Genomic DNA, 278,847 nt, shown 5'->3' on the forward strand with positions numbered 1-278,847 from the left:
AGTAATTACTCGCAAAATATAAATTTACTCCGGAAACGCCATTGAAAAAAATCTATTCCAATCTAAAAAACAAAAGAATCCTAGTGATAATGGTAAAAAATACAAAACACCAATTGGGATAAAAACGAATATTAAACTAAAGTTATAAGAGGCTTCTGGTTGGTAGTAGGAATTCTTTTCGTGTGAAACTTCGTAGGAAAATTTATTTTTACCAGTTTCGCTCATAAACCACTTATTACCGACCAGTTATAGATTGAATACAATTTCTCCGTAACATCAAGAATATGGAAATTAAATGTAGGAATTGCAGTATTCTTATTTTGTTTCTCCATGGGTTTTTTTTCACTCGAAGTTCATATTACATAACAATTGGCTCACATAGAGTATATTAAAGTTTTACAGCCTAGAAGGGTACAAGGCCATACCAGTACTTGGCATCACTCACTTTAGAGAAAATGTTGTAGATAAATATTCCTAATTAAATGAATAAGAATCACAGCACCAGAAAATTTTTTGTGAGGGAAATACTCTTTGGGTTTCTGACCATTATGACTTCTTGTACTTCGCTGTGTTGAGTTATATCAAGGTGCTGTACTGATCCTATTTCAGGGATGGAAGTGTCCACCATCTGTGATAGATCCCCCATCTCTTGTGTTGCTGTTTTATAGTTTTTTTTAGTTATAAATAAAGCTGTATATAATTAGAATGATGAAAGGTGAACTGTGGTCTCATTCATGAATCTTGTTTCAGGCAGGATGGTCCCTGGCCCAAGACGGGACTGGTGATGCGAAGGCTTCCTCTACCACCAGGGCAAGGTGAGCAATACCTTTGCTGCTCTTATTATGACATGATCAACAAGTAGTTTTAATAATTTTGGGTGTTAACTAAAACATCGTTCGTATCATGGCTGTTCCTGTTAGTTGAAGAGTGCAATTTTGGGTAAAGGTTAAAGAGAAGGTTACCACCATATATTCTTTTTGTGGGGGAGGCGGAATCATTCGAACATGTTTGTTGTAATACATTAGATTTTTTTTTTAATAGAGAACGTGAAATGTAAATAATTTTCATTCAGAACTTTGAGATCTTGTCATCAAAACTCCCTCCGGAAGGCTGAAGGTCTAAACCACTAATGGTGATGGAAATCACGAACCATCTAAACCAAACGATGATCTTACATATCTGGTGATTCGGTTAGTTTAGATTGGTTTCTGTCGCTAATCATCATAGCCCCACAACTGTTGCTGTTTCATAAGAACACCTCTAAAGGTACTACTCTAGTTATTATTTAATCCTCTCCCGCTTAATAAATTGTGGTATAAGTAGTGACTTTCTCCTTAACCTTTATGATTTTTTTATACAAGTAAAGTGGGATGGAAAATTAATCTGATTGTTTTTTCCAGGTAGGTGAAAATTAACAGCTCCTCGAGGGACCATAACACACTACATCACTTCACATTTCAGGTATGTCTAAAGTTTTTTTTTTTATATCGGTTATCGTTGTTTTTGTACTTGCTCGGGAATCTTGCGTCTCAGCCAACTGAATAAGTCACCGTTACCTCCCGTGTTGAGATCGAGGTCATCTTTGCAATATACAGTAAAGTCACTCTACTTTTTTTCTTTTTTTTTACGCACCGGGTTGTACATTTCCAATATTTTGTGAGCTGGTTAATGTGGGGGGGGGGATGCCTAATTAACAGACTTCAGGACAACATTGAAAAAGCTCAATGCAGTTTCTGCAACAACATTGCAAACCAAGTGATATAAACAAAAAAATACTTGTATACATATAATTCTCAAATCGATTAAAAAAATTCAATTTGCTACAGTTGACAAGTACAAGTCACTATTAATTAATATTTTTCTTAATTATTATAATCTATTAATGTATTTTAAATCTTCATATACTCGTATACATTTATTTATTTGCATCTTCATATTTACATTGATATGTGGGGTTTTGTTACTTGGAAAAGCTGAATTTATTACTAGACTGTTGGAATTCCATATGTTTTTGGGGGGTACCAAATAATTTTCGAGTGTCCGTGGCCAATGTTCTGCGGCCAGGTACCGGTTCACGAAGTGGTGGTTGGATCCCCTGCTTTATCTCCAGTTTGTTATGGTCTTCTCTCATGCACTGGTGGTTATTTGAAGGAAACACAATATTCTTGGCAGGCACGAATTGTTCCTCAACGTCGTCTTGTTCACCAAAGGCTCTTCAGTTTTCAGGGAAACATTCAAAGACGAAAACTTAAATCGATTTTTTTTACTGGAATTTGGAAGCACGTGACTGAATCCTCTTGAATCTAGTGATTTTGTTTTCCTGCTGTGAGCAGAAAATATATAAACTCAAATTGATACTAGGAGTCTGACTTTTTATTGTACATATTGTATAACTTGAAACTTTTCTGGACAAATAAAATCCCCCCAAAAAATGATAAAGTCGGCAACTATTAACGCACTATTGTCCGAGATGTTTTATATAATCTTTAAGGCCTGGTGGTAAAACTCTCCTACAGTTTTGGGTCTGGTCAGTACTTAATGGGTTTGGTAAATAAATATATTCCGTCATTGTAATCTGCTTCCCCGCTCGAATAAAAAATCAATGAATCAATACAAGAGAAAAAAATATGGACAAAATGTGCAGAAAAATGTGAGGATTGAAACAAATATAAGAACAATAATAACGAACAATATTTGGTGGAACTTTGTTGATTTGATGCAAAAAATCATAAGTTTTGAGAAAATTTTCATTACCAGTAATTATGTTCAGTGTGAAGGTAATTAGTGTGAATAATAGGTATGTTATGTGCTGAATTTGATAAGTGGTGATATGTGACAGTTGCAAATATTTATATATGTTGACCCCCACATCCACTACACGAGTGTCCAAGTCACAGTCTTTGTAGGTAACTACTAAACAACCTCCACGTTCCTTATAAGACGCTGTGTTTGTTATTGTTTTTACAAAATCAGGTTTACTCAAGAAACACTAGCTGCTTGTACGAGTAATAACTCTGTCCGGTTCCTACCTCTACCATGGTGACACTAAACTTTTTCTTTGCACATGAAGTTTTCTTGGGACTTGTTGAGGCAACAGGCATACATGTATATATTCCACGTGACGCTTCGGCTTCATTCACTCTCACACAGCCACACTTATTGTGGTAGCTGCCACAAACATGGTGGTAGGTGCCAGAATCATCTGGCAGAAAGAAATAATTAAAAGAAAGTATATTTAAATAGCACTCCCCAGCGGAAGTATTTAAATGTGACGTAGAGTGGCATGTGCCCGAGCGACTGATGTAAACAAAGACGCGTCATCCACAAAACTTGGTTAATATATGCATTTAAATGGTAAACTTCTTCATATGACGCTGAACATATGTGTGTCCAATGTTCGACGTATTTTATTAGACTTTTTCCCTATATATATATATATATATATATATATATATATATATATATATATATATATATATATATATATATATATATAATATATATATATATATATATATATATATATATATATATATATATATATAATATATATATATATATATATATATATATATATATATATATATATATATATATATATATATAATATATTTCAACTACAAAGTTTCTTTACATCCTTAAAGAAACTTCTGGGTAAAGTGTCTTGAAGTTTTTGGATAGGTTGCCGGTTCACCCTTGGGCACCCCTAGTTCAATCTCCCCTTTTAGTACCTAACTTTACAGTTGGGTAAAGTGAAGATGGTCAAGTGCAGTGCCGGCCAAACTGCCCCTTTGTGTACCTAAAACAGGGTTAGTTTAAACTATGCTGTACACCCACTGGCCATAACAGTCCTTCAGGCCTACGGGAATCATTTCCATACACTGCGGCGTCAAGTATCTGCTGTTTCTGCGTAGTCAGTTTCTATACATTTTTTATGATGATTCAAAGGAGAATTGACTAAACGCTTCCTTGTGACCATATTATACAAGGTTATTATAAAGGTTATATATGTTTACGTCTCGGTGACCTGTGTTCACTGTTCAACATGATTAAGTGTAATGATCGGGCGAGATGCCTTAATGAATACTTGCGTGACCAAGAAGTAAAATTTGTAATTTGTGCGTTTTAAAATAGTCATTAATATTATAAAATAACTTAATAATTATAACCATTGCACATGACGGCGCCAAGGAGGTATTATCAGCCGTGTAAATGTGGACTAAGATCCCGTATAATGATTCTCTGAGACACAGTGCATGCCGTCCAAGCTGGCTGTTTGATAATTAACTAAGAATAATGAAAGATATAGACGGAGAAGAACATTGATGAACAGAATAACCGGTTAGATAATATCCAATCGACCTAGATATTAACTCCAGCTGTTCACCTTCCTAGTCTTCCATTAGTCTTTTCCTCTTAAGATTTTTATGTTAGTGTCCATCGCTATTTTTCCTGTCAGCTGTGGGTGCTGGAAGGAGTAGAGAGCCTTCTGCTGTCTGTCCTGTCCTCGTCTGTCTAGAATAGTTGCTGATATCTCTCTCTCTTGGTATCATCCACTTGAGGGTGTGTGGCTGTGGTCCTGGTATCATCCACTTGAGGGTGTGTGGCTGTGGTCATGTTATCATCCACTTGAGGGTGTGTGGCTGTGGTCCTGGTATCATCCACTTGGTGTGTGTGGCTGTGGTCCTGGTATCATCCACTTGAGGGTGTGTGGCTGTGGTCCTGGTATCATCCACTTGAGGGTGTGGCTGTGGTCCTGGTATCATCCACTTGAGGGTGTGGCTGGTCCTGGTATCATCCACTTGGTGTGTGGGCTGTGGTCCTCTTATCATCCACTCGGTGTGTGGGGCTGTGGTCCTGGTATCATCCACTTGGTGTGTGGGGCTGTGGTCCTGGTATCATCCACTTGGTGTGTGTGGCTGTGGTCCTGGTATCATCCACTCGGTGTGTGGGGCTGTGGTCCTGGTATCATCCACTCGGTGTGTGTGGCTGTGGTCCTGGTATCATCCACTAGGTGTGGGGCTGTGTCCTGTATCATCCACTCGGTGTGTGTGGCTGTGGTCCTGGTATCATCCACTTGGTGTGTGGGGCTGTGGTCCTGGAATCATCCACTTGGTGTGTGGGGCTGTGGTCCTGGTATCATCCACTGGTGTGTGGGGCTGTGGTCCTGGTATCATCCACTGGTGTGTGGGGCTGTGGTCCTGGTATCATCCACTGGTGTGTGGGGCTGTGGTCCTGGTATCATCCACTCGTGTGTGGGGCTGTGGTCCTGGTATCATCCACTCAGTGTGTGGGGCTGTGGTCCTGGTATCATCCACTCGGGGGCTGTGGTCCTGGTATCATCCACTCGGTGTGTGGGGCTGTGGTCCTGGTATCATCCACTCGGTGTGTGGGGCTGTGGTCCTGGTATCATCCACTCAGTGTGTGGGCTGTGGTCCTGGTATCATCACTCGGTGTGTGGGGCCTGGTCCTGGTATCATCCACCGGTGTGTGGGGCTGTGGTCCTGGTATCTACCGGTGTGTGGGCTGTGCACCCCACCACCATATCCACTCGGTGTGTGGGGCTGTGGTCCTGGTATCATCCACTCGGTGTGTGGGGCTGTGGTCCAAACCCCCAACCCTCGGGTGTGGGGCTGTGGTCCTGTATCATCCACTCGGTGTGTGGGCTGTGGTCTGGTATCATCCACTCGGTGTGGGGCTGTATCCGGTATAATCCACTCGGTGTGTGGGGCTGTGGTCCTGGTATCATCCACTCGGTGTGTGGGCTGTGGTCCTGGTATCATCCACTCGGTGTGTGGGGCTGTGGTCCTGTATCATCCACTGGTGTGTGGGGCTGTGGTCCTGGTATCATCCACTCGGCGTGTGGGACTGTGGTCCTGGTATCATCCACTCGGCGTGTGGGGCTGTGGTCCGGTATCATCCACTCGGTGTGTGGGGCTGTGGTCCTGGTATCATCCACTCGGTGTGTGGGCTGTGGTCCTGGTATCATCCACTGGTGTGTGGGCTGTGGTCCTGGTATCATCCACTCGGTGTGTGTGGGCTGTGGTCCTGGTATCATCCACTGGTGTGTGGGGCTGTGGTCCTGGTATCATCCACTGGTGTGTGGGGCTGTGGTCCTGGTATCATCCACTCGGCGTGTGGGACTGTGGTCCTGGTATCCACTCGGCGTGTGGGGCCTGGTCCTGGTATCATCCACTCGGTGTGTGGGCTGTGGCCGGATCATCCACCGGTGTGGCGGTCCTGGTATCATCCACTCGGTGTGTGGGCTGTGGTCCTGGTATCATCCACTCGGTGTGGGGCTGTGGTCCTGGTATCATCCACTCGGTGTGGGGGCTGTGGTCCTGGTATCATCCACTCGGTGTGTGGGGCTGTGGTCCTGGTATCATCCACTCGGTGTGTGTGGGGCTGTGGTCCTGTATCATCCACTCGGTGTGTGGGGCTGTGGTCCTGTATCATCCACTCGGTGTGTGGGCCGTGTCTGCTCATCACCTGGGCAAGCTGTGGCCTGTATCATCCACTGGTGTGTGGGCTGTGGTCTGGTATCATCCACTCGGTGTGTGGGGCTGTGGTCCTGGTATCCACTCGGTGTGTGGGGCTGTGGTCCTGGTATCATCCACCCGGTGTGGGCTCTGGTATCATCCACTGCGTGGGGCTGTGGTCGGTATAATCCACTCGGTGTGTGGGGCTGTGGTCCTGGTATCATCCACTCGGTGTGTGGGGCTGTGGTCCTGGTATCATCCACTCGGTGTGTGGGCTGTGGTCCTGGTATCATCCACTCAGTGTGTGGGGCTGTGGTCCTGGTATCATCCACTCGGTGTGTTGGTTTTAAGATATAAAACAGTACTTTTTAAAAAATTTATGTGTATATGTTTTTGTTGGCCTCGTATACCTGCATAAAACTCTCCGGGGTCCCGGGCCAGGCATAAATGATAAAGTAGGGCATGTGCATTCGTGAGTAAGTCTGTCGCTACCCGGAGTGCTTCAATGCACATGGGAACAATCAGGATGATGACAAAAGCGTGACTGAAGTAATCTGAACAACAATGTGTTGAAGTTATGACTTTGATTAAAGGAAAGATGAAGGACGCCTCAGCGACGAGTGGGCGGGGCTCCAGCCTGGCGTCTGAGATATAAACAGCAATAAGTGTGGCTGTGCTGTTAAGTGATATGTGAGAGGAGGTCCCGTAGCCATGAGTGCCAGTAAGAGTGTGAGTACATGAAAGTTAGAGTACATAATGGTGATATAACAAGGGAATTTAGCCCCAAGTTAGAAGTGCGTTTCCATGATAACTTATATGTGATGGAAATAAAAAAAGTAGGAGGAGGAGAAATTTGGGGAAACATGTTTGTGAAAGTTGGTGGTAAGAACAACCTGCCGACGCAACAGCTTGGGTCATATGTCGCCGAGAAAGAGTAACCGTATTTATGGAAGATTTTACTTAGTGACTCAGAGTAGAATGAAGTGGAACAAAAAATAGCTTATTAAATATGTAACGAAAGAATTGCGAGATATAATAAAAAAAAGACGAAATTCAGTAATAGACGGAGATGATGATGAGAAGACAGGCAGGTATTATATAACCTTAAATACCCTAGATCTTTCATAGACAAATGCTTAAACATTACTAAGAACTTTTATAGAACTGACCCCAAGCCCACCCACATGACCATAAGAATATCTTAATATTACCATTTCACAAAAATTTCTCACACATTCCTGCACAGCTAAAAACCTGGAACGTCAATGTGGCATTTAAAACTCATGCACTGTTAAACAAATGTTAATCAAGAACTCCCCAACAACACAATTGGTTGCATTTATAAAGTTCCTTGCAAGGAATGTAATATGTTTCACTTAGGCCAGACAGGTAAAGATCTTGTAACTAGAATTAAACAACACAAATACAGTGTTAGGAACAGGGAACCAATGCTCTGTTTGTTCATTTGAGGATAAATAAGCATTGCATTGACTGGGATAATGCCTCCTCACACAATGCTGCACGAATTTGATAGTAGGAACATCATAGAATCTAGTCTTATTAAACATACCGAAGCATTCAACATGAATTTGAGTAACGGCATGTACAAATGGACAATTTTGTAATTAAAGATTTGTGATCAGGTGAGAAGGCCGGTCACTTACCATCTGACCTGACCACCAACCGTTGTAAAGCATTTAAAGATTAGTAGGGTTCTACAATACCTGACCATTGTGGACCTGGATCTCACCCTCCTCTGTATATATACACCTTGATTTGTATTACTTCTAGTCTGTACTCACCCCTGAAGATGTGAATTACACGAAAGCGCCTTTGAACTCTGTGTTTTCTTCTTTCCTTGTGGTTATCAGCATATACCTAGATCACGCGCACCTACAGTAGATTTATTTATATATATATATATATATATATATATATATATATATATATATATATATATATATATATATATATATATATATATATATATATCCTAGGGTTGTCCAGCAGTCAGAAGTCAGACTAGAGCCCACTTCAGGCAAGCAAGGGTTTTAGCCCCTAAGCTCATTACGCTGTGGGAGCGTGAGCCACACAGGAACCTCAGTTCACGTTCCTGCCAGAAGCTCCAATCTCCCACTCTCTCCCCCTCCCATTGGTCCTAAAATCCTCCCATGACGCCTTTTTCTGCAACAGCTGTGAGAGAGAGTGGACTGCAGTCTTAATTACCACTCAGGGAACGTGGAGATTTTTCAAGAGGTCTCAGGAGAAGTGGAGAGGTCGTATTGTGGAATGCAACATGCGTGTGGGACTCCCTTAAGAGAGGACAATTGTAGAGGAAAAGTACTTCTCTGTTAGATGCCTGAGGTAAAGGCTGACATTAATAACTCTGACGCTAAGAACATAATAGAATATTGAAACCTCCAACCACATCTAAAAATTTAATTAAAACGTCTAAGGTCCCAAGAAGGGTTCAGAATTACCCAGGTGGCTGATGACGTCACATGAGGCATTAAATACTGAAGTGATGGCATAGATAACTCGTGTGTTACCTTTATGCCCACCAATTGATTTACATAGTCGAAACTTGACTTTAAATTTTTAGTATAATCTCACGGCTACTCAGACAATTCTCGATGTGTTCAATTAAGAAAAAATATATACGTAACGGTGACATTATTTGTTTGGTTATAACAGTTGGTGATATGAAATGAAAATGAAATAGTTAAACAGTGACTTAATCAGATAAAGCATAGGTGATGTTTTAAATTTGTCTTCATTACAATATTTTTCACTATTATACTCAACTCTTTACATTACATTACATTACAAGAAAATAGTGAGTTAATAAACATTTTAATTATCAGTTTTATAGAATTATTCGACACTTGGCTGTACAGATGACTAACTCACACTAACACAAACACCAATGCTCCTTAAAAAAAAATTATCGTTCAAATCTCACAAACTCGTAAGAAGACCTTTATCGTGTATTAAGGCTGACACGGTATAGCTTCCACTGATGTTGTAAAACTTTCACCAGAGATAAAATTCAACTTTATATCTTCACAAATCTAGTTTCATAGTTTGGAATGTAAAGTAACGCCAAAGATTTCAAATTGTTTCAAAATTACAGAATTAAAGCAAAGAAAATACAGAAGAAAGCCAGGTTACTTTTATTTAGAATTTAGATCAAGATTTATAGTGAAACTTCCATATAACGTTTTTCACCTTTATAAAGTTCGTTAGATGGAAGTTTCACTCTCGATATAACGGAATTCCCTCTCCATGTAGTCCGTTAAATTAAGGTTTCACTGTATTCAATATATATTCGGTGATTCTGTTTACTGAAATAGTGTATGATGAAACCTTATGAAATTCTTAAGGGAAGGAAATTAATATCTTGCATCTGGTCACCAAAACATGTTAACTCTGGTCGCCAAATCATGTTATCTCTGGTCGCCAAAACATAAGCATTCTGTTAAAGCATGTTATCTCTGGTCACCATGTTATCTCTGGTCACCAAAACATGTTATCTCTGGTCGCCAAAGCATGTTATCTCTGGTCACCAAAACATGTTATCTCTGGTCACCAAAACATGTTATCTCTGGTCACCAAAACATGTTAACTCTAGTCACCAAAGCATGTTATCTCTGGTCACCAAAACATGTTATCTCTGGTCGCCAAAACATAATGACTCGGTGATATTTACCGGGTGAGAAATGAGTATGACAAAAACCTGCTTGACGAATATTAGATTTGGTTATGGATATTCGTAGATCTCACAGCTGTAGAGTTTCCCTAAGACAAGGTGGTTTTCGTGTTTCAGGGAGAGAGTGCTTATCGGGTATTGTAGATTTCGTAAACGGGATTCGTGTCAGTGGTTAAAATATATAACAAATAGTGAAGTAGTCAGTGATAGTATGGCGTACTTACCAGTCTCTATAGGTCGATTCGTTTTTGTTTATTATTATTATTATTATCATCATCATTAGTGTTAAAATCCTCTTGGTTCTTGTTATTCATATTACCCTCGTCCCCACCCCGAACTTTTCGTCATCTCTCTCACTACCCCGTGAATTAGAGACTCACACTACACTCACTCGTCAGTATGCTAATTAGGCAGCACGACCCACTTCCCCGAACACCAGTAAAGGATTTCAATAACGCGACCCCGAGCAAACAAAGGATTTCGATGGAGGAAGCCCCGAGGGATAGACCAGCTGTACCTACACATGTGGAGGAAACCGTACCTACATGGGAAGGAGGTCATGTTGGGGAGGAGGTCAAGTTGGAGAGGAGGTCAGGTGGGGGGAATAAGGTCAAGTTTGGGAAATAAGCCATGTGGGGAGTAGGTCATGTGATGGGAACGAGGTCATGTTGGAGAGGAGGTCAGGTGGGGGAGGAAGTCATGTTGGTGGTGACGGTCATGTTAGGGAGGGTGAGGGAGAGTTGTTTCCTGCACTACTTAAACTCATCCATTTCGTGGTAGTCAAACACAGACAATAAAAATCTCAGAAATTGCACTGAAAAAAAAAATACGAAAAACGAAAGAGAGAAAAAAAAAATCTTTAGTCGTCTTTTTCTGGGAGATTAAACCCATTTAAAATTATTTTTACATCCGGGTTCCTGAGCTGCAAGAAAAAAGAAATAGCCTTCAAGTCTAATTTCTATATTCATTTATAAGCGAAAGAAATAGAACTTAAATCGTAATTTCTCTCTTAATGGCAAGAATAATAGTTATCCTTACCGAGTATCAGTATGTAAAAGCATTGTGTCCTGAGAATGTCTAGTATTGTGACGGTGATGTAGAGTACTGGGATGGTCTAGTCTCCGGAAGTTCCTCGTATGTGTTACAAACTGTGCCCGTCCCGGAGTTCTTGGAAGTGACACAATGGAGGAGATTTAAAGTGTAATGAGAACAACAGTAACATTAAGAGGACCTGTTTATATTTCTTGGGACACATTAATTTTAGGACCAGAATATGTACTCCAATTTGGACCCGATTCCTTACCTTACCTTACCTTACCTTACCTTACCTAACGTCATCTAATTTAATCTAACTTCATCTAATCTATTATTATTATTATCATCATTATCCTTATTTATTATCAAAGTTATTATTAAACACTATGTAAGCCTATACCTCCCCAATATGAAGTCTTTCTAAGTCTTGTGAACTATTCTTAATTCTCCCAAGACCAGTTGAAGATATCTGAAAAAAATTTCGTTGGTTTAATCTTCGTTCCTGAAAACATTCTTGACGAAATTGGCAATACTGAACCCTAGACACCTTGGAGGGAGTTGTGTTTGGTTGTTTGTGTGATTTTTTGTGGTTGTTTGGTTATGTGGGTGGGTGGTTGTGTGTGGCTGTGTATGGTTATATGGGTAACTGAGTGAATGTTTGTGTATTTGTGTATAGTTGTGATCGTGAAAGTAGGGAGTGTATGGTTGTGTATGGTTGTGTGGATGATAGCAGGTGTGTGTGTGTGTGTGGATGACTATGTGATTGTTTGGATGACTGTGTGGTTGTGTCACTAGGTAAGTCATCGCCTGTTGCAACTTGTGGCATAGACAACTTCCTGACTTTAGAGGGCCAGTGATGGGGAACTTGTGATAGAGGTAACAACGTCTTGTGAACAAGTGGCGGAAGTTGATCAAGTCATCGTCAATATTGTACCAAGTTGACCCAAGTTTATATTGACCGCCTTATTACTTCCTGGTAAGCCATAGTCTACGTAGTTTACATTATTCCATCCTGGTAGACCACAGTTTACATAGTGAGTGTGGGTTTGTGCCTGTGTGTCTGTGCGTGCGTGCGTGTGTGCGTGCGTGTGTGTAGTGTAGTGTATATGAGTACTCCCACACACGCACCCTAGATAAATTCATACTGAAAATGGACTCAATAACATAAACTCGATACCCAACCTAGAAATTATCATCATCAACGTCAGCCAATCATTTTAAAGACAAGTTGAGCCATAACCTAACACTCAGTAACACTTTGTCACACCTAACCTAACACCCAGTAACACTTTGTCACACCTAACCTAACACTCAGTAACACTTTGTCACAGCTAACCTAACACCCAGTAACACTTTGTCACACCTAACCTAACACTCAGTAACACTGTCACACCTAACCTAACCTAACACTCAGTAACACTTTGTCACACCTAACCTAACACTCAGTAACACTTTGTCACACCTAACCTAACCTAACACTCAGTAACACTTTGTCACACCTAACCTAACACTCAGTAACACTGTCACACCTAACCTAACACTCAGTAACACTTTGTCTCACATAAACATCTAGCGCAACACAATACCCCAACACAGTATAACATTATCTCCCTCACACAACATCTAACACTACAGACCCAAGGCTAATTTTTTTGTCTGTACTGTTAAAATGCCTCACATTTCCTGACTCCCGGCTCGTATACAGCACATAATTTATATTTTAATTCCAGGTCTCATTTTGGTATTCAGAGAGAATTTATTTTGGTTGTATTTCTTTGTTATTTTGTAATTTATATTTTTTTTCGGGGAAGGATAGCGAGTGGGGTGGTTTAGGGAGGGGGAGAGAGGGATGCTTAGGGGATGAGAGAGGGGGAGGGGTGGTTTAAGGGGTTGAGAGGGTTGGTTTAGGGAGGGGGAGAGGGATGGTTCAAGGTGGGTGTGGATGGTTCAAGGTGTTACGAGAGGATATATTTTAATTTTAATTATGAAACATTTTTTTTACGGTAAAGTCACCATACAATAATAAATTACCTTTTTAAATGTTGAATTCGAATTACGTGATCAAAAACATGAATAGCATGACTTAGTCGACTCGGGGTGTGGCAGAGCTAAGTGTAAACCCCCAGTTCGATACCCACTAGACACGAACCTAGACGTAGTGCCCAGGTCACAATACCTTACTACTGAGCGTCCTGGATATAATAAATTTAAAAGATAATAAACACAGCGTAATACACAATACGTGTTGAGTGGTGTACAGTGACTCTATGATTCAAACCCGAGACACAATGATACTGTATTCATGAGTGGCTCTTGATACAACAGTAATACAATGGTAAACTGATACAGTGGTAGATGAATACAGTTGACTATTGCCAGCGAGTGTGTATAGTGTTCGTCTCCTGTTCCAAGGTTCGCTGGATCGATCCCCAGTCCACCCAGCTGTTAGTGGGTATGTATATTATGTATGCTGGATTATGTATTATGTATGTATATTATGTATGTGCTCCATTTATATTTATTCAGCCTAGCTAGCAGCGTGTGGCAATGTTATTACCATATCCCACACGCTTAATTAATGTGCCTGGCGACGTATGGAAGCTGCTAATGTATCACTTGCCATACGTCGTCTATGGTAGTTGACCCGGACCTTAGCTAGGGAGCAGTGCTACCCACCTCTGTGTACATACTCTTGTCCAGTAAACCGAACCTACAAAACTATACAGGTGTTTGTGTTCTCTCCTGTATATAGAACTTATTACCCAGAACATCTAACATGGCGCAGTGCGTAGTTTTACTGGATTATTACGAGTGATTAGTGCAAGTTTGTGGAAAGCCGGCTGATGGATCCCCGCCTTGGGTCAACCCCGCGTCATCCCTCGAAGAATTTCGCAACTTTGAGCAGTGTCAGTGACAGTGATTTTCTGTGAAGTGTTTAGTGCATTGTGTGTTTCGTGCCATTCATGTGTGACCTTGTTCGAACGGATTTCCAAGGTATACGGCATGTTCTGGGCATTTGTGGGGTGTAGAGCTCAGCGCACCCTCCTCTGACCGTTTACAGAGAGCGACTGAGCTACTCCTATCTCCACCCCCCTCCCTCACAGCGCCGCCTCCACCCCCCCTCACAGCTGGGGCGAGACGCTCTGCCTGCCTGGGACACACACACATACATGTACTAACACTTGCTGACCGCGCGGTTTCTTATATATATTTTATATATATAACCTACTTATCTGTGTATTTAATTAAATTTTTTGTCTGAAATCTTGTTGATACGACGGGCTGACCGGTCAACACTGATTTAAGACACAGTACACAGATAAAGTAGTTATGTCTCATGCCTTACGTAGCCGTGGACCCAGCGCCTGGATGAGTCAAGCGGATGATAGTCCCCCAGAGATGGATGACCAGGCCGGCCCAGCTCCCACAACATCGCGCAGCCCTTCACCTCAACATTCAGCGTTATCTCCAGAGATAATTGCCTTAATGAAGTTTATGAGAGATGAGAGACGCGAGGATGAAGCTCACAGACGTTTGGCGGATGAGCACAGAAGGCAAGCAGAGGCAGAACGAGACCACCAACGGAGAATGGAAGACAGTGCACGGTTTGAAGCCTTGATATCTCGCCTCACTGTTAACCAAGCCCCTGGCTCTAACACTGCCTCGGTACTGAATGGTTCAGATACCTCATCCATGCTCCCTTCACGCCCCCCAGCCCCACCTAAAGCAGCAGCTCAAACACCGCCCATCTTGGAGCCTGATGTAAATTTCCAGACTTTTCGCGAATGGCGGCGGCGGTGGGCTGATTATGCTACAATGGTGGATCTCCAGAGTTTGTCACAGCCTAAACAACTCATCCAGCTGCGTATGTGCCTGTCCTTGGAAGTTCAGCGTGTCTTAGAACATACGTTGCAGGTACCCCCAACCTCTTCGCTGTCTGTAGAGGAGGTACTGGACGTTCTACAACGGCACATCAAAGGACAGCAGAATGAAGCTCTGCGCAGGAGGGAATTGTTTAGCTGCAGACAGATGGAGGGTGAGTCTTTTGACGCTTTTTATGTACGTCTTAAGAGAGCCTCGGAAGAGGTAGATATATGTCTAGGCCACCACCAGCAGTGCGAGGAGACCCAGTTGAAGCAGGTGATCCTGATGGGTGTTAAGGACGAGGAACTTGTCCAACGCCTCACCTCCCTCGACTCTTCCTCTTCTCTTCAGGATGTGTTGACGATATGTCGCTCCTATGAGGCTGCCAGGTGTGCCACCTCTGCCATCCGAGCTCCCCCTACAGCTGTACGCGCTGTTTCCCGGTACAAGAAGGACAAGAAGTCTGCTCCTACGCCTTCGCCCACCACGTCCACGCCCGGTTCATTTTGCAACAACTGTGGTAAGCAGCACGGAACACAGGTATGTCCAGCTGCTCAGTCTACCTGCAACAGTTGTGACCGTAAGGGCCACTGGTCACTCACAGTACGGTGCCCAGCCAAACGCGTCCAGTGCAATGTGTGCGGCCGTCTGGGCCACTATGACAAGTGTTGCCCTACCCACGAACCCAAGGGACAGCGTCGGCGGAAGCTTCGGCGCCCTTCTACCAGTGAGGGCCGCCCACAGTCGCCAAATCAGAGGCACGACGACCCGGGACAAAGCCCGACCCATTTTAGGAGGGTGTACTCCTCGCATCCCAGGACCAAAGCCCCCCAGTACATCAGCGTCATCGTGACCTACGGCGGTGTGTCATCCCGTCTTCAGATGTTGCCCGACACCGGCGCTGATGCTACAGTCATCGGTCCCCAGCATTTGCGATGCTTGGGGCTCTCTCCAAGCGATCTAGGACCGCCTCCCGAGGACCTCCGCTTTATGGCAGATGGTTCACAGATGGCCCCAGCCCTGGGTTCACTCTATGCACATGTCACCTTTGGCAACAGGTCGTGTCAGGCCTGGATTGACGTGCATAATGGTGTCCCGACTCCCTTGCTGTCCTACAGACATTGTCAAGAGTTGGCCATCATCTCCCAGGACTTCCCCAAACCTATTCTTGAGGTAAGACACGCCAACAGGGTGCACGAAGGGAGCAGCAACTACCCTGCTGCCGCCCTACCCCTACCTCTGGCCAGTGACACCTCTCCTTCGGTAGTTGTCCCTGCTGCATCACGTCCCCACGCCTTGGCTCGCCTTCACGACAGCCACCGTGGAGCTGAGGCCACCAAACGACGTGCACGACAGACTGTGTTCCGGCCTGGCATCGACCCCGACATCTCCAATGCTGTCCAGGTGTGTAAGCCCCGCCACGTATTACAACCCAGCCAGCAGCAGGTACCCTTCATGAGTGACGACAACCCCACCCGCCCCTTTGAGTCTGTGTCGGCCGACTTTTTCTGTGTGTCAGGAAAGTCCTTCCTGGTTATCGTCGACCGTCTCTCTGGTTGGCCGGTTGTCATCAAGGGCGGTAATGACACGACGTCTGCCGCCACCATCAGCAAGTTCCGCCACTACTTCCGTGACGTGGGCGTTCCTGTACGCCTGCGAACCGACGGAGGGCCTCAGTTCACAAGCCGGGACTTTGCTGCGTTCCTTGACCGATGGGGAGTCCGGCATGTGTTGTCATCGCCCCATTACCCGCAGTCCAACGGCCACGCTGAGGCTGCTGTCAAATCCTTGAAGCACCTCATCCTTAAGGTGGCCCCTTCTGGGAACATTGACTGCGAGGCCTTCGACCGGGGTCTTCTTGAACTCCGCAACACACCTAACTACACCGGACGCTCCCCTGCCCAGGTTTTGTATGGACGCCCCCTTCGTTCTTGTGTCCCTGCTCACCCTCAATCCTTCTCCAAGGAGTGGCAGGCCAAGACAGAGGATTGTGATCGCCGAGCCGCCGAACGTGTTCAGGACGTCGTCGCCCGCTACAACGACCACGCCCGTTCTCTCCCCAGGTTGAGTGTCGGCACCCAAGTCCGTGTTCAGGACCCGACCTCCCTACGTTGGGACAAAGTAGGCGTAGTCATGGGTCTCGGCAGGTCACGGGACTACCAGGTGCGGTTACCCAGTGGTCGTGTGTGGTGGAGGAACCGCCGTTTTCTCCGCCCCGTAACAATGCCTTCTGCTGGCCCCGCCACCAGTGTTGAGTCCCATACCCTTCCCAGTGATGAAGTCCCTCGACGCTCAGAACGGATCCAGAAGAAAAGGTCCGCTCAAGACTTTGCTATGAGCGTATAGGGGGAAGGGAGGTGTATGTATATTATGTATGCTGGATTATGTATTATGTATGTATATTATGTATGTGCTCCATTTATATTTATTCAGCCTAGCTAGCAGCGTGTGGCAATGTTATTACCATATCCCACACGCTTAATTAATGTGCCTGGCGACGTATGGAAGCTGCTAATGTATCACTTGCCATACGTCGTCTATGGTAGTTGACCCGGACCTTAGCTAGGGAGCAGTGCTACCCACCTCTGTGTACATACTCTTGTCCAGTAAACCGAACCTACAAAACTATACAGGTGTTTGTGTTCTCTCCTGTATATAGAACTTATTACCCAGAACATCTAACAGTGGGTATATAATTTTATAAGCTGGTGAAGTGAAGGTGGTCTAGTGCAGTGTGCTGTATCCGCGCCGTCCTTAACAGGTAGTTATATCTATGGGACCCACTTTGATTTTTAACATTACTGTATCAGAGAGGTAGATTATTACAGTGTTAGATGATTCAGTAATATAATAATACAGTGGCATATTAATGAAGTTAGATCACTCGAGGAAGATTAGGCATCCCAGATTATTTCACTTGAAGATTAACAAACTCTATCGTTACCTAGAGAGCAGATTAGGTTAGGTTACGTGATCCATAGATTTTTGCAGTGGTAAATTGATGTCGTGATATAGACTACTACCGTGAGAAACTAATGCTCTGGTTGAATAATGCAGCACTAAATTATTACATTTTAGATTAACAAAAATGAGTCCCATAGGCCTAGCAACCAGTAAAGGACAGTATGAAACTGGTATATAGGAAGGCATTGTCACCACCACTGTACTCGACCGCCTTCACTTCCCAAACTGAAAATTAAGGCACCCGTTTACAGCTAGGTGTGTGGGTGCCCTGGGATATAAACAGCGACTCTGAAACTTATATATATTAAGACAGTCATAGTTTATCTGTTTGTTTAGGGATTGAAATTGTTTGTTTACCTAAAGAGAACCATTTTAATTTATAAGTATCTCAGTTCAGAGTTGGTAGTTAAAAGAAAAGTAAAATTCTTCTTTAACGTTTTACCAGACGTACAGATGACCACGGTTGGGTTGTTTACGAGTCCAGGAAGATCACATTTCGAACTCCACAAGACTCGAAGGAAATCCTAATTGTGTTTCTTAGCTGTTCAGGAAAAAATCTTATTTGAGGTCTTCACGTCCAAAGGAAAGTCTTATTTGACTTCCTCACGCATTTAGAGTCTTACTTGTCCAGGAAAAATCTAACGTAACCCAAGAAAAACTAACTTGTCCCCTTACTACTTCCAGGAAAATACTACTCGGATTTTTTGCCTTATGCTGGAAGATCTCACTTAAGACCGTCTTGAACTTACAAAAACAATCCCAGTTTGAGTTCTCACATCCACCTGTAAACACCTCACAAGGTTAACGGACAGGTAAAAACTTTACTACCAGGAGCATCGTCCTCACCTGTGAATTAAACCCAACACGAACACCTGTATACTAAGAAAATCTCTATTATTTAGCTATCTGGTTCCCCTGAAGATTATACACCTTAGCTTATTTCACCTAATGATTATACACCTTAACACTAACTTAATATAATCTAACTTACTCTAACCCAATCTAACATAACCTCATGTAACCTAATCTAACCTAACCTATTTTAACATAATCTTAACTAATCTAACATAACCTAACCTAACCCAAACTCCCAGGTAACATTAAGGTGTAAACATGTTAAACAAGCTATGGTATCTAATCTTCAGGTAATCAAATTATCTATCTGAAGCAGCCTGGCACCTACAGCAGCTCCTTTCTACAGCCGAAAACTTATTATATTAACCATCTTTCAATACTTAAGGATCGAGAATTTGGTCTTGGGTGTAGAGTAATTCCTGTACTATGATGAGTTTGTGGTGGAGGGAAGGTCTGACAACGAGACGAGCTATGTGCTATACCGGCATATACGTACGTAATAATAATAATGATGATAATAATAGAAATAGTAATGATAATTAAGTTTATTGAAAGAGGTAGAACAATCAAAGGCTGAAAGTATATAATGGAGAGAAATAACTTCCTACATACAGTGGATATGAATCGTTTAACAAAATCATTCATTGCAAAAAGGAAAAACAACGTGAAGTGAACAGCAAGTTATTTTTGCAGCTGATGGCAGGGGCTGGTCGCTCTTTTGCTCATTTCAGTGAGGTCACGTATGTCAGGTGTGCTGAGGTGACGACCAGCATATACCTAGTTCACAGGTGGTATGAAGGACGCGCGTGTCTGTCTATCTGCCTGCCTGCGTGTCTGTCTGTCTGTCTCTGTCTGTCTGTCTGTGTCGCCAAGAAAGTTCTTACTGAAAATGACTTTGTTTGTGAGAAAGAGTGAAAGTTTGTCTATCATCGGCGCTGACTGTAAATGCTGTAGGCTATTTGCACCCCTGTGAGCTATGGACTCAAGGTCTTTATTCAGTAGTTGTAATATTTACCCGAATTTCTGGGTTACTTGACAGTGATAGGACAAACTTGTGTGTAGGTTAGGGTCATAAAAGACTGCGTTGTTGGAAGGGAAGAAGAGGAGGTCATTTTTTAATATGGACTAAAAAGAGCTTAGCAACAAGACCTGAGCCTTAAGACTCCTACACTGAAGAGACGATTGTTTAAGTGTGGAGACGATTGCGTAAGTGTGGAGACGATTGCGCAAGTGTGGAGACGATTGCGCAAGTGTGGAGACGATTCCGCAAGTGTGGAGACGATTGCGCAAGTGTGGAGACGATTGCGCAAGTGAGGAGACGATTGCGCAAGTGTGATTCCTCTACACTTTAAGCTTTAATGGTTGGAAAGATAGGAAGAGATTCATGATATAAACGAATCCGGGAGCACCAGAACAAGTGAGGAATGGAGAATTTGATATCGGATCTTACTAAAAACTTAATATAGTATCGAAGACAATAACATAAGATTCCAGAAAGTTCTCCATATCACAGCCAAGATTATGAGTTATGAAACTAATTAAGTTTGTGATGGAAAGGCTGGAACAAATACTATACGAGAGAAGACTATATGTTTTACAGGGTGTTTGAGTAGTTGTCTGTTTATAAAAGATTCCATGAGTTTTATGATAAGTCAGAGGGAAAAGATGTGGGTATAGAGTTAGGAGGAGAGGAAGGATCACTTTTTTTTTTTAAGGATTGTATGTTATGTAATATCCCAGCCGAGGGAACGGTATCAGAAGAGTAAAATAAATAAATACAGACAGCAGGATTAAGTTCAGGTGAGGATTAACTGGAGGTGAGAGGCGGATATAATCAGGTTCCCGAGGCTTAGTGTAGACCTAGTTTGGAAAGAGAAGAAAAAGACGAGATGGAAGTATAACTTAGTTGGGTGCCTGGGGAGGTGTAGGTACTAGAAGACGTGGTTACCAACATCAAAATCGAAGTTGAAACATATATGGGAGTTAGAAGACTGGCTTTATGTTGGTCTGTGGTGGCTGTTATCAGATCAAGGCAGCCGAGAGTGGATACTGTGTAGGCTAGAGGAGTTATGACAACACGAGCTGGCTAATGAGAAAAAGGATTGCTATTTGTTGATAAGCGGAGATACAGAATAGTTTCATCTTTGTGTTGTAAATACTGTAACACTTCACCCGTTTGGAATACATGAAATTAATACTCGAATCAGAATAGTTTGTGATGGGTCAATAACAACCCTCGATGTAGAGAAGTGAAGACCTCTAATCGCTTGACTTACAGTACTCTATGGGTCGTAATGCTAATTTTTGTCTTCAGGCTTGTTGGACTACGATATACTGACCACCATTTCCTTAATTCAGTCCTATTTGAGTTTATCTTTATGTACTATCTTAGAATTCCACCGTATAAAACCCTGACACTTGTTCTGTGTATCAGTATAAAGTTCTCTAGATTATCAAACATTTTTAAAAGATCGATTACCAAACGTTTTGTACACATGACCACAGAATACCTTTACTACAGTTCAAACTACTGCAATGTTTCCTCTAAGCTGAGCGCCTGTGTGGTCGAGCAACAGTCACGAGCGTTGGGCCTCGCTGTCTAGTAGGAGTTATGTACTGTATATGGACTAGTTTCATTAGGCTTGTGGCATTAACCTCTTGTGTACGGGTTTCCCTCTGAGCTGAATAAAATCGTCTGGCGTTAACCAAAATAAAATATTGAAAGTGAAGGAGTTAAAACTTTGATTTTAGTATTATCAGAACAATATTAGAGTGACAGAGGTAGAGTACAGCCTTTATTCACGAGTACCATAATAACATCAGTAGTCAAGTACCCAAGAGAAGTACAGTAGTTTCTCCAGATTTCACACCATCAAGCAGTAAATTTTTCCCAGCCAGTCTGTGTGTTTATTTACTTCAGTCAGACCTTGAGCCAGGAGCTGCTTGCTGGAGATAACAACATAAAGTAAGAGTCTAGATCCGGATGACCTTATCGACTTGAAGGATCTCTTACATTAACGGTGCTGGTGGTGGCTGAGGAAGGGGGGGGGTGAGGGGAGGAGGAGGATGCACTGCGGTAGTTATGGTAACCTGAACAAGTTGTGAGGTGTAACTGTGTACGTATTTTAGAGAGAGAGAGAGAGAGAGAGAAAGTAAAAATAGTAACTCTAACCTAAGATACTGTAAAAATTCTGAAACAATTTCTATCCACGCTTTCCCCTGACGTGAACTCAATGGTTACGCCATAATGGGTTGAAGCCAATTTGTCACTCCCTTCCCTCAATGAAGTTAATTTCTTTATTACTGACGAGTGACAAAAGTCTGGCACCTGAACTGAACTCTAAGCAAGTTTTTTTTTTCGATGACGGTGACTTAAATCTCTCTCTCTCTCTCTCTCTCTCTCTCTCTCTCTCTCTCTCTCTCTCTCTCTCTCTCTCTCTCTCTCTCTCCAGCAAAAAATTGTCATAGCCGCGGGAGTGATATGAAACACACTATCTTGTTGTGCTGTCTGGTAACCTTGCTCCACTCCCAGAATTATAAACTGGAATATCAAATACCATTTCACCGTTACTAAAGCGTTCAGGGATCAAGCATTGTTTTAGTCAATTTATTGAGAGATAGAAAGAGAGTATGTGGGTGTGAGAGAAAGAGCGTGTGTGTGTGTGTGTGTGTGTGTGTGTGTGCGTGTGTGTGTGTTAAGGCGGGACTCCCTAAGACTCGGCTCGTGTAATTCATGAGGGCTCTTAACGTGCCTTGTTCTCCTTCAGGTAACTGGGGAATATTCACACACCACCTCTACTTCTGCTGCTTGTGGTCTCCTTCGGGTTTTACTGTGGCCTACTTACCTCTCTCTCTCTCCTCTTCCTCTCTCCTTCTCTCTCTCTCTTCCCTACTTCCTTTCCTCCTATCCTCTCCCTTCCTTCCCTCCTTCCTTCCTCCCTCCCTCCCTTCTCTTTCTCTCTCCTCCCTTTCCTCCTCCTCCCTCCCGACCCAGAAAAGACGCTGCTGTTCCTTCATACCAGGAAGAAGGCGTAAAAGAACAAGGTTTTTTTCCTCCTCCTCCTCTGTGTTTTCTAGTACATAAGTAGGAGAGTTATGGCTCATCTTGAAGTGCAGCCTCCAGCCGTTGATCAAGATGGATGAACAAAAACAGCACCAGACTCTGTGAATAAGAACAGTAATAACTAGCAGTGGTATACGTGCAATGCGTTACTCACCCCCCCCTCACCTCCCCTTGTACCTCATCCTGCTGCACCTCATCCTGCTGCACCTCACCCCCACCCACCCCACCCACCCACCCACCACTAGAGACTGAATGAATGAAGGGGAAGTGGTGAGTGGTATACACATGGGTCAACACTGGGTCCAAACCTTAGCTCCTTAGTTCAAATAATACCTGACATATCGCCCGGCTTAAAATACAAACAAACAAACCAACAAACCCAACAGCCTCAGTGTATTTCCCTCTTACACGCGATTCCCACAACACCTGGAGGTAGAATGGGGAGGTCGGGAGGCCAGGCAGGCGAGACAATATTGGAATCCATGTTAGCCCTTTGTGTATTGGTTGCTCTTCAAGGCTTTTTGTTTTGTTACCTCTATTGTCATTTATCTGCCATTCTATACCTTTATTATCTTTTTTTCTTTTCTGTCGTGTTTCTTTCCTCACTTGAGAGAGAAATCGTTCATCTTCTATCACTCTGCCACAATACCTTCTGCCCGGTGCCGGATTCAAGGAGGTTTTAACATTGGAGTATTTTTTTTGTTTTTTTATAGAATATGATACAGGTGATACTCTCTCTCTCTCTGGTAAAGGGACTCGACCAGCACATAAAGGAGACAAACTCGTGAAACCGATAATATATGGGAAGCAAGACGGACAGTAGATCTTTCACACACACACACACACACACACATTACCCATCCACTTGTTACCTCTCCATCATCCATCTATCCCTTACACCCCTATTACTCACCCATTCATTACATCACCTATTTATTACAGTCAGAGAGACAGATATACACTGAGTTAAGGCATGAGAGAGAGAGAAAGAGAAAGAGAGAGAGAGAGAGAGAGAGCAGTGTATTCCATCTCGTAAGCTTAACTCGGAACAAAGATCATTATTTGTAAAGAAGAAAATAGTGGAGGATGGATGACAGAGGTAGAGAATAGTGGAGGATGGATGATAGAGGTAGAGAATAGTGGAGGATGGATGATAGAGGCAGAGAATAGTGGAGGATGGATGATAGAGGCAGAGAATAGTGGAGGATGGATGATAGTGGTAGAGAATAGTGGAGGATGGATGACAGAGGTAGAGAATAGTGGAGGATGGATGACAGAGGTAGAGAATAGTGGAGAATGGATGATAGAGGCAGAAAATAGTAGAGGATGGATGATAGAGGCAGAGAATAGTGGAGGATGGATGACAGAGGTAGAGAATAGTGGAGGATGGATGACAGAGGTAGAGAATAGTGGAGGATGGATGACAGAGGCAGAGAATAGTAGAGGATGGATGACAAATGGAGGAGGATTGTGGAACAGACAGAAACCTCACGACGAAAAAGAAACAAGAAGATGAAGGAAAGGAGGAGGAAGGAAGGAAGGAAGGAAGGAAGGAAAGAAAGCAGTGAAGGCAGAACGGAATGCATGAATATGAGTATGACAGGATCTAAATGACAACCGTAAGCTAAGGAAGATTGCTAAGGCACACGAGACGAAAGTTCCCTTCTCCGTTTGCCTAAAGTCGAAGGCACGATGTATTTCACAACTTCCTGACTCCTGGTTAAAATACCTGGAATAATGTTGGTTATAAAACTCGCCCGTGTTCCAGCAGAGAGACAAATACCCCCATTAAAAGTGAAGAAAATCTTTTCACTCGTTCAAAGAGTGATGGCGTTCCACTGGAGGAAATGCAACGAGTGAGAGATAGAGATAAGGATAGATAAGGATAGATAGAGGGAGAAAGTGATAGGCAGAGGGACTGAGGGAGGAGAGAGAGAGAGTGGGAGGGAGAAGGAAAGAAAGAGAGAGGAAGGAGGGAGAGGGAGGGAGAAGAAAAGAAAGGGGAGGAGAGACAGGGAGGGAGAAGGAGAGAAAGAGAAAGGAAGGGAGAGAAAGAAGGAGAGAAAACGGGGGTAAAGGAAAGATGAAAAATCATTCATCCCAATAATCTCTTAACTTCCACCACCACAGTTTAGTAAGTACAATATTATAACAGTCATGATAGAACCGAAGACCAACAAGAGATCACAAAATATAAAAACATAAGTTAAGCAACACACACACACAGGGCCGCCGTCAATCAGGAAGCCAAATATATATATAATTGTTTTTATTCTTGAATGTATATACAATTTTCCACTTCAATTTCCCACAAGTCAAGTGAATCCCGTTTTCCACTCCTGCACAAACTGCCCGTCAGCGCGACTCGGCTACCTCTGTATTAAAGACGTACTAGTTCCTGGACCGTCAGTCGGGATTAGTGAGGCTTCTCTACTTCACTTCCACGGACTGAGATTTTTCGTAAGATGTTATGTTCCTATGGCGTGTTTTTTCTCTTACAGCTTAGGGGTACACTCGACTGTTATAATTTCCTGTAAGAATCTGTAACTAGCATATTAAGTACTGTGTTTTTTGCTGTTTGTTAAGAGGTGTATGAAGAATGTATTTAGAGCATCAGTCGTAGGTGCAGATATAAGAGTTTATGAGGGTAAATAATTCCACAGAGGATAAGGAAATTGAATGGTAATGACGTCAAACTATAAGGATATTATACGCATAATAGTTGGAGATGAGAGATAATGAATTATGTATTGTGGCTGTAAGTGAAAATAATATCCTCAATAATTCTAATTTCGTTGACGGTGGAATTCACTTACTAAAAGAGAATATGAAAGAGACACATTTACAAGAAGGGAAAGTGCAGAGGAACTGATAACCAAACTTCACATTATGTTAAGTCTAGCAGTGACAATCAAGGCTGTGTGACGTCCACTTCCTCCCTCACACACACACACACAGGGCAATGTTCTACACGAGGATGAGGGAGATGACAGGGCCCAAGGTGTAAAGTTAAGATATGGACGAACTCTAATGAGAAACCATTGTGTTTTGATCCATCCTTAAGTGGTACTGTAAATTTGGGGTCTGCAGGATATTGTACACTCGTGGGTGGTATAAGGCTCCTAGGAGACGTTATTGGAGATACTCGTGGTTGGTATAATATAAGGCTTCTAGGAGACGTTACTGGAGATATTGTACACTCCTGGGTGGTATAATATTAGGCTTCTAGGAGACGTTATTGGAGATATTGTACACTCCTGGGTGGTATAATATTAGGCTTCTAGGAGACGTTATTGGAGATACTCGTGGTTGGTATAATATGGGTTTGCTATTAAACGAAAACTGAAATTAAAATCATCTTGTTTGAGATAGACAGCGTGGGTGATTTTATATACTTTAGTGACGCACCCCTGAAATATAGAACGCATCCCTGAAATAAAGAACGCATCCCTGAAATAAAGAACGCATCCCTGGAATATAGAACGCACCCCAGAAATGAAGAACGCATCCCTGAAATAAAGAACGCATCCCTGAAATATAGAACGCACCCCAGAAATATAGAACGCACTCCTGAAATTATATTAAACAGTGTTGTGTGTACGTGGCTCAGTCTTCCATATTCACCGCCTCAACACGATGAATATTTTTACATTACCAAGATGAATCAATATATTTCCCCTCAGATGGTGCGTTTATCTCAAGAATATATTTCTCCTCGTAAAAGCATAAATTTGTTTACAACTTTGCCCGAAACTGAGGTAATGTTTTCACTTTGTGTATACAGTACTATAAAAAAAACGGGATGATACATTGATTTCCCACTGTAGAAAACGGATCTAATATTACCAGTTTGTAAAGGAGTACAATACTATTTTGAATACATGGGAAACAACAGATTATTATCCTGTGAATATATATATATATATATATCTGTAGAAGTTAAATACATTGTCTTTGTTATCGTTAAAAAAATAAACCTTTGAACACAGTAGAAACAAGATATATCTCCAGTTTGGTGTGTTCCCGTCCGCTCTTAAAATATAAATAAGTGATTTCGGTCTTTGTAAACATTAAAAGTAACGACGGAGGCTTATATATGGGGGGGGGGGTTATTACCATAAATATTGGCTTGATTGTCTTTTGTTTTCAGTGTTATAGGAATCACTTTCTTGGTTTTCTTTGTTTATGATGGTTCAAATCCGCTTTTTTTTGGCGCAATTGCTTCTTGAACCTATTCTATGTATAAAGGATGGGATTCATATACTTCGATTTTAATCACATTTTATGTGTTTGGATACAATTCCAATTTCTTTCGAGTAGCATTGGATTCTAAGTATGTTCATATACTTATTGTTCTTCTCCAATCTTGTATATTTTGACTACATAGTAATGGCATCCTGTGTGGGTTGTTCTTTGTGTTATTGCAAGTTATCTGTGCTTGTAAGACCGTCTCCAGAGTTCATTTGTCAACATGGACTAGTTGGCAGGACGTGAAAGTGTTCAAAATGCGGCAGAGAACTGACAGTGAAGAAGAAATATGTGTCTCAGTGCAACAACCGATCCTACTCTTGCGTCCACAAAAGACATAAAATCACACAATTCCGTTTCAAGAAGAATGCTTTCATTGGTACCTGATATCAAAGCAAGTTCTTTCTGCTTAATGTGGAGGGGCAGATACCCCCGGTTTGGATGTTAGGTAAGGTTAGGTTAGGTCTGGTTACTTAGGTCAGGTTCTGTTAGCTTCTGAGCATTGTCGTGTCGTTTTTACAACATCTGTGGAAAATATGAACGAAATCGATCAACTGCTTCTGGTCTTAGCCGTCTACTCCAACATTACCGCCAGTTTTATAGAAAAATATTTACACTTACAGGTACTTCATATTAAAAAAGGAGAAAATAGTTCTTTTGGTGAAGCCAGATATATTGTCAATTTTATAGAAAACTTGCGAATTCATTTCACATTTGTAAAAAAAAAAATATTCATTTTATTCTGCTTAGTAAGGAAGAGATCTATTTCTCTGAATTATTTAAAAAAATCAATATTCAATTTTTATGTTGGTATGACAAGTCCTCCTGTTGGTATGACAAGTCCTCCTGTTGGTATGACAAGTCCTCCTGTTGGTATGACCAGTCCTCCTGTTGGTATGACAAGGGTGAGGCTACCTGCTACATCTCTCACTGTCACTCACTGAAGGTTTCAACATTTGCTTCACCAAGTTTGTCTTGATGGGACGGAGAGTGAGAAAAAAAAACATTGTGAGAGAGAGAGAGATAAAGAAGAGAAAAGAAGGCGTACAAGGAAGGAGAGAGAGAGAAGGAAAAAGAGAGACAGAAAAAGAAAGGAGAGACACGCAGAGAAATAAGAGAGAGGCAGAAAAAGCAGATTCATAGAAAGCGAGAAAAAGGACACAGACAGACATATAGACAAAAAGAGAGAAAGTCAGAGTAAAGAGAGGGAGGTAAGGAAGGAAGAGAGTGAGAGAGAGAGAGAGAAAGAAGGAGAGAGAACTAATCCTTTTTCCATTACTTCAGACACAAGGACGGATTTATTTACTCAGCAAGACTGTGGTTCTGGTCTGACAGATGAAAGACAATTTTACCAAATCACACACAAAGGCATTTCTCTTCTCTCATAAAACACCTCATTCTCCTAATTCACTTCGCATTGGAGTCAACAACTACAAGTATAGAAATTCCTAGGTAGTCACTGCATCATAAACGTGGCAACGCCTTTACCTAGAAATGGTCAAGAATGTAGATAACATTTTCGTTCCTGACACTAATGTTAAAAACGACCCAGTGTTGATTATTATGATACGTGGGCCGAAAATAATCACTATAAAAATGCTGTTGAAAATCATGAAGAGAATATTGGGTTTCGTTTTCAGTTGGTGTGAGGGGGACGAAGGGAGGGTTATATTTTACGCTGAATCCATTACCTCGTGTCAGCTGTGTTTGTGTTCTAGCAGGTGTTGTCTCTAGCCTGGGTGAAACACTCTCTCTCACACACACCTGTCACAACCCCCACCTCTCTCTCATTTCCTCTTCGGTACACACACACACACACACATACATGCACATAAACAAAGACACACGTTCATACATACATACATACACAATACGCACGTACACATGAAATTCATAAACATACTACCCTACACTTCCCTGGGGGTTTTTTTCCCAACTTGAAGGACTTTCAAATATGGGAAATCAAAATATTAAAGGTATAAGGTTAACATTATTCAAACAAATCTAAAATATAATACTCTCTTACATAATAACATACGAGGCTTATATTCCAACATTTCTAATATAACTCTATGTATATAATATTCTTTGACACTTTTCATCTCTGAGGCTATGATATCCACAACAAAAGTACCTCTATATAACCCAATCCTTACGTAGTTCTTAGGGTAACTAAAGTAGCGAAATGGTGACCTTGTACTCCCACCCTCAGCCATGACTGCATGTTGTACTGTGTTTACATTGCTCAGCTGATCGAGGGGTTCGACTATTTTCCTCAGGATTCATTTTTATCAAGTCACCAAGACGGGCCAAGAAGTGCCTCAACATTATTGGAGTGTGTCGCCTTGAACTACAATTTAGTGAAACGTTTTTATAATGCCAAGATCTCCATTTCGCATTTAAACTGGTGGTAATCATAGTGAGCGTTGAAGCATCCCACGTTGATTATAGTGAGCGTTGAGGCATTCAAAGTTGATTATAGTGAGCGTTGAGGCATCCCACTTTGATTATAGTGAGCGTTGAGGCATCCCACTTTGATTATAGTGAGCGTTGAAGCATCCCACGTTGATTATAGTGAGCGTTGAGGCATTCAAAGTTGATTATAGTGAGCGTTGAGGCATCCCACTTTGATTATAGTGAGCGTTGAGGCATCCCACTTTGATTATAGTGAGCGTTGAGGCATCCCAAGTTGATTATAGTGAGCGTTCAGGCATCCCACGTTAATTAAAGTGAGCGTTGAGACATCCCACGCTGATTATCGTAAAAACCAACAGAATATTCCACTTCTTCAAAACCCCAATACTAAAACAGTTGAAAATGGTTTAATAAAAATATATGGAAGAAAATTACTAAAACAAGAAATTTTTTTCGAGCATAAATGGAAAAGAATTAACTCACACGTAAAATTTCAGCACCACGAAGTAAAAATTGAGGAGTTAGGTAGTTGTGGAGTGGAGACCCAGGTGGTTAAGATAGTTAGTGTGATCATATTTCAAGCTGGTTTTGTTTACATGGGAAGAGGGGAGTCCTTACCAAATGGACCTCTCTCTCTCTCTTTCTAAATCTGGGTTAGAGTGTAAGGTTCAAATCTCAGGGCAAGGAAAGTATAAGGGAAGGAATGGTTTTGAATCTGTATTAGTAAAGAAAATGGGTATAGGTGTGTGTGTGTGTGTGTGTGTGTGTGTGTGTGTGTGTGTGTGTGTGTGTGTGTGTTCGTGTACGTTTGGGTGTAACAAGAAAAATCAGGGAAAATGAATGTTAAATAGTGACAAATAATTACACAGGCAGAGAGAGAGAGAGAGAGACCTCATTCTAGTAAACAAATTCTAGCAGGTGTAAATTGGACAGAGTAGCAACACTTAAGCAATTAACGAGTAATATTCTGCTATAATTAAGAGGTGGAGCAGCTAGTTACCATTAGGAGCAGCTAGTTACCATTAGCGGAAGATAATTATTTAAATGGCCCTCAATTATGTACTGTCAAGATTGATGAGTAGCTGTTGTATATAAATGTCAAGGACAAGACTCGCCTCCTGCCGTTGGTGTCTGCTCGGTGTGCCTGAAGTCGACCCAGGAGTGACGAGTTACCCCTGCAGTGTGTTGTATCTGCACCGCCCTTAACTGAACACTTTACTTTTCACCTTTACTTTTCACTTATAAATTGAACTTTGTGGTGTCCATTTTCAACTAAAGTAAACTAGTTAAAGTTATTTTAACCTAACATGACTTAATCTAATTTAACCTAACTTAACCAAACTTAACCTAACCTAAACAATACAATAATTCAAGTAGGACTAATTATCTTTCAAGGAGTTTTATTATTAGACTAAATAAACCCGAATATTCCGACGCAGCCTTTTATAAGCATTGATTAAAGTTTATCCAATTAAAACCCAGAGACTATAAGACTTCTTGTTGATTAATGATACTAGGGTTAGGTTAGGTTAGGAAGTCCTGAATAGTGTAATAGAACATTCATTTATAACAAAAGTAAGTGTGTGTGTGTGTGTGTGTGTGTGTGTGTGTGTGTGTGTGTGTGTGTGTGTGTCGGGTTTCAATTTCGGAATTTAGTTTGTTTTGCTTTGAATGTGTAATTGTTATTTATGTTTCGGTTTGTGTTCAAAATGTTATTGTTTTTTAATTCATTTTCAGTTATTGTTTATTTACACTTTTCGTTATACAGTATTCTATTATTATTTTTTGTCTCCTATTGATTGTTTTCATTTATCATGTTTATTCCTTTATATATATTTGAAAAGTTTATGTAGTAATGTAGTGTAATGTAATTGGTTATGTCAGTATAGTTCTCAGGGTAATGTAGTGTTGTTAGTGATGACTTTCAGACGCCGCTGAATTCATTTTCTAACTCGCTGAATATTCGCCTCATATGGTCTTGGAAACGCGGCTTAATATATTCTTCCCCGTGTTCTTTAGTGTTATTCCGTGTATTAGAGTCTTAAGGGCGTGTAAGCAACGATTCTCTCTTGTTTTCTTCTGACTCCCGGGGTGTCAGGTCTGGTAGTGAGGCAGCTCCAGGCTCCTTCACGGGGTGGTGGTATGTCAGGGTGGTGTTAACTGTGTCAATATTGGGGAATTATTAGGTATACATATACATACAAACGTGTGTGTGTGCGCGTGCTTGTAATGACAGTCTTTATGTATATGTATGTATGAAGGATGAGTCACGGATACCTAACTGCATTGTAAATATAGACGTATGCAAAGTAAGTGTAATGGGGGGGTTTAAGGGAGGATGTAAAGAGAGGAAGTTTGGTAGCGTGGCCGGTTAGTTATTTAAGAACATAAGAACATAAGAAAATAAGGAGTCTGCAATAGGCCGGTTGGACTGTGCATGGCAGCTCCTGTCGAGAGTTACTACTACTCTCTATCATCCATGAATCTATCCAGCCTCCCTTTGAAACTTTCCAGTGTTCCAGCACTTACTACAAAGTTGCTAAGCTTGTTCCACTCGTCCACCACCCTATTTGTAAACCAGTTCCTTCCTATCTCCCTCCTAAACCTAAACTTACCCAACTTGAATCCGTTGTTCCGAGTCCTATCCTGCTCGGATATTATAAGAACTTTATCTATATCCCCTTTATTGATTCCTTTCACCCACTTGAATACTTCTATCATATCTCTCCGCACTCTTCGTCTTTCTAGGGAATGCAAGTTTAGTTTCTTTAACCTATCATGATATGGAATGTTTTTAAGTCCCGGAATCATTTTCGTCATTCTTCGCTGCACCGACTCTAGTGAATTGATATCCATTCTATAATAAGGGCGCCAGAACTGAACCGCATAATCGAGGTGCGGCCTGACTAGCGCAAGATATAGGTGCAATAAGACCTCTGCACTCTTATCACTTACACTTCTAGATATAAAACCCAATACTCTGTTCGCCTTATTTCGAACATTAACTGTTTTCTAGGCCGTAGGTCCGGGCTTACAAGTACCCCTAGGTCTCTTTCGCAAGTCGACTTCTCTAGGTTGATGTTGTTAAGGCTGTATACATACATTGACAATATTTGTTCTTCCAATATTAAGTACGCTGCACTTGCTGGTGTTGAATTTCATTTGCCATTTTTCAGACCACCCCTGCAGTTTATTTAGATCCTCCTGTAATGCATTTGCATCCTGCCCTGAATTAATCTGCCGCCCTATTTTGGTGTCATCCGCAAACTTGCTTATGTCACTGCTGATACCAGTATCTAGATCGTTTATGTAGATTAATGAACAAGAGTGGGCCTAGTACTGACCCCTGGGGAACCCCACTGGTTACACGGCCCCACTCAGATTTAACACCATCTACGCTGACCCTCTGCGTTCTATCGGTGAGCCATGATTTTATCCAATTTAAGACTTTCCCCTCGATGCCATGAGCCTTAATTTTTCTCAGAAGCCTCTGATGCGGTACTCTGTCAAATGCTTTGCTAAAGTCTAAGTAAATAACATCGTAATTTTCGTCATTATCTACTACCTCGAAGACTTTCCTAAAAAATGTCAGCAGATTTGTTAGACAAGATTTTCCCTTTGTAAACCCATGTTGAGAGTCGTAGATTAATTTGCTTTTCTCTAAATGTGATCGGGTGTTATCTGCTATAATTGATTCAAGAAATTTCCCCACTACTGACGTCAAACTGATCGGCCGGTAATTTGACGCTGATGCTCTGTCTCCCTTTTTGAATATGGGTACTACATTTGCCTGTTTCCACAAGTCTGGCACAACTCGAGGGAAAATTTCTTCCGGCCCTGGGGATTTTGTCTTCTTTACACTTGATTATCTTATACCGTAGTACGTTCTTAGGAGACAACTTCTCAAACACCACTTCGATACAACTATTTATTAATTCACTCAATGACATGGACACATTAATGTCAATATTATATCGACGTTACTAGAACATTATATTTACGTTACTGGAAACTGACTCTCGGACACGAACATGAAATGAATACACTTCCCACAGTAGGTAACTCACCCTAGGGATGGCTCTGACAAGACTCACGTGTAACCTGACGCCGGGGTCTGGTCGAGAAGTCTCCCTCCCGACCTGGGGGGAGGACGAGCGTGACTCTGTGTGAGTGAACAGAATGACGACCCGAATGGGAGAGAGATGAGTCGGATGAGAATAATGAGAGTAACAGAATGCTGAGAATGAGAATAGGCCCATGGACGGGACTGCAGGGCCTTTATATGGGGGGAGAAACAGCTGGCGTTTGACCTTTGCCAATTAACACTAAACTAGTTAGATCTGGACAGCTGTGTTTGCCCAGGTGCGTGGTCATGCCCAGGTGTGTCTTGGCTAGGTGTGGTTTCCTTAAAACGGTTATATCGGTTATATCGTAGGGTTACTCAAGTACTTAGGCCGGGGTCAGGTCCCTTAGGTCCTGACCCGGGGTGTGTCAACTTGGTACTCGCTGTTATATGTGTTGTAATTCTCTGGGCTATAAGCTGTGGTCTGATAATCAATCATTACATAAGGATATTCCTCTAGATATACCTGTCTTGCTAATTATAGAAGTTTTGTGCTCCTTACCCCACTACCTGTATAATAATAATAATAAATAATATTAATAATAATGATGATGATGACAGTCTAACACAGACCTGTAGGTGGGCTATGTCAACGACGAAACTCCCAATGTGTGATAACATCTGCCAAAGCTTTTCTATTAGCCCCAACAGTATTGAGTGTTTGTTAAGGGTTTAGCAGAGTACTTGTGAACTGAAAGTCTTGTAATAATCTCAGAAAATGACGTTGTATGAAACGAAATAATGGAAATTACAGCTAGATAAAAATTATAAAGAAAATTAATAATAACTTCAATTTATACAGCGAAAATAAAGAATTCTAGGATAGATGACTCATAAAAAGTACTGGATAGTTTTTTGTTATAAAGATGGGAAAACCTGCCGGAAAACTGGATGTAAATAAACACGAACTGACAGAACTCATTATATCATACAGTATAGTATTCCAACTCTTGCTAACCTAACCTAACCTGACCTGAGGACCGAGTGTTTAGTGCCGACCTGCTGTTAGGTAATCTATAGTCAAGTGATTATGTTTACATTTACATTATTACTGTATCCTCATTTTTACATTAGAGTTGATATACAGTAATCTGATAAGTAGGTGGAAGCGATACATCATGGGTTGTGTTAAGGTGAAACAATGGGACAGACTCACAGTCAGGATCATGTAGTGACGGCAAAATATATGTATAATTATTGCAATGGTAATTTCTGTCATCGTGATAATACATGACAATAGTTCCCAATGGTTGAGTAAAAGTATAAAAATAAGTGATACAAACATCTTAATACTTAGACAATAGATATCTCCTAAGTGATGATTTTAAAGAAGGAAACGTAGTGTGTGCTGGGGTGGGTGGGGGTAAGTTGTTCCACACCTTCACACCGTGATATTTTATGGAGGTCTGGGACTGAGAGGAGCGCATGAGGGTGGTCTTAGTAGCTCTGGGTGTCTTTAAGTTGCACCTCTGTTATGCGTTCGTGCGTGGATCTCACCGTTTCCTAAATATTGTCTGAATTATTGAACATACAGGTGCCGATTCTGGCCCAAGAGACTTGGTATAGACACGTTAAGGTTGTAAACTTATGAGAGTTTAAAAGTTAAAGATGTAAATTCATCAGGATCTCGTTGTCTTATTGTCCAGCCGCCCGTCTTAACCTGTTGCCGCTTCTCATGTTGTTAGTGTTGTCTGTTGTAGTTAAGTTTGTTATTGTCCTTCGTTGTTGTTTCTGCCCGCACGCGCTTGTGTGTTTTTGTCTCTGCGGGTGAGTGTGCTTGCGTGCGCACTCAAAATAATAATAAGTATTGCGCATCAAGTGAGAATTTCCGTCATGTCCCCATTTTCATGTAATTATTTAATGTGTTGTGTCTCATTATGTTGTGTTGTAGGTGGTTGTGTTGGGGTACTAGTGTTGTTGGCGATGGTAGTGTTGGGGTTGTGGTGGTGATGATTTCCCTACGATGGTTATGGTGATGGTAGTGGTAGAGAAGTTAATAGTACGATCGTTATGGTAGTAGTGACGGTGGCGGCGGGAGGGAAGGTGGTGTTAAGAGGAGACGGGGGAGGAAGACAGGTGTGGTTGAGATACCTGAATCAGTAATGATGGCTCTTGTACTGTTCAGTGCCTCTCCCTTCACACGCACCTAAACTTCCACAGTTATCTTACCATATTCCTCTAAATACTCCTTATCCTTTACTATAAACTAACCAAACTCTACACATCCTTACCTGTCACCAGTATCAGGGGGGGTGATGGGGGGGGTAACACATAACATTAACACCAGCTTAACGATTTTTTTTCATTTCTTCGTGATATGGAAGAATAAGTCCTTGAGTAATATATTCACTAAACCTCGGAGTTCCATTTTCACGGGTAGTGCTGAGTTCTCGTGTCACTGTAAAATATAGTTGAAGATTTTCATTTTCTCGTTGTGTACGGACGGGATTGATGGTGAAGGATTTTGTAAGACGGACAAGGAAAGCAATATATGCGTGTGTATGAAGCTTTGGAAAGAGACCGAGAGAGTTGCACATTCCCTCACTGTTCATTCTTATTCACAAGATGTGGTTCAGAATTTCATGTCTGGACAAAAGATTCATCATTTGGGGATTCACTTCTTGCAGCGATATGCAGGTAGGTTAACACCAGGTAGGTTAACACAAGGTAGGACTACACCAGTTAGGTTAATACCAGGTAGGTCAATCGATCAACGTGACAACTCCCAAGTCTATTCTCTCTCTCTCTCTCTCTCTCTCTCTCTCTCTCTCTCTCTCTCTCTCTCTCTCATAGTCTGTCTGTTGTTATAAAGCTCTGTGAAACGAGTGAGAAGTCGTGCTTTTGGAGAAATAAGTAGTAATGAGGAGGTGTGTGTGTGGGGGGAGGGCATTGTATTCAGTATGCTGTATCCACACTGCCTCTAACTAACCTATGAGACCAGCTTTCAATTCTTTCACCCACAAAGTACATTAAGTAAGATACACAACACTACAAACTAGGGTAAAGTAACTATATAGAGATACACAAACATTTATCCTCGGTATAAAAGTGAGTTGGTATCAGACGAATTAAGTTCAGAAGCTAACATAAACTGGTCCACCTTCTTAGAGCTGGTAATCGCAAGACCTCAGAAAGTTGTTGGACTTGTGAGCAGACGCCGAGACGATGGATTGAGTCGTCTTTCAGAAGTTTTAAAACTAATGGTGGGAAATAATTTCGAGGAAAACGTGAACTTAAAATGAAGAAACTGGGAGATTATATGAGGAAAAAAAATCGATTTGTCAGGCAGGTTGGGGTAAGAGAGGCATACACACACACACACACACACGCACGCATGCACGCACACACGCACGCACGCACACAGTGGACCTAATATCTCTAGCCAGCTGGAACATCACACCTGGGGCGCCTTGATATATTGTAGTTTTTGTGACACTTGCAGCTGTTGCTTCTGTTTATACTTTTATTGATGACGCCTAAATGTTTCATTTTATTTACTCTCAATTTTTAGTCTTTTTCAAGTTTTTCATAGACCAATTTTCCAGATTTTTTATATTGTTTAAATTCCATTAATCTATACTGACTGGTGGTAAGAGCAGACAACCATAATGATAGCGTTTGTGAGTGTCTGTCTGTCTGTCTGTCTGTCTGTTAACGGTGTAATATAGTGTATGATGGAGGTTTATTACACAATAGCGTATTATAGTAAAATCTAGAGGATTAATGTAATATAGTGTTGTATAGCACAAGAGACAGTAAAAAAAATAGTTGAATAGTGTCACAGAGGACTCGATAAAATTTCAACGTTGTTCTAGTAACCGTATTAATACCATAGCTTCAGCGAGTCAGTCAAATCTCTTCTCACACCACCAGGTTGAGGTGAAGCTTAACACCTGAATCTTTATCAATCAACTATTAATTATTGTTATTGTTGATTTTTTCCCTCACTGGTCTGTTCTTTAAGCATCGTTCATTATTTGTTTAATTTTCTACAGTCGAGAATAACTTGGTATAATATTTCCAAGTGTTTTAGCTGGTAAGGTTTCTGAGTATGTACAATTAATTAAGGTCATAATTAGATAACTATTGAAAACTAATTATGATTTTTTTTAATGACTCACCAGGTTATTAAGATAATCAACTTTTAAAGATATATCTATAAAGGAAGGCGTTAGTGTTAGGTAACCTGGAGACCGAGTCGTGTAGGGAAGGAGGGGGAAGGACTTTACTTTTTAATATTTGTTTAGTTGTTAATTCGGATTTTCATTGTATCTTAGATTTGTTACTTTTTTATTCATTCATATCATAATGAAATACAGTGTTCACCCGATATAATGAAATACAGTGTTCACCCGATATAATGAAATACAGTGTTCACCCGATATAATGAAATACAGTGTTCACCCGATATAATGAAACACAGTGTTCACCCGATATAATGAAATACAATGTTTACCCGATATATAAAACAGCATCCACCACATCTGTCCTACATAATATTTAGACAGAACCTGAGCATCTGTTATTGGGTAACCCGTCTGCCAGGTGTTGGTTCAGGTGTTGGCCTACCCTCAGCTGTATCGACAGGTGTTGGAGTAATATTGAGGCCACTGTGTTTTGTTTTTGTTTTCTTGTGCCTGTTGTGCTGTTTCCAATTTTATATATCACACACACACATGAATACATACATACATACATACACACACACACACATTGGAAGGGGAATGATGGTGGTCTTCTGGTCACGAGTATTCTCTCTCTCTCTCTCTCTCTCTCTCTCTCTAATAACACAAACACTGAGCAGCGAACTTTAGCCTTTACTGTTAAAAGGTAAACACACTGCATCAGCTGATCGGTAACGTGTGCAAGATGATGTACAAACTAATAAACCAGTCGCTGGTGTTATGGAGTCGCTGGTGTTATGGAGTCGCTGGTGTTATGGAGTCGCTGGTGTTATGGAGTTGCTGGTGTTATGGAGTCGCTGCTTGCTGTTATGGAGTCGCTGGTGTTATGGAGTCGCTGGTGTTATGGAGTCGCTGGTGTTATGGAGTCACTGCTTGCTGTTATGGGTCGCTGCTTGCTGTTATGGAGTCGCTGGTGTTATGGAGTCGCTGGTGTTATGGGTCGCTGGTGTTATGGGTCGCTGGTGTTATGGGTCGTTGCTTGCTGTTATGCAGGTCGCTGCTTGCTGTTATGGGTGTTGTTATGGAGTCGCTGGTGTTATGGAGTCGCTGGTGTTATGTGGAGTCGCTGGTGTTATGGAGTCGCTGGTGTTATGGGTCGTTGCTTGCTGTTATGGAGTCGCTGCTTGCTGTTATGGAGTCGTTGCTTGCTGTTATGGAGTCGTTGCTTGCTGTTATGGAGTCGCTGCTTGCTGTTATGGAGTCGTTGCTTGCTGTTATGGAGTCGTTGCTTGCTGTTATGGAGTGTTTCTTGCTGTTATGATGGTGTCGCTTCTGTGCTGTTATGGGTCCTTTGGTCGTTATGGAGTCCTTTGGTGTGGTGTTATGGAGTCGCTGGTGTTATGTCGATTCGCTGGTGTTATGGAGTCGCTGGTGTTATGGGTCGCTGGTGTTATGGTCGCTGGTGTTATGAGTCGCTGGTGTTATGGAGTCGCTTTGCTGTTGCTGTTGCTAATTGTCGCTGGTGTTATGGAGTCGCTGGTGTTATGGAGTCGTTGCTTGCTGCTGTTATGGAGTCGTTGCTTGCTGTTATGGAGTCGTTGCTTGCTGTTATGAGTCGCTGCTTGCTGTTTATGGAGTCGTTGCTTGCTGTTATGGAGTCGTTGCTTGCTGTTATGGAGTCTGCTTGCTGTTATGGAGTCGCTGCTTGCTGTTATGGAGTCGTTGCTTGCTGTTATGGAGTCGTTGCTGTTATGGAGTCGCTGCTTGCTGTTATGGAGTCGTTGCTTGCTGTTATGGAGTCGTTGCTTGCTGTTAGTCGGGTGTTATGGAGTCGCTGGTGTTATGGAGTCGCTGCTTGCTGTTATGGAGTCACTGCTTGCTGTTATGGAGTCACTGCTTGCTGTTATGGAATCACTGCTTGCTGTTATGGAGTCGCTGCTTGCTGTTATGGAGTCACTGCTGGTGTGAGTATCCTTGTTTATAGAAGGTTGTCTACACTTACTCTGTATCAGTTGGTCACTAAATGTTTCGAAAAGTAGAGGATTAACTTTTGTTCAGTGAAGGTTATCTAGGCTTCCTCTTCATCAGCTTACCATTAAAAACAGTTGGTGTAAACGGAAATTAGTGACACTATCCTTGTCTGTGATGTTACCAGCTTTAGATTATAACCAAAACATAACCCTGAATTGTTATAGATTGTTTAGTTGATTTAATGAGTAGTCTTTGCCATTAACTGTTCCCAGGTTCCTCGTTTATTGTTTACTAAGTCAGGGAGAGTAACAGTGGTGTATTGATTAGCGTGAGGTGTGGATGGGCGTTTCAGCATGTGGGTGTTGTGAGGATGGTTGATTATCAAGGTCCTTCATAGACAGACAGTGATCTATTGTAGTTTTCTGTCTATCTAACTACCTCTATCTGTCTATCCACACACACACACACACAGCGTCGTCAGTTGATGTCATATCGACCTCACCATACGTTCACATAAGATTACACACGTTAAATAACTAAATACTACACAGCTCTAGTCATACAACATCTGGACACAAGAATATATACAAAAATAAGATACTGATATATTGCCTTTTGATACCTGAACGAATTTATTTACTAGATTTAGTTAATAATTCCCAAGTTTATAGTTGTATTGGTGTGAGCAAGACGTTATATCCTGTTTCTCTTATCTCAACCTGTTCCTCCATCATCCCTTTATGAAATTCTCAGCTCTTGTCTCTCTCTCCACCCGGCAGTATCCCTCTGAGAGACTCTCTTCTTATCTCCTCTCTTCTCTTCCTCCAACATCCCCTTGAGGTTCTCAGCTGTGATCTCTCCAGTCCTCCCAGCCAAAATTTCCAGCCATATGTTTTTGTTTACACGGTGACAGGTGTGAGGCTCCTGGCACCCAAGCACTACACTGTCTGACGCAGCTTGTGGTTCCTGCTTTCACTTGCTTGATCTGTCCGTCCTCTGATACGCTTGATACTGTTCTTGCTGGGGATATCATGTTTGTATTTCCATCATGATTACAGTCTTAGGTTACAGTACAAAGGGTCATTCTGTAACTACGTCATACAGTTTCAGGTTACAGTACTTAAGTTTATTCTGTACCCGTATCATTCCTCCCAAGTTCACTTTCGAATTACTGAGTGGAATAATTCAATACCGCTATGCTTGATTCATTCGGTCAGTACCAGAATACAATATTTGAAGCTAACCTCGTACATATCTGCTGTTGTTTAATACTATGTAGGTCTCTCTCTCTCTCTCTCTCTCTCTCTCTCCAGACATCCATCTAATCTCACACTCTGAGGACAATCTTCAACTTCAGTGTCTATATGTCGTGTCACCTCCCAACTTCTGCTTAACCTTGCGACGCGTCTCTAACAAATCTTTTAAATAATGATACAAAAACGACAACAAGTTTAATAACTCCTCGTTCCTTGCCTCACTTCAGAGTGATTCCGTCGTATTATCATCAGTCAACCCGAAATCCATGTAGTATCCGCACGCTTTGAGTCGCTCTGAGCCTGACAGCGTTCCCGGTTTTTTTTTTCTTACACTAAAGAGAATTCTGGGTTTTAGGTTTGTTTTATTGTTTTTGTGGTGGATGATAAAGCTTAATTATTATTTTCTTCAACTGAAAAAACAATTGGGATAAACGGGGGATTTTGATCTGGTAATTAGGAAGTGCTTATTAGTAGTTGAAAGAGCTGTTGTTTTGGTGTGTGGAGGAGCGGATAATTAATGTCATATCCTCAAGTCATAAAGGTGGTTGTGGGTTGACCTTTCATCCTCCTAACCACGAGTTGTTCAGTTTAACATTGTCATGCTTATGTGAGTGTCCCCAATAGTCTACAGAGAATAACACAAATAGTAAACATCACTTGTGGAATTTTTAAACTTAAAATCATTTAACAAAGTTCGTATACCGGACTTATTTTCCAAATGTTTTATTCTTAACTTGAAGTACACAAGTCTATAACATAATAGCACACCTGATATAGTTGCTATTTCTTTTGGATAAGGTAAGAGAAAAAACTATAGAGATTAATGCCGGAGAGATCTATACAAGACGGTTTGAGTCTAGACCGGATCTTCAGTACAGGTCACAGTTTAATTGATCGTCGGCTACACACGGTGAAAAACAAGAGACGGTGCCGAATAAAGTCTCGTGTTAAGATCTGAGTTAGGGGTTTTGTCTCGGTAAGCCAGAGATTGTTCGGTGACTATCAGGTGTGGGGATTGAATAATTTATATACAACTTAGAGTCAGGTCCCCAAGTGTATTGGATTGTTTTTTGGGGGGGCCTGACTTTGAAGCCTCTCATACCTGGTCATTAATTACTGTCGATCAAGACATAATCAGAAGTCTTATTAATTAACTAAACACTGACATATCGATGGAAGTAACTCAAAATGGCGGGAGAACAACAGAGAAACTATGACGAAGCTCTTACAATGAAAAAAGCAACCAACTTCTTACAAAACAGTAGAGCTAAAGGTACAGAGAAGAAGAAACCGATAGACACACAGGCATAAAAATAGGAAATGAAACACGAAAATTAGCTCTAAAGTCACACAAGAACGATAAAGAGTAACTTATAATGTGAATCTCCGTCATCTGTGTTTGATGTCGTCAGAAGATTACCTCCGAGACCTTGTCAGCTCCCTGGATCCCAACATGTTCACAAGTCTCAGTTATTTTTAGGGGAAGTTTGTCTCTTAGAGGATTAATACACGAGGCGTCATGCGGGTCTCCGTTGGCTGATAGAACGAATGGTGCCACTTTATCATGAGTTGGGTCAGTGAGTTTAGTCATGCATGCACTTGATTGTACTGTGTATCTGAGCTAGTACAGTACATAACGGTATATAGGGTGTCCCAGAAAAATGTCCTTGCCTCCCTCCTTCCCTCTCTGCCTGCTCCCTCCCTGCCTCTCTCCCTGCCTCTCTACCTGACTGCTCCTAAGACTGTGAGTTGGAGGAAATGGGGCAGGCAGGAAAGATGGCAGGAAGCAAGCAGGAAGCAGGCAGGGAGCAAACAGGGAAGGAGGCAGGGAAGGAGGCAGGGAGCAGGCAGGGAAGGAAGCAGGGAGCAGGCAGGGAGGGAGGGAGGGAGGGAGCAGGCAGGGAAGGAGGCAAGAAGCAGGCAGGAAAGGAGGGAGGGAGGCAGGGACATTTTCTTGGAACACCCTATCTATGAAAGAGAGATTACCCTAAAATCTACATAACCCTCATGAATATACTTATATACGACGGGTGTTCAGGTACAACTCTCACTTCACAGATACAAGTGTGTGTTTATACCCGCCAGTTATACCAGGCAGCAGATTATAACCAAGATGAGTTAGTTTGTTTACATATACTAATACTTGTATAACGTTGACTGTTGTACCGGCGCCTACACCTGGTTCCCGTCTAGCCAGTCTTGTTAGGTATATAATTTTCACTTAAAACCTTAAACTGTTTTGAGGAAGATGGAGGTTGATGTGTGTGGCTGTGTAAAATATTCCCTCCATGTCCTTAATGATACTCCGGTAAGAATATAAAACACCTCGTAATTTATGGTTAAATTGACAAACTCTATACCACTTTAATTTGCATAATTAATCAAGAAAAACTAATAAAACTTGATATGAAAAATTATATGAATCTGAAATTACGATAAAATATTTTAATTCGAGTATATTGTAAGTCTTTATAATTTCAGAACTCCGGTGCCCAGTGTTGGTGCACCAGGCAGTGTATTAAAGCTCCCGGACCAAATACACTCAACACGCGGAAATTTATATATTAAATAATTATCTCCTCCACCGCTTCTTGTGTTGCAGACTTAGTTACCTGTTTCACTTTTATGTGAAGCAACAAACTCCACCTCTTGCTGCTGGATAAGATGGTTGTTGTTCATCGACTTTGCGAATACGAATATGTTTTAGAACCCCTAAAGCGGTCGTCCGGGGGGTCATCTCGCCCCCGGGTCGAGGTTGACCAACACAGACAAGATTATTTACATACATTATTCAACACGTGTGGGAGTAAATTAGCTCCATCATCATTTACTAAAAGGAGAAACAAGACAAAGCTGTTATATAATTCTGGGAGTGGCTATAAAAAGTTTAAGATGATAATTAAGGCAGCAGCATCTGGCGGTCACCCATCCAAGTACTAACCTGACCCAACGTTACTTAATTTCACTGATTGGACAAGAAACAGTGTTACCATCGTGATACACCTCATCACAAAGGCAAAATACATAGGTGTATATTTATAGCTTGACTTATAAACCATAGGTACAGACGTTAGTGAATTATATAAATGGAAATAATCGCTTTTATTGCTGGTAGTTGACGAGTCATTTGACAAAGCCCATGCATTGAGTTTTATCTTACATGGAACTTTTTTACAATGTCCGAATTGTGTAACACCTGATGCCTCGTTTCTCGTTTTAGTAAATGATAACCTCAGCCTTGGTTTACCTGTTCCTGATTACGATAAACCGGTCAGCCCCGCAGTCTGGCCACCATGCCTCTTTCATATACTGTAAACATTGTGAAGTGTTTGTGTTACAACTTCATTTCTGTGGACGGGTTTGGCTGTATTCATATACAAATATCCTTTAGGAATTATTACTACTCCTAAATATACAAGTTATATACAACATGGTATTTTTAGCATCCACTGATCAGAATATTACTAATTACTAAATAATTCTGACCAGAGCTTCACAATGCACCATCGTAGGTCATCTTACGTGAAGGAAAAGACCCGGAAATTTTTTACAGGGTGATTGTTTTATTCGAGAACCCTAAATAATAACCACACACTAAAAACTATATCAGTTGGGGACCTGACCTGACCCTGAGAGTTATCAAGTATCACGTGACCTGTCAGTAGCGTTTAATAGGCGTCTCTCAGTCACGCCAGGGCGAAAATTGTGTAGTTTATCAGAAAATGCAATTTACCCTGAGTGTTGAAGAGAAACCTTTAAGATGGAATTTTCTTTACGTTTGTATCTCATAATAACTGTATTGTTGTTTTATTCCAGAACATTACAGTGAGTCACCCGTTCCTGTCAGTATCTCACTAAGTAACATATCACTTTTCTCTAATAACTCACTATCCCAAAACTTAGTGTTATCCTGTAGATCTGTCCTTGTGTAGGCGGTCATCCAGTTGGTTATTTCCTGTTAACGTCAGTCATAAGTAATTGTTATATTCAGCGTACCTCAATCGTCATTACTTAAGGGATTTGTTAGTTTATTTTCATGTGATCCGTAACGTGTTGTCAGTGATGGTGGGAGTTATTGTTGTGGTGGTTATAGTGTGGTGGTGGTGGTAGCGGTGTTTGTTGTGGTACTTTACCTATGTTTTGAGGTGGTGTTTAATTTGTGTCTTGACTTCTTGTTTGCGGTGGTTGTATTTCCCTCTTTATATAAAATACGTGAGATTTTTTTATTAAGAAGCCACCAACTTTAAGAAATTTATACAAGGAATACTAAGACATACGTTCAAACCTGAGGGATTAAGACGTCATAATCAAAAAGCCAAAGGTAAAATGCACGACTACATATCAAAAGGTACTTTGTTATATTGTCCTGACAGGTAAATTTACAAGACCAAGGTATAGGTTTTCCTGCTTTATGACCACCTAGTGACTATTTATTTACGTCTTCAATGAGGTGGAAATTGTCGACGTCCCCAGTGTTTGAACGTTGATTAATGGCCTTTAATTTCTGGTACTGCCCTGTTCCTTATGATTATCCTACACCTGAGTTAATTAAATGTGGAATTTATAGCGGACAGGTAGAATTAATGAGAGCCACAGGTATAAAAATTCTTGTCGTGTCACCTCACTTAAAACTCAATACTGTATTATTAATGGATGTGACTGAGTTAATATTTTTGTTTATTTTAAGTTTTAAGAATAAGTATACTTTTTCTATAACATAAATATATCTTTGTATACTTTTCATATCTCAACTGACGTATTTACTTACACACACACACACACACACACACACACACACACACACACACACACACACACACACATTATTGCTGGCCCTACCTACCAAGCTCACTCGTTGTGTAGAAGTGCAGATAAAATATAAATATGTAGGTATGTATGTGCGTCTGTTTATCATTTATATACGTGTGTTTAGAACTTTACACCGAGTCATGAACTTTTTCCGGGGGTGGCCTTGGGCTCGTTTAACCTGAGGAGGGGCTGATCAAAGACGCCCTTGATGTGATATTTGTAAAGGACACATCTGGTATATGTCAAGGCTGGCGTGGTGACCGCCCCTGAGAACAGCACCACCCGGAGAGAGAGAGAGAGAGAGAGAGAGAGAGAGCATGACATTCTCGTCCTTCTCTTTCTCTTATCCATTCCTCCCATCTCTTCCTTCATTTCTCTTTATTATTTCTCTCTATCAATTTCTTCAATATTTTCTCCTATATCCTCCTCCTATCATTGCATTATTTCATCCTCTCGGTCCTTATTTCTCTTCAACCTTCATTCTTTACGTACATCCATACATAAAGCTGTACATACATACATACATACATACATACATACAGACAGACAGACAGACAGATGACCCAGTGTCAAGGAATAATCTGAGAACACCGGACAACTCGCCAACTGTACTGGCTAACCATTACCTAGGAACACGATCCGCAAATCGATTAACATCCAGGTTCCCAATTACTGCTGGGTACACACACAAACACACACACACACACACACACACACACACACACACACACACACACACACACACGTCTCCTGGCCATCACTATGATTAAAAACCAGACAGTCACATTTTGTCGAACATTTCTCCCGTGTTTAAATTTGTGGCGACTTACCTGACTGTCACCTGTAGCAAGCAGTTCTCGCCCATGTTGGTTAGGTTAGGTTATGTAGTCTAATTGTTGCGATGGGAAGGTGTTAATGTCTACAGTAATAAGTTATGTAGTTATGTTGCCAAATGAGAGAGAGAGTTAGGACATTATGTTGTGGGAAAGTGAGAGTGTGGGAGAGAGTGAGAGTGTGGGAGTGTGGGAGAGTGAGAGTGTTGGAGAGTGGGAGTGTTGGAGAGTGGGAGTGTTGGAGAGTGGGAGTGTTGGAGAGTGGGAGTGTGAGGTGGGGAGTGTGGGAGGTGAGGTGTGGGAGGTGGGGTGTGGGAGGTGAGGTGTGGGGTGTGGGGTGTGGGGTGTGGGAGGTGAGTGTTGGAGGTGGGTGTTGGAGGTGAGGTGTGGGAGGTGAGGTGTGGGGAGGTGAGGTGTGGGTGGGGTGTTTGGGTGGGGTGTGGGGAGTGGGGGTGTGGGAGAGTGGGGTGTGGGAGGTGGGAGGTGGGGTGTGGGAGGGTGTGGGGTGGGGTGTGGGAGGTGGGGTGTGGGAGGTGGGGTGTGGGAGGTGGGGTGTGGGAGGTGGAGGTGGGGTGTTGGAGAGTGGTGTTGGAGGTGAGGTGTGGGAGGTGGTGTGGGAGGTGAGGTGGGAGGTGGGGTGTGGGGAGGTGGGGTGTGGGAGGTGGGGGTGTGGGAGGTGGGAGGTGGGGTGTGTGGGAGGTGGGGTGTGGGAGGTGGGGTGTGGGAGGTGAGGTGTGGGAGAGTGAGGTGTGTGGGAGGTGAGAGTGTTGGAAGTGGGGTGTTGGAGGTGAGAGTGTGGGAGAGTGGGAGTGATGTTGGAGGTGGGAGTGTGGGAGTGGTGTTAGGTGAGGTGTGGGAGGTGGGGTGTTGGAGTGAGGTGTGGGAGGTGGGGTGTTGGAGTGAGAGTGTGAGGTGTGGGAGTGGGGTGTGGGGTGTGTTTGGAGTGGGTGTGGGGAGTGGGGTGTTGGGTGGGGTGTGGGGAGGTTGTAACAAGAGACAAGAAGTTGATTTCATTTTTGTCTGTTTCAGCTGTCTCTCTCTCTCTCTCTCTCTCCTCTCTCTCTCTCTCTCTCTCTCTCTCTCTCTCTCTCTCTCTCTCTCTCTCTCTCTCTCTCTCTCTCTCTCTCTCTCTCTGGTATGCATGTGTATGTTAGTTGTGTATGTGCATGTGGCATGTGTGTGTGTGTGCTGGTTATGTATATGTACGTAATATATGTGTGTATGTGTGTTGGTTAGGCTTGTGTATGTGTATGTGTGTGTGTTTAAGAGTGAAGTTTTTCCTGTCATTCCATACTTACCTTGCACCACATTTCCTCTACTAACTTTCCACCAAAATAGAATAGGAGAAAAGAGAGCAAATTGAGAACGACCGACAGACAGACAGACGAATAGACAGACAGACAGAAGAATTGACAGACAAACACAAGAAGAAAGATAGATGGGGGGATGAAAACAAAGGAAAGTTGTCTGTCTGAAATCCAGTGTTATTTTTACCTCGTGCCTTGGTCCTCCGCTCACTTCCCTCACCACCTCCCTCATCTCCTCACCTCCTCCCTCACCTCCACCGCCACCTCCCTCTCCCCCTCCTCCACCTCCACCCCTCATCTCCCCCTCCCTCCTCACCACCTCCCACCCCACCTCCCACCCCTCATCTCCCTCCCCTCCTCCCTCACCTCCCCCTCACCTCCCCTCCCCCTCCCACCTCATCTCCCTCCCCTCCCCTCTTGCCTCCCCTCCCCACACACCTCCCCCTCCCCTCCCTCCCACACCTCCCCCCTCACCTCCCTCACCACCTCCACCCCCCACCTCCCTCACTGCTCTCCTCATCCGGTACCAAACTCATTAATGTAATTTCTCAGGAGACTTTAAGTGTCTTCAATGTTTATCAGCTTTCTCTTCAGTTGTTTAAGTATTATTTTGTCCTGAAGGCTTCTGAAAATTATTTATGTGGTTCATGTCCCATGTGAACCCTTGGAGAACTTCAGTATAGAGGTGGGGAATTAGTCTCTCTCTCTCTCTCTCTCTCTCTCTCTCTCTCTCTCTCTCTCTCTCTCTCTCTCTCTCTCTCTCTCTCTCTCTCTCTCTCTCTCTCTCTCTCTCTCTCACTGCTACTAGGAGAAAATATATTGCCCGGGTCAGCCATTAAGTTAGTGGTATATAATATAGGTCTCAGGAGGGTGTGTTGTAGGAGCTGCCAGGCGGTGGTGTTGACAAATGACCTCAAGCAGTTAAGAAAATTGTGTCATGAACATGTCATGATCGTGTTGGATCCTGTTGTTTGATTAGCGTATTAGCTCCTTGTCACCACTTGAAGATTATCCCCCAGCTTATTTCACCTTAGGATTAAACACACTAAGCTAGTCTAACCTAACTTAACCTATCCTAACCTAACCTAATCTAATCTAACTCGTGGTCTCTATATGAAAATTTGAGAAATAGATTTGGTTATTATAAGTCCAGTGTGTGTCTTAATGTAAATAGTACGTGATCACGTAGCTATTTTAAGAGGGGGTATCGATAAGACATGCTTATACGAACACACACACACACACACACACACACACACATATATATATATATATATATATACAGTGCCCTCCAGATTATATTGAACAATTTAAAAAATTGGGCCACCAACAACCATGTCACCATCAACCACACCAAAACATGGTTATACACATCAACCTCTCCTCCGACCATGTCCCGCTTCCCCCCATCACACTGGGTCCCAACACACTCCTGGTTGTGGACTCCACTAAGCTCCTCGGCGTCACTATTGATAACAAACTGAATTGGAAAGCACACATCTATGCAATTGTCAAATCTTCCAGCTTTCGTCTCCACCTCCTCCGCTGTCTTAAGTCCCTCGGAGTTCCCGCGCCCGAGCTCTAAGTGTTTACACAGCATCCAAACTGCCTAAACTCGTCTACGCATCCCCTGCCTGGTCTTTCTCCCTAAATGCCACTCGGCAAGAACACCTAGAGAAAATACCGAAGAGGGCATGCAAGACCCCCCCCACCTCCTACTCCACATACCAAGTAGCACTCAGTAGATTGACTCTTAGATCTCTCTGATCATTATCATGACCTCATCTGCAAGTTTGGGGAGAGGTTTTTGCACCATTCTCCAGTCTCCTGTTCTCACCCGAGAGCCTTCGTCCGCGATTTGCTGTTCAACACTACAATCGCATCTAATACTTACGATCACATACTGATCGTATGCCAGTGCCACCTCTCACCCAACCATGCCAGTACCACATTCTTCCGTCTCTCTCACGTCCCTCACCACTCCCTTTATTTTAGATGTTCGGGGCTGCATCAATCTCCCCTCCAGCAAAAAAGATGAATTTGTTACCGTATTATCCAAAAAGAAAATCTCCACAAATGTCTATACGCTTCTAGTGTATAAAAACCCAAAAGGCTCCACCCCTCCACTTCACCCCTCACTCCACCCCCTACCCCCCTTCCCCTACCACCCCTACCTCCTTTCCCTTACCCCCCTACCTCCTTCCCCTCCCGTGCCACCATAAAAACAAAGGTTGCATAATTAATCAATAAAACACAAGATACACTTAAGATCTCCATGTGATATATCTTCCTTTACTAAGAACGGTTAACATCCATCGTACTTGTGTTTTCATGATCACAGCTGATGAACTTAACGACAGACAAACATGACTGACATATATTACCACTCTTTAAGCTACATATTTACCTCATCATTAAGTCACACAACAAAAAATCATACGAAATTTAATCGGTATTTTCTTTTTGTAATTTTATGGTGATATTACATAACATAAACTATATTTTAGGGATTTTTTTTTAATTTGGGGGGAAATTCTCTCGACGGTATAAAATTTTTGGCCTTAACTATCATGTCGCCACACAGCTTAAAAATAATACGATGATTTAGCTGCCAGTTAAGCCTAACTTATATTTACCAAACCTGCACTTTTTTATTATGAACATTCTGGTCCGTCTTCCGGGTCTAGGGATTACTTTCGCCCTCAAAGGTTCCCTAAACGTTGGGTATTTTTCCCTGCCAGGTCTAGGGTCGAGGATAAGAGGCAGCGGCATTCTGGACCACCTTATGAAGCTTCTCCCCCACATATTTGACTTTCCCGGGTACACATTGCCTATATCCTCTCCCCTTTCTTCTCCCCGTTTATCCCTCTTTATTTCTCCCTATTTTCCACTTCTTTCTTCCCCACCTCCTCCACCCATCCTCCCTATCACCCCCCAGACCTCCTGATTAAACGTGTAATCCAAGACCTCCCCTTCTCTCCTACACTTCTTCCTCCCCCTCCCCCTCCTGTCCATCTAGCTCCTTCCCTCCACTCTTTTCTTCTCCTCCTCCTCCCCCCTCCTCCCCTCCCTCCTCCTCCTCCTCCTCCTCCCCCCCTCCTCCCCCTCCCCTCCTTCCTCCTCCTCCTCCCCTCCTCTTTTGAAGTCTAGTATCAATCATCATTCAAGTAAGAAACTCAACAAATGAGCAGCCACTCAGTCTCTCTCTCACCTTTAGTAACTTGGGCTACAACACCCCCCAGGGTGATGTGTACAGCCTGAAGGTTGAGTAATACAACCCTGAAGGACAGAGTAATACAACACCCCTAGACAGGAAGTAGCCACAACCCTAAAGGGCAAGTAATACAACTTTTGAACCCAGTATACAGCCCCTGAAGGACCCGATGGCCACAACCTGAAGGACGAGTATTACAACACCCCCAGACAAGGTAATACAACCCTAAGGAGCAGGTAATACAACCCTAAAGGAGCAGGTAATACAACACCCCCCAGCGAGTAGCTAGCCTAAGAGCAGAAATAACCTAAAGAAAGAGTAATACAACACCCCCAGACGAGTAATACAACCCTAAAGAACGAGTAATACAACCCTAAAGGAAGAGTAATACAACACCCCCAGACGAGTAATACAACCCTAAAGGAAGAGTAATACAACCCTAAAGAACGAGTAATACAACCCTAAAGAACGAGTAATACAACACCCCCAGACGAGTAATACAACACCCCCAGACGAGTAATACAACCCTAAATTATTCCCTTAACTATCATGCCTCTTGCTGGAGACATATTACCGCGCCAGAATGATAAGCGAATAACTTTCAGATTTTAATATAAAGTTTTCACGTGGAATGTGTGAGATTTGCCGCGGGTTTCTCATAACATCTGTTTTGAGAGGGCTTAAAGGTACTCCTTATTTCATTATATGTATACAGAATACCTTCTCTATACGTCTCTCTCTCTCTCTCTCTCTCTCTCTCTCTCTCTCTCTCTCTCTCTCTCTCCCCCAGCCAGGCTTGCTGGAGTTACGTCACCAAACAGGAGAGAACAGGGAGGGGAAGAGGAAGAACGAGAGGAGAGGGAGAGGAAGGAATTGTTCTCAGGTGTAGTATAAATGACTCTAGGATAACAGGTGTGAAATAGGAAGCCATTACCCTGTTGGTGGCGAATGTTAGTAACTGTCATACTCAGTGATGGATGTTCTTACCTGTCAGATGAGAGAGAGTTATCATGATCAGATGTCTAGGTAATAGATAAATGATGGTTTCTCTTAGACATAAGAGATTGAGATACAAGGGAGAGAGAGAATGAGAACGAAAGAGATAGAAACAGAGAATTAAAAAAGAATGTGTGTGTGTGTGTGTGTGTGTAATTAATAATAATAATTAACGGTGTATTGATAAAGATCAGCAGTTCGAAGGCTGAAAATATATACATTGGACAAAAATGAATTATTACATACAAAGACATGGGGTGGGTGGGTCGTTTAACAAAAGCTTTCATTACTAAAAGGAGAAGGAACATGAACTGAACATACAAATTATTATAGTTTACAGTTGATGGTCCGGGCTGGTTTCTTGCCATACTGTGTGAGGTCACGTAGGCCAGGTGGTTTAGTAACTTGTCCGTAGGTGTTAATATGAAGGACCTCACGTGGTTATGGAGGCACCGGGTGGTGTGGTGTTCACGTGGTGCAGTAACTCGTCCATGGTCATGGAGGCTGTGTGTATGTGTGTGTGTGTGTGTGTGTGTGTGTGTGAAATAAGAGAGAGATAGAGATATATAGAGACAGACAGACAGGATGTAGAGGTTATCAGTTGTCGTGAATGAGGAATAATAACACAGGTAGCGTGAGGTCACCTTCAGAGAACACGGTAAGAGGATCCTGCCAGGTGAAAGAAGGAAATAATTACCAACAAAACACATAACACGCTTACGGTCCCACGATATTTTCACCTCACCCACACACTTCTGTTCAACACACACACACACACACACATATATGTACGTTATTAAAGGTAAAATCAAAATAGTTAATTACAGTCCCTTATGTCGAAAACACTAATTAGGTGATTTTTTTTTACGTGTGTTTCAACCTCCGTGATCAGCTGATTACTGCCAGGTGTGTCGAACCACGGTAATCAGCTGAGAACTACTGCAGTACACTCACCTCCCTACTCTCCTTAGATATACCACACTACACACTACTACACGTCACAGTACACTCACACTACACGTCACAGTACACTCACACTACACGTCACAGTACACTCACACTACACGTCACAGTACACTCACACTACACGTCACAGTACACTCACACTACGTCACAGTACACTCACACTACGTCACAGTACACTCACACTACACACTACCATGCGAGTCAATACACTAACATTACACACCACAATTTAACACAATTAAAAAAACACATTACATAAACCTTACAGTATATTACACGGTACTACTATACTGTCAGTGTCGTCTTTCCCCAATTTGTATAGTGTTTTACGATGTGATGCACACACAATTTACACACTATACAATACACACACGCACACACACCACACGTAATACATAGAACATTCACACACGTACTGTAAATATTATACACACACACACACACACACACACACACACACACACACACACACTGAAATAAAGTACGGTGACTACCTTTCCACAAAATTGTAGTTAAAGAAAATGTTACATTCCAAAGGGGAGACTCAAGTAAAGTACTATGGACTCTATTTCTATGGGACAGTTACCATGTCTACAGGAAATTCTGGATTTCTACAGAATTTTTATGTAAATACAGAACACATGGAATTAATGCGAAATCTCCATAATTTTGACCATCTAGTACAGAAAACTATAGAATTTTGTTTTTGGAAGTGGAAGGAGAAATTAATTTTAAATATGAATACTAATTAAAAAAATAAAGACAGCATTAAGTTGTATCAATAAAAGCAAAAACATATTCTAGTTTGACAAAATCGTCAGTTGGTTGTTAAAGGCAAAGTGACGATTATCCCTATTTAGCGTGACGTATACAGTACAGGTATAAATTCTAAAAATGAGAGACAAATGGTCGCATTTACTGCCTGTATAACTGACCACCAACAGGGCATTCACCTTTTATACATTAAATCACCTGTCCAATATAACAACTCATCCGCCTTTTATACCCGTGTACTGCCTATTAAAAACGATTTAAAAATCCGTGTTTGTGTGTAATGTAAATCCGTGTACTGTAATCTGTAGTATAACCGTGTATGTGTGTCAATCCTGTAGGTTTTAATGTTTCATTCTCACTCATGTACACAAAGGCTTCCCCTACCAATAACACATAAATTTTGAAACGTTTCCTGTATCATCAGTTCACAAAGGTACAATCACTGCTAAATTGTACCCAAAATTATTGTGTATTTTTAATATTCTAAAAACCAGTATGAAGAAAAATATGAATATATATTTTCGCCCGCGTGATCGTCACATCATAATACACACTAAACAGCCCCGGGTGTCAGGACAAACAGACTGCATATTTCTCTCGCCCTCCGGAGTTCCGTGGCTTAATTTTAACGTCAATCTCAAAGCGTCACGAAGCACAAGTAGCTGAGGGCAAAGTGTGTGTTTGTCACCCACGAGGCGTCAACACAACTAAAGTGCCTCCCTGTTGTGTCCGCCGTGACTCCCATCACCCACCTGATATTATAGTCAGTCTCTTCACTTGCTGGGTAAACATAACGTCACTGAGGGGAAACGGTGTGTTGCCTTACGATTACCAAAACTCTTCAACATTTACCTTATGTGTCAACCTGGGAGTTTTCGAAAGCACTTAGTACAGGTTGTTGCTGTTTTTCTCTATCTTTTTACTCTACATTCATATATTCTGTCCTGCCGAGTCTCTTAATTTAGTTTATACTTCGTTCTTGTGTTCTCGTAAAAGAAATCCCTCGAATTGGACTATTTTTCTAGACTAAAACGGTGGATATGGTTAGGTTAGGTTTTATCAGGAGTAATTTAGTTTGTCAGCGGTGGAGAGACTGAGTGGATATTGTGTTCATAATTATTCTCTCCTAAAGTTCACCAAGCTGTAAATGGGTACCTAATTATTCAGTTAAGGAAGTGAAGGTGGTCGAGTACAGTACCGGCCACGCTGTCTCCTTGAGTAGCTTCTGCATCGTCTCTATCTGGTCGTCAGGCCTATGGGACCCACTTTCACTTTAAGTTGGGGAGAAGGTTAATTAAGTTAGGTCATCTTTCGTTAGCCTTATGCTTCAGGGATTAGTTAGTCTCGAGTATTTATTTCATCTTTAAAATTAATATCCTCAATCTTTTAAATCAATCCTGTGTCATCAGCTGGTACTACCTGACCACAGTAATTAATATAACAGGTAAATTCTTTGGGAAATAAGTAAAATACAGATATTCATGGTACTGTATTAGTCTCATACATACATTCATTACATTACATTACATTACATACATTTTGACGCCCGAGAGACTAATAGCTCCCGCCTCCCTTCCTACTAGGCTATAATTCCCTTCCCGGGTTTTTTTTTTTGTGAGCTAGGGAGGGCCAGTGTTAAAGATGTGTGTGTGTGTACAGACTATGACTAATTCATCAAATATTTCCAAACAAGATAGAAAGGGGGGGGGTTTATATAATTGACGCTTTTATTCATGCATAACTCATACGCTTTAATGACTAGAGCAGGAGGTATATGGGGAAGGGGACGAACGACTCTTTGTTTTATGCAACTGGGAAGAATTTTTTTTTTACTGATTTAATAACAATGTTGTGTTTATTTGAACGTGATTAACATAAATTCTGATTACGATTTATAACTGTCATGTAGATACTTGGAGAGAATAGGAGGTGAAAGGTTGATAACAAAACTAAAATTCACAAAGATAGATAATAAGGGAGAGAAGGAAAAGAGAGACAGAGACAAATAGAATGAGAGATACACAGAGAGATACAGAAAAGGGCAGAGATACAGAAAATGACAGATATATATATAGAGAGAGACAGAGAGAAAGAAAGAGTGAGAAAGACCAAGAAAACATGGAAGGGTAAAGTAAAAAGAGCACTTGAACAGGAAGAGAATGGAGACCCAGGAAACGACTATTTGTGCATGATTGGTGTAGCATCTCGAGTGGTTTATTGTGATAAGACCCGCTGTTGTAGGCTGATGGCGAGGAACACGAAGCGATCTCAGGATCTTGTTGCGGATAGGTGTCTAGAAGGAGACATAAGAGAGAACGAAATAACCAGGAATGACTGAAATTGATGGTTTATTTATTAGGCCTTGTTATACCGTTCAGCCTACCATGAAGTAGTGCCGGTGAGGAGACTTAACTAAACCAAGAAGCTCCCTGATTGGTTGATGAGTATCTAAGAGAAATTCGCTCATTGGTCAGTAATCAAGGGGTTAAGGATCACAAGTTTATAGTTCCACATCTCGTCAAAGGTCTTACGTCATAATTAATAAAGATAAAGGTGACAGAATAATGATCATAAACGGGAGAACAGCGGTCAATGGTGAGGGTGGTGGGATAGGTCGTACTCTCGCAGGCAGGCAGTTACAACGGTCAGCACACGAGTCATGTTATGCAGCATTGAACTGGTGAAGAGAAAGAGTGAAAGACCCTTGAAAAGTTATGTTAGGTTCGGTTAAATTAGCCTTCCGGTGATTAATCATAAGGTAAAATAAACTACAGGGGCTAATCATCAGGTGACCCCTAATATCTCACTCACCTGTTTCCGATGATTGAGAAGCGGCCTCCGTCTTCCCTCTCCTGCGCAGGTTGACGCCCGTGAGGAGGAGGATGAACCCGCCCAGCACCACCACCACCACCGTGCCAACCATAAACACCTCCCCGACACATGAGAGTGGATAAGTTAGTGTGGGTGGGTGGGTGTGTGTGTGTTAAGGTGGTTATGTGAGGGTGTGATAGTGTGTGGATGGGTGGATAGGTGCGTCAGTAAACATTATCCACTATTGAATTCTACACCAAGGTCTCCAACTGGCACCAGATAAACAGACACTAATGGTTTAAAGGAACTTGTTTATAGTTATACCTCGCTGGGATACCGAAGCCAGGTTCTCGTTCTTCTGAGTTGAGATTACTAACCACTGCACCACACGTCACTAATGATACTCACCCACATGAAAGTCGACGAGAGAACAGGGAAGGGGCTGGTGAGGGAGGTGATGACGAGTGACTTTTGCTTCTCTTGTGTGTCTATCATCTTGGGTCTAGTAACAATAGTTTCCTCTGGTCCTCTAAACGAGCTTCAGAAGTTCTTGTGAAGTAAGTGACTGTGTGACTGGAAGTTGGTAGTTTTAAGTTCTGGAAGTTTTAGGTTCTGGAAAGTCGTCAAAGGCCACAAATAGATTCTGTAAAGTCATCAAAGGCAACAAATAAGTTCTGGAAAGATATCAAAGGCCTCAAATACGCTCTGGAAAGACATCAAAGAACATACATAAGTTCTGGAAAGTCGTCATAAGCTTATTAAGGTCTGGAAACTCATCGAAGGCCACAAATACGCTATGGAAAGTGGTGATATGCTACAGTGAATAATGGAATTAGTGTTATTTGAAACTACAGATCAAGTCTAAAAATTTGGAAGACCGCCAAAGAACACAGCCATAGTATCGTACTGTATGTTGTTAGGAACCGAATCCAGTGTCAGTTGCGGGAGGATAATGATGGAAAGAGTAGTACATGTAAGAGAAAGAACGACTCTCTCTCTCTCTCTCAACATTACAAGACTTCATAGAAAACGAGTAAAGTTACAGGAAAACTGAACTGAACTTACATTTTATTGCTTCTCCTAAGAGCTTCAATGTAAACAAACTTAAGTAGATTTTTTTTTTTTAGTTACATTCTGGTTAAAAAAGAACATAAGGAGAATAGTCACACTCACGCCCAGGAATGCCACTGATGATGTAAAAGAAAACGGAACACCTAAAGATTCGCCCCCCAGCTTATATCATTATAATCACCCAAACGCTAACCTAACCTAACCAAACCTAACCTAACAGTAACCAAACCTACCCTACCTTAACGCTAACCTAACCTAATCAAACCCAACCTAACAGTAACCAAACCTACCCTACCTTAACGCTAACCTAACTTAATCAAATACCCACAGGTAATGTTATAGTGGTTTATGTAAATGAAATAAGCTGGAAGGTGAGGAGAGAGCGAATCTTCAAGTAATCTAAGAAAATAATGGTTCGTTACACAGCCACACACGTAGCAAAATTCCTGAAGAAAATATTTATTACCCCACTTCCTCCTGACGTAACACCAACAACTAACCCAGTACCGCTAACCAGATTCATTATATTACATTTTTTACAGTTTATATTCTGAGTGACCTGCCACCAACCTCCCTGGCATTTAAAACTCGATTATCTGGCTAACTGAGTTAATGAGGCAGTTCGATTATAAAGAGAACCGATCAGAAGGAGGCCAATTGCGCGTTATTTGGGAAGGTCTTTGTTCGACTCTCAGGATACCATTGAAAGGCGCTCAAGGGAAGAAAATACGGTGATTATACCAACATTTTATTGTGAGCTTCGTCCTGGGGTTTCGTTATTCCTCGACCCATTTACTCCATCCTATATGAAGTCTTTGTCCACCCTTGTTGAACGCGCGCTCCCTCTCACGCCTCGACTGGATTTCTCTCTCTCTCTCTCCCCGTTTATCTATTTATCTATCTATCTAATCTCCCTAAACACATCTAAACATTAGAGAACGGGAAAATACCTTATAAAACACCTTTACAATATCTTTTTTTTTTTACAGTGTAGTAAAGATTTTAGTGTCAACGTCTCAAACAGCTCGAAAAGTTGATGGCACTTTTACTCGCTGTTAGGACCACTGTTACTCGCTGTTAGGACTCACTGTTACTCGCTGTTAGGACTCACTGTTACTCGCTGTTAGGACCCGCTGTTACTCGCCCACTGTTACTCGTTTGGACCACTGTTACTGCTGTTTGGAACCACTGTTACTCGCTGTTTGGACCCACTGTTACTCGCTGTTTGGACTGTTACTGCTGTTTGGACCCACTGTTACTCGCTGTTAGGACCCACTGTTACTCGCTGTTTGGACCCACTGTTACTCGCTGTTTGGTTACTCGCTGTTTGACCCACTGTTACTCGCTGTTTGGACCCACTGTTACTCGCTGTTAGGACCCGCCGTTACTCGCTGTTAGGACCCACTGTTACTCGCTTAAAGGACCCACTGTTACTCGCTGTTTGGACCACTGTTACTCGCTTAAAGGACACTGTTACTCGCTGTTTGGACCCACTGTTACTCGCTGTTAGGACCCGCCGTTACTGCTGTTTGGACCCACTGTTACTCGCTGTTAGGACCCGCCGTTACTCGCTGTTAGGACCCACTGTTACTCGCTTAAAGGACCCACTGTTACTCGCTGTTTGGAACCACTGTTACTCGCTGTTTGGACCCGCCGTTGTGGGAGTTGTTATTATGAGTGTTGAACAGCGCTCGAGGAAACTACACTATTGATCTCTTAAGACATAAATAAACTACTTCGAAATATCCAGATTTAATGTTTTTTGAGGCCCTTGTAGGAGTTGGATCACCTGAGAATTAACCACCCTAACGCTAACCTAACCACTCTTAACCACCCTAACGCAAACCTAACCAAACTTAACCACCCTAACGCTAACCTAACCAAACTTAACCACCCTAATCGTACCTAACAACCTATAAACTAACCTAACTTAATGTAACTTAACCAAACCCAATTCCCACAGGTAATATTAGTGTGGTTTATCATCAGTGTGGTGGAGCCTCTGTCGACATATAGACACTAGTACTTATACAAATGTGGACTATCTAGTGTACATATTGTAATTAATTAGACAAACAAACTATGTATAACTTATCATTTTCTAGTGCTGCAAGACATTCCCTCATCCTTCACTCACCTCTGGTTTAAACACAGCCTTCAGTCGACTTAAACTCTCGCTCGGTGACAGTTGCCTCTCATCGGTTAATCCTTCATAATGATAATATAGTGTACATATATTTTGGTAAATAAATAAGAAAGCCATATAGTGTTTGTGTGAACATTAAGTACTGTGGAACAACTACAAACAGGGATTACAAGTAACTCCAACTCAAACTGAAACTACAAAGCAGTTACAAGAGTTCCTGAACTGATGGATTACCAATTATTCATAGCCAATTTATAAGGTGCCAGCTGGTGAGGAAGCCAATATAAACTCAATGCTTTACTGCTTGTGACTCAACGCATACTCAGCAGTACTTCAAGTATCTGTGTAATAACTTGACAGACTCGCTAGCTAGCACATGAAGGTGGCTAGCAAATGAGATTACCTGACAACCCACAACTAGTTACATAGATGTTAACAGGTGGAATATCTCATAGCCATGATTGGAACAACCTTACGTGTTCTTGAAGAGTCATAAATCCTTTCACTAAATGTTTTAGATATCCACAAGTTCATCAACTTACACTATTGATGTGTTCATTTTGTTAGACCTAATGGTCAGTAACCAGACACTTGCTGTACAGTAACAGTCTCCCCATTTAAATCAGGCCTGAGACATTCCTGTTACAATTTAGATACTGTGCACTTTGAATACATAGCCTACTGTACCCACGACGAGATTTTGTATCAAATAGCCTTGAGTCATAGTAGACTCATTAGTGCAGCCTAATGTAATCATCAGGATTAGTACCCATTATATCTGGGGACCGATTATAACTGCAGCTCATATGGTTAAATTAAGTTAAGTTAGGGCCCATTAGGACAGAGATCCTTTTCAGTAGTCACCCCTATACAAACATCATCTCTACACCTCCCAAACTAACCTTCACAGTCCGGTGGTCCGTCGATAACCTCGGGCTTGACGGTACGGAGTCCAGCTGGTGTGATGATGGTTGAAGAGTCTCGGCTCCTGATGTAGGCAGGCAGAGAGAACTTGGTGAAACCTGGGGACGTAGGTACAGGAGGCTGCAGGCTCTCCCACCTAACTACTGTGGTCGAACCTCATTGAAACATACACAACTCTCTCTCTTTCTCTCTATCTCTACGTAAGTACCAAGTGCTAGATAATAAGGTCTGTTAAGGTCTTCGTAGGACCTTTACATTTGAGAGGATCACCATTATCCTAAATATGTTGCTGACAACTTATATATGTTTAATGATTATCTTGCGTAGCTTCTCTCATACTTCAGTATTAATAAAGTACCGATATCAGTACATAATCCTTACGCCTCTAGTTTGTTGGTTCCTAAGACAACGGCCCTATTACGAGATACACTGTGAGCCAAAAACAACTCTAGGGTTAATCAAGTGAATTTGTCTTACCAATTAAACTTTCTCGTAATGTCATAGTGAGGACGAATTTCCCCTAACAGGCGGAACGTGAAAAAGAGAATTTCCCTACACCTTCCCCTCCACTTTCCCGACCAAAAAGCTGTGCACATTTTGTGGTTGTTGGTTAATTACAGTTGGGCCATTAATTCACCAGGTGGACATGTGGGATTAATTAAGAGCTCAAGGTCACTCGAGAAGATGTTTAACAATCTTTACCAAATTGTAGTTGCTATTCTCTATTACTACTCGTACTAATAGCTGTTATGGCGAAGGTCACTGTATTCTACCACTTGTATCAGTAGTCACTATATTTAACTACTATTTACCTCTACGCCACTTGTCAACTTGCTAGCAGGTCGGGTGATCGCTAAGTACTACGCTACGCACTTTTACTTTTTTATCCTTGCCCCTCCCCCATCCCGGTTCCCATGGTTATACGTATGATTCTCCCTAATCCTCACTTTTCCCGTCGCACTCTCCCACTCTTCCTCCTTCTCTCTACCCTCACCCCGTCCTTGTCACTCCCTCTGCCTTCTATCATCCTACCTCCCTCTCTAACCATTAAGGGTGACAACTGACAAAGCGTAGTTGTTAATTTTCGCCTGCGCACGTCAGAAGCATTTCTCTGTTTATCACTAGGGACGGATGTCGTCCAGGGGACTTTCATGCCAGACGTTTTTACTACAATACAGCACTGTACACTACTCCTTATGCTCCACAAATTATGAATTCATAATTATAATTAGTATTCTCTTTTTTTCATATAATGTTTTAAAACTCTCTCTCTCTCTCTCTCTCTCTCTCTCTCTCTCTCTCTCTCTCTCTCTCTCTCAATTGGGCTTTTTTTTTAGTTAAACAAATTTATTGATAAAGCTTGGAGTACAGTTTACCTATTCTGAGTAATTCAGTCAGGTCTTGACACTGAGGGTGGGATCACTTCTCACTGCCACGCAGGACAGAGGTTCAATTGGGCAATTTGTTGACATTAATGAGCACTTCCGTGTTCTATGTAATGACGTTGTCTAGTATGACGATATCCCTTAATGGAGACTATCACTTTGGTTGATTTTAAGTGTAGTTACAGTTTTTTTCTATCTTCTCTGTGCAGTATGTATACACGTTAAACCATTGTGAAATTGTACGACGGCGTTACTAAAAAAAATGGTATACGGAAGAAAAAAATCTGAATTAATGTAATATCGAAAATATATACCAAGATTTTGCCAAGGCTTTCAACAGAGTACCCCACGAAAGGCAGAAAATTAAACTGGAAGGGTACGGGATTCGGGGAAATCTCCTAGCGTGGATCGGTGGACTTTCTCCATGACCGCAAGCAGTGTGTGGTAATTAATGGCACGAAATCATCATGTTTACCCATCACAAGCGGGGTACCACAGGGCAGTGTATTGGGCCCGCTGTTGTTTGTTTGCTTCATAAATGACATGCCTGACGCTGTACATTCCTCCATACAAATGTTTTCGGATGACGCCAAGTTATTTCGGGAAATTAAGAACCAAACAGACTGCGAAGAGCTGCAAAAGGATCTCTGTGAGCTCCAAGAATGGTCGAAGAAATGGCTGCTAAGATTCAATGTCACGAAGTGTAGAGGATGCACCTGGGACGTACCAAAGGTAAGGAGGCGGGACGAAGAAACTGCATTAATTGAGACGGAATGTGAAAAGGACTTAGGTGTGTATGTTTCCAATGAGCTGAAGTTCTCGGGCCATTGCGAAAAGAAGGTATATCAGGCAACTAAAATATTAGGTTTTATAAGAAGGTCGTAACGATCTTCATTAGTGAAGTGCTTCCCCATCTGGAGTACTGTCACCCCGTCTGGTCCCCGAGATATACTAGGGACTGTCAGTTGATTGAAAATGTCCAAAGGAGGGTTACCAGACATGTGCCTGCACTACGGCACCTCGGCCACCCTGAGAGATTGAAGCGCCTGAACTTGCCTAGTTTAAACTACAGACGGGGAAGGGGAGACCTAATTGAGGTGTATAAGCATCTCAAAGGGGCACTACTCAGTCGAGTGCCTTTTTTGGGGGGGAGGGGGGGGGGGCACTTACCTGAGCTGGTGGACGCTCGCCCCACAAGGGGTCACAGCTCAAGGTTGAAGAAGCCCAAGCTCAGAAAACTGAGGGGTAAATTTTTCGGAGTGAGAGTTGTGAACTTGTGGAACAACCTGCCAGAGTGTGTTGTGGCGACACCGAATGTGAGGCCTTTCAAGACCAGACTTGACAAGCACTGGAGCAGGTTCAGATACATTCAGTACTTCAGTACTTGCTAACAGTGCATAACAGAGACGGGACCGATCGCCCAAGCGGCTAACGAGCCGATCAGTGGCGAAGAGGATAAAATGTTAAAAAAAAAATGTAAAGTGCAGACTTGTTCGTGGTACTTGACTAACATCAACACCTTGTATCGCTCGTGACAGGTTAGTAAACTAAACATTTCTGTCACTAGTGTTTTTGTTGTTGATTCGCCATTGTCAGTTTACCTAAAGTCTAATAAGGGGATGCAGACCTATTAGAAGCACAAGAAACTTGAGAAAAATCCTGTGTTTTGAAACCCGTCAACTGACACCCTCCCTCACACCAAAGGCTGCAGGGTGAGTCATGTCACCCAATGAGTTTTAGAATTTTAAGCCACCGGTTGCATTTAAGGTTGAATTTATAGTATCACACCAGTCTTTATTTCCGTATTTAAAATATGTATCTCATAATGTTTACACAATTCTAAGATATTTTTCTTTTATGATATTTCCATCGGAAATTAAGGATAACCGAAATATTAATTTTTCAAGATTACTACTTACACTCGGTCACCAGTGTCGCTCCAGGCCATTGTCTTCGCTCTTTAAGCGTCTGGGGGATGAACGAGTTAGGTTAGATTATGTTTTCTTGGTTGGTTGGTAATATAATTTGTTATTTATTCTAAAAAAGAAATCCAGCTTTTTCCGTTATGATTGTTGGGTGGGGGAAGGGATGGCATCTAAAAAAAAACATGAATTCCGGTGGAAATGAATATCAAATTTGTTCGAAACTCATCAAAATACATAGGATAAACAATAATTTTAATATCGAAATAAGACCAGTGTGATACAGTACTATAAATTGACCCATTTGAGAAGCAGTGCTGTGACCTATTTTTACCAGTTATGTTAGGTTGAAATTATGTTTTCCTATGGTTTTCTGTGTTGAATGATTCTGATCTTCATTTCTATTGAAAATTACTACTTTTTGTGATTTTCCCCACCCAAAATCCCTGGTTCCAATTGGGGTCCCCCATTACCGTTGAATATGGGGGGATAGCTCAAAAGCAGTGATTTGCTGTAGAAATGAATTTCAAAAACCATCATAAAAATATAATCATTAACCTCCAAATAGGTGGATGACTGAAACGATAATTTTACCATGTCATGTTTCTGGAAATATGTAGGAGGGGTAATTATTGCTGACTGACCCGCCACTGATTTTTCATAGAAAACGATTTTAAATATGCCTCAATTTCACATTTATTTTATGGTGGACACTGTCATAGTTTGGGCAAAAGTGTTAAAAGTGGTTATATATAAATTTAACCCAACATAACTTAACCTAACCAAGCATATCTTACTACCTGCCATGGGCAAACTTAGTGTTCCTGAGACGAGGGGAAGCGGCAAGGCATGTTGTTTGCTTCCTGGATGCAACAACTACTGAGAAAGACAAAGTGCACGCTTAGGTGCCTAATTATCTACCAAATGAAGCATTTGCCCAGGAAATGAATATCATATCAGAGCACTGATATAAATAGTCAACAATTTAAACATTTTAAATTGTGTGAGTTTGCGGGCCAAGTTCAGCGCGGTCTGATTGATGCATTAACTGCTTAGTGGCAGTGGGTCACTTGGTAATGAACTAATGTTGGGTAAGTAAAAGTGAGGTCACGGGCGGTGATCACACGGGTCAAAGTTAAATGTTTCTTCCTTGTTGACAGACTGTCTCTCTTCATAGTACTGTACCTCATTCATCGTGCCAGGCTGTCTGTTCTATCTATTTCTTCTAGCCTGATTAGGTCTCTCCATGGGTATTTTTCTGCAGGCCAACCCACCAATGTACTGTATATCATATACAGTATTTATATATATATATATATATATGAATGATGACAGCAGGAAGTGCATGTGTTGCCATGGCCACCAGTTGGCCACTCTCAGCCTCTGTTGAGTGAAAACAAACCATCTCTGAACCATGTGTGGTCTTAGCAAGAACGAACCACTAAACATTCCCATTAATTAAATATCTGGTACTTTATATAATTGTTAATACTCATGCTCAAAGGTTCACTATTTCTACAATCAGATGTGTATAACACTTGGTACCATTATTATCTACATTTATCAGTGAAGCTTAAATAGCCTCCTTTAGGACTCTCTCCCATTAATGTAATTACAGTACATGTACAGTACAGTACTGTATGTATATTCCTTTATTCACCAGATGTCATCAAATAGCACTGTGAAGAAGGAGCGGGGCTCTTGTGGGTCCTCTGGAGTAAAGTACCGCTTCTCATCTCCTCTTGGTTATATCATCATAACAGCTTGTGCTAAAGGCTTGCATGCAGTGGAACTGGCAGGAAATATATCTGATGAGAATTTTTCTCCAAATGAAAGGTACCATATAGTAATTCTGAGGATGGTTTGTGAAAGGTACTGTATTACAGGTAGTCTCTGATTTACGGAATGGCTTTGTTCATGAAAACCTTACGTAAATAATTTTTTGTACATTGGATTCCATTTTTCCTTAGACTCCCATTATAAAAGCTGAGATACATTGGTAAGAACAAAAAAAAAAATCCCCAAAACATCTTAGACTGCTACAAAATATGTTTCTAGTGACAAGTTTTTGTAAATATAATGTATTAAGGGAAGTGCTTGCCATACAGTAATAATTTTATCCTAACGAGAAATTGTAGTTTTTGAAACTTACAGTATTTAGAAACTTCATCACTAGTTGTGATGCAGTGCGAGGTTCACCCAAGATACTGTATACCGGTATGACTTTAATTTTGTGGTGATGCACCAGCAATAAGTCTACTGCTCTGTATATACTGTACAGTATACCTGTTTACATTTTGAGATGTTTTGCTTTCTCAGGATTTAATTTTTGACGGTTTAAACTTTTGAGATATTAAACACATCATCATTCCCACAGTGAAAATATCTGGGCTTCAAAACTGCCCATAACAAAATTATCAAGAACATTGTAAGAATCCTACATGGGCCACTGGTCTCCTTCCCTCAGCATGGCCACCTCTAGTGGGTGGCCAATAGGTAAGGTCGGTAGGTAAATCTTGAGTTAGCATCTTGCCACACTGAGCCATGATAACTAAAACACTACAGTACAGAATACTATACAAGAATGTATTTTTATTTATAGCTTAGTGAACCAATCTCAGAACTGTTCAATACTGTATTGTACAATACAGTACAGTACAGTATATTGTTTTAGGCTAATTGTCTTTATAAACTAACCAGGTCTGGTGCAGGAACCTCTAGCATGCCTATGTCAGCACCTTAAAATCTTCCAATGCTGCCAAAAGAATTTGAAAAGGAGCAAAAAAAATTTAGCTTCAAATTTTTCTTACCTAAATTGAAATCTGTGTAACTTCTGATTTTTGTAAACTGGATCTTTGTAAATCAGGGACTGCCTTAATGTTATCTGTTACTCTTATGAAGACCTAAGCTTTGGCTGTTTAAATTGTTAAAATGTTATGTACAGTACCCAAGAAAAGTATCATTAGCCATGAAATTGATGTGATTCAAGGCTTGCCGAGCAATCTTACACGACCTGTGTCTGAACGTTTGGTAGTTCTACATCCATGACCTTTGAGAAAGAGAGAGTATATACGTACATTAATATAGCTTAATGGATTTCTTTTTATATTGAAGTATCTAGTATGCCATACAAGGACGACTAATATGGCGAGCTGGCATACCAACTTTATGATGATGCACTGGGGATCATGTCAAAGCATTTCGGCAAGCATTTTAAATTGTAGCAATGGAAAAGTCTTAAGGTGGTGTGAGATTTTGAAGATGCAGTACTGTTTCAAATTCACTGACCAATTTCCTTAACTGCTAAATCTCTCTCTCACACACACAGACACATTTGTTCTTTTTCAGCAGTGTTTCTGAATTATTTTTGGTTGGTATACCCCTAAGTTTCAGTGTGAGATGTCACTTACTCCCTCTCAATGGTGAATCCTGTCATTTTTATTTCTGTAATAATCTCTGTGTCATCAAAAAATTAGTACATGCCCAAAGTATAGCCTATCTGTTTCAACTATCAACACTATATATATAATTCCTGGCCTGTGTCAGACATAAGAAGTGTGTTATCCAATGTGACCTACCAAACATATCAGGTACTCAGATTTCCTGCTGTATTTACTCTGGACAATGAAAGTCATAACAAAGTAACAAATAGCTCGTAGACTAACTGCCCGAACAGCTAGCAAGCTGATAAGTGGTGAAATGATAAATTATATTAAAATACATAATTATGTACTCATAGTTTACTCTTGTTATTTCATGCAACCCAATTGCACATCCCTCTCCATAATGTATAGTGTATAGCACTGTGCTTTTTGATAATGCACACATGTACCGCTCCCTCCCATACTAATTGACCAAAATACCATGCTGGATAGTTATCATACTGTAGTTTTACACTGACATCTCCTGCAAGTGTAAGTTGTAAAAAGAAAAATTATAATTTTGTTTTGTTTGATTTGTATTGTAAAGATCATACATTAAAAAATTTATAAGAAGTTTTTATTTTTGCTGTGGTTATGCAGTACTGAACTGAAAATCTCATAATTTTTATTTGTATTGTAAAGATCATATAAAATTTATGTGGTTTTTAATGTTACTTAAGGTGTGTACAGTAAACAGTAACTGTACTGACTTGTTTATTAAGGAAACCTATTCCCTTCTTTACCTGATGATGCTTGAGCTGCAAGGTACACATACCCTGTATTGACATAAACCAGGTATTGGTTGAAAGAAGAAATATACAGTATACAGTACTGCATAGCACATGCAGTGTTATCTCCATTAGCCAGAACAATTGGTGCAGAGCACTTCCGAGAATGAGAGATTTCCTGGTAATGAGACGACTCTCTCAAAGCCAGAAAAAATCCCTCATTCCTGGAATTTTCCGAGTAACGGAAAAATTTTCTCAGAAGTTCCACAAATTGCACATTATATCATCTCTTGAACCCGGAAAAAAAAATTCTTCAACCCCTAAATTTTCCAGATTCTGGGAAAATTTTCTCAGAATTTTCCAGAAAATGTTCCCCTTGGAAAATTGTTCCCAAAGCCGGAATTTACCGGAAAATTTCAATTCTGGCTGTTGGAGAGTTCCAGTCAAGAGGGATTCCGGCTAACCGAGATATTATTGTACTTTACTGTACTTGAAGAATATGTAAATATGTAATGTAAAATTGAAGAGAGGACTTTTCTACTGTTGTGTTTTGTACAGGACTGAGGTGCAGCTATTGCAAGAAGATGATACAAGTAATCTACCAAAAGTGATTCAGGAAAGTCTTACGTGGTTCCAGGTGTTCTTCAAGGATCCAGAGCTTGTGGCTACTGTGCCCAGGCCAGAAATATGTTGCTTCAAACAATCAAGTCTTGGCAAGTTGCTATTTTTTTCCTCTAAATTATGGTATTACTGAGGAAATAATATTAATTTTATATCATTAGTGAATGGAAGTACAATACCCCTGTACGGTACTGAATGACACTGCATGAGGGAGTCTGTATTGTTCCAGATTCTGGTCGTCTTCGTAAATTATTTAGAAATTGTAGATACAAAAAATGGGAAAACTTAAATTCTCGTGGAAGCACCTGAGCGAAGATGGTAAGCTTATGCTTGCAGCTAGTGGAGTGCTGTTTATGGATTAGCATAAGGAAGGGCATCCAGCCAAAAACTATTTTTCAACATTCTTGATGGCAACCAGATCACCAGAGCTGTGCCCATTCCCTGGTCTATTGTTGCATTTGTCATTTGCAATGCAGGTAATGAAATTAACAATTAAACAAAAATAAATAAATTGTGTGTACAGGTTGTCCAACTATACGAAAACTGTATAATACTGTATTTCTATCTGTCCAGCATATGATGCAGTAGTTTTCCCCAGCATACGATAGTTCTTTGTGGCACTATCCGATTCGTTGACTCCACACAGTGAAAACCCAAAGTTACTTTTAAATTTATAGCTTATGATAATTTTTTCTTTAATTTGTTTGATATGTTCTATATGTAAGATTGTTTGCACATGTAACTGAGTAAACAATGGGAAGAAAATTACTCTACATATATCTACCCTAATTTAAGAATTAAAAAATGACCATAACATAACATATAACTCCCAGTTGTGGCACGGTGCCAGCTGTACCGACGGTTTACGGAACATTATTACTTGTGCTGTAGATTAATACATTTTATAAAAATTCTAAGTAATATTATGTGGTCAAAACATATCTTCCATGTTTAACATGTAAATCAATGGGTTAATCGACCCCGTTATTCGTCCTTTCGTCGTTAGTTGTGGTCATCAGAAACGCATCCCCAATGAACAATGAGGACTCCCTATACTTTGGTTTGCGGTGGTGCCATCAGGTTTTCATAGCTAATCTACACTAGCATGGAAAATTTCTGTATGATGATGTTAATGAAAAATTATTTAGGTATGAATTACATCAGATTTAGTATTTGAAATATAGCCAACGAAATATGGGTGTTATTATTTTCATTACATTACCAATAGCCTATTGTTTCTGTAGATTTTACATAGAGTAGGTACTGTACTTGCTCTTGCCATAGCTCATCAGGTAACCCTATGTTTGTATGATGTAGTTTGAAACCTAAATTTCTTCAGTGGGGTTCTTTATTTCTGAACGGTATCTTGATAGATACAAGTGATGCTCTTCAAATTTAGTAAAGTACTTCCCTAACATTTTAATTACCAAATACAGAGTTTTCATATGAACCAAACTCCAGCCAAACTGACTTGATTCAGTTTATGCTCTGGGAACAAAAACTACATTTATATAATATAATAGAAAAACTGTTAACCCAATTTGTAGTTTGTCCCAAATGTTTGCCTACTTGCACAGAGTTGTTGCTGGCATGAACAAAATATTTCAGGTCTTAGTTCAGTAATGAAACAATATAGTCATCAAATTTAAGGGGGCATTATTATTTAACACGGTACTCGGTTACCTATCACAAAACTGTAGCTGTTATCAAATTTAGGAGGAAGTATAGGTGGTGATGTGATGTTCAGTTTTATCTCTGCTGCGCTCCACTCATGGTCTGCCAGGGTCTCTCAAGATACTGAATGAAGCAGTAATCAGGGACAGGCATACTCTCTTTGCCTAGATGTACAGTTCATGTTCCACCACCTGGGTTGGAGCTCAGTGTTTGCCTAATGTTTCTAGACACAGATCTTTGTTTGTACATTCTATATATAAATGTTTATGCTGGCTAGTTACAGTATATCAAAGAAAAGATATGATAATACCTCTAACAGTTTATTAGTGGCATGGGTGAAGGAAGCATGGTGGAAAGTGGAAAATGACATGTGCAGTCTGTAAAAAGTTGTTGGCAGGAACCGTAATGTGTAGTGAGTATGGAAAATGGGTACACAAGAGGTGCTGTCACATAAATGGCAGACTCCAGGATGTTGCTAATTTAAGTAACCTGTTTGTACAGATAATTGTGTGGATTTAGCAAGGCTGGAGAAAGTCAGCAATAGGGATATAGACCTGAACTGTGTTGATAAGTTCTGTTATTCTTGGGTGACATGGGACAGTGCTAGAGGTGGTACTGAAACTTGCTCAGTTGCAAGAGTCAAAAGTGGCTTGAGGAAATCTTGGTTGTTGTTGCCTTTATTGTCGACAACAGGGCCTTCTCTTCGTGTGAAAGGAAAGATGAATGCAACAGATGTGACAAATGTGATGTTGTATGGCAGTTAGAGTGGATGACATACATAGGCTTCAGCAAGCTGAAATTAAGATGGTGAGGTAGATATATAATGAGACTGAAAGAAAGAAATCCGATTGGATCTATAGGTGCAAGAGTCTGAATGTGGATGGGAGGAGAGCCATGGGTTTACCAAGAATGACATGGAGAGAGATTGTAAGAAATTTTATCTCAGAATAAAGAAACTATCACAGCTTAACTGCAAGTGTAGAAAACTGCCATAAAGTAATGATGATATAAATTAAATTATAAGTTACTGTCACTCCCTGTTATTTGCTTTTTCAGTTTTGAGTCTTTACACCAAGTACATTATTTTCTTCATACAAATTTGTAGCAGCTAGTTTGTATTACTGATATTGTACTTAGTTTTTGTTGTATACATTATATTCTTGGAAATTAACCACCATGTGCCTGGATGTAGCTAGAAGATGCCAAATAACTACATGTATTTTAGAGAAACTCCTTTATTGCAGTTTCAACTTTCAAGTGAACAACTAACTATAATTCTATAATTTTCTGCAGGGTTTCATGCCCGAGTTTGGCAGACTCTTGCAGATACTGTTGGTCCAGGAGAGGTTATCACTTATGGGGCTCTCGCAGCTAGACTGAAGAATCCAGGTGAGAAATGAAAGCTTCGTCAGCATGCTAACACAAAATTTCTTGTGCTTGAGTTGGCATGGGTCAAGCTCGCATACACTACCATATATTCCTATCCCTGAGTCATGATTGACTGACCCACACTTTTTTCAAGATGTAGCTATCCTGAGCAAGACATTGGATTCTGATATAGTTTGACTCAGCATTATTTTACAGCTATGATTCTTGTGCTACTTTATTTTATTACCACCGTATGCTACCAAAACTCATGACTTGTTTTTGTATTCAAATTATACCTGGTAGAAGCCTGTGTTAAGCAATGTTTGGTGATTTTAAAGTTCTCTGGTAAATACATAAAATCAGTAATGCTAATCTTCAACCCCCAATTCCCACCATGTGTAGGTTATCTCAGGCAGTGAGCCAGCCATTGCAGAGTCAAGTGTAATCATCACTGTCAGCCTTTTTATTTTGTCCCGCCATCTACGGTTAGACTTACTTTTTCCACGTGGGTTAACATTATACAGGTATCCCTCGTTATATGCATGTTTGAGATACAAAAATTCGTTTCTGAGAATTTCCTTTCATGATACTTCCCTTGCTTACACGAATTTGAGTCCCGTCAAAAATTCAATTCGCGTACTCACAGGAGTCCACTGGGGCAGCCACATCGCCCTAGCGCTCTGACTACCAAGCTAAGGTAGAAGCTATACAGGGTGTCCATAAATGATTACCTTAAAAGCAGTGGTAGACCATGCTTTAATCAGGGTAATCATTTATGGACACCCTGTATTATGGTTATTTTGCAACTTGTAATTTCTGGTAGGTAACTTTTTTCCAGTTCCCTGCACACACAATCCTACATACTATACAAAAAAAAAATGCCAAAAACATAAAGGGAATAAACATTCCTTTGTGCACCAGTGAGAGAGTTAGCAGGATGAGCTGGGGGAGTTATGTTATGGTTATTTTTCAACTCTTAATTTTGGCCAAATACACTTAACTTTCTGGGTTATGGCGAGGCTTGTGGGCGGCCATGGATGATGCAGCCGGCAGCTGTGTTAAACTTTGATTTACCTTTTCCTTAATAGTTTTAGCTTCATATTTTCATTTAAATAGTATTTTGTTAATGTTTTTAATGAGTTATGTAGTAAATTACAGTAGCTGTGTACTATTTATCATTAGTTAAATAAGTTGTTGTTTGGAAACTGATTTCATTTTAATGAGGTTTTCTTGCCTTTGGGGAACCAAACCCTATTTTCCCATATGTTCTTTTATTAGCTATACAAAAATTCACTTAACAATGGTTTTTCAGGAACCTAACCCATTCATATAGCAAGGGCTACCTATACAGTAAATAACTTACTTCTTCAATATGGGTTAACATACAGTACAGTAAATACAAAATTGAAGTATGAAATATATTTTTTTGTCCAAAGGAAAGAGAAAAATAACATATCTCCACTGGAGCCAGGGGGACTTAACGTGCTCCAGTAGCAGGTTTCACTGTCCAGGCATGTCAGTGCTGTTTACAACTCTTCACTCGGTAAACTACTGTTGAAAACTTGAAGCTAAGGTTGAAACTCTTAAAACAGTTGTTGATCCAAAAGTTTGTAAGGCCTCAAGATTCCATGAGCAATTGAGGCAAATTCATCATAATAATATGTGAATGATAAAGGATCAGAACCAGATAATGTTTTCTGCTTAAAAGAAAAAAAAAGAATTTGGAACATAAAGGATAAGATTTATGTAGTACTGTACCTACTATATATTCCTCTTCTATTTTTGTATGGGATTTATCAAAGGTTACAGAAACCTAAAAAAAGTGGGGAAATGTTAGTGGTGAGTGATGCAAATGTAGAGAAGACAGAAACAGGCTTAGGCATCAAGTAGAAATATGCTACATAGTAACATAGACAATAGTATTTAGGTCCTTGTGTTTAAGCATGCTTCCTATCTGAATATAGTTGTTATAATTTACATTGAAATCTCAAAAATACACATGAGCACTGAAAAAAGTATCATAATTTGTATTCTTCTTCAGGAGCCGCGAGAGCTGTTGGCTCTGCCATGCGCAACAACCCAAATAGTATAATTGTCCCTTGCCATCGAGTAGTTCGTTCCAACGGCATGGGCCTTTATCATGGAGGACAACGACAGAATGTGAAATTGTGGTTACTGAAGCATGAGGGAGTTGATAAATTTAAATAGGAGAAATTAGGGAGGTAACTAAGATGTGGGAGCTCATAAGAAGAAGTACAAAGGATCCTGCAAAATGTGAAGGGTGATGACAGGAATTTTAGAGTACCTGTAATACAGTATATTAGTTACTAATCATGTAATGTGCAAGAGGTTACTGTTAGGTGCAGATTGACCTCATAAATAGTTGGTAGGTTACTTTGAATATTCTTAGGAGATCTGCTATTCCTGTATACCTGTAATCCAGAAGGTCATATAACAAACTTCTCATAGTACTGTACAGTGTAAACAGTATTTCATTTTCTTAGGAAGTTTAATGAAACTTTACAAAGAACAATGGCATTTTGTAACAAGTCCTAACCTACTATTATACAAAGTCCATTAGTAATAAGTTTGTGTTTAAGGTATAGGTGAAATCCATTTGTTGGAATAAAAAGATATTGTTGAAACATTGAAACATTTTTAATTGAAACATTTTTATTTAGCCAGAAAAATACAGATACAGAGTGGATAATAATAACAATATTAACATGGCTGAGCCAGTTGAGAACCTGAGATCTCTTTGAGGCACCTGATATATACTATACATGTGGTTTTTTAATATCACTGATGATATCTTTCTGAAAATGCTCTCTATGAAAGTACATTACTTAATATTAACTTTTAAACAACAGTGAAAGTAAAATGAAGCAAGTTTACAAAATATGAAATATTCATAATTAACAACTTGATCATTCTTCTGTGTGTGTTGAAAAGGAAAAGCCTAGATTTCCAAAAAGGTATATGGAATGGCCACTGGGTGTTCAGGGATTCTGGAAAGAGATGAAAATTACAGAAAGTGTGCACTGCTACAAAATATAAAATAAGAAAAATGCATTTCCCCATTCTAATTGTAAGAAATATTACAGTAATTATAGCCAAATTAATCTGACTATCATTCTTAATTGTATGAAAGCAATTTTGGACTAAACCTTATATTATTTTTTTTTTCATTTTAGCAATTGCCCACTAGCCATTTGGGTAGTTGATACATTCTTTGTTATGATCTTTATTGTCTAATGTTAGTACAGGAGAAAACCTGCAATGTTTTATAGTGTCACACTGGATAACACCCTTCCCATATGCGTCTTGGGCCAGGACTCGGACCCATGACATAGTGATGAGTTACGCTTGTTACTACTCTACTACCAACACCCTCTCCTCATTAATGACCCCTTTAAGCAAAGTTAATACACTGGTTCAGGTAATAGCTGAGAAGTGGACATTGTTCAGAGGAGTATGCTAAGTTACAAAAAGTTTATCAGCCTAGCTAAAGATACATTCAAGGTGCAAGGTAAAATTATTTACAAAACTAGTGGTCTACAGGCAGCTCCCCAATTTATCAAGGTTCAGTTTAGGAAAATCCAATTTTATATTTAAAAAAATATACAGTATTAATTAAAAAAATATACAATAACAATAATATATTTTGTCCCATGATTCAATTTACGATAAAAAAAAAATTCTCACCATTTTTGTAATTTTTTATTGATATCGTTTTAACTACCAGCACTTAATAAATAATATTGTAGTGCATTTATAGATAATCAGTTAGTTGTCTTAAGTGTACAAGTAGCCAAATCTCAAAGGTAACAAAAAAGTTGTTGGGAATGTGCAGAATCTCCATATCTAATAAATACAGTATCCAGTAATATAATAATAATGATCTCATAGTGAGCTGATTTTCAGAGATTTCAAAGGGTATTACTGTACATGTTGGAATGCATATACTGTATCCCTAATTACATTAATTTTGGGGGAAAATATTCTTTATTATAAATCACTTCTCTGGAACACATCCCCAACATATAATGAGGACCCTCTGTACAGTACGATATAGGAGTAAAGTTATTAGAAAAAGTGAAATTTGGAAGTGAACAAAAGCTTGGGAGGTGTGGACACTGACGGCAACGCATGAGAACGTGAGAGTAGTGTCACCTGACTGACAGCAACATTTGTGCCATGTAAACAAAGCCATGGGAATTTAGAATAATGTAATAGCTCATCGTGGTTGAAGTGGGTTTTTTTATCATTTCATCATTTATCAGCTTAGTAGCCACTTAGGTAGTTGGTCTGTTCCTTGTTATGAACTTTAATGTCCAGTGTTAGTATGAGTGATGTATTGGAAGTGTCACACTTGATATAGTGGTAAGATATACTACAGTATATGTGCATTACCACTGTAGAGATCATACCTTCCATTACAGAATGGAAATCAACATGTTAGTACAGTAATATATTTATTATATATGTTGACTAATATCATACAGTTCACTTTGTTTCTAATCTAATCCAGATTATCATCAGTACAGGTATAAAATTATTACTTTACTGTTCTGCATGTATTTATTTCACTGAGTGGTATATTTAGTATTGGCTTATAATTACTGTGTACAACAAAGAATCTAACCTGCAACCATATTCTTGGGAGGCAAATGTTCATTCATTGAGCTATATTTTCCAAATATTGTCTCTTTTTTTATCAATGGTACAATTGGATACCAGGTACCCATCATTATCCACCTTATTCATCTCCTATATTATTTAATTTAGAAAATTTATAAGCAAGCACAGGGATCTTTTAACATGCTGACAAAGCAGATACCCCAACAAGTCCTCCTGTACATCTTGGAATGTTTGGAAAAAATTAACACTGCCAAAAAGGATATTATTTTGGATCATTTCACTCCCCATTTAAACCATATAATCAAGATATTTTTTCTAGCCACTATAAATTATAACCATAATGAAATGATTATGGATACTGATAAAATATAATTCTATCACTTTAAGCAATTTACCTTACTGCAAAAAATGTATGAAAAAATAAATAAAAAACCTGACCCAGCAACAAAGATTCAAGTATACTGTACTGTACCCTCCTTTAGTTGTTAGCATGTTAAATATCCTGCCATCACTTCCTCGGTCTAGACTATCCATTGATGCCATCTCCTCTGCACTCAACTCTAAGTCCAGAATCTGCACAAAAAGTCTTAAATTAGGAGAAGTGATAGAGAGTATGATAAAAAGTGAAACCTCTATCGTCCAAATCAATTAGAAGAAGGAGGAAAATGTCCAGGCTGTTCAAAGTATAGAAAAGAATGCAATATTCAAGTAACTGAAGCATAATAAATCTATTCGATCCAAATAACTCTTGATATTAACCCTGTAAATGATCAATAACAGATATGAATGGGGTTAACTTAAAATTTACAGTACAGTATTTTACTTACCTGATGACTTATGTCTTACTTTCATTTTACGGTATTTTGTCATTCTATTTGTTCTTTTGTCTTAAATTAGTTATCTTAGATGTACAAAATTAGGACTTACAGTATGATAGAGTGGGATCTTGAACATTTCTCTGCAAGTACAGTATGCACATAGTATGTGTTCTGACTTGCGTAACAATCCGACTTAAGAACGTCCTCAGAATTACATAACAGCAACTCATGGTACTAGGAAGGAACTTAAATATAAATTGCTTCATTGTGTCTGTTTTCTTAATATCAGACATGTTTAGTAAATTACTGCTTGGTCTTTGCTCCAGAAATGCTCATTTCAAACTTCTTTTTTATTTTCAACTTGTCTTCAACAGTTGCATATTATATATATTTTTTCTTCCTTCAATCCTTCCTGTCTTGGGACCCATTTAAACACTTTATGTTGGTTAAAAGTTAGAAAAGGGGAAAAGTTTTGTGGACTCTTGCTAATGGCTCATGCCTGAAAAGATAGTTCAGATTAACCAAAGTCTGGACCACCAAAGATTTACTGTAGGTAGTTGAATATACAGTTTATTTGTGTGTTAATTAATGGCAACATGAAGAGCTGATGAGCAGGAGTACATAATATATGATTGTTACATGGATTAAGTTATTTAATTTGTAGACTATAAATTTATACAGTTTTACCTGGAAATTTTGCACAACACGCTCTGCCTTAGCTGACTTGGGAATAACAATGATGTCATGTTGCACCAGTGTCGCAAAAGAACCTGAGCTGTTGTCCTGTTGTGGCTCTGAGCAATTTTGTTCACAATTGGATGTTCCAAAAGAGGAGGGAATTCCCTTGTTCTGTAAGACAATTTATAATGAATGCATCTACAGTATTATTCTGTACAATATTATGACTGACCCTTTACATGTATGAAATTTTCTTAGCCATGAAAAATATAATTTATGAATTATATTTAATACATCACCTATGATATTTATTATTCATTAACTATTATTCAAAATTGTATTTAACAACTTTTTATTTACTCTTCAATGTACTTGTATCTCAAACCACAAGACACAGACACAGCATCATCATCCAAAATATTTTGAGTGACAATACTGCATATAAGTTTTTACTGCACATACCCTACTTCCCTGTAAGGAGCACCAAGGGGTCCAAAAGCACATACGCTGATTCCAAACTTCTGACACACCTCTTGGAGGTTTTTCTGCATGTGATATGCTTGAACCTCAATTTGTAAGTTTGCTGGCTGAATCCGTGCCCCTGATCCCATTAGGAGAAACTTAATGCAGTTAATAAAATCATATTACTGTACTGCTGTCTCTATACCTACAACACTGCTGCATTATATTATATAATACATTCCTGTACAGGTATCCCTCATTTAATGTGCATTCACTTAGCAATATTTGGTTTGTTTAATGATTGGTCAAAATTCAATTAAGCAATGTTCGACTCGCTGGGAAAACTCCTCAGGAAAGTTGAAAACTGGGTATTCTGTGCTCCAAGTGTGCATCATTACACTACAGTACAGTACTCTAATGTGGTTTAGAAATAAAGAAGACATAATATAAACTATAAAATAGGAAAGTTAAGAGCATGGGTGTGTATATTTGGGAAGAGAACACATGTATTGAGGCAATGAGCTGTAACTGGAGCCAACCACACTCTCCCTCCCCCCTATGTGATGTCACAGCATACAGGCTGCAGTCATATAAGTTTCTTGAGTCAGCTTGGTGACTGCCCGGCTGAACTGTGTCACGTGTATACTGTACCAGTAAACATGAGGAATAAATAAAAATAATAAAAAATTACTGTGTTACTATTTGACAATCGTTTCATTACACACGGGACGCAAGGCAGTGAACAGCAGAGATCCCCCACGCCACTCCCGTACTCTGTATGCTAACTCCCACGCACGTAAGAAATGTTTATTCCCTTTTATGTTTTGGACCTTATGATAATTTTTTTTTTATTGCACATTCTGTTTGAACAATTGTGTGTGCATGTAACAGAGTAATACAAAATTTACATATACGTACTGTATCTCCACAAAATTACAAGTTGAACAATAACATTGCTCACAGTTCAGCCTCACCTGCGGTTGGCTACACAATTACATGCCATCTCCACAGGTATTATTCCTCCTTTATCGATAATTTTGCTCAACGTTATGTTTTTCTGGAACATCCCCACTATTTAATGAGGGATACCTGTGCATTATATGAACATACTTATTTTCTATTTTGGGGATAATTATATTAGAAATGTACTCAACATAAGAGGAAGAAATGTGCTACCTTAGAAGTGATTTATAAATTGTTAGGATGTTAAGTACAGTAAATGTTATGAAATAAAATTATACAGTATTGTGACCCCAATTCACTCATACTAACACCTACCCTTAACAATTCTCTCTATCTGCTTACTATTGAAGTTAGACAGTCCTATATTCTTGGCTTTCCCAGCATCAACCTTGCAAAAGAAACAATGGATTCAGTTAACAAAATTTTCGGTTAACGAACGACCCAGTGGAACGAATTGTCTTCGTTAACCAAGGGACCACTGTACAGTACTTTGCCTTGACAGATTAATTTTCTCAAACTGGTTCTTCTTGTCTGGACATAAAATAAGAACCATTCAACCATACATTCCTTGCTGTTCTTGGCAATTTTGTGTGCAACCCTGTAATTCACTCATGATATTATCTTGGGATGCACATTGTATTGTGAAAATACTCTTCTCTTTCTTTCCTTTGAATAATTACCATATACTACTGTATCATTAGCCTTCTTTATTTTTTCTTAGTCTGTAAAAACAAATTTTAGAAGTCCATTCCTTGTTGAATTCTCGGCATTCAATGTCCCTAGGCACTGGTTGTGGGTCGAATGAATATATACAGTAATTAGCAAACCTATGCACAAAAATAAACAGCAGGGGAAAAATTGCAATAATGTCCTGTTCAGTGAGAAGCCCAGAGAAAAACTATGTTCTAATTAAAATTACCTATAAGTCGGGATAAATGATTAGCCACCCATGACATAAATACCGACTCTTGGTCTCTCATATTGACTTAATGGTTAAATAAGATCATCTCAGATAAAGATATGTATTACAGTCTCCCACACTCCCCTGAACTGTAGCTTGTGTCAGGTCATATTAAGTGTCAAGATGGAGCCAGGTACAGTATTGCTGCTATGATTGGGATTGGAAAAACTATAATTTTTCCAAAGTTAATAGACACATTAGCATTCCTTGGGCCATATTTTGCTCACTCCTGGTATAGATGGAACTAGATTTTCTTCCACTTAATGTTTACCATATTAATTAATCTCTTACCCGGTACTCAAAATAAAAATGAGGTTTTCAGCAATATTATATACTCTAACATTAGTGTAATTCTTATTAGACTTTTGAACTTCCTAAATTGTTAAGAGTATCTGTAACGAGATTGTTCCATAACACAAACCTGAGCTTCCATGCCCTTCCAGACAGCTTCTAAATCAGTCTTCATATCATAAACATTATTACCATCATCATCCAGTGGGGAAATGTCATTGTCATCCTTTCCTGAAAGATCAAAAGCCAAGAAATAAATACTGTAATATAATTGTTAAGTTTCATCTTTAGTACAGTACATGGTATGGACCAAACACTGTACTGTACGTACACTACACTTGACAAAGTCTTCAAGCATGCACTCAAATTATGTTTGGTGTGTTTAATAAATTACCTTCAAAACATTTAACCACTTATATTTGTTTAACAAATAAAAAAAACACGAAGATAACATATTTATATCTTGAATGATAAATTACTAAAAAAACATTGAAACCTCCCCTGTGCTCTCGTCTTTCTATTATTTCCATATGTATTATTTTATCCCATTCTTTCTCTTTCGCCCTTTGTATTTTTCTTTTTCCATCTTTCCTCTTTATCTCTTTTCCCGTTCCCCTTTCTCTGCCCCCTTTCCTCTTTCTCTTTTCCCGTTCCCTTTCATCTCCCCTCTTTCCTCTTTGCCCGTTCCCCTTTCCTCTTTGCCCCTTTCTCCCTTCCCCTCTCTTTTTGCCCTTCGCCTTTCCCCCTTCCTCTTTCTCTTCCCCTCCCCTTTCCCCTTCCTGTATCCCCCTTCCCCCTTCCTCCTTCCCCATCACGTTTACAGTGTCATTAGAACAGAGTACCACAAAGAGAAAATTAAATCTCATTATTTATCAGTAATAATCCTCTTAAATCTTAACTAATCCTCTGTTCTAACACCAAAAGATTTGATTATTTGTACCCAGTGGATTTAGTGACGTATGAGAGAAAGGGAAGAAGCATTAGTGTCTTTCTCTCTCTCTCTCTCTCTCTCTCTCTCTCTCTCTCTCTCTCTCTCTCTCTCACAAGAAATTTAAGACTGTAAACAAAGGATGGATTGAATTAGATACCAACTGGATACCAGGTACAAATTTTTGTTATGTCGTGTCGTGTCGTGTCGTTTATATATAAATTGTGTCCCTCAAGTCTTCTTTGTCTGGTGGAATAATACTTCTCTGAGGAGCGTTGATCTGGTTGACGAGACCGGGGCTAAGTGACGGTGTGGCCACTGAGTTGTTCGCGGCAGCATGGCACACAACAGTGTATTTGTGGAATACTCTGTCTGCCGTAGCTGCATAGGTCACCGAGGCAGTAGAGTAGTCCAATGCCGAGAGGACGAGACGAACTTCTGCAGGGAGCTCCTGGGTGTGAAGCTGGTGCAGGATAGTGTCAAGAAGCCTGTTTGTGTGGCGGGAGTTCAGTCTCCGCATCTCGTCCCAGAGACGTGCAGGTGTTGAGTTGCCGAGGGAAAGACCGGATAGGTCTTGCAGGAGACTGGTGTCAGGCCGCTGGTATCGCCTCTTGAGAGCATCTCGTAGAGCTGAGAATTTGTTGTCAGCTGGAGGGTTGGTGATGACTTCTGCAACTTGTGTGGCGACTTCTGTGGGCAGGGAACAGACCAGGGCAACGTACTTCTGTTTGCCTGTAGCTGTTGAGCCGATGAGAGCTGCCTCCATGTGGATTAGCCAGTCTTCAATGTTGTGATTGAAGACTGGGAGAGTGATCGTTTCTCATCCATCCTGTGTGAGTACGTTTCTCCGGGGGTTACCATTGTTGGGTTTCGTGATGTTGAATCGCACATAGGATGGAGGTGAGAAGGGAAACTCAGCTATGGTGTTTTCTCTATACAATATATTATATACAAAACAGTCTGGTGCTGGGAAGTTGCTGCGTGGTAGAGGAGTTGCTGTGCCGGAGCTTCTTTAGAGGAGGTGTTGTGTGTTGCAGAGCTCTTGGTAGAATGCCTTTCACGGCGAGGCAGTGAGCTTATACACACGTCCACTGGAAGTAAAAACGGAAGTAAGCGTCGCTGGTGACCGACACCCCCCCCCCCTGCGAGTCTAGACGGCTAGGCATCAGTGCCAGATTTAGACCTGTGGAGGCCTGTAGGGGTATCGAGATATTAATGTTGTCTAGCACTCAGGATGGAAGGAAACTCTAATGTGGTTTTCTTGTATAATATATAAGTTATATGAAGACAGTCTGGTGCTGGAGATGTTGCTTGTTCAGGAAGATGGGCAGAATGAGAGTTGGTTGGTGAGGAAGCTCAGAAGACAGCTGGTGGGTCGCCATGCTCGCTGGCGGGAGCGAGGACCGCCAGGCAGGCGAGGGTAAGCGAGGGCTACCAGGCAGCGGCGGAGGAGGTGTTGCTTGTTCAAGAAGAATGGTCAGAATCAATCTCAATGGAGAGACAGAGCTTATATACCCAGCAGCCGCTATGAGTCATGTTGGGAAAACCCGAGAAGTCGCCGGCCTTTTGGCTCGGTTGCTAGGATATGGCGGGCATTGGAATGCGGATACGCTTGGTTGCTAGGGAGGCGGTAGCAGGTGGTGTGCAGCTATGCAGTTTGTAGGGGAGACGTCCACTACAATACTCCCCCTTCCCTCCAGGCGGTGTAGGAGACTTGTTGATTGTAGAGTTGCTTAGCACATGTGAGGCAGACCGGGCGGTGCATGCCTCATGTGAGACAACGGCGATGGCATGATGAGCCGATCGCTGAAATACAACTGTCTAGGTACACACTATCTGTGGGAGAAGGGAGAAAAAGGGTGTGTGGAGGCGATGAATGGTGTGCTTCCCTCACGACAGGTACAGGGTAGTCAGATGCGCCTGCTGGGGTGTGTGTGGGCCTGGGTCAGGAGCCGGGGCTGCGTCAGCAGAAGCGGATTAGGGCTCGTGACAGCAGCTGGGTCCACGACAGCAGCAGGGTGCAGGACATTAGCAGGGAGTACCTGAGGGAGAAAAGAGGGGTGTGGAGGCGATGGATGTTGTGTGCTTCCTTCACGGCAGGTACTGCTGGGCTGGGGTCGGCGTCTGAGGCAGGACGGGTGTGCTGGGGTCGTCAGAATGTGGTGCGTGGGGCAGGAAGAGGAGCCGGTGTCTGCTTGAAGACTGGGAGCGTGATCAGTGTCTCCTCCATCCTGTGTGAGTGCTAATCTCCGGGAGTCACCATTGTAGGGGTATCGAGATATTAATGTTGTCTAGCACTCAGGTTGGAAGGAAACTCTAATGTGGTTTTCTTGTATAATATATAAGTTATATGAAGACAGTCTAGTGCTGGAGATGTTGCTTGTTCAGGAAGATGGGCAGAATGAGAGTTGGTTGGTGAGGAAGCTCAGAAGACAGCTGGTGGGTCGCCATGCTCGCTGGCGGGAGCGAGGACCGCCAGGCAGGCGAGGGTAAGCGAGGGCTACCAGGCAGCGGCGGAGGAGGTGTTGCTTGTTCAAGAAGAATGGTCAGAATCAATCTCAATGGAGAGACAGAGCTTATATACCCAGCAGCCGCTATGAGTCATGTTGGGAAAACCCGAGAAGTCGCCGGCCTTTTGGCTCGGTTGCTAGGATACGGCGGGCATTGGAATGCGGATACGCTTGGTTGCTAGGGAGGCGGCAGCAGGTGGTGTGCAGTTACGCAGTTTGTAGGGGAGACGTCCACTACAGGCCCATGGGCAGCCTCTTTGTGGAGGCCCCCCTCATTATAACTACCCAAGAGGGTGGAGTGGCGAGTGAAGCGAGCTTAATCATCTGGGAGTTCTGGGGGGCGCTGTAAGCCTCCCGCGACCCAACCCCCTCCGACTGACTGTCAATGAACACAGTGCCATGATGGCATTAGTAATGGAAGTGATAATGAAAAAAAAATGTTTTTTTTTTAATCTCAATTTTCGTTATTCCATGTAGTTCATTTTTAATCAATATATGTTTGTGGAATTCTAAATATATTATTAGCAACACAAACAATAGTATTCATTAAAAATATGCGGTCCATAGGAAGACCAGGTATTCATGAATTTCAAGGAGTAGCTAGCCTAATTTCTATCACGCTTCTTGCTGAACATAGTTTTACGTGATGGAATAGATAAACATGAATTTTAAAGAATGAAAATAAAAATAATCCAAATGAATAAACAAATAAATAAAATATTGTAACATGTGGAGGCCCCAGATTGTGGAGGCCCCTGGGCAGCTGCCCACTTTGCCCACTCCTGAATCCGGCCCTGCTAGGCCTGTCATAGAAACTTGAAGCGGGATCAGCTGATCAGCGACTAATGGCAGTGGCAGTTGTAGGGGAGAGCACTACAATGTCATTGGAAATATTTTTCTTAATTTTTCTTCATGTATAAGTACTGTATTGTGTGCGACACACGGACCTCCGAGTACTGCCATTTCCTACGTAAAAATGTCTAATTAACTCTCCTCCTTTAGTTGGCAATCTTTCTTCCCTTTCTCTTCGTCGCAATGTTGCTTCACTCTCTCTTTTACAGGTACTTTAACGGGCAATGTTCGGTGCATTTGGCATCGTGTGTACCGCCGGCAAGGCCGTGGGCTCGTCACACACGTCTTGCCCGCGGTGTTCACCGTTTCTCTATGGATGTCGGTCACACTAGAATAACCCGTTATAGTACATTCTTCTTCCCTCACACACCCTAACTGTGGAATGCTTTGCCTTTTTCTTTGTTTCCATACTCATACAATCTGTCTTTCTTTAAAAAGCTGGTTTTCCGGCATCTTCGTGGTGTAGATTAACACAGAATAACCTTTTTCTTCTCGATTTTTAATTTCTTTGTTCTTATTTTTTCGCCCCCTGGGCCCTGTTGTAGGTTGTTCGACCTGTGCCCGGGTGGGCTAATTCCTGTAAAAAAAAAACTAAACAAACCCAGCGCTTACTGTAAACACAGTTAAACTCGTAACCCTTTCCTATTTATAGCTCATAATTTTTAATTGCAGATTTGGAAGAGGGAAATAAAACTAGGTTTGGATAGGCTGCTTAGGTAAATCACGGTTAGGTACAGCATTGAGAAATTTTTGGTTTTAGAATATGACTTGGACTTTGGCATGAAAGCTCGTTTTTCTGGTGTATTTCGCTGTTTTGTGGGTTCAAACCTTCATTTCAAGGTCATATTAACCCAGCACTGAATATAGTTATATTATTTAATTTCGAGCTGGCGGACTCTCGCCCCACAAGGGGTCACAGCTCAAAATGAAGAGGCCGCAGGTCCAGAAAACTGTGAGGGCAAACTTTTTCGGAGTGAGAGTTGTGAACTCTTGGAACAATCTGCCAGAAAGTTTTGTGACGCCACCGAGTGTGAGCTCTTTCAAGACCAGACTTGACCAACACTGGAGCAGGTTCAGGTACATTCAGGAACCGGTGCATACCCAGTACTTGCCAACAGTGCTTAACAGTGACGTGACCGATCGCCCAAGCGGCTAACGAGCCGATCAGTGGTGAAGAGGATAAAAATAAAGTCAAAAGAACAAAATCATGAAGTTACAAAACTTAGTTAGATCAGCGCCATCTACAATTAGTGCGAAATACTACAAAGCATCTACACCAATATGAGAGAGTAATAGTTCCTTCCTCTGTTTCTTGATGTCGACCAGTCTTTTCTGTCGGCTTTGATCACTACCAGGCCACCACGGTCTGCACTTGCTGTCATCTTATGTATAATGTAACAGTAACACTAGTTGTACAGTACAAGATGCAGCACTTGTTTGTAACCAAAAGTTTTTTTTGCTTTTACTATATCATAATATAGTTATTCCCCATAAAATATCTGAAGATTATGTATTTTGAAGAGTTAATTGGGCTGTTTGTGGTACTGTGCAGCAGTACAGTTGGAGCGAGTATGTCTCATTATTATGTCCTGAATTCTAGTCCTAACCCATGACACGTGAGAAGGGTATTAACCAGGAGTGACACTACGAAAACGGCAGGTTTTCTCAGGGTACTCTGATTTCATCCTCTGCTAATACTCAATAAAGTTGTTAACAAAGAAAAAAGGAATAGACCTACCGCCCGAATGGCTAATATACTAATAAGTGAAGTGATAAATTAACTGAATAAATTATGAGAAAATTTCATTGAGTGTCCCATAAGATTAAAGTATAGTTAAGAATAATAGAACTAACGATGGTAATTTCTGTCCGATGACCTTCATAAGGTGTGACTCTTTAAGTGAGTTTGATTCGATCATCGATCTTCACTCAACTAATAGCAGGTGGCTTGGGAATGCACGGCAAAATGCACGTACCCTGCAAACTGGTTCCCTTGTTATCATATCAATAGATAACAGGTATCATATCATAGTGCTTCCCGAGAGTGTGTGTGTGTGATAACAGGTATAGGCGTCGACGGTTGCCAAGAAATGGATGCCGGATAGGACAGGAGTTGCCCCTCCCATGACTTGATCGATGCCTATGTTTGTTGCTAATAGAGACGGTAACAGTGACATTTTCCCTTGGTGAATAGTAGCGGAGATGCATATTACATAAAGTATACCGAACTAGCTCACGACAGACGACAGGTTGTCTTATAGCTATTCACTATGGCTGCGATGAAACCTAAAATATAAAGACTACTTCCGTGTATAATTCACCACTTTTATCCTTGTCTTATATTTAAATGTCTACACTTAGGTACATACGACAACATTGGAAGCAAAATATTATAGAAAATTGTACTTAAACATGATATGGTTCACTGAGGTAAATTAAAATTCTGTCTAGCTTTCAGGGTCACCTTGTTCATACTATAATGATGATGGTGAGTAAAAATATTTATATAAACGATACCAGGGGTGAGAACTTGTAAAAAAAATGCTGGGAACGAAGAGATATTGCAGGGGAAGGGAGAGAAAGTGCACTGGGAGGGGCCGTTATTGGTGGGGAAGAAGGTGAAAAGGAAGAATCTGCTGGAGGAAGGGGGCATGCAGGGAAGAGAGGTGAGGGAGGACATTACCAATAAAGGGTGTGTACTAATGCGAAGACAATTATATACTGTACATAATTTACATAAGCGATATTGCTTAATATATCTTTTTAAACAAGAAAATTTGTAAATGAGGCATATCTCATATAGTGTACGTGAGCTGACGACGCTACACACCTGCCATCCACAAAACAGATGCACAGAACCATAACCTCCGCTTTACTTGAAATAAAAAAAAGATAAAAGTCTTTTATATATTTATACTTTCATTGTGATTTAAATATTATTATGTAAGATATATGTTATTATTTTTATGTGTTATGGTTATTTAAAATTAAACTGATAAAAATCTCAATGAATGAATAAGATCGTCCTTTTTAGAAAATGTGAATGTAAACAATTAGAAAATGTGAATGTAAACAATTCTCGGATCAGTCAGAGGGTAGCTTGACACACCTATTTCTTGACTCGCTTATTTTCCCAATATCTCCATCTTAATACGGTATATTTTACTCTTGCATGTATTTCTTATATGTTTTAAGGCCTGTGGTATCTCATGTAGGTTAGGAGAGTGAGAAGTTAAGATATTTTGTGATAATTGTGTCTATATAAGAACCCTTCCCATTTGTCAATAATAATTAAAAATGAGCATTTGTGTTTTTCATGTCTAGAAGTTGTATCACCATGTGGTTGCGTTTCTATCTTTATTTTTTATTCTTCTCCACTTTATATTCACATTAATTTAACATATTGGTAATATAACTAGTGGCTGTTGGGTGAGGGTGTAGAGAAGGTGTCATTTCTTTGTTTAATGGTAAATATTTTGCTGGTCTCGATACTAATACGTTTATTTGAACACATAAAATATAAATTTTTAGGGGGTGAGAATGGCTAAAACAATTGGAGTTCATAGTCATATGTTAAATCCCCACAGGAAGGAAATGACCATGTTGGTTGGGGGTCTGCCTATACCATCACCAACCCGTTTCGTAACCACTGCTTTACCCGTTTCGTCACTGCGTTTATTCTCATCAATATATACAAGAAAATATATGTTGCTTGGGATAGAAAATAATCATAAACACTAAGACAATTTATTAAAGAAGAAAATATAAAATAAAAACATTGTTAATACTCATGCAAGCTTGGAAGAAGACACTGACTTTTTTTTTTTAGGAAATTAGAATAATTGGTGATATTTTTTCTTCATATTCATCCCACAGCTTCCAGAGATGGACTTGTTTGTCATGATTTGCTTTTCTTGTGCACAATTTTAGCTTATGCTCAGACTGGATAAGCACTGGAGTGGGTTCAAATATATCCAGGAGCCGGTACATGCCCAGTACTTGCCAACAGTGCATAACAGAGACGTGACCGAGCGCCCAAGCGGCTAACGAACCGATCAGTGGTGAAAAGGATAAAAGTAATATATACACGAAAATATCTGTTGCTTGGGATAGAAAATAATAAAAAACACGAAGACAATTTATTTAAGACAAAAATAAAAAATAAAAACATTGTTAATACGCCTGCAATCATCTCACTGCTCGGTGGCTTATGCTCTGGTGCCAAATCACCTTCATTTGTTCTGTATTTTGTTTACCAATGTTGAATCGTTTTATTTATTAAACATTTAATATTTATGTATAATAATAACAATAACACAATAATTCTTCATTTGTTCTGTATTTTGTTTAGTTACCAATATTTTAATCGTTTTCTTTATTAAATAATTAGTAATCATGTATTATAATAATACAATACTTCTTAAGTCGTCTGTATACATGTGTAATTTCTATTCGTGTAAAATAATAACTTACAGTTTGTCACTAATACCAGCGACTGTTAGTGGTGACGAAACGGATTTGATATTGGTGATGAAATGGGGTTTTGGTAACGAACCGGCTCAGTAACAAAAAGGATTGGCGACGAAATGGGGTGTATCCGTTGGTTGACATGCTGTTGTGTTAATCCCCTTGTGTGCTGAATGAAGTCATGTGGCGTTATACAAATAATGTATTAAAAGTGGCATCCCGTAATGAAAGGGTTATTGCACTAGGCTGCTTATAAGAGCAGATCGTGTAGAGTAACCAATTTTAACCTAATATAACCTAAACAAATGCAAACAAACTTACCCAAAGAATGTTAGGTCATAGTAAATTTTGCCTCCATGATTGTGTTTGGTGAATGTTTACTTCAGCTGTGCCATACATATATTTTAAGTTTTATTAGATGCTTAGTGAATACATTTTTGTATTTTTTTTGCCATACCATAAATAATTTCATAAATTTAAACAATGAAGGCTTACCTCCTCCCTCTCTTCTACAAAGCCATTTATATACCCTAGACTATCAGATACATAGGCTTCTCACAGGATGGGGGATATGGGGCTATGAATCTTTAATGAAGTTCTCGGAACACTTCAGCCACTGTTGAAAATAGCTACATTAATGTCAGCTTGGTTAAACATGAAAGATAAAACGTTAAGTTGGTTCTCGTTGTAGTACGTGTTATGGTGGTGGATTAAGCAGCTCTCTTTTCCGGCATGCCTACATCCCGATCAAAAACGCGGGAACCAATCACTGTTTGACACGTATCTTTTAAGTAATTTATTAGATTAAGGTGTATTCATATATATCAGTGTTACTTCTTATAATTAATAGTTATTAAACCATGGTAATCTATTATTAGTTTTTTATATAAAATATTTTCCCCAAATTAAAGTAATTGACGAGAAATACAGTAGTTAACTAGTCTTAAACCCAGTGAAATATCTGTTGGTACCTACGCTCATCAGACTACTAATTATTGTGAAAAATCCATGACCTACCCTTGACAACAAGCCTATTACATATAGAATTCACACACAAGCCCATCATCTGAATATCCGAAGGTGCTTTAGGAATCTGGGGGGCAAGTCATTAAGAGGTTTATTTACAATTTATAATTATTATTATGCGAAATTAACAAAATCATTTCCACATTTGTTTAATGCTTATAAATTTGGTATGGAATAAGAAAATGATAATGTAAACCTACAAAATTTATTTTAAAATATTAGTACTGTACAGAGAGTCGTGGTCTTGTCAACAATGTGAGTTAAGGCAGGCTATTGCACTCAGCTAAAGTGATATCTCCGTTAGCTGGAACAATTGGTGCACAGCACTTCCGGGAATGAGAGATTTCCTGGTAACAAGATGATTCCTCAAAGCTGGATAAAATCCCTCATCCCCGGAATTTTCCGGGTAACGTAAAAATGTTTTCAGACATTCCAGAAATTGCCCATTACGTCATCTCTCAAACCCGGAAAAATATCCCTCATCCCCTGAATTTTCCGGGTAACGGAAAAATTTTCTCGGAAATTCCAGAAATTGCCCATTACATATCATCTCTCAAACCCAGAAAAAATCCCTCATCCCCAGAATTTTCCAGGTAACAGAAAAATTTTCTCAGGATTTACAGAAAATGCACTTGATTTTCATTTCTCAAACCTGGGGAAAAAAAAAACCTATCCCCGGAATTTTCCGGGTATCAGGAAAATTTTCTCTGAATTTTTCGGAAAATGTACCCCTCGGAAACTCTTTCCCAAAGCCGGAATTTTTTGGAAAATCCGTCTTTGGGAATGATTTTCCAAGAAAATTTCAATTCCGGCAATCGGAGACTTCCGGGTTTGAGGGATTCCGGGTAACGGAGATATTAATGTATTTAGCTACAGTAGCATGCACTATAAACTAACCTAATCTAATAAGGAAAAATCAATGATCCCTTAATTAGTTTATTGATACCAATTATGAATTTAGATTTGTTTTCCTTGCATATCACCTGAAATCTAATCTATGCATCAAAAGAAACATGAGTAGGTTGGCTTATGTTATGAGAACACACACTTATCCCTCAATTACCATAATTTTTTCTCACAAATTTCTGCAGCAGATGTGGTTTGTTACTAAATTTCTCTTAAACAACATGGGACAATACAGTTAATATATTATGTGGCTGAAAACTTTACCTGAATTCTTGATGTCATTGACTGTTGTCTAGGGGTTTTAGATAACCGAAGAACTTTTTGTAGTAGGGTTTACTCTGAAACCTTGCCACCTGGGATTTTCATGCACTTGCAAACTACTGTGGATGGTGGTTATTAATTGTGAGTTGACACGAGATAACTGAGGGTGGAATTGGTTAAGAAAATGTATGTATTGTCGTCCTTGAGGGCTGATCTATCATAATACTGTATATACATCTGAGTTTTCTATCACTTTGTACATCTCAGCATTACATAGCAGCATCGGTAATAATGAAGACCACTTGTGCGCCTTAATTAGCTACCTGTATGACATTTCACCACGGAACATAAAGTCTTACCTCATGCAATTGATGAAAAATGTACGAGCAATTTATGTTCTATGGTAAAATGTCATACAGTGGGTAGTTAAGGCACACACTTGTCTTAACTACATTATTACTATTATTACTTGTCCATTAAAATAAAAATTTTGTATGCAGCAAGGGTTCACAGGTGACTGCAGAAAGTCACCAAAAGAAGAGAAGATGTCCAAGGATTCCGACGATGTGTCAACCAACAATCAGAGTGAGGAATATGATGAGCCTACAGTTGAATCTGACCCTGAGGAAGAATCAAGAGGTATACTGTATACTTATTTTATAATTTATGTTTAGCTTGGAGTTCCAGTTCCTCATGAAATATATATATATATATAAGGCAGGATCTAGAAATTACTGGTAGGACTTTTGAAAACTTCTGCTTTAAAAAAATGAAAACTACTTATGAGAGATAACATGCTTCAAAGATATACCATACAGGGTGTTTTGGAAATGCATTTCATATTTCTGGGGATGTATTCCTGAGACATACATAGGGATAAATTACTTCCTGACTATTTTGTCAATACCCTATAGTTCTGGAGTTATAACACCTTACAGTTGGGGTTGGAATGTGATAAAGTCTACAGAGTACAAATTAGATATCCAATGTTGCTTGTACAATTTACAGTACCTGGATTTACTATCATATGTAATCTGATATGGATTTGACAGTAAATATTCAAAGTTCTGGCCCTCTTCCTGAATGCAGGCTTCAGCCCATTGCAAAAGTGGCTGTCATACACATTTAAAGATTCCAGGGGGTGTTATGAATGCTTTTGGCAGTCTTGCACTTGGTGCCACAATTCTTCACGAGTTGGGACCTTTGTAGCATACACTTTCCTTTTAACATGACCCCACAGTTAAAAGTCAAGGGGATTTAGATCAGATGACCAAGGTGGCCATGGAACAGGACCATGGTGCCATGCCCTATCCACCTGCCAGGATACCCAGTATTTAGGAATTCCATCATTACTCAAGAAAATGAGCTGGGGTACCATCATGCATGTAACACAGTTAATGACGTATCCTGATGAGCACATCCTCAAGCATCACTGGCAACATGCCCTCAAGAAAATGCGTACAGTACACAGTATGTTTTACCTGTCAGCTGCTGGGGTAGCAGATATGGGCCAATAAGGTGGTGACCAAGAATGTCGGTCCAAACATTGATTGCGAATCATACCTGATGCGATGTACGTGTCACTGCATGTGGATTGTCAGTAGACCCACTCTACTGTTACCAATTAATTTAAATAAGGCTTGATATTTTATATTTTATGTCCATAGACTTATTGGAGTCCTCCCCTACCCAATTTTGTGGTATAACTCTGAAACTGTGGAGTATTGACACTATGGTCATGGAGTCATTTATCCAAAGGTGGGCACACGCAACTTTTTTTTTTGCACCACAACCGTAACTCTGCTGGAATAGTTGCACCGCAACCATTTTCAAGAAGTTTCACCTCAAGCGCAACCGCAACGTGCAACTTTAAAAAAATAAATAAACAAATACTAAAATAATTTTTTGCCTATTTACAAGTAAAACAAAATATAATTGATACAAAAAAGTTAATATTATCAATATTTCATTACAAAATTACAAAAAAAATGCTTCACTGCCACTGACCTCAGTCTCAGTAGACTGGCTGTCAACAGTCTCAGTCAATTCAACTTCCGTGTCCATGTCCTGGTCGGTAGGATCACTGCTGCCGGCCACAGACTCCTTCTCCTTCCTCCTTATCACAAAACGATCCATAATACTAGTAATAACAAGAAACAAAACAACAAGAAACTGATGCCTTTACTGCAGTGCTACTGACTGCCTGACTGGTTATGATATGAATCATTCCTCCCTCCCCTTCCGTCGTTGTAGTTGCCAGATTTCATCTTTCACATTAACTCTAGTTTCTAGATTTTATGTGAAAGATGAAATCTGACAACTACAGCGAGGGAAGGGGAGTGAGGGAGCGACGGAGAGGGGGAAGGGTCTCATCTCGTTTACAGTTCAGAAATATGCTGCCCCACCTGTATCATGTGTATGCTGAATCATTCCGTCAGAAACAGAAATTATCGTAATGCGCGGCTCTAGGGATGCCAGTTTATTTATGTGGTCGTATTCCAATTTTCAATTATTGCCGACAAATTTTGCGCTTGCGCTTGAAAATGCTTGTAAAAGTTGCGCTGCAACTAGTTCCGCAACTCTGGAAAAATGTGCACCGCAACTGCACGTGCAACCAAAAAAGTTGTGGCACAAGTTGCACCGCAACTTTTTGTGGCGCAACTGCCCACCTTTGCATTTATCCTTACCGGTATGCATGTCTCAGGAATACACCCCCAGAATTATGAAACGTATTTCCAAAACACACTGCAGAGGGTATAGTCTCTGCTAAATTGTAATTAGTGGTTACCCTGGTATATATCTCTAACATTTTAAACAAATAATTGTAATGATTGTAATTACGGTAAAACTCGTGAAACATTTTGCTTTTGCTTTCTCAGAGGTATCCTCTTTAAGCAAAAGGTGGCAGAATGGCCACAGAATTTATTTATTTATTTTTATATTTAGATTTGTTGCACATTTACTTACCAACTGTTGATACCCACAATTTATCATTGCTGTTGTGCATTATGAAAAAGTAACATACTGTATGTTCCTTTTTCTTCAATACATAAAATGTTCTACTCTCCCTTGGGATTATGAACACATAATCTTTATAAACTTCTTAGCTTTAACCTGCCACAACAAATAATGAAACAAAACAAAACACATTACAATATCTTATTTCCTCAGCTGACCCAGATGATGGTGAAACAGAGGATCTGGTCATCCTTGACCCAAATGCAGTGGTGAGTTTTTTGCTTGCTGAGCATGATTTGAATATCTTATCAAAATTTATTGAAGGCATTAGTGTGTGCTAGTATGTAGGGGCAAATCACACCTTCCTCCACTACCTTCCTTATAACCCACCCCACAATACCTTATCCCATGGTGACAGTCATTCACCACTGTTGAAGCCAGCATCCAACATCCCAAGGTCAAACATTTGTGTGAGCAGAAATTTTGTGTCGAGTAACAATCCTGTATGGTGGCATTACTGTAAACTTTGTCTTCATTGGTAATTATAAACTAGAGGAGAACTGTGTGAGTAGAACATTTCAAATATAGTGCTTTGGCATATTGTTAAAAGATTATTTAACATTTATAGGTACAGTATGTCAGATGTAAGAGTAGCAAAGGGTGGGAACTGTTTCATATAGCTAAGTGGCAGTTAGGGCATTGTGCAAGGAATTTTACAAATACTAATTGATATAAATCTCATTGTATAATGTCTTTTCAGGAAGTTGATTTGAATCACCGCCGCATTGCCAAGATAGAGAATTTAGAATCATTGACGCGTGTTGAGACGCTGTGTCTGCGATGGAATCTCATAAAAAAAGTTGAAAATCTACACACACTTACCATGCTTAAAGAGTTGGAACTTTATGATAACCAAATAACCGTCATTGAAAAGTTATCTGCACTCGTCAACCTTGAGTAAGTTGATAGTTAAAGTCATTTAGTTCTATAGACCCCGAGAAGACTTGTACTTTCATATTTTTGCTGAGAGTGGCATGATTCAAAAAGCATTACAGTAGTATACAGTGCTTCAAGGACCTAGGTTTTCTTTGTGGTCTGGCATACGATTAGTGGAATTGTGTATATGAGAGAGCTGAAAGAGCCAAAGTACAATACAGATAACAGAGTTACTCACATTGCAGCAATGCAGTCAGAGTTACAGCTTGTGATTTAGGTGACAGTTACACACACTGGTAAACTGAATGAAGCTACTTATTATAATACAGCTGGTATAAATACCCAGTTAAAGCAAGTGATATGGATTACCTTAATAAATATAAACAGTATATATATATATATATATATATATATATATATATATATATATATATATATATATATATATATATATATATATATATATATATATATATATATATATATATATATATATATATATATATATATATATATATATATATATATATATATATATATTATCCTCTGAACAGAAATGACCAAAAGGCCCTGGATTAGTTAACCCTATCATGCTGGGGGGTGTGACCTGAGTTAGGGAATAGTGTTTCTATACTAGATGTTATTGGAGGGATGAAATATGACTAGCAGTCATTCATATAGACTGTGATGCTAGAGTGATGTTCAAGTATACAGTATGTCAATTATGAAGTTGAAGAGTGAAACATGAGAAGTTTGCTGTGTGAGGAAGTTTTAGGAGTACAGAAACCATAAGCAAAACCAGATGGGATGGATAATGATACAACAGATATAGAACATGCTCTGCTGTGTCCTAATCTTGCATACACAGAGTTCAAAATAAAACCTTAGTATCCACAGTGACTCGCAACACACCATAAGAATTCTTTTTTCACACAAAGATGAAACTTCATGAGAAGGGAGCAATAAGAAATCTGATTTTTATAATAAGGATGAATAAACAAAGGGAACATAAATATACAATTAATGAATATAAGAAGTTAAGGATCAATGTTGATACTGAGATTAAGCTTTGTAAACTATAGTTATACTGTATAAGTCAATAATGAGTTAGTTAAGCCACCAGAAGAATATTCACTAACGGATGAGTAGAAGCTATAACCACAGTACAGCTTTTTTTAAATCTTAGCCAAAACCTTTACCCTAATAAAAATAGGTTGATTGGTTGGTTGATGCAAACACTGAAGATGGATTGGATAAGATATCAATTCGAGTGGGTTCATGAGTAGTCGTAATATTTATGGAAGGATTAAGAATGTACTGTATATAGTAATTTAGATTTGTCTGTGATAGTTGATAGAAAGATGTATGTGTGGAGCATTACTGTTTCAGCTACTTCCTGTGACTTTCTTCTCTTCCTTGCTTCATTCTCTTATATCCTTTCTTCTCCTTCTGGAAAGAGTTGTATCCCTTGATCTACTCGAAACAAAGTTGTAAGAGTTGAGTGTACTTATAAAATCTAATACTGCACTGTAACTGTTTAAGGCAGAACTCATACTTTCTCTTTTGATCCTGACTTAAAACACCATTAAGGTACCATATACGAATATGGAAAGAAGGATAATGGATGCTGTAATAACATTGTTTTTATGAGAGATGATCATTCTGCCATTTGTTACAAAGTACTGTACAAGGAGAATACTGTACCAAGAACATCAGTAAATCTAAAGACATAACACTTTCCTTTACAGTAGACAAAGAATGAATGTGAATAATTACTATACTGTACAGTGGTCCCTCGGTTAACGAACACAATCCGTTCCAGCAGGTTGTTCGTTAACCGAAAAATTCGTTAACCGAAACCATTGTTTCAATGGGTTTTTGGGTAATTGGTTCCAGCTCACCGAAAATTGCCTAAATTCAACAAAAATGGTAGAAAAGTTCACTTACTTTGTGGTGTGTATGTAGAACGCTCCTGGATGATGATGATGGGAATTGGAATGGGGGTGGAGGAGAAGGAAGAAGAGAAGGCATTGGGGTGGAAGAGAAGTCACCCCAAGGCACCATTTCACCCATAAAACTTTAGTTCTCTTGGTGTATTTCAAGATTATTTTCTTTAAATCAACACTGCACTGCATTATATATTGTCAATTTGTAAAATATATTTCAAAATGACCAATAATTTGCTTGGAAACACAGAAAAAAAGCGTTTAGTTGAAGAGAGTCTCAAGCAAGATGTTACCTCCAGTGAAAACAGAGAGAGACTAACGCCTGTTTGCTGTGTTAAGAGGCTGGATGCCGCGCATTAAACTAGTCACTTTACCTTCAATTATGTTCAATAATTGTTAAAATGACTAAAAAATTGAATATTAAACTTTTAAAATTATTGAATAGTATAAACTTCTTGATATTTACTAAAATAGTAAGGAATTTAAGCCCTAGAACCGATTAATGTATTGGCGGACTAATACTAAAGCTGGTTGACCGGCCAGTGCAAGCGAAAACATGTTGAGGTCGGTTCGTAAGAAATTCGTTAACCGAATTTTTGTTCGTTAACCAAATTTAAGAATCTTATGGGAGGCAGTTTGTTAACCGAGGGACCACTGTATAAGAGTCCATGTATTCCTAAATTTACAACTGATGTTAATTTTTTCCCCCTCTTAGGGTACTTGACATCTCTTTCAATCGAATTAGAAAAATTGAGAATTTGGAGGGACTAACCAATCTAAAAAAGTTGTTCTTGTGTGCTAACAAGATATCACGAATTGAGAACGTGAACCACCTGAGAAATCTCGAACTTCTTGAACTTGGAGACAACAAAATAAGGGTAAGAGATCTTATGACTGTGCAAGAAATCCCCTTGTACCTGGGTGCATTAGCTTAAGTTTCTTTATATCTTTAAATTCTTAAAAGTTAAAAGATAATTAAGGTGTCCTCTTTATGAAACATTTTTAATTTTATATCAAATAAAATAAGAAGTTGACAATATCTTTGGTCAATTAATTTTAGCTCTGTTTTTAATCTTTGGCTCAGTCTGAACTGAAAGTATGACCATTGAGAAACACCAGAGTTGAGGCCTTTTAGAGGTTGGCTTCCTGCCACTCATGTAGACCAACAGGACTTTGTTGACATGAGTCAGCCACCTGATATAGGCTTTATTGCAATAGATTTCCTGCATTTATACTGGGCTCATTAAAGGCAGAAGTTTCAAAACTCCAAAATTTAAACCAATTTTTTCTTCTTTTAACCATTTGAAACAATCTATGTCTTTGCAAGCTTAAATTATCAGACCACTGAATGTTTCTGGGTCCAGTAAGTCTGGCTAGCCTCCCAGTTCAGTGTCCTTCAGTGCTTACATTATTATTTCTTTTTGGATAGATGTTTATGACAGTATATACTGTACAGTATGTAGTATTTTTAGCTTTATTTTTTATTGGTTATAATTTAGAAATATGATATTCTGTTTATACTGTACGTACACTTCTGCCAACAGATCATTGAAAACCTAGATGGAATGACAAATCTAAATAGCATATTCCTGGGCAAGAACAAAATCATGAAGTTACAAAACTTAGATTCCCTTATCAACCTTGAGATACTTGGTGTGCAGGTGAGTGATGTATGCTCTCTGCTGGCAGTCAGCTGTAACACATTAAACTCATCCTTAACTGTTGAGCTCTGAATTGGCAGGTACTGTACTGTACTGTTCTGTTCTCTTAAAATATGACGCTTGTTATTAATTGTGTACTTTTGTTGTAGCCAAACAGGGCTTACCACCTGTCCAGTTCTTGAAGTCAGTAGCTCAGTCAGACAGTTATAAAAAAGGTATTTTTTTTTTTTTTAGATATCAGATAGACTGAGGAAGTTTGTGTGTTTAATAGAGTTTATCATAATGGATTGTAAGGTTATAAGTGATGAGAACATTATTTTAGAGACACTGTAATTCAACTTTTGATCATTTGTTCTGGAGTTATAGATACAAGATTTGGACATACAGTACAGTACAGGTGTAGCACAACAAGCTTTATCTTGCTTTACTGTGGAAAATGGGAGATCATAAATGGAAATTGTATAATATCAAATTTTGAAATAATTTAATAAATTTTATGTGGGTTTACAGAGCAACCGAATAACTAAGATTGAAGGTCTTGGTCGACTGGTCAATCTGGAGCAACTGTACTGCTCCCATAATGGCACAGAGGTGCTAGAAGGTCTTGACAACAATGTTAAACTTCAGACTTTGGATATGGCTGTGAACAGAATTAAGAAGATTGGTAATATTAGCCATCTTACTGAGCTGGAGGAATTTTGGGTAAGTCTAAAGGCTTTGGCCGTTGTTTTATCTATTAGCAGTACTCCATTTTCATTCACCTTGGAGATTTGATAATTCCCTGAGGGAAAATATTACTAAGGGCAATAAATATTATAGAAGTAGTACTGTAATAACAATAAGATCTCAGTGTTTCATACATTGAGTTTATAATTCAACATATGACTGCAAACCAAAATACAGTATGTTTTATTACAAGCACAAGAAATATGTCTCAGTTTACTGACAAGACTAGAATGAAGAAATCACAAAAAAATTGCTTGTGAAGAAATATAATAAAAGAATTCTTATGTACTGTATACAGTAGAACGTCAATATAACAGGAGATACGTTCCAAGAGAGGTCGCTTTAAACTGAATTCGCACTAAATTTAAGTGTTGTTTCAATGGAATAATTTAGTTTGGTATTTGAGAGAAACGCAAATTACTAAAAAGACTGAGAGTCTACTCAGATGCACCTCAGCCCATCTCCTAGAATAAACAAAACATTGTTTTTTGTAGTATTATGTTAAAACAAACACTCATAAATCAACACGGCTAAAATTTTGGGACGTGAAATGGTTTGTTTACTAGTGATCAGCCGATGGAAAGAGGGGGGGGAGACGAGGTGATAAGTTTGACAGTTGATGCCAAGGTCTAGTGCTTATTTATTTATATAAAAAAAATAATAATAATAAACGATTTATTAATAGAGTTGCAGCCGGTGGCTGAAAATATATAAGCTTACATGTGATTTAGATATATTAATATACATTCAATACATTTACAGGGCTGTACAGTACATGAATCAGGAGCTGTTTATTATTTTAGCAATAGACGGGATGGTGCTGTTCTTATATGTATCAGTGCGTGACTAAGTTTTTTTCTTGTAAAATGTCACTGAACTGACATGTTCTAATTAATTTTATTACAAAGGGCTAAAAAAAATTATCTCTTGTGCAAAATATATGACGTTTTATTCAAATTATTTGCTGTCTTGCAAGGATTCTAGCAATGCAAATTATATTCTAACTTTAGTCTGTGATATTATATAAGATAAAAACTTAAAGCCTATAACCACCCAACCCTGGCTGGAAAGATGGGGGGTGGGGGGTGGAGGCAGGTGACAGTGACACGTTTGACAGTTGGGGGCCGAAGATCTAGTGAAGTATTTATTTGTTTATTTATGTCCTTTAGATTGAGTTTTTGCTTATAAAATGTCACACAAGTGACCTGGGAGAATATAAGTTACATTGCTGGAATTCTTATAAGATAATGATTTATTAGAATATAATCATGCTATTGTTTGCACTAGACAAAAATTTTAGTACAGGTAATCATTTAGTACATTATTTTGAGTACATGTACAGTACAGCTCAGCTTTGCCTTTAGGACAGTATAGCGTGCCCAGAGAAACATTAGGCGCGAATTTTATATTACATGTATGATGCACCAGATTGACTTGCTCAAAATAGGAAAGATTCGCTTTAAATTAAAACATTGTCCTTAATTGTGGGTATCGCTTTAAATTAATAATCTTAAATTGAATCGCTTTAAATCGACGTTCTGCTGTATTCACAACTACTGTACTGTATTCTAATACATATACAGTACATATTTAGATCACTGTACAGTATAGTATATTGTATATGGCATTTAAGGGTGTGACAGCAAGTGATACAGTGCCTACCACATCCTAGAGTTACAGGTTCAATCCTATGCTATCCCCTGTCCACCCAGTTGTATATGAGTACTTAATTTAACAGTTGGGGAAGTGAATGCAGTTGAGTGCAGTGCTGGCTACCTACTTCTTTGTACAATATGCAGTGTGCTCTATCCATACTGTCTGTAGTGGGGCATCAAGGCCAAAGAGAGACTTTTTTCTGTAGTTTTATTATGTAGTGCATTATACTGGAGCTTGGTGAAATAGATCTACTATTCATTTACATACCAAACAAATTACTGTCACCAGAATTGAAGAACCAGTTTTCCTGCCAGTTTCACTTGTATACCTCGCCTCCACTGATAGGTTATTTTTCAATGTTAAAGAACATCTTGTTGATATCCCCCTCAAAAAAAAAGGTTATTATTGCCTTATCACTGTATTTCTCAATGCAGTATATCTGTAGTACTCACCTCATTAACTGTATTTGAAGGTCAAAAATACTTTCCAAATTAATTGTGTTTTTGTAGATCATTTTATTTTGTATTTATTTATTTATTTTTTATTTTTTTTTTTTCAGTTTAATGGCAACCAAATAAGTGACTGGAATGACTTAAAGCAGCTAGAAAATGCAAAGGGATTACAGACAGTGTATCTAGAGGGGAATCCCTTACAACGGGACCCTAACTACCGCCGCAAGATAAAACTGGCACTGCCATCACTTACGCAGATTGATGCTACACTGTGTCGGTGAGTTGACTGAACTGAAACAAATACATTACTTTGGATCATAATCAGACTTTTTTTTATCATTCTTATGTGATCTCCTAAGGTAAGGCTGTATAAATACCTTTATTATTTTAGCTCTTTCCTATTGTTCTCCACATATGTGTACTGTACCATCATTCTTATTATTACTTTGTCTCCTTGTGGTTTTTGTACCCCATGATCCACCCCACATCTGAGTGTGAGAAAAGATAATAGATAGATGTATAATTTTGCACCAAGTTATCTTGAGTGTATCTTAGTGGTATCTAATCTGTACCACTAGTAATTAAAGATAGCAAATAATGATCAGAGTTAATTCTTATCATAAAACCACAAAATGGGGACCATCATGTATCTGTGTTCCCTGTCACCAGTTGCCAAATATGTCACTGGCTGTACTTCATGATAAACCTAGAAATAATTCAGTTGGATCTGCCTTTGTAACCTGAGGGGTGGCCTATGAAGAGATTTTTTGCCATTCCTGTCATCTGTCAACCAGTTGTAGAAGTGTCTGGTAACTAAAATATTAGTGAACCCAACAGTTAGCTCTGGTCATTGTGATTGGTTTCATGACATGTCACACCATTGTAACCATTCTGAATAAAATAGGAAGGTTGAGCAGGCATACCTCTTTTACAATAGGGTTTTAGTCAGAGCAGGTGAGTGATATATCTAGTGTTTTGTGAGTTGGATAGGATAGAGAGCTCATGGTACAACAGACACTGCTGATGACTTGATAGTAAAAGAATTAAATTACTCTTTTGAAAGGCTTGATGTACCTCAAATCATTATATTTTATGATGGAAGTATATTTAGGGTATACAAGGGTTCCTTGCTAGATCTATTTACTGATTTTTAAACTTTACAGGTAAACTGCTAAGTCAGAGAACTGGTATCCGGAGATCTTCCTTCAGTCGCAAAAACTGCCAAATTTTTCATGATCTTTACAGTCTATAAGTGTTAGTCATGTGTTGCACTTTGTGTTCTGCAGCTATGCTCTATGCTATCGTGTTTTATAGACAAAGTGTTCGCCAGTTTTGTAGTATTTGTCAGTGATAACGTTGATACAGCTTCACTAAAAGAAATTTACACATTTTTGTAGTCATTGTGAGTGATATTGTTGATACTGCTTCACAAAAAAAAATTAATAATTAAATAAAAATACATTTTTCACCAAATTTTGTAGTCCTTGTCAGTGATATTGTTAACTTAGCTTTACTGAATTTGTGTGTCTTGGTAAGATTAAGCTTGTGACTTTCTTATTGTTATAAAATTATAAATTAATTTTGCTTGAGAATTTATTATCAGATAATTGTTATTATACCAATCATATCTTTAGTAATTGTTGAAAGTCTTATTTTGATGAGCCAGTCATTTTTATGATTACATCCCGATCTAGGTTGTGCACTTAACTACTGGCGAGTGTTGTTTTGTTTATCAAATTACCTACACAGTATATGTAAATACTACTATTACTAAGATAATTTACCTTATGCTGTCTCTTCTTTTGTAATTCATTTAGATATAGCATCAGTTTGAAAAAAATGGATCTCAGACAGGCTAATTACTGTACGTTATGAAGGTCAAATTATTCAGCTGATTATGAAGAGTAGAAGCTAACCCTTGATTTTTTACTGTATGGTGTATGCAAATAGTTACGACACATTGCTGGCTGATTTAACAAGTCATGCATATAGGATGCTATTTTTCATAGTCGTAAATTGTCCATTGTGTAGTTTTATGATAAAAAAAAATTCAGGATTCACTTTTGAACGCATTATTAATAATTAATTCTGCAGCTATGGTCCAATAAGAAACATTTTGTACAATGGTTACTGATGAAGAGGGAGGCATTCTCTGTGCATATAATAGAACCTTAGGGAATACACACAATAACTTATTGAATGGTGATATCTTTTCATATCCTTATAAGATACATCAGACACTTCTCTGTAAGGTAAGAGAACTTTTTTTTTTCAGCCTGTGTATATGGCATCTTGTGTACTGCCGGTAAGGCAGTGGGCTCGTAACATTCGTCTTGCTCGTGTTTCCCACCGTTTCTGTGTGGATGTCGGGAACTCTAGAATAGCCCGCTACAGTAGTTCCTTCTTTCCTCACACAGCCAAACTGTGAAATGCTTTGCCTTCTTCTGTGTTTCCATCTTCTTAAAATCTGTCTCACTTCAAAAACTGGTTTTCCAGCATTATTATTATTATTATTGTTATTATTATTATTATTATTATTATTATTATTATTGTTGTTATTATTATTATTATTATTATTATTATTATTATTATTATTATTATTGTTGTTATTGTTATTGTTATTATTATTATTAATATTATTATTGAAGCCCTACCATAATGACAGGAACCAAAGCCTGGTGGTTAAAGACCAATTCTTGTACTGTACTATTCGTTCATCTGCAAGTCTATAGGAGGGTTTTCCTAAATTTCAATAGCATGTTGACTTCCAAATTATTTTTTTAGATGTTTTTCATCATTTTAAAATTCTTTTAGTTTATTAATTTTTTTTCTAAACTCACAATTTAGATTTCAAGCCAATCATAAACCGTATAAGTGTTGATGTTTGAAATTTTGTCATGAAATTGCCAAATATTTATGAAAACAGTACTGTCTCAGTAGACCATCACCTTGAACACCAGTACCTTGCAGTTGACAGCAGAAAAATTAAGGATGAAGAACAAATTTTAAATCTTAAATATTACTTCTCTTTTCCACCTCCCAGGAATCTTGGAAAGGAACAACATGCTTAAAATATATCCATAGGGAAAACTCCTATGTATTTTGTCATCAATGTTTGTAGAATTTAAAGTCTTTATTTATAATAAAATCCAAACTTTTAAAGTACAAAAAACCCACCAATACCTTATTAAATACACGTTTGATAAAGAATTTACATTTTGGTTTGGATTACAGGTACAGAATTTATATGCCACAATTATGGCCACTTTGATGTTTAAAAGCACAGTACCTGTATTAGAGTGCTATTCAGTGGATGCATACCATACATCATTTTCATTGATTGTCTAGTTTTAGTACAGTATACAGTAGTCTGCATTTACGCGGTCAATTGAACCCGTGGAGGTCCGCGTAAAACGAGAAACTCGTAAACGAAATAACAGAACATAGGTATGGGATTAATTGAAATAGAGACTGGGCCGACCCCCAAACTCCACTTTTTCCGACACAATACGTATATTGTAGTAAAAAGAACATCTTAATATTTATGATGGTATGCATATACAATTAATAATTAAGAGAAATATCAATAATATTAGGTTTTTAACACTTACGTTAGTAGAAAAGCTGGGTCGGCACACGTGGATGGCGGCTGGTTCCGAGGCAGAGGGCAGATTAGTTGCCCTCCGGTGAATCACTTTCACTACTCGCAGAGGTTTGCAGGGCCTCCCAGACAAACCCCTCAAAGTCCATATCCTCACTGTCACTATCACTGACTTGGGCTGGCTGTGGTTGTTGTGGGTTGCAGGCGAGGAAGTCCTCAATACTACGTTGACAACTAGCATTGATGTTGTCGAGATAGATCTGGATATACGACTCCATAACTTTCAACAGAAGGTTATTAGACGCTTCATACCGATGCTTGTCTGGGTTGTTGTCAAGGACGAGCTTAATTTTCTCCTCCAACTCGATGATTTCCTTCACATTATCATGGCTGGTCCAGGTAATTCAAGGTTTTTCTCGGGTGGTGGGGGTCCAGCGGAAGCCATTGTGAGGGGAATAGCGGGCACAAGAGAGAACTGTATACGCGGACTGAGAACAATGAGACAGGCCCGGTTAGGTCAGTGACTTTTACCCTTTGGTGGTAGGGCACGTCATGTTACATTAGACCAATCACAGCTAGCGGCGGAGGGAATGCGTGGCCCAATCACAGTCCGATACTTCATATGACGTCAGCGATAACGTAAGAGTGGCCTAATGCGCACCACTCACCGCACCACTAACTGCATATGGTCAAGAATGGACTGCGCGAGTAAAAAATGGCGTGAGGGTCTGGACCTCTCCAGCCGCTCGCCGCATAAATATTGAAATTTACCGCGTAATTAAAACATTTCATTCTGGCAAGGCACCGCGTAAATGACCAAATGCATAAACAAAAACCATGTAAATCCAGACTATACTGTATATTCTTTTGGTCAATATTCATAGTACCAAATTGCAATTTACTTACTGTAAATGAAATTAAATAGATAAGAGTTACAGAAAATATATTTTTGTAGTTCCTCTGAAGAGACCAGTTATTTCAAGAATTGCATGAGTTTGAACGTGGAGTGGAGGAGAGCTAGGGAGTAGACGTGGAAAATGGCCATAAAATAATGATGATGATCATTATCATCATAATATGCTTGTCAGTGTTTCGAATATATTAAGTTGGCTTTTCATTAGATCAGAGTAATTTAGGTACAGGTATTTTCAAATTTGTATGTAGTTTTTAAAATGACTCCTGTTCCATTATGTGCATACTGTATTGTAGACCGTTATACAATGGGGTTAAGGACATCGAAAAGCCACCGTGAGGTGATCGATCATATACTGTAATGATACAGTACAGGTTCACAATCCCTTATCCGAAACCCCTGGGGCCAGATGTGTTTCGGAATTCAGAATTTTTTGGATTTCAGAACGGTAGTACGGCACATAAGGTACTGTATATTATGGTAACACCCTAGTGGGGTGTGTGGCAGCACCCCGTAAGCAAACACATTAATATTTCTGTAACGAACCTTCTGAATATTCACACTCGCCTTCAATGTTCAGTTCATGGTATATTCTAGCTTGTTTCATGACCAGCAAACCAGTCAGTGGCATACGTTCACTTCTTCGTTGTTGAATCCACTCAATCAGCACACTGTCAAGATCTTCATTTTTTGCCCTATGCAATGTTTTCCTATTTTTCATTAGTTTATGGTCATCACTGTCAGTGTAAAACTTCAACAACTTGTCTTTCTGTTTCTTTAAGTCATATATGGTGGTAGTTCCTACACCATATTCTTAGTAAGTCGCTGCACGGGCACACCACAATCAAGCTTCTGAAATAACTCCACTTTCTGTGCTGTTGATAATGAGAGATACTTCTTTTTTTCTTCTCACTGTTACCCATAGGGGTATCTGAAGCTCTTTTTGACATTTTCATAGTGAAATTAAACTCAAAATCACAAAAAATATCAGAGAGCAGCAGACACACGTGTGACTGGTAGCAGCGTTGAGACAACTGATGTCTCACACCTGCGTGGGTCAAGCTTCGGCCGCGTTGGGTCATGTATGGCGTCACTCTGGGTATGTCATGTACACGAGTGATGCTCCACGAAAAAACTTGGTTTTCAGAGCTTTTCGGATTTTGGAATTGCGGATAAGGGGTTGTAGACCTGTATTGTATTAATAACTTATATGAGGAAAAATAGTTTCTGTTCTTGAGACCCTGAAGAGCCAGAGTTAGCACTCGGAGCTCTTATTTTTAAACTCATAATTTCAGGTAGACATACAGTACATAATTTTCTTCTTCTTTTATACAGAATGTACCCAAAAAATTAATAATTATTATAAGGACAAAAACATAAAGGGAATACTGTAAACATTTCTTACGTGCATGGCAGTTATTACAGAGCGTGGTAAGGGGGAACGGAGTGGGGTTTTTCAGTCATTTTCCGCCTCGTGTCCCGTGTGTAGTGAACGATTACTGAATGTCAATGCAATATTTTTTTCATTTATTTATTTGTAATATTTTTCTTTATTCCTTACATTTACTGGTACAGTACAGTACTGTATATATTATTTTATGTACAAAGAGCTTCTTCCACATGCAAACCATCATCTAGGTGATGTGACACAATTCAGCTGCTCAGCCAGACTCACTAGGGGTGGGCTGAGAAACCCAAGTTAGCTGCATGGGAGGCTGTCTGTGTTACGCCATTCCAAGATTGCGTCCTCATATCTTGAGATATTGCGAGTTATTGCACATCACTTTTTCATAGCACTGACAATACAGGAAAAGCATTCAGGTAGTCATTGGGTAACAGCCATCGTAAATAAGATCTTAGCCATCCCATAGCTGTATTTGGTGTTAATTTCTTAACATTGTAAAATTGATCAATCATATATCAATCAATTGTATAACAGACAATACCTATACTTGAGTATACAGTTGTGGCCAAAATTACCTTGACACTTAGTAATATCTAGCATCTACTTGTGGATCAAAAACAGTATGTGACTGATTTGTAGATTACAAACACTGTTTTTCATTATAGATTATATCAGGATTCAACATTCCTTCTAACATATGACAACCAGGAGGTTTGCTGCTTCATGGCCAAGTATGTACTGTAGTGCAATATGACATTTTTGCTAATAGAATTTTCATGGATATGAGACTGGGCTATTTGCATACTTGCACTGACATTGCAGGGATAGGCATCTTTACATCATTTCTCAACACTGTAGATGAAAACTGGTACTTCACGGGGCTTGCAGATTTTAACCTGGAGAAAATTGCAAGGCCTAGTTGGTCTTCCTAGTGATATTACTGATGAAGGATTCAATGATGTGTCTGTTGCTGATGAAGATGAACAGAAGGAGCACCAAATGGAGCTACCTTTGTAAGAAGCCACACAGCTGGTGCAGACTTTCTGAAGAGATAAAGGACAAGAATGAAGGTGAAGAACACAAGACCAAGGAAGCAGCATCTTGTGTGTTCCACAGTCAACCCAAAGTATCTTGTGGGAACCTTACATTAGCTCTGACATATAACAGTGTATCTCTAACCCACAATTTATAATGGCATCCCCATTCTTAAGCAAGGTATAGGAGCTCTACCTGAATTTTATGCACATTTTAAGAACAGTAAGCCTACAGATTTTTCTTGAACTCACCAGAAATCTTCACCAGAGGAATTGGGCACTTATTGAAAGTAAGTGTAATGCTATTAACAGGGTTGTAGTGTTAATATATTTCAATGTAGTAGTGTACATAGTATCTATCATTCTTTCTTCTTTGGGTGCTTTATTTTTGTGCGAGAGAGTGCATTTAAAAGATTCCAGTAACCTAATTACTGTATTTCTACAAGTTCTTGGCAAATTGGATGTGCATCTCACGAATTCATGCTGCATAAATTTTTAGGAATCTAGTTTATTTATGCCTAACTTACAAGCAGGGAACCCTAGGATTTATAGCGCAGTATGTTTCACTTAGCATGAATTATTCTTCAAAATTTTAGCTTACCAAATGGACATTTATTAAGTTGAAATGGTTGAATTATGAATGGCAAAGTTATAACAGTAAAACACTCATTGGCTCCAAATTTAGTTTTCCTGAAGCTTTACATTAATGAACAAAATGTGAAATTTCCTCCTGGTATACAGGCCTGATGTCAGGTGTCACAGATAAAAAGAACTTCCTCAATTTGATGATTCAGGGTACAGTATTTGTAAACAAAATGGGTTTTAAAAGCCAGAGAGGATATGGTTATATTTTATTATTAATATTAGATATAATCAAGTTCTGATTTTAAGATGACATGAATAGGTAATTTAAGTAATCGAACAAAAGGATGAGATAAATGGCACTGAATACTTGAAATTTAATCTTATTGATAGAGAAATTGGTCATGAATGTTTTCTATTAAAAATAAATAAAATTTGTAATATTTAAAGTTCAAAATTTTCCATATTCAGTATATTGTACTGTACTGTACTGTACTAACTGATCTCATAATATTGATTTAAAATCATTATGATAAGATATTGTCTTTACTATGGAACTGTGTATCAGTGCTATCAAAAGTCAGCAATTACCTTCATATAATACACAAAGGGTAAAGTTGTAGCCAAATTTCTCTTTACACTTAGCAATATCTTCTACAATAAAATTCCATTTTTATGAAATGGCTTGGAACACAATTAATTCAGTTTAAAAGGCCTTTCATTAAAGCTGGTGCTGGGTAGTGCAGCCTTAAAATTATAATGAAATACACAAAATTATGAATAACCTTGCAAAGTAAACACGTAGTTTAGTGTTTTTCCTTTATTAACAAATATCTTCTTTTACCTGTATACAATTGTGTAATTACCCTACAGTACTGTACTGGCACTGAAATTTCCCCATTATCCAGAATCTTTGACCTCCAGAAATTTCCATTACCCATAAAAAATTTATTAATCACTTCACAGTCACCAAAACAGAGCAAAATCTGAATGATGGTGTTTTCCTCTCACCAATAACGGCAAATATCACAGCAATCGCAAGGTTACGCAAAGATAAATAACGCTGGTTACACGAGCGAGGGCAGGTGTGTTATGCGATCACTTGTAGTTAAGGGGATTACAATTTTAACACTTACCTACAAGAGACCAGATATTGCTAGAAAGTGTTCAAGAGAATTTTGAATGCAACTGTACATCTACTCAAGTTTTATTAAAATTATCATGCTACTGTAGCAGATATATGATTATTGTTACAATTTCCTAAAGAAACAAACATCTTTTGTTAGTTTATGACATACAGGTATTTTATTTAGTTATAAACAGCCTCTTAGAGGCTAGATGATAATTTTTATAAAAAAAATCAATAACACTAATACGTAATATTATCATTGAAATTGTCATTTACTTTCTTTTACATAATATTAATGTCAAATATTTAAATTTTAAATACATGATATTTATGTAATCATAGCAGAAATCCTTAAGTAGGAGGATTATTCTAAGTACAGTAAATCATTGTGCAGTAATTAAGTTTTCCCTGTACATTACTTGGGTTACATTTTAAGTTCATGATAATATTATTAATGTATTTCTAATTGTCCAAGAAAGCACCATAACTAATTTTCTTTATTTTTGCTTTCTCAAATTTAAAGAATTTAAACTTAAATAAAAACAAACTAATGTATGTATTTACTGCCAGTGAAAATTTTCAGTTTCATTAAATTTATAAAAATATGTTGCAAATTCATTTAAGGTACAATACTTCAGAATACAGTACATGTAAATGCTTTTTTCTCTTATATTTTAAGTCAATAAATACAAATTGTGGATAAAATTAATGTTCTGAAGATTGTAAAGATCAAATATTGCTTTCCTGATGGGTTTGATAAGCTTCAATTTATAGTTGTTAAAAAATTACAGGACTGTATGATATTCTGTATATGAGGCATTGATTAATGCAAGGGCAAACTCACCACCTGAGCAAAAATGCGATTTTTGTACCATTCATTCCTGAAAGTTTCATTCTACTATGACAGAAGATGGTATGACGAGTTCACCTTTGGTTTACTGGCAAAATCCCACTGAATCGTAAGGTGTAAAACTCCCAGCGTCTCTGTGCTGCCTATACGTAGTAATTTCAGTGTTTGGTGAGAGTAAAGTTGAACTTGTCAGTGGCCCAGCGACCAATCACAACCCGCCTTAATCCCTGAGCTAATCAGCATGTTGAGAAGGAGCGTGCCGACTAATGAGAAGCCTGCTACGTTCTACTTTTGGCATCCCGGAGGAGGAAGGTGTATCTCATGATCAGATAGACTACTAGATATCTACCCTAACCCCCCTTCTACCAAGTTCTTTAGCAGAACATAATCATCATCTAGAGTGAGTGTTACCATTATTTATTTATTTTTTACTTTATTACAATATAAATTTATTGTTTTGTGTACAGAACTTTATTATTTCATTATTTTCATGAATGTAAATTTCACACCATTTCATTATTTGACATTATTGTGCACCAAAATCATACATCACACTTCATTTATTACAAGGATCATATTCTGCATTAAATCGCCTTTAAAATGAAACCTCATTGAACACAATTTATGAATTTTTGGAGGTTCTATGACATTTTGAATATGTGCAAACTTTAAACCTCATTTTATCAAGACTTGGTTTTGGCTCGTTCGCCCTTGCATTAATCAATGCCTCATGACATCCTCATCTTTACTTTTTTTTTACTTTTATCCTCTTCACCACTGATCGGCTCATTAGTCATTGGTACAGTCCTTCCATTAAAGAGACAGACACAGTACTTCACACATTCTTAATCTTGAGCCTCCTTGTTGGCAGGCAGTCTTCATGCATGACTTCTCATTTGAAGTCTTAGAGGTATGGACCCTTCATTCTAGTTTACTGTGGCTCCTTCATTCTGCCAAGTGTTACCACTGCATTCTAGCCAAGAGGTGTGGATATTATACGCTAGTCAGGATGTTGTTCTTCATTCTAAAAATTAAAGGGCAAATATAAATAACTCGCACGACTAAAAATTAACCATATCTACATAATTAGTATTAGGAAACATCTTATAAATTTTGACCAATATGTAGCATATACAGTGTAGCTGCCTATAGTGCATACGGTAGTCACTTCTAAATTTTATTAACTCTTTCTTGTGTGACTGGAACATCTCTCTATGACAGGCTATGCAGGTACAATATGTTTCATAGCTATGGTAAAGACTAGCTGATAGACTAGTCATGACATAGTTAGTGAAAGAGGAGGAAGCATGTTGTGTGCTTTTTATTAATGAGGCATGCAAGCAGCTTGAGACATTCCTACATCTTCTGTTACAATATATTATTTATATATTGCCAGTGATGTATCCTCAGCACCTATGAGGGGATAGTGAAGAGAAAACTCTCAGAGACACTATGTCAATGAATATCTTACAGAGATGCTAAATAGAGGATATCAAAAATTAAGATATTTTTTTTTGGGGGGGGGGGGGCAAGAAAGAAGAGTTAATTGAAAGATGGAAAGAATGTTGAAAACTGTGGATACAACAGTAGTAGCAACCTTCTCATGCAAACTAATATATAGTATAGATAGATACAGTACAAGAGTAATGACTGGTGATGATACAGACTATGACAGTTGTAAAGTAAGGAAAGTGATATCATCTATGACATGCATAAAATATGTGTAAAGTACACAGTAACAGGTTGTTATAGCCATACCCTTGAATAAATATCTTGCCAGGTAAATCTCGAGTCCTGTAAAAGACAAGCCAAATCCCTATTGTATGGTTCATAAAATTCTCGAAGAATGTTTGCTGTGGATTCAAACATCTTTCCAATATCTGGTTTGTTTCTGTTCTTATTGCGAACTGGAGCCATATTCACCCTCTTCTCTTCTTCTTCAGTTAAGTTCCCTGTAAAAGTTTAAAAAGTTGGAACAATAAATTATATGCATGGCATTGACTGTTCCTGGAGGTACTACCTGGGAAAAATGAAAGCAAAAAGCATAAACCTTTATGCTGTTGTCTACTCTTTGTTGAGATGAAAACCCAAGTACGAAGGGCCTGTTTAATCCAGAGCCTTGACATGGCAAGGGATAAAATCTGTGACAACCTTCAAGTGAGGGGGATCAGCTTAGTCCCCAGGGCCTGACTTGGGTGATTTGTAAAGCAACCCCCAGATAAGAAGGGTTAACTTAGACTTTAATATGAGTGACCAAAAGTACAAACCAGACAACTATAATGGCTGATATTCATAAGTGCACATAATACTGTATGTCTCCCAGATTTCAGTAATTTATACAATGAATCAGGAAATAAAACTGTGGAACAAAACCAAATAAAACACTTATTAAATGGAGACTCATTACTGATACAGCTTATACCTGATAATTGCGATAATCAAGAAGTTTTATACAGTAATTGTAATTACAGTACAGTACAGTCAGTAAAACAGTATATAGACCCCATGGTCCGGTAGAATCGAAAATGAGCAACACTGTAACTTCAGGTGTGTTGATGTACCAGATAGGCTGGTACAGTTGCGGAAATGTGTTCCTACATCCCCTGTGGTAACCCATGTCCCCAAACAGCCAACCTATATGACCTATAGCAAACCTATCCATCAATCACTTCTGTCATTACATGACCAATACCCATTTATTCATGAATAGTGATGCGACTACTGCAACATTGCCGTTTGGGAACACGGGTTACCACAGGGGGTGTAGAAACATATTTCCGCAACTGTACCTCTGACTAGATAATTCTTCCTTGTACAATGTTCTGTGATAAAATTTTATCAAATAATACCACAAATAATATTTTGAATGACATTAAGCATTCATGTGCAATGTAGTACCTTTGTGATTAATAAATATCAATGTACAGTACAGTATTTAGGCAACACAATAGGAGGAGTGTTGTAAAACCCAAGATGAGTTGCCATTTCATAAATTTTATGTATGGGAGAAAATCATTAGAAAGTAAATGGGGTTGGCTATAATCGATTATGAATATATGGTACAGTATTTTCTCGATTTAACGAACTAATTCGAGGCACCCCTTTCCATTAAATCGAAATTTCTGCTAAATCGATCTTTTCGTTATGTTCACTCAATTTAGCAAACTATTTCACTAAATTGAGCATGATTCCATTAAATTCTACGCCAAAAGCAGCACGTGGGGTTTGCTTACGCCCGCTCGGTCTGTGTCCTACCGCCACCTCATGTGTTGTTCACTGCTATCTCTCGGTCAACTAACTACTGGGCTTTCCCATCATGCCGAAAGTCTCTCATAAGTTTCAGAAAGGAAGTGGTGTGGGGGAGAAAATGAAAAGAGCATGGCTAACAATTGGACAAATGTTAGAAATGATAGAATAAATTGAAAAGGGAATGTCTGTGGTTACTCTTAAGGCCGAGTACAACATCGACAAAACAGAAGGGTACCAGTTGAAAGGCAATAGGCAACAACTGAAGAACTACAGGCTGCGGTAAGAGGCAAGTGCCAGTGCCAAGAACAAGGCAATGGAAAAAAGTCTTTGAAAAAATCAATCCATCAAGACTTAGACAAAGCAGTCTACAGCTGGTACAAACAGCAGAGGGCTCAAAGGCTGCCTGTGCTAGGCCCAGAGATGCGGTCTGCTGGACAGAGGTTTGCAGAGAAGCTGAAAATAGAAAATCTCCAGGCTAGTGGTGGTTGAGTGGTACGGTTTTGTGGCCGGCACAACATTAATGACTGTAAGATTATCGGCGAACACTACAGTGTTCATGTGGCCAGTGTTGCTCCCTTAAAGGAAGAGATGAGAGTTTTGAGGAGAGAAAATATTCTTCAAGATTTTCAAATCTACAATGGCGATGAGACGTTTTTTGTGGAAGGTCTTGCCAAGCAACAAATGGGCAGCGAGGGCAGAGGCAAGTGTCCTTGGGCACAAGATGAGCAAGAATCGTGTGTTACTCTCGTCTGTGAAAATGTTGATGGCACCCACCGTCTCAAGCCCAAGGTTGTGGGCAACACTAAAAGGCCAATGGGATTATACCCATTTATAAACCAAGCAGTGGTTTGATACCTGCTTCGTCCCAGCTGCCTGGTCCTTTCAAGTGCAGGAAAAGGGAGTAAATAAAATTATCATGATGTGAAGGCCTTTTACTCCTCGATAATGCTCCTGTACAACCTTCCTCAGATGTCTTGTGCTCCATCAATGGGAAAATAAGAGCTGAAGTACTTGCCTTCAAACACAAGATCTTTAATCCAGCCATTGGACTAGGGTGTCATCAACTCCTTCAAAAGACACTACTGTCGGCTCATGCTTAACGACATTCTTGTTGTTGAGCTTCCCTCCTGTTGAAGATGAGCCTGATATAAGAGGAGAGAGAGGTCTGAAGGCCTACAAGAACTACAACCAGTATGATGTTGTCCATAACATCAAGAAAGGCTAGGATATGATCAGTGTGGGAACCCTTGTCCATTGCTATAATGCCTTGTTTGGTGCCAACTGGTTTGAGGTGCAAGGTGAGGGGGCAGATTTTGAGGGGTTCAGTGTTGAAGACTGCAGAAATGTAATCTGCAGTGCTGGGGGGGGAGGTTAAGGAGGTGTAGGAGATCGAGGAGTGGCTGGAGGTTGATGATGGAAACCTGGGGTACACATCCAGTCAGATGATGAGATAGCTGCTGAAGTTTCCTTGCCCCCAGCCCCTCGAGGCACTACTTGACTTCCTCATCACCTCAAAACTCAAAGATCTCCAACCTTTTTATTACCTTCTGAGGGAGATGAGGACTAGTGTTGTTAGAAAACAAGAAGCCTTGTGTGTTCCAGTTCAGACGAAGATACACGACTTCTTTAAGGCTCCTGGCCTCAGAAGACCAAGAACCGGCAGCCATTCATCTCTCAATGTTCCGCTACCCTCAACATCTGGACTGTCAACTCCGTCAGCTACTACGTCAGCGACTCCTCCACTATCCCCATCCTTCAGCTTCTTTGGCAGTTGCAGTTCCACTCCATAGCCAGTCACCCCAGAGGTACTCAAGGTGTTTCTGGAGGGTGATGCTGGGCTGGAGTAAATCACCCCCTCAAGCCTGGCACAGGTTTTCGGGGGTCATACCATACCTGTGCCAGGCCATCTATACAACAAACACCAAACCCCCATAGTTTAAGGCAAGCCATGAATAATGTTCCTATGTTTCTATGTACATATCAAGTGTCTGAGGTGTCTCCGTAGGTGTGAGCGCTTTAACGGAATTAATCTCGATTTAGCAAACAAGTTCACTAAATCGAGTGAAAAATACTGGAAAAATACTTCCTCAATCAAAAATTGGATATATCGGCTTACGTTAAATTGAGAGTACTGTATACTGTATACTAAGGTGTTATTCAATCATTAAATTATATTTGTGCTAATGACAATAGCTGTTATTAGGATATTATTTCCCTTGTAGGAAATAAAAATTAAATGCATATGTATTCTCCTTTACTAAGAGGACGACCGTGGTCATGGAGGTCGAGGGTTATACAGTAATATCTCCGTTAGACGGAATCCCTCAAACCCGGAACTCTCCGATAGCTAGCAAAATGCTCAACTCTCTTAGCAATCTAGGATGCACCATGTCAGGGCCAGGGCTCTTATGAACCTTAAACTTTGCCAATTTATTTCTTATACCCTCTTCTGAGAACACAATGCAGGTTAGCGCTGTGTCAAACCGTCTTTCCTCAAACACACGAAGATTGTTCGCAGCCACTCTTGTGGACACTGAGGAAAACACTTTTTTTAATGGTTCCGCCTTGTCCTGATACGCAGATTTATGCGTAACTACCATCTTCAAGCCTCAGATACGATGTGCCTACACATATTTTTAATTGCAACTCAGGGTAACAGTATGGAATTTCATGAAATGCAATTATAGTAACATTGCCATACAAGAGCAGCAGCAGGACTACCAATAAGTAATGATGACTACAGGAATACGTTTTAAGTCGTCGCCTGATGTTTCAGATCTTTACGCTCCGCAGGGATTGAGATACGTTTTTGCTAACTGTACAGTACATACTTAAACCGATGAATCAGTGTTAAATACATTTCTTATCTGAAAATTGTAAAAATTAACAAGTTCATCTATCTATCTATATAAAACAAAGAAGTCTGTCTGTCTGTCTGTTTGTGTGTCCACACGAGAATCTCGGAAACTACTTTATTGATCTGTAGTGATGATGGATGGTGTTATATGTAGTCATGATGGGTGGTGTTATATGTAGTGATGATGGATGGTGTTATATGTAGTGATGATGGATGGTGTTATATGTAGTGATGATGGATGATGTTATATGTAGTGATGATGGGTGGTGTTATACTGTAGGTAGTGATGATTAGACAATAAAATAATAACAGTTTAATGCTAAAAAAATATACTTTGCTGTACCGTTGTAGTGAAAAACATGGTGGAACTTACACACACCGTTAATGAACTATTGATGGAAGAAGAAGTTTTGGGGACTGAACAGTGAGACAATGTGGAGCCTCCCGGAGGGTGGCATCCTATCATGGCGTTTCTGCTAGTATAGTATATAATACACCAATAACATCTCTTAATACATTACATCCAACAAATTAAAATAAAAAGATTTCATATTTACATACTTAAACCAAGATGGTTGTAGATAGTAGCAATGGTGTTGGTAATATTTTGGTGGTAATCTTCCATCCTTACTACTAACACTTGTTCTGGATCAAACACCTTCAACCAGTCACGAAGGAACACACTGTATAAACCATTGTATAAACGTACACCCTGTGAAAAAGAGAGAATTTTTTATAATTTTCAATTCCAAAAAAACATTGCATAAAATTAGTGATAATTCTGATATTTGACAGTTATTACGGTAAAGATTCGTTTTTTGGCAACCACAGAAATTACTAACAAAAATGGGTTTTCTAAGTGTATTATGTTTTATTTCAAGCAAATCTGGCCTTCGTTTCTGTCACAAATGAGCCGTTATGGAGATATGATCCTCCAATAACCAACAATATTAGTTGTTCAAGAGGGCAGGGTTTTTAAGTACTGTAGAGGGAAAATCTGGGGTAAAATACTAAAAAGAACACCAAACAAGCCTTTGAAAATCTTACCAGATTTATAAAAATACTAAAACTATAATACCTTACCTTAATCTTGTTTGGGTGTTTAGTATGTGATGGTGGCAGTGTTTTCAGTGTTCAGATGGGGAGGGATTCTTAACCATTTTACAGGCTAGGTAATAGTTAGGTAAGGTTTTGAAAGGTTTGTTTGATGTTCTTTTTAGTATTGTACCCCACATTTTCCCTCTACTTCAAAGACCTGCCCACTTGAACAACCAATATTGTTGGTAACTGGGGGGAGGGGGATCGTACTGTATCTCCATAACCGGTCATTTGCGACGGAAATGAAGGTCAGATTCGCTTGAAACAACACAAAATACAGTAGGAAAACCTAATAAAAATTTAGTACAGTACAATAGTTTCCATGGTTGACAAAAAAAATCTTTATCGTTATTAATAATAAACAGGTACAGTAGCTAAAACAACTATCTGTGCAGGTGGGGGTTGATATGCTATGAAATTTTATGTGTGACTAGTGACAGCCCTCATATACCAAAATTTATCGTCCATGGTCTCATATTGTTTCCCACAAAGTATGCACAGATAGTTGTTTTAGCTACTTTACAGTACTGTACATACTGTAGATATGACTACAAAAAACTGTTTCAAAATAAATCCATTTGAAGCAGACTGGTTATTTAAATAATTATAAAACATACATGTAAGGTAAGCTTTGTATTATATATAAGATTTAGTTAAGTATACACAGTATACAGTAATATAGGTATTCCCAAACTGTGGCAACATTAGAAAGCGTCCTTGAGTTCAGTAAATATACAAAGGCAATCCTCATTCTTCTTATGTAATTTTATTTTCTAGGACTGTACAAGCAAATGGCACTACACTTACTAGAGTACAGGAATACCTGTTATCACAAAGGATGCATTCCTAAAAGTCATTGTGAATAACGAATTTGCTAATATCAGGGCATATTATTCCCCAATACAAGACTGTATATTATCTTCATCATCATCACTGTTTTATAGCCAATTTCCATGATTGCATGATGGTATGATATCCCGGTTGCCAACCCATTTTTACAGATTGGGAACGATGGCAAAGCAGGGTTATAACTCCCTGAAGAAATCAAAGATTCCCTGTCTACCAGAAAAAATACACAGAATGTACTATTTATACATACCAAGCAATTTTGCAATGTTTTGTTGTATGCACAGGTCCTGTCAGAATACTGTCTGGTACAGTCGTGCCACATCCGTATTGACTCCTTAACATTCTGATCAAACTTTTCAGGAGATAGATTTGTTTTTTTGGTAAAGAAAAGATAGCTTGAGTATAACCTGGAAGTAAAAATACATCCAGCTATTAGTATAGTGCTGTATATCACTAAAACGCTACTTTATTCTTAAGACATATTTAGCCCACATAAATTATTGCAGTTATTGGATTCTTTTTCCAATATAATAAGAAAATTATAAATAAAGGCAGTAATACAGAAATGTACAGTAGAATATAGGATCCGTTTCTGAAATACCTTTCATAAATCGGATCACATTTTCTTGGACAAGTAGTCATAAAAATTTTGATAAGTTTCTTCAAAAAACAAGTCCAAAACATCTTAAAATGCCACAAAACATGTTTTTATTTTTATTTACTTTTTGGTGTCCACAATGACTAAAAGCCAATTACTTATAAACATAAAAAGTGAAACGCATACAGTACGATACAGTACAGTAATATATTTTTACCTGTATTTATATACCTGTACTTAAGAGAAATCGGAAGAGATTTGAAACAAAGTGAACAGTATAAAATGTTAAGCCAACATGTATAATAAACATATATTACTGTAGTAATACACTGATTTCCATTCTATAGTTGGAGATAGGTTCCCCTAGATTCCAGCTGTTTTGTTTAAGCGAACGCTGCCATCAGTCAGCTAACACTACACTCGCACACACTCATGCGTTACTGCCAATATCCGCACCTCTAAACTTTTGCTCACTTCCAAAATTCACACTTTCTCTTATAACTCTACATCTTCATTGTACATAATTAGCATATGAAATTTAAGAATACCTGTACAGTACAGAATATTTTCTTTTACTGTATTCAATTTGCCACACATTATATGTGGAGAAATCAGACAATCAGGCAACTGGCTGAGTGACTGTGCTGGTGAGTCTACCAGGCGCATCATTTTATTATTATTTGAGAGAGGCAAAGTTTACATCTGGAACCCATCCATGTACACAGTAGTACAGTACGTGCAGTAATTTCTCCATTAGTCGGAATCCCTGGAAAACCTTTTCCAGTACATTAAGTCCTCGCTTAATGTCGTGGTTCCGTTCCTGAAAGCCGCAACGTTAACGGAATCAATTTTACCCATAAGAAATAGATAAAATACGGGAGTTACGTTCCTGCGCCTCCTTTTGCCCCATGAAATACATTACATATACAGAAATTCAATGGCATTTTTATAGAAAATAGTATATATACTGAATAAATAAACTAAAGCATTTTGTATTGTACTCACTGATGGGCAGAGGTAGTGGAGCGGAGAAGGAGGGCATGAGAGGAGGAGGGTGGCGGCAAGTCATTGAGACCCGACGGGTGGCTCCTCCTCCATTTTCGTAGCAATGCTAATGGTCTTACATTGCTTCTTCACAACATTAGCATCAGTAGCACTTGATGGGCGCTTGGAAGCCATTTTGAATTGTTAGAATACCCTGTACAGTATTAAGAGCAAAAACACTTAAACACGCACGAACGCTGTGGAAGCCCAACAAAGACTGACGACGCTTGGGGACGCTGTGACATTCTGCGAGTGAGAGGTAGCTCACCAAGATGAGAGAGCGTAGCGCGGCAAGACGAGATATTGAGTCGTTGGGACGTTAACCGAATTATCGGTATCTAAAGAGTAGCGACGTAATAACAAACAACGTTATCGGGGGCAACATTAAACGATGACTTACTGTACTGTACTGGGAAAAATTACGGGGATACAATATGAAAATTTGTCTCCATACCTGTAAATCTCTCAATCCAAAAACCGTTCTGCACCAATTATTCCAACTAATGGGGATTAATTTTAGCTTATTTGAATCCCCCCCCCCCCAAAAAATAAATAACCCCTGGAGTCTAGTTGTTCCCAGAGTTTAAGGAATAAGTACAGTAACATGGGGTTGCAGGAGAATAATGACAAACTGAAAGCTTATTGTAGACTTAATAACATTACAAGTATCAAGACAGTAATGAGGTAAATTAGTGAAATAAAAAGCATATAATGAGTAATACTCTACAAACTGCATTATTTTGCCATATTTTCATTATTACTTTGGAAAAATTATGAAAATGACGAGAAAAAAATTTCAACTTCAGATTTTTCCTTCATAAATCATAACTTCAGATTTTTGTAAACCAAACATTTGTAAATTTGGGACTGGCTATACTTAGTCAAGTGATGGAGTGTTACATGGCTTAGCCAATGTAGAAAACAGAAGTAAACAAATAATCAAGGCATTACTGTACTGTACATGCAAAATATGACTTAAAAGAGAAATAAAGACATCAATACAGGATGAAAAACCAATGTAAGGACAGCCAATGAAATAGGCTGAGCTACTGTTAGAGGTGAGAATGCAGAAAGGTGCAAGTTTCAGTCAGAGTTCAGAATGACAAGTCTGAATCAGACTGCAAAAAGGAACAAATTTGTACATACCACAAACATTGGTGAAATGACAAAACTAGTTGTATGGTAGCAAACAAAACACAGGGTCATATAGAAAACTTTATTCTTCACATCTCATCATGAAGGACTTTCTTGTCCTTCATGATGAGATGTCAAGAGTAAAGTTGTTTCTCTGACCCTGTGTTTCGTTTGCTACAATACGTACAACCATTTGTCCAAATGAATACTACTGACATAAAACACATCATCACTGTTTGCTCACAATAATATATTATATAAATCAATAAATTAGAAAGAAATTTTGGGTGATAAGTATATCAATGGAAGGATAAAACCTTTCTGAGATAGAGAGGAAATGTTGATAAGGTTTTTATAAAGCTAAACCTTGAATTGAAATGAACATATTGAAAACTGAATACAGTACTGTTACATCTTACCGTGACACAGGTTCCCGAATCACTGCAATGATCTGAGATTTTGGAAGGACAGAATGTATAGCATCAGCCACTGTAAAGGGAAGCACTATACCATCTTGAGTTCCATGATACTGAGGATATTTAAATTCTTGCAGATGTTCATCAACATCATTTACTCTTGTATTTTCTGATGAATTAATTTTTGCATGACTAGAATTTTTAACAGATGTAAAAGTTGACACAAGCCGTCTTGCAAGTAATTTCCTTGTGATGAATTCATGCACATCTCCTGACATGACTGAATGGAGGTAACTCATAGTAGCACTGCTATCCCAGAGAGTGGAAGTGCTGCAATCTCCGGTGATTTTCTCATGAAACCATTTATGAGGTGCCTCAAAAGAATTTATTGTTTCTCCTTCTATTTTAGATGCATTGAAGACGTCTAGATATTCTGTGAGTGTGACTGGATGAGTAGAATAAGGTGGTCCTAAGGGGATAGATAACAAATAGGAAATTAACACATCTCATAAACTATTATATAGAACTGTACATTATATGCAATACTAGAACATATTAAATACAGGAGCTATACGGTACTGTACACTTGACTGGCATAAATTATATCCAAAAATTAATTTTACCATATCTCCTCCTGGTCCACCAATGTGGTCCTTTCACCATGGGTTCTATAACATCTGGGTGAATGTTAATTCTCTGGAAAACATCAGTTGTTGCACATTTGGGTTGACCTATCAGAAAAAAATATGGAAGGCACCGCAAGATCACATCTGATTGCTTTTTATATCGATATCTGAAAAAAGAAGAGAAAAATTTTTTTCAGAGAAACTATGAATACCCTGACTTCTGTAAGATATGAAGAAACAGAGATATTTGTACATATTAGTACCTACATAGGTATGACTAAATTAAAATATGTTGTACCTAAGATTTGGATAAAATGTGATAACAAAGGTGAAAAAATGAGGAAGTGAAAGAAAGAATAACTGAACAACATTATTCAGCACCTGTATTTAATTTAATATTTCACCATTTACCAGCTTACTAGCCCTTTGGGTGACTGGTCCCTTATTTGTTAATTTGTTATGAACTTTACTGTCCAGTGTTATTAAAGGAAGAATCCAGAGTACCCGCCAACAGTGCGTAAAAGACGTGACCAACCGGCCAAGCGGCTAACGAGCCGATCAGTGGAGAAGACTATAAAAGTAAAAAAGTAAAAGTAGAGGAAACCTGTGATGTTTGGTAGTGTCACGCTGGATAACAACTTTTCCACATGTGTCCCAGGCTAAGACTTGAACCCATGACATAGCAGTGAAAGATATGCACACTACTGCTGTACTGTACCAGGGCAATCGATCACGTCTCTGTCAAACACTGTTGGCAAGTACTAGGTATGTACTGGCTCTACGTTATGCACTGTTGGCAGGTACTGGGCATGCACCGGCTCCTGAATGTACCTGAACCTGCTCCAGTGTTGGTCAAATCTGGTCTTGAAAGAACTCACACCCGATGCCGTCACAACACTTTTCGGCAGATTGTCCCAAGAGTTCACAACTCGCTCCAAAAAAGTTTGTCCTCACAGTTTTCTGGACTTGAGGCTTCTTCAATCTTGAGCTGTAACCCCGTGTGGGGCAAGCGTCTGCCAGCTCCAAGTTAAGACACTCGACTGAGTAGTGCCCCTTGAGATGCTTATACATCTCAATTAGGTCGCTCCTTGCCCGTCTGTAGTATAAGCTAGGCAAGTTCAGGCAATCCAATCTCTCAAGGCAGTTGAGGTGCCGAAGTGAAGGCACCAGTCTGGTGGCCCCCCTTTGAACATTTTCAACCAACTGACAGTCCCTAGCATATCTTGGGGACCAGACGGGGTGACACTACTCCAGATGGGGAAGCACTTCGCTCTTGAAGATCATTACGAGGGACGGACAGTCTAGATATTTGAACGACCTTCTTATAAGACCCAATAATTTATTTGCCTGATTTACCTTTTTCTCGCAATGGCCCAAGAACTTCAGCTCATTGTCAACATACACACATAGGTCCTTCTCACACTCATTCTCAAATAGTGCAGTTTCTTCATCCCATTGGGACATGATATGCCTCCTTACCGTTGGTACGCCCCAGGTGCATCCTCTTATACTTCGTGACATTGAATCTCAGTAGCCATTTCTTCGACCATTCTTGGAGCTCACAGAGATCTTTCTGCAGCTCTTCACAGTCCGCTTGGTTTTTTATTTCCCGAAATAACTTGGCGTCATCGGCAAACATTTGTATGGAGGGGTGTACAACGTCAGGCATGTCATTTATGAAAGGAACAAACAACAGTGGACCCAATACACTGCCCTGTGGTACATTGCTTGTAACAGGTACAGATGATGATTTCGTGCCATTAATCACCACACACCGCTTGTGGTCATGTAGAAAATCTTTTATCCACGCTTGGACATTTCCCTGAATTCCGTACCCTTCTAGTTTGATTTTCAGCCTTTCATCGGGTGCACTGTCGAAAGCCTTGGCAAAATCTAGGTATATATATTGTCGATATTACCACCCCATTCCAGAATATGGGTCCAAATATCCAATAAGTTGAGCAATTGTGTTAAGCAGGAGCGCCTCGGCATAAAACCGTGTTGGCAATCCTTTACAAAGTTGTTTCGTTGTAGATGTGATGTGATGTGTATTTTAACTTCATTGCCAACTTAACAGGTTTGCCTTATTTACGTAATGGCTACCCATTAGAGATGGCCATGTCGCGGGAAGGAGGCCAGTGGCCTGTGTAGGATCCCTCCATTGTTTTTGATAATTTTGTCAAAGGCTATTTTGAAGCCCAATATGTTCTTGATTCCACAACGTGAGCTGGTAGACCATGCCACAGGTCTAATACCCTGTGTGTGAAAACTTATTTCCTTATATTTGTTCTGCATTATAACTTGGTGAGCTTGTAGTTATGTCCTATCATGTTGGTGGTGTTTGACATCACACAGAAATATTCCAGGTTCACGTTCTCCAGCTCTTTCAAGATTTTGAATGTTCCAATGAGATCTGCCCTATTATGATGAAGGCTTGTGCTCTGGATGCTGTCTGGATGACTCTACGGAGCTCTGCCACTTCCTGAGTCAGTCCTATAGTACACACCTTCTGTCAGCTTGCTCGTGTTTTGAGTTATTAAATCACACTAAATAGATTCAGATGATCCCATTTCATTTACAGTAGCTCATCATTAATGGTTGCAGTCAGATACTCCTTGACATACAGTAGTATCCCACCACATCTTGTGGTCTTGCCTTTTCTAAATGGTGGGTGATAACCTGGCAAATAAAATTCACCCTGCGACACATCATCTCGACCCCAGGATTCACTAATTCCAATAATGTCTGGTTGTTCTGTGTTCGCACATGTGCGTAATGCATCAGTATTACCAGTAACTAGGCATCTGGAATTTGTGTACCAACACGTGATTGGCCCAGTTTTTAGGACTGTCCTTTTAGAAGACTGTGATTCTAGACCACTTTGTTAACATTATTTACAGTTGGTTTGCCACTTGCCCTCATTAGTTGGAGGGCTGGTACACTACACTACTTCAACATCCTCCTCTTCTTGTACCCTTCTGATCTTCAGATGAGCCTGTAGGAATTCGTGGTATAATGTTGTCTAGCACTCAGGATGGATGGAAACTCTAAGGTGGTTTTCTTGTATAATATAAGTTATATGATAGACAGTCTGGTGCTGGAGGTGCCGTGTGGTGAGGAGCTGCTCAGTGGAGACGTTCGGTGAGTAGCGTGTTGAAGGAGGTAGATGTGCAGGAGCTTCGTTAGAGAAGATGTTGCCTGTTGCTGGCCTCCTGGTTGAATGAATGCTGGACAGCGTGGAGCTTGCTGGAGGAGGTGTTGCGTGTTCAGGAAGATGGGCAGAATGAGAGCTGGTTGGTGAGGAAGCTCAGAGAAGGACAGCTGGTGGGTCGCCATGCTCGCTGGCGGGAGCGAGGACCGCCAGGCAGGCGGAGGAGAAGCGAGGGCCGCCAGGCAGCGGCGGAGGAGGAGGTGTTGCTTGTTCAAGAAGAGAGGCCAGAATGAATCTCAATGGAGAGACAGAGCTTATATACCCAGCAGCCGTGAGTCATCTATGAGTCATGTTGGGAAAACCCGAGAAGTAACCGGTCTTTGGCTCGGTTGCTAGGATACTGCGGCGCATCTGGTGACGCCGCTAGTTTAGTTGCTAGGGAAGGCGGTAGCAGCTGGTGGCTGTGGCTACGCAGTTGTAGGCAGTTGTAGGGGAGACGTCCACTACAATACTCCCCCTTCCCTCCAGGCGGTGTAGGAGACTTGTTGTCTGTAGAGTTGCTTAGCACATGTGAGGCAGACCGGGCGGTGCATGCCTCATGTGAGACAACGGCGATGGCGTGAATGAGCCGATCGCTGAAATACAACTGTCTAGATACACACTATCTGTGGGAGAAGGGAGAAAAAGGGTGTGTGGAGGCGATGAATGTTGTGCTTCCCTCATGACAGGTACAGGGTAGTCAGATGCGCCTGCTGGGGTGTGTGTGGGCCTGGGTCAGGAGCAGGGGCTGCGTCAGCAGAAGCGGATTAGGGCTCGTGACAGCAGCTGGGTCCACGACAGCAGCAGGGTGCAGGACATTAGCAGGGAGTACCTGAGGGAGAAAAGAGGGGTGTGTGTGTGGGTCCGCACTCAGGAACAGAGGCCGCGTCAGGGGCGGCAGGGGTTACTGCTGGGCCGGGGTCGGCGTCTGAGGCAGGACGGGTGTGCTGGGGTCGGTAGGATGTGGTGCTTGGGGCAGGAAGAGGAGCTGGTGTCTGCTTAGAGTAGCAGAGCTGCTTCTGTGTGGATAAGCCATTCTTCCATGCTGCTTGAAGACTGGGAGCGTGATCAGTGTCTCCTCCATCCTGTGTGAGTGCTAATCTCCGGGAGTCACCATTTGTAGGGTTCGTGGATATAATGTTGTCTAGCACTCAGGATGGATGGAAACTCTAAGGTGGTTTTCTTGTATAATATAAGTTATATGATAGACAGTCTGGTGCTGGAGGTGCCGTGTGGTGAGGAGCTGCTCAGTAGAGACGTTCGGTGAGTAGCGTGTTGAAGGAGGTAGATGTGCAGGAGCTTCGTTAGAGAAGATGTTGCCTGTTGCTGGCCTCCTGGTTGAATGAATGCTGGACAGCGTGGAGCTTGCTGGAGGAGGTGTTGCGTGTTCAGGAAGATGGCAGAATGAGAGCTGGTTGGTGAGGAAGCTCAGAGAAGGACAGCTGGTGGGTCGCCATGCTCGCTGGCGGGAGCGAGGACCGCCAGGCAGGCGGAGGAGAGGCGAGGGCCGCCAGGCAGCGGCGGAGGAGGAGGTGTTGCGTGTTGTAGAAGAGAGGCCAGAATGAATCTCAATGGAGAGACAGAGCTTATATACCCAGCAGCCGTGAGTCATCTATGAGTCATGTTGGGAAAACCCGAGAAAGTCGCCGGTCTTTGGTTCCGTTGCTAGGATACTGCGGCGCATCTGGTGACGCCGCTCGTTTGGCTGCTAGGGAAGGCGGTAGCAGCTGGTGGCTGTGGCTACGCAGTTGTAGGGAGAAGTCCACTACAAGCCTCTACATATTGTGGGTAGCTGTGTAACTCTTTCAGTTTGTCCCTGAACTCTTTGCCATTTTTTTTTGATGAATTATCAGGGGTTGTTTCATGATAGAAAACACAAACAAACATGCATTGATAACAAAAATTAGAATACTGTACTGTAATTCAATAGGGTAAATGCTTTCTATTATGGTATACTGTACATTAAAAATTCATGCAGCTTTTTCACACATTCACAAACCTGTTATACTGTACTTATTTGTTTGTAAGCATTTTAATTTCAAGCCTAATAATATACAGTTATGTGAAAACCAATGAGAACACATAAACAGACTTTTTTAATAACACTTACTTTGAATGAAAGGACGATCTTGCTAAAGAAAAATAAAAGTTTGCTCTATTTCCCTCTTTGCTGCGAAAATCTTTAAGTTCATACCAACAAGGATTCTTGAAATTGGGCAGAAACTCAACTCCAAGTTCCTGCAATTGCATGTTCATTTTATTACTATAATACAGTACCTGGTACTGTACTGTACTGTACTGTATGTATAATTATTTCAGCACATACAGTACAGTATATTGTATAAACATTGCATGCACAGTACAGTATACAGTTCAGCATGTATAAAGACAATGCAGTACAGTATACAACTCAGCATGCATAAAAACAATACATATACAGTACACAATTTTCAATATACACTAGTACTGTACCTAGACAGAAAGGGTATATAGTACAAACAACAGTAAACAGTGTGGCAATTTGACCAAGGATAGGCAGCAAGTTTCACCTCTTATCGGTTAATATAAGAGAAAAATACAACTTACACTTGGGATCACCTGAAGATTAGGCATCTCAGCTACCTGGAGGGGTGAGGTTTGGCCAGGTTAAGGTGTTTAATTATCACATGAAATAAACTAGGGTGTCTAATCTTCAGGTGATTCTTAACTTGTAATAATCATAGACACTACAGTACAGTACTCACCTCCAAAATTCCCACACCATCAACCTCATTTTGATCTTGTGAGTCTATGATCAGTCTTGGGTCAGGTAGCTGGCTGTGATCTGCAACATGTGTGTGTTTTGTTAATTCACTTTTTGTACATTTCCAATAGTGTATAATTAAGTAATTTAGGTCGAAAATATTTCTCTCAAATACTTTTCTAATTCCAACCATAATTTGTTAATGTTACTAGTTCATGAATAATGAAGTGTCAACTTTCGCGCTGTTCTTTATAGAAATTGTTAAAAGTACAACTCACTCTGTCCCTCTCTGGTGCACCTCAATTGCTTCTCTGCCCTGCATGATATTCTCTCAACACAACAATCACAGATAAGATGTAATATAGAAACTACAGTACAGTAAATAACATTTACCGGTAAAAATTCGTTTTTACCCCAATCTCCCCATTTGGTATATTACTTTTCTAGTGTATTTTAGTGTTTTTAATTAACCAAACCTAGCCTAATCGAAAAAAGAATCATAGTGATAATGATAAAAAAAATCCGTGATACCTATTGGGCTAAAAATGAATATTAACCCATTTACCTAAGGGAGGACCAGAGAAAATTTACATTAGAACACTGTACAATACTATAATAATGTGTTTGTCTGAAAGTTCATAGTAAGGAAACGGCAGTGTACTACACTGAATATGAAAGAATGTTTTAATTTTTCATACCAGAAAGACTGGCGAAGCTGTTATTTCTATAAAGTGTGAAGATGATGAAACAGAACACGACTGTAGAAGCGGCTAGGAGTTGTATCACCCTGACCATGCTGCAGCACTGCTGCCTGTAACCTCATTATGAGATCTGCTCTCCGGTGTCTGCAATATAAAATAAAAATCACAGTTCAGCATTCTGATCTGAACAATATGTTTGCTTAATTTATATTAGGAAACAGTTTGTATCATAAATACAAAATAAATCTGATGCAGATTACCGATACTTTATGAAGAATGTAAACGTGCTGATCCTATCCTGACACACACACGTATACCAAACACACTCTCCTGAGGCCAGTAATTCCCCTTACCTCATTCCCTACACTGAAATCCCCCCTTCTATTCCCATAATTCAATTCTTCATCTACACATAACTCTTTCACTTCCACTCATTCTTTCCAATAATGAATTGATAGTTAAATTTCTTTCTAGTCCTGGGGATATTAAAATGTCTTTGGTGACAAATTTGATAAATTTAATATCCCTTACCCATGAGAAATTTTCGAAAAAAAATATTCACATAAAAAACATACACAAAACTTTTTCTTTTATCGTCTAATTCGTCTTCGCCAGTGATCGGCTCGTTAGCCGCTTGGGCGGTCGGTTACGTCTCTTACGAACAGGCATGCATCGGCTCCTGAATGTATCTGAAGTTCTGCTCCTGTTCCTTGGTTATGTCTGGTCTTGAAAGAGCTCACACTCGGTGCCGTCACAACACACACTGGCAGAATGTTCCAAGTTTTCACAATTCTCGGGTCCGACTAATTACCCAAATGTAGCCAAATATAGCCGGAATGAAGTCAAATAATGGTCCTAGATGAATAAATCGGACTGCCAATCACTTCTCGACGAGTATTTGGTGTCACAAAGTCACAAAAAATTGGTAAACTTAATTTAATCTGAGTTAATAGATCGAGTGCATGTACCTAACCTAACCTAACCTCGACTAGTATTTGGTGTCACGAAGTCACAAAAAATTGGTAAACTTAATTTAATTTGAGTTAATAGATCAAGTGCATGTACCTAACCTAACCTAATCTAACCTAACACAACACAACTCAGATTAAATTAAGTTTACCATTTTTTTTTACTTTATGACACCAAATAATAATCGAGAAGTGATTCACAGCCCGAATTACGCTTGTACGACCATCATTTGACTTCATTGCGGCTACATTTGGGTACATTTGGGTAATTCCTCGCTCCCTCGGTACATGCACGCGATCTATTAACTCAGATTAAAGTAAGTTTTCCAATTTTTTGTGACTTTCTGACACCAAATACTAGTCGAGAAGTGATTAGTAGTCCGATTTATTCATGTAGGACCATTATTTGACTTCATTGCGGCTATATTTGGGTACATTTGGGTAATTAGTCGGACAGGTGTGAGTCGTGTGACCCCTTGTGGGGGGAACGTCCGCTAGCTCCACTCCAGTTATGTACTACACTCGACTGAGTAGTGCCCTCTGGGATGTTTATACACTTCAATTAGGTCACCCCTTGCCGGTCTGTTGTATGTTAGGCAGTTGCAGGCGTTCTAATCTCTCTGGGTAGCTGACGGACCAGACGGAGAAGTACCTCACTCTTGAAGATCGTTACTGTTACGCGAGGAACAGACCATCTAGATATCTGAACGACCTTATAACACCTACTATAATTATAGTTTCGTTGCTTGATTCACCTTCTCACAATGGCTCGATAACTTAAGTTCATTGTCAACATACAAACCCAAGTCCTTTTCACATTCGGTCTCAATTAATGCAGTTTCTTTATTAATAATTTTGTTGTCTAGTGAAGTACTGAACAATACATCAATAGAACACGTACAGTACTTAACGACCTTAGTTGATGCACAACATTTTTACATCACAATATTGTACTGTATTTTGACACTGAACTTGACATTTTAGAAGCACAGTATTATTTCCCTTCAGTTATTGAAATAAGCATAGCTCCTTTATCATAGAAAATAAACTCTAAGCACTGCACATGAATAACTTCTACAACGATCAATCTAATGCAATGTATGTATACACAATTTATATTCGATAAATTACATATATTTCACGTAATGAATGTGTTTTATGTTGTAATATGCACCTGTGTCGGTTTTGACAATTGAATTTATTGTACATAACTTAGTAGTTTTATTTTTAAACAAAGGCCAATCTTTGCTGGCCCATAAATTACATCTGATGATGTTCCAATTTTTATTTAATGCTGTAGTGACTACAGCACATTTTCATGATTGTAAGCTCAAATTCGTTTTTTTTACACGATTTTGATGGTTACTGCACAGGGCCTCATACTTTTACAGCATAACACTCAGACGATAGGGAACTTATAGATGGGGGTAGTGGTGGCGGACGCTGCCCAAGGAATTTGTTACCATGTGTGTTTTCAGATGTTACTGATAATGGAAAGAAAATAAGGTGTTTTTGTATTGGTGTTTCTTATTGTCAGTAAGGATTTTATATTAACTATAGATGAGGAAAAATGGTTCACGTCTCCTACAATTATATGGAAGGAGTTTCTATAGGTCAGTGTGTACAGTACAGGTATATTGTATTTTGTTTAGTGAGGCGTGCGTTTGAACTTTACATTTTTGTATTTTGTTTCTTCAAATTTTAATTTCTTGATTTTGTATTTTGGGTCTATGCTTATTTGGAGTTCGTGTTGTGTCCACGTCACAATACCGGATGAACGAAAGCTTAATCTCACATTCCCGGGACTACCGAGTACTACAGTATAATGGTGACGTCGATATACAAACAACCCCTGAATTTCAAGGTGGTGGGCTCACATCCTTGGACCCTTTACTCTATCACCATCAGCCGTTGCTGGCCCTTCATCTCTATTCTCGATGATTACATCCTACTTAGACAATTCCCACTTGGACGATCGTTTGTTTTATGCGATTTAACGTAACGTAACCTAACCTGGTCATTTAATTAAGATGTTAAAAATCGCATATAACAGACGATCGTCAAAGTGGGAATCGTCCAAATGGGATGAAACCTTCCCGGTATCCCCCTCACACCATCACTTCACCCTTAAACTGTCCCAATTCACAGTCAAACTGACTTTGGTGTCGCTGAAAAGGCTTGTGTTAGATTTTCAGATTAACGCCCTCTCCTTAACTTTACCCAACGTTCACTGACGGATCCTGGCCTCCGGAGTGAAAGGGCAACGCGGCCACGCACCCCGACCATGATGACGAACCCCTCCCTCCATCATGGAGGTGCTCTACTGGTGTAAATCACTGGTTCTCGTGCCCCTTGGGAGCCTGAGCTCAAGCACATATTTTCCACACATAATAATGCTGCATAATGATTAACATCCCCATGTGACATTTTTAAGAAGTTACGTCACGTCTCTCGGCTGAGTTATCTAAAACTGTGTTTGGTTATTAATGACATAATTAAAAAAAATCATTGATATTCGGAAGCCGATTGGTGGAAAACACTGGACCGCAAACGTTGCCACTTATTACGAGAAATGTTCTGAACGATAAATAGATGGCTAAGTGATACGTTTGGACAAATTATATCGAGAGAACCCTTTAAACTTTTCTGCAAATATATCAGTACAGCAGTGATACTGTGATACATGAAACGTTTTCCGTCGCGGATAGTGATACAAATTTATTACATAGCCTAGCCCTAGGGCTAGGCCACAATGTATGGAAGCTATGATTGAACACGGAGAACATGAAAAGAAGAAAAAAATTGGTGTCTTGCAAAGGGAAAAATAATATTCATTGCAGGGGGGGGGTTCCATACGAGAAGCTGGGCCCAGAATTACGGGAAGCGCCTGGACCCAGGATTTTGCTCCCCGGGTCCCGTCTCCTCCCATTTCACTTGCACACCCTAATATTCATGGTCTTATAGATAAGCAAGACTCAAGGCTTTAACATGGCTTACAAAACGATGTAGGTCGTAGATTTTTAATTTGATCGGTGAGGGGCTATTTAATGCATTTTATAGGGGGTGAACTGGAGAGAAAGATGATGGGGCAGGCAGGGAGGTTATTAACAAAAGAGCTATAAAGTAAATAAATGCATCGTGTTTGTTTACTGAAAATTGGAAGTGGTTTGCTGGTGCCGTATATCCCATGTGGCATACTGGCTACACGTGGCATTAATCTCCCCATCCCAAACAAAGACTTAATCATAGTGTAACTCTAGATCTATTAGTTCAGCGTTTATTCCATACATAACAACAACTTATGGAGGAATCTAGGTTATTAAGTCTGTTATCTTCCTCAGACTCTGATATAAAAAAAAGCTTACAAACAAAAAGTTGTGATAACTTAGTTACACTTCGATGTCATAGTTTCGTTGCCGTCGATGTAAACAATGTTTCTTTTTATGCTCAAATGCACCAGGAGAGCTTTGTAATTATCTTAGATGAGATTGTACGTCACATTTGTAATTGTTAGTTTTATATTTTGTAACTTTCTACACCGCGTCCAACAGGCTTTCATTAAATCCGATATCACATGCATCGCCAAAGGCTGTAATAAGGCCAGCTTGAGACCATGAACACGTTCTCCATGCTAGGCTGAAGAGGTTGCAGATCCTCGTGGGCAGTAATGTGTGACAGGCGGTAACTCTTTCAAACCGGCATATAAAAGAATAAAAGATTAAAAAAAAATCCTCAGACCTTCTATTACTATTATTGTACAGGGGGGTGGGGGTTATATGAATATAATTTATTGGGTATAATAACACAGGCAGTGAGTCCCGCAATTCTCACCTCGCTGCAGTAGACATTTAAAACGTTACAGACAGCACGAAAACATAGATCAATCGGTGTTACAGACCACGCACCAACAAAGACTTCAGGCTGCGTCACACTAACACTTTTTCCATCATTTTACTGCATCTGTTTTCTAAAAATTATCAATCTTCTGAGCGCGTCCGTCACACACGCATAGGGAACCAGAGCACCAATCTTTTCGTGCTCGTCAAATGTAAACAAAGGTGGTGTTGTATGCCCTCCTCTTCATTTTTTTTGTTTACTGTACCTATTGTCCCTTGGGTCCCACAGGCAACGATGAGATCTAATAATGTCTATCATGTATTGATTATGTTCTTGCTGTGAAGAAGCTGAACACATGTCTCAATGTAAACAAACATCAAGTGTATTTACGAATATCTACATCAATAAAAAACAACAACGGTACACTTAAACAATTTATTAAAAATACGACACTGAATACTTTTAAATTTAAATTTAGTTATTTAACGTTTTCGATATTTATTTTATATAAATATACTCATTGACGAGTATAGATAGATCTTGACTTGATCACAGAAATTGGTGCAAGCCAGTCAGGAGGAAACGATACGTTTCGTCCGAGGGAGATGGGCTAAAAAAATAAAAAAATCGTGAAAAAAAGACCGAAACCGGGAAGTTGATAGAAAAAGTGCTAGTGTGACGCCGCCTTTAAAGGTACTGTACAGTATAGGCCACCTAACAGGAGGAGACCTATACACGTTATATCTACAAACGTGACACACGGGCAGCCCCATACCCGTACAGACATAAAAATATGATAGAGCAGATCTAAAAAGTCAATGATAATAACGAGGGAGCCAGATCAGCGGGTTGACCCTGTTAATCACATACACACGATATCATTTTGCCTTAAGTCTAGTCTAGACTTTCCTTCCCGCGAGTGTTATACCAACAGAAATCTGACTCGGCTGCAGGTGGGCACCAAATGGTGACCTTTGCACGGGGATTTTCAGTTCATAACGTGTACTTATGTGGGGCCATACTTGTTACTTCCAGTTATTGCTTATATTAAGTTCATTGATATATATATATATATATATATATATATATATATATATATATATATATATATATATATATATATATATACATGTATACGCATAAAAAATATAAAAGCAAGGTTGAGGAGTGTGAAAGAGGTAACATGCGACAGACCGGCAGGCCGAGCGGCTAGTAAGCTGGTAAGTGAAAGGAATTATATACAAAATCAGTGGAAACGAAATTAACATCACGTATTAATTACTGTATATACGTGCAATATGTAATGCCCTTGAAAATTATGGAGCTGCAGACATACAGGCCGAATTTGCGTTACCTAATCGTGGTGCAGGGGCTCGAACGAACCAGTTTCAAAAACCTGGAATGGGTATAAAGTCCCATGTTGTAACCTCAGACTCTACAGATGATGGACTGTTTCTTTACCAGAGTGAAGTGCGAGCCTCCTCTACACCCCATAGTTCATTCTCAACTCTTTCTATTCCCTTTAATTAGTCTTTTGAAGAGAAAATGTTTGTGGCATTCATTCTCATTAGTTTCATCTCTTGCCCTTTAACAACCATGGACAGAGACAATAAACGATTCTCGGCCGTTCCTGTTGGATCATCGTTACCTAAAGGTCCAACCTCATTGGCCTCCCATGCTTGCAGGCAGTGTGCCACCGAAAGCTAGCGAATATACTGTCCGAGCAAAACAAAGCCTTGAAAAGTATGCAAATGTTTGTGTACTTTGTAGGGAAATGAAAAGATTGCACTGGGACATTCTGAGATTAGGTGAAGTAAAGTAGACAGGTTTAAATAGCATTAGTGAAGATTATTATTTCATATACTATATTTAAGTGGTGAAAAACATAAGAATGGTGTTAGTATTCTTGTAAACCAGAGGTTGAGCAGTAGTGTTAAGGGATATTGGGTGGTGTTAGATAGAGTTTAGTTAGTCGAGTTTAATGCTAAACCCATGGACTTGTTTTATAATACAGGTTTATGCATCAACAAATGATAATGAGAATGAAGTCTAAAGAAAACAAAAATTATGAAGATTTAAAGAAAGCAAAACGAATGTCTGATTATAATGGGTGATTTTAAAGCAAAAGTTGGGAAAGGCAAAAGAGCACCAGAGGTAAAGACCACATGGGTTGGGTAATAGAAACGAGAGGAGAAATATGAACGTACTTTTTTTAAAGAAAATAAGATGATTATTGGAAATACATGGTTTGAACAACACCCTAGGCATCTCTATACTTATAAAATGTAAATAACGTTTTTAGGAATCAAATGGATTATATAAAAACATCCCGAAAACGTTTAGTGATTGATTGACTAGTCTTAGATTTAGGTGCTTAAACTATCATCATTATTTATTATCGTCACTAAATTTAAATTGAACCACATCTACAATATATATATATATATATATATATATATATATATATATATATATATATATATATATATATATATATATATATATATATATATATATATATATATATATATATATATATATATATATATATATATATATATATATATATATATATATATATATATATATATATATATATATATATATATATATATCCCTGGTGTTGTACTTGGATGATGGCCGTGTGTGGGTGATAACTATCTGCTGGACATGAACGAAGCAACAGTCACTGCGACGAAAATAAATCCCATGCATTCCCGGCTGGAATGTTTGAACTAATTTGCGGATCTGCCTTGTAATTAGTGATAAATTCTCGTTCCGGGGACTTCATTATTCATTTCTAATCCACACACCTTAAGTATTATACATAAAAAGTAGCTACTTCAAATATACACACAACGCTACCCAAACTTCATAAATACAACAAATACTACGCTTCTCTGAAAATTATGGAACTACTACAAGAAGATAATTTCGAGTAGGAGTTATTTACTTACAAGGTCTTCTCTGCTGCATTCATGGTATGTTTCGGAAAAAATATTCTGTATAGCTGCACTAGGCAGACAGCAACACACACTACAGGCTCCTAAAACAATACCTGGGGGCTATGTTTGTGTCGGTCAGGTGACGTAAAGGTCTCCAACGATATTATCGCATCGCATCGACACAGGGTCACTAGGGTCACGTAGCTTCAGGGCCCACCTTACCCCTGATTTTATTTCAAGTGAGTGTGTGTGTGTGTGTGTGTGTGTGTGTGTGTGTGTGTGTGTGTGTGTGTGTGTCCCACTTGTCCTCTTGCTCTTAAGAGTCCATAAGTTATTTAATATTTACCCACCAGTGGACGCAGTTCACGAAAACCCTGCTCAGTAACACAATCCTACCCATTTGCTGCAAGTAATGTCGTAGGCAAAGTTTCTATCTCCAAAAAAGACGTTTCACGTGTTTTGCCAGGGGAAAAAACTTCCGAGACAGGAACTTGCGTATACTCCACTAAGGAGAGAGAGAGAGAGAGAGAGACTCGTAATGTTAACAAGTTAGGCTTTTGTGGATGTGGGTGTGTTGCCCAGTGTTCGTGAGGGTGGGTGGGTGGCTGGGCTGCCCGATGAATCACCTGTTTAGAATGCGGTACTCGTGAGTGTTGAGAAGCTGGTCTGCTGTCCCTCCCCGGGTGTTGAGGCTGGTCTGCTGTCCCTCCCCAGGTGTTGAGGCTGGTCTGCTGTCCCTCCCCAGGTGTTGAGGCTGGTCTGCTGTCCCCCTGGTGTTTAGGCTGGTCTGCTGCCTCTCCCCTGGTGTTGAGGCTGGTCTGCTGCCCCTCCCCTGGTGTTGAGGTTGGTCTACTACCCCTCCCACCTTTGATAATGAGACTGTGTTGCTGCCCGTCCCCTAATGTCAGGCCGTGGTGCTCCCCTTCTTTAGTTGTAAGGCTGTGTTGCACTGTTGCTAGTGCCCCTAATGTGATACAAGAGCTTATAGTGATCACGTGTGATTAAAGAAATGTAGACGGCGAGTGAAATTTAAAGGTGATGTGAGCCAAGTATGGAAGTGTTTAAATATGGTGGTATTGGGCTAAAGTTGCACCGATATAACGTAAACAAGAAGGTGTAAATCATAAGCGAGACGGGGTCAAAAGAAACCCACGTCAACATTCTAAACATTATGGGTATAAGCTGTCATCAAGTCTAACCGGGTATAAATGTTGCCAACTCTAATGAGGTATATGTGTCACCAACTCTTACAGGGTAAAAAATAAAATACCAGTTCTGACAAGGATTATAAGTTACCAACTCGGACAGGGAATAAATGTTACCAGCTAACAGGGTATATATCAGTATATGTTACCAGCTCTGAAGTAGCTTAATTCAACGTAGCCTAGCCAATTTTTTTCGGACATAAACAAGTAAACTGTAACATCTAAGGGAAGTCTCAACACATGTGAACATTTGATAGGGTTCACAAGGTACATCTATTAGTACCTACTGAAATCTAATATTGTACAGATAATCCCTTGATATAGCTGAATTAATATGTAATGTTAAGTATATTTATGAGAATAATTACGGCGCAATACGATAAGCTTCGGGACGCAAGGATTGAATAAGTATAAAGGCGCCCATACACGATTAATAATATTGTCAATAACAAATACTGAATCATTAATATTGAACGTGAGTGGGCAGCTTCACATTCGCCTTCTAATCAACGGTTACCACTGAGAAATTAAGGTTTATACACTATTAGTCTCTTTTTGATGCTGCATGATTGAAATCTGTTTTTGTTGTGGCCTTATAAAATTAATAAAAACTTGAACCCCGCAAGTGATTTGTGAAAGTGTTATAACTGGTCTTTTTTTATGAGAGTATGTGTAACGAGACACTTAGTTTATCATTATTATTTGAACTGAGTGAAGTGGGGTTTTTTTTAGGTATAGGCTACTATTATCATATTTACTGTACTGTTATTTGTAGTAGTATCTTTTCACATAATTTTTATAGTCAATTACATTTTTTGTTCTTTAGCATATTGTAATATTATCAATATTCTTATTTTAAATATCATGTGTGGAAAGGACTGAGGCTGAGAGTTCAGGTGTGGCGTGGCTGAATAATGTTTACTCTGGCGGTCTCTGCAAATAAACCCACGCCCAGCGACATTGGAAATGGTAACTGTACCTAAACAGAATTTAATTTATTTTACTATTAATTTTATTATATTATTTTTTTAAGTACGGTATATGAATCGAACTTAGCCTAACGACCTTTATGTAGTTTTCAATAGAATTGGTCTAATTTGGCTGGTTAGTGTTCGCGGTACAGTACTTGTACAATATTAACTTCTGTACATTGCCATAACTCGACTCAGGAGAAAGAACACCAACAAATCCAGCACCGGTGTAGTAATATAGAAATAAGATAACAATAATAAATGAAATGTGGGATGAAAATGTCAAAACAAATTATACAGGAGCACTAATCAAATTAATTTGATAAAACGATGGAAAATGGACTTAAAAAATATTAGCTTCACAGCCTGATGGAAATTGCATCTGGCAGAATCATTACGATATAATTATTTCACATAATGTATCCTAAAAGTTTGCTGGAAAAACTAAAACCGTATAAACAGTTCTTGATATCCTCAGCAGTTGAAACACCTAAGCAACAAATTGGAATCTAATCGGAGGGGCAACATTTAATAACCCAAGAATTTGTTTTCACTGACCAATAATATATTAATGGTTCTCTTCTGAGCTGTTCAGTGTCATGCACACGTGTCCGTTTGCAGCTTAGTAACACAGCTCATTGCCTATGTAAATTGTGGAGATTAATTTAACTTTAAGCAAACAGGCTAGATTAATCTGTTCTTCACACTTGGTGGCCACGTTAAAACTCACACGAAACCAATAACAAAAATGAAAAGGTCTCTCGCACTCCTACGAGGCATTTTTTTTTTCAAAGATAATTAACACCTTTAGTGCTGTGAAGAGGTTGGTTGGGTTTGATGTTTCGGAGCGAGTCATTGATATATCGTTGGCTGAGGTAGTCGTTGAGTTGGCTCATGTTGTTAATGCTGTTAGTGATGGAAATTTAGGTTCAATTACTATTGTAAAATGATGTTTGTAGGCGAAAACGTTGTGACTGTTTCTGTTTCTGGCGGAGATGAAGGATTAATGCAGTAATACGGTACACTTATGAATATGTAAGCGTTTAGATTTACAACTTGCCAGCCCAGCTTATTGTGCAGGAGTCTCGTGGTGAGGCCAAGAGGGGGATGTTTGTTTACTTAGCAAATGACCACATCTCAAGGAGTATACTTTCATATTCCCAGTTGCCTCGTAGCTTAATAATTTACATATCTATTTAGAATTATATTTCTTAACATAAAAATTCTCAGAGTGGCCAAAACACGATATATCCATTTATTATAGACATTAAAAACAACCATTCGAAGTGTAATTACTGAACTACATATAGAAGTATATGAACATCTTAATTTCACTTGTTAGCTGAGCAAGATCTTAGCAGTGTTCGCGCTTCCAGGAAGACTACATCCGGGCTCTACACAACCAGCCATTGAAATGCGGCACCCACGAGTTGGTCTCCTTGAACTCTGGTAGCTGCCTTTGTGAGGATCTTCTCGCTACCATAAATGTCTATGGTCGACGCCATTCCTTGGCCAAACGTGTATTTTTTTTCCTCCTGGCAGCGTTTTGCCGTAAGAGAGGATGTAGTACATGTCTCATATGAACTAGTCATTCCGTGTGCTATTTTGGGGCTAGCTGGGCACAGATGTTGACGTGCATTCTGGGAGAAAGATCAGATAAACAGATGCGACGTACAGTATTAAGAAAAATTATGCGAAGTTTAAACGTTTAATATCTTTTTCAGACATTATTTTCGTGCAGCGTGTATAAAGATTTTTAAACTTGGGAGTGACGATGAAAACGGATAACCCAAAGATACACTACTCAGATAGGAAAGCTCCAGCTAAAATATATATGAAATGTGTACGGTATAGTTGCCAGATACCTCAATAATAACGCCATCTATTGGCTGCGTCCAAAAGCTATACGTGACGTCATAGACATTGATGTGACGTCATGAGTGATGTTTTTTACGTATTCCATTTATTTTAGACATCAATCTTCATTCTTCATTTATGTATGCCTGTATGTATACATGCATACTCCATTGCCTCAAGATCTTAGATGAGTTCAGAAATTAAAAGACACAAAATCTTTTCTCTTGCACAATTATCATACAATTACTGCAAGTGATGAATCGCCTGTCATGCCGTTACCTAAATTTGGGGAATAAATTACCTTGTTTTCAGTAGAGTTCTTGGCTATTAAAAGGCATTTTTAATGTTTATCTTTATTGTAATAAACAAACACAAAATCAATAATTCAAGTTGTGTCTTGGTTAATCATGTATTATAATATTTTATCTAACATGCTACAGGTAAATATTAACATTACCATAAAAAATAACATTAATTATTAATAACTAATAATCATGCACAATATATATATATATATATATATATATATATATATATATATATATATATATATATATATATATATATATATATATTATGAAGGAACACTCGATAAATTCCGTGCAAGTCCTCACAGTTCTTCTCGTTTATTCTAGGAATGTCAATAGCATTTTGCCATCTGCGACTCCTGTCAAATTCGTATCTAGTGAGTCGGAGTGACTGATGAAGCTGCTGCCTCCGATTTTAAGTGTATTTCAATATATAATTGCACATTTTCACTATAACTCACAAGAAATTAAATACTTAACCATTTCACAGTGGAAGGTTACACTAAACTGAATAAAATCGTCTGGCGGTGGCCAGAATAAAATGTCAAGTGTGTGACACGCGGTGAAAGGGTTAAGTTGCCTATCTCTGTCCTTTGGAAACCGATGAAAATGAAAATGTGGATGTGTATCCTTTCTCCTCTTGCAAATAACACAGGGATATGCGATCTACCCGGCATGGTGAACTGCGCGTCCTGAAGTCTTGGCTACAGTGTCGCCAGACGTCAGTGTGAAAAATCAAAACGCATCCATAATCTTCTAAAAAGTATTCACTTTTTTCTTTAATAAAATGACGAATTTTTTACTACCTATGACAACAAAGTTAAACTGAAATATAATGGTGTCATCAATATTTTACTGATTATAAAATGGCTATTCTTGGTTGTAGTCCAAGATTTTGATAACATGCAGACGACAACGTGACGTCACTTAAGTACGGCTGCAGTGCTATACTAACTCTGGACAACATAAAATGACGTCACTGTGCCTTGAGGTTCCAGCTAGTATTATTAACGACTATTTTACACTCATTCTTGTCTGAGTTTATAGTCTTTGTGATAACCCACTGTTACACGAGTCACTAACTGCTGGTAAAAGATCCACCGGTAAGAAAAAGAAAAAACACCAGATACGAAGGTCACTCAATGTTGCTTGGTTAATTTAGGTCTATAATTCACCAAGGTATACCAGGGGATTCGTACTTTCGTAAATACTTCGACGTAAGCCACACCACACCCAAGTAAGTACACCTTGATATATAATACAAGTGAATTATTTACCTTAGCTACACAGAGTGACTTTTTACCTAAAGCACCTATTTTTTGGTGGCTTGGCCCTCGTCCATGCTCACAAGCTCTTAGCAGGGATGGCGGGATACAGTATCTTATAATATGAAGTTATTTTATCTTCATATTTTGTAACACGTCATTTTTCAGCTTGAAAGCCACGATTAGGTATTAAAATATGTAAGTATTGTTAAGAATAAAACGCAAGTGTGTTTTTTGTTATTTAGGCTATTTAATGATTGCAAACAGGCTGTGTTGCATCATAATCATCACAGAAATTTGCAGTATAGTATCCATTTGTCTTCGCTTTAACTATATACTAAATGTACCTTCTATGCAATAGAGAAACAGAGTCCAATCATTTAGTGTATATTAGTGTTTGTCTCTCGGAAATGAGAGCACCAAACATGATGCGGTATTGCAGGCACTAAGAGCCACGAAAAGACAGCTGGGGAGGGGCCACTGATGATTATGTTACCAAGGCAATTCTCCTGGGTTAACCTCTGTCCGGGCTGACGCGGCTGTTCGTCTCTCTTACATATCCTGCCCACTCACCTCCCCACCCCTAGCAACCTCGTCAGTCATGTAGTAGAATATAATGCTCGTTCTTACCCTTTACATAATGTTACTTTATACCACGGTACATGCAATTGACATTATTGTACATACAAAGTTGCAAAAGATGTATTGTATGGTCTGACAACAGCAACAGTTGGTTCATCATCAGCAATCAGGATGCAGACTTGGTCGTAAAGCCTTCGGCATATTTAATGAAGATCGCCATAAGAAGACTTGTGTTACGCTCTTGGTAAACAACGGGATTAAGGTGTATTCACGAGGGCGGATTACGAATTATTGGAATGTATTACGAAATCCCAAGAAATATTAGGTAAAATTGTACATCAAAATCACGTATTGAGGCAACGAATATTTTTGTTTTGTTTTTAGAAAACTAAGAGGTTAAGTAAATCACGCTGTATTATTTGTTCAATGTTCTCTGGCTATGTTGGTGACATAAAACTGCACTAGTGAAAGTGGGTCCCGTATGTCTCGTTGGGGGCGACCCAGATACAGCACACTGTATTAAAGTATATATTTCGGTAAACATGAAGTGTGTGGCCGGCAATGTACAGTACTCGACTACCTTTACTCCCCTAAATGAAAATTTATGTATCCTAATGTTTTTGTGGAGTTTTGAAGATAAAATGGAGAATTAAATTTGACTTATCATGAATCAGTAGCCCACCAAGTTGTATACACAGTTTTAAGGAGTCATACTGTAGCTTGAAAGATTAGTCTCGCATATCAAAGTTAATTAGGTCAGAAACTCATATTACGTCATCGAGTCGTCAGTCACAAACACACACAACAAATATGACAAAATCCCCAGCTTAATAAATTAAGCCAATTGCAAGAACAGTTATGGGGTGTACGACGCCATTAACGATGACCTTCTTGCCCTGATCTTTTTCAGCAATATCGCCTTTAACACATGGAACTCTGCACTTTTCGAAGCCTTGGAGGAGTCTCGAAGCAAGTTTCCTGGTGGGAATTATTAGCTAGTACTGTACTCAAAATATCGAAACTTCAAGATCTCTTCAGAGCTTCGAAAAGGTGGTATTCCTGAAACAAGACCAGGGCAAGAAGGTCATCGTAAATGAGGTCGTACACCCCATGACTGTTCTTGAAAATTATTAAATTCAGATCGATAATATAAACCACCATGCTCATCAAGTCACCAGTTGAATGCATCCGTTTTGTGACCACAACGTCCGAAGGGTCTAGGAACAAACCCACGTCCAGATCTGGCTATGGCGTCACACTACATAACCAACTCAACCTTGGTAATATAATATTCCCTCTGTTAGGTCATGTATGTTTTGTTCTGTCGCCACAGCTGTCGTAGCGGTGGTGTGAAATCCCGTGTTTTGATAATAATATATACTGTACATCATGGCATTTCAACAACTAAAGTTTTCAAGCACGTAGATTCAATCGTATACTAAATATCGTCAATTTTATATTAAGAGATACACGGCCAGCTTATTTGCTTTCAGTTTCTTTCCAAGTATACTCAGTTTTTGAGGTGTGATGAAGGCAGCCTAGTAAGAGGCGCCGGTACGTCCACACCACCGCCATCATGTGGATCCCTTGACAAACATGGCAGTGAATATGGAAATTTTAACGCTCCAGATCAAGATGTGCGCACAGGAAATAGTCAACTAATTTTTCTTTCCAGAGTGCGAAAATTATCAGAGATCAACACAACAGCTATTATCCCGTAAAATAGAATATAAACACGATAAATAAAATACTAAAGAACTGTACTGTATAGTGACTTATCGCGGACAGAACATTAATTTATACTGTGCAGTATAGGTATACATATATGTATTCTGATGGCTCTGCTCGCGTGTCCGTCCGTCAACCAACCAGCTCCAAACTGATCTTAAGCCTCTGTTGCTAGCTTCGAGTGAATAAACTATAGTAACCGAGAGAAACCTGAAGAAGGCGTTTGCCTTTCGTCATTCAACAGTTTACTTTTGGCATTTTAGCGATAAATTCCTGTAGCTATGTTACACAACCCTTGTAAATCAAGCGGGATAAAAACAAAGATGGTCCATCTGACCATGCGTGATGCCCAGAATGTATTGACGTAAACAAACGATGACATTTATATTCAGACCACATGGCTTTCAACTCGTTGGTCAGAACACCTGACTTTGTATTCGAAGACGATTGTTATTTTTATAGTATATAACAGAAAACGAAGTGACATCAGACCCGTTTCTTACTGTTTTTATTGAAGCCGGGTACACCATCGCCTACATACAAAACAATTTGCAAGAAACCATCATGATCTTAGTACACACATTCCCGTTAAGTAGATTAGGTTCGGCCAAGTTGCAGGTAGATCTGCGTAAATCGCTAACCACAGATAAATATAAACATCGGTATAATTTTTATAATTACTGTTGCATGTCAATTTGTAAACAGAACCTAGGAGTTATACAACGCTGTTTCAACTTTGAATCGACACTGAAATAACGTTAAAACTATACTTCAGTGTGGTTCAACGTCGAAACAACGCCGAGTGCCCGCTGGGAGGAGATGGTTACATAATCTGGGAGTGGCCTGCGAGACCTGGTGAAGACGCTCGCCTGGATACTTGTCTTAATCTATAGCCGTGGATATACTGATTACGTAAGATAAATGATGAGGTGTGGCTACACTAAATAGTGTGACGGAAGGGTAGAAATCACTTAGCTGCCAAACATAGACAAATGCCATAACCATGTAGGGTGCTTTGTGTGTGAGTAGCCTATTGGAGTTTAGGACGTGAGCAAGTTTGTGTGGATGTTTCTATTTTCCTGTCGCTTTTACACTTGCTATATATCATTCCCCTTAGTATTACCCCCCCCCCCTTTTTTTCTGAGGCCTCTGAACCGCTTGATGCACCCCACACAAAAGTAGGTGAGAAGTAAAAGTAGTGGATGTGGCATTACTAATCTCTACTGTGCATAAAAATGATAAGTAATGAGTTAGATATAAGCTGGAAATTCTATATACAGTGCACGTATTTTCAAGCATTTAGCGCGCGCAAGCCTAATCGTCAGTGAAACGTTCAAGTTCATACATACCCTAAACTTGATTTCGCAATGGTGAAGGCGCCTCACGCACTAATTAAAATTTTCGTTGTTGATTTTGTTAAGTGTTCAGAAAACCTTTGTAGAGCTAACATTCACAAAAAAATCAGCCTGTAAATCAACACCGAAGGGAATAGGGGTTAAGGATATTATATAACGGGACTCCGCATGCCCTGAATAATACCTGTAACCACCACCCAAATCAATACATTGGTACAAAACTTACCAATAATTTCGCTGCCGACAACTATCACAACCAGGTAATATATATCAGTTAAGTAATCCTCGCCTTCACCAAATCACTGTACACACACACACACATTCACCCTTCCGTATTCCTTTCTTCACTGCACGGTACTCTCGGGTTCCTATGACTGACTCCACCTCGATCAACTCGAGACTGTAAACCTCCAGCCGAAAATTATGGTGGGGATGCCTGCTCAGAACAATGATTACTTGTTTCGAAAAGATACGCTCGTCGAAGTGATAAACGCAGTTTATTTATCAAATATGCTTTATTGTCATTTTGCTAAAATAGTTAGACTTTTACTTGACTCGGCTTGCGATCATGGAGGGAAAGAGGGAAATGCAATGAATGTTTACTCTGTATGGCAAGCTTAGTCGTCTCAGTTATTTCTCTCTGGCGTCTGAGATCCCTGGATGCCCGAGTACGATAATGTAGGATACCCGAAGTTCAATTTATTATTTCACGCTCAGAAGTTCTTTCAAATGATAACGTGTATTTATATATTTACACTGTATATCTGTGTTGATATTGTGCGAATTTCCGTATCACTGATTATATCTCGCAATTGTAGTTTCAAGTGTACTTATACATTCAATTCACGTAATATGGACTGTGGTTGGTTGCTCAGATGAAAGAAGAAAGAAAAATGTTACTACGTTTCTTGATGTTGATCATCACAGATTCACAGGCAATAAAAGGAAAATTTTTAAGCAACAGCTAAGATAATTAGTTTATTGCAGCTAAGATCACGTTTTTCTTTCAGCATCTTAGTTGTAGGCACCAAGAACAGCCAAGATACAACCCGAGGAAACTCAGGACGTAGGGAAGAGGGGCAAAAAGTGAGTAGCAATGAGTAGAATGGAGGCAACATCTCGCAAGATTTTCTTGACTAACATCGTATCTTGTGTTTATCTAGAATTACTATACATATTGGACTCCAGTCACCTTAGATAGATTCATATTGTTACCAGAAAAAAAATATACTAAGGTGACAGGCGAAGTGATAGCGTCGGTGTGATATACTGTATGATAGAGGTAACAGATGATGGTATACGATAATTCGTGTGTCGTGGTACGGGCCGACCCATATCTGCAACTGACGTGGGAAGTACTGTACTCACCGTCCAGCCACACGTATGAAGCAGCCTGTGTTTTGTTCCCTATTCGTGGCTTTAATGTACTGTAAGCAGTGTTTGGTGAAATTATGAAATAATACAACACATCAACATTGGCGAATGTAATACAATTTTATATGATTTAACACTGTAAAATTGATTGAGTTCACTGCCCCTTGATAAAAATTGCCTAAAAAGAATGATTTAAGTAAATAACTGAACAGAAAGGAGGGGGTGATTACGTCAAACTATTAGGCGTAAATAACTAGGTTATGTACTTTTTAGAATCATGTATTACAGTGAATCTATATTTTAAGTTTCGTCGTTAACTTTATAATAGTTACTACATGGAAATTGCTGCACCTGTTCTTTTTGTTTTGTTAATTAGACGTATACCTTACTGACATTTCACCATGGTTGCTGCGTCCGTCTGGCGATGACGCTGGACGAATCTAGCCGAAATTAACCTAATCCAATCTAGCCAAAAATTGTGACTTGTGACTTTTATTCGTTCACCCACAGGACTGTGTTGGCGGTGCTGTGGTCAAGGCAAAAACATTCACGCTAACTAGTCTGTCGGCGACTGTGACTCATATCCTGAGGTCACTGCACTTTTCCTATTCTGTCTTTCATCTGGTTTCTTTATCGACGAATTTTTATTTTACTGATTCAAAATAATTTAATTAGATACAATTCTTCGATAAGGACTAAATAATTACGCCATCTTACAAAACTATAAAACATAATTATATGCATACAAAGTACATTTAATAATTACTTTATCCTCTTCGCCTCTGATCGCTGTAGCCGCTTGGGCGGTCGGTCACGTCTCCGTTAGGCACTGTTTGGACGTACATGTGCTGAGCATGCACTGGCTCCTGAATTTGTTCTGTACCTTCAAGAGACTCGCCCACCAGGATACTTGTGGTCTAGACGGAGTGCAGTCTTACCTTGACCTCACTGTATACAGCAGCACCTGGAAGGAACATTTGTCACGACCACACCTCTCTCCGTTAGTCTTGCTGATGCTTGTCAATTTGGTCATGCCAAACTAGTAAATATTTACCTTGTGTATTTTGACGATTCATCGGCCAGGGAATTTAAAAATGGTATCCATCTTGCTGAATCCACTACACCAGATGACGACATTCAAATACTGTACTACTCGCTATAAGTCTAAATATCTATATTAAACTTTGATATTTTTATATTATGAAAAATAACGGTTCCTAGTATTTATTATTATGTATTTTCGTTCTTTAATAATCACTGATTTCATGCATAGACAAAAAACATCTTACCCTATACAGATTGATACATAAATCAAAGAAAAATAAGACGTTGGAGCTCCCATTCCCCCCTCTAAAAAGATCTTCAGTGCATAATTTTATCTTTTTTTTTCCAGAATAATCACATCACGACTCCTGAAGGCAGCTACTAGTTAACCACTTGTCCAACACAACCTCCTGCATCTTCACCAGGTCTGTACTTCTTGGATATTTCTTGAGTGTATTTTTTTTAATCCCTTACTTTTAAACTTACAAAGGCCACGTCTTCAGTGTATAGTTAGTTTTGCTCTGATGGTGATACGTAGCTTCATCTGACGTAAGATACTGTACTTAGAAACAGTTATAAGTCGACTTAAACGTAACTTTATAGGATCTGACGTCAGCTGCTCTATACTGTATTTCAACCCCAAGGTGAGTTTCTCGGGGAAATATGTTTGTATAACATGAGGCATCATAATCTTGTTCGATATAACTACAGACGTCATAATCATGTTCTTGTATATAACAGTAGGCTTCATAATGGAGGAGGTGTTATCTGTGGGTATATTAAAGGCCGCGTCTTGCTGGAGTGCGATGCTGTGTTTATTTAGCCTTACTCAGTGACGTTCGCGTGTTTCTTTGTGTTTGTTTATACAGTATACACCCACATAAACACAACTCTCCCAAGCTAGTTCCTCGAAAGTAAACAGCTAGATGAATAAATGTAATTTTTCAAAACCGATGTGAGGTTAATAGCGGAGATGAAGGAGAATGGCTTTATTTGGTTGAAACTCCGAAGAAAGGTGTGAATATGAAATAATTAGATACTTCCGATGATCTGTTGGCTTGCAAGCGTATATAATAATTTTTTTCTCACAAATCGAGCTTTTTGATTGTATGGCTATTAATCTGGTTCCTTCGCCTCATGTGGACAACAGATATGAATAGGCTGACGTGGATTAAATTAGACTTTGTGATAGAGAGAAACAAGTGGTCTGTTTGGTGCCAAACCCCAATTCCCCTGGCATTGACAGAGAGAGCGTGAGGGGTTGGTTTTCGTGTGTACAGAACACAGCAGGGTCACCATCTTCATTAAAAAGGCTTCCAAAAAATGATCCGTCCCCTTTAAGGCGAGTTTTTCCTCTTTTTGAGTTTCAGGATTTCAGTGTGGGAAAACTGTTTCATGATTGAGTGCTGAATTGTGTGCTGCATGAACTTAAAAATGGCCTTAGAATTCAAGGTCAAGGACATAAAATCGGGATTGGTTCCGGCCTTTTCCTGCTTGAATGTAATATTTTGCATAAATGGTCCAAATTTCCTGTAATTGTCCGAGAAGTACTGATGCAGTTAAAAAATTGGCTTCATAAAACAGAATAGTCCTTCTATTCCTAACCTGTCGGCCAGGCCTTTGTTACATACTGTTATCAACTACTGTACTGGTCATGTATAGGCTCTCGAATGTAATAATAATAATAATAATAATTAACGGTTTATTGAAAGAGCTTGGCAGCCAGAAGGCTGAAAATATACAGTTACATATTTGGGGAATGGGTTTCGAATTACAAATAATATACAAGTAACATAAGTGATACAAATAAGATATATAATAACTAGATGGGGAAAAGCTCAAACTACAGTGCATTTCAACATAGTGACAGTGCAAGAAGTAGTATTTACTGGGAGTGAATACACTGGTTTATTACAAGTTATTGATAATTTTTACAATGGTTGGGACTGGGCTGTTCTTATAGCTATCAGTTCGTGCACGTATGGGCTGGATGCGGTTGTGGTGTCGAACAGCAATTCTCGGGCTAGGGATCTCAGGTGGTAGTAGGAGCCGGTGTCGAGGATGGTGTAGAAGCTTCTTACCAAATTTGCAGATGAGGTCGTGGTGATGGTCAGTGAGAGTCGAAAGGGTCAGTGTGTTGAGCGCTTCTTGAAATGTGGAGTATATGCCAGTACAGTATGTGCCAGTGTTGGTCAAGTCTGGAGCTCACTCTTGGTGATGTCACATTCTCTGGCAGGTTATTTTAAGAGTTCACAACTCCTCTCCAAGAAGTTAGTTCTGGCAGTTTTCTGAACTGATATATTTATTTTTTTAACTTCAGGCTGTGACTTCTAATGGGATGGCCATCCTCCATCTCCAGATATGTGGATTTAACTGTGTAATGCCGCCAAAAGTACTTACAAACTATTAAATCACCCCTTGTTAGAGTGTAAATGTACAGAGCTCTACTCCCTGACTTGTTTTAATCTACAGCTAGCCAGACCCGTCTACCTTCTGATCCCCCCTGCTGACCCCTGATTGGACCGACCCCTTGCTCTTCTTTATTATGAATTGGACAATCCTAAACGTTATAGTCTCTCTTGGTAAATGAGGCGTCTGACTGCCAGCACCAGTTTGATGGCCCTCTTTTAGACGTTCTCAATTAATTGGTAATATTTGGCATATCTCGGATACCAAGCAGAATAGCAGTATTTTAAGTATTCAGAGGGTTAAAACATCGTACTAATGGGATTAAGTAATTGTTCTCCTGGGATTAAGTCATCATGGTTGAGGTGTCAAAATACCTTACTCACTGGGCTAATTCGTTTTACTCAAAAGGGGTTGACATCCTACCAATGATCATAAATAACAACAAAGCTGTCAACTTACGACTTGTATGTTTTTGGTTTTCGTTCTGAAGCGCCATTCACCTGTATTACTACTGATCAATGTAGGTCGTAACAAAGAACAGACCCACTGCCCGAACGGCTGTTAAGCTGACAAGTGGAATACAATGAAAATATTGAACCACAATGGAAATAAGTCTTTTGGTTTTTGTATTATTTTCTTATAATTTTCGCCAGTTATCAGCGTACTAGCTGTTCGGGCGGTTGGTCTATCGAGTGTTTGTACCCAGAAACCTGTGATGTGTGTCCGGGCCGAGGCTCAAACCCTTGATATATTGGTGAGAGATACTCACGTTACCGCTATCAATCAATCAGAGTACCGTCCTCATATCTGAGGGTTGGCTACCATAGTCCTCTACACTAAACGTTTTAGGGCTGTTTTGAACAATCCTCCAAGTTTTTGTACTTCTCTGGGGACCCAGTTCTTAATTTCATTCATCCATCCCAGTCTCTGCCTTGCCCTGGCCCCCCTACCCTCAAACCTGCCCGTTAATATTTGTTGTTATCTCCTCATCCCTAATTATATGACCTAAGTATCTAAGTTTTCCATTTCTGTACATTTCAAGTCGTTTTCTTCGAGTTTTTGCTAATCTTAGTACTTCTTTATTTGATTTCTTGTCAGTGTAGCTTATTGTTAACATTCGTCTCTAACAACACATTGTAAAAGCCTCCAACGTTTTTCTGGTGTCTGCTGAAAGTGTCCACGCTTCTGACCCATACATCAGTCCTGGCCATATAAAGCCTTTCAGCAGCCCTTTTCTCAAATGAAAGTTAATGTTCAATTTCATTAGTTATTTTAGATTATTGAATGTTGTATTTAATTGCTCTATTCTTGTTATTATTTCTTCCGTATATCAACATCACAGCTTATGTTACTTCCCATATACACAAAATTTTCCACTTGTTTAAGTTCCCCGTTGCCTGCCATAATTTTTATTTACGGATATATTTCCAATTTGTAAACAACCATTACTGTAGTCTTACTCGCAAACCATATTTTTCACCCTTTTCCACTAATCTGTCAATGAGTTTTTGTAACCGCTATATTGTATGGTGTTTCTTTATTAATTGTTGTTCTCACATATTATGTATTTTATTGTACATGTAATATTAAATTTCCCAATAAAATAATTCAATAAATCTAAGTCACAAAGGTATAGAGGGTGGTACAGTTTGTTTTAGTTATACAATAAAATTACGGTTTCTCATTTTTTTTGTTAGAAAATGATAGAAAATGGTCGGCACTAGTAACTATAATATATTAAAGATCGCTATTAAACCCCAGTGTAATATACTGTAGGAACGGAATTTGAGAAGGGACTGATTGGAGGTGAGATGAGATGTGTGATAAGGGCTGTGGAATGACAAACCTAACCGTCCAGTTCCGCGGTACAGTAGGGCAATTTATTCTTGCCCTAGTAATGTAGAGAAAAACTTATTTTCGTTTAATTATTTTCAAGAATGTTATGGTACGTTCTCATATTATTGCCATGAGTATTTATCTGCTTAAAATAATTCACGTGTGTTCACTGCCTTTATACCAATAAAAGCTTGCTCAAGGTGCCATTTAAATCTTCAATCATAATGAAGTTACGTCCAAAAATTTTACCTGACACTTAACAATATATGGGATCTCTATTCGCGGTTTTTATATGTGAATACTTAATAGATCACGCTGCTTTTAATATTGAATGTGTCAGAATTTAAGTTGGGGAGCGCTGCTTTTCATGTGTATTAATGAGCAGGTGGCTATAGCTGGTGTACACTACCGTATTAAAAATTACGTTAGATAGCTGTCACGTGTACCGCCCTTATTATATCACACAGTTGATATAATTTATACTACCTTGTAACCTTGTACATTGTATTTATAATTTGAGATGCAGTGATATACCTAATTCCCAGTGACATACTTTATTATTACTATTACATTGATAAATTTTCGAACAGACACTCGTTTTGAAGCATGGAAAAGTGTGCTAGGAGAATATTGTACAGCACTAGTCTTGGATATTGGCTCAAATTTATACTATGCTGTACAGTATACTGCAAGGGGGGTAACAGAAAGGTTTTTGTTATTATTTATTATATTTCTTTCTTTAATTTCTTTGTTCATGTTTTCTAAGTTAATATATTTTTCTAAGTCTTTATTTCTATATGCTTATTACTTTATTTCTATATTTTACTTTTCTTACTCAGTGTTATTTCTTTCAATGTTTTTACAGTATTTATTTATTTTTTTCAATATTCTTTATCTTGTTTTCTATATCTTAAATGTTTGTTTCAATGCATTACTGTTTCTCATCTTTCCTCTTACTTCTTTCAATATTTATCAGTGCTTAGTTATATTCTATACAATGGATTAACCTGGGAAAGCCATATCATTCTTTAACAACACCTATTGGTATAATAATGTTACTCACAAGGGCAGACTGCCACCACCCAGGCTTTTATTAGAATATAAATGATATTATTAAAATTGTTAGGTAGCGTGGTAGATATTAGCTTAGGCATGTGAGTATTTATTTTCTGAGAAGCAATTGTTAGAAAGGAAAGAGCGGTGATACTCACAACTTACAAAATCAATATTTATTAAAATAAAAGTGAATAAGATGACAATTTAAACACACTCATACAAGAATGGGCCATTAGGTCTTACTTTATAAGTAACAAAATAGATCTCAGAATATTTGTTACAACATTAAACAACTGTTATATTATTTCTTTGACAATAAAGATGGTTATTTTACACACTTGTCAATGGCCAAGATATTAATGAACAGCATGGAACATGTGCCAGATCTCCGTTGGAAGTACACACTGATGGTTAACTCACAACTCATATAACAAACTTTAATGCAGTTCCGATAAAATCAATATTTATGGTTTCCATAGTCAACCTGGGACAATTATATTTCCGTTAATTATATCCAATCATGTACAACAATATTACTTTGCACATATAACTGAGATTAGTACACCAGGGTTACTCGCTGGTGATTATTACAACTGAAGTGGGCTATTAGCGTTGGTTGGACTCCGACGCACGGCTTAAGAGCTCATCTCAAGGGGTATAGCTCCCAGGACGCGTTACTACTTGGTTTTAATCTCGCCCAATTAAAGACATCCTGTCTTAGACATCTGGCTGATAGGCAGCTACCGATCCACAGTAGCTGTGGGTATTCAGCTACAACACAATGTGCCTGAGATAAGTGGAGGGATGTGTCACAAAGTTGTTTTGGAGGTCTAAACTCAATTACACACAATCATATGTCTGGCAACGGCACAGACGATATTTACGTTACGTTAATTCTTGCTGGCACATTAGAATTTCTTTATGTTAAAAAATGAACAGTGATATTCACAAAATTCAACTGAGTTCAAATGACTTAATATGGCGGGCGTGAGGCATTAATCACATACTGAGATACGATGAGGGAAGGTCACAAGTGTCTCTGTCCCTCGCGCAGGCGTTTATATACGAGGCTAACTGGCAACTCAGGCATGCCAAGCGGGCAATTCACGCATTACTACATTCCATTTAAATCAGTTGCTGTACATTTGGCTATGAAAATCAGTGTCATGAGTCAGATTAATTTCTTACATCTATTGTTACAATCAAATTAGAGTTTGAGCTTGCCCGCCACTATTGAAATGGACGTCAAATGCACAAGCTGACAACGTTTTTCTTACGAACTCATCAAAAATACAGACAAGGGCCTACTGAGAGTTTGCCATTACATCTTGGAGATGAGAAGACTGGCATTTTCTTTTCAGGATATTAATTACATTCTAGAATATGAAACTGACAATAATTTCAATATAAACATCAGATTCTCTGATGATTGGGAATCAAAATGATCTAACTTCAATTTTAGTTTGGCACTCAGGGCGTCCCTACGGGCGAGGTCAGGGATTCGTCACTTCTACTGGCAGACTCTACTCTAACTTATTTGACAATTTTACTAACAGTAAATACAGTTGAAGCTTTCAACATCACTTACAAGGGATCTTGAATGTTTCATCTGTAATCAGGCATATTTTACTTAATCTAACATGTACGACTTCAGTTGCAATTTTATATTCCATAACATGAAATGATATGCTAAGGAATATCAGTCTCTGAGGTACATGAGAGAAAACGGATGATTCAGGCGTACTGAAGGGGTGAGAAAATGGATGTCTCAACTGGGGGACTCAATAAAGAAGTTATAGCTACATGTTTTATGGGCTATTGAGCGTAATATGAATCGTCTGATTTTACGTTAACTAACATGTACTACCGTGGTCAGTACAATACACATAAGTTTGTGATGCGGCAGAAACATAGGTGGCGTGTGGGGTGATGATGGTGCAGTAGGTTTAATTACTTGAAGTGTTTGGGAAAGGTTCAGATATTTGATAGTACAGTGGATCAGTTTTTAGTTATCCTCGTGAGCAGTGTATATATTAAGCTAAATAGATGGTCGTATTCCTCATCAACGTCTGGAGACAAGTGTTGTGGTTACAGTTCACTATATATAGACAGGTTTTCTTCAGCTTCCACCTTTTATTGGATATCTGCCTGCCAGCTACGTTACACCATTGGGATAGCCACACTTCCTCTCTAAAACACAACCCTTGCTTCTTACAGTTCTACTGAAAATACAGCACTACGCGTCTCTAGTCTGAGTGACTGGGATAATGTTTACCCTCCATATATTCAAGGATAAAACTATTGAAATCTTCCTTTCTTTACCTCTTCTGTCCTCTTGCCTGTTTTTCTTCACACACTTAACATGCTCATACCACCTCGACTCAATGTTTTTGTATTAACTAAAACTAATACAAAAGATCCTCCATGCTGAATCAATGTGAATTTGTATGAAGATTTTAGTGAATATCTATCAATCTATCCATATTCATTTCATTATTCGGTATCTTCGGGTAACTGATTTGTAAGTGTTCTCACATCTGCTGCCTCAACGCTCTGATAAAGATCATTTGCCTTTGTTGGTGTTTCAGTCCTTCAGCAATAAGTACAGTAGTCGGATCATCTGAAGATTAGTTCTACAGCATGTTTGACCTGAAGATTAAACACCCTAGTACGCAACACTGCTGGGGGTTAGGTTAGGTTAGGTTGAATAGATTAAGTCAAATTAGGTTAGGTTAACGTAAGGGGGTGTCTAATCTTGAGATGGTCCCTTTAATCTACTATTTTGGCTATGACTTGTAGGTTAAACTCGGGTTCACGGTTCACAAATGCACCAAACTAAAATTAATGTACAATTTATTTCCAGCTGTTTAAACATATCTCTTTATAATCATACAAATTTAAAAATAAAAATTAGTTCTCAAGAGTTTATTTATACTCATACAAATATAAATGGCAAAATTTAAATTCAACTACAGCATTTTTCACCAACCTTATTCAACTTCATTACCAAATAACACTGATTCACAAATGTTCGTACGATAAATATTGCTGATTACTGAAGATATAAGAACGCTCCTAATGTATGAAGTTAAAACACATATATAGCATTAAAAAAAAAAAATCATACTGTAATTGTAACTAAACATATTCACTAAACGTCACTTAGAAATGAAATTAAGATCTGTACCTAAATTTTGTTAAATTTAGTTAAAGTAATATAATGTTTGTTTTGTAACTTTAGTAAGCTAGTTGGTACATTCTTATAGTTTAAGTAATATTCATTGTAGGAATTTTTTTTTTAATTCAGACCCCACTTTCACTACAGACGTGAGTGAGAGTTACATTACATTTTTACTAGGCTACATTCTCAGACCCACTCGTTACATTTTTCAACAACTATATAAGAAGTTACTGAACGCATTTACAGTAGTTACATTTGAGCTCCAGTTTAATTTCGACGTCATTATAACGGCCATCATTGTACCCCATCTCAACTGATCAAGGGAGAGTTACTGTAATGAACCTTTGAGACTAATGATTTGGACACTGTGTTCTCAAAGGTTCTTGAGATGACGCAAAAGATGGCGGGCAAAATAGCGTTAAAACAGTATTGACACTGTAGTAACCAAATGCCTTCTTTTATTCAAATTATGAGATAAAAACATGAACGTATGACTCTGAAAATACAAACTTGGAGTCTTTTTTGGAGTATCTGAGTGAAGACTTCTTAGTTGCCTCAGGTAGCTCTATATATGCCAAGCCTGACCGACTGAGACACTGACTGAAAATAACTTTTTAGATCAGTAAGTGTAAACCCAACTTAAGACCAACTGACTTACTGATGAATCCCGTCCTCTTCATCTCTCTCTCGCAACCGTGACAACTCAAACGGGTGGACTGGTTGCTGGAGTACAAATATCCATTACAACACCTTTTAACCCCTATAGTTGCACCACATCATACTTGTTTACGATACAAAACTGCGTGTTGATGGTATTTGTTTATACAGTCAACACTACAGCCGGTATGAAGGCCCCAGTGTTAAAAGACGTCGTTACTTTATTGGTTTGTCTCTGTCACGCTCCTGGGTAAACAGAATATGCTCACAGGAGAGATTTTATTGAACGCTTAGTTATGAAGTAGATGGGGCCGCCAGTGGGTCAGTTCTTAGTCATACTTGTTCCTGAGCAGAGAGAGTCTTCACTATAACTTGAGACTCGATACTCCCCATAACATGCCCGTCAGTCTAAACACACCAACACCAGTCTATTCAGTGACTGTCAAGATTAGCTGTCTTATCTCACCAGTCAGTAATCACTCTAGTCTAAAATATGGAACTTGACTACTGACTGAGATTGTACATCAGTTTATCACAGAGGAGCCTTATGGAGCCTTGTAGTTCATCACACAGGAGCCTTACTGAGCCTTGTAGTTCATCAGTTCATCACATGGGAGCCTAACTGATTTGCATTACAGTTCATTTACTGAGTTTAAGAGTTCTAGCACTTCTTTTGTTCACCATTCTCTCGTCCGAACACTTTTGAACTCCTTGATATTTCCAATCTCTTCTGAACATTACTGAGCTCCTTGGATCATTTCTGAACTCATTATAGCACTTCTCAATTAAATTTTGAACTCCTCTGAATTTGTTTTTAATATTTCTCTACTCTATATAACGCCTCTGATTTAATTTCAACACTTCTGAACACTTTTGAACCTCTTTGAATAGTTCTGAACACCTGTGAAAGCGTTTGAACAGTCCTCAACACTTCTGAACTTAAACACTTCTGAACCATTTTGAATACTATTGAACACTTTTGAACCCTTTTGAGCTCTTCCAAAGCCTTCTGAACTCTTCTGAACACTGGTCTATATCCGACATCACTAGTTACTCACACATTAATATGGAAAAATAGACAACTCACCCATCAGAGGTTAATAAATTTCCCTACACAAGACTTTTAAGGTCTGTTTTGGAGAGCATGAAGAACAGGAAATTTTACAATTTTTAATATGAAAATAAAACTCTTAAGAGTGTACTCAAAATGATAGGGGGATAATGTAATAGTGAACTAGCTGTCTACGCCACATGCACTTGTATGACAGCGTATAAATGTATATATTAAGCTTAGCTATGTATACAAAAATAGAAAATGTAAGCGTGTTTGATATGTATACAAATATACCTTAGATAACTGGTACAGTGATGCGTATAGGGAAAGACGTAGATAGATATCTCAACACTGGTCTCTTCCACATTGAACCGAACTTAAGATAATCCACTAACCTAAGTTGGTCTAAGCTGTAATGTGTATGGACGTTATGAAATGATATCTTCTTTGTTTTTAGTTATGTACAGTTCTGTGCGTTGTACAGTTTCCCAGCATGTACGTTAGTTCACAAATATTTCATGATAACAGATTACATTACCGAATGTCTTCTTCATCTTCTTCTAAACTCCTCTTTCTGGGTCTAAGATATTGCCCCACACTATCTTAGTATAATCTACAGTCAAAGGGGCTCTATAAAGAGTGTATTCTTCCAAAGTTCAATTTCTCAGTATTCCCAGTAATGAATAATCACGAGCTTAAATTCCTGTATGCTCTCTTTTGAATCTGCACCAAAGCCAATGGCACGACTGCGTCATCTACATGTGGTTAAATAAGATAAATTATTCAGAGAGACGGAGACTCCCTACACGAGTTCGGAGTCTCAGTTACGTAAAATAACTTTTGTTTGTGATTATTATTTCTGGGGAGCTGGTGGTAGAGCGGTACCGTTCTTGCCTCGCAAGCAAGATGTCACGGGTTCGATTCCCGGGCCAGCAGAAGTTGTTTGGACACTCTTCCTAGTCCCCTTCGTCCCTGTTCACCTAGCAGCACAGTAGGTACCTGCTGTAAGTCGAAAGTTGCGAATTCGTATTCAGGGACAAGTTGTTGGAACTTCCAATAACTTGCTTAGACATAAGCCATTGACTCTTCAGGCTTCTACGTCATTAACTCATGAGACATAAGGCAAGCATGAACTAAGCATGCTTCCCTGTTGGGCGCTGTAAAGGCTACTGCGCTTCACCTGACACAAGGATGTAGGGGGGTGCCCAATAAAAAAAAAAAAATTGTACTTTCTTGTTATGCCACAAGAATCTAGCACCAAGAGATTAGTTTCCTAAAAGTTTTCATCTACTTATAAACTCGTTTTCACCAAAATCACACGCCCTTATTCCCTACTATCAAGGGTTTTAATGTTGTATTGGTTCTATGTAGTTCGTTTCATTTGCCAAAGCGTCACTCTTACTGCTGATGGGCTGCATATCAAGTGATATAAACAAAGGGCATTTCCGGCGCGAACACTCTGACTCCTCATTGGCTGAAGCATATCACGTGATATAAACATGATGAGCAAAAGCCTTGTACAGTATAAAGAGGGATCAGGCAGAAACTGTGATAGTTAAGTAAGATGTTGACGTGTGTGAATAAAGTTTTGAATTACGAAACTGAGCATACTGTTTCCTTTAGGATTTTTGTATTTTTAGTGAAACGAGTAGAGAAATACTATAGGGTGGTGCGGCGGAGGTACGAGTACCAAGGCTTAGTATTCAGTCTGTTGTACCAAAGCGGCATTTGGGACCCACTTTCGCAGAGAAATTAATTTATAGGTGGACGATACACCACTCAAATTATATACGGTATTATTACACCAAAGATTAAAAAAGTTTTATGTTAATAGATTTCATTAACCGTCTCAAGTCTATCCAATTGGCAAAGATTCTTTCGTGGGATTTTTCCATGGCCTTCTAGTGTGGAAATTATCCAAAACTATAACTTTCCTATAATAGTAATAATGTCAGCAAAAAGATCAACAATTCTGACTTCTATACACACACGATATGTTTAAAAATATTCACCAAGACAAACACACACACACACACACACACATCGCAATATAACGACATACTCACGGACACACAAACACACACTTAGCTCTACGTTATTATGGTACAAATTATATTTATGTACACCTACAGTATACCTATGAGAGCTCTCCTTACTTCGTAGGTCGTGACCCTTCCGATCAGGTCTTGAGGTTAAGAGGAAAATTAAGATAATATAAATCGCTAGTTGTGCTAATCATTGTTGTTTTAACACCACTGAGGTTTGGTGTCACAAATGAGGTTTGGTGTCTCAAATAAGGTTTGGTGTCACAAATGAGGCTTGGTGTCACAGATGAAGTTTGGTGTCACAAATGAGGCTTGGTGTCACAGATGAAGTTTGGTGTCACAAATGAGGCTTGGTGTCACAGATGAAGTTTGGTGTCACAAATGAGGTTTGGTGTCACAAATGAGGTTTGGTGTCACCAGTTGGAGATTGACTTATACCAGCAACAAGGAGAGGGAAGGTCAGGGTATAAAGGTAGTGCTGTTCTGTTTCGAATGTGGCCACTGCCTGGAAGGAAGAGGTGAGGCAGGGAACAGTATCTAGGTAGTGGTGATAAAAAAAAAGAGTGAGTTGGTTCAGCATCAGGCAAGGCACGATGATTCACTCCCTGGTAGTGAGGAACCAAGGGAGGATCGGTCTTTTGAGCGATACAGACACAGGGAGATCCGCCATTGTACTGACGAAGGTGGAGGAGGAGGAGAGGCTGCAGTACCTCAATACTAAGTCCGAAAATGATAGTTTTAGGATTTAGGATTTGTGGTGAGGATGTATACAGTCCCGACCACCAGTGTACACATGACTCTTTCTGTAATTTGAATGAATCTTAATCTAAATACAGTATAACACCGTTTAAAGAGGCATACTGTAATAGTGTAAATTACCGCGTGTACACTGCTGTGCTTTCGCTATGAATAATTACTGCAAAAAGATTATTATGAGTTATTCTGTAAGATTCGTGTCTGATAATTCATTTACGTAAATCTCATTACACCGGAACTAGATTTTCCTTCACTTTATTGCTTTGACCCGTAGTTTCATAGAGTGTGGTCGGTCGTAAGGTGATAAACTCTACTAAAAAATGTATGTCTATGATCACTGGTAAGATTACACCACATTTGAGTTCCATTTGTTGTCAAGGGCGATTTGGATCTCGTCAAAAGTGCTACCTTTGGTCTCTGGTAAACATGTCACCACGAAGATGACGCCGACGAGGGAACACACCGAGTACACTATGTACACCGCCCCCACCCCTAGGTATTCTACAGCAAATGGAAAAGTCAGCCCCACTAGGAAGAGGAACAAGCTGAAGGAGGAGTTGATAATCCCAGCGCCGACGTTACGGACCTGCGAGGGTATGAGTTCAGCCACCAGGGTCCAGGAAGTAGGACCTATGCCAGACCCAAACGATAGGGTGAACACTGATAAACAGGTAAGAGGTATCCAGCCTAGCGAGGCAGGGAGACCTTCATCAGACCAGGACCAGAACCAGAGGAAGGCTCCGAGTGTTGCCAAGGAGAAGGATGCTATGGTCATGCAGGAGCAGAGCAGGACGCGACGAGGCACTCTCTCGATGAGGGCCCACGATGCGAAGCATGGCAGGAACCTGACAGCGCCCATTACTACAGCACACCAGTACGGGTTTAAGGTCGAGCCGGCCATTTGGAATATCTTGACTGCGTAAGCCATTGCAGCAAACTGTCCAGTTAGTTCTTTGAAGAGCAGCACAAGTACACACAAGAGGATTGGCTTCAAATACACGGGTTTCCTAAGCAGTAGGAGTTGTTCAGAAGCACTTGGTTTCTGTATTCTCTCACTATACACGTTGGCTTTGATCTGCTCCAGTTCCCAGGTGATGTCGACGCCGGGGCCCCTCAGGCAGGCTAAGGATACCGCCGCATCATCATCGCGGTCCTGTCGTGTCAACCAGAGGGGAGACTCCCTCATGAAGTAGAAACAGAAGACTTGCGGGACGGTGACACCGACGAAGGTGTAGGCGAGGGTGGAGGGGAAGAGGACGAGACCTGCCAGGTAGGTGAAGAAGGCTCCCAGCATGACCATGGCCTCAGACACACCAACCATGATGCCTCGCCACCGCACCGCGCTCACCTCCACTGGATACACTGTGATAGCCACCATGAACATCGACGCTGCAATGCACACACAAACACACTTACTCAACGGTTACTGAGACATGCACTGTGTCAACTAAATCATTGTTACTTAATTCTGATGTTATTAGACATGAGGATTTCTTTTTTCACCTATACAAGCAGAAACTTAAGTTTAAGTCCTTACCCAATGTGCCTGTGACTGTGCTCCATTTTTCGTGGGCCTTATCTTGGAGTTTCGAATAACTTTCTCCAAATATAGAATTCTATAAATGTTTATTTTGATATTTTAAGATGTACACTATTATTTTAAGGTAATGTTGCCTCATGATGGCCTTTATAAGGAATAACAAACCATTTGGTAGCACGGCACAGGCCTTGTACGTTGTCTTGATAACTGACCGAGAAGTCATACCTCTAAAACTCTGCAGCGTCTTCAAGCCTCACTTCCTTCCTGCCGCATCTGGTAGGACGAAATTCGTGGTGCCTTACTTGAGTTAAAAATTACATCATTAAGATCTAATTTACAAAGAGCTTTACCTCCTGAAGGCCTAACCAAAGCTAGGATTTAAGTCTTTGGAGTTTTACCTACATATGGACTCATCTGGCAGCCTCGTTTACGCACCTCGTGGGAGCCTTACCTACGAAGCCTTGGATGACACGGGCGAGGAGGAGGACCCAGAATTCGTGAGTGATGGCGATCATGATCCAGGAGAGAGTGAGGAAAGGGAGGCAGAGGAGAAGGCCGCATCGCACCCCAAGGCTCTCCATCACCACCCCGGACACCACACTCACCACCACCGACACCACCATCGGCGTCGAGGCTGCAACAGTGCCACAGTTACTTGTTGAGTGTCATTGATTTTATACACACACACACACACAAAGTTTTTTGTCTCGCATCTCGTTTGGTATGTTGCAAATTCGCTAAATATTACATGGTGTACAGACACGTAAATACATGCACGATCTCTCCCTCTCTCTCTCAGCCACAATTCCGCTCACTCACATGCATATACTCTCTCTCACTCCCTCTCTCAACCACAGCTTCACACACACACACACACACACACACACATGAACTCTTCTCTCTCTGTCTCTCTCTCTCTCTCTCTCTCTCTCTCTCTCTCTCTTACCGAACCAGGTGATCTCCGTAGTGGTATGGTTGACTCCTGCCTCCTCCCACCGGGCCAGGGCGACCGCGGGATAGGCGTAGATCAAGCCGAGATTGAGGGCTGCCAGGCAGCTCACTACCGTCATCGTCAGCTGAAACCACAACACCTTAGTTACAGATCTTTGAACACTAAGACGAAAGGATGTTACATGGACTACAGAAAGAAGGAAGCTAGGTTACAGGGACTACAAGTCATTACATAAACAAGGAGTTAAGTCGCGGGGACTGCACCGTTGGAACGAAGACAGAAAGTTGAAGTTAGATCACAGTATGTACTCATTTATACTACATGTCGCGGGGTCAAACTACAGTGTGTATGTAACCATTCACACTACATGTCAAGGGGTCAGAGGTCATTGCCCACTTACTAATATAGATCATGGGGATGAGACACAATTGACAGCACCCACCTAAGAAGCAGATCACTGGGTCAGATGAAACTTCTCTTCACTAACAAAGTAATCCACGGAGCAAAACTGGATCTCATAAACTTACAACGCAGATCAAATATGAGCTTGGCTAACTCAGTACTGGGTGATGACTATGGTTTACCTGTCCGACAAAGGGGACGACAAAAGGGCGACTCTCACCTGTGTAACCAATGGGTTCGATCCCCGGACAGGGTGAAACTATGGACAATTTTCTTTACGCCATTTGCCTCTGTTTACCCAGCAGCAGCTGGGGACCTGGATGTTAATCGATTTGCGGATCGTATTCCGGGGTAATGGATTTCCAGTGCAGTTGGTGAGTTGTCCGGTCTTCTCGGACTGTTCCTTGACACTGGGTCATGTAGCTCGTTAACTCAGGGTGTGGTTGTTGTGTTGGCGACAGCTTTTACACCTGAACAAATTCACGCCTAGGTGGCCCTAGGGCCGGCCATCCTCGATTTCGAGGGGCATCCATTATTATTATTATTAACCAAAGGGCGACTCTCACTTGTATAACCAAAAGGCGACTCTCACTTGTATAACCAAAAGGCGACCCTCACCTGCCTGACGAAGGGGCCGACATTGGAGCCACAGTAACATCCCGCCGTTATCTTGTGAGATGAGGAACTCTTGACTCGTCCGCCTTCATCTTCACCACTGCCGCTGTCTAGGTCACCCTGGGGAGGAACACTGAGGTAAAGTTTAAGTTAGCTTATGTTGGGTTAAATTTAGTTAAAGGTAAATAGGTTGGATTAAGTTAGTTTAGGTTAGATAAATTAGTTTAGGTTAAATAAGTTAAAGTTAGATTAACGTAGCTAAGGTTAGATTAACTTTGGTTAGATTAAGGTGGTGTAGGTTAAATTTACGTAGCTAAGATTAGATTAACTTAGGTTAGATTAAGTTAGATTAGGTTAGATTTTGTTATATTAGTTTGCTTAGGTTAGATTAGCTTAAGTTAGAATAAGTTTGAGTATTGCTGGTTACGTAGTATTAGCTTAGATAAGAGTATGTTATGTCAAGTTCCGCCAGGTTAGGTTAAGCTGGCTATGTTAAGTTAGCTTATGTTAGGTCAGATTAGATTAATTACACTATGCTAAGTTATATTAGCTCATGTAATCTCGGGTTAGGTTAACTTTACTTGGATAAGTTACGTTAGATTGTTACCTGAGGTTAGATTAGGATAGACCAGGTTAGATTATGTTTGGTTAGGTTAGACTAGACTAGGTTAGGTTAGGTTAGATAGTATCATAAATGAGGTTGACATTATTAATATATTGATCAGAGAGAAACATATATCGTATATTCGTATTATATTACTGGAAGTTAACATATAATTATACTAATGACACTAAATTTTCAACCTAGCTTATACACATAACTGACAACTCAACACGATCTGCCCCAACATTACGAGAGGCGAGACAAATTGTGTACTAAATTGTGGATTTAAACTACAGTGAACCGCTTACTATCACAGAGAAAATAGTTGTATGAGTGAAAATCCTATGACTGTTAGACTGGTTCATCAGCCACATCACCTTCCAGAACGGTCCTAGGTAGAATTTAAACTCAACTGTAATATTGTGCACAACGGCTTTGTCTCCACTACTCGCGACCAATGCACAGTATTTCAGGAGACACATGATTCATTATGTTACAATGACACTTTTATTTTAGATGTTGTATCTATAAATGAGTTAATGTTAGTAAATGCATCTTTGAGAGAGTAAAAAAATCCTAACTATGGACCCAACAAGGGGTTGTTCTGGCGTTTCTCTGACTGTGGCAACTAAATGTCCGCAATAAGGTTTAGTTCGAGAAGAAAGTTTCCACCTTCAGCAAAACGAATTGTAAATACATATTATTATTTTGACCAACACAATTAATTTAAAGAATAAGATGATAATCACTCAAAAAATAAAGCTAAATATATAACTTATCATAATGAAATATAAACTACAACCACAAGTGTATTTGATGCTAGGCTACCATGTTCCCTTCTGTTAGCATCTGAAGAGTCCCAACACAACTGGTATTTTTCTTCACTTCGGTATTATGAAAACAACAACAGGTTCATCTAAAGAGCTCGTAATCTCGTTAGCGTTCTCATATGATAACGTGTTTTTTCCAATTCTAGATATACTGTATGCGATAATATTTTGGCTGTGTGTACACCATGAGTGGTTGAGAATGTACTAAGCCAGGAACGCTACTTGGTACAAAAGAGAGGTGGGTGAGTTAGATGGTGACAACAAGGCTCGGGACGGGTCTCTTGGACTAGTTGAGAATTATATAATTTTTCCAAGTGACGTAAAATTAGTCTTATAAGTTAAATCCACTTTATCGCGTACACGACACCATGTGAGAGTCGAGGTTCTTTTTGTTTTTCTGTTGACACTCGTTTTTACACAGTGAATCCACCTTGCCTTGTACTTAACTAGACAATTTGCAAACTGAGAATTGTATGTGAAATATGTTTTTGGCTGCTATACTCGTTATTTACTGTGAATTAGTCTTGCTTCGTAAGAAACACTTAATTGTATAAACTGGAAAACTTGTGCGGGATTTTTCGATTGATAAACTCGAGTTTGACGGTGACTGTAACCTGTGTACCATTGACGACGATGTTTTCCCCGTGTAGAATGCCACAAGAGGCTGACCAAGGGACCTGATATCCACCCACCGTCCACACTCGCACTGAGGGAAATTAACATGTTGGCCCCATGAGTGTTCTTCCCTGGCACTGTACCAAGTGAGTGCCACGTCCTGTACCACTCCTTCCCTCTTACACCCTCCCCTATGGGTGCCACACCTACCCCCCATACTGAGGGGATTACCTTATCCCTCATTTTCACACATCCTGTTCACATCAGACACTTGTTCCAACACCATCCTCAACTTCCTAGTGTATATGTGAGTGATTATATGTGTTTCTTGCTTTGTATGAGTTTGTGTGCATGCGCCCATCTGCATGTGTGTGTGAGTGTGCGGGGGAGGATGTAGAGGTTAACAACATGGTGGGACGTTTCCGGTGGATGGTTGCCCCCATGACATCACTGCCCTGCTGCCATCTCCGTCTTCCACCTCACTATGTGCTACATTATAAGTTCGTCTTCATCAAGAGTTGGAGAGGTTGTGCCTCACCCCACGACGCCGTAGTTATTCTGGTGGTCCTCACTGTTGTTGACGTCGTTATCGTTAACAACTGAAAAAAGAATCTAAGTCCGACGTACGTACGTTTACCTCCCGGCCGAAGTGTGTGTATGGGTCTGCATACTGTAGGTGTTCAGGACCTCCTGTAGGTCGCGTTCAGTGTTAGGGACGAGGGTGAGGTCGTCTGCATACTTAAGTTTAGTGATGGAAGTGGCTGACACCCTTGTCCATGCCTGGAGTCGTCTTATGTTGAAAAGCTCCTTCATCCGGCAGTGGATACCGACCCCGCCGGCTATAGATTGGCACAGGCACGAGAAAGGAAGGCAGCCAAGAAAATGGGAACGAGAGTTACCGCGAGTACACGTTCTTATTTTACACCGACTGAGTACCATTATGTATAGGACACACTGCCGCTCATACCATTGTGGTGTCGCATCAAGATGTGAGAGAGAGAGAGAGAGAGAGAGAGAGAGAGAGAGAGAGAGAGAGAGAGAGAGATGTTTGAACACTGAAAACGTTATCAGAAAGAGTAAGAAGATAAACTAGTTCATGTGAAAATTAGACACCCCAGTTTATTTCATCCGATTAAAATACCCAAACACTACCTGGAGGGTTGGGGTAGAGTAGGGTAAGCTAGTGTTGGGTTTTGTGTTTAATCATAAGGTCAAATAAGCTGGGGTGCCTAATCTTTAGATCATAACTTGATGAATTTTAATAAAGAAGAGACTGTATTGGTAATAATTTAACTGCCAAAATAGCCATAGCGATGTTGTAAAGGAAATATCTGATTTACGAGTATAAAATGATAGAAATGAATGCATGAAATTTATTGAATAAAGGAAAGAAAATTATAGAAATGAAAGAACTAAAATGATAGAAATGAAAGAATGAAATTGATGAAAATGAAATGATAGAAATGAATGAATGAAAATTATATATAGTGAAAGAATAAAAAAAATAAAAATAAAAGAACAAAAATTATAGAAATAAAAAAAATAAAATGATAGAAATGAAGGAAAGAAAACCATAGAAATGTATGAATGAAGAGCTCAACAGGTCTCTTCCTGTCTTCATCCTCAGGTGGCAGATAAATGGACGGTTGGGTCGAGGTTAAGTGGAGTCTGAAAACCCGGGAGGCCAACTTCCACGCCCTTAATGCATGAGTCATAAAGGCAAGCATGAACTCTGCATGCTTCCCAGCTGGGCACTGTAAACGCTTCTGCGCTTCACCTTGCACAGGATGTAAGGGGGTGCCCAATAAACTAGCCCTCCCGGGACAATCTGTAAAAAAAATCTGTAAAATCTGCCAAGACCCGAGAGGTGGGGGGTCGGTGATAGAAGCGGTATCGCTCTTGCCTCGCAAGCAAGATGTCACGGGTTCGATTCCCGGGCCGGTGGAAGTTGTTTGGACATACTTCCTAGCCCCCATTAGTCCCTGTTCACCTAACAGTAAAGTAGGTACCTGGTGTATGTCGAAAGTTGCGAATTCGTATTCAGGAAGTTGTTGGAGCTTCCAATAACTTGATGACATAAACCATTGACTCTTCAGGCTTCTACGCCCTTAACTCATGAGACATAAAGGCAAGCATGAACATAGCATGCTTCCCTGTTGGGCGCTGTAAACGTTTCTGCGCTTCACCTTACACAAGGACGTAGGGGAGTGCCCAATAAATAATAAAAAAAAAAAAGACCCGAGAGTATAAAAAAGCCACTTGTTAGAGGAGGAGGTGATAGACTTAGCGTGGTGTATACATGGCAGCCAGAGCGTCTTTCTCCCACACACACACGACGAAGACAATGTAATGGTCAGTAAACATTATTCGAATCCTCCTTAGCTGGGAAGTGTGCGTGTGGTGAGACTTAACTATGACCTGATTATATTTAGATTAGACTTGGATAGGGTTTTAGCGGTGTCCTGTTGAAGCTTTTATGATATTATAAGTCTTTGTCGTGACGGTCTAATCTGATGACTGGATTAACGTGAATTAAATTATAGGATGTTCAATGGTTAACTATGATAACTACCAGTCACCAAGATTACCCACTGAAGATGACCTAATGTGAGAGTCTTTCTTGGTGTGGAGTCTCTTCTGGGCTGGTGAGGATGACTCTAATGTAGGTCGTTCCTCCTTCGTCCTGGTCATCTCGGTAGTCCTGCGGGTTGGTGAGGATGTCTTCATTAAAGGTTCTTTCTCCTTCGATTTCGTTACGACGTTGACAGACACTTTATCGTCCATAAACAGGGTCAGTTCTGTGCCCTCGTGGTGACCTCCGTTGACCTGGTGGCTGGGTGTTTCCTGGTGCGTCTCCTTCAGGTCCTCTCTCGCCATGGCTGCTGCTAATGTCTTCGGCTCAAGTCTGGAAGGCAGAAGAAAAGTTAATTTTCACGCAGGGAGTCACAGTCTAGCACGCCCGTAGTAAAACAAGTGACACACAAGGAGACTAGTCTAATGGACCCCTGTCCCAGATAGGCATTATCCTAACTATAAGAATCGGTGCACAGTTGCCAATGGGTCCTAGTCCCAATTAGTCCCAACCTAATGGGTCCCAGTTCTGATGGGGCCCAGTCCCAATTAGCCCCAATACTAATGGGTCCCAGTTCTATTGGTTAGGTTAGGTTAAGATAGGTTAGAGCCTTTAAAGGCTAAATTATACAGTCTACAACCGGCAAGATTCTTCATAAACTGTGTCATCGCTGGCTAGTTAGTTAGTAGGTTGGTCAGTCATTTGGACAGTCGGTCAGCCAGTCAGTAAGTCAGTCTGTGAGTCGGTCAGTCAGTCAGTAAGTCAAGTAAATCAGCCATGATTGCAATTCACGGAGCTAAAGTGACGCAAAGTAAAAGTGCATTCTGAGACAGGGAGAGGTGCAGTGTAACTATTGCATTTGGGATGATTTCACAACACGAGGAAAATTTTTGATTCACCACATGTGAGATACGTCGCCCTCGACCACACGTGGCCACAACTGAATAAACTTGACGGAATTTCTGGTTCACCTCTGCCACATAATATGAGGTTACGTATACAGTAGTTAGCACGGACCAGTGTACCAAACAAACGTAACCTAACGTATTCTAGCTTGAACTAACATCTTTTAACGTAAGATTTGGCTCTCTTTTTTCAACTGTGGGGAAATACCTTATGTTACCTACTTCCTAACTGCTGTATGTCCGTGGGTAATTCTTGGTCCTGTCCGTGGGTTCGTTCAGTAACTGGAGAACACTGACTCGAAACCCGACAATATCATACGAAGAGTCTCAATTTTTTTAGGAAGGAATTGGTGTCATGATCGATATCACACACAACACAACACACACCACATTCCATACTCCACACTCCACCTACCACACACCACATTCCACACACCACACACCACACTCCATCCACCACACTCCACACACCACACCACACCTACCACACACCACATTCCACACACCACACACCACACTCCATCCACCACACTCCACACACCACACCACACCTACCACACACCACATTCCATACACCACACCCCACCTACCACACACAACTCTCCACACACCACACACCATACAGCATACACCACACACCATACAGCATACACCACACTCCACACACCATACACCACACTCCAAACACCATACACCACACACCATACAGCACACACCATACACCACACACCACATTCCACACACCACACACCACATTCCATCCACTACACACCACACCCCACCTACCACACACCACCTACCACACTCCACACACCATACAGCACACACCATACACCACACACAACTCTCCACACTCCACACACCACACACCACACTCCACACACACCACAAGCCACAAACACCCGGCTCATCATCCTGTGTTTGTTTTTTCTTTGACAAATTTCAGTCACCAAATATCCAGTTTATTCTATATTGAGTCTATAACAACTTCCTGTACTGTAGTTGAGGTGTATAATGACCTCTACACACCTCTGGTTATACACGTTATGTGAACCATGTACTGTAAGTGTTGTTATGGCTCCCGCTTCTTACTTAAAAGTTACTTAACGTGAACTCTAATTATAATTCTTCCCTGAATTTAATAGTCATAAAATCTTTTGTGAAGTTCGACAACGACGTGAAATTTTTCTGTCACTTTCTGAATTATGAGTTGAGGCAGATCATTAACTCGGAAACTCTCTGTTAGGTTGGCAGGTCATGGATCGTTCAATAATCAGTAAGTATTGACAGCTTGAGAGAATCAATTCGGTATTTCGTGGAGTTTATTTTGGACAACCTGAAGATTAGGCACCCCAGCTTGCGATTAGGTTAGGTTTGGTTAGGATAAGATAGGGTTAGGTTAGGTTTGGTTTGGTTTGGTTTGGTTTGGTTTGGTTTGGTTAGGTTAGGTTGCTTTAAAATTAGGTAAAATAAGCAGGGCTTCGCCACCAACCCATTTTTAGTTTAGTGTGTTTCTACTGCCACAAGGAGCTGTTGTCATTACCACCACCATCACTATCATTAACACCACTACCACCACCACATTTAACACCACCACCAACTACCACCAAAACAATCACTGCCACCCACCACCACCACACTCACCACCACCATAACCACCTCCACCATAACCACCTTCACCACATATTACCACCACCACATGATAACACCACCTCCACACTTAACAACCACCACCACCACCACCACCACCTAAATGCCATGTTTTTCTTATGTTGAAAAGGTAGACAAGGGTGAAATTTTTACCCTCTGAGTACTATTATTTTTTTTAATTAAGGTGTATTGACCCCTTGAGTATGATAATGTGACCCTTGAGTATGATAATGTGACCCCCTTGAGTATGATAATGTGACCCCTTGAGTATGATAATGTGACCCTTTGAGTATAATAATGTGACCCCCCTTGAGTATGATAATGTGACCCTTTGAGTATGATAATGTGACCCTTTGAGTATAATAATGTGACCCCCTTGAGTATGTGATCCCCCTTGAGATAATGATTGAGTATGATAATGTGACCCCTTGAGTATGATAATGTGACCCTTGAGTATGATAATGTGACCCCCTTGAGTATGATAATGTGACCCCTTGAGTATGATAATGTGACCCTTTGAGTATAATAATGTGACCCCCCTTGAGTATGATAATGTGACCCTTTGAGTATGATAATGTGACCCTTTGAGTATAATAATGTGACCCCCTTGAGTATGATAATGTGACCCCTTGAGTATGATAATGTGATCCCTTGAGTATGATAATGTGACCCTTTGAGAATGATAATGTGATCGTTAGAGTACAATGACCTGTTCCTTGAGTATGATTATATTGTACTTAGGGAAGAAAGTCAACATACGCAAAGTGTTATTATCGTACTCAAATGGTTAAATCATCTTATTCAATAGGTTAAGTCATCGTACTCAAGGGTTAAGTCATCATACTCCATTGGGTAACTCATCGCACTTAAATGGTTCATTATCTTACTCAATGGGTTAAATCATGTTACTCACTGGGTTAAATCATCGTACTCATGGGATAAATCATAGTATTTAATGGGTTAAGTTATCGTACTCAAAGGTTTAAGTCATTGTACACATGGGTAGACATCGTAGTCATGGGTAGTCATCGTACTCAAAGGTTTAAGTCATGGTACTCAAGAGGTTCATACAACTCATCTCTAAATATTAAAAAAAAAAAAAAATCACCGCCACAACACTGCCCCAATGTAAACAAATTCTGCACCGTTAGTCAGTTAGTAACGGAGAGAGAGATTGAGTTGGTGACGTAACATAAATACAGAATATCTCTTACATATCATCTATAGATTACAGGATCAGATGCCGCTGAATTACTGTCACCACCTAAGTATTGCTGTAACCTGTACTGTATACGCAGCTCTGAGTTACACCACAGCACTTTACTCTAATTGGTTAACTAAGATTAATTAACTATGCTTCAGTAGTTATGCTATGTTAACAATGGTTCACTGTGCTAGGTTGACTTTTGCGGATTTAATACGCTAAGTTAAATACGACAGGTTAATTATTTCGGTTAAGTACACCAACTTAGCTACACAAGGTAAATTATATTTAGTTAATTACACTTGTTAACTACACTAAAGTATCCAGTACATTGAGATTACAACATTAAGTTAACTACGCGAGGTTAACTTACACTAAGTTAACTGCATCATACGCCAAGTAAACGTATAATTAGATTTACTACACCAAGTTGACCACAGTAAGGTTACAACATGATACACTAAGTTAATTACAGTTTACACCTAGGTTAAACGTATTAAGTTTACATCACCTTGGTAGCAACAAGAGGCTAATCTTAGTTCACATACACACCCCCCACACACACACACACACACACACACACACCCACACAAAATGACCCACATTCCTCCTGTTACGGGATTGAACTTTAGGTTACAATGTAATATTCAGATGATCAATACTGAGCTTGGGGATGTGACGTCGTTCTTACTAGCAATAGGAACCTGTGTTGTGCATACCTTTGTTTTATCCGTCCTGGGAAGTATAAAGGTAAATGGTAGGTATATACTGTGGTCGTATGCGTCTATACAAGTCACACACAAAGTCATAAAATGAAATCTATGGGTAAAGCGGATATACTGTGTCAATCCCCCCCCCACCAAAAAAAAATCCCTCTTGGTTTTATTAAATATAACCATTTATAATCTGGGCGATGACTGTTTTTCGTTAACGCTATATAGAAGTATACGTAAACACCACATATTTCAATAATCAAGCTATACCACCGGGAAATATAAGCACTGTCTAGGTACACCCACGAAAAACTTATTCAGCATCCGTGTCATATTGTATCATGCCGTTAGGATGCCGAATAATTTTTTTAGTGGGTGTACATTGAAAACTGTATACCTGCATTATCTATATACATGCTGAACTGTATCCCTGCATTGTTTATATACATGCTGAACGGTATAAATACATTATCTATATACATACTGAACTGTATACCTGCGTTTTCTTATACATGCTGAACTGTATACCTGCAGTGTCTACAGTATATAGTACATGCTTAACTGTATATCTACATTTTCTATATACACGCAGAACCAATTATGAACATACATAATAATTTTGCTGAATAAATATATATCTATCCAAATCCATATATACACGTGAAAGTAAACACACACACACACACACACACACACACACAATGTCAAACTGACCCTCGCACTACTGATACACTGACCCCTACACCTCTACACGTACCTCCACACACCATGATTAAATACCTTAACTACAGGTGTCAACAAAGCCCAAACACACACCTGGCTGCAGAGAGTGAATCCACCCGGAGGACAATCGATTCTTGGTCCACTGAATCCATATTTAGTCGTCGCAAATACTTTATACCGCTAGTACTATCACTCAAGTGCCTCTCATCTTAGATTAGAGAGATAGAGGGGAAGTAATTAATGTATTACTCTCGCTCTTATTTGTGATGGTGGTGGTATCGTGTGTTTGACAGCGACGGTGGTACAGTAGTGGGCGACAATGTATTGGGTACTGGGGATGGGTCAGGTAGTGTACCACAGTCGCCAGTTCTCACCATACTGATCCCTTTCTGTCGACTGGCTGGCTGAGTTTGTGTTCTCGCCCAGCTCAGCCAGCCAGCCCAGCTAGCCAGCCCGGCTAGCCAGAAAGGGCAGAGCTACGAGGGGCACCACCAGTAGGTCACAAACGCCAGAGGTAGTCGATACTGTAACATTAGCACCAGTACTTTTAACTTAAACTAAAAGTAGTAACTAGCACAAAATACTAACAGTGAGAATTAGTAGTAGTTATAATCACAAGCATTAGTAAGTAGCGTTATTAGCAGTGACTAGTAACAGTATTTAGTTGACACCAATATTAGTTAGCACGAGCATTAACTAGCACCTCTATTCACTAGCACCACCAATCACTAGCATCACCAGTCACTAACACCATCAATCACTAGCAGCATCAGAGAGTAGGACGGAAGAGTTAGGCTTCGCGCCGTTAGTGCCAAGTTCACATCCTGGGCTTAATGTCTTGGCAGTATAACATGTTTTCATTGGCCCCAGCAGACAACGACTTTAGCACCAGCAGACAACAACATTGACACCAGCAGACAACAACATTGACACCAGCAGACAACAACATTGATACCAGCAGACAACAACATTGACACCAGCAGACAACCACCTTCACACCAGCAGATACACATTTTCTAAACCACCTAGGTACACAAACAACACAAGCAGACATCTCCTGACACTACAAGCAGACAACGCCTGGCATCACAAGAAGACGACTTCTGGCACCATAAGCAGACAACTCCTGGCACCACAAGCAGACAACTTCTGGCACCACATGAAGACGACTTCTGGCACCATAAGCAGACAACTCCTGGCACCACAAGCAGACAACTCCTGACACCACATGCAGACGACTTCTGGCACCATAAGCAGACAACCCTGGCACAAGCAGACAACTCCTGACACCACATGCAGACGACTTCTGGCACCATAAGCAGACAATTCCTGGCACCACACGCAGACAACTCCTGGCACCACAAGCAGACAACTGACACCTTGCAAATAAATCCTGGCACCACAAGCAGACAACTTCTGGCACTATAAACAGACAACTGGCACCATAAGCAGACAACTCCTGGTACCACAAGCAGACAACTTCTGGCACTATAAGTAGACAACTGGCACCATAAGCAGACAACTCCTGGCACCACAAGCAGACAACTCCTGACACCACAAGCAGACAACTCCTGGCACCACATGAAGACGACTTCTGGCACCATAAGCAGACAACTCCTGGCACCACAAGCAGACAACTGACACCTTAAGCAAACAACTCCTGGCACCATAAGCAGACAACTGTCATCATAAACAAACAACTCCTGGCACCATAAGCAGACAACTCCTGGCACCACAAGCAGACAACTCCTGGCACCACATGAAGACGACTTCTGGCACCATAAGCAGACAACTCCTGACACCACAAGCAGACAACTGACACCTTAAGCAAACAACTCCTGGCACCATAAGCAGACAACTGTCATCATAAACAAACAACTCCTGGCACCATAAGCAGACAACTCCTGGCACCATAAGCAGACAAGTCCTGGTACCATAAGCAGACAATCTCTGGCACCATAAGCAGACAACTCCTGGCATCACAAGCAGACAACTCCTGGTATCATAAGCAGACACTTTCTGGCACCATAAGCAGACAACTCCTGGCACCATAAGCAAACAACTCCTGGCACCATAAGCAGACAACCCCTTGCACCATAAGCAGACAACTTCTTGCATCACAGGCAGACAACTCCTGGTATCATAAGCAGACACTTTCTGGCACCATAAGCAAACAACTCCTGGCACCATAAGCAAACAACTCCTGGCACCATAAGCAAACAACTCCTGGCACCATAAGCAAACAACTCCTGGCACCATAGGCAGACAACTCCTGGCACCATAAACAAACAACTCCTGGCACCATAGGCAACAACTCCTGGCACCATAAGCAGACAACTCCTGGCACCATAAGCAGATTCCTCCTAGCACTATCATAGATCCCTGACTCAGTTTGGCACCAGTAGAGAGAGCCTTGGCCCTTCTTGGCACTATTGTGGGGTCAACAACACTAAAGCGGAAGAATGATAAGTCCATGTTTTCACTTCTACCTTCCTGTTCTACTGTGTAATTTTTTTATCACTTATAATACGAAATATGGTTCGTGCAACGTACTCCTATATGTACACACACACACACACACACACACACACACACACTACTACTACTACTACTTTTTTTTTAAACGTGGCCTCCAGCCTCCCCCTATAGCCACACCTTCGCCGCCATTTTATTACCTTAAAATTAAATACACTAATACATAAGTTGCTATCCTAGCTGTGTTGAGTTAGCTGAGCCACAGATCTATGCGGCATTCAGTGACTGTTGCCTCATAGTCAATATCTGCAACTGTTGTCGGCTTTGGGGCCGATGCTCTCGTTCTCCTGAGGCAGAGCAAAGCCGACATAAGGAGAGAGAAGGACAGTCGACATCTCATCCAGGCTGTAACATAACTTCTGGGCTGCTGCTTCTGTTCGGATAGCACCTCCGCGAGTCTGGCATAGAAGCATCTTGCACTTGGTCCCATCCCACCAGAGGTTGTGAACACTAGAGGAGTGAAGCTGCCTTGATCAACGTTCTGAATTCTTTCCCCGTATACCCTTATCTTATCGTTCTCGTTCCTCCTATGTGCAGCATCGAGAGCTAAGTTACGGTGACATGCGGCCATGGGATAAAAAAACCCTGAAGTCGAAGTAGGCTTGCTGTCCCGCGTCCAGAATCCACAAGCACTGACGTCAACACTGGCTTCGTTGGATGTGTTTGAAGTCCGATGTTGAAAATTCTCACTGTCCAATGGAAGGAGAGCCGATTCTACCCTAACATCATGGCAGATTTCCTTTAACATATTTTCTGTGAGATCCCTTACTTCGTCATGCCTCATGCATATGAAGCCCTCTTTCTTGCACACCCTGGCGTGATCGACGTCATAGGAAGAGCCACACACGCATTGGGAGGGCAAACCTTCTATTGGCCTACTGTACCTTAGAGCATTGGCATCTGTAAATTCTTGTTTATTGAGACTGAAACCATTTGCCCTTATCGGTAACGTAGTTAACCAGTTCGAGGCGCCCACCTCCTGCACTATAGCTACTTTATTTAATTCTCTCAGCAACAGTTGCTGCAACTTATCACTTTAGCTGTGCTGTCGTTTTGTCGTAATGGACTTTCGAATCTTGTTTACTTCACTGGTATCCACCTCCCTTGTTGCATTCTGAGCTATTATGCGGTCCGTGAGGGCTGTCGTGAGCTTAACTGAGTTTTGGTGTTCGGTGGCAGCAATCTCCTCTGGATTGGTCAATCCCATTCCTCCCAGTCTCGGTGGTAGTGCAAGGAGTGATCTTTCTGGGGTTAGTAGGGTGTTTCACTAATTTGGGAATAAGAACATAAGAACATAAGAAAATAAGGAGTCTGCAATAGGCCGGTTGGCCTGTGCATGGCACCTCCTGTCGAGAGTTACTACCACTCTCTATCATCCATGAATCTATCTAGCCTCCTTTTAAAACTTTCCAGCATTCCAGCAATTACTACAAAGTTGCAAAGCTTGTTCCACTCGTCCACCACCCTATTTGTGAACCAGCTCCTTCCTATCTCCCTCCTAAACCTAAACTTATCCAACTTAAATCCGTTGCTTCGAGTCCTATCCTGCTCGGATATTATAAGAACTTTATCTATATCCCCTTTATTGATTCCTTTCACCCACTTAAATACTTCTATCATATCTCCCCGCACTCTTCGTCTTTCTAGGGAATGCAAGTTTAGTTTCTTTAACCGATCCTGATATGGAAGGTTTCTAAGTCCCGGAATCATTTTCGTCATTCTTCGCTGTACCAACTCTAGTGAATTTATATCCATTCTATAATAAGGGCACCAGAACTGAACCGCATAATCGAGGTGCGGCCTGACTAGCGCAAGATATAGTTGCAATAAGACTTCTGCACTCTTATTACTTACACTTCTAGATATAAAACCCAATACTCTGTTTGCCTTATTTCGAACATTAACGCACTGTTTTCTAGGCAGTAGGTCCGGGCTTAAAAATACCCCTAGGTCTCTTCCAATATTAAGTACGCTGCACTTGCTGGTGTTGCCATTTTTCAGACCACCCCTGCAGTTTATTTAGATCATCCTGTAATGCCTTTGCATCCTGCCCTGAGTTAATCTGCCGCCCTATTTTGGCGTCATCCGCAAACTTGCTTATGTCATTGCTGATCCCAGTATCTAGATCGTTTATGTAGATTATGAACAAGAGTGGGCCTAGTACTGACCCCTGGGGAATCCCACTGGTTACACAGCCCCACTCAGATTTAACACCATCTACGCTGACCCTCTGCGTTCTATCGGTGAGCCATGATTTTATCCAATTTAAAACTTTCCCCTCGATACCATGAGCCTTAACTTTTCCCTGAAGCCTCTGATGCCGTACTCTGTCAAATGCTTTGCTAAAGTCTAAGTAAATAACATCGTAATTTTCGTCATTATCTACTACCTCTAAGACTTTCCTAAAAAACGTCAGCAGATTTGTTAGACAAGATTTTCACTTTGTAAACCCATGTTGAGAGTCATAGATTAATTTGCTTTTCTCTAAATGCTATCTGATGCTATCTGCTATAATTGATTCAAGAAATTTCCCCACTACTGACATCAAACTGATCGGCCGGTAATTTGACGCTGATGCTCTGTCTCCCTTTTTGAATATGGGTACTACATTTGCCTGTTTCCACAAGTCTGGCACAACTCCCGTGTCTAACGATTTTGTAAATAAATTTACAAAGGGTCCGCTAATCTGTTCCCTACACTCTTTCAAGACTCGAGGGAAAATTTCATCTGGCCCTGGGGATTTTGTTTTCTTTAGTTTATTTATCCTCTTAAGAGTATCCTCTTTTCTGATAGTGATATTCTTTAATTTCTCTTCTTCCTTTCCCCTAAATATCAGTTCCACCTCTAGAATTTCCTCGCAAATTTCTTCTGTGAAAACTGATAAGTAGCTGTTCAATGTTTAGCTTATTTCTCCACTACCATTTATCACTTCTCCCCTCCCTGACTTTAAAGGCCCAACTTTGTCCTTGACCTTTGTTCTATATACCTGGAAAAATCCCTTGGGATTCGCCTTGGATTCTCTTGCTATTTTGATTTCATAGTCTCTCTTTGCTTTCCATACATTTTTCTTAACATTCCTAGATAGTTCATTATACCTGTTTCTGAGCTGCTCCTCCCCTTCCTTTAATTACTTATATGTTCCTTTATTTATTCCTATGTCATGTTTAAGTTTTCTGGTCATCCACCTTGGCTCATTCTTATTTGACCTAATTTTTCTGTACGGTATATTTTGTTCTTGTGCTTTATGTAGTATACTAGTGAATATATTATAGTCATGAACAATTGTTGTGTCATCTATGACCTCACCCCTTCCTACTGGGGACTGACGTGACTGTTCCCAGGTGACCTCACCTTGGTACCTTCTTAACCTCTGGTAATCCACCAACCGAAAGTTTGGGACTCTGACCATATTGCCATTGTTTTTCGTTTCCCAATTTAGGGTGAACCAGATTTCTCTGTGATCACTGTTACCTAGTTCTTCCCCTACTGTGATATCTCTGATAATATTTTCCTTATTTGTTAATACTAGGTCTAATATATTGTCACCTCTAGTAGGTTCTGTAATTAGTTGTTTCAAAAAATTGTCCTGTACTGCGTCTAGGAAGTCTTCAGATTCATAGTCACCTACAATGTTGTTCCAGTCAATATGTCTGAACTTGAAATCCCCCATAATGCACAGGTTGTTATATTTTGCTGCCCTACTCATTTCCTGCCATATGGGCTGAGCTGCTTCTTTCCCAAGACTTGGGTGCCTGTAAATCACTCCCATAATTAGTTTTTCTCTTCCTTCCGTGATTTCTACCCATACAGACTCGGTTCCTATTTCACCCTTTATTGAATTATTAATACAACATTTTAATGTATCCTTGACGAAGAGTGCGACCCCTCCCCCCTTCCTGCCTTCCCTGCCCTTGTGAAAAAGGTTGTACCCTTCTATGTGGTACTCTGATAAAAAAAATTTTGCTCGCCAGATTCATCCAAGTTTCGGTGATTGCTATGACGTCTACATTCTCGGTACATACAACCGCTCTCAGCAAGTCTATTTTATTTATTACGCTCCTACTGTTTGTATAGTATACATTTAAACCTACCCTTCCCTGGTACTGTTTTACCCCTTTGTCCTGAGTAACCAATTTCACTTCCCAGGACCTGCTTGTTTTTTGACTCCCACTTTCCCCGACCTCTCTCTACTGGCGAAACCCCACCTTTGGAGTGACAATTTCACGCTCCAGGGATGCAGACAACGTCTTTACCCCCGCGCGAGACAAGTGTACTCCGTCACGACTGTACAGATAGTCGTTGCCATAGAATCGTTGCCAGCCATCAATGAATGCCCAACCATTGTTTGCACAATGTTTTTCCAGTCGGCAATTTATAGCAATTGCCCTGGACAGCCACTCACAACTAACCCCTCTTCTAGGCAAGACACCACATACTATCGGGATCCCTCCCCTATCTCTAATCTTCCCCAGCACCTCCCTATACCTCTTGAAAAGTTCCTCACTCCTAGCCTTTCCTATGTCGTTTCCTCCCACACTAAGACACACTACTGGATTGGTACCCTCCCCTGACAAAACCCTATCTATCCTCTCAGCTACATGCCCTATTCCAGCCCCAGGAAAACACACCCTAGTCCTACGTTTCCTATCTCTTGCACAAAAAGTCCTATCTAACAACCTCACCTGGCTGTCCCCAACTACCACGACCTTACCTCTGGGCAGGGTTTGTCCAACTGCCCTTTCCTCTCCCTGCACCACACCGTCCTGCCTCTTCTCTTCCCTGCCAGCCCTGGTCAGCTTTCCTGAGTCTGACCCTAGTCCCCTTGGAGACAAGCACTCTCCACGCCTGCTCCTCCTTCGTAGGTGTCCTGCTAGGCAGGACACCTTCCTGAAGGAGTTCAGTCCTGAGGGCTTCTATCTCCCCCTTTAGAGCGTCCATCTCACTCCTCAACTGCTCCAGCTGACTTAACAGAGTGGCCAGGTGGTTGTCTTTCCTCACACTCTGCTCCTCTTCCCCCAAGACAACGATCCAAGGCAGCCATTTTCCTTGGTCACTAACGGGAGCACTTGGGGGCACGTCCTTCTCCAAAATGGGTCTGGTAGCAACTGATAGCTTCTTCCAGAGGGTGGACGAGGGGTCCGATATCAGAGATAGTGCGCATCAGGTAGTTCCAGCGATGCTTGACTCCATGGGTGAATGCCACAAAAGCCGCATGTGGCTCTGTGTTAGCAATCTCAGACAGAGCTTGGATGTACGGTGTGGAGTGATCGTCTCCCAGGTGAGAGGGTCAATTTGGCACTTTTTCAGGCTTGTCTTAAGACTATCCATTTACCTTTCAGTTGCCCGCCAGCGTTACGTTTAATATTCGTTAGATGACTATAAAGTAGCTGCTTTGGCAGTCTACTCTCGTCCATGTGGGTAACATGGCCAGTCCAACGTTGCTGTTCATGGATAATGGTAGCCTCGATGCTCCTACATTTAATACTGGCATTTGTTCTCTTGTCTTTCCAGCGAACTCGGTGTATGGAACGTAGACTACGTTGGTGAAACTTTTCAAGTGCCTTGAGGTGCCTCCTGTAGGTAACCCATACCTCACTTCCATATAGCAAGGTGGGGAGGACCACTGCTCGATATACGTGCAGTTTTGTAGATAGTTTCAGCTCCCTACACCCGAAGACACGGTTTCGGAGTCTGCCAAAGGCTTGAGATGCACATCTGATCCGGTGCTGAATCTCTTCATCGATGACTGCGGTGGTGGACAGGTGGTAGCCGTGATACCGAAATTGGGTAACATTAGAGAGTGTAGTACCGTTAAGCTGGATGGATGGTGGAGGTGTGGCTGAACCAGGGGCAGGCTGATAGATAATCTGAGTCTTACGCACATTTACCTCAAGGCCGAAGTGTGCATACTCATCTGCATAAGTGTTCAGGATCTCATGTACGTCGCGTTCAGTGTGAGCGACAAGGGTGAGGTCGTCTGCATACTGAAATTCAGTAATGGAAGTTGCCGACACGTTTATTCCTGCCCTGTGTGTAACCTGCCACACTGTACCCCTGTGTGTAACCTGCCACACTATACATCTGTGTGTGACCTACCACACTACACCCCTGTGTGTAATCTCACACACACACACGAGTACGCTATTTTATGTTACTGGCAGCAGCTGCACACGTGCAGAAACCGTGCGTGTCCTGATGCGCACATGCTAATTATACAACTGGCCGAAGGACATTGCGAATTTGGGAGTGCCAAAATTCGACGAGTAATTTTCATGCGTCGAAAGTTTGTGGTAGGAACCCTGTCGTACCCTGCACTTGCCGGGTTCGCTGTCCGCGGATTTTATATATATATATATATATATATATATATATATACATATATATATATATATATATATATATATATATATATATATATATATATATATATATATATATATATATATATATATATTTTTTTTTTTTTTTTTTTTTAAGGGGATTAGCCCACCCGGGCACAGGTCACTGACCCACATCGGGGCCTGGGGGGCGAAAATATAATAATAATAATAATAATAATAATAATAATAATAACAATAATGATAATGATACTGATATTAATAATAATAATAATAATAATAATAATAATAATAATAATAATAATAATAATGAAATCATTGTCAGCTTTTCACGGGTTCATCTTCACAATGAGGAAACTGAATTTTATGTTAGTGTGTGTCCAAATCTCTACCAAGGTTCGTGAGTGGTCCAATGTAGGATGGTTATTGGTCCAGTGTAGGATGGTTATTGGTCCAGTGTAGGATGGTTAATGGTCCAGTGTAGGGTGGTTAGTGGTCCAGTGTAAGATTGTTAGTGGTCCAGTGTAGGATTGTTAGTGGTCCAGTGTAGGGTGGTTAATGGTCCAGTGTAGGATGGTTAGTGGTCCATTAGTGTGGTTAGTGGTCCAGTGTAGAGTGATTAGTGGTCCAGGGTAGGATGGTTAGTGGCTCAGTGTAGGATGGTTGGTTAGTGGTCCATTGATGTGGTTAGTGGTCCAGTGTAGGTTGGTTAGTGGTCCAGTGTAGGTGTGGTTAGGGTTGGTAGTGGACCATGTAGTAGTGGACCATTAGTGTGGTTAGTGGACCATTAGTGTGGTTAGTGGTCCAGTGTAGGGTGGTTAGTGGTCCAGTGTAGGATGGTTAGTGGTCCATTAGTGTGGTTAGTGGCCCATTAGTGTGGTTAGTTGACCATTACTATGGTAGTGCCTCAGTTCGTGGTTCAGTGACAGTGGCTGAGTTCCCTCACCTTGAGTACACTAGCCCAGAGTTAGACTTCCGCAGCCTTGAGGACAGCAACCAATGGCCCAACCCCAGTAGCCAAGGTGCTGGTGGAAAGTGATATTTATTCAATCTAATTCCTTTTAATTCTTGTAAATATTTTAACACTAATTTACTGTATATTTTGGAGGTACTTTTTTCTACTTTCATTTACGATGTTGTACTATTGAAGGGATTGTATTGTTTTATACTGTATTGTAGTTTTGTTCGAGTAAAATTATTATTATTATTATTATTATTATTATTATTATTATTATTATTATTATTATTATTATTATTATTATTATTATTATTATTAAGCAAGTTCTGTTTTATTAAATTTAATTTTTTATTAGTTTCACATTCTTGTTTTACTTTTCTCGCTAAAATTTATGCTCATGAAATGTTCCTCTGGCATTTATAGATAACACGTGACTGAATATTTGTGTACGACATTTATCTCCCAGATGATCCGCGGCGGCGTAGTGTTGCTGGCTGACGTCTGGCAGTGGCGACACAGCACCTAGCGACCAACACCACTGTAGATATTCACCGCAACGACGAGATAATAATGTTACTGGACTTAGTTGATTTGAAGTGGGTGGTGCTGCTGGGTGATTCATTTATAAACTTTGCTTATTTGTATATATATTGGTGAACCATTTGTGAACCAGAATTTAAGGAAGCTTTTTATTTTGTTAGATTTTTAAATGTTGTTGGTGCTTCGTTATTTGATTCTGTGAGAAATTTTATATAAAGAATTTAAGTTGTTTTCGTGTGATTTTTGTGGAAGGGTGGTGGCTTAATATAGTTACCGACTCACGTGTCAAATTAGACTCGAGATTTGGGCGGGTGGGTGGGCAAATGGGTGGGAGGCTGGGTGGGTGAGGGACAGTCTTTCAGTTACCTTTGACCTCTAGTCGAGTGATGCTGATAATTTAGGTATTTATGTAATACCTAAAGTCATTGGTACAGTCAGCCAAAGATGCACCGACCCCCACCCTAGGTCTCGTGCTCGCAATTTTACCTGGCAATACTTGGTAAAGTAAGGCTGTATGTAAAGGTGATTGTGATTGGTGGATCTGTTTTTGGCTGTATCACTGTTAGGATAAATATTAAACAAACCAAAGGTAGAATTTGTATAATAATAAACTATTCATTGTTATTTAAAGTCATGAGAAGTTTCCAATTTTTCGTATATTTGCTTAAATAATGAAGAAAATTATATTAATGAATTGGCAACTCAACTACAACCACAGCTGCCACAAGATCCTCACATCAAATTTTCTTCATTATTTAAACAAATATACGAAAAATTGGAAACTTCTCATGACTTTAAATAACAATGAATAGTTTATTATTATACAAATTCTACCTTTGGTTTGTTTAATAATTATCCTAACAGTGATACAGCCAAAAACAGATCCACCAATCACAATCACCTTTACATACAGCCTTCCTTTACCAAGTATTGCCAGGTAAAATTGCGAGCACGAGACCTATGGTGGGGGTCGGTGCATCTTTGGCTGACTGTACATGGACACCAGATCGTCTAAAAAGAAAACAACAGCAGCAACAACAACAATAACGTGGGATCACCTGAAGATTAGCCACTCCAGAACATTTCACCTGATAATTAAAATACCCTAACGCTACCTGGATAGGGGGAGGTTAGATTAGGTTAGGTTAGAATAGGTTAGGTTAAGTTAGGGTATGTTAGGTTAGGTTAGGTTAAGTTAGGATATGTTAGGTTAGGTAATGATAGGATATTTTAGTATAGGTTAGGTTGAAATAGGTTAGGTTAATTTGTGTTAAGTTAGGTTCGGTTAGTTTAGATTAGAATAGGTTACCACTATGTTTGGTTAGATTAGGTTTAAATATATTAGCTTTGGATAGCTTTATGTTCGGTAAGGTTAGAAGAAAATAAGTTATAGATGGTTAATCCAGGGTAAGTAGATTATTTGGAACATAAATTCGTCCCGGACAAGTACTTAGGAAATTTACTTGCCCGGATATATGCTTGTCCTTGTCCTGACAACCTTTGGGGGAAATTTGCTCGCCCGTTTTTATTTTGTTTTAGTTTTTAGAAAGTTTAATAAACATTTTAAAACCTTCACTACCACTGCGTGCATTAACTCACAGATCACTTGTGTCCGTTTCATCTCCTTTTTCCTTCTGCCGGTCTATATTCACAGCTTCTTAATCGTGTTTATGTTTTCACTTCAGTTTGTAGCGCAACTCTGCTACACAACAATCAAGGAGAGCTTTTATACAGATTTTCAAGTGTGACGTCACGAGGCTGCAACACACACCCGGGCTGTGATGTCACGATATGGCACCAGATCAAGCACACACACACACACACACTGCCTCCCGCTGGTTGATGGACCTCACTGGTTCAACATGTACAGGGTGATGGGGTCTCGCAGCACCTTACATTCCTGTCTGGGTATTGTCTTCTCAAAATATTAACGTGTTCGCTGGGTAAGGTCCCGGCACACGGACATGAAAAATAGCTCGTTCAGCTCCTAGATCAGGCACTTCCAGGATGCCGGGCACTGCTAATCTACATAGCCTGGGTTAACCTCTTGTGTACGGGGTCGCCTCTGAGCTGAATAAAATTGTGTGGTGTTAACCAAATGAAATATTCAAAGTGGCGTCTCCGTAGTGGAGGGGGAAGGAGGGCTGATCACGTGAACCACAGAAGATAAAAATGGCATGGTTGACAACAAAGCCACCACCCACGCCAGTGTTTCCTCCTGCCAACACTGACGGTGCACAGTTAAAGACTTCTCACACACACTTGGATCCTCACCATGGCGACAGACTTTTGTGGGACTGTTAATAGCCCGAGAGCGGGAGGTGTGTGAAGTGGTGTTGACTCACGGTCACCTGGACAGGTCGTGGTGGAAAAATCTGTCTGTGAATTCCTTATTCGGATTACGTAATTATTAGACATCCCAGCTTATTGCACATGCTGATTAAATCTTTCCACTAACCTAACTGTTACCGCAAGCGGTACTGAATTATGATGACACATAAACAAACATTATGTTAGGCGGTAAGTCATGTCATGTTTATTGGGTGTGCCTGCCCGTGTACAGTGTGTAGAGTACGAAGATGGTGGAGATGAGAGGCCCAGAGGAGGTTGGAGTGTGTGAGGGGAGTTTGTTTATGTATAATCATAATCACCTGACTCAGCCCTCGCCGACCAGCCAGGGTGGGCCAGGTCGATCGGGCTGGCATTATAGCTACCCATATCTTAGAAGCAACACCTAACCTGGTTTCTCTCTAGACTTTCAACACGTGAGTTTAACTAGTACTTCTGGTGTACACAGGTACACTGTGTCCATTGCATCATTTATCATTTTGACAATATAGAAATATGGCAAATTAAGTACTCATTGTAAGTGTTAAGATTAGACTAATTACATAGTTATAATTTTTATGTAAATATATATTGGATTAAACATTTATGTAGGAGTGCCTATGTATGATTTATTTGAAATACTAAAATAAATTGTATTCAACAGGTTTGACCGAATTACAATGTTCGAGTTTAACGTGACGAGTCGAATTACTGCTTTAACCGCTCGGATGGCGGTTACACTAACCATAAATAGTGTTGTCTGTTTATTCTATTAAGCCCTTGAAATATATAGTCTATTTTCCAACTAATGAACGTCGAGGCGGGAAAGAAACCATGAAAAAAAGTGCACCTCGTTCAGCTCAATGGAAATAGTAATAGGCATCTCGTCAAGGTCGGGAGAAACAAGACTGCGCACTTCATCGAACTGAGGGTAAAAAAACACACACTCCGTATTTTCGTCAACTGCGCAGCGACCTCGAAGTAAACAACACTCAGCAATCACGTTCTGTCGCATTCTCTTCCCATGCGAGATGCGCCGCCGTGGTCCGCCTTTACTCTAATATATATACAGTAAAAAAAATAAATTTACGTGGGATGGTGTGGTAGTGGCTAGGGTCTGGAACTTTCCTTCTGATAAGATGAGTCTCTCTCTCTCTCTCTCTCTCTCTCTCTCCGTGGAACTTTATTGATCTTATTCACCACAAAGTTACACGTAAGATAGGATGAAAACTCTTAATTTATTACCTTAAATACATCAGAGACTCTTAACCCTCACACTACCTAACCTAACCAAACCTAACTTAACCTAACCTAACCAAACCAAACCAAACCTAACCAAACCTAACCTAACCTAATCCTCACACAACTAACCTAACCAACTAATTCACTTATAAACTAAACTAACCTAACTTAAAGTAACCTAAACTAAATTAACCAAACGTAATCAAAGGAATCTTGTACCAATAGCAAGTAGGCCTAATTTTGTCTCGTAATGACTCTTAACACCGTTGCCAAGGAGTAACACTGTAGCACAACAGTATATGAATGGCGTCTTAGGAGGGAGCAACAACAGGAGTAACACTGTGTAGCACAACAGTATAAGATTGGCGTCTTAGGAGGGAGCAACAGCAACAAGAACAACAACAACAGGAGTAACACTGTAACACAACAGTATATGAATGGCGTCTTAGGAGGGAGCAACAGCAACAACAAGAACAACAACAACAGGAGTAACACTGTAGCACAACAGTATATGAATGGCGTCTTAGGAGGGAACAACAACAACAACAACAAGAACAACAACAACAGGAGTAACACTGTAGCACAACAGTATATGAATGGCGTCTTAGGAGGGAACAACAACAACAACAGGAGTAACACTGTGTAACACAACAGTATATGAATGGCGTCTTAGGAGGGAACAACAGCAACAAGAACAACAACAACAGGAGTAACACTGCAGCACAACAGTATATGAATGGCGTCTTAGGAGGGAACAATAACAACAGGTCTGAATCCGGCACTGCCGTGTGTATGTGTGGTATGTGTGTGTGTGTGTGTGTACGTTCTTCACCATGCACCTACAAAATAGCTCGCCAGTATCCATCGACTAAAAGCTCTACTTTCTACCCGTTGACAACATTCCCCGCCCCGAGTGTGTAGCTTAATGTTCCATGGTGGGGGGAGGGGGGGGGGGTTGTGATGGTCTTGAGAGAGTGATTAAGGAACACAAACATAAACTTTAAATCCTGCAACGTATATAATTATATTTTCGGATATGATGCAGATAAAACTGCTTTAAAGTAAATAGCAAACTGGGAGACATATTTAGCGCCAGACCCTACGAATATTTGGCAACCGTATATGTCAGTTGTTAAGGTGCTGTCATCTGTGGGCTGTGTGTGGTGTTGGGAGCACTTTACCTCTTATAGATTCGTTGCTGAAAAAAATGTCATCATAACAGTCAACAGTTATGACCTTATCAGAAAATGTCTGTTATGATGAGTTAGTTACACTCGGTCTCCATAGTGCCCACCACCACACACCCTCCGTCCTCCGCCAAGGGCATCTGGGAGGACACGCAATTTGTCTCTTATTATTGTAGCCCAATTCATAGATCCTTTATCTCAATATTTATTTATACCTGGACCATCAATGTATGGAACTCCCTGCCACAGAGTAAGTGGATTTTGACAACGACTCCCCCTCTTTCTTTGTTCAATTTATGTTTAAAAAATTACCTAGTGAATTAGAAAGGGACTAAGATGTTATACTAGTGTGATCAGTTCAGTTTAGGCCAAATTTCTCTGTACACTTACCTTTATCTGTCACTTACGTGTGAATCATATGTGTGTGAGTGTGTCTGTGTGTTTGTGCGATAGCTGCTTTTCATTATAGATTGTTATAACATCATCGTAAAAACAACACTGTAGGTATAGAATAACACACACAAACACACACACACACACACACACACACACACACACACACACACACACTCTCACACATATATGCATTCAGAAATAAAAACAGCTGCCTCCCGAAAGTTGGGAATGCTGTACAGATGTCGTAGTTACTTCACTCCTGAGCAGTTGCTTCAAGTATATAAGGGATTCATTCGTCCTAACTTGGAGTACTGCTCTCATATCTGGGGTGGCTCTTCTTCTGTCCAACTATTAGATAGGGTGGAATCAAAGGCATTAGGTCTTATTATCTCTCCTTCTTTAGTTGATAATCTTTCTTCCCTTTCTCTTCGCCGCAATGTTGCTTCACTCTCTCGTTTACCGGTATTTTAACAGGCATTGTTCGGTGGATTTGGCATCGTGTGTACCGCCGGCAAGGCCGTGGGCTCGTAACACACGTCTTGCCCGCGGTGCCCACCGTTTCTCTGTGGATGTCGGTCACACTCGAATAACCCGTTATAGTACATCCTTCTTTCCTCACACAACCAAACTGTGGAATGCTCTGCCTTCTTCTGTGTTTCCATACTTATACAATCTGTCTCACTTTGAAAAGCTGATTTTCCGGAATCTTCCTGGCGTAGATTAATATAACCTTTTTCTTCTCTATTTTTAATTTCTTTGCTATTTATTTTTTCGCCCCCTTGGCCCCGTTGTGGGTCATTCGACCTGTACCCGGAAGGGGTAATCCCCGTAAAAAACAGGAAAAAAGAAGACATAAGTGAGACCCAGGCATAACAAACAAACACAGATAAACATAACCACCAGTAAGGCTTGAACCAGATCGGAGAGGCATTACCACCAAGCTATCAAACACCCTAAAGAGTGAGTTAGTTCATTCACGTGTTCTCTGGCTCAGTGGTGATGTTATATGCAGCTGTGTTTGTTTAGATCGTGCGGTATAATATATTTTACTCTTTTTTTAATGCAATGTTGAGTGTCTTGTAATGTAAGTGTGTGTGTGTGTGTGTGTGTCAATTTACTCGTTGGATTGTATGTACGTTCGCACATGTTTAGGTTTGTGTATATTTTGTATGTGAGTACAATTGCCTCCATTTATAACAGACACGGTAGATGGCGTGTTTTGTGAGGTGGCACCATTGTTTGTTTACATCGTAGTAACACTGCACACTACACCAAGGATGCTAATTAAGCAGTCCCCTGCCCTTCTATATGTGAATGCGCTCTTTTTATGCATGGTTATTTACTTTGATATGCTGTAGATTACCAAGTAGAACGTCATTGGCTCCTTCCTGTTGTCTGGTGGGCGGTAGTGCCACGTCTCACAAAACACGCTAGCAAGTGTGTTATTTTTCCGTGTATATGTATACCTACTGTATATGTTATGTATGCATGTTTGCTCGTTATTGTGTTTGTGTGCTTGTGGTTGTATGTAGTTGAATGCTTGTATGTGATTTAGTGTTTGTATGTATGCTTGTATATTTCGTTACTGTATATGCCACTGTGAGTTTGAATGCATGTTTACGTGGTTATAGGTGCATGTTTGTGCTTCTTATCTGTGTATTTTAATATTTGTTTGATTTGGTCATGTGCATGCTTGTAATTGTATGTCTTGTATGTACAGTAGCTAAAACAACTATCTGTGCAGGTGGGGGTCGATATTCTACGAAATTTTACGTGTGACTAGTGACAGCCCTCATATACCAATATTTATCGTCCACGGTCTCATGTTGTTTCCCACAAAGTATACACAGATAGATGTTTTAGCATGTACAGTACATTCATGGGCAAAACTCAGTCACAACGTAAAGCCGTACTTGAGGTTCTAAAATGAAGCACCTCTTTGAACCAACAGATGGCGCACTGTGTATTTTTTTTTTTTTTATTAGGCACCTCCCTACATCCTTGTGTAAGGTGAAGCGCAGAAGCGTTTACAGCGCCCAACAGGGAAGCATGCTATGTTCATGCTTGCCTTTATGTCTCATGAGTTAAGGGCGTAGAAGCCTGAAGAGTCAAGGGCGTAGAAGCCTGAAGAGTTAGTGGTTTATGTCATCAAGTTATTGGAAGCTCCAACAACTTGTCCCTGAATACGAATTCGCAACTTTCGACTTACAACAGGTACCTACTTTACTGCTAGGTGAACAAGGACTAATGGGGGCTAGGAAGTAAGTCCAAACAACTTCCACCGGCCCGGGAATCGAACCCATGACATCTCACTTGCGAGGCAAGAACGGTACCGCTTCTACCACCGATCCCCCACGCACTGTGTATGAAGGAGGAATGGGGAGGCGGGTGGCGGTATGGAAAGAGTAATCACGCTTGTGGGGGTTAAGAATGATGTCACGAAATCATTAGATCCTGATAATGTTAGGATTATAAAGTCTTTGGTTAGTACAATAATAAAGACAATAAAAATATAAATAACGATAATATTATATGCATGACAAAAAACAAATACTACGTGGTAATAGCAGCAACAATAGTAGAGTTAATAGTAAAATGATTGGTAATAGACATGATACTAAATCCACATGTGCTAGGTTAGGTTAGGGTTACTATTAGAAGCATATTTGTGATGTTTAAACTCGTCACTAATGGGCCAGGCCTCTGACTAGTAATGTTAATAGTTTATTCCACACACTGCTTTACCGACATTTACATTATTTATATCGTATACTGTATCAGGGAACAACTCACAAGCTCTTATTGATGGAGAGAAAAAGATGTCCAAATTCGACAATTAAAAGTGGTTCATAATTTGCTATCGAATTGTGGTTGTTATCTTAAACATTGTGAATACCGCTGCAGCGTGAATGAGGTTGGTGAACTGTTCTGGCGTCTATTATATTATTTTATTACTGATGCGATAAGTATGATTTATACCTACATGCTCTCTCTCTCTATCCCGTACTGTGTGTATATATGTATACTCACCCGTCCGCTAGGCAGTGACAGAGTGGTGGTGATGGCAGGGTCTGTTAGTGATGGCAGAGTCAGCTGGTGATGGCAGAGTCAGCTGGTGATGGTAGATTAGCTGGTGATGGCAGATCAGCTGGTAATGGAAGAGTCAGCTGGTGATGTCAGAATCAGCTGATGATAGCAGAATCAGCTGGTGATGACAAAATAAGCTGGTAATGACAGAACCAGCTGGTGATGACAGTCAGCTGGTAATGACAGAATCAGCTGGTGATGACAGTCAGCTGGTAATTACAGAATCAGCTGGTGATGACAGTCAGTTGGTGATGACAGAATCAGCTGGTAATAGCAGAGTCAGCTGGCATTGTGGTAAGAATAAGCTGGTGATAATATAAACCCACTGGTGACGGTAAAACTCCGACTGATGGTAATGTCTGGCACCATAGACAGACAGACAGTCACTCTGGGGGTGGGTGGGCCTCGTCTCCTGCCTAGCAGCGCTACTTATCAGCTGGTTGTGTGACTGACTGCTCTGGCCACGACAGCTTAGAGGCCTGAGAGAGAACAGTGGGGGGGGGGGCGGTGGGCAGGAGAGGTTAGTAAAGGGGAGAGAGTAATGGCGGTGGAGGAAGTGGGTGGGGCACAGGGTAACTGAGGTATGATGAGGTATGGAAGGGTGTAGTGATAGTCTATGTCTGAATGAGGTGGATAGTGGAGGCATAGAAATAGTGGGTTTAGTGAGTGGGAGGGTAGGTGGGTTTAGTGAGTGGGAGGGGGGGTGGGTTTAGTGGTGGGAGGGGGTGGGTGGGTTTAGTGAGTGGGAGGGAGGGTAGGTGGGTTTAGTGAGTGGGAGGTAGGTGGGTTTAGTGAGTGGGAGGGTAGGTGGGTTTAGTGAGTGGGAGGAGGGTATTGGGGGAGGGAAGGAGGTATGGGGTGGTAGCAGTGGTGTGGATGAGGGAGAGGAGGAATGCAAGTGTGGTGAGGAGGGGGTTACTTGAAGGAGGAATATAATTGCGGTAGTGGGGGTAGAGAGGGAGGAGAGGGTGTGGTGGAGGGAGAGTGAGAGGGGATGTGGTGGGGGAGGGTAAGAGCGATGTTGTGGAGGGAGAGTGAGAGGGGATGTGGTGGGGGGAGAGTGAGAGGGGGTGTGGTAAAGGAAGGGTAAGAGGGATGTGGTGGACAGGAGAGTGAGAGGGGGTGTAGTGGTAGTATTGGTTTGTGAGTGAGTGGGGTAAGGGGAGATGGGGGAACATGGTGATGATCGGAAGATGAGGAATGTATGTAATAGGGGTGAGAGGGAAGGAGAGGTGGTCAATTCCTCCTGTCTTATCAACATCACCACCATATCCACCATCACCACCACCATCATCACCATCACCATCACCACCACCATCACCACCACCATCATCACCACCACCACCATCACCACCACCATCATCACCACCACCATCATCACCACCACCACCATCACCACCACCATCATCACCACCATCATCACCACCACCACCTTTATCACCTCCGATTTCAATTTCACCTGAAATCTTAAGAGAAATCTGTACGTACTATGGTTAATACAAAATTATAAATTGTCTTGCTAACATAGTCTATATTTCAGACATATACAGACAAATTCATATAAACCTGCCCTTCGTAAGTTCACAGACAGACGGACATACTCAGGCATCTAGAAGACGTCGGAACATTGCCCAATAAGACCAGAAGGTGGCGCCTGAAATTAGATTAGCACTTTCATTGTGTAAAGCGCTATAAAAAGTTGCTCCTGGGTTGACACGTGTAGCGACATCGTCATTATCACCAGCACCATCTCTATCCTCACCCATTATACTGTATTACCATTCGGTCACTTCTCTTATATCCAGCTGTCTACCGCCATTCCTATGAGTACACCACTATCACTATTATAGTAATAATATTGCTATAACTGTTAACTCTACCTTTCGGTAAAGATAAATGAAGGGGTCATAACCTTATGTGTTGCAATATTTCGACGCGGTTACTGATAATGTGTTTCATGCTGGGATACACCTCAGTGGGAGCTCTTGTAAGTTGTAACTGCAGTTTAACTCAGTTGTTAAAGTTGATTCTCATTATATACAGGTAGGAAACTAGTCAGGGTGATCTTATTATTGAGCAATTATTAATATTTTTCATGAGTGGTTTTGATAGCAGAGCTTTTACAGTAACTAGGCTGTAATGCAGTGGACAATTGTTTTTTAAGCGAAGAAGTCTAATCATAAGTCATGACTGTTTATTCTCATCTGTTAAAATGTGTGGATGATTCATAAGGCAACTTCATCGCATTTTATAAGAATGTTTTCTGACCTAATCAAGCAAAAACGGCAAACTAGTCACTCATCAAATTTAATTAATTTTGGTACGTAGTATAATAAGTACGAACTGAATTTATTACCATTTATCATATAAAACTTGTCGGCTTTCATTCACATGGGACTAACTAGGATGATTATTGTACAGTAACCAGTGAATCATGAGACAGTGACTGGGAACGGTCAGGACTCTACCACTGCCTTTATAGTTACAAAGTTATAAGAACCGTAAGAAAATTTATAAGTCCACTTTATAAATGTAAGTCCAGGTGCCCCATAACACCTTGAATTTTTTAACAAATGTAAATATTTCCCTTCTGAGTTTAATATTGTACCCCATACCCAAACTAGGTTTTGTACTTAACAGAGTTCATGGTATGCTCTGAGGTGCACGTCTAGTCCACACTTCATTGATTTCAACAATGTATTATTCATCTTTATCACAGGTGCGACTGCCAACTTGGATATAGTACTCTTATGTTGTTGGTTCGCGCCTGGGCACCCAGGCTGCGATCCTACCGATTAATATTACAATGAATATTTAGTACATGTAGCCAGGATACGCGATTCTGGGAGGGATTATTGAAAAGGGTGATTAGGGTCCAAGTAGAATTCATATAGCAAGCACAGGGCACCAACAGTGACGATGCCTTATCACAAAGGAACGTGGCTATATTCAACACCTGATAAATTATTTTTATTTGGCACTTTGCAGCTAAGAACCGGGCACAAGGATCAAGGATGAGTAACAGAAATGAAGTAAAACAGAATGTAATGATATTAACATTCTGTAACATATTAGATGAAGTGCCGTTTGTTTACAAGTGACAGCTGACTCATAGGATCCCAACCGCAGGCCATCCTGCCCATTTACACATGTTGGTAGCCCACCCAGTGAATCGGGATCTCGACCCTATAGTGCCCGAAGCACATTCTTGAATAACGCCTGCCACCATGAGCTTTTAGTGAATACTGCCCTTAGGCCGATACATGTACTATTAATGACAATCTTGATGTGGCCCCTAATCGTAAGTTAGACAAGCAGGTCTTGTCGATGGATACGCTAAGTGGCTTGTTATAAATTATGATAAACAGACTCCTAGTGTGAAGAAACACAGCCATTGAGAGGTAAGGCTCATCATCTCAGAGGTTAGGGAGGATGGTGTGTTTACCCTCCAATGCTTCAGTTGTGAAATCTTTTAATTTTCTTTGGTAGTTTGTCGTTTTTCATGGTTGGCAATTGAAGCAATGTTGAGTAATTTTAACAATTATCATATAAACGTCTTTAATCTTCCTGAAATGCACAACACATTTGATTTGCTATATTAAAGATATCTTAGCTGTTGAGGAATTCAGGAGTGTACAGTAAAGGAAAACTGTTCTGTAGTCAATGACAAAACAGTACAGGACTTCTATGTAATTTAATGCAATACCAGTCTATTTAGTGAGTATAAATTTGTGTTGCAATGCACTCACTTCTCCTCATTCTCTGAATAAGTTTTGCCCAATTCTAGCTTTAAGATGTCAGAGTTGAGGGTTTTGGTATCTCCTGTTCTATGTTTGTCTTTGATACCCCCAAAATGTTCTACACTACTGAGGGTATACACAAACACTTGTTATCTTGAAAATAGGTTCTTATTCTCGTACGGGAGATATACAGAGGAAACAGATAGACAGTGGGCTTCCACACCATAAGGACTAGCGATCTCCTCTCTCTCTATCACTCCGCGCTGGCATGTACAGATGCCAGCATTCACAAGCTGAATACATAATATGTAAATATGATAATTCACATACATAACATGGTGCATAATAAATGGAAATATTACATGTCATTCAGCCACCCAGTGTTGTCATTCAGCCACCCAGGGTTGTCATTCAGCCACCCAGTGTTGTCATTCAGCCACCCAGTGTTGTCATTCAGCCACCCAGTGTTGTCATTCAGCCACCCAGGGTTGTCATTCAGCCACCCAGTGTTGTCATTCAGCCACCCAGTGTTGTCATTCAGCCACCCAGTGTTGTCATTCAGCCACCCAGTGTTGTCATTCAGCCACCCAGGGTTGTCATTCAGCCACCCAGTGTCGTCATTCAGCCACCCAGGGTTGTCATTCAGCCACCCAGTGTTGTCATTCAGCCACCCAGGAAATGGGAAACGGTGAAGAATGGGCGGCTGAATGGTGACCATTATAACAGTACCAAGTCACAGTGCCAGGAGTAAATAACTAGCGATAATAATTAACAGTGACCTCAAGATTCAGCACTAACAGGAAACTGAAACAACAACACGCCATAGCAACGCGAGAAGTATACATTCATTAGAGAGGCGTAGAGTTAGGGGAGATATGATAGAGGTGTACAAGTGGGTAAGTGGGATAAACAAGGGTAAAATGGAAGATGTTCTGAAGCTCAGTAATAACGAAATAACTAGAACAAATGGCTTTAAATTAGATAAATTCCGATTCAGAAAGGATATAGGCAAGCACTGGTTTGGTAATAGAGTTGTGGATTTGTGGAATAGGCTACCGAGTGCTATAGTAGGATCGGGGACGCTAGGGAGCTTCAAGACGAAGTTGGATAGGCACATGGAAGTGCTGGGATGGGTGTGAAAGGGATCTGCCCTGTATGGGCCAGTCGGCCTCCTGCAGTATCCCACTTTCTTATGTTCTTATGTACTGATATGTAACAGAATCACAAGTAGGCGGTGTGAAGTAACATTAAACGCAGCACAAGCAGGCAGTTTAAAGCATCATCAGGAACATCACAAACACAAGCAAGTAACGTAAGACAACGACAAGCAACACCAGAAACGCCAGCAGATAGAATACAAAAAAAAAACGGTAACAGCCCACTAAAGTAGCTTATGCGTGATAAAGCAGGGGTCTGCCAGCAGCCCTAGCCACACCCGTACGTGCCATATATCATTAGTAAGTTAGGAGTATTAGTTTTACAGAATGTCATTAAAGTAATGAAATCCCAAGGCCGCCCACAACCTCTTGAATTTAGGGCGCCTCTGACGACTGAGGAGCTGTGTGTGTCGTTGCATGTCTCTGGGTGAAAGCATATTGACTCCTCCATTATTTTGCAGATACGTATTAGACTTACAATGAATTATGTGATTTTTTTCCCTAAATTGGGCATTAGGGATATGTTATTTTAGGATTAAGGTGATGTAAATCAACCGTGTAATTGCAGTACACTGTATACTAAGGCTTCGGTACACACGGAGGTAATGTAGCTGGTACTGTACTCGACTGCATACACACCCCTAAGGCCCTAACTGTAAATTTATATATTTACATACGGCCAGCTGGACTAAACGTGCCATCATCACCGATAAATCTACTTTTATTGCCTCAATAACTTGATGATCACATAGTGTTATGTAACAAGTTAACGCCAATGTCACTGAACCAACCAGATTAACGTGTGGGATACAGCGTTGTCCCATGTATTATCCCATTAGGGAGTTGGGCGTCACTATCACTAACATACACGTAAGATATCGTCGTGACCAAGTTCTTAAACTGGACCAATGAAAAAAGTTCACTAGGCATTTTCTATATACTTGCGCAAAGAACTACAGTTTCATGCTGATAAAAGGTACCCGATTCCTCCTGAGACGAAGCAGGTGACCTCATTGTAATCAGCTGTACATGTTTTTACTGCTTGGGGAGGGTCAGCTGCTAGTCTCGTTCAATCAACATTTTGTGGTCGAAGGAGCGGGAATCTCACTCTTAACTAACAAAATATATTTAAAGTTAAATACATATTCAGTATAATGCATAAAAAAAAATCTCCAAAGTTCTGTGAGGTTTTGTGAAGTTAGTACCCGAGATAAGTTTCAATTATAAGTTATTGGAAATCCTAATCTATGCAACGTTACTTCCTTAGCAACTGCGTCCACCGTCGACCAGGTTACTGACGTTTTCAGGGAAGAATATCATTCTTAATACATTAAAATTATGCTTTTGATCATTATCACAACACAGAAATTTCAATATATTATATTTGCATATCAATAACATGTTTGTACGTGAATCTGTATTACATAAAAAATATGGTGTAACAAATACAAAGGTGCTTATTTTTTAATTGAAAGGCGCAATACAACAAACAAATATTGTGATATATAGTTAAAGTAGATGCGGTCTAAGTGACATCGTCCACCACCATCTAAGTCTCTCCCGGTGGCGTGGAATGTATAGAACTGTTTCACGCCCAATTTTTACTCAAAGATTTGATCATTGTTTTAATCTGAATTTACACATTTTAGTGTGGTGGTCTGACCCCCACGCACGAATCGCAGACGCAAAAACTTAGAGCAGTGCACACAGCTCGTCCCAAACGAGCGGATGAACGGTTATCCAAACTATAGAAACCTAGGAATGGCATCAATCTCGTTTTTTTTTTTTTTTTGTTACGGGGATTAGCCCATCGGGGCACAGGTCAACGAGCCACATCGGTGCCTAGGGGGCGAAAACATATGAATATAAAGAAATGAAACAAAAAAGGAAAAGGTTATATTAATCTACAAAGCAAAGATGCCGGAAAACCAGCTTTTTAAAGTGAGACAGATTGTATGAGTATGGAAACACAGAAGGAGGCAGAGCATTCCACAGTTTGGTTGTGTGAGGAAAGAAGGATGTACTATAACGGGTTATTGTAGTGTGACCGACATCCACAGAGAAACGGTGGGCACCGCGGGCAAGACGTGTGTTAAGAGCCCACGGCCTTGCCGGCGGAACACAGGATGCCAAATCCACCGAACATTTCGCGTTAAAGTACCTGTAAAAGAGAGAGTGAAGCAACATTGCGGCGAAGAGAAAGGGAAGAAAGATTATCAACTAAAGGAGGAGAGTTAATAAGACGAAATGGCCTTTGATTCCACCCTATCTAACAGTTGGACAGAAGAGCCACCCCAGATATGAGAGCAGTACTCCAAGTTAGGACGAATGAATCCCTTATATACTTGAAGCAACTGCTCAGGAGTGAAGTAACTACGACATCTGTACAGCATTCCCAAATTTCGGGAGGCAGCTTTAGCAATGTTGAGGATGTGTTGTTTCCATGACATATTAGAGGAAATGGTGTAGTGAGAAGACTGGGTGATGGCGCGATAATAAAGGAGCCCAGTGGGGTTATGGTCTTCAGTTTGTGCAACGAATAGCACCTAACATGACACCATCAAAACAGCATCTTACCAGATGTGCTTGCTAAGGAACAAAGTGCTTACAAGATAACCACAAAAAGTGAAATAATTGTTCCCACGCCGAGTATCTGTCGAGGTGAAGAATTTATAAAGTGCCACTGTAGAAGTAGCTGCCTAACAAAGCGGTGCTCTTGTCTGAAAGGATGCCTTCGTTGCAACAGTGCATGTCATAAATACGAAGCCCGTGAAAATGTTGCTCAAGAATTCTCCATCTGCGCATCATACAGGTGTTTCGGTTATGATTCGTTAAAGGTCGACAACGGAACTTTATAATTACGTTTATTTTGGGAGATAGAGCTAAAATTATATTTGATATTTTACGAGTATTTTGGACTTAAATTTCACTCAAGAACTTATATTTTGGAGGGAGACAGTTTCCATCTGACTTACGCACCAATCACCATAAGTCTCGGTGTCACGTGACTCTGTCTAGCCAACCAGCGTTGCTCTAGGCGTCACTTGATACTCCTGCGCATGCTCATTTTCGAATTCTAGTTGGCTAGTGGAAAGATGGCGTCTCTATGGACTGGTGTTCTATCTTGCCTTGACAAACCGTTCATCGTGGATTTGAAAACGAAGCAGCTGTCATTGACATTTTTTTAGGCTCATGGCATTCTGCCAACCTCTGTGAAGTGCAACAGGCGTTCTTACTCAAAATAGGGCCAATTGCAAGAACGGTTATGGGGTGTACGGCGCCATTTACGATGACCTTCTTGCCCTGGTCTTTTTTCAGCAATATCGCCTTTAACACATGAAATTCTGCACTTTTCGAAGCTTTGGAGGGTTCTCGAAACAAGTTTCCTAGTGGGAATTATTAGCTAGTGCTGTACTCAAAATATCGAAACTTCGAGATCTCTCCAGAGCTTCAAAAGGGTGGTATAACTGAAACAAGATCAGGGCAAGAAGGTCATCGTAAATGGCGTCATACACCCCACGACACGACGACACCAACGAAATGCACACAAACGAAACACACGAAGGAACATTGCTAACAAAATTTCGCTCTGTACGTGTTCCAAGCCGAATACAACGTCACAAGACTATACTCCACCACTTCCTCCTACAAGTAGCATCACTTTATCCTCTAGCATCTGTTAATTAAGGTAATTATTAATTTTGTTCACAGCGGGGGGTCCAGGGGTGCTAGGATGATTAGGTCAGATCCTTCTGGTTAGGTGTCGTTTCGTCAGATTTTGCGTGCCCACTTTGTGCAACCAATATTGTTGGTAATTGGGGGGGGTCGTATCTCAACAACGGCTCATTTGCTACGGAAATGAAGGTAATTCGCTTGAAACGTAACAAAATACACAAGAAAACCCAAGTTTTGTTAGCTAAGAATCTTTACCGTTTCTTGTAAATGTGATATGAAAGTGATTTTAACTGAATTTTGGACTTCAAAATCACTCAAGAACTTCTATTTTGGAGGGAGACAGTTTCCATCTGACTTAAGCACCAATCACCATAAGTCTCGATGTCACGTGACTGTCTAGCCAATCAGCGTTGTTATCGGTGTCACGTGATACTTCTGCGCATGCTCAGTAACGCCTCTGTTTTGAATCTTACGGTAGTTGGCTAGTGGAAAGATGGCGACTCTGTGCACTGGTGTTTTATTTTGGCTTGGCAAACCATTTATCGTGTATTTGAAAACGAATCAGCTACTTTTGATATTTTTAAGGCTCATAGTATTCTGCCAACCTCTGTGAAGTGCTATAGGCGTTCATTCATAAAATATAGAACGATCGTGGATGGATATCAGGAATTGGGTCCTTCGTACAGCCAAAAAGATGGAACATAACCAACAATATTTCGCTCTGTACATGTTCCAAGCCGCATACAATGATCACAAGACTCATCCACCACTTCCTCCTACAAGAAGCATCACTTTATCCTCCGGCATCTGTTAATTAAGGTAAGTTCTTTACACAACGGGGGGTCCAGGGGTGCTAGGAGGTCAGGTCAGGTCCTTCTGATTAGGAGGTTTCGATAGGTTTCGTTTCATCAGTTTTTGAGTGTTTTTACCTCACAGTTTCCCTCTACTCCAAAGTCCTGCCCACTTTGTGAAACCAATATTGTTGGTAATTATGGGACGGGGGACTCATTTGCAACGGAAATGAAGGTCAGATTCTCTTGAAACACCACAAAATACACAAGGAACCCTTATTTTTGGTGGTAGTTTCCGTGGTCGAACATTATCCGAATCTTTACCGTTCTTGTAAATGTGAAATGAAAGTGATTTTTTTAACTGAATTTTAATTACTTTTTCATTGACAAATTGCCCAGTTTATGAACTAGGTAAGATTTCACAAACGTTGTTTAGTAATGTTACAAGTAGTTGAGTGGTTACCTACGTGTGTGTTGGATTTCGTGGTTGGGTTTAATGTTACCGTTTCTGAATGTAAAGTATATTGAGACATGATGATATTGTATCTGATGTTTTTTATATATAATGTTGTTGTTTCTGATACTGTTACGTGATGCTCTACAGTATACAATGTAATGAATTAAGAAACAAACGTGTTAAAAATAATTCCGACTAATGTAGTGGACGAGGCACATTAAGTTCCATACTAAATAGTGGTTGGCTTTTAGTTGGTCATTCCTGTATGTAGATATCCAAACTATATTTTTTGATGGTTTTTGACGGGTTTTGAACCACTTTGACCTTCATATCTTTTGTAAATCACAATTTTTGTTTTGGTTTGTTTTTTTTAAGATATCCCTTCTTATTCAACGGTAATGGGGGACCCCCGGTGAGAACCAGGGTTTTGGTGGGGAAAAATCACTAAAACTAGTGATTTCCGACAGATATGAAGGTCCAAATCGTTCAAAACGCATAACAAACATCGGAAAAATACAGTTATGATATGTAACTTAACCTAACCATGGGGGCTTCACCTGGTAAAATTTTAGTTTCGGAAACTAAAATAATACCGGTGAGAGGCTGACACGGCAGGGACTTGGGAACACTTATTCAGGTTTTTACATCAGTACTGCTCTAGTGATTATATTAGATGACCATTGGTTGTGTTGTTTGTGTAGTGATAGTTTAAGGATTAGACTGTAGCTTTGTTATGAAGAATTGTACCAGAAACTGTGAATGTATACGAGTATATTTTATATTTAATTGATCACTTGTCAAAGTGCCACACTGACATTGTCATTCAAAGTAACTTCCCTTTATTTATTATGCGGTGATATTTTCCCGTGACCGGCTTAGTTCCTACTAACATTAGTTTACTGTGAGTGCGATCTGATTGGCCAATCGTCCATTACTGGCGAACAAAACATCAAAATTTCCACTGCGTTAATTTTTCGAGAAATGTTGTTTGGGTGATAGTAGGGAAATAGAAACAACAATGTACAGGGTAGGCAGTCAGGTTAGGTTCTGTGCATTGTTGTTATGATTTGATTAGCAAATCATAACGCACTCACGGTAAAATAGCGTTAGTAGGAACTTAGCCGGTCATGGCAAAATATACACTGCCTATTTATTATAAGAGTGTAATGTAAAATCATGAAACGTGAACCTTAACCCTCACACTGAAGCAGTCAACGAACCTGTCCAGCATTTACTGTTTGTTACCTCGACTCCCAGGATCTTACAAGTACTGATACATTGTTAAGTTACCAATCCCATCTCCATCTTTTATATTGTACGTAGATATTTTAGCCATTAAACTATTAAAATGCTGTATGCTTTCACAAAACCATAAACCAAAGCTGCACTTAAATAATGAAGGCTTTATCGAATTGTTACTGAACCCATAAGCATTTTTAGTATTGTGTGTGTGAGTGTCATTTGGCTCTCCTGTGCAACATTGCAATACATGGCACAAACCTAAGGCGAAGGATCAAACTTTGTGAGAAAACCAACAAAGTCTAGTTTAATTACTAAAGTCCTTGTGGTACCATGGTAGCGTCCGCTATTCTCACTTGGAGGTCCTGGGTTCGACGCCTGACTAGTGAGATATATTGAGGGGCTGATAATTATACAGTAAATCCTGTGTGCTGTTGTAGCTTAACGTAAGAAAATAAGGAGTCTGCAATAGGCCGGTTGGCCTGTGCATGGCAGCTCCTGTCGAGAGTTACTTCCACTCTCTATCATCCATGAATCTATCCAGCCTCCTTTTGAAACTTTCCAGGGTTCCCGCACTTACTACAAAGTTGCTAAGCTTGTTCCACTCTTCCACCACCCTATTTGTGAACCAGTTTCTTCCTATCTCCCTCCTAAACCTAAACTTATCCAACTTAAATCCGTTGCTTCGAGTCCTATCCTGCTCGGATATTATAAGTACTTTATCTATATCCCCTTTATTGATTCCTTTCACACCACTTAAATACTTCTATCATATCTCCCCGCACTCTTCATCTTTCTAGGGAATGCAAGTTTAGTTTCTTTAACCTATCCTGATATGGAAGGTTTCTAAGTCCCGGAATTATTTCGTCATTCTTCGCTGCACCAACTCTAGTGAATTGATATCCATTCTATAATAAGGGCACCAGAACTGAACCGCTTAATCGAGGTGCGGCCTGACTAGCGCAAGATATAGTTGCAGTAAGGCCTCTGCACTCTTATTACTTGCGCTTCAAGATATAAAACCCAATACTCTGTTTGCCTTATTTCGAGCATTAACGCACTGTTTTCTAGGCCGTAGGTCCGGGCTTACAAGTACCCCTAGGTCTCTTTCACAAGTCAATTTCTCTAGCTTGATGTTAAGGCTGAAAACTGTACATTGCCAGTATTTGTTCTTCCAATATGAAGTACGCTGCACTTGCTGGTGTTGAATTTCATTTGCCATTTTTCAGACCACCCCTGCAGTTTATTTAGATCCTCCTGTAATGCATTTGCATCCTACCCTGAATTAATCTGCCGCCCTATTTTGGTGTCATCCGCAAACTTCCTTATGCCACTGCTGATCCCAGTATCTAGATCGTATATGTAGATTATGAACAAGAGTGGGCCTAGTACTGACCCCTGGGGAACCCCACTGGTTACACGGCCCCACTCAGATTTAACACACTTTACGCTGACCCTCTGCGTTCTATCGGTGAGCCATGATTTTATCCAATTTAAAACTTCCCCTCGATACCATGAGCCTTAATTTTTCTCAGAAGCCTCTGATGCGGTACTCTGTCAAATGCTTTGCTAAAGTCTAAGTAAATAACATCGAAATTTTCGTCATTATCTACTACCTCGAAGACTTTCCTAAAATACGTCAGCAGATTTGTTGGACAAGATTTTCCCTTTGTAAACCCATGTTGAGAGTCGTAGATTAATTTGCTTTTCTCTAAATGCGATCGGGTGTTATCTGCTATAATTGATTCAAGAAATTTCCCCACTACTGACGTCAAACTGATCGGCCGTTAATTTGACGCTGATGCTCTGTCTCCCTTTTCGAATATGGGTACTGCATTTGCCTGCTTCCACAAGTCTGGCACAACTCCCGTGTCTAATGATTTTGTAAATAATTTTACGAGGGGGTTCGCTAATCTGTTCCCTACACTCTTTCAAGACTCGAGGGAAAATTTCACCCGGCCTTGGGGATTTTGTCTTCTTTAGTTTATTTTTCCTCTTAAGAACATCCTCTTTTCCGATAGTGATTTTCATTAATTTCTCTTCTTCCTTTCCCCTAAATATCAGTTCCACCTCTGGAATTTCCTTGCGAATTTCTTCTGTGAAAACTGATAAGAAGTAGCTGTTCAATGCCTTGCTTGTTTCTTCACTGCCATTTATCACTTCTCCCCTCCTTGACTTTAAAGGCCCAACTTTGTCCTTGCCCTTTGTTTTGTATACCTGGAAAAATCCCCTGGGATTCGCCTTGGATTCTCTTGCTATTTTGATTTCATAGTCTCTCTTTGCTTTCCTTACATTTTTCTTAACATTCTTAGATAGTTCATTATACCTATTTCTGAGCTGCTCCTCCCCTCCCATTAATTTCTTATATATTCCTTTCTTTATTCCCATGTCATGTTTAAGTTTTCTAGTCATCCACCTTGGCTCATTCTTATTTGACCTAATTTTTCTGTATGGTATATTTTGTTCTTGTGCTTTATGTAGTATACTAGTGAATATATTATAGTCATGATCAATTGTTGTGTCATCTATGACCTCACCCCTTCCAACTGGGGACTGACGTGACTGTTCCCAGGTGACCTCACCTAGGTACCTTCTTAACCCCTGGTAATCCGCCAACCGAAAGTTTGGGACTCTGACCATATTGCCATTGTTTTTCGTTTTCCAATTTAGGGTGAACCTGATTTCTCTGTGATCACTGTTACCTAGTTCTTCCCCTACTGTGATATCTCTGATAATATTTTCTGTATTTGTTAATACTAGGTCTAATATATTGTCACCTCTAGTAGGTTCTGTAATTAGTGTTTTAAAAAAATTGTCCTGTATTGCGTCTAGGAAGTCTTCAGATTCATAATCACCTACAATGTTGTCCCAGTCAATATTTCTGAAGTTGAAATCCCCCATAATGCACAGGTTGTTATATTTTGCTGCCCTACTCATTTCCTGCCATATGGGCTGAGCTGCTTCTTTCCCAAGACTTGGGGGCCTGTAAATCACTCCCATAATTAGTTTTTCTCTTCCTTCTGTGATTTCTACCCACACAGACGCGGTTCCAATTTCACCCTTTATTGAATTTTTAATACAACATTTTAATGTATCCTTGACGAAGAGTGTGACCCCTTCCTACCTTCCCTGTCCTTGTGAAAAAGGTTGTACCCTTCTATGTTGTACTCTGATAACCAATTATTGGTTTCCACAGTATTAGTCTCTTAATATTTGTTATTATAATAACCGTTTGCTCTCATAGTAATTTGTGCATGAAGTCGCCAGGCGGGAATATTCCAACTGTCGGGACACTCCCGGCAACTATACTAGGCGCTGTGTTGTTTACATCGTGCTGTAAGAAGCAAAAACTAAACTGAACCAGAGTATTCACAGGGTTCGCTCCAGGCGTTCATTCTGATGGCTGAGGACACAAACTTTTTATGGTGACTGCACCAGTCCAGTTAATCTGTGCATCTGTTCGTCGACGTGGAACAAATTGCAGCAGATTTTTTTATTTTTTTTATTATTTTTTTTGCACTTAACCCAGCTATTATTGTTGAACAAAATGTAAAAACAAAATGTAGATTAATGAAGGTGGGGAAATATTTTAATTTACTTTTTGTTTAGCCTATTTTTAAGACTTTTTGCGGTCACGATCCAATTTTACTCATAGTAGAAGACACATTTGCACTTTCGTCAAGATCATCTCCATCATCACGCCGCCATAGAGAGCTGTGCCATACAATATACACAACATACAAAATAAGACTATTATGGAGAAAAAATAAATTAACTGGGTTCTCACGATCTCCGAATGTGCCCTTGAGTCTTAACATTACTGCGCCGAAGTTGACTCACGCAACAGAAAGATTTATTAGTATAATTTTATATAATATATTGATAGTGGGTGTTATAGTGATGGTGGTGATATGTTACTGTTGGTGGTGGTGATATGTTGTTGGTGGAAGTGGTGATATGTTGCTGTTGTTGGTGGTGGTGGTGATGATATGTTGTTGCTGTTGGAGGAAGTGGTGATATGTTGCTGTTGTTAGTGGTGATTTGCTGGTGATTGATGGTAATGGTGGTGATATGTTGTTGGTGGAAGTGGTGATATGTTGTTGTTGTTGGTGGTGATATGTTGTTGTTGATGGTGATATGTTGTTGCTGTTGATGGAAGTGGTGATATATTGCTGTTGTTGGTGGTGATATGTTGTTGGTGGTGGTGATGATGGTGGTCTGTTGTTGCTGGTGGTGATATGTTGTTGGTGGTGGTGATGATGGTGGTCTGTTGTTGCTGGTGGTGATATGTTGTTGGTGTGGTGGAAGTGGTGATATGTTGCTGTTGTTAGTGGTGATTTGCTGGTGATTGGTGGTGGTGGTGTTGTTGCTGTTTTTTTTTTTGTTTTTTTTTACGGGAATTAGCCCACCCGGGCACAGGTCAAATGACCCACAACGGAGCCTGGGGGGCGAAAAAAAAGAATGGAAATAAATTGTAAATATAGAAAAAAAGGTTATACTGTATTAATCTACACCACGAAGATGCCGGAAAACCAGCTTTTTAAAGTGAGACAGATTGTAAGAGCATGGAAACGCAGAAGAAGGCAGAGCATTCCACAGTTTGGCTGTGTGAGGAAAGAAGGAGGTACTATAACGGGTTATTCTCGTGTGACCGACATCCACGGAGAAACGGTGGGCACCGCGGGCAAGACGTGTGTTACGAACCCAGGGCCTTGCCGGCGGTACACAGGATGCCAAATCCACTGAACATTGCCCGTTAAAGTACCTGTAAAAGAGAGTGAGTGAAGCAACATTGCGGCGAAGAGAAAGGGAAGAGAGATTGTCGACTAAAGGAGGAGGGTTATTAAGACGAAATGCCTTTGATTCCACCCTATCTAATAGTTGGACAGAAGAAGAGCCAACCCAGATATGAGAGCAGTACTCCAAGTTAGGACGAATGAATCCCTTATATACTTGGAGCAACTGCCCAGGAGTGAAGTAGCTGCGGCATCTGTGCAGCATGGTGATGAACATGTTGTTGGTAGAGGTGGTGATATATTGCTGTTGTTGGTGGTGGTGATACTTATTTTTTTGTCACTGCTCCTTCTTGATGCTTGCTGTTGGTGTTACTGCTTTTTGTTACTCTTGTTGTTACTGCTTACTGTGTTTACTGCTGTCTGCTGCTGCTTAGTGTTAGTCACTGCTGGTGCTTATTGCTGCCTACTGTTACTCTTTACTGTTGTCTCCTCTTCCTGCTTGTGTTTATTGCTGCCTGCTGTTACTGTTAGCGCTTACTGTGTTTACTGCTGCTGTCTGCCGCTGCTTGGTGTTAGTCACAACTTTGTTTATTGCTCCCTACTGCTGCTGTTTACTGTGTTTATTGCTGTCTCTTGCTGCTTAGTATTACAGTCACTGCTTGTGTTTTTGCTGCCTGCTGTTATTGTAACTGCTTTCTGTGTTTGCTGCTGCTGCTGCTTGGAGTTACATTCACTGCTTATGTTTATTGCTGCCTGCTGTTACTGCTTAGTGTGTTTACTTCTGCCTCCTGCTACTGTTACTGCTTACTGTGCTTAATGCTACTGCACCTTGTTGTTACAGTCACTGTTTGTATTAATTACTGCCTGCTGTTACTGCTGCTTGGTGGTAGTCACTGCTTCTGTTTATTGCTGCCTGCTGTTACTGTTACTGCTCACTATGTTTGCTGCTTGGAGTTACAATCACTGCTTGTGTTTTTTTGCTGTCTGCTGTTACTGCTTACTGTGTTTATTGCTGCTGCTTGGAGTTATTCACTGATTGTGTTTATTGCTGCCTGCTGTTACTGTTTACTGTGTTTAATATGTTTACTGCTACTGCTGCTGCTGATGCTTGGAGTTACAATTACTACTTGTGTTTATTGCTGCCTACTGTTACTGCTTATTGTGTTTACTGCTGCTGCTCGGTGTTAGTCACTGCCTGTGTTTATTGCTGCATGCTGTCACTGTTTACTGTGTATACTGCTGTCTGTTGCTGCTTACTGTGTTTATTGCTACTGCTGCTGCTGCTTGGAGTTACAATCACTGCTTGTGTTTATTTCTACCTAATGTTACTGTTTCTGCTTACTGTGTTTACTGCTGCTGCTGCTTGGTGTTAGTCACTGTGTTTATTGCTGCCTGCTACTACTGTTTACTGCTTCTGCTGATTCTGCTGCTTGTGCTTATTGTTGCTTCTGTTACTGTTACTGTTTACTGCTGTTACTGTTTCTTCCTATTGTGCTTACTGCTGCTGCTTCTTGGTGTTTGTCACTGCTTGTGTTTATTGCTCCCTCATGTTACTGTTACTGCTTACTTCTGTGCTGTTATTGCTTACTGTGTTTAGTGCTGCTGCTGCTGTTGCTTGGTGTTACATTCACTGTTTGTGTTTATTGCTGCCTGCTGGTACTGTTACTGCTTACTATGTTTACTGCTGCTGCTGCTTGGTGTGTTAGTCATTGCTTGTGTTTACTGCTGTCTGCTGCTGCTGCTGCTTGGTGTTAGTCACTGCCTGTGTTTATTGCTGCCTGCTGTTACTTTACTGTGTATGCTGCTGTCTGTTGCTGTTACTGCTTACTGTGTTTATTGCTACTGCTGCTTGGAGTTTGAATCACTGTTTTTGTTTATTGCTGCCTGCTGTTAATCTTACTGTTTACTGTGTCTTCTGCTGTTGCTGCTGCTGCTGCTTGGAGTTACAATGACTGCTTCGGATTAATACTGCCTGCTGTTACTGTCACTACTTTGTGTTTACTGCTGCTGCTGTTACTGCTGCTGTTACTACCTTCTCTGTTTACTGCTGCTGCTTGGAGTTAGACACTGCTTGTATTAATTGCTGCCTGCTGTTACTGTTTACTGTGTTTACTTCTGCTGTTGCTTGGTGTTAGTCATTGCTTGTGTTTATTGCTGCCTGATGATACTGTTACTGCTGTGCTGTTACTGCTTACTGTGTTTACTGTTGTCTGCTGCTTGGTGTTAGTCAATGCTTGTGTTTATTGCTGCCTGCTGTTACTGCTTACTGTACTGCTGTTACCTTAACTGTTTACTGTGTTTTCTGCTGCTGCTGCTTGGTGTTACTTTTACTGTTTCCTATGTTTACTGCTGCTGCTGCTTGGTGTTAGTCACTGTTTGTTTTATTGTTGCCTGCTGTTACTGATACTGCTTACTGTGTTTACTGGTGCCTTCTGCTGCTGCTTGGTGTTAGTCACTGTTTGTGTTTACTGCTGCCTGCTGTTACTGTAACTGCTTACTGCTGTGCTGTTACTGCTTACTGTGCTTACTGCTGCTGCTGCCTGGTGTTAGTCACTACTTGTGTTAGTCACTTGTCGTGTTTATTTCTGCCTGCTGTTACTGCTTACTGTGGCTGCTGCTGCTTGGAGATACAACCAGTGCTTGTGTTTATTGCTGTCAGCTGTTACAGCTACTGCTTAATGTGTTTTCTGCTGTCTTATGCTGCTGCTGCTTGGTGTTAGTCACTGCGTGTGTTTATTGCTGCCTGATGTTGCTGCTTACTGTGTTTAGTGGTGCCTGCTGCTGCTGCTTGGTGTTACAATCACTGCTTGTGTTTATTGCTGCCTACTGTTACTGCTTAGTGTGTTATTGCTGCCTTTCTGCTGCTGCTGCTGCTACTGCTTGCTGTGTTTACTGCAGTTGCTGCTGCTTGGTGTTACAATCACTGCTTGCGTTTATTGTTGCCTGCTGTAACTGTTTATTGTATTTACTGCTGTCTGCTGCTGTGCTGCTTGGTGTTAGTCACTCATTGTGTTTATTGCTCCCTGCTGTTCCTGTTACAGCTTACTGGTTTTACTGTTGACTGCTGCAGCAGCTTCTTCTTGGATTTACAATCACTGCTTGTGTTTATTTCTTCCTGCTGTTACTGTTACTGTTTACTGTGTTTTCTGCTGTCTGATGCTGCTGCTGCTTAGTGTTAGTCACTGCGTGTGTTTACTGTTAGTGCTCACTGTGATGACTGCTGTTGCTGCTGCTTGGAATCACTGCTTGTGTTTATTGCTGCCTGCTGTTACTTTTACTGCTTATTGTCTTTACTGCTGTCTGCTGCTGCTGCTTGGTGTTACAATCACTGCTTGTGTTTATTGCTGCCTGCTGTTACTGCTTACTGTTTTTACTGTTGTCTGCTGCTGCTGCTTGGTGTTACAATCACTGCTTGTGTTTATTGCTGCCTGCTGTTTCTGTTATGGCTTAATGTGTTTACTGCTGCTTCTTGGTGTTATTCACTGCTTGTGTTTATTGCTTCCTACTGTTACTGTTAGTGCTTACTGCTGTGTTACAATCACTGCTTGTTTATTGCTGCTGCCTACTGTTGTACTGTGTTATTGCCTGCTGTTATTTTATTGCATTTACTGCTGTCTGCTGCTACTGCACAATTACTGCTTGTGTTTATTGCCTGCTGTTACTGCATACTGTGTTTGTTGCTGTTGCTTGTTACAATCACTGCTTGTGTTTATCACTGGCTGCTGTTACTGTTTACTGTGTATATATCTGGCTTCTGCTGTTTCTGTTATGGCTTAATGTGTTTACTGCTGCTTCTTGGTGTTATTCACTGCTTGTGTTTATTGCTTCCTACTGTTACTGTTTACTGTATTTACTGCTGCTGCTGCTGCTTGGTGTTACTTTAACTGTTTACTATGTTTACTGCTGCTGCTTGGTGTTAGTCACTGTTTGTTTTATTGCTGCTTGGTTGTGTTGTCTGATGCTGCTACTGCTTTGTGTTGGTCACTGCTTGTGTTTATGTTGCTGCTTTTACATTTGCTGCTTTACTGCTGTTACTTCCTTATTGTGTTTAGTGCTGCTGTTTGCGTTAATCAATGCTTGTGTGTTTATTGCTGCTTGCTGTTACTGCTATTGTGTTTACTGCTGTCTGTTGCTGCTGCTTGGTGTTAGTCACTGTGTTTATTTCGCCTGCTGTTACTGCTTACTGTGTTTACTGCTGTCTGCTGCAGCTTTTGGTGTTAGTCACTGTTTGTGTTTATTTCTGCCTGCTGTTACTGCTTTTTACTTCCCTTGACTGCTGCTGCTTGAGTTACAATCACTGTTTGTGCTTATTGCTGACTCCTGTTACTGATACTGCTTACTGTGTTTACTGCTGTCTGCTGCTGCTGCTTGCGTTAGTCACTGTTTCTGTTTATTACTGCCTGCTGTTACTGCTACTCTGTTGACTGCTGCTGCTTGGAGATACAATCACTGCTTGTGTTTATTGCTGCCTGCTGTTACTGTTACTGCTTCGTGTGTTTACTGCTGCCTTTCTGCTGCTGCTGTTACTGTTACTGCTTACTGTGTTTACTGCTGTTGCTGCTGCTTGGTGTTACAATCACTGCTTGTGTTTATTGTTGCCTGCTGTTACTGTTTATTGTATTTACCGCTGTCTGCTGCTGTGCTGCTTGGCGTTAGTCACTGATTGTGTTTATTGCTCCCTGCGCTTCCTGCTACAGCTTACTGTTTTTACTGCTGTCTGCTGCTGCAGCCTCTGCTTGGATTTACAATCACTGCTTGTGTTTAAGAACATAAGAACATAAGAATGGAGGAAACTGCAGCGGGCCTATTGACCCATACTGGGCAGTCCCGTTTATACCCAACCCCTATTGCTCATATAAGCATCCAACCTATGTTTGAAGCTATCCAGCGTATTCGAGTTAATGATGATATTTGGTAACTTGTTCCATTCATCCACTACTCTGTTTCCAAACCAGTGTTTACCTATTTCACGCCGAAATCTAAATTTGTTTAATTTAAAACCATTGTTACGAGTTCGCTCCTGGTTGGATAGTTTGATTACCTTTGTAATGTCCCCTTTGTTTAACCCTGACTTCCATTTATACACCTCTATCATGTCGCCCCTCACTATACGTCTCTCGAGGGAGTGCAAATTAAGATGCTTTAACCTGTCTCTGTATTCAAGGTTCCTAATGCCCGGGATTAGTCTTGTCATTCTCCTCTGGATTCTTTCCAATGATTCTATATCCATTCTGTAATACGGTGACCAGAACTGAACTGCGTAATCCAGGTGAGGTCTCACAAGCGCTAGATATAATTTTAAGGTGACCACGCTAGTCTTGTAACTAACACTCCTTTGTATGAACTCAAGTACTTTATTCGCCTTGTTAGGAGCAAAAACACATTGTTTACTTGGCTTAAGATTCCTACTTATCATTACTCCTAAATCTCTCTCGCAGTCGGATTCCACAATGGCATCGTTGTTCATCTGGTAACTGGTGTCCCTGCTTACATCTCCTATACTGAGTACTTTACATTTGTCCACATTGAATTTCATCTGCCATTTTTCCGACCATTCGAAAAATTTGTTTAGATCTTCCTGTAGTTTTGCAGAGTCCTCGTCAGATTTAATTACACGTCCTATTTTAGTGTCATCAGCAAATTTACTTATGTTGCTGTCTATGCCGATATCTATGTCGTTTATGTATATAATAAATAATAATGGTCCAAGTACTGAGCCTTGGGGAACTCCACTAGTGACATTGCTCCAATGAGATTTAGTGCCGTTTATGCTCACTCGCTGTTTCCTGTCCCGTAACCACGCCCTAATCCATTTAAGGATATTACCTTTGATGCCATGCGCTTCTACCTTTCTAATTAGTCTTTCGTGGGGGGACTCTGTCGAAGGCTTAGCTAAAGTCGAGATATACCACATCATAATTGTGCCCCTCGTCCACCGATTCGAAAACTGATGAAAAGAATGTTAATAGATTAGTTAGACATAAACGCCCGCTTGTGAAGCCATGTTGGGAATCATTGATCAACTTGTGCTTCTCCAGGTGGTTTTGGATAGAGTTTGAAATAATTGATTCTAGTAATTTACCTACTATTGATGTTAGACTGATTGGGCGGTAGTTAGAGGGTAGTGATCTATCCCCCTTCTTGAAAATCGGTATTACAATAGCTATCCTCCAGGATTCTGGTACGACACCTGTTTTTAATGACATGTTAAACAACTTTGCTAAGGGCATACTAAGCTCATCCTTACATTCCTTTAATACTCTGGCAAATATCTCATCGGGACCAGGTGACTTTATTTCTTCCTGATGTTACGGTTTCTGCTTATTGTGTTTACTGCTGGCTGCTGCTGCTGCTGCTTGGTGTGTTTATTGCTTCTTGGTGTTACTGCTTACTGTGTTTACTGGTGCCTGCTGCTGCTGCTTGGTGTTAATCACTGCTTGTGTTTATTACTGCCTACTGTTACTCTTAGTGCTTACTGTTTTAACTGCTGTCTTCTTGCTGCTTGTTTACAATCATTGCTTGTGTTTATTGCCGTCTGCTGTTTTCTGCTGCTTGGTGTTAGTCACTCTTGTGTTTATTACTGCATTCCGTTACTGTACTACTTACTGTTGTTGTTGTTTACTGTGTTTATTGCTGCATGCCGTTACTGTTACCACCTGCTGTTGCTGTTTACAGTGTTTACTGCTGTCTGCTGCTGCTTGAGTGTTAGTCACTGTTTGTGTTTATTGCTGTCTGCTGTTACTGTTACAGCTTACTGTGTTTACTGCTGTCTGCTGCTGCTGCTTGTGTTTATTTGCTGCCTGCTGTTACTGTTTACTGCTGTCTGATGCTGCTGCTGTTTGGTGTTAATCACTGCTTGTGTTTATTGCTGCCTGCTGTTACTGCTTACTGTGTTTGCTGCTACTGTTGCTTATTGTTACAATTACTGCTTGTGTTTATTGCTGCCTGCTGTTACTGCTTATTGTGTTTACTGCTGCTGCTGCTGCTTGGTGTTAGTCACTGCTTGTGTTTATTGCTGCCTGCTGTTACTGTTACTTTTTTACTGTGTTTGCTGTTGCTTGGTGTTACATTCACTGCTTGTATTTATTGCTGCCTGCTGTTACTGCTTACTGTGTTTGCTGCTGCTTGGTGTTACAGTCTCAGATCCAGAGAACGATACAGACCTTGGTAATGACACTGATGCCTTGGAGGAACATCAAACAATCCAGTCCACGCGGCAGTAGAAGCTAGCAGACGCAGAAAAGGAAACGCACCAGCTGCCAACCACTCACAGATATTCGTGGTTACATCAGGCAGCAGCGTGACACCCAAGAGAACAATTCTAGCTCACAGTTCACACACATGGATATGTTCTACTGAAGAACGAACTGGGACTCCTAAAAGTTTTTTCATCAATGAACTAGCGGGAATAAGTGTGCAACTTTTTAACGCCCGCCCCTGACATCTAACAGGACTGTAGTTGTAGGACTACCAAGACCCTGCAATATTCGAACAGAATGGGAATATTATAAGGCTAATGCGACTCGCTGGCAATAACAATCATTGCTGAGTGGATAGGACCTGTGGACTCCCACCCAGGACTATCATTGCGCCTGGTGCTTACCATCCTGGAGAGGCAACAAGTTTCAGGGTTGGGGGCTATGTGGCCCGTGTGTGCCCTTCTGAATACGACCGCACACACAAAAAATTTGCAGTGAAAAGATTACTGGAGGTGTAACTGTACAAAAGAGGTGCATCAATTGCAAAACAGATGGGGTCGCCTCATGGCACAACAACCGACCTCAAACAACCCCACCCCACACCCCCCAGCGTCCAGACCCGCCACCCAGGCAGATCTCAAGAAACTCTGCTGATACAGGGGAGTCCCTAGGAGCAACCCCTGGTTCACCCGCCCTTTCACACCCCAACGACCATTACCAGCTGTTAACAGACCCGTGTGAAGGAACAATGACGCACCACTACACTAGGAAACTGCCAACGTACTCACTGAACACACGAGCAATGGATTGAACACTTTTATGTGATATGATGTAAAGCAAATCAAAGATCAACTTGCAACACAAAACGAAATGATAACATTTGCAACACAGTACAGAAGCTGATTACCACAATTATCCAATGATGTAAGGATTCCAATGGGGGGGGGGCTGACATGAGGACGGGTGTCAGCCTGGTATGTCATGGGTGACGGGGCTGACATGAGGACGGAGAGTCAGCCTGGCATGTCATGAGCGCCCAGTTGGCTGACTGATATCCCGCAAGGAGTGCCGAGTCACATCCCCCTTCTAATCAGTTCCCTGTCCACACCTGTTTAAAGGTCACACCTGTCACCTGACCCCCATGGCCAACACCTGACTCGTGTGGCAGTTTGTTTAAACTTCCTCTAGACTTAGTGGTACATAAACCAGGCTCTGAAAGCACTGAAATAACATTAAGTTAACGTACTGTAGGTATCCTAGCTGGACTGAATGTGCATTGCAAAGTTGAAAGAAATGGCCAAATTTTCTGTGTTGAGCGGAAATGTTGTGGTGTGATTCGTAGGGGCATGAGGGCAGGACGCTTCCCAGGCCCACCCACCCCTGGATGGGCGGCTTCCTCCCCCAGAAGTGGCTGCATCCACTCCCTCTCACGGCCCTCACACCGTACCCGCCCGCTTTAACAGACAACCCTGGGTTCTCTGTCTGGCTGGCTGGCTGACGGTACACCGGCAAAATCCACAAGTTCCAGCCTGACAAAATTCCACAACGCAAGAAATAGTCATGAGCAAAATTGGAAAATACCAAGAATACATGTGTTCTCTGTAGGACCGTATACCATTTTAGGTTAAGTTAAATTAGTTTACACTAGATTAAGTAAGGTTAGATTAAACTAGGTTAGGTTAGACTAGATTAGGGAAGGTTAGATTAAACTAGGTTAGGTTAGACTAGGAGAGATGAGATTTTTTTTCGAAGCTCTATTTGCCAATGTGTTAGGTCGTTTTCTTCTCTCTTTTACACTTTGTCTTTCTTTTATTTAATTTTTTTTGTCTCCTCCTCTTTCTTCCTCGTACTTCTTTTCCCCAGGGAGCCTCACAAAGATACCGGTCGGGGTAGCAGAGACAAACAGAGTTAGTTATGAGCACCAACAAATTCAAGGAAGGGAGACATAGTTCAGAAGCAGGTTGTGTGGAACTCTGAAGAAATACAGCCGCTACAGTCGCCAGCCTTCATTACCTCACCACCTCCAGCCTATCGCACCTCCCCACCACCAGCCTACCGCACCTCCCCCACCACCAGCCTACCGCACCTCCCCCACCACCAGCCTACTGCACCTCCCCACCACCAGCCTACCGCACCTCACCACCCACCCCGCACCTCCCCCACCACCCAGCCTGCACCTCCCCCACCACCAGCCTACCACACCTCCCCCACCACCAGCCTACCACACCTCCCCACCACCAGCCTACCACACCTCCCACCACCGCCGCCACAGTCACCAGCCTATCGCACCTCACCACCACCAGCCGCCACAGCCACCAGCCTTCATTACCTCACCACCAGCCGCCACCAACCGCCACCACCACCAGCCGCCACAACCACTAGCCTTTCGCAGCTCACCACCACGAGAGACGCCTGCATGGTATAACCTGGGTAACATCAACCCCAACACCTGAATGGTTCCAGTATTAGAGTTGTAAAAAGCCTCACTCACTGTCTTTTGACTACGTTGTGCTTAATGGGGATGTTTGATATGCTGCACCATCTTTTAAAGAGCTCAGGGCTTTAAGTGCGCATTTTCCTCCCCAGTTGCCCTCTTAACTACGCAGCGTTTTAACAATTCTCTCCCCGGTTATTGTTCGCCTTGGTGACTTGCTTGGGGTTTGGTAGTGAAAATAACTCAAATAACTAACAATTCATTATAAGACGTCCAGGATTTTTGGTTGTGGTAAGGCGAGAAACTTGTCTACCATAGACCTGTAAATTTGGTCTTATTTTAGCGAGTTAATCACTGCCAGTGTTATCTGATAAACACAGATAAAAGTTGACATTCATGCAAATTTCAGTTAGGTGGGGAGAAGTTATCTGACGGCCACAAGCTATAATGTGCAATGTTGATATTTTTTTGTAAGAAATGTATCACCTTTGCCCGCTTGAAAAAAAATGATTTACCACGGCTATATTTACCATATTTCGTAGGTACACATGGAGATATTATGAATCACCCAGTTTCCATGGACTTTGTTTCTCCCTCTGGCAGCTAACAAGAACAAGGAACCTGTTATGAACACAACGGTGGTCTACTTTGCCTGAAATCGTTGTAGAAAAGTAGGAGTGGTAGTGTTATTGTGTTGTTACAAGCACAATGGCTCCTGTCACTAAATGTACAAGTACAGGAACATATTATTATATTCTCATTAAAGGAGGACGTATTACAGTATAGGGGGTGTCTGTCTGTGTGTTTCACTATCTGGAAGTTCGTAAACGTCTTGTCCCGGGGGGCAAAACTCTTTCCTCGATGCAGATAGTGTTTGATGGTTATAAGTGTTCCCTGAAGAATGCAGTGATGGGTAGGGAAACACAGGGTAACACTGAAGTCCGTTTATTATGGATGAGAGAAATACAAGTGGTGACTAGCGTGTGCCATGCACGGCTCACACAGTCAGACTGAGGCTGCCTTGCCATATGGCAGCCTCGGGGCAATGTTGCCACATAACGTGCAGTGTTGCCACGTAATTATATATATAAATGCTACTCGGCACAGTAGCTTATTTACAAGGTTGCTACTTGGCACAGTAGCATAGATACATAACCTACATCTCCCTCCCCCCTCACGCTCATAGTCTTTGTCTTGAGCGGACTTCTTAGTCCTAAGTCGCTCCGAGCGTCGAGGTGCACTGTGGGGCGGATCCTCGTGAGGTGTAGGTGACTCGTCCTCGGTCAGGGGGCCAGCAGCAGGGGGTGGGGCTGGCCGGAGGAAGCGGCGGTTCCTCCACCAGACACAGCCACTCGGCATCCTGACCCTGTAGTCCCGTGACCGGCCGACGCCCATCACTATGCCCACCTTGTCCCAACGTGTCGTCGTCGGGTCCTGGACGCGGACAAGGGCACCAATCTCCAGCGGCTGAAGAGGGCGGGCACGGTAGTCATACCGAGCCTTGGCGTCCTGCGCACGTGTAGCGGCGCGGCGGTTGCAGCTCTCGGCTCTGGTCTGCCAGTCCTTCGCAAAGGCCTTGGCGTGTGCAGGAACGCAAGAGCGGAGAGGGTGACCATACAGGATCTGGGCAGGGGAGCGTCCTGTGTGGGTGGGAGTATTACGTAACTCCGGGAGTCCTTTGTCAAACGCCTCACAGTCTATGTTGCCTGAAAGGGCCACCTTGAGGATGAGGTGCTTGACTGTCTTGACCGCAGCCTCAGCATGGCCGTTTGACTGTGGGTAGTGGGGTGTTGACACGATGTGGCGGACTCCCCAACGCTCCAGGAATCCTGTGAAGTCCCGGCTGGTGAACTGTGGCCCACCGTCCGTCCGCAGACGTACGGGGACGCCCAGGTCACGAAAGAGGTGCCGGAAGTGGCGAATGGTGGCCGCGGACGTCGTGTCCGAACCACAGATTACCACCACAGGCCAGCCAGAGAGTCGGTCGGCGACAACTAGGAAGTGTTTCCCAGCTGTGCTGAAGAAATCAGCCGACACGGACTCGAAGGGCCTGGTGGGTTCGTCGTCACACAAGAGGGGCTCCTGCTGTTGACTGGGCTGCATCATCTGGCACGGCTCACAGGCACGGACCGTATTGACGATATCCGCATCAATGCCGGGCCAGTACACAGCCTGCCTTGCGCGGCGCTTGGTGGCCTCTGCTCCACGATGGCTGTCGTGTAAGCGGGCCAGAACGCGACGACGGAGAGCTGCAGGGACGACCACACGGGCACCGTACAGGACGAGGTCCTCATCTGCATAGAGGTCCTCACGTATCTTCCAATACGGGCGTAGGGCGTTGTGGAGGTCAAAACGGTCGCGAGGGAACCCAGTCCTCACACTCTCCAAGAGCTGAGTGTAGGAGGGGTCGTCGCGTGCCGTGGTCCGTAGTTCCTCAAGGGCCAGATCGCTGTCGGGTGGCGACACTGAGGCCTGGGTGCTGGCGAGGGACTGTACTGCCTGCAAGGTGACGATGTTGCTGACGGAGAAACCGGCCTCGGTGCTGAGCACCTCGTCTTCAGGTGTAGGGCGGCTGACTGGGGAGCGGGAGAGGGCATCTGGGATGCACAACTCCTTACCTGCGCGCCAAGCCGCGGTGAAGACGAAGGCCAAAATCTTCTCCTTCAGGCGCTGGAGGCGGGGATTCTCGATGGCGTCCAGTGAATAGTGGTTAAGAATGGGGACCAAGGGCCTGTGGTCTGTGATGAGGTCGAAGTGCTGTAGGCCAATCAAGTAAAACTTGCACTTCGATAAGGCCCATACCACTGCCAGCAGCTCCAGCTCGATGGTAGCGTAGCGAGACTCAGCATTGGTGAGGAAGCGAGAGCCACACTGTACGAGCCGGTACTTTCCTCCACCGTGATCCTGGAGAAGGGCGTAACCAACCCCGTACAGGCGCGAGGCGTCTGTCTGGAGGACGGTGAGGAGCGCTGGGTCGAAAGTAGCGAGGATAGGTGGACTTGACAGGGCCTCCTTCACCTTATGAAAGGCGAGGTCGTGGTCAGGGGTCCACGTGAAAGTCCTCTTGGGGCTCATGAGGGGGCGGAGAGGCCCGGCAGCGGCGGAGACGTCAGGAGAAAATTCTGCCAGCTGGTTCACCAGTCCCATAAAAGACCTGAGATCCGTAAGGTTGGCAGGTTTTGCAAAGTCCGCTATGGCGTGAACTTTCTCCGGGTCTGCAGCAATGCCATCCCTTGAGAGTCGGTAGCTGCAGAAGGACACTGCAGGTGCGGCCAAGACGAACTTCTCGGCATTCAGAGTGATGCCGTGCGTCCTACACCTGGTCAGTACCTCGTCGATGCGGCGAAGATGCGTCAGGTAGTCCTCATCGTAGAGGAGGACGTCATCCACTACCTTCACGCAGTTGGTCACGCCTTGAAGTGCCATGTCACCACGGAGACAGAAGGCGTCCCCCGTAGCAGCGAATCCCATAGGGCCACGGCAGTAGCGGAAGCGTCCGTAAGGCGTGATGAAAGTGGTCAGTGGCTGATCCTCCTTCTTCAGTGGGATCTGCCAGTAACCACAGAGGGCGTCCATCGTCGAGAAGTGCCGTACCTTCGGATCCACACTCCGTATAGCTGCAAAAGGTGTGGGTGAAGGGTGGGCGGGACGGGACACCTGGCTGTTAAGCTTAGCCACAGCGACTAAAGGGTGGCACCAAGGGGACGGGTCGTCACCAACGGGTACGATGACACCCTGGGCCACCATGGAATCCAGTTCCTTCTTGACTGAATCCCTGAAGGCGAGAGGAATCAACCGGGGAGTGCGTATGGCAAACGGCTGTGCATCTTCCCGCAGGTGTATCCTCATAGGCGGACCCGCCATAGCCTTCAGTGGCGCGGTCCGTAGGGCCTCCTTCGTCACCAGCACATCCGAGTACTCCTTCAGGAAGTAGGCCCTTGCGGCTGAAGGAGACGTCTCGCTGTGAAGAGGAAGCAGCCGTGACTTGGGTGGAGGCGGGGCGGGAGTGGACGCGGGTTCTGGGCCGCTCTGTGCGGCAGCGCCAGGCGCGTCGCTCGGTGATTCACGCACCCTGCTGGCGGTGTACCGAGCAGCTGGGATCTGCTCAGGAAAGTCTCTGGGCACCACGCCTAACTCCTTGCAGTGCTCCCACGACAACAAGGGTGTAGCGAGAGTAGGCTGCACGTCGATCCATCCGTGACACGACCTGTCGCCATAAGTGATCTCCGCTTGAAAGGAGCCCACAGCATCTGGCATCTGGGAACCGTCAGCATTGTAGTACTGCAGCTGCGGCGGTGGTCCCAGGTCGCGTTTGGTGAGGCCCAGTTTCTGGAGGTGCTTCAACCCAATCACTGTAGTATCAGCGCCGGTGTCCGGTATCACCTCGATGTGACCCGACACATCACCGTGTGTGACGGCGACGCGGATGGTGGGGGAAGGGGTAGCCCTGGGGCGTGTGGTCGATTCCACCCTCCTGACGTGACTCCGCTGCTGCTTGGGGCTGCGTGGGCCATCTGGAGGGGGCTGCGTGCGAACCACCCCGAGGGAAGTGCGCTGCTTTCCTCCTCGTCTCGGGCTTTTGGGCTTGGGTTGGCGGCAGCACTTGTCGTAGTGTCCATAGCGACCGCAGGCCTGACACTTGCGGCCTCGTGCAGGGCACCTGTCTCTGTTAGACCAGTGGCCCTTACGGTCACATCCATGACACAGTGAGTCGGCGGCCGGGCATGTCTTGGGGCCATGCTGCTTTCCACAGCTGCCACAGGAAGCACTAGGCGGAGGCGTGGAAGAACGTGTGGCAGCCTTCGCGTTGTTGGCCGCCTTCTTACCCTTCTTGTACTGAGTGATTGCTCTCACAGCAGGTGGGGCCCATAAGGCAGAGGTGGCGGACTTGGTGGCCTCGTACGACCGACATTCAGTCACTACCATCTGGAGTGTGGAGGAAGCGTCCAGGGGGATGAGTCGCTGCACCAACTCTTCCTGCCTGACACCTGCCAAGATCCCGTGCTTGATCCAGGCTTCCTCACATTCCCGGCTGTGCGCCTTGCAGACGTCGATCTCCTCCGACAAACTCTTCAAGCGTACAAAAAAGTCGTCAAAGGATTCATTCTCCGCCTGCTTGCAGCTGGTGAAGGCGCGGCAATGCAAGGCCTCGTTATTCCGACCCTTAACGTGCTCCTGCAAAAGGTCGAGCACATCCATCACTGAAGATGTAGAATCGGGAGGCACTTGCAACTTGTGCTCCAAAACTCTCTGGGTCTCCAGCGACAAACACATCCGCAGTTGGATGAGCTGTTTGTTTGGAGGCATGCTGTCAAGGTCCACCATCGTGGAGTAATCTGTCCAACGCCGCCTCCACTCACGAAAAAGCTGAAACGTGACGTCTGGTGAGAGGGCGGGTGGGGGTTGAACAGATGCCTTGGGAGCTGTTTGTTTGGAGGCAAGAGTACCTGGAGGACGCTGGTGTGGTGGAGGAGGGAGGATATTGGCGCCTTGGTGCGCGAAACCTGCGAGTGAGGGAGGGTGGGTTAGCGCCAGGGTCGCCAATAGTGCCTCAAAACACAACTTTTCCTCCTCTCTTCGTGTCTCCTCCCTCTGAAGTTCCATCTCTCTGCGTCTCTCGTCCCGGTCGTCCATCCACCTCAGAATTGTGGCATTGTCCATCACTGGAGGTGGAGGATGAGAGTCTGCGCCCGGTGGAGGGGAAGGTGGTGGGGAGTCGTGTCTCCCATCTTGACGTTGTCCCTTCTTACCGCCCATCTTTAGTGTGTGCGTGGACTGCACTGTTTAGTATATAAAGTGGCGCCTCAACAGCTCGAACCACATATATATGACATAAACAGCGCAGAAATAACGCATAGAGTCCACTGTTCTGTCCGTGAGTGAGTGCGTGCGTGCGTGTGTGTGTGTGTGTCTGAGAGAGCACTTCGTGGTGGCCTTAATGCCGGTGGCTAGAGCCGCCACGGGGGTGAGACCGTCAGTGTCTCCCCGGATGTCACACGAGAAGGGTGTACGCCTGCGTGCTCCGTGGGTACCACAAAAAACAGGCCAATGCTCAACTCTCAGCTCTAGACACACTAATACACTGACACTAACACTGCCACCGTCACTAAAAAGCACTGTGACGGCCCAACACTGCACATCGCGGCGAAACACAACACAACACACTAAGAGTCGACGCGCACATCGCCGGCAGATGTAACCGTCGGCATTGTTCACACACTTGTAAGTCCACAGATCCTAGTCACTGCGCCATGATGGTTACAAGTGTTCCCTGAAGAATGCAGTGATGGGTAGGGAAACACCGGGTAACACTGAAGTCCGTTTATTATGGATGAGAGAAATACAAGTGGTGACTAGCGTGTGCCATGCATGGCTCACACAGTCAGACTGAGACTGCCTTGCCATATGGCAGCCTCGGGGCAATGTTGCCACATAACGCGTGCAGCGTTGCCACGTAATTATATATATAAATGCTACTCGGCACAGTAGCTTATTTACAAGGTTGCTACTTGGCACAGTGGCATAGATACATAACCTACAGTGTTGAAACTTGCAGCCCAAATTCAGGTTTGTCAAAGATCAAGTGGGCCAGCGGGAGTACGTCGAATATCAGAGCAGAAAAGATCTCATATATATATATATATATATATATATATATATATATATATATATATATATATATATATATATATATATATATATATATATATATATATATATATATTACAAAATGACAAAAAAAATTCACTGATAACAAAATTTAAAAAATATCTTCCCTTATGTATGGCGGATTTACCCCTGTTAGGGAGTACGATTTCGGCTCCTGGTATAGTTGAATGTTAATATTTACTTAAATAAGGTTGTAGCGGGTGGGGGGACGACAAAGTAACCAATGTTAGATAACAATCGCCAACACAACTGCCCCCCCCGCCCCACCCAAAAAAATAAAATCTAGCAGGGCACCTTAACCCAATGTAATCAAATATAATCCAACTCTTCTGGTATTTATTTTTTGTTTCAATTTAATCAACTTTTGAACGAATCGTGTCACCTACAAAATGAATGACTTTCTAGCCATCTTGTTCCTGATAATGTTTTAGGTCACCATTTTTCAGGACGAGGAAGTACCATGCGTAAGGTGAAAGTTTATATAGCCTTGTCGGGTACTTAATGCTCATACCTGTAACGGCATCCTCATAAATGAGCGACTCGCATTCAGAACAGGGTACAGGCTATGCGGTATACTATGGAGGTCGAGTCCTATAAAGTGACCTTCCTACTTATTATAGACCGAGTTTACAAAATCTTGCATATGAAACACAACAATTAAGCTCGTACCCAAAATACAAAATGTCCTCCCAGAAAGCATGTGCAGTACACAACGTTGAACTAAAGTAGTACGTTATTTGTACACACCATGACAGAAACCAAATGTACCGTATACAATTATATTGCTTACCTTAAACATTCTTCTTTAATGTCCGTGTTACATGTGAATAGTATAAGGTTCATAGAGATAGATTAAGCTTGATCAGTTTGGATAGGGTGTGTTTTTTACAAGTTGCCCATAATGTTCACAACATTTTTGGGACCAGTTGTAGGTATATCCCGTCTTTTCTTACAATTTTCTAGTAATGTTTCCGTCGCAAATGATTGTTTTCGAGGAAATCACATGAATATGTTAGGTAGTCATCGAATATTTTTTAAGTCTATTGTTGATGTTACCTGCCTCCTCAGAACTGTGGGTTTGTATGTTTGTTACTAGTCTGAAGTACACATGAGCTAGTCTGACGCATGAGTGCTTGTTCCTTGGATGTTCATTGATGGATTTGTTCTCATATCAACCAATCACAGCCTGGAATAGGTTAGGTTAGTTGCTTCGATATGAGCTCGGCTGGGGGTCTTGGAGGCGGAGTCCCTCTTGGTTAGGGACAGTAGAGGAGCAACATAAGAATTCTGGACGTCCAGTTTCAGTACGAACTCTGGAAAACATCGGCAGAGTGCGAGACTCGGTGCTTTGCAGCCCAAAGAAGTCTCATCGTTGATGATCGCAAGAGTTGGGACTGTCACCAACCAATACTGTGCGAATCATGAAAGCAGATCTTAAACTCTACCCTTACATTATCCACATTGGTCACAATCTGACTGATTACGACAAGGAGAGGAGACATGCCATGCGTGAAGTATTCAATGACTGTATGGAGCGAAATCCAACATGGATCAGGAAAGCTTGGTGGACAGACAAAGCACATTTGAATGGCGTGGTGAATGGACACAACAACATCTATTGGGGAACTGAGAGACCAGAAAAGGTGACTGAAAAATCCCTGCAAGGTCCCAAGGTGACAACCTTCAATTCAATTCAATTCAATTTTTGTGTTTTGAATTCTGAGAAGGGGATGCTAGGTCCATATTGGTTTGAAGAAAACGGAGTGTAAAGTTTTAGAACGATTGGTCAATGTAAAACTTATACATTGTTTGGAACATGTGAACCACATATCACCATCCCAATGTTGGTTCCAAAAAATACACTCCACATCAAATGTACTACTAAAATTAGAATCAGAGGTGTGTCGAACAATTGCCATGGAACATCATCATCTGACAGTATTTTTCGATATAGAAATGGAGGTTTGGGATTTTAAAAAATCTAATCACTGCAGACTCTGAGGATGGATTCCCTGTTAACTTAAATTATTCCTGCCTTTCGGGTGAGGGTGCGTACCTCACTGTCCAGATCAGTTCACCAGATGCAGGTGATACCACAGGGCACAGTTTTAAGTGTGGCCCTTTTTGTCAGGGCAATTAATGGTGTCACACCCGATGTCCTCCACCAGGAGTCTCTAGCACTATATGTAGATGATTAGGAATTAGTTTTTCATCATCCCATCTGTGTGTTGCTGAGCGACAACTTCAATTAGCAGTGAATCGTGCACGTGTTCTAATGGCAGAGGAGTGTGGTTTCAGGTTATCAACTTCAAATACGGTAGATAAGCATTTTTGCCAGATCCTGGATCCCCACCCTGACCCTGACTTAACGTTATATGGTGCCCTCTTTCTGGTGTTGAAAGAGACATGCTTCTTAGGCCTGGTGGTAGATCGGAAAATGTCCTGGATTCCTTGCCTTATGTCACTTAAGACGTCTTATCTTACGACCCTCTTAAGACTGTACCATGCTATCATGGGGTTAAAACTGGCGTATGGATGTAAGTTGTACTCCTCAGCCACACTAGCCAGGCTAAAAATGGTCAATACAATACATCACGCTGGCATCCGTTTGGCCAAAGGAACCTTTAGATCCTCCCCAATAACCAGTCTTCTGGTGGATGCTGGAGTACCACCACTGGATATGCATCGGCAGTCCTTAATGTTTGCTGATGGTACAGAGTACAGCGTCTCCCTAGATCTCCAACATGGGAGGCCATATCTGATAGGTACATAGACCATAGATTTACCCTTCACCCAAGCATTCCCCGATCCTTTGGCTTTTGTGTCTGGGAGCTGGCTGACAGATTATCACTTTCCAACTCCCGGTTACCCCAGTGAAAGTGCTGACCGTGGCCCCCTGGGACCTACCGGAGGTGCACTTCTGTCGTTACTTCCCAGGGAGCAAGGCTGAAGTGATGGCCAGGATGTATTTCTAGGAACATGCAACTCAGCACAGTGGCTCAGTGCATGTTTATAGGGATGGCTCCAAATCCGATGCTGGTGATGGGTTTGGAGCCATCTTCCTTGATTTTAGCCGCAGTAGGGAACTTCCCACCTTTGCATCCATTTTTACTGAAGAACTCTCCACTATATGCCAAGCCCTTAAAGAAATCAGCACACAAAAAGCTGGGAGTTTACTAATTTTAGTTATTCCAGAGCAGCCCTGTCTTCTCTGGAATATTTTAATCCCATCCACCCACTCATTTTAGATATTTGTAATTGACTAGTGGTCCTCTGTTGGCAGGGCCATAATGTGGATTTGTGTTGGGTTCCTGCCCATGTGTCTGCACGAGGTACTCAGAGGGCTCATGAGGTGGCTAAGTCTGCTGCCTCTCGTCATGCCCCTTTATGCTCCCTTCCTCACAGAGATTTCTTCCCTGCAGTCAGGTCACCCAACTGGATCTCCTGACAGCTACTGTACAATGGGACAATTTATCCATTCCCAACAAGTTATGAGAGATTACAAAAAAGATCTATATGTGGGAATATCCTTGGATGCCCCTCTGCCCTTACCCATCTACGTATTGGACACACTCACCTTGCACACAGTTTCCTTACTATGGTCAGAAGACCACAGCCCTATTGTAATGACTGTGTGGTGCCAATGACCGAGACACTTGCTGGTAGAGTGTCCCAGTCACGGGGACTTGAGTACCGGTAGTCGTTTTCTAGCCGAATGCCGGCAGGAGGATGACTCTTTCTCCATCTCAAAGGTGCTCAGTGAGAGTTCAACACTTGGTGGTGGACTTTTTAAAATTTTAACTGCAACAGAGGTACTTCACTGTTTGTGATTTTAAATAAATAAAGAATTTTCCATTACACAATGTATTTTAATTTTGATATTTAAACTTAATAGGATTTTATTTTATTTAAAATCTATATATCAGGTTTAAATTAATAATTTCATTTTTTGGCACCAAATGGCCACAGGCTGCAATGCCAGATATTTTACCTAATCAATCAATCAATCAATAATGTCTTCTGTATATTGATGTCATCAGCAATTACTGTCTTCACAACCTCCCTATAACTCCTCCCTCTTCCCCCAAGTTTATTCCACTCCTTTCATACAGAATCTCTCACTTAGGCTGTGGTAAGCTCTTAGGTGTGTGTGTGTGTGTATAATCGTGAAGTATATCGTAAAATAATGAATGAAGAGATGCAATAAAAAAGAACATTCAAATCAGAAGACAGAAAATAGTGGTTATGCAAGATCGTGGTGCCCATTACAAAGGGTCATACAGTGATTTAGCTAAGGAGTATCAGTTGTTCAGTGATCAACACATTTTTATCATTGGCTTCCAGCTGCTGTGCTTGACATATCGTAAAGGCATTTTACTGTGCAGTATGAGGTTCTACACTGGCAGACTCATGCAAATACAGTACAGTACTGCACAGTATATCCATTTAGGTTAAGAAAAAAACACACCTTCCTTCTATATAATCCTTTATTAAGAAATGGAAAACAGGTAAAAGACTGAATAACAAATGCTCAGTGCAGTGATGTAACAATTCAGAGCTGTGGAATTAAATTGAGCCTATGAAATACATATATATATATATACAAATTTATGGGATTTGTGCTCAAATATTTGTCAAATAGGACAGAGTGGGAAGGGGTATTTTGATTTTGAAACTTGAGCATCTCAAATCATTAACTAACGCACATTTTCATTACTTAATAAGCCACATTAACACCTTTTGTGTGTATGATGCCAGTCAAAGACTGTCAGAAGTAGTACTTAATGCCATTTTACTGTATTGTTAATTTTAACATATGAACACTCAGCTGAAAGACGAAAATTGTGATGTAAAATGCAGTCAATGATCAGTTTAATTATTGTACAAGATATTCCGTAACTCCTTTTGAAATTTTTGTTTATGAATTCAGAACTACTGTACAAGTACAGTACAGTTTTTATTTTTGGACTGAATTAATCTACAAAGCACAATATGTGGTGTCACATACATATAATGTTACAATGTCAACTATCTTAGTCTTTTAGGAGTACAGTACATTACCAGAATTAGGCATAAGGTCATATAAGGCAGACTAGTTCATTATTAACATCCTTTATAAAAACCGTCTCTAAAGCTATTTCATTAATTTTACCTTTATTATTCACCAAATTATACCTAATGTACACTTGATCATGAGGAGCTCCATCACTTGGTGGTGTCTCAGATAAAAAAATTTTACATTATAAAATGAGTAGAATACCCAATTTCAGCTCAAATCGTTCATATCAGATGCTAAATGATTATACGTTGGCTTAAGAAGCATATTTGATTTCTATTATGCTGTATTTTAGATCATCTGCAGATTATCCGTTATACACGTTCCCTAACCCAAATTGTCATTGTCACTAGTACTAAGCCTACATTAAACCCTGTGTCTTGTAGAAGTGCTCTAAAATCTGATGAACATTCAGTACGGTAACAATTCAATTATATTATACTGTGCTGTGAATGACTGTAGATAATTCTTAAGCCAGTGGTATTGTTACAAAATTAGCAATAAAATGTGGTTTTACTGTTAAATGTTGAGATAAGCAAAGGCTTGTTGCTCCCAAGTTGTGCTAACTATTTTTTGTCAAAGATAAATATAGTAGCTTGAATTGATTGTGCACTTCACAACTGATTGTGGAGTTATAAAATGCATATTATTGCAATGGATAATTACTATGGTGCTAAATGATTGTGATAAAAGTTTGAGACACCAGAGTGGTCTCAGATAATCCATATAAGAGTTAAACCATTTGTGGCATTGCCAGCTGAGTCAGTAGCATGCCAGGAGTATGGCACCATGATGCTGTTACAACCCTACTACTGGTAAAGCTGACTAAGCAACTACAACACAGAAATTGTGTGTCATAGCCCCTATTAGCTGTACAGCAAGTCCTAGTGAACGCCGCCCTGAGTAATACTGGGAAATAATCTGATGTAAACTCGAAAGCCTCAAAAGACAAGAAAGAATTTGAGCACAATAACATAGTGCTTCAAACTTCATCAAACTTTAAAAAAAAAAACGAGTCCATGATTATACAGTATTTAAGAGCACACACAGAGTCTGCATTAAGGTAAAAGTTTATTTTTAATATTCAAATACAGTATTTGGGATAGTTTGAAAACTCATAGCAGTTGAATAGTGTTTAGTGTTATAAAAAGATCTGAATGGATAGACTTGATGAAATGTGAAAGAAATTTCCCAGTATTATTAAATGCTTTTAAATTGCCTATTTTAAGGAGTATTGAAATAGTGCAACACATGAAATCTCAACCCAAATTTCGTTGTGTGGCATCTGATGGAGGGGCATTTGTTGAATGATGTGTAATGTACAGTATAACTTTAAATTCTTTACATATATAAAGATTGATGCATATTCCATCATTTATGATATAATGTATTATATATACTGTATCATAATGCTAAAATTCAGTTACTGGGTTGGTCAACTCTTAGCACTTACTAATCATGTACAGTCCCCCAAAAAGTATTGTCAGATTTTCCGTTGCTACAATTTTAAATGGTACACAAAATGCTTTGATATGATCCCCAGTGCATCATCATATATTGGTACACCCGCTCACCATATCGGCAACAGTTAACATAAAATCAGTTAGCTATATATTAATGTATGTCTTATACTTGGTAGAAACGAGGCATATGTAAACAAGCTACTGACTGATGATTACATTAACACTGAAATATACTGTACTTTAAATGGAAATTTTTCGGAACATTATAACTGTGACTTGGACCGACCTCTGAATAAACATTTCACCATTATGTCGTCATACTAATGGAGTTTCATTCATACCGAGTTTCACAGTATGTCTACTGATGTTGTTCACGATATGTCTGAGAGTGAACAGCTCCAGCAATATACTGTACTGTACAATATACTGGTCAATATGGGATTTGCCATGTTACTGATATGTAAATTGCATTGGTATAACACCGATATAAGGTTTTAAACCAAGAGACATGCAGGCAACAAAACCTCCCCCCCCCCGCCCACCTATAGTAAGACATTTGTGGTTGTAAGTTTGTGTGGCACCAGTTATTTCATGGTGCCTAACCCACCATGATGCTGTGGGTTCGCTCACTCCAGTTCAAAGCTATCTTAATGTTACGTATACCCTGGTTGCGAAGGGCAATCATAGCACTTCTCACAATGTTTCCCCAATAATTCTTCGCTCTATTCGATGTAAGAGCTCATTGATGACTGTTATGGCATTGGTATCCAATTATGATATCCTCTCCAAGTTATGTAATCTAATTGTGAACCCAGGCCTCGGAGGATACCACATCATTTGAAAATGTAAACTGTATGTCCGTACCCCCCCCCTCCCCCCGTATTCATGAGGTTTATGTTCTTGGAAGTTGTTGTGAAATCACAAATACTTAAATTTTAATACCTAATGGAAAAAAGAAGGTATGGTACAGTTGTGGAAATGTTTCTATGCCCCCTGTGGTAGCCCATGCCTCCAAATGGCACCATCATTGGTGGATAGGTTTGCTATAGGTCAAATAGGTTGTCTGTTTGTCACACAGGTCACCACAGGGGGTGTAGGAACACATTTCTGCAACTGTACCATAGCTGCCAAGCTTACAACTTTTGTCATAATATTTGGGATTCGAAATGATAAATGATTCAGAGATGGTGTTGATGTTTATATGGAGTTAGTTTTTGTAACACAAATTTAAAAATTTTGAAAAAAGAAAAATAGTTGTTTTCTCTACGTATAATTAAAGTCTGAGTGAATTGGAAAATTTGCAAATATGGAATTCACAAATACAGTATGGGGGGATAAGTGCACTCATTCATGCTCAAAGGTTGTGGATGTAAAACTACCATTCAATGAGAAACAGGTCGAGTAATATTGCTCGGAAAGCCTTGAATCATATAGACATAAAGACTAAGATTTTTTTTGAGGACTGTACATAAAACTTAGGTGTGTGCAGTGTGTAGTTCCAGAATGAATAGACTGTGTGGATAACTCTACGAATACAGTTGTTGCTAAATGAGTGAAACATTAAGGTGTACCAATGGTATATTATATAAAGAAGCACTGTACAGTATTTTAATATAGGGTGATATCAGACACAAATATGTAAGCAATAGATCCTATTTGGTAGAGGAAAACTAACACATGTGGAATGTATTTTGAGATTAATGAATTTTTAGTTTTAGATCCAAGAGAGGACATCTTGATCAAAATCCCATTCATATATAATACAGTAGTCCAAAACAATCTGGACTCTTGTTTTAGGGATTTTTGAATGAAAATTCACTTTATATGCACATGAGAATGTTTTAAACTACAATACTGTATTTTTAATTTTCTAACACATTCCAGTGGAGAAAGCCTCTAGAAACTACTCATTTGAGTCTTGTATTTCTTAGTTTAATTACCAATTTCCTTTGAAATGAACTGAACTGTGTCATAACATTACATCCATAGGGACTGTCCTGAGAGAGAGACATATGGATATCAATGTGCAGGCACAGAAGTCTTCATCCAGAATGTACGTAATTAATTATAAATTAGCTAATGGTATTTTTTGGGGGGGGCTCCGAATCTACCCAATTTCAGCGTACTGTACAGCGCACATTTACCATTATAAGAACTTAGTTTGTTTAAATTTTATTATATGTAAAATGAAAAAATAGAAGGTACTGTACACACAAGCATTGCAACATGCATTAACTATAGTGTATTTAAGTAAATTACAAGCTAATCTCAATCTACATTTGTATTGTATCTGTATACAGTAGTTTATCTCACACACATTCTATTTTAACATAATTAATGAACCACCAGAAAAAAGAGGATCTGCCTCTGTTAGTTTATGACAACAAATGTGTCACCCCAGAATGCTTCTACCATTATATACTGTATCTAGGGGACAAAATAGAAAGTACCTGGTAGGTCTTCTATACATCACTTTAGTACTTATCTACATATCTAAATACTGCAATGGTAAACTTCAGTACGAACAACCCTCATAAGTACCAATTTTATCCTTCACGTTTCCATTGTTAGTGTTTTTCTCACCAAATATATACAGTACAAGAAATGCTCCAGTCAGCCTCTTGAATATCCTAATGTTAAAAAAACATTATTGTCTGATATTAAGTATTTGATGTCGCCCATGAACTTTTAAAAATTTTGAGAAGCAATAATTACAGCCACCATCAGTATTGGTCAAGATTATTTATTTATACATCATGCCGAAAAATACATTTTCTGAAAGCTATGGCAAGGTTTATCACAATATGCATTTAAAAATTATTTCCATAATATTTTCAGTACTGTACAGTAAACCGCCAACATTTGCAGGAATAACTTTTAACAATTTGATTATTCATGGGTACAACCATTCATGGGCATAAGGTTTGGTTATTCATGGTTTACGGTCATGTTTTCCCAAAGTTCTGCAGGCCGCGGTTCTGCATGATGCATTGTGTTTAGTGTACACGACCATACTACATGGGATACAGCGCATCGCAGTACACTTTGTCTAAAGTGGGGTTGCTTGATCACCTTGCTAGGGGTGATAGTGTGGCGGCCGTGGGACACCATTATGGTGTTAACGAGACAACTGTGCAGTCAATCAGGAAAAATGAGGCAAATCTTAATGCAAGTATCTCTGCAAGTGCCCCAAAAGTGCTAAAGTAACTTTTCAAACCCGTGACACTAACATGAAAAAAATGGAGCATGCCCTTAATTTGTGGATAGAGGAGTAATCACAGGAAAAAGTTCCTCCCATCAGTATCATTTTCATTGGTGAGTACAGTACTGTACATAACTATTTTTTACATATATTTTATTTACTATACGTATTTAATATGTACAGTCGGTCAACAAAAAAATGTTTTGCACCCCTTGGTCTGATGGCCTCTGCAACGATCACTGACTGAGGCCATGTTAATTTGGTAAGGTTGGTATTTCTGGTTGTGTGATGCATTGTATAACCAGTATGATGTATTTTTTTGTATCACATATAGTTAATACAGAGAAATTAGCAGGAATCACCCACGTAAATGAGTGTTGTTCAGAATTCTTGGTCCGGTGTGTCATACAGTATTGTATAACACCATAAAGGTGCAGAAAAAATTTGTTGACTACATTATTACTCATAAAAGGTACCTCTTTGGGGGTGTGGATCCCCTAACCCAATTGTTTCCCATAAGGTTTAAGTTAAACATTCGCAGATTTGATATTCATGGTGTTCTTGAGAAACTTACCTCCGCAAATGTGGAGGATTTACTGTACTGTATTTTGACCACTCATCAGAACAAACATTTTGGCCTATTAATGCTCATTACCTTGTATCTTTGCAAAGCATAACAAACATTCTAGGAAAGTAGTTTTCACTTAGTTAAAAATAAGTAAAATCTACAGTAATATCGATACATTTTTAAATAAACATATTCACGAACCTTTGACAGTTAATATACAGTAATAGTTTATGTTAATTGAAAACCCATCCACTGCTGTTATTTTTACAACATTTCAGATGTATCAGTATTTATTCTTGACAAATATTTAGTAATGCTTAAGTTGTGAAAATAACCACAAATGCCCCTCCACAATAGAAATATGACTGTCAAGACTAAAGTGCTAAATGAATGACTTATACTGGCACTGACAGTGACTTCCAGCTACAAGTAGTAGTAGTACAGTAGTAGTAAATATTGAACTGTCAATACTCTTTGCTTAAGATATTTTGAAGAAATGGTTTACTACTAATCATTTACCATGTTACATTTTGATATGTTGAATACACAACTGGTGCTCTGGGAATAATGAGTATATGCATCATTACCTAATCATGACCTACAAGAAGGGATTGATAAGAACTTTGTAGATGAAAGAGAAAATCTTGAAAATCCACAGAATTTGTGGAATATATATATATATATATATATATATATATATATATATATATATATATATATATATATATATATATATATATATATATATATATATATATACTGTATGTACAAGTAATCATGTTAAAAAACTGGGAGCCTTACCCTATGAACTCACAAAATTGGACAAATTGCACAAATATATAAAGGGTATGAAAAACATTTCTTATTTTTCTTATAACATGGGTCTATCATATATGATACACTTCATTACAAAGGATCTTCCATCAGTACAGTAAGTAGCCATTGTACAAAAAAGGGAATTTTACATGTCTTAATCTCTGTTATTTCTGTTATCAAACTGTACACTATATACCAGCACTGATTAATTACATCATGTAAAAAAAATTTCCATGTTATCTGATGAGGTAACACTACACAGGTATAGTTAATGTCCTTTACTGAGGGCTTCATACCTTGTTGGAAGTTCCTTTTAAAACTTGAGAAAGTACAGTATATTAACCTTCTAAAAAGATTATACATATCTTAATGAAGTATAAATGACTGACCTCTTAGAGTTACAAAGGATAGGCTCACTTCATTACATACTGCAAGGACTGAAGCAATACATAATTTTTTTTTTTTACTTCAAAAAACCCTTCAAAAGAGTAAATTAATAATGAAAGCTTTTATAAAATTATTTAACACCTACAATGGGAATGTACTGTACAAAGATCTATAAAAATCCAATGATAAATAACTTGCATTAAAACGCAAAATAATAAGAACCATTTCTAGACAAGTTTGCAGGCTAGCCCAGAAGGATTACACAGCGCCTTATCTATTTGCATAACTCGTCAAGTGATGGTTGACCGACTTTTAACTACATCTACCAGAGTTGCATAGAACACAAAAGCACATCTTTGGTCTGGCCTGACATAATTACTTCAGGGGCGGTGTTTTAGTACAGCATTTTCCTGAAACTCTGAATAAGGTTTTACAGGGTGAGATAAGAACTCTGAAAGGCTGGTAGGGATATTTAGTAACCCAGGTGCTCTGTTGGAGAAACCTCCTCAATACATTACTATTCATCTTCCAAAAAATTGTGAAGTTGAAGAAATGTAAAAATTAATTACCTCCTCTTTTACTATTTTGTAAGCCTTACATAGCTGTGAAACTGAGTAGGGTACTGACTTACACAGCTGTCATAGTGAGTGTGACTAATTTACATAGTTGTGGAAGTGAGTACATCACTGACTTAATTAGTTGTGGAAGTGAGTAAATCACAGACTTAATTAGTTGTGGAAGTGAGTATATCACTGGCATATTTTGTAGCTGAAACTAAGTAAATAACTGATATACGCAGTTGATAAAATGAGTAGATTAATACTCTTAGGCAGCTAAGAAAATAAATAGATTTCTGACTTACACAACTGTGAAAATGATTGGTTACTGACATATACAGCTATGATAGTGAGTGGGTTACTGACCTACACAGCTATGATACTTAATCTAGGAATATATTAAATATGTGACTCCCTACCAGGAAGTGGGGCATAAACATCTACGGTGTAAAAGTCAAACTCTGCTAATCACAGTATCAGCTCCGAGAATCAAATTTATGATCTAGAGCTGTAAATATGATGAGCTTCCCACTAAATTACACAAAAAAGATCAAGAATCCTACTACCAAATTTGCAAATTTTTTTTCAGATCATTTTAGAAATTTGGTTAAATGTCATTGCCTTGTGTTCCCATATAAACAATGCTTTGAAGTTTGGATAATGTGGTGGCATTAAATTTTGACTAATTCAAAGGATAGTTTTCTTTTTTTACAGGGAGGCTGAACAAAAATTTATCATCATCTGTCTCCTGGTACAGATGTGATAAAGAGCCCCTGGTTTACCACAATATTGCCCAACCTTCTTGAATGTGACCAGATATTCGGTTGCAAGTTGACAGCAGCAACCCAGTGAAAGTTTAATGCCGTCCATGGCTCCGAATCATCAATGCGGTGAACACAGAAGCTAAGGATGCATCACTATTTCCTGTTGTGCAAAGTTCTCGTAGAGATTTGCTTTCTAATCAAATTCACTTCTTAACTAACACTGTATTATGAAAGCAAAGAACAGTATAGTAAAAACTTTTAAGATGTTCGAGTATAAAATGATACATTTATGAAAATTACTAACTATGCAAATCCAGGAAAATATAATGATCTAACCTGCTATGCTTACTATTCAGTTAATTTTTCAAAATTGGACAAACATAAATGATGACTTGATTACTGTAAGCCTTTGGTATTGCTTCAATATGTCTCCTCTTTTCTATGTGTTGTGTGTAAAGAAAAGAAAAGTCATACTGGGGATTTAGTCCATATGAGTTTTATAAAGTTAATTTTAGAGGAAGGAGCCATGGCCCCGGGTCTTGTACTTGTAGCTCCTGCTTGCAGTTCCTCCTAGTTTGGTAAGCCTGACACAACCTGCTACTGTACATATATGACATTCTCAGCAATCATATATTTATGTATGACTGTTTACATAATTTTCCAGGAATAAAAGTCTTATAGATACAGACACTATGAGACCCATTATTGCTAATCTGGTCATATATGGTGAATTACGCTGTGAAAAATCTCCTTGCTACAAGTGAAGATGATGATCACAGTATATAATATTTACTGGATACTCACACAAAATGTTAAAAATCCTACAATACTTCAAATATTCTTAGAAAGAGCATGTATGATAGGTCTATCACAGGGACTTAAGGAATACAAGAAAATGTCCAAAGTCTTTGATAAGGCAATAAACACCTATCATTGAAAGAGAAATAAAAAAGACTAGATTAACTTTAAGGAAGTTGTTGTGTTCCATTTTCCTCCTTCCAAAGTAAACATTATCACAATAGGATTCAGAAGAAACTATATCCCTATGAATTTACTTTTAACCTATGTGTTTTTTATTATTTTATATGGTGACAGCATGCCATCTGGTCTGGGTAAACATCTGGATGACTGTACATAGGCAACATGAAGAGTCATAAGGAATCAAAGGCATGAGTCTCCAAAGGTATGGAAGACAGGCACTGCAAAGAAGAACAAATAACACAACTTCCATTTAAAAAACATTATATTGCATACTAAATGCATTAATGTTTATATCAGATTAGAGCCATACTTTCTGAACTATGGCTGAAGAACATTTCATCTGGGCTTGTACTTTATTGTTCAAAATATTGCCAGAACATTACCATAATTCAGCAGCACTGTAATTTCACAATACCTCACTGTATTCACTGACTGGGCTTGGCCCAAAGAGATCCGAGTCCCTGGCTCAGTATCGGGCTGACTGCTAGAGTTCAGTAACAGGCACAGGCTTGTTGGGGGTCATTATATAAGCTGGATGATAATTATGAGTGTATGGGTGGTGGTCACACCGACTTCCTCGTCCTCCTATATGATGCCCTTTGAGAAGGCGATGTACACATGAGCCATGATGGCGATACAGCATCACTACCACCACTGCTGCTACCACCACCACAATGAAACAGACCACAAGGCCAATGACCACACCTCGTGTGGTTGCATCCATACCACATGCCAGATCATTGATTTGTGTGAAGTTTAGTGGTATACCTGCCAAGTGAGGAGGAGATGCACACTTCAAATTTGCACTCGAATTGGGAGCCAGGGTTAGCATACGAAGCCATGCAGCAGAACAGTTACATGTTATAGGGTTTCCCTCAAGATGCCAACTTGCAATTTCTGCCCAATTTGCTGCCTGTTCACTTATCTGCTGAAGGTTGTTGTTGTGAAGGTCCAGCAAACTGAGGTCTGGCAGGAAGCGAAAGGCATTTGGAGCAATGTATGTCAACAATGGATTCTGTGCGATCACCACTTGCTTAATATTCAGATTGTGTCGTAGAACATCTTTATCCAGATAGACAAGATTGGGACATCCTGATACAAAGAGAGAGTGTAAGTTACGGTTACTCCTGAATGCATCTGATGGCAGGTTAACAAAAAGGTTATGACCAATGTGCAATTCTTCTAATTTGCCGAGCGAACTCAGAGGAGCTGTTGGAACAGATTTTAGTCCACAATCTTCTAGCTTCAACTTACGTAATACAGAAAGACCTTTGAAAGAATCTTCAGTGAGACCGCCCTCCAACAATGCGCCGGCGAGGTCAAGGTCTTTCAGGGTTTTCATGGACTGAAGATCCCCTTCTTTTATTTCTGTAAAGTTATTTCCACCAAGACTGAGCTCTGCCAAGTCTGATACAAGGGCAAGGTTTTTAGCTGGTATTACAGTTAATCGGTTGTCTCGGAGGTGTAAAATTCGCAAGTTGGATAATCCCACCAGTGCTTGATCATGCAGTTTCTCTATTTGGTTTTCAGAAAGGTCAAGATCTCTCAGATGCTTCAAGTGCACGAAGACTCCTCCATCTAGTGACTTGATAACATTGCCACGTAAAGACAGAACCTGAGAAGAAAAACAAAAACATTAACAGGATTCAAAGAAAATGATATTACAACAATTCCTAACACCAAGTTTTTACAAACTACAGTACTTAGAAGAACAAAGCTTATGGTACATAGCTAAGTAAAAATAAATATATAGTACTGTTCTACTTAAATGTGATGCTTTTCTAAGATTGCAAAAACAAATATTAATATGGAGTAGTGCTAGAAATATAAAGCTGTTAAAAATATACTACTTTTAAGGTATCAACTTTGCTCACAATGAGATTGTAGAGTCCATTGAACATGGTATCTGTAACATTAGTGATGTTGTTTTGTGCCAGGTGGAGTTCCTCTAGATGCAACTGATTCTCAAAGGTGTTGGGCTCCACTTGCATGATCATATTTTTGCTGAAAACCACAAACATATATTAAAAATAATACATAATATATTTACTCAAGGTTTTTCTCACTAAATGAAAGGTGGCCAGAAACAAGATCACACACACACATATTTACCCTTCATTCACTGTTATTCCTTCATTCTCACTGTAGTTATAATAAAAAAATAAAGAAAAAAAAATTGTGCTGTCCAGATTCACAGAAAATGTGTGGATCACTGGTAACCAAAAATGGGATGTGAAATAATACTGTACAATGTTTGTTTTTTTGTTTTTTACGGGAATTAGCCCACCCGGGCACAGGTCAAACGACCCACAACGGAGCCTGGGGGGCGGAAAAAAAGAACGGAAAGAAATTGTAAATATAGAAAAAAAGGTTATACTGTATTAATCTACACCACGAAGATGTCAGAAAACCAGCTTTTTAAATTGAGACAGATTCTAAGAGCATGAAAACACAGAAGAAGGCAGAGCATCCCACAGTTTGGCTGTGTGAGGAAAGGAGGTACTATAACGGGTTATTCTCGTGTGACCGACATCCACAGAGAAATGGTGGGCACCACGGGCAAGACGTGTGTTACGAGCCCACGGCCTTGCCGGCGGTACACAGGATGCCAAATCCACTGAACATTGCCCGTTAAAGTACCTGTAAAAGAGAGAGAGTGAAGCAACATTGCGACGAAGAGAAAGGGAAGAGAGATTGTCGACTAAAGGAGGAGAGTTAATAAGACGAAATGCCTTTGATTCCACCCTATCTAATAGTTGGACAGAAGAAGAGACACCCCAGATATGAGAGCAGTACTCCAAGTTAGGACGAATGAATCCCTTATATACTTGGAGCAACTGCGGCATCTGTACAGCATTCCCAACTTTCGGGAGGCAGCTTTAGTTATACTAAGGATGTGTGATTTCCAGGACATATTGAAGGAAATGGTGAGGCCTAACATATTTATTTCAGAATTTGGGAGGATGATAGCGTCCTGAAATGTAATTGGTGGGAGATCATCTAATTTACAAGGTGTAAATGGTAAATATTGAGTTTTGTTACTATTGAGCTTAACCAAGTTTGTATCTCCCCATTCAGAGATGCTGCACAGATCCGCGTTGATAGAAGTAATGATATCAGTTCTAGAAACAGATCTAGTTTGAGAGGTAGGAGGAAGGGGAAAATGTGAGGAAGAGTGAAGAGTAGAATCATCGGCGTAAGAATGGATAGAATTAGTTGTAGTGTGAAGTAAATCATTGATAAAAAGAAGGAAGAGAGTTGGTGAAAGAACAGAACCCTGTGGGACGGCACTACTGGTAGAGAAAGAGCGAGAAATCGATCCCTCGACAACAACTGCCATGGATCAGTTCTCAAGGAAGCTAGGTATACAATGACTGGAAACAAGTGTATTGGTCAGTAGATCTTTCATTACAGCTACTTAGAGTAGTTAGGCAAAAACTGGCTAAATGACCTCGGAAGGAATATTATTTTTACATAAAATATGAAAAAGAAATTCAATTGTGATACCAAAGTTCTTGCTCAAGCTGATTATCGTCCCTGTACCATGGCTTTTCTTTTCTTTTCTATCATTTCACCACTTATCAGCTTACTGATCTGTCTGGCAGATGGTTTGGGTTTTTTACCGATACTTCGTTGTAAACTTTATTGCGCAGTGTTAATACAGACATCCCCTTATTTACAATGAGGTTATAACATGGGGTTCAATGGGATACGTTCCCAGCCAGTCGGCTACCCACATGTATCAATGAAAATAAAATCCCTGTATGTACAGTAGTTAAAACAACTACAGTATCTGCGCAGGTGGGAGTCGATATGCTCCAAAATTTTATGTGTGACCAGTGCTTGAAAGAGTGTTATCTCTGAGGAATGAACTGTCTATTTTTTACTGAAGAAAGTGACGTGAAGGCAATACATTTCAATGATGATTATTGGCTGGCCAAGTTGTCGTACATAGTATCTACTTTCAGTCACTTGAATCTGCTCAACTTTTCACTCCAGGGAAAAGGAGGTGACATTTTTTATGTTTTTGGGAAAATAGAAGCCATGAAAATGAAGATCTCCATGTGGCAGAGTAACATTAAAAGAGGTAATTTCTCAAATTTCCCACATTTGAAAAGCTTCCTCAAAGATATTGAGTGAGAAGAAAAGCAACCTAATTTGGAAGACACACTGAAGGGCATCATTTCCAAACATCTGCAGTTGCTCTCTAGCAATTATGAGGCATATTTTCCTCAGAAGGATGTACAGAAGTTGGAGAATCAGATGTGGATACTCAATCTGTTCATCACCAGCCACATAAAGCAAGCAGATGTTGGAGAATTCACATTAGTGTTGATGGAGCTTCAATATGACTTCACCCAAAAAGCATCCTTTGAAAAGTACTCCTACTATGGTGACTATTGGATTGGATTAGTAAAGTTTCCTGAATATAAATCAATTACCATGAAAGCTCTTCAACCCCTAGTGATGATGACTACTACCTTCGTATCTGAACAAGGATTTTCGACCTTGATAGAACTGAAAACCAAGAAACGAAATTCTCTTCAAAATCTTGATTCGTTGATGAGGGGTGCTTTGGAGAAGGAAATTGCATACCAATTTCAGAAGCTTGTAAAAGAAATGCAGGAACACCCTAGCCATTGATTATATCACAAGTTGAACTCTTTCAATCAGATGACTCCTCTTATAATTTTTGTTTAGATACTTCCAGACAATTCTATTCATCCTAATAATTCCCTCTAAAATTGAGAGAATTAAAAATCGATGTCGATTAACTTCTGACGATGTAAGATCCTTCCAAGGCAGAAGAATCTTGACTTTTTTTTTTGGGGGGGGGGCTAATTGTATTTGTTTTATTCTGGTGATAAAAATACATGCAAATGAAGTTATTATGTCCAAAGACATGTTTAGAGTTAGTTAATAAAGTCTGACTGATGATAAGGCCAAAGTCCTGAGAATTCAAATCCTTAAAATAATTTTCTCTTTGTTCTTGTTATTTATAAAAAGAAGAATTAATTTACTATTAAACTGTCACTGGTGTGTACTGTACAATTACATGATGGTAGTCATTAATTTTATTATTTGTTTAATTAAAAAAAAAATTAAAGATAATTAAGGACTAATTTTTGTCTTAATTTAGTTAATGTGACGCAACGGAATAGATTAAATAAAAGAATCAATTAACAAAATTATTACTTCTTTCTTTACTGAAAATTTCTATTATGTACAATACATATAAGAAAAGGATAACAGGAAATTTCTAAATTATAAGGAAGTTAAGTCGGGGCAAATGAAATTTTGTTATACTGGCTTAAGGGTGAATGGCATTAATAAAGTTTAAGAAACAATGGTATAAGGAGAAGAAGAGTAGCACCAAGCAGTCAACACTGGATTAATTTTTTTGTTGCAAAAGCAGCTTTTTCACAACAGATGGCAGCCAAGGAGGAGCACACAGCAGCCGAGGAGGAGCACACAGCAGCCGAGGAGGAGCACACTGCAGCCGAGGAGGAGCAAACAACAACGGAGGAGGAGCAAGCAGCGGCGGAGGAGCCCCAGTCAAGGCAGGAGGAGGAGGCAGAAGCAGTTTCTCAGTGACAGACCACCCTCCTCCCCTCACGCCCTCCTCCACTCCACCCTCCTTCTCCGCTCCTGCCATACTCCTCCGCTTCATTACCCACCACACACTCGCTCTGCCACCTCCGCCCATCGGTGAGTACCAATACAAACCTAGTACAGGGTAGTTGTATATGCATGCACCATTTTCATGGGGCAAAGAGAGGCTCAGGAACGTAACTCCCATATTTTATCTATTTCTTATGGGGAAAATTGACCCGTTTAACGTTGTTTCGTGTAACGTCGTGTTTTCAGGAACGTAACCCCGACGTTAAGCGAGGACTTATTGTTATGTAGCTGTTATTTTATTAAATTTTTATGACTCAGAATGGGTCTTCAAACTCCATTTTGAATGTACAACATTGCCTTTTAAATTAATGCTGAAAATCTAAGGAATCTAAGATATCTGATACAGTGATCCCTCGGTTAACGAATGCCTCTGTTAACGAAATTTTGGTTAACGAATTACCTTCCATAAGAATCTTCAATTCGGTTAACAAAATTTTTACGAAATCATGTCAACATGTTTTCGCTTGCTCGCCAGATGGAGTATGAGTCCGCCAATACAGAAATCGGATCTAGGGCTTAAATTCGTTCCCATTTGAGTAAATATCAAGAAGGTTGTACTATTCAATAATTTTCCAAGTTTTATATTAAAATTTTTAGTCATTTTAACACTTGTTTAACATGATAGCAGTACAAGAAACTAGTTTTTGGTGCACCAATCAGCCACTTGACTCACCCAGCAAGGCGTCAGTTTGTATCTCTGGTCAGTGGAGGTAACATCTTGCTTGTGGCTCTCTTGAACATAAACTATTTTTACACTTTCACAGTACAATTATTGGTCATTCTGAAATTTATTTTACATATTGAACTTAAAATTTTATGGGTGAAATGACGGCATGAAGCATGGGGTGATTTCTCTTCCACTTCCTTCTCTTCTCCCTTCTCCTCCACCCCCACTTCTAATTCCCTTCATCATCAACAACAACAACAACAACAACAACAACCAGGAGCCTTCTACATACACACCTCAAAGTAAGTGTACTTTACTGCATTTATTTTTACTTTGCATGTACAGTGAACCCTCACTTTACGCGGTCAATTGAACCCACGGCGGCCCGCGTAAAGTGAGAAACGCGTAAAGTGAACAACATAACATATGGGATTAATTGAAATAGAGACCGGGCCGACCCCCAAACTCCACTTTTTCAGACACACTACCTACGTTGTAGTAAAAATAACTTCTTAATTTTATGATGGTATGCACACACAATTAATAATTAAGAGAAATATCAATAATATTTGGTTTTTTAACACTTACATTAGTAGAAAAGATGGCTGGGCACACGGGGATGGGGGGTTGGTTCTGAGGCAGAGGGCAGATTATTGGCCCTCACCTGTATCACTTGCATCAATTGTATCACTATCCACCACAGAGGCTTGCAAGGCCTCTTTGTCAAACTCCTCAAAGTCCATATAAGTCCATATCCTCACTATCATTATCACTAACACTGACTTGGGCCGGCTGTGCTGGGTGGCGGGTGAAGAACTCGGTAATGTTTTGATGACTGGGCGACTTTGTGCGCACCCTGCTCGCGCCGCTCTCCGCGTAAAAGGGTACACACACCGAGGAAAGTGAGCACTCCGGTTTCAGCAGGGTACCGCGTAAACGTGGAAACGCATAAAGTGAAACCGCGTAAAGCGGGGGTTTACTGTAATTTTCGGTGAGCTGGAACCAATTACCCAAAATCCCCTTGAAACAATGGTTTCAGTTAGCGAAATTTTTGGTTAACGAACGACCTTCTGGAACGAATTGTGTTCTTTAATCGAGGGACCACTGTATTCTACAGTTCTATATTTCCTTCTCTTTTAAACATAATAAATAAGATTCATATACACAGTATATATATTTTTTTTAATGGAGTTAGCCCACCTGGGCATAGGACACTGACCCACATCAGGGCCTGGGGGCAAAAATAAAATTATTATTAATATAATAATAATAATAATAATAATAATAATAATAATAATAATAATAATAATATTAATAAAAATTATAATAAAAAATAAAAGTTAAATAATATTACAGAGTACCCCTGTACTGTAATAATAATAATAATACCTGTAAAAATAATAACCATAAATATAAACAAAAAAGAAGAAAGAATCGAGTGAGAAACGATATACAATATGTTCGTTGTGTTGTCAAAATAAGAGAAATAATTGAGACCCTGCAATTGTGTGTAAATGAGGCAGAAAGTCAGATCAGCAACCTGGGATTTGGCCAAACTTTTTGTGATGCCATATGGCAGCAGGGTCTACCATTAGACAACACATTATCCTTCCAATATCTTCCCAGGCGGTAGTGCCTCCCTGTTTGATAGCTGCCTACTACCTCCTATTACCTATTAAGAATTTTTCGCATTTTCAACTTTACTGTAATGATAAACACCAACCTGAGGTTAACATGACGAAGGTCCTGGTACCAGCGCAAGGAGTTGATGTCTAATGAGTGTATCTCTGTGCCATACATGGTGAGTTGCTGAAGGGCTGGGTTAAACGTGAATGGTAGAACATCTATTTTTGATGGCTTACAGCGAACAACAAGAGCCTGCAGAACAGAAGCAAATTAATGATTCAAATAACATTCAACTGTAAATGTACTTGTTATAGAGGCCAAATTTTCAATGTACAAGTTAAATTGTTGTCTGCCTTGCATAGTGAATATTAAGGAATATTACTATAATTCCCTATACCTGTACTAAACTTAAAAAAAAATACAATGAAAAATTGCCATCTTTTTAAGCAGATCGTATCCAAGCTTATCCTTTGCTATGACAAGCTGGCTTGTGGATTCAGGTATTTTTCAATACAAATCATCTTTCACACAGAGGCTGTATGCATATAGAGTTTATTGACAACCACACACACTCTACAAGACATCCCTCTTCATTTTTTCCTTCCACGTCATTTTCATCTTCCCTCCACATGATATTCTCCCTGAGTCAAAGCAGTGTTCCACTCCTCTTATGAATTTTAATCTAGACTGATTGACTGAGTGACTCACTGGGAACCTTTTGATTAACCAACATTGATGCAGCTTTTGACCAATTCTTGATCACCCTTTTCTCTCAACATGGCCCAATTCATCTCTGCACTCCAAACATGCTGTTGTTCATCTTACTGTAGACATCATTAACACAGCAGCTGTTTTTCCTTCATAGTAAAAAGTCGAACTCACTACACAAGGCAATTTTTAATTTAACTTTTGAATTAGTTGGTTACACATTAGATTCTATGCAACCATTATGATAAAATATACAGTACAGTACTGTACTGTATTTAAAAAAAAAATAAGGAATAGTCCACCTGGACTCAGGTGGGGAGTAAAAGAGGAAAAAAAAGAGTACTGTATGTTAATCTGCACCGTGAATATGCCAAAAGACCAGCTTTTTGAAGCATGACTGATTGTAAGAGGATGAAAACACAGAAAAAGGCTGTGTGACCTAAGAAAGAACTACAATAATGGGTTATTCTAGAGTACCCACTGCCTTGCCGATGGTACACAGAATGCCAAATTTACTGAACATTACCCATTAAAGTATAAAAGAGAGAGTAAAGCAACATTGTGGCAAAGAGAAGAAGAAAGATTATTGACTGTAGGAGGAGCGTTAAGAAGACGTAATGCCTTGATTCCACGCGAGCTAACTGTTGGACAGAAGAAAAACCATCCCAGATATGAGAGCAATACAACAGTATACTCCATGTTAAGAAGAATGACTCCTTTATAAACTTGAAGCAACTGCTCTGGAGTGAAGTAACTATGGCATCTGTACAGCATCCCCAGCTTTTGGGAGGCAGCTTCAGTTATGTCATAGATGTGTGGCTTCCATGACATATTATATGAAATGGTGAGGCCTAGCATATCTGTTTTAGAGTGGCAAAATGGTTGCATCTTGAAATGTGATTGGTGGGAGATCTTCTATTTTAAAAAGTATTATGGGTAAATATTGTTTTCTTATTATTGAAGTTGAACAAATTTCTACCTCCCTATTCAGAGATGCTGCACAGATCCTCATTGATAGATGAAATGATATCAGATCTAGTCTGAGAGTTGGATAAGGGAAAAAATGAGAAGAGTGAAGGTTAGAATCATCAGCATACAAATGGATAGAATTAGCTGTACTGTAGTGTGAAGTAAATCATTGATAAAAAGGAGGAAGAGAGTAGGTATATTCCTTATAATTAATTCTTTGTCAATCATATGTCGACTATACCTTAACTTCTTTACAATACACAGATATACGATTATGTTTGGTACTATAATACTTTGACTAAACCCAACTGGCCTGTTAGTCACTAGGGTCTTCAGTCACATTTTTGTTACATACAGTACTGTTGGCAGTACAGTATTGTATAATTAGTAGTTACACATAATAGTGTAACAACCTTTTCTTTTAACCAAATACCGTTGTACTTGGAGTTTTCAAACAGAAATATATACGGTAATACAAACACTGAACTGTATAGCGAGTTTTCATATTTCTACTCTATATAAAATTTCCGAGTCGTCTTCCTTCAGAGTAACTTAAAAACAACATAGTGCCCTGTTATAATTCTAGACTAGACTCTCTCATCATACACTTCATGAGATTCAAATCCTTTATAAAAAAATATTATGCTTTCATGTTATGACAAATAATGAACCACCAAATAAAATTAAATTAAGTCAATACAGTACGGTACAGCACTTCTATCTTACTTCATCATCGCAGGTACAGTTGTTGGGGCAGATAGCAGCACAAGGTGTGACCAATGACCCCACCAGCAGAAGACAGTAGAAGGCAAATGGTGGGAGCAGCATCTGGGAAACTGATACTCGAGGCCTCAGCAACTGACACGAGGTGATGGGCGCAGCAGGGCAAGAGGCAGGGGCAGTGACAAGGCAGGGGGCAGCAGGGGGACGCCGACACATCCTTTTCTGCTGGTGGGACCCCTGCTGCTGCTGCTGGTCCCTGTGGTGTGTCAAGACTATTTGGCTGTCCTGGTGTTTCTGGTGGTGGTGACTCTGCTTTGCTGGCTCCTCCCTTGTGTTGTTGTCTCTCTGATGTCTCCCCATGCTGGCCATGTTCGGCAGCTGAAATACGGAGGGAACATTAGCACACAAGCTTCCACTCCAACATGTAGATATACACGATGATGACATGGTGTAATATCCTGAGTACCCAAGAGGAACACAGGCTTGTATAATGAGATGGATCTCAAGCAGTGAAACTAACATAACTTTTCAATACATTTGCAAAGTTAAAGAGGATGATATTACATAGAATATTTTGGATATAGCGACTCTGGTAAACTTCTGCAGATCATTGTTTTAACTTGCTGAAACTGTTGGGTATCTGCTCACACAGAGGGAGCAAGGCAAGAAGAAAAGTTTTTATTGCAAGAATATTGTACGGAAGACAATATACTTCTTTCAAGTATCTCCGGATAATGGCCAGAGTTTTGTGGAAGGTTTTAGATTCCTGTGCACTGGGTCTCCACAAAGTCCTGTTACCCCTTTATGGTTTTCTTGAGTGCACAAACCAGGCGTGAATCTATTATACAGTGATATCAGCTACTTATTTACTTACGGTAGATGTAGTTCATAATTGAAGAAGTTTAATGGATTTAAGTATCAAGAGGATGGACATGAGAACTGTTCAACTCATTCTCTTGATGCAAAAATGGGATTAAATGAAGATTAGCCCTTGTTTATTTCACCTTAATGCTACCTGAGGGGGCGGGGTTAGATATGACTATTATCTCAGACTTGAAATTTGATAAAATTAAATACAGTAATTAAGTACGTCCAGAAGAACATAAAAACACCAACCAAATCGCCTTGGAAACCAATAGTTGGCGAGTACCGGTCCGACTAATTACCCAAATGTAGCCGGAATGAAGTCAAATAATGGTCCTACATGAATAAATCAGACTGCTAATCACTTCTCGACTAGTATTTGGTGTCATAAAGTAAAAAAAAAAATTGGTAAACTTAATTTAATCTGAGTTAGGTTAGGTACATGCACTCGATCTATTAACTCAGATTAAATTAAGTTTACCAATTTTTTGTGACTGACACCAAATACTAGTCGAGAAGTGATTAGCAGTCTGATTTATTCATGTAGGACCATTATTTGACTTCATTCCGGCTACATTTGGGTAATTAGTGGGACCCGGCGAGTACAGTACAGAGCATTAAACGCATTGAGAAAAATATCATTAAAATCTTCCAAGCATCGTAACAACCATTAAATACACCACAATTGAATAGTGGACCATAGATTCAGAATCGGCATGCTTAGGAGTACCTATACTGTACTGAGATTTTCAATAAAATCCAATTTTGGGCCGAAACTGCCGAAAAGTAAGCCTTAGCCATTTTTCGACCGAAATTTACTTTTCTCTTGGAACTTGAATGTAAAGGTTTTAAATGATTAAGTACTTCCAGAATAACACCAAAATTGTTTTTGTTTTCGCTGTTTATATTGTTTTCGTTGTTTATATTGTTTTCGTGGTTTTCGCTGTTTATATTGTTTTCGTGGTTTTCGCTGTTTATATTGTTTTCGTGGTTTTCGCTGTTTATATTGTTTTCGTGGTTTTCGCTGTTTATATTGTTTTTGTGGTTTATATTGTTTTCGTGGTTTTCGCTGTTTATATTGTTTTTGTGGTTTTCGCTGTTTATAGTGTTTTCGTGGTTTTCGCTGTTTATATTGTTTTCGTGGTTTTCGCTGTTTATATTGTTTTTGTGGTTTATATTTTTTTTGTGGTTTTCGCTGTTTATATTGTTTTCGTGGTTTTCGCTGTTTATATTGTTTTCGTGGTTTTCGCTGTTTATATGGTTTTCGTGGTTTTTGCTGTTTACATTGTTTTCGTGGTTTTCGCTGTTTATATTGTTTTCGTGGTTTTCGCTGTTTATATTGTTTTCGTGGTTTATATTGTTTTCGTGGTTTTTCGTTGTTTATATTGTTTCGTGGTTTCGCTGTTTATGTTGTTTTCCTGTTTTTGTGGTTTTCGCTGTTTTCGCTGTTTATATTGTTTTCGTGGTTTTCGCTGTTTATATTGTTTCGTGGTTTTCGCTGTTTATATTGTTTTGTGGTTTTCGCTGTTTTCGTGGTTTCGCTGTTTATATTGTTTTCGTGGTTTCGCTGTTTATATTGTTTCGTGGTTTTCGCTGTTTATATTGTTTTCGTGGTTTCGCTGTTTATATTTGTTTTGTGGTTTTCGTGTTTGTTGTTTTGCTGTTTATATTGTTTTCGTGGTTTTCGCTGTTTATATTGTTTCGTGGTTTTCGCTGTTTATATTTGTTTTGTGGTTTTCGCTGTTTGTTGTTTTGCTGTTTATATTGTTTTCGTGGTTTTCGCTTGTTTATATTTTTGCTGTTTATATTGTTTCGTGGTTTTCGCTGTTTATATTGTTTTGTGGTTTCGCTGTTTATATTGTTTTGTGGTTTTCGCTGTTTATATTTTGTTTTCGTGGTTTCGCTATTTATATTGTTTCGTTGTTTATATTGTTTTGGTTTTGCTGTTTATATTGTTTCGTTGTTTATATTGTTTTCGTGGTTTTCGCTGTTTATATTGTTTTCGTGGTTTCGCTGTTTATATATTGTTTTCGTGGTTTTTCGCTGTTTATATTGTTTCGTGGTTTCGCTGTTTATATTGTTTTCGTGGTTTTCGCTGTTTATATTGTTTTGTGGTTTTCGCTGTTTATATTGTTTTGTGGTTTCGCTGTTTATATTGTTTCGTGGTTTCTTTTATATTGTTTTTCGTTGTTTATATTGTTTTTTTGGTTTTGCTGTTTATATTGTTTTCGTTGTTTATATTGTTTTCGTGGTTTCGCTGTTTATATATTGTTTCGTGGTTTTCGCTGTTTATATTTTTCGTGGTTTTCGCTGTTTATATTGTTTCGTGGTTTCGCTGTTTATATTGTTTGTGGTTTTCGCTGTTTATATTGTTTTTGTGGTTTTCGCTGTTTATATTGTTTTCGTGGTTTCGCTTGTTTATATTTGTTTTTCGTGGTTTCCTTTGTTTTATATTGTTTTCGTTGTTTATATTGTTTTGTTTTTGCTGTTTATATTGTTTTCGTTGTTTATATTGTTTTCGTGGTTTCGCTGTTTATATTGTTTTTGTGGTTTTCGCTGTTTATGTTGTTTTGCTGTTTATATTGTTTTTCGTGGTTTTCGCTGTTTATATTGTTTTCGTGGTTTTCGTTGTTTATATTGTTTTCGTGGTTTTCGCTGTTTATGTTGTTTTTGTGGTTTCGCTGTTTATGTTTTTTGTTTTGCTGTTTATATTGTTTCGTGGTTTTCGCTGTTTATATTGTTTTCGTGGTTTCGTTGTTTATATTGTTTTCGTGTTTTCGCTGTTTATATTTTTTGTGGTTTTCGTTTTATTTGTTTTCGCTGTTTATATTGTTTCGTGTTTATATTGTTTTTCGTTGTTTATATTGTTTTTCGTTGTTTATTGTTTTCGTGGTTTTCGCTGTTTATTTGTTTTCGCTGTTTATATTGTTTTTTTGGTTTTGCTGTTTTATATTGTTTTCGTGGTTTCGCTGTTTATATTGTTTTCGTGGTTTCGCTGTTTTATATAAACAGCAAAACCAGAAAACAATATAAACGAAATGGTTTGTTTGGTTTTTGTTGGGGTTTGTGTTGGGTTGTGGGTTGGGGGAACAGCAAAGCAAACCTCTTAACTATGGGGCTATATAAACAGCAGCTCTGGGGTGCAGGCGGCAGGGGGCTGTGGGCTGGCGGTTTTTGCGGGGAAGGGTGGGGGTGTGGGGGGGGGGGGGGGTTTTGGGGGGGGTGTTGGGGGGGTGTTGGGGGTGTTGGGGGTGGGGGGGTGGGGGGGGTGTGGGGTTTGTTTGGGGTGGTGGTGGTGGTTTTGGGGTTGGGGGGGTTTTTTGGGGTGTTTGGTGGGGGTGGGGGGTGTTGGTGGGGTGGTGGGGGGTTTGTGTGGTGGGGGGTGTTGGGGGTGGGGGGTGGGGGTGTGGGGGGGGGTGGGGGGGGTGTTGGGGGGGGGGTGGACGTGAACGGCAGGCGAGTTTGTTTTGGCGAAAGAGAAGGGTGTGGGCGGCGAGTGTGGCCGAAAGGCTGTATGGTGGTGGGGCCATTGAGGCTGGTGAACCAGGGGTGTGGCGGAGAGAGGCGTGGGAGTATGTGAGCGTATGGCGGGGGGCCTGGGGGCGGTGTGGGGGGAAACGAAGTTGGCTATGGCGAAAACATTATGGGGGGGGGGTGGGGGGGGGGCATATAAACAGCAAAAACCACGAAAACAATATAAACAGCAAAAACCACAAAAACATAAACAGCGAAAACCACGAAAACAATATAAACAACGAAAACAATATAAACAGCGAAAACCACGAAAACAATATAAACAGCGAAACACGAAAACAATATAAACAGCAAAACCACGAAACCATATAAACAGCGAAACCACGAAAACAATATAAGCGAAACCACAACAATATAAACCACAAAAACAATATAAACAGCGAAAACCACGAAAACAATATAAACAGCGAAAACCACGAAAACAATATAAACAGCGAAAACCACGAAAACAATATAAACAGCGAAAAACACGAAAACAATATAAACAGCAAAACCACGAAAACCATATAAACAGCGAAAACCACGAAACAATATAAACAGCGAAAACCACAAAAACAATATAAACCACAAAAACAATATAAACAGCGAAAACCACGAAACAATATAAACAGCGAAAACCACGAAAACAATATAAACAGCGAAAACCACGAAAACAATATAAACAGAAAACCACACAAAACATAAACAGCGAAAACCACAAAAACAATATAAACAACGAAAACAATATAAACAGCGAAAACCACGAAAACAATATAAACAACGAAAACAATATAAACAACGAAAACAATATAAACAGCGAAAACATCAACAATTTTGGTGTTATTCTGGAAGTACTTAATCATTTAAAACCTTTACATTCAAGTTCCAAGAGAAAAGTAAATTTCGGTCGAAAAATGGCTAAGGCTTACTTTTCGGCAGTTTCGGCCCAAAATTGGATTTTATTGAAAATCTCAGTACAGTATAGGTACTCCTAAGCATGCCGATTCTGAATCTATGGTCCACTATTCAATACAGACAACCCAACTGTAACCAACGATGGCCACAACAACCAAAAGGGAGGGAGGGAGGGGAGGGAGGACAGTGAATTGTTAATATAGGTTGTAGGAGCCGCCAGCGTCAACCTCAGGAAGCTGGTGAGCTGTCCACACTCAACCGTCCACAAAAGTTGACTGAACCACACTTCCACTTTTCTCCGGACATCACCACAATCAATTTTAAATGTAACTAACATTTGACATATACGAATAATTCATTGGCTATAATGTTTTGTGTGTGTAAGTGTTCTAGGTTACGTTTGACTGTAATAAAGCCGTGAATGGCAGCAAGACACTGAGTTATGTTGTCACACAGTTATTACACATCTCGCTGACAGTATTAATCGTCACTACCCACATCCTCCACCAATACCATCACCACCTCCTCACCTCCGGCCGATAAAAGATCAAATTCGACTAACACAGAGGAATGGATCACTGACAGCGAGGAAGGAGGATTTAATCTTACAAATGGAACGCTAAATGACAATCAAGGTTCTCCCTACGCGGGGCTTGGAAGCTTCCGTCAGCCAGGCCATGGTTGGATGTTGTGAGTGACGCCATGTGTGGAAGGAGATCGGGGAGTCTTACAGGTTTGGTAAGAGGTAGTTTGGTAAGAGGTAAGTTTGGTTAAGGTAAGTTTGGTTATGGTGAGTTTGGTTAAGGTAAGTTTGGTTACGTTTGCTGTGCTTAGGGTCGATGCGGGTTGGTTAGAATATCTTAACTTTATAAGAAAGATAAATATTTAATAAACAATAAATAAACACACATCCCAAGGTTATTTTCAGACAATTATAATAGCAATCACTCGTACTGGAGGGTGGCTGGCACTAAGGCCACCTAGGCGTGAATTTGTTACTTTACGGAGTTGAAACTGTCGCCAACACAACAACCACATTCCTGTACCGATTACAGTGTTTAAACGAGCTTCCACAACTAATTTTCTTTCTTGCTCAATAGGGGTATAAGGAAACCCGTTTTCTATGCTTAATAAACATGATTACCCTGGAGAAAAATACACACACACACACACACACAGGGTGCCTCATCGCTACAAGGCACCCTGGACAGGCTACAGGCATGGACTACGGAGAACAAGGTCACCATCAACCACACCAAAACCGTAGTCATGCACTTCAATACCGCCACCACTCCAGTGCAAGCCCCAGCGGTCACAGTGGGTGCCCATCCTCTCCAGCTGGTGCAGTCCGCCAAACTCCTGGGTGTAACTATAGACAACAAATTTGACAGGAAGGCCCATGTAAATAACACAGTCAAGGCAGCCTCGTACCGTCTCTACATGCTACGACGACTTAGGTCATAGGACACCCACGCCAGAGCTGAAGACCATCTACAACGCCTTTATTCTCCCCAAACTAACAAAAGCGTCACCAGCCTGGTCGTCTTCTCTCAACTCCACCCAACAACGTCAGCTAGAGAAGGTACAGAAAAGGGCCTGCAGAATCACGCTCGGTGCAGAATACTCCGGCTACACCAACCCTCTCTCCACCCTGGAAATGCCATCCCTGGAAAGGTTTGGCAGCGGACTACTGCACCACCCTCGTCATTGCCACCTCCTGCAGCCCCCCACCCAACTCGCGCAGTCCACCACTACAACAAAATACAGCCCATAAGAGCCCGCACCGATAGATATAAGAACAGCACCATCCCATCTATTGTTAAAATAATAAACAACTCCTGATTTAAGTACTGTACAGCCCTGTAAATGTATTCAATGCATATTATATCATTATGTCTAAATCAAATGTAAGTCTGTATATTTTCAGCCACCGGCTGCAACTCTATTAATAAACCGTTTATTATAATTATTATTATTATTATTATTATTATTATTACTACACACACACCTACCCAAAGCCATGAGACAAACAGTAATTAAATTCTTACTTGCAAAAAAAAAGGATTAATTCTAAACCAACAAAATCCGTGACTCACATAGACAGACACTGACGGACAGCCAGACAGACATATATTCAGGAAGACACTGACGCAAACATTCACAAGCAGATACGCATAACACAGACAATCACAGTCAGACATAGACAGACAGTCAGTCATTCACAAGCAGAGAGACAAAGAGATATATTACAGACATCAGACACTCGCAGGCAGACACAGAAATCACACACAGACAGATAGACATTTACAAGCAAACATAACACAGACAGACCCATAACGGACAGATACTCAAGGAGAGAGACAATTGACAGACAGACACAGACTGATACTAACAGACATTCACAGACAGACAGACTCATAATACACAGGCACACAACAGACAGATACTAGCAGGCAAACACAAGCAGATACGTAACAGACATTCACAGAAGACACTACCCTGCAGACACAACAGACAGACACGTCCTCAGCTGCTACAGATGGCTTAAAATAGCCAAGTTTTCCTGCTGTTAAGTGTTTGTGCGACAACTGCTGCCGCCACCTGTGGTAATGGCGGAAAGTTTTCCCTTCTTACCTCCCCCTGCCTCCCTTAACCCGTTCTCCTCCCTCCTCTTACACACGCACGCACGCTCGCTCACTAATTCACTCGCATTCTCACTCTCTACACGCGTCCATATTCAACCTAATGTAACATTACAGCCCCGATGATAACTCGGTCAGATCACCAAAGACTTAATAAAATTATCAAGCAAGCGACCAAGTGTTATGCTTTTCGGGTCCAGGAGCGAATCTAGGAATATAAAAAGGGAGGGAGGGGTTGGGGAGGTGGAGGGTGTGGGGGGCCAGAAGTTTTGGGTGGGAGAACATGGCGAGCAAAGCGAGTCCACCCAGCATATTGAAGCCATGTGCTCTTGATATTCGGCGATATTCTGAGGTCAATAGTCAATACTGTTTACGATACAAAAACGCCCGAGTGCAATACTGCATTAAATAAAATTATTGGAATTTTATAATAAAGCCGTACGGACCCCCCGCCCACCAGGATCCGCCCTTGGGGTCACCTGACGATTAAACACCCTGACACTAGTCTAACTAAACCTAACAACCCCAGGTAGCTTAATGGCGACTAAAAACAGATGAAATAAGCTAGGGTGCCTAATCTTCACGTGATCCTTCTTTTCTACTGTACATGCACAAAAAGAACATGTTGCTTCTGAAAATTAGTTTGTGCCTGATATTCTTTTTTTTCGCTCCTACTCTATATGTCACTTCAAAGGTGATGAAATAAACAAATGATCTTCCAAATGTCAAAATTGGAGTGGGTTGGTGAGGTGGGGGTGACGGAACGGAGGGCGAGGAGGTAAAAATAATACTCCCTCTTATTGAAAACTTAACTGGAAAAACCACATACAAGTCATTCTTAGTAAAGTCAATAAGCTGTGCGGTATCATGTATCACACTCGACAGTCACTCACTCTCACAGCAATGAAAGAAATCTATTATGATCTTGTTTACCAACACTTGATACACTGTCACACACTATAGGGGGCCTCTAGCTCTTCAAAACCCAATCCTGGTTACTGCTGCACAAAAGAGAGATGTACGGACAATGACCTACTTGAAAGAAAAAAAAAAGATCACACAAACGAATAATTTGCTAAAATGAAAATGTTAAAATTCGAGGATGATATTTCCAGTTCCGGAATAATCAGAGATGCAACTTAATGCACCAAGAACAATTATGACCACCCCCCCCACGCGCTCCTCTGAGTCCCAGACCTCCATAAAATATCAGAGTGTGAAGGTGTGGAACAACTTACCCCCACCCATCCGAGCAAAGACTACGCTCCCTTCCTTTAAATCATCTCTTAAAAAATATCTATTGTCAAAGTATTAATATTTCTTGTAATACCTGCTTTATATACCTGCTCTTATGTACCATCAAAACCATTTTATCCGAAATTATCATGTAGCTAGATAAGAAATTAACATTGCAAATAATATTTTTGCCAACTAGACATAATCCTGACAGCTCTGTCCTTCTGTTCAACCTTAATACAACCCATGTTGTACTGCTTCCCTCATTATATTTATGTTTTTCAACTCCACTGTAACCTATGTATATACTAATAATATAAATGCAAAAAAATAATAATAATAAATAAATATCGAAGTGATAACCGTGGTAACATTAGGAGATGTTCTTATTACCACCATGCTATTGTACTATTACAGATAATACTAAATGTTACATAATACTTCCTTGAGATAAATGTACAGTATATATCAGGTGCCTACAAGAGAGTTCAGGCTCTCACTGGCTCCGCCATGTTAATATTGTTATTATCGACTCTATATCTGTATTTTTCTGGCTAAATAAACTGTTTCAATCAATCAATCTTACCTTCTATATCACACCTTCCTACCGCGACGTGTACACATACATCCCTCGTCACCCATGACTTAACAGGGTGCAGGTCGGTGCAAGCAGGCTGTGGAGGTACTCGTGAGGGTCCTGCAGCAGGTTGTCGAGACAGCCCGCACTAATACAACTAGGGTGGTTCCATCTCCTACCAACCAGCCAAGCGGGACCATCGAGATAAGCCCCTATCGTCCCCCCCTTATCTCCTCCACGTAATATTAACCCACGCTCCTATAAGGCCGCGTGAGCCAACCTCCACCCACGGCTGACTCAAAATACACAAGAGGCGGACAGGTCTGGAGTTTACAGCGTCCTGTGTAAGTCGGTATTGTAAGCTGCCCCACTACACACACACACATACGGCGGCAAGGAACCCCACACACACATTTTCACCTCACAGTTATCAGTATATGACCCAACAAAGATAATACAATCTAATCGTATGATGATGATACTTTACAACCTCTTTCTACTTCTTAACAGTCTTGAATTGTATTACAGTACATCATTATACTGAAAAGTTTTAAAGTTTATAATTTATGTCTAACACCTGGATTCGATCTCAGGGAATCAAACAGCTAAATAGTAACTCTAGGACTGCCGTATTTCAAATGTTGTCACCCACAGGTATATTGCTTGAATTTTCGGACAGAACGTCTTCCAGTGGCTGGTCATTCAAGACGACCTCTGCTCTCCCCTCTCAGACGCATGGCCTGAGTGTATGTAAGGTCAACAACACGACCCGGGTGTTGGGTGCAGGAGAGGACCCATCACGTCCACCGCCCAGGGAACGGAACTTGACCTTATCTGAGAAGGAGGTTGACTCCCGTTTGTGTGTGTGTGTGTGTGTGTGTGTATGTGTTTTGACCAGCAAGAACAAGGTATACACACGTTCATATGCAAGCAAGCGCGCGTACACACACACACACACACACACACACACACACACACACACACACACACACACACACACACACACACACACACACACACACACACACACACACACACACACACACAACACCAAGACACACACACAGCAGCCCAACAATTACACGAGTCACTAGCCCCCACAGGTCCAGGTCGTCTGCCGGGGAGCACTAATCTCAACAGGTATAATTCGATTATCACGTGCCACTGCCCCCCTTAATAGTGGCTTAATTTACGAAGACAAGACTCCCTCGCCTGGGAACAGATATGGCCGGGCAGGAGGGAGAGAGACAGAGATAGAGACAAGGAGGGAGAGAGAGAGATACCTGCGTTGACTGTGACTGATGGTTCCAAGTGAGTGGCGATACAGTCAAAAGTCTCCTGGGATTAGGGGAAGAGAAAGGGATAGAGAGAAATTGTTGGGTGTATATAACTGGAGATGCACTTAATATTTCCTGTCCAGGCAAGAGACAGAGAGAGGAAGAGAGATACAGGTACAATACCTATGCTGTCTGTGTGTGGGCAGCTCTGTCAAGTTTCATTGCAACCCTCTACGCCTTCCCCAAGTTATGGCACGGACACATTTTTGTACGGAAGGACGGGAGTAACATTTACGTCCCCATGCATAAATTACCTATGGCGTAAGCATAATAACATGTAATTTAAACCAGTGACACTTTTTTTTATCATAAGGGTCACCAGTCCACGACAGCCACTAAGCAAGGGGTCCCGCGACACCTGGAGGTCCCACTGCACCTCATCAAATAAATTAATTCAGGTGGCAGGTGATGGCCTCCTCAGGTGAGCTGGGCCACCTGTACTACGTCACCTTCATAAGGTTGACAGTTGAGTAGTTGAATGCCTGTATCTCGTCCCTACGGCTTAGGGCTCGGGGCAAGAGTCAATACCTGTTGCCTATGTGTACAGCAGGAAGGAACCGGTTACTCCAGACCTGTTGCCAGTTATTGCATAGCTGTTGCCTATGTGTATAGCAGCAGGAGCCAGTTGTGCATAGCTGTTGCCTGTGTATGGCAGCAGGAGCCAGTTATTGCATAGCAGTTGCCTGTGTATGGCAGCAGGAGCCAGTTATTGCATAGCTGTTGCCCGTGTATGGCAGCAGGAGCCAGTTATTGCATAGCTGTTGCCCATGTGTATGGCAGCAGAGCCAGTTATTGCATAGCTGTTGCCCATGTGTATGGCAGCAGGGCGGTACTGCATAGCTGTTGCCCATGTGTATGGCAGCAGGAGCCAGTTATTGCATAGCTGTTGCCAATGTGTATGGCAGCAGGAACATGTATCAAGTATAGGTGAGGTGAGATTTTTCCTTCCTCCATTCCATCTCTTCTTTTTCATTCCCACCTTCCCCTTCTCTACCCTTTTCTCCCCTCACCCTCCTCCCTTCCTTCAGTCCCTTGGTCAGTCCATAACACACACACACACACACACACACACAAATGGCTGCATCGCTGCCCTGCCCGGTATCCAGGGATAAAATCACGTTAAGCACGATCGGGTCGGGGTAAATTAAGTTAAACGTCTGGCAGTGACAGGCCGTGGATAATGCTTTTAATGACAGCCCAGAGAAAAGTCCCGCGACCTGGTAAAAGGTTCCGGGCGATCACTGCCATGGAGGGGATGACCTGCGCACTAAACCCTGTTTACTGTCGCTCCGCGCATGACGTCATCAACCACACCACACCATTAAGTTGAAGACTTGTGATATTCAACTAACTCTCCGCTGTAAATCGATATAAAAATATACTTTATTTACACATCTTCTCTGTCGTAAAGAATTCATAAAGACTTTATTAGCGAGATGATATATTTTCTGAGAATATTAAAAAGAGTAGTGGAGCAAGGAAACTAATTTACTTATTCCCACCCAACATATACAAAGTTTTCAGTTTAGGCGCGAAAGTTTGGAGCTGTCAACCCTCCGGCGTGTTCAAGTTATTACTTCATGCCAGAACTCAGCCACGCCTTCTTCATAACTAGTTTATTTCTCACATTTTCCTGACACTTCCCCCATATTACATAGTTTGGCCAATATCATCCCAGGAAAAAAATATACACAATCTTCCCGAAAAAATATCCAGTGCAAAAATAAAAACAATTAAACCCCCAAAATAAAACAATAGTTTAGAATCCAACCCATTAAAGTTTTCTCCGAGTCCTTAATACTGTACCCCGTTAAGTTAGGTTAGGTGGAGTGTGTGACAGTACCATAGACGGGTAGAAACTAGGATACGAAGTAAAAAAAGTAAATATAACATATACCCTGCCTGTCACTACCAAAGCCCAGAATGGAATGTAAGATAGTATGACCCAAGAAAGCAACAACTTATGGACAGCTGTGGTCGAAATGGCGTTAAAACTGCACTAACACTCTCCCGTAATGAGGTGCGTCTTCTCATTACCCAAGTGAGGAGAAAAGTTAACTTAAGAATCACCGAGTATCTAAGTCCAGGGTCGGGGTCCAGAGTTTAGGGTCCATATTCACTAAAAAAGAATGTACGTTAATTTTGAGTCCTAAATGTTAGTTAAGAAAATATATCTGGTTAATGTTGAGTCTCAGTGTAATTGTGATGCCATTGGAGACGTTATTTTTTTGTACCGTAACTTAAGTCTGTCAGTTAGATGGGTTTTTTTACATCTCAGTTAGGGAGAGAATTTAACTTATGGAGCCTTAAGAACATAGTACGACTCCCTGAAGCCAGAAGATGACGGCCAGACGACGGTACACAGAGAAAGAAAGAAATTGACGAAAGTTAAGCAAAAAATATTGGTGAATATAAACTCTTCCTGATTAACAAAGACAGCAACAATCAGCTGTACGGTAAATATCTTCACACACGCGCACACACACGCACACACACACACGCTCACACACACGCACGCTCTTTATCGACGACGAAAAAACAAACATGGATGACTTCTACATTGGCGCCGCTCGAGAAAAAAAAATTCCGACAATTTCGGTTTCGCGCCATGAAGCAGTAAAAGGGAAATATAGGTTCGTAGATTTTCAAAATAGTCGCCGCGTTGGCCATATTGGACCACCAGGCCAACAACATGAGTACAAATTTGACAACACTCACCGGGAGGAACTTTCAAGTAGAGTTTGAATGGAGAAATAAATGGTTAAGCTGGAAAAGTCAAACTGGGGAACTTATTATCCTATATTGTAAACATTATATTCTCGCGCCTAGAAAACCAACACAATTTTTAGTTGGTTCAGGTCCCCCGCCGGAAGACAGTTACCCCCCCCAACCACCCTGATGCAAGGTCCTCTATACAAATGAATATTATCATAACGCCGTAAAATAAAGAGAGAAAAGAGTCGAGTTATTTGAGGTCATATGTCCCATTACATATATATAAAACCATCGCTATTTCTTCGACTTCTTATGTTTACAACTTATGAACACACAGACGGAGGGAAACAACATAATGTAATCTCTAACACTAACTGTTACCTCACCACACTGTACTACACTATACTACACCACAGCGCACTCCACTACACCTCACCACACACTGCACTACACCTCACCACACACTGCACTACACCTCACTACACACTGCACTACACCTCACCACACCACCACAAACTGTACTACCCAGACACTACACCGCACCACACACTGCACTGCACCTCATCACACTACACTACACACCTCTCACCACACTACACATCACCACGCACTGCACTACACTACACCTCACACACACTGCACTACACCTCACCACACACTGCACTACACCTCACCACACACTGCACTACACCTCACCACACACACACACTATCTCACCACACTACACATCACCACACACTGCACTACACTGCACTACACCTCACACACACTGCACTACACCTCACCACACTGCACTACACCTCACCACACACTGCACTGCACCTCACCACACTACACACTATCTCCACCACACTGCACATCACCACACACTGCACTACACCTCACTACACACTGCACTACACCTCACCACACACTGCACTACACACCTCACACACTGCACTACACCTCACCACACACTGCACTGCACCACCACACTACACACCTATCTCACCACACTGCACATCACCACACACTGCACTACCTCACTACACACTGCACTACACCTCACCACACACTGCTACACCTCACCACACACTGCACTACACCTCACCACACATTACACCTCACTACACACTGCACTACACCTCACCACACACTGCACTACACCTCACCACACCTGCACTACACCTCACCACACACTGCACTACCTCACCACACACTGCACTACACCTCACCACACACTGCACTGCACCTCACCACACTACACACTATCTCACCACACTGCACATCACCACACTGCACTACACTGCACTACACCTCACTACACACTGCACTACACCTCACCACACACTGCACTACACCTCACCACACACTGCACTACACCTCAACACACTACACCTCACCTCACCACACACTGCACCTCACTACACACTGCACTACACCTCACCACACCACCACAAACTGTACTACCCAGACACTACACCTCACCACACACTGCACTACACCTCACCACACACTGCACTGCACCTCACCACACACTGCACTACACCTCACCACACAGTGCACTACACCTCACCACACCACCACAAACTGTACTACCCAGACACTACACCGCACCACACACTGCACTGCACCTCACCACACTACACACTATCTCACCACACTACACATCACCACACACTACACTACCCGGACACTTGTCAACATCGTGTGGTACAACTGACCTCAATGTTGGGATTTTGCTGTGGTTAAATTTTGTCATGACATTTTACCACACCGATATTTATTTTTTTTTTCATTTTACGTTTTGTTTTATATTGTTACAAATTGGCCTATATGGGATTTTTAAGAAGCGAGATTTTAGGATTTTTATAGTATTTTTGACTCGGTGTTGGGATTTTGTCTTCGGATAAACGGTGCGAATGGAATTTTTTGCTCTAAACTTTACTTATCTTGTTGGGATTTTGTCACCATTGGAAATTTGGCAAAGTTTGGATTATTTTTTTAATTGGGCCTTTGTTCACTCATTATCCCGGGATTTTACTCTATAAAAAATTGATAAAAAATATACTTGTTGAAATTTTAGGTTTTATAATCTGAATGGTGTGAGTATCGGGTTTTATTCCTCAATCAAATTAATTATCAGAAGAGAATTTTACAGCATTAAAGAAGAATTTCCCTAATATGGGGGAAAAAATTCTATTGGTAATTTTCTCTCTAGTAAGAAACCTGTCCAGTGGGAAATTGTCCGACGGGATTCTGTCTCCGAAACTTCCGAAAATTTCCCCCACATATTTCCCTTCCTCAGGTCGTGTGATACAACCTGGAAAATTCGCATTAGTCTGGTGTTTATGCTGGAGCGAGTTTCAGTTACCATACGGCGTCCATTACCTGTGAACAGTGGTGTCTGCTGGGTGACGGGAGCCGGTGAAAATTCCCTTCCTTCCTTATACCGCAAAATTTACCCACAATATTTTCGTACAAGCGGAGGAGGGAGGAGGAAGATGTGGAGGGAAGGGAGGAGGAGGTGTGGAGGAAGGGAGGAGGAGGTGTGGAGGGATGGGAGGAGGTGTGGAGGAAGGAGGAGGGTGTGGAGGGGAGGAGGAGGAGGTGTGGGGAAAGGAAGGAGGAGGTGTGGAGGATGGGAGGTGCTGTGGAGGGAAGGGAGGAGGTGTGGAGGGATGGGAGGTGCTGTGGAGGAAGGGAGGAGGAGGTGTGGAGGGAAGGGAGGAGGTGTGGAGGGAAGGAGGAGGAGGGGTGTGGAGGGATGGGAGGAGGAGGTGTGGAGGGATGGGAGGAGGAGGTGTGGAGGGAAGGGAGGAGGAGGTGTGGAGGGATGGGAGGAGGAGTGGAGGGAAGGGAGGAGGAGGTGTGGAGGGATGGGAGGTGCTGTGTGGAGGGGGAAGGGAGGAGGAGGTGTGGAGGGAGAGGGAGGAGGTGTGGAGGGAAGGGAGGAGGGTGTGGAGGGATGGGGAGGAGGAAGGTGTGGAGGATGGGAGGAGGGAGGGTGTGGAGGGATGGGAGGAGGTGTGGAGGGAAGGGAGGAGGAGGTGTGGAGGGAAGGAGGAGGTGTGGAGGGATGGGAGGGAGAGGTGTGGAGGATGGGAGGAGGAGGTGTGGAGGAAGGGAGGGAGGAGGTGTGGAGGGATGGGAAGGGAGGGTGTGGAGGGATGGGAGGAGGTGTGGAGAAGGAGGAGGGATGGAGGGAGGGGAAGTGTGGAGGGAGGGAGGAGGGAGGTGTGGAGGGAGGTGTGGGAGGGAAGGGAGGAGGTTGGAGGAAGGGAGGGGAGGTGTGGAGGGAGGGGGAGGTGTGGAAGGGAGGGGAAGTGTGGAGGGAGGAGGGAGGTGTGGAGGGAAGGGGTGGAAGTGTGGAGGGAGGGAGGAGGTGTGGAGGGAGAGGGAGGAGGTGTGGAGGGAGGGAGGAGGTGCGGAAGGAGAGGAGGAGGAGGTGTGGAAGGTTGTGGAGGGAGGAGGGGACGGGAGGGAAGGTGGAGGGAAGGGAGGAGGTGGAGGGAAGGAGAGGTGGAGGGGAGGGGAGGAGGCGTGGAGGGGTAGGAGTAGGGGGAGGGGAGGGGAAGTGTGGAGGGGAGGGGAAGTGTGTGGAGGGAGGGGGGAAGTGGAGGGGAGGGGGGAAGTGTGGAGGGGAGGGAGGTGGTGTGGAGGGGAGAGTGGAGGCGTGCTGGGAAGGAGAGGGTGTGGGAGTGGAGGGAAGGAGAGGGTGTGGGAGTGGAGGGAAGGGGAGGAGATAGGGAGGGAAGGGGAGGAGATGAGGTGGAATAAAGGGTGGAGGGAAAGGGAGGAACTGAGGAGACGTAAGAAAGGTGTGGAGAGGAAGGGAGAGAGGAGGCGAGGGATGGGAGACCGGGGAAGGGGGGGCTAGGCAGTGTAGTCGGCACTCCTGGTCGACTTGCATGTTAATGTAGGGGTCGTGCTGTACGTCTGCCCACCACCACTGACCGCTTCCTCTACCCACCCACCCCACGACCGCTTCCTCTACCCCACCCACCACAGCCTCTTCCTCCTACTCCACCCCACCACACGACCGCTTCCTCTACCCCCACCCCTACCCCATGACCCTTCCTCTACCCCCACCCCAACCCATGACCCTTCCTCTACCCACCCACCACATGACCACTTCCTCTACCTCCCACCCCACCACGTGCTTCCTCCTGCCCCACCCCACCCCATGACCCCTTCCTCTACCACACCCCGCCACATGACCGCTTCCTCTACCCCACCCCCACCACATGACCGCTTCCTCTACCACCACCCCACCCCATGACCCCTTCCTCTACCCCCACCCACCACACGACCTCTTCCTCTACCCCCAACCCACCACACTGACCACTTCACTACCCCACCCAACCCATGACCCCTTCCTCTACCCCACCCCACCACGCAGCCCTTCCTCTACCCCACCCACCACATGACCGCTTCCTCTACCCCACCCCACCACATGACCTCTTCCTCCTACCCTACCCACCACACGACCCCTTCCTCTCCTCCACCCCACCACGACCTCTTCCTCTACCCCACCCCACCACATGACCCCTTCCTCTACCCCACCCCACCCCATGACCCTCTACCACCCCACCCCACTGACCCCTTCCTCTACCACCCACCCCACGACCCTTCCTCTACCCCACCCCACCACGACCCCTTCCTCTATCCCACCCTACCCCATGACCCCTTCCTCTACCCCACCCCGCACATAACCCCTTCCTCTACCCCACCCCACATGACTCCTCACCAATGGTAGGAGACTTACCTCACTTTTCAGCGCATATGAAGATGCTCAAATTATAGGCTAATAATGAACCAACACACATCTATGGCGGGGCTCTAGACAAGTGTATTGGCTTTAATCTATCATACACAACTCATACCTCTGATGTTGTCACTGATCTTATGTCTGACCACAGCCCAATCCAAGCTAGTATACATGTAGCCAATGACACCCCCACTGGTGGTAAACTCAACAGACGTAGAATCACAGTCAAGCAAGAACATGAAAGCCAGTTCATAGACTTCATCCATGACTGGTACAAGGACTACTAAAGTGTCCATGATGATCTGATGAATAGGACTTATACACACTTCACCAACAATGCCTCCACCACCAAAAAAAAAGGAGAAAACGTGGTCAGCATCATGGGAACAGGCAACAACAGTGCTATGATGACTGAAACTGAAAAAAAAAATCCAGGCTAGAGCAGGAGGGTGGGTAAGGATTACAAACAAACAAGAAACACCTCAAATGCTAAAATTGTAACAAGCCTCCCTTGCTGCCGCCAGGGAACGTGTAAACGAACTCAGACAAAATGCATGGGAGATATATGTCAACAGCCTAAACCAACACACATCCCTCAGCAAAGCCTGGAAAGACATAAACACAGAGGTAAAAACAGTACACACGCCTCCCATCCAAACCCGCTGCAAAAATCGAATGAGCTAATAACAAAGTGGGTTCATGTGTCTAGCTATGACATATTACCAACTAGGACTTAAGAACTCCTTGATGCGAAGTCTGTAGAGAGAAGTAATCTTATTAACTTTATGCTGGGCAACAGCACGATGAGTGTGATGTTCCATATACTGAGTGGGAGCTTGACGCCGCCCTCGCCAGAGGTAGAGCCACGGCCCCTGGTGAGGACGGAGTCACCTACAATATCGTTAGACTACTAAGGCGTGTGCCGGGCAATCCAGTATTGGCATTGTACAATATGAGTCATGCCGAGGGCCAACTACCCACATCATGGACCAGCAGTATTGTTGTACCAATACCGAAACCAGGACAGCCTGATGCGTTTCGTCCCATATCACTAACCAGCTGACTGTATAAAACCTTTGAGAGGATGGTTCTTGGCAGACTCTTATATACAGTAGAATCGGAGAACACATGTCTCCTAACATAAGGGCTTCACCCATGGTAAAGGTGGACATATTTGCATCACCACATTCCTAACTGTGCATGGGGATGAAAGGCACAGATACACCACATTTCTTGACCTAAAAGCTGCATTTGATATTGCCAATAGCCAACTTATACTGTACGAACTAGCCAAAATGGATATAGGAGGTCGGCTGTTACACTGGATAAGTGGTTACCTCACTAACAGAAGGGCTGCTGCACTGTTTCAGGGTTACAAAAGTGAAGGTAAAAATATGCAACTTGGCACCCCCCAAGGTGAAGTACTTAGTCCCACTCTGTTCAATGTTCTTATGAATGCATTATTAAATTTAATACCAGACAACCCCAACAATATCTCAATCAGCTATGCTGATGATATTCTTATACATACTAAAACTCATCGTGAAATGCAAACCACCCTGAACCATGTACTGTACATGCAGCCTGTGAGAACCTCGGTCTTATTATCTCCACTCAGAAAACTAAGGTGTTCAACAAACAAACTGGTAACCGCAAACACGGCCCCGCCAAGTTCAAGATAGGTAACAACACTATTGACTGTTTCTTCTTTTAAATATCTTGGTGTCTCCATCCCTCATACCTTACCTGCCATACAACAGCTAACCCGCCAAGGTACTGACAGACCGAAACCTCTTAGAAATGTAGTGGGGTACAGCCCACATTAAGTCAAAACAATGTACCTAGGCTATATAAGATCTCTGATATATTACCACGCACCGACGAGATCGAAAAAAAAGCAACATAAAGCCCCCAGAATTATCCAAGGCTGTTCCATGAACACTAAAGTACATAATATGAGGAAAGAACTAGGAATACCCAGTGTCAAAGATAGAATAATTGAAGTCAACCTCATGATAGTCCTGAGGCTTCTGCGTGGTGATCCTGATGGAACTATTTCCTTAAAATTGCAAGAATGTATGAACCATGGGACTGGTGAATCTGAATGTCTACAGCTACACATATGAAGATGTTTCGACTTGACCAGCTGTACAACGTTGAGACACAACAGCACTTCCTTCCACCCTGGAGGACAGTTCCCTCCAACACACTGCCAAAGTGAGAGCTCTTGAACACATACACACCCTACAGACTGATGATAACATCAAACAGACCATCTACACTGATGGATCTCTTAACAACTGGGCATCCATTTTACAAACTGAATTAGTTGCCATACTCACAGCCATTAAATTTATTGAAACCACTGTCACTGACAGTCTCATCATCACTGGCTCGCTATCCTCACAACTTGAGCTTGACACCCTCAGCTTAAGTTGTCACGCGCTTGCCTGTGAAGCCAGACACATATATGAGTACCTTGTTGACCGGGGTGTCAAAATCAAACTGTTGTGGATCCCCTCCCACATAGGCCTCAAAGAACATGACAAGAGTTGATGCCCTCGCCAAACTCGCGTCTAACAAAGGCACTGTTGAATACAATCTGAGTGTCAAAAATAACCCTTAAACTGTAATTAGGAAGGAACTTATTGATGAATTTAACGCAAGTAGACAAGTGCAAACAGGCACTAGTCTATCCATTGTTTACCATGAGATGTATCGAGTGAAACATGTATATGGAGCAAGCAAAAAGATCAATAGAATACAAGATGTAACAATTAGACTAAGGTTTGGATATAACTGGCAGTATGTTCCTCAAGCAGAAGTAAAGTGTAGGGCCAGACATACGGCTTTACACTCCTGTACTCACGCAGTTACTAATAAGTTACCTTCTATGTACAGAACTAAACAAAGAATTTATTTGAAATACGCCATAATATCCTGACCACGTGAGTTATACAGACCCTTTGTGAACTCTACTCCGTAATCCACAATAAACTAGCCGCTGTATGTGGGGAAAAATAAAATCCCTCTACCCCATCCCACACTACACCAGGGCCGCCCACAACGACTATAAAGGCCCCAGGGATGGACTGGCACCCGGGACCAAGGTATGTACACACACTGTCAACAGCTGAAATTTGTGATTCCTTAACAGGATAACTTGTCCCAAGGACCCTAAGGATAACGGGCTGGGAGGGGGGCAGAAGGGGGCTTTGGGAGGGACCCGGGAGAGGGACCAAGGGGGCCGGAATTGGGGGCTGCGAGGGGGGGGGGTATGTGCCAGGAAAAATAGTCAGCCGTTGAAAGAATTGAATAAAAATTACCCATCAAACATATAATATAAACGTTATATATTTATAAAACTTTTGTTTATTGTTTCTATTTCATGTTATTGATAAATTAATTTATTAAAGATCCTAAAATAACTTCACCCATTACAGATTCCGTAAATAGTAGATACATCTAAATTTTAGCTGCCAGTTTTAAAAGCTTGGAGTTATTAAACAACATTCTTTCATATTTGAAATAATAATTTTTTCGACGAAGGACAAAAACCCCAGACCTTACATTTTCCCCCCAAAAATCCATCAAAATTTTGATTCTGTTCAAAACTTTACTCCGGGGACTTCATGCTGGTCAAGGACCTGAGGCCAAAAAAATAATAATTCAAATAAATTATTAAGTAACAATTTTAAATTCAATCTCTCCACTTCCGGGACCCTCAGACGCCTTGGCCCCCAAGAGGCCAGGGCCGCAAGAGGCCAGGGCCGCAAGAGGCCATAGTCCCCTGGAGGCTAAGGCCCTAAGAGACCTGGGGATTGTGCCCAGGTATCTCTGCCTTTTCAGTGGCCCTGTGTTATTCTGCCTTCACCCCCAGCCTTGTGAGAGATAAAGGTTTAAATAGTGGAAGGACCAGTCGACCTGTTGTGGGGAAACACTGACTCCAGCCTCCTTACTACAGGAGTAGTGGAAAGGTCGAACATTGAGTTTTGTTCTCTGACAACATAGTTAATTTTCCTCGCAACACAATAATTCTGATTTAAGAGATCTCTCCCTACAGCTTATGGTAACGACGAGAGGAATTCTAAATTACAACAGTTATAACAAAATTATTAAGAAAGCAATAACGTAATTCAAATCCGGTAGATCTCCTGCCGTGGACAAAACAAGATAAAATGTTTGTGTCAACTCCAATACAACTGTGAATAACAAACTCGTCTAGGACCTTTTGACAACACCTGACATGAACCGGTAGGGTACAGTTGCCTCAAAGAGTTCCTTTACCCACTGTGGTGACATTTGACAATATAAAGACTTAGTACACGTGTGGACATTGTATGGCGGTGGGTATATACACAAATAAAAAGATAATTTAAAAGTAATCGTATTTGGATAATATATCTGCATCATGCTAAGACATTGCAGGGGGGCAAGACTCGGTGGACCCTCGCTTCTCCACAGCACAAGAATCTGTCTCCACACCACCACCACCACTGTCCAGTCTTGCCGTACATGGTGGATGGGACTGTCAACCACCTCGTTAGCCAATAATCTCCCTAACTATAATATTTATGAATGTTAATATAAAGTCCCAGTTTTCAAATTCTACGAAGGTTCCAACATGCTAAGTATTCGAGGTGTAAAGTTAATGGTTAATCGAAAATGCAAAACGGCAAACTATCACAGCTGAAATAAGGTTTGGGCCGGGTAACATGCTTGGTGGATGTAGTGAGCAATTATTACTATATATTGTAATTCTATTGATTTACTAATAACTATATCTATCTATATTTAACCTGAGTATTCATTTACTACCACGTTTACAAGCAAGGAATCTTTTAATTTCATAACTGTTTCTGTTATACAAAAATAAAGTGAACTATAGCTTTAACCCTCTGTTGTGCTGGTTCCATTAAAATTAACCAATAGCATCCTGCTCAAATCATTTCCCGCAATTATCTTGTCTGTATAATAAAAAATAAAATGGTAATACTCAAAGTATCAAACAGTAATCTACAAGTCATTATACTGATAACTGCTGGTGTGGTCTGGTCACACTGCTAACTAATGGTGAGATCTCCTGGTAGCAGTACTATGCTGTTGTCTGGCGTGGATATCAAAGACAAATCCGACTCACGTCGTGTTAGCGGTGTGGATATTTACAGGGCGTCCGATATAGCCAAGGGGTTAGACAAAACTTCACTGCTTCTACAAGATATCGGGTGCCTCTATGGCGTGCGGTCTACTGCAATATGGGTAGTCTACGGACCTGACCTGACCTGACTACCTGAACACCAGGACCCTAACCAACCTTATAAAAGGGGGATTAACGAAGACAAACCTCAGCATTCTCCTAAAATTTAAGACTTCTGATCTCCCTCCTCCCTTAGACCTCCTCCCTCCGTCCACTCTCCATCCCGGTGAACGGAAATAAAGTCACAGGAAAAAAGTCACATGACTTGTACACATTGACAACACAATATATATATGATGGCATTGCACGTAGGTTAGGTTCTCTCCGTGCCTTTTTTTCTGTATGTTACGAAGTTTGTCATTAATATTATGCTATTATTCAACATCGTTATATGTTTTGTTTACATGATGGTCATTAAAAAATTATTTATCACTATTTTGTTTATTATCATAAAACTCTACTATATAATAAATAATACTACATAACAATACTAAATTGCAGCCTGCAGTGTAGATATCCCAGGTAGACCGCACGGTATACAGGTAGTGGCACCCGATATTGACTCAAACATAACCATAATTCATTTGCTCAAAAATTCCCTCTTTTTGAAAAGGAACACCTTACCTAGAACATGACTTCATCCTCCTCTCATCCTATTGTAACTTTAGTATTTTCACCTGGTTAGCGCTAGATGATTACTCAGCTGAGGAAACCCCGTCGGTATTATCAAAGCGTTATTCTGCACTGTAATCTATCTCAATTGATATACAGTACACTTTCTCTCACCCCCAGTACCCAGTTTCCCTCCCACTGAACGACATCTACAAATCTACCCCGACACACCCCTCCCTCTCCCTCCCGCTCACTATCCAATGCTTCGAATTCATACTTCAGATTTCGGGGTTCACACCTCAAGAAGAAAGAGGATCGACAACGCTATGCGGTAAACGAAGGAGTGGACCCAACTGCAGTCACCATAAAAAGTTTGTGTCCTCAGCCATCAGAATGAACCGCTGGAGCGAACCCTGTGAATACTCTGGTTCAGTTTAGTTTTTGCTTCTTCCAGCACGATGTAAACAACACAGCGCCTAGTATAGTTACCGGGAGTGTCCCGACAGTTGGAAATATTCCAGACTGGCGACTTTATGCACAAATCACTGTGAGAGCAAACTGCTATTATAATAACAAATATTAAGAGCCTAATACTGTGGAAACCAATATTTGGTTACTATACTTTTTTATTGTTAATATATAGAGAAATGGTACCAGGCAAGTTTCCACATTATGTTGGGTCATAGTTTGGAATTACATATTGATGGTAGCTTTTTTTTTTACATGTCAAACCTGTCATTAATGTTATGTTGTAATGTATCAACATTTTATCACATTTTACATCATTAATATTAAGTGAGCAAAACTTGATGACTGTTGTATCGATAAGTTAATAAATTGGTAACTTACAAATATGAAAGGTTAACTAACAATGATCAAGTTAAAATTGTATACCGTGAGTCTTTCACATCTTCAGGTGTTAAGAAGTCTCATTATCAGAGTACAACATAGAAGGGTACAACCTTTTTCACAAGGACAGGGAAGGTAGGAAGGGGGGAGGGGTCGCACTCTTCGTCAAGGATACATTAAAATGTTGTATTAAAAATTCAATAAAGGGTGAAATTGGAACCAAGTCTGTGTGGGTAGAAATCACAGAAGGAAGAGAAAAACGAATTATGGGAGTGATTTACAGGCCCCCAAGTCTTGGGAAAGAAGCAGCTCAGCCCATATGGCAGGAAATGAATAGGGCAGCAAAATATAACAACCTGTGCATTATGGGGGATTTCAACTTCAGAAATATTGACTGGGACAACATTGTAGGTGATTATGAATCTGAAGACTTCCTAGACGCAATACAGGACAATTTTTTTAAACAACTAATTACAGAACCTACTAGAGGTGACAATATATTAGACCTAGTATTAACAAATACAGAAAATATTATCAGAGATATCACAGTAGGGGAAGAACTAGGTAACAGTGATCACAGAGAAATCAGGTTCACCCTAAATTGGGAAACGAAAAACAATGGCAATATGGTCAGAGTCCTAAACTTTCGGTTGGCGGATTACCAGGGGGTTAAGAAGGTACCTAGGTGAGGTCACCTGGGAACAGTCACGTCAGTCCCCAGTTGGAAGGGGTGAGGTCATAGATGACGCAACAATTGTTCATGACTATAATATATTCATAAGAACATAAGAAAGTGGGATACTGCAGGAGGCCGACTGGCCCATACAGGGCAGATCCCTTTCACACCCATCCCAGCACTTCCATGTGCCTATCCAACTTCGTCTTGAAGCTCCCTAGCGTCCCCGATCCTACTATAGCACTCGGTAGCCGATTCCACATATCCACAACTCTATTACCAACCAGTGCTTGCCTATATCCTTTCTGAATCAGATTTATCTAATTTAAAGCCATTTGTTCTAGTTATTTCGTTATTACTGAGCTTCAGAACATCTTCCATTTTACCCTTTAATCCCACTTACCCACTTGTACACCTCTATCATATCTCTCCTAACTCTACGCCTCTCATGAATGTAAGCCTAAGCTTTTCAGTCTTTCTTCATATGGAAGGTTTCTAATATTATGGATCATTTTGTCATTCTTCTTTGTACTCTCTCCAAAGAATCTATGTCCATTCTATAATAAGGACACCAGAACTGAACCGCATAATCCATGTGTGGCCTCACTAATGCTAGGTAAAGTTTCAAGATAACGTCAGCAGTTCTGTTACTCACAGACCTAGATATGAACCCAAGAATCCTGTTTGCCTTGTTGCGAACGCTAATACATTGTTTTCTAGGTTTCAAGTCGTTGCTAACAAATACACCTTGATCTTTTTTCACAAACTGAGTTTTCTATTTCCGTGTTACCTAGTTTATACTTAACGTTTGTATTCGTCTTCCCTATCTGTAGTACCTTGCATTTATCAGTATTAAAATTCATTTGCCAGTCTACTGACCACTCATGTAAGGTATCTAGATCTCTTTGAAGGTGTTCAAAGTCACTGTCTGAATTTATCACTCTCCCCATTTTGGTATCATCTGCAAATTTACTAATCCTACTAGTTATGTCTAAATCAAGATCATTAATGAATATAACAAACAGCAGAGGGCCTAATACAGATCCCTGGGGAACTCCGCTTTTGACCGCACCCCAGTCTGACTTTAATCCATTTATGCTGACTCTTTGTTTCCTACCAGTTAACCATGAACTAATCCATTTTAATACTGATCCACCTATTCCATGTGCTTCTACCTTCCTTATCAATCTCTCATGAGGGACTCTATCGAATGCTTTACTGAAATCTAAATAAATTATATCATATGACTTATCATTATCTACCGCTTCATATACTTCTGAGAAAAAGCTAAGCAAATTTGTGAGACAAGAACGTCCCTGGGTGAACCCGCTGAGAGAAGAATGAATTAAGTTGAATGTTTCAAGGTGGCTTCTGATTTTTGTAGCAATAATTGACTCTAGCAACTTGCCTATGATTGACGTGAGACTAATGGGACGGTAATTTGATGCAATTGATTTATCACCTTCTGGCACTAGGCCGATTCTAATGACTTATTAAATAAAACTGCTAATGGATTACTCAACTCATCTCTACATTCTTTTAATATTCTAGCATATACCTCGTCTGGACCAGGCGATTTATGAGGCTTCAGTTTGTTAATTACTTTGCACATCGTTATAGTAATATTGATATTCATCAACATATTTTCTATACTGTCGTTATATACCTTATGAACTTCTGGAACTGTGCTAGGTTTTCATTTTGAATACGAGCGAAAATGACTATTTAACGTACTACACATTTCTAACTCATCATCAGTCATTTCTCCTGTCGAGTTTGGGGACCTATTGTATCTCTAACCTTTGATTTATACAGTTGATAAAAAGCTTTGGGGTTATTTTTCGATCTGTTTGCTACCTTGGATTTCATAATTTCTCTTTGCTTTCCTAATTTCTGTTTTTACCTGTCTTGTTAGGTTCTGATAGTAACCAAGTAAGTGATTTTCGCCTTTCTTAACTTTTCTATATACTCCTTTCTTTTTCCCTAGAAGATCTAAGAGTCTATTATTCATCCATTTTGGTTGGTTCCGTATCGATCTGAATTTTCTTTTAGGGATGTGTTTATTTTGGGCATGAAGGGATGTGTTTATTTTGGGCATTCACTAGTATACTACATAAAGCACAAGACAAAATAT

The 278,847-nt window shown here is 40.6% G+C and overlaps 4 protein-coding genes and 2 long non-coding RNA genes across 17 annotated transcripts; 2 read left to right on the top strand and 4 right to left on the bottom strand.

Moving 5' to 3' along the window:
* Positions 1 to 63,826: 63,826 nt before the first annotated feature.
* Positions 63,827 to 69,126, top strand: LOC121869959. 2 transcript variants are annotated; one of them, XR_006089611.1, is made up of 4 exons: positions 63,827 to 64,054; positions 65,928 to 66,100; positions 66,642 to 66,769; positions 68,973 to 69,126. It is a non-coding gene; the product is annotated as an uncharacterized LOC121869959 (long non-coding RNA). The 2 variants fall into 2 exon arrangements; XR_006089610.1 differs by having other exon boundaries at positions 66,642 to 66,760.
* Positions 69,127 to 72,002: 2,876 nt separating this feature from the next.
* On the top strand, positions 72,003 to 104,376 carry LOC121869957 (protein phosphatase 1 regulatory subunit 7-like). 3 transcript variants are annotated; one of them, XM_042371568.1, is made up of 9 exons: positions 72,003 to 72,098; positions 92,342 to 92,480; positions 95,013 to 95,068; positions 95,560 to 95,756; positions 98,397 to 98,559; positions 99,226 to 99,342; positions 99,853 to 100,044; positions 102,284 to 102,453; positions 103,340 to 104,376. In XM_042371568.1, the coding sequence occupies exons 2-9, from the start codon at positions 92,387 to 92,389 to the stop codon at positions 103,341 to 103,343; spliced, it is 993 nt and encodes a 330-aa protein (XP_042227502.1). In that variant the 5' UTR covers positions 72,003 to 72,098; positions 92,342 to 92,386; the 3' UTR covers positions 103,344 to 104,376. The 3 variants fall into 3 exon arrangements, with proteins under 3 accessions (XP_042227502.1, XP_042227501.1, XP_042227503.1); XM_042371567.1 differs by lacking the exon at positions 72,003 to 72,098 and adding an exon at positions 88,220 to 88,336; XM_042371569.1 differs by lacking the exon at positions 72,003 to 72,098 and adding an exon at positions 88,249 to 88,276.
* Positions 78,173 to 80,029, bottom strand: LOC121869960. The gene is made up of 3 exons (XR_006089612.1): positions 79,955 to 80,029; positions 78,677 to 78,815; positions 78,173 to 78,385 (listed from the first exon to the last, which is right to left on the bottom strand). It is a non-coding gene; the product is annotated as an uncharacterized LOC121869960 (long non-coding RNA).
* Positions 104,377 to 109,965: 5,589 nt separating the features above from the next.
* On the bottom strand, positions 109,966 to 147,605 carry LOC121869961 (carbohydrate sulfotransferase 15-like). 3 transcript variants are annotated; one of them, XM_042371571.1, is made up of 10 exons: positions 147,443 to 147,605; positions 130,193 to 130,339; positions 129,496 to 129,575; positions 128,862 to 128,989; positions 123,559 to 123,728; positions 122,939 to 123,404; positions 119,994 to 120,150; positions 118,358 to 118,508; positions 113,449 to 113,642; positions 109,966 to 112,714 (listed from the first exon to the last, which is right to left on the bottom strand). In XM_042371571.1, the coding sequence occupies exons 2-10, from the start codon at positions 130,287 to 130,289 to the stop codon at positions 112,691 to 112,693; spliced, it is 1,467 nt and encodes a 488-aa protein (XP_042227505.1). In that variant the 5' UTR covers positions 130,290 to 130,339; positions 147,443 to 147,605; the 3' UTR covers positions 109,966 to 112,690. The 3 variants fall into 3 exon arrangements, with proteins under 3 accessions (XP_042227505.1, XP_042227506.1, XP_042227507.1); XM_042371572.1 differs by lacking the exon at positions 113,449 to 113,642; XM_042371573.1 differs by lacking the exons at positions 128,862 to 128,989; positions 147,443 to 147,605 and having other exon boundaries at positions 130,193 to 130,331.
* A 13,421-nt stretch (positions 147,606 to 161,026) lies between these two features.
* Positions 161,027 to 195,019, bottom strand: LOC121869962 (facilitated trehalose transporter Tret1-like). Of its 7 annotated transcripts, none has more exons than XM_042371575.1 (6): positions 194,508 to 195,019; positions 170,779 to 171,091; positions 166,141 to 166,257; positions 165,115 to 165,244; positions 164,620 to 164,802; positions 161,027 to 164,017 (listed from the first exon to the last, which is right to left on the bottom strand). In XM_042371575.1, exons 2-6 carry the CDS (start codon positions 171,061 to 171,063, stop codon positions 162,975 to 162,977), a joined length of 1,758 nt encoding a protein of 585 aa, XP_042227509.1. In that variant the 5' UTR covers positions 171,064 to 171,091; positions 194,508 to 195,019; the 3' UTR covers positions 161,027 to 162,974. The 7 variants fall into 7 exon arrangements, with proteins under 7 accessions (XP_042227509.1, XP_042227510.1, XP_042227508.1 ...); XM_042371576.1 differs by lacking the exon at positions 194,508 to 195,019 and adding an exon at positions 187,924 to 188,052; XM_042371574.1 differs by lacking the exon at positions 194,508 to 195,019 and adding an exon at positions 176,047 to 176,365.
* Positions 195,020 to 231,130: 36,111 nt separating this feature from the next.
* LOC121869963 (leucine-rich repeat neuronal protein 2-like) lies at positions 231,131 to 260,674 on the bottom strand. Its single transcript, XM_042371582.1, has 5 exons — positions 260,587 to 260,674; positions 250,834 to 251,208; positions 248,528 to 248,682; positions 242,330 to 242,459; positions 231,131 to 242,070 (listed from the first exon to the last, which is right to left on the bottom strand). Exons 2-5 carry the CDS (start codon positions 251,197 to 251,199, stop codon positions 240,940 to 240,942), a joined length of 1,782 nt encoding a protein of 593 aa, XP_042227516.1. The 5' UTR covers positions 251,200 to 251,208; positions 260,587 to 260,674; the 3' UTR covers positions 231,131 to 240,939.
* Between the last annotated feature and the right edge of the window lie 18,173 nt (positions 260,675 to 278,847).

The sequence above is a fragment of the Homarus americanus genome, unplaced genomic scaffold (genome assembly GCF_018991925.1).
Source record: "Homarus americanus isolate GMGI-L3 unplaced genomic scaffold, GMGI_Hamer_2.0 scaffold14467, whole genome shotgun sequence".
In the NCBI taxonomy this organism is placed as follows: domain Eukaryota; kingdom Metazoa; phylum Arthropoda; class Malacostraca; order Decapoda; family Nephropidae; genus Homarus; species Homarus americanus.

Bases quoted from the DNA above. Each gene is read 5' to 3' on its own strand.
- LOC121869962 (XM_042371574.1), bottom strand. From the start codon at position 176,105: ATGGATTCAGTGGACCAAGAATCGATTGTCCTCCGGGTGGATTCACTC. The intron at 166,258-170,778 runs GTGGGTAATCTT...GTTCCTCCCCAG, and splicing joins CTCACATTAGGTCATCTTCA to GGTGACCTAGACAGCGGCAG. The intron at 164,018-164,619 runs GTAAGGCTCCCA...TGTGCATTGCAG, and splicing joins TGTCATCCAAGGCTTCGTAG to CGTCGATGTTCATGGTGGCT.
- LOC121869963 (XM_042371582.1), bottom strand. From the start codon at position 251,199: ATGGCCAGCATGGGGAGACATCAGAGAGACAACAACACAAGGGAGGAG. The intron at 242,460-248,527 runs GTTGGTGTTTAT...TGTGGTTTTCAG, and splicing joins CTTCGTCATGTTAACCTCAG to CAAAAATATGATCATGCAAG. The intron at 242,071-242,329 runs GTGAGCAAAGTT...TTTTCTTCTCAG, and splicing joins ATGGACTCTACAATCTCATT to GTTCTGTCTTTACGTGGCAA.
- LOC121869961 (XM_042371571.1), bottom strand. From the start codon at position 130,289: ATGGTCAGGGTGATACAACTCCTAGCCGCTTCTACAGTCGTGTTCTGT. The intron at 123,729-128,861 runs GTAAGTGTTATT...TTCTTTTTTCAG, and splicing joins AGATCGTCCTTTCATTCAAA to ATATCGATATAAAAAGCAAT. The intron at 112,715-113,448 runs GTATGGCTATAA...TTTAATTTTTAG, and splicing joins GGCAAGATATTTATTCAAGG to AATGAAGAACAACATCCTGA.
- LOC121869957 (XM_042371568.1), top strand. From the start codon at position 92,387: ATGTCCAAGGATTCCGACGATGTGTCAACCAACAATCAGAGTGAGGAA. The intron at 92,481-95,012 runs GTATACTGTATA...TTATTTCCTCAG, and splicing joins CCCTGAGGAAGAATCAAGAG to CTGACCCAGATGATGGTGAA. The intron at 99,343-99,852 runs GTGAGTGATGTA...GTGGGTTTACAG, and splicing joins TTGAGATACTTGGTGTGCAG to AGCAACCGAATAACTAAGAT.